This window comes from Rousettus aegyptiacus, unplaced genomic scaffold, assembly GCF_014176215.1.
Source record: "Rousettus aegyptiacus isolate mRouAeg1 unplaced genomic scaffold, mRouAeg1.p scaffold_m13_p_9, whole genome shotgun sequence".
Classification (NCBI taxonomy): Eukaryota; Metazoa; Chordata; class Mammalia; order Chiroptera; family Pteropodidae; genus Rousettus; species Rousettus aegyptiacus.
The window spans coordinates 58,076,193-58,364,550 of record NW_023416312.1 but is presented as its reverse complement, the minus strand read 5'-3'; the positions used below and the strand labels follow the sequence as shown (position 1 = coordinate 58,364,550).

The following is a 288,358-nucleotide window of genomic DNA, read 5'->3' as shown; positions in this document are numbered from 1 at the left end:
TGTCTTCTTCAATTTATTTTAATAGTGTCTTATGGATTTCACTGTATACGTACTTAACATGTTTCATTAGTTGTATTCCTAGGTATTTTATTCTTTTTTGTTGAAATTGCAAAAGGGATTATATTTTTCATTTCTTTTTCTGTAAATCCATTATTAGAGTATAGGAACACTATGGATTTTTGAACATTAATTTTATATCCTGAAATAAGTGTGTTTGTTTATTATTTCTAGTGGTGTTTTAATGGAGTCTTTAGCATTTTCTATATAGAGAATCATGTCATCTACTAATAGTGACAGTTTGCATTCTTCGTTTCCTATTTGGATGCCTTTTCTTTCTTTCTTTTCCCTGCCTGCACTCAATAGGACTTCCAATATCATATTGAATAATAGTGGTGATAGTGGACAGCCTCGTATTGTTCCTGATCATAGAGGAAAGTGTTTTCTTTTTGACCGTTAAGTATAATGTTAGCTGATGGTTTGTCGAATATGGCCTTTATTATGTTAAGGTATTTTCCTTCTATACCAATTTTGTTATGGATTTTGTTCACAAATGAATGCTATATCTTGTCAAAGGCTTTTCCTGCATCTATTGATATGATCACATGATTCTCATTTTTTAATTTGTTGATCTGGTGTATCATGAATTGATTTGCTTATGTCGAACCATCCCTGTGCCCCTGAGATGAAGGGGTATATGATCTTTTTAATATGTTGCTGTATTATGTTCTCTGGGATCTTACTTAGGATTTTTGCATCTGTGTTCATGACAGATGCTGGTCTGTAGTTTTCTTTTTCTGTGTTATTTTACTGGGTTTTGGTATTAGGGTAATAACTGGCCTTATAAAATGAGTTAAGAAGTATTGCCTCCTCTTTGATTTTTTGGAAGAGTTTAAGGAGAATAGGTATGAAATCTTTGAATGTTTGGTAGAATTCACTGGTGAAGCCATCTGGAGCTGGACTTTCACTTTTTGGTAGGTTTTTGATGATCATTTCAATTTCCATACTGCTGATCAGTCTATTTAGAGCTTCCAGTTCTTCTTGATTCAGTCTAAGAAGGTTATATTTTTCTAAGTACTGGTCCATTTCTCCTTTGGATTTCTGTGGTATTTGTTGTAATTTCTACTCTTTCATCCAATATTTTGTATATTTGTGCTCTCTCTCTCTCTCTCTCTCTCTCTCTCTCTCTCTCTCTCTCTCTTTTAGTGATTCTAGCCAGGGGTTATTCAATTTTATTAATCTTGTCAAAGAACTAGTTCTTTGCTGCATTTATTTTTATACTGTGTTTTTGTTTTCAGTTTCATTTAATTCTGCACTAATTTTGATTATTTCTTTCCCTCTGCTGATTTTAGGCTTCATTCATTCTTCCTTTTCTAATTTTTTATGATGAAGTATTAGGCTGTTCATTTGGGCTCATTCTTGTTTTAGGAGATAGGCCTGTAATGATATGAACTTTCCTCTTGTTACCTCTTTTCCGTGTCCCAAAAGTTTTGATATGTTGTACTATTATTTTCATTCATTTCTATGTATCTCTTGATCTCTCTTTTTGGTTCTTCTATGATCCATTCATTCTTCAGTAGCATGTTGTTTAATCTCCATGTATTTGCAATTCTACCTGCTTTCTTTTTTACAGTTGATCTCCAGCTTCAAAGCATTGTGATTAGAGAATATGGTTGATATGATTTCAGCCTTCTTATATTTGCTGAGGCTATCTCTGTGTCCAAGTATGTGTTCAATCTTTGAGAATGTTACATGTGCACCCAGGGAAGAATGTACAAGCAGCAGCTTTGGGTTGAAAGGCTCTGTAGATGTTAATTATGTATAGTTGATCTAATGTGTCATTTAAGGATGTTATTTCCTTATTGATTTTCTGTTTGGATGGCCTGTCCATATCCAACAGTGGGGTAATTAGGTCCCCTACTAAAATAGTGTTTTGGTCTGTTTCTCCCTTTAGTTCTGTGAGTAATTGCTTTAAATATTTCAGGGCTCCCTGATTGGGAGCATAGATATTAACAAGTGTTAGGTCTTCTTGGTGTATGATACCCTTTATCATTATGAAGTGTCCCTCAGTGTCTTTCGTTACTTCTTTTTCTTTATATCTATTTTGTCTGGTATTAGTACCATTACTCCTGCTTTTCTCTGAATGCCATTTGCTTGAAATACCGTTATCTACCCTTTCGCTTTGAGTTTATATTTGTCTTTGGAACTGAGATGTGTCTCTTCTGGAGGGAGCATATGGTTGGGTTTTGTTTTTTGACCCAATATGCAACTCTGTGTCTTTCTATTGGTGTTAGTCTATTTAAAGTTAGGGTGATTATTTTATCTTTTGTTTTCTGGTAGCTCGGTGTTTCCATTGCTTCCTTGTCCTAGTGTGTCTTTTTTATTTTTTTAAGTTTGTGTTTTGTGGGTTTTCCCTCTGGTCCTTTTGTTTTATGTTATATACCTAAGTTCTGAATTTTTGGTGTATGGTTACCATTACGACTATGTAGAGGATGTATATGTATATATGTATGCATATGTGTGTGTGTGTGTGTGTGTATATAGTATTCCATTTTCTTCTCTCTGTGCCTTATCTCCAGTCCTCTTTGTGAATTTTGATATTTGAATCCTCCCCTTTTCTTTTATTATTTTTTCAATTTATTCCTATGTATGCTGAACATTCATAACTATATTGCTATAGAAAATCTCTTCTTATTGTTTAAACTTACAATGTCCTGTTCTTAGTAAGGGTTATACGCTTCTGCTCCTATCTGTCTGCCAGTCACGTTATTCCTAATTATGTATATTTTGTCATTTTGTTTTAGGTAACCTGATCCCTTTCAGTATTTCCTGCAGTATAGGCCTTATAGTGGAGAATTCCCTCAATTTTTATATGTCTCTAAAGGTCTTTATTTCTCCTCCATATCTAAAGTAGAGCTTTATGGGATACATTAAGGGAAATTTTTGTCAACTATTTGTCTGAAAATGCTTTCTAATTCCTGCTCCTTTTCCTCTCCTTTGAGGATGCCCATTATTCTTATGTTTCCTCTCCTGATGCTATCAGCTAGTTCTTATATTTCTTTTTCAGTATTTTTCATTCTTTGGTTTCTCTCTTCTTCCTTCTGATTTATTTCTAGAGATCTCTCTTCGATATCACTAATCCTATCCTCCATCTGGTCAACTCTATTTTCCAAACTTGCTATTTCATTTTTCATCTCTTTCAGTGTGCTCTTTATCTCCAGAAGTTCTATTTGGTTCCTTGTGAGAGTTTCAATTTCCTTGCTAAAAAACTCATTCTGCTGACCTAGTTTTTTTCTAATTCCTGGAATTGTTGACATGAATTATTTTGAATCTCACTGAGTTTTTTAGAAGTACCATCTTGAATTCTCTGTCATTTAAGTCGCATATTTCTATGTCTTTAAGCTTATTTTCTCGAGATTTTTCTCTGTCTTTCTGAGATGACTTGTCACCTTGGTCGTTCATGGTGTTTAATGGACTAGTTCTCCACCTGGGCATTAATGGAAGTGTATTCTGCTTTTTTTCCAGAAAGATTTATTGAATGAATGTCTCTCTTTAGCCTGTTGCTAAGATGTCATTTTCTTTTGTTTTCCAGTAGGTGGCATATAAGGCTCTTGGATCCCTGCTTTATATAAAGTTTTAATAATGCCTTTTTTTCTTTTAATATTCAATCACGCTCGCTATCCTCAGTCTCAGTCCCTGTCGACTGACATTTTCAGTAGTGTTTTTTAATTAATTAATTAATTAATTAATTTGGTGACATTGGTTAATGAAATCCAATACTTTTCAGCTGTACACTTTAACAGTTAGGCATACATATTTTTACACTGTGTGTTCACCTCCCATAGTTAGATTTTTTTCTGTTACCATATATTTGACCCCCTTTATCCCGTCAACCTCCCCTCTTCTCCCTGTTCCCTCTCCTCTGGTGACCACTAGTTTATTGTCCATGATCATGTGCCCCTGTTTGTTTGTCCTATTCATTTTTTGCTTTTAGGTTTATGTCTCATACGTACGTGATATCATGTGGTTGTCCACTTTTTATGTCTGGCTTATTTCACTCAGCATGAATATCTCAAGGTCCATTCACATTGTTACAAATGGCAGTATTGCATCTTTTCTTATGGCTGAGTAATATTCCATTGTGTGTGTATCTATCTATCTATCTATCTATCTATCTATCTATCGATCGATAGATGTCACAGATTCCTTATTCAATCACATATCGCAGGACACTGTGGTTGCTTCCACGTCCTGGCCCTCATGAATAATTTTGCTATGAACATTGGTGTGAAAATATCTTTTTGGATATGAGTATTCAAGTCTTTGCTGTAAATACCCAGTAGAGGGATTTCTGGATCATATGGTAGATCAATGCTTAGTTTTTTGAGGAACCTCCATACTGTTTTCCATAGTGGTTGTACAAATTTACAGACCCATCAGCATTGTGTGAGTGTTCCTTTGTCTCAGTAGTGTTTTCTCAGATTTCCCTGGGGTTCCCACTTTGTTCAGTCTTGGATGTTATGAGGGGAGAGGCCCCCTGGTTTTGGGGATAGGGGCTGCTGCTTAGCCTCATATTTTGGACCTGCCACTTGTAATAATCAACTGTTGCTTCTTTTGTCCCCGCTTTTCTGCTATCTCATCTTCTCTGCTGTCTGCCCTGACCCCTGGGCACTGCCGCTGAGCAGAGCTCCCAGCTCTCCCAGGCAGGGCTATTCTGGGAACCCACCACACCTTCTCCCCTCCCCCTCCTCCTGCTGTGAGCTCTGGCTGTGAAAGGCAGCTTCTTCTTTTCCTCCAGTCTACTGCCCGACTCCTGGGATCCTAACCTGTGGTAGCTCATATGGGTAGATCTCATGCTCAGACATGCTTGTGTGCAAGTTTGGTGTTTTTGTTGAGTTTTAAATGTTCAGCTTATTGTTGTTTCAAGGGGATAGCTCTAGGAACATCTCTCACTATTTTATGTTTCTGATGTCTGCATCTATATTTAATTTTTTGAGGAACTGCTAAATTGTTTTCCACAGTAGCTGCACCATTTTACATTTCTACCAACAATGCACAAGGGTTCTAATGTCTTCACATTCCTGCCAGCATTTATTTTCTGTTTTGTTTTTTTTTTACATAATAGCCATATTAATATGTGTGATGTGGTATCTTATTGTGGTTTTGATTTGCATTTACCTAATGATTAGTGATGTCGAGTTTCTTTTCTTGTGCTTACTAGTTGTCAGTATATCTCTGGAGAAATATCTATTCAAGTCCTTTACCCACTTTTTAATTAGGTAGCCTATTTTATTATTGTTGATTTGTAGGAGATCTTTATGTATTCGGGATATAAATCCCTTATCAGATATATGCTTGGTATATATTTCCTTCCATTCTTTTTGTTACCTTTATACTCCGTTGATAGTGTCCTTCAATGCACAAATTTTTTTCTTTTGTTGCCTGTGACTGTGGTGTCATATACAGGAAATCATTGCCAAATCCAATGTCATTAATTTTTTTCCCTATTTTCTTTGAAGTCTTTTATAGTTTTAGTGCTTATATTTAGGTCTTTTATCTATTTTGAGTTAATTTTTATATATGGTGCAATTAATTCTTTGGATGTGGATATCTAGTTTTTATGTTTGTTGAAAAGACTCTTCTCTCCTCACCTTTGTTAAAAATCATTTGACCCTATATAATAGGGTTTATTTCTACTCCACTGGGTTATATGTCTGTCCTTAACAGTATCATACTGTTTTGATTGTTGTTAGGCATGTAGTAAATTTTAAAATCATGAAATGTGAGACCTCTAACTGTTCTTTTTCAGTATATACATATATGTGGCTATTTGAAGTCTCCTGAGATCTCATATAAATTTTAGGATGCATTTTTTTATTTCTGGAAAAAAAATGCCATTAAGATTTTGAGAATAGCATTGAATCTGTAGATCACTTTCAGTAGTATTAAGCATTTTAACAATATTGTCTTCTAACTCATGAACATAGATGACTTTTAATTAATTTGTATCTTCCTTAATTTCTTTCTCAACATTTTTGTAGTTTTCGGTGTACAACTCTTTCGCCTCCTTGGTTATGTTCATTCCTAAGTATTTTATTATTTTTGATGATATCGTAAATGGAATTTTTAAAATTTCATTTTTGGATCATTTATTACTAGTACACAGAAATACAAATGGTTTTTTGAATATCGATCTTGTATTCTGAAATCTTGGTGAATTCATTTATTGGTTCTTAGAGATTTCTAGCTAGGTAATTTTTAGCACATTGCTTAATCTTCTGTGCCTCAGTTTTCTCATCTGTAAAATGAGGATAATGGTATCTAATTCATGTGAGGATTATATGAGGTCATACATACAAGCACTGAAAATGGTTATCTGGCTCATAGTAGCCATTCAGTAATTGTTGGATATTATTATATATTTTAGAGTGTATGTAAAATATAATTAGGACATAACACTATAATTTTAAAAATATCATTGCTTAAGATGAAACAAAGTAAAGAAAATGAGCTTCCAAACTATATTATTAGAAGATAGTGGGATAAGACCAAGCTTTCATGTAAGAAAGGTAAAAATTGGCAGAGTAAAATGTTGGAGAGGGTAGAATGTTTAGAGAGTAGAGGAGGAAAGTGGAGAATGAAAAAAAATAAATGCCTTTAATATTTTTAACTGTTTGTTCCTGGAGAATTTTAAGTGTGTCTGAATAGTTGGGACCTGTTCCACAATTATGATGTGAAAAGACCTGTCTCATCACTAATGTGAGGCTCTGCTTGCTGTCTTGCTCAACACACCCTTGGCCACTAGAAGTTGTCTTCTTAAGGTGCCTGAATTTGTGCCTGGCACCTTTATTCTAGTGTAGTGTTACCTATACCGAAGTCATTTATGAGCCACAGTTGTAACTTTGGCCATATATGCCTACCATCTACACAAAGAGGGAGTTTTATGATAAATAGTGGAAAAATATAAGGTTTGATTGTGATTTTGTTCAAAAATGAAACAATTATGAAGGAGGTTTATTTTACATTTAACTCAATTCAGGTTTGAATTCAACTTTTTTCTAATTCTTATAACAAAAAAATTACTTTTTGGGGTGTAATTTATGACAAACTAATGTGATGATCTGATTATAATATCTTTTGCTTCACTTTTAACTTTTATTACAGGGCCATTTCAGAAAAAAAATGTTCGGAAGCTGCATCATTTTTCTGAAGGACTTTCCTAAGCTTTTATTATTAAAATAATTCTCTTTTGAAACATCAATGTTATCATTATCCTTCTCCATTTTCTCTTCTTCAATTGTTAACTGATCTAATTTTGCCAGGTCATCATTTGCCAATGACTTTGTGAGTCATTTGAACAATTTGCCAACATCTTTTATATACTTCATATTTCTAATCTGAAGTAATTTTAGCTTTCTAGTTAGGTGAATAAAATCTTAAACATGGGGAAAAAGTAAGAATAAGAAAAACAAATCACAAACAGAACAGAAATAAAATAGACATAAGACACATCTCTTTGCAGAAATACTGTCTCTGAATGAAGCATGAGAACCCAACATGATAAACCTTATCAAATTTCCATTCCTAGCTCAAATATTACCTGTTTTGAGAAGTCTTTTTTTCGAGAAGTTTTTTTTTCATTTCCTCATCTAAAATTAATCTTCTTATGTCTTTTGAATTAAAAGATTTTTTGTAGCATTTAGCAGCTATCACATTCCCTTGTACTACAATAGTTTTCTTATTTCCTCTACCAGATACAGTTTCTGCTACCAAGAAGCTTACAACCTAATTCATAAATTTTTATTTCCAATGTGGATTCTTTTCTTCATTTTTACCTTAATTTTTATTTTTTCTTTCATTTTTTTGTGTCTCTCATAGTTTTCTAAAAGAAGTAGGTGTGCAATAAATGCTAGTTGAATATAATTGGACAAAATAAATGGAAATAATAATACCTTATATATTTATAGAACTTTTAAAACTCGTTAAAGCTTTGTTGTCTCAAGGGTTTCATTGGATACTCACAGCATTCTTGTAAACAAAGAAGAGGTAGCTTTATTAACTTTCTTTGACAGATGAGAAACCTGAGGCACAGAGAATATGAGATTTGCTCTAAGTAACACCTTTTGCTAGGAATGTAAATCGATACAAATTTTATGTAAAGTAATTTTAACATAGATATTTTCTACCTTCCTCCCTTTTCTTCCTTCCTTTCTTCTTTCCTTCCTCCCTCCCTCCCTTCCTCCCTCCCTCCCTCCCTTCCTTCCTTCCTTCCTTCCTTCCTTCCTTCCTTCCTTCCTTCCTTCCTTCCTTCCTTCCTATATGTCATCTTAAACATATTCTTACTTTTGACTCAGTGAGTCCACTGATGGAAATCTAACTTAAGGAAATAATCTGAAATAGAGTAGTTTTTGTAGAGAGATGCTTATCACAATATTACTTATAATAACGAAAATGTGAAGGCAGTTTAAAATGCCCAAGAAGGAAGTAGTTAAATACATATAGTTTAGGTGTACAATATAATGTCTTATATTTAATATTTTGATGTATTTATTTTCAGATTATTTTTATTCACATGTATATATAGTTAGAATAGTAACTCAGTGTTATACTAGCATAGAATAGAGATATAGATCAATGGAATACAATTGAGATAGTAAATGTACCTTAATACTTGTGATCAATAGATTTTTGACGTGGAAGCTGTGACAATTCACTGGGCAAAGATTATTCTTTTTAACAAATAATACTAACACAATTGGATATGCACATATAAAAGAATGAACTTGGACCTCTACTTTACACCATACACAAAAATAACGCATAATGGGTCAAAGACCTAAATATAAGAGATAAAAGTATGAAACTCTTACAAAAATATGTAGGAGTAAATCTTTATGACCTTGGGATAGGCAGTATTTTCTTAGAGTTTACACCAAGATCAAAAGCCATAAAAGATAAAGACTAATCACCTACTGGAAGAAAATATTGGCAAAGTTATATATATGACAAGGAACTTGTATCTAGATATATAAAACTCTTTAAAATTCTCTTAATTTTTAAGATTTATTTATTTTAATTAGTTTCAAGTATACAGTACATCAGTTATACATCTATATAGTTCATGAAATGATCCCCCCAATTACTCTCTTCCTCTCCTGACCCTTCACCTAGCTAACATATTAATGCTAACTACATTCCCTATGTTGTGCTCCTTATCCCTGTGACCATCCATCAATGACTAATTTGTACTTATTTAACCCTTCACCCCACTCTTTCAGCTCCCCAACCCCTCCTCCTCTCTGTCACCAAATTGTTCACTATATTTGTGAGTCTGTTTTTGATTCGTTTGCTTGTTTTACTTCTTAGAGTTGCATATAAGTGAAATCATATAGTGTTTACCTTTCTCTGTCTGACTTAAATGCCTTCTAGGTCCATCAAAGCAATATCTTTTTCCATCCCCTTCTTTTAGTCTGTGTGTGTCTTTTAATATGAAGTGAGTCTTTTGTAGGTAGCATGTAGGGGTCTTATTTTCTTATCCATTCAGCCACTCTATCTTTTAGTTGGAGCACTTAATTATTTTCCATTTAAAGTACTTATTGATAGGAATGTAGTTGTTACCATTCTTTATTCCTCTTTTCGGTACATATTTTTTCCTCTTAAAGAAGTCCTTCCAATATTTCCTGTAATCTGGGAAGCTCTTTATCTGTCCTTCGACTCTAAATGATAGCTTTGCTGGATAAAGTAATCATGGTTGTAGATCCTGGGTCTTCATCATGTCGAATATTTTGTGCCAAGCCCTTCTTTCCTGCATAGTTTCTTTTGGGAAATCTGCTGCCAGTATTATGGGTGTTTCCCCATAGGTAACTATCAGCTTTTCTCTTGCTGCTTTTAAGATTCTTTCTTTGTATTTAACCTTTGGAAATTTAATTATGATGTGTCCTGGTGTGAGTCTCTTTGGATCCCTAGTTTTTGGGGTTCTCTGAGCTTCTGGGAGTTGTATGTTTATTTCTTTCACCGGGTTAGGAAAATTTTCATCACTATTTCTTCAAATAGCTCTTCAACATCTTGTCTTACTTCATGTACGCCGAAGAGATGGATATTTTGATCTTAAATAGTGTCTCCTATGCTCCTTAAATTATTTTTATAGTCTTGGCATCTTTTTTCTTGCCATTCTGATTGAGTGTCCTTGGCTTTCTCGTCCTCTAGATAGGTCATTTGATCCTCTTCTTTATTCACTTTGTTTATTCCTTTGTTTATTCCATTTAATATGCTTCTCATCTCAGGTAATGTGTTCTTCATTTCTGACTGGTTCCCTTTTATAATTTACATTTTCATTTTCGTGTTTTTTATCTCTTTGTTGAAGTTCTCACTGAATTTATCTGCACTTCCCAAAAGTTCATTGAGCATCTTTATAACCAGTGTTTTGAACTCTGCACCTGTTAGATTACGTGACTCCATTATATGTGGATCTCTGTTCTGTTCTGTCATGTGGTTTCTGCTTATTTGTCTTCCCATTTTGGCTGCCTTCCTGTGTCTGCTTCTATGTACTAAGAAAAGCTCCTAAGTCTCCCAGTCTTATTAGTGTGGATTTGTGAAGTAAGTGGCAGTGGCAAAGTCTTGAGAGGGGTTCAGCTGTAGGCCAAATTTAGCCTAAGCCTCTACCCCTCCAGGGCCACCTGTTAAGATTCAGCTTGCAATCCACAGATGCTGTGCTTACAGTTGCCTCAAAAGGCCACACCAGAAACTGAATCCAGCTGCCCCCAGTGTGAGTCTAAGTGCTGCTCAGCAAGGAGTACCTGACTCACTGAGGACACACCTGGATGCGGCTTGGGTGGGGCTGAGAGTAGGGGGTGGTGGAGTTTCAGGGAATCCTCTGGGCAGAGTGACCTCTGTTATCCAGTTTGATGACTTCTCAGCTATGGCAGAGCTGTGTCCACAGACTGGGAGGTGAGAAGGCTCAGCAAGGAACAATGGATACCGCTGGCACTTTTGTACAGAGCAAATCTCGCTAAGGCTCTCACTTCGTCATTGTTTCCCTGTAAGACCTTGGTGACCCCTGCGTGCAGCCAAATTGGTACTGGTGCTCAGAGCGAGCAGGTCCGTCGCTGTGAAAATCCGCTCATGGACTCGGCCCTTTTAAGAGTCATCTGACGTTGCCACAGCCTCTGTATCACTCAGCCGTTGATAACCGGGTAGCCTTGCGTCCTCGTCCAGTCCTACCGTCTGCTGTTGCACGGTTATTTCTCCCTAGTTGTAGGGTTTGTTAAACTAGATCCCAGGTGATTTTTCCTTGCTGTTTGCTCCTTGTTTCCATCATAGCTTTGATTTGGTCACCAGAGGGATGAACAGAACTTCTATCATCTACACCATTTCTATGAAAACTCTTAAAACCCAAAAGTTAGGTCCACACGAAATCTTGCACATGACTATTTGTAGTGACATTGTTCATAATAGCCAAGAAATGGAAAGGAGCCAAATGTTAATCAACTGATGAATGGATAAAAAAGTCTGGTATGTCCACGCAATGGAATGTTATTCAGTCATAAAAGGATGAAAATGTTCTAAAATTAGATTCTGGTGACGGTTGCACAACTGTGTAAATGTACCAAAACCATGGAATTGTACTTAAACGGGTGAATTTTTTGATATGTAATTTATATTTCATTGAAGCAGTTAAAAATAGCATCACACAATACATGTTTTCTATAAATGACTTTAATTGATTATCATTTTATTATTAACATATTCCATGCTATATTTCTACAAGTTAAAAAAAATCTTTATTCCCTACTAATTACAGAAGAAATGCATGTTTATTGGAAAAAATCTCAAAGAATATAGAAATGTCTAACATAGAATATCAAAGATTTTGTATCATCTTATTTCCTCAGAATTCTATTAATAGTTAATACAACATTATATTTAATGGCTGCTTAATATTCTGTTGTATGGTTGTACCATAATTTACTCAATTAATTCCACATTATTTTTATTTAGCAATAAATTAGAAACATTCTCTAATAAATCTCCCTGCTATGAACATCTATTTTAAAATTGATTAATTAACTTATATTTTATGATGACATTGGTTAACAAAATCCAATAAGTTTCATCCGTACACTTTAACAGTAAGGCATATATATATTTACACTGTGTGTTCACCCCTCACAGTTAGATTTATTTCTGTCATCACATATTTAATTCTCTTTACCCCGTCTACCTCCCCCTCCCTCTACCTCCTACTCTCTGGTAATCACTAGTCTATAGTCCATGTCCATGAGTTTCTGTTTGTCCTCCTGTTCATTTGTTGCTTTTAGGTTTCTATCCCACATATAAGTGATATCATGTGATTTTTCAACTTTTTCTGTCTGACTCATTTCGCTTAGAATGATTTTCTTGAGGTCTATCTATGTTGTTGCAAATGGCTGTATTTCATCTTTTTTATGGCTGAGTAATATTCCTTCGTATATATGTACCACCACTTCTTTATCCAATTATCTATCGTAGGACACTTCAGTTGCTTCCATGTCCTGGCCACTGTGAATAATGCTGCTATGAACATCGGTGTGCAAATATCTTTTTGGACATGGGTTTTCAAGTCCTTGGGGTAAATACCCAGTAGAGGGATTTCTGGATCATATGGTGGATCAAGTCTAAATTTTTTGAAGAACCTCCATAATGTTTTCCATAGTGGCTGTACCAATTTGCGGTCCCACTAGCAGTGTAAGAGATATGAACATCTTTTTATATATATTGTAGTGCAGTTGCTCAATTATTTTATTTAGATGATCTCTACAACCTTTTTGCTGGTTAAAATGTATGTATATTTTTAAGGTTTTAAAATTATATAATGCTAAATTTTATCCAAAAATTTACACTAATTTGTACTCTACTCAGCAGTATTCGTGGAGTATCTATTTTCTCATCATTTTCAAACCCTGGTTATTCTTTTTCTTAAAATAGTTTTACTAGTTTGGTAGATTATATGGTATCTTATCTTAAATTTAAAATTACTTTGATTACTAGTTATGTCGAACACTTTTTTTCATTAACTTTTAGCCATTTGTATTCCTTCATGAATTGCCTAAACTCTTCGCTCATTTTCAAAATGGAAGTGTTACCTTTTTCTTCAAGACAATATTCAATAGAATAATATGCAGCCAATACAAATGCTTTATGAAGAATTTTTGTGCTTATTTTCAATGGTAAGTGAAAAAAAAGGTAGAATATTGTATCCTACCAGCTCGATTATATAAAAGATATAATGCATTGGGTAATACTAAAAAATGTAGAGTAATCATCCCCAGATTGTAGGTTTAGATATTTTTAATTTTCCCTGTTTTCTTCAATGAGCATATATTGCTTTTTATAATAAAGCAAAGTGTTTTTTTTCAAAGCACAGAGCTAGTTTCTGGCAGAACCAAGACCAGCCTCTTCAGTGACCTCTCCTTGCCTTTTGCAGAGGTAGAGGGAAAACCAAGGGAAGGCACAGAAAACAATGGGTTTCAAGAAGAATGTTGTAGAAGAATAATCTCTTCTTAAGAGATACATGTTGAAGTATTTAGGGTTCAAGTGTAATGATATCTACAACTTAGGAGGAGTATGCTGAAGTATTTAAAGTGCCCCAATGTCTAGAGAGGTAGGTGAAAGGAGAGAGGGAGAAAAGGGAAGATAGTGAGAGGGAAGGAGGGATGATGAAGGAAGTGTGGTGAAATGTTAACTGATAAAACTAAGTGAAACGTATGCTGCTATTTGTTGTAGCATTATTTCAACTGTAATAGGTTGAAAATTTTCAAAATAAAGAAGTTGTGAAAAGTGTCCAAAAAAAAGGAAGGGGGTATTCACCTTTCAAATGTTTCAGAGAAATGAAATAGAATGAGCTCTAAGAAAAGGCATTTGGGTCTAGGGATCAGGAGACCAATAGAAATCTTAAAGAAATAATTATTTCAGAAAGGCCAGGTGAGGAAGTGGATAAAATCAGGCTGCAAAGTGTTGGCAAGTAAGTGGGAAGTGTGGCAGTTGAATCAATGGTGTAGACTGCAATTCTGAGAAATGGGGAAAACAGAGATGGAGAACTGGCTTGAGAAGCAATAACATTTTGGAAAATTTATATTTTTATTAATTTTCATGTCATTATATATTCCTATTAATGTAAAATTAATATTTGACTTTCTCTCTCCCCTCTACACTTATGCCTTTGCTGATATATAAAATGATGAATTAGGAAACCAATGACAAGTAAAAGAAATAATATGCACAATGCTACCATCTAGAGCATCCACTGAAAATTACACCTAGTGTTTACTGTCAATTCAGGTGACTTGCTCAATGACTAGTTTAGGGCCTCTGGGTTTATGCGTGTGTGTGTTTGTTGTGTTTATGGCTTTGTGTAAGCCATGTGAGAGGATGAGTGATATTCTTGGTGCAGCCCAGTGCTTCGGAATTGAAACTTTGATTCCCGAGTGAAATTTTTAAAATTTCCATTGAAGTCCCAAAACTTGATTTTTAAACTAGGAAAGATATTTTGGCAATGCCTTACCTCAATACTGCTTTGGAAATAAAATGAAAACATTTGGAAGGAGAAGAGGTCAAAGACAGCACTAAATACAAGAATTTAAGGAGTTATTTTGTTTATCTGGGGAAAAGGTGAAATTATGCTTGAAGGTTTTTTTTTTTTTTGCTTTAGAAAACGTCATTGATCTTTGTAGTTAATCTGAAGCCAAGTGTTACTAGATAAGGTGAAGGTGCACATATGGGAATGCACTCTCGAGCAATGGTAGACAGAGTAATTTAAGGTAGGCAAGAGCTGGCTCTTGATGGTAGTGTAGGATTTCAACAGTCGAAGATGGGGGCGGACAGGAAAAGTTCTAGGCAGAGGGAACATTGAGAACAAAGGCAGAAAAGCACAGGACACATTTGAAGAAACTAGATCAGTCCCCTTATAGCTAGAGTATGAAATGCATTAGGATAATGAGTGGGGGAGAAAAAGGGAAAGATGAATTGACACCTATATGCCTCTCTTCTCCAAATCAGAGGATTCACTCTTGAGAATAGGGAGGTTTGTCTTTTTTCTCTAAGGGCCTAATACTTAGCTGGGTGCACAGTAGGAGCTTAATAAAATTTGGTCAGTTAAATCTTTAACTAATACAATTGTGCACTGTATCTTCTAAGAGTTTGGGTATCAGAACTGGAATGAAGGTGGATGCTGGGACTTAGCTACTAGAGGTTTGATTCTGGTGCTTGAAATCAGGCAAATCTACCTTCCAGATAACATCTAGAGTAGTGCCTCTCAGGCTTTAATACAAATCACCTGGGGACCTTGTTAACATGCAGATTCTGAACCCATGGGCTGGCTGAGGCAGTGTTTCTGAGTATGCACTTCCAATAACCTTCCAAGTAATGCGTATGTTGCTAGTCTGGGACCAAACATTGAGTAATAAGGATTTAAAGGCCCCCTACCTCCCTCTCCTTGACATTTGCAGACTCTAGATTCCTAAATGATTGTACACGACTAAGTGTTCTTCGCTTAGTAGAGATGATGAAAAGCTCAAATTTAAAGTATCTTATGAATATTTTATGCCACTAGAACTGTTGAGATACATTTAGACTGATGGCATCCAATGCATACCATCTTTCTTTATTTTTCTTAATTGAGTGTGGTTCTACCTGGTTGGACTCAGAGTGTAATCTAGTCTATTTTAAAATAGGATAAGCCTTTACTCTTTAAATATAGACTCACCTATTGACTGAACAACCCTTCTATCTAAATTCCATGTCTGTTTCCTCCTTAGTAATTATAAACCTGTATTTCTCAGGCTAATAGCTCATACAAGGAGCAGTCAAATTCTAGTCACTGATATTCTGAAAATGATTATTGTTATATGAAGAAATATAGCTGTGCAGGTCAGGATTGGTAGAAATGGTCTTCATAATGAAAATGTAAGTGACAGAAAATTGTTGCATTAATATATTAGCTCGCTTCTGATTAATTATACAATACCACCTGGCTACATTTCAGCTCTACTATAGGGAGAAAAGCTAGGGTGCTGACTGAATACATGATAATAGTCTTATTAAGAAATGCTAGTCTTAGGTTAAGATCAGAGTTTCCCCCCCCCCCATGGGAAACATAGGCCAAACAATGAGATATTCACACAGCCTGGAGTCTGGAGGGAAAGAGGGGCTGCCTACTTGAAACTCTACCTGAAACTTGGCCTTTTCTCATCTCTCAGTGTTTGGGGCATCAATCTACTCAGATTCTCAGTATGGCTTTGTAAGGCCCCTCATCTTCCTAACTTCAGCCTCTGGTAATAGCAAGATCTGTTCAGCAAACTCTGACCACTGGGAGTCCACTTTAATGTGTAGCTGAGGGAAGATGTTTTCTGCAGAAATACATATACGTAATCACTAGCACAGCAATCTAAAGACACACCAGTTTTCTGTGAAGAAGGACTAGGCTCTTGACAAGAAGCTTCCTGCCCAATGTCCTAGAGTGCTTTCCCTATAAGTTCAAGTCTAGAGGTCTATTTTTAAATGCAATTCTAGTAGATTGGATTGAGGATTCCAAGTGAATGTTAACCTTCCCAGTACCTCTCTTCCTTCCTTTTTTCTTTCTTTCTTTGCTTCCAGGCATACATGTTTAAAAATTATGAAAGAGCTATTATGTTGAAAAAAATTTAAATATTATAGTAGTTTCACCATCCACCTTTTCTTTTGATTACCACAATAAGGTTACCTTAAATAATTACATTTTTCTCTTGTGTCAAGAACTTTTAAGATCTACTCTATTAGCAACTTGTTAGTATACAATACAGTATTTTTTTTAAATTTTTTAATTTTTAAAATTTTAATTAGTTTCAAGTATACCGTACATTGGTTAGACATCTATATAGTTAGTAAAATGATCCCCCCAGTTCCTCCTTCCCTTACCTGACCCTCCACCTAGGTAATGTATTAAAGCTAATTGTATTCTTTATGCCATGCTCGCCATCCCTGTGACCATCCATCAGCTACTAATTTGTATTTCTTTAACCCTTCACTCCATTTTCTCAGCCCCTTAAACCCCCTTCCTTCTGTCTGTCACCAAATTGTCCACTATATTTGTGAGTCTGTTTTAGATTGGTTTGTTCTCTTTATTCCTTAAATTCCACATATAAGTGAAATCATATAGTGTTTATCTTTCTCTGTCTGACTTAAATACTTACTAGGTTCATTAAAGCAATATCTTTTTTCATTCCTTTCCTTTTTATATGAGGGGTCTTGTTTTCTTATCCTTTTAGCCACTCTATCTTTTGATTGGAGGACTTAATTCTTTTCCATTTAAGGTACTTATTGATAGGAATGTAATTGTTACCATTCTTTATTCCTGTTTTTGATACATGCTTTTTCTTCTTAAAGAAGTCCCTCCAACATTTCCTAAAATTCTGGCTCGGTGGCAGTAAATTCCTTTAGCTTATTTTTGTCTGGGAAGCTCTTGATTTGTCCATCAACTCTAAATGATAGCTTTGCTGGATAAATTATCCTTGGATGTATATCCTGGGTCTTCATCCTTTCAAATATTCTTTGCCAAGTCCCTCTGTCCTGAGTAGTTTCTTTTGAGAAATCAGGTGCCAGTCTTATGGGTGTTCCCTTAGATGTAATTTTTTTTCTCTTGCTGCTTTTAATATTTTTTCTTTGTATTTAACCTTTGGCATTTTAATTATGATGTGTCTTGGTGTGGGTCTCTTTGGATCCCTGATTTTTGGAATTCTCTGAGTTTCCTGTAGTTTTATGTCCATTTCCTTCACCAGGTTAGGAAAATTTTCCATTGTTATTTCTTCAAACAGCTGTTCAACATCTTGATTTTCTTCTGTTACACCAATTAGATGAATATTTGGAGCCTTAGTAGTGTCCCATATCTTTCTTATTTTTATAGTCTCGGTATCTTTTTTCTTTTTTTCTTTTTTCTTTTTTTTTGCCATTCCAATTGAGTGTCCTGATCGGCTGTCTTGTCCTCTATCTAGATAGGGCATGTGATCCTCTTCTTTATTCACTTTGTTTATTCCTTTGTTTACTCCATTTAATATACTTCTCATCTCAGATAATGTGTTCATTTCAAACTGGTTCCATTTTATAATTTCTACTTCCATTTATGTTTTTTATCTCTTTGTTGAAGTTCTCACTGAATTTATCTACACTTCCCAAAAGTTCATTGAGCATCTTTATAACCAGTGTTTTGAACTCTGCACCTGCTAGATTACTTGATTCCATTATATCAGGATCTTTGTTCTGTTCTGTCATATGGTTTATGCTTCTTTGTCTTCCCATTTTGGCTACCTTTCCATGTCTATTTCTATGTACTAAGCAAAACTCCTAAGTTTCCCAGTCTTATTAGTGTGAATTTGTTTAGTAGGTGGCAGTGGATGAGCATAGGAATAGACTAGGCAATTGCCCTCTAGCCTTCATTCATCTCTTCCCTTCCAAACTCTTTGATCTGGTGGATTACAACTCAAGGTGACTGACTGGAGGATTTGTGTCATGAAGTGCCAGAATAAAAGAGTAATACTAGTTCTGTGGTTTCTAGGGTTCTTCACTTGGACTAGACTAGGACCTGGTCTTTGGCCCTTCCTTGATAGGCATTTATTAAATGCTGTAGCTGATATACTCAGGAAACTTGAATTAGCATACCTAGATATCTCAGAAGGATGGATGACTGCTAAAGAAAAAGATAACAAATAACATCCAATGCAGAATTACTAGAACAGATGAACTAATAATTTAAAATATGCAAGGTAAATATATTTAAGGAGTTAAGACAATAAATTAGTAGCATGAAATAAAATAAGATAATTTAAAGAGGATCAAATGGAAAATATTAGCCATGAAATATATATTTATTTACCTACACATTTACCATTTCTGAAACCCTTCATTCCTTTGTCTAGACCTCAGTTTCCATATGTTGGTAATCATGGTAATAAAATTAATAGCACCTAACATTGATGAGACACCTGCTAAATGGAGAGAGATCTCATATCATTTTACTTCGTCCTGAAAAAAATTCCTTTGTCATTTTTAAATGCATTTTTACTTTAGATTAGATTTAGATTTACAAAAAACATTGTAAAAATAGTGCAGAGAGTTTTCATTTACTCTGCACTCTGTTTCCCCTATTGTTAACATCTTACATTAATATGGTATATCTGTTGTGTCTAATGAACCAATATTGCTATATTATTGTTAACTAAAGTTCATACTTTGCTTTTTTCATAGTCTTTACCTAGTGTCTTATTTTATTCTCAGAAACCCATTCAAGATACCACATTACACCTAGTTATCATGCCTTCTTAGGTTCTTCTTGACTGTGGTAGGTTCTTAGACTTTCTTTGTTTTTGATGACCTTGACAGTTTTGAGGAGTACTGGTCAGGTATTTTGTACATCGTCCCCACTTGGGTTTGTATAATGATTTTTTCTCATGATCAGACTGGATTATGTGTTCTTGGGAGGAAGACCATAGAGGTAAAGTACCCTTTTTGTCATGTCATATCATGGCTACATGCTATGATGATGTTGACTTTGATCATCTGGCTGAGGTAGAGTTTTTCAGGTTTCTCCACTATAAAGCTACTCCCCTTTTTCCATACTGTCCTTTATGGAAGAAAGTTATTATGTGAAGACTGCATTTGAGGAGTGGGGAGTTATACTTCACATCCTTGAGGGGAGACTATCTACATAAATTATTTGGAATTCTTTTATATTATCTTACATTTATTTGCTTATTGAATAACATTTCTACCACTATGGATTTTTGGATATTTATTTTAAACATTGGATTGTAATCCAATACTACTTTATTTTATTTTTCAAATTGTTCCAACTTTGGATATTGGGAGTTCTTTCAGTTGATTGCCATGTTCCTGTGACATGGCCCCATCATTTCTTTTGACTCTTTCTTGCTTTTTGATACTATAACATGCTCCAGGCTCATCTCGCATATTTCCAGCCATTTCTTCAAGGAACTCTGGCTCCTTTTATTGAACAATTATATTAGAAATCAGGATCTAGGCAGGTTTCTTTTTATGCTAGTTTGCTGGTGACAAATTCTTTCAGCTTTGGGTTGTATGACAAAGTATTTAGCCTTTATTTTCAAAGTTTTCTTCCCCTTGGATATAGAATTCTTTGTAGCTTACATTACTTCTAACAAGAAGTCAGTATTCTTCTTTCTTCATTCCCTTATATGTAAGATGTTTTTTTTCTTCCTCTGGCTGCATTTAGAATTTTTTTCTCTATTACTAGTTTCCAGCACCTTGATTATAATGTGCCTAATGTGGTTTTCTTTGTGTTTGTACTGCTTGGGTTTTGTGGAGTTTTTTGGATTTGTGAATTCATGTTATCATCAAATCGAAAAAAAACTTTCAGTCATTATTTCTTCCAATATTTTCTCTGAATCACCATTCTGGGACTCCAATTACATATATGTTAGACCACTTGATATTTACCCACGTCGCTGAGGCTCTGGTCATCTTTACCACTTCTTTCCATCCTTTTTGTGCTTTGATTTGGATAGTTTCCTTTGCTATGTCTTCAAATTTACTCATTTTCTTCAGTGTCGAATCTGCTGTCGATCCCATCCAATGAAATTTCAATTTCAAATATTATATTTTCAGCTCTAGTAGTTTCATTTGGTTCTCCTTTATAGTTTCCTTATCATGTCAACTTTTTCCTTTAAGCCCTTGAGCATATTTTAATAGCTATTCTAAAATTTTATCTGCTAATTCTATTTTTTCTGTTATTTCAGTGTCTTTTTCTGTTGTCTGATATTTCTCCTCGTTATCAGTCATATTTCCATGCTTCTTCACTTGTCCAGTAGTTTTTTATTGGATGCTGGATATTATGAATATTTTGTTGCTGAGTACATGGATTCTGCTCTCTCATTTTAAAGAATGTTGAATTTTGTTGTGGCAGGCAGTTAAGTCACTTACAGATCAGCTTTCGACTCTCAAGACTTGTTCATAAGCATTTTTATGGTAGGTCTAGGATAGACTTTACTGCAGGATTAGGTTAGCACTACTACTAAAGCATGACCGACCATTCTGTGGTCTATACTTAAATTCATGATTACTAAATGACATTTCTCTACTCTGGATGGTTGGAACTCAAATATTTACTAGTCTTGGATGAGCTCTGGAAATTGTTCAGCTTATAGCTCCACAGCAGCTTTTCTTTGCCCATCCTCACTGGGGTTTCACTCTATGTATGCACAGTTCAGTATGTAACAAAGACTTAAGGAATCTCTTATGCTGAATTTCTAGTGTCCTTTCTTTGCATAGCTCCCTCCTCTCCAGTAGTCTGCTCCACTAATTATAGCTGCCTCAGCCTCCCTGAATGCTTATCTCATATCAGCAAGATCACTGTGCTCTGCTTGGGCTTTCCATTCCATTTTGTGGTCCAGAAATTTCTTCTAAGCAGCAAGCTGGGACAATCACAGAGATAACTTCATTTGTTTCCCTTCTTTCAAGATCACAGTACTGAACTGCCTGTTGTCTACTACCTGAAAACAATTTAGTTATTTATGGGAGAAGTGCAAGTACAACATCAGCTACTGTGTCATAGATGGAAGTGAAAATTCTACTCATAAAAATAGTTGAAATAAAATACATATATATGACGACTGGTGGAATCAACAACAGTTATTAATGCAGCTAAAGAACAAATTAGTGAGTTAAAGATAAAATCAAGGAACTTTCCCGGAAGATAGTAAGGAAGGGTAAGGAAATAGAAAATGTAAAAGAAAAACAGATACATAGAAGATGGAAATAAAATTTCCAACATCAAATAAAAGAGTCCAAGTAGAGAAAATGGTGAGAAGTAACTGCTTTAAGAAAAAATGAAGATAATTTTTTGGAATTAAGATATAATGAAAGACTTCATGTTGAAGGGTAATAGAATACCAAACAGGATAGAGAAGGAAAAACTATATTAGATACTCTATAGTGAACATTAAGAGCACCAGAGAAAAAAATTCTAAAAGAACAAACAGTATACCTGCGAAAAAACAAGAATCAGGTTTATCTCTGACTTCTTAGTAGCCAGCATTAGATGTAAGAAGAAAACAGGATATCCTTGGGGAGATAAATAGGAGATTTTCACTGAGAAAAAGCCTGGGAGGGAAGGAAAACCAGTGGAAAAACTCAACTGGTAACTGATCAAAAGCCTCCACAGCCATAGTTTAATGGTACAAAAAGTCTTGTGCATATCTTCCAAGACAGAAAATTAGGAATTATTTTTCCCCACTAGATTATCTTTCTACTCCAGAGTTAGAATAATTTCATCTTTCATTTGTATTATATTTTATACATTTCAAGTTGCTTTAATATTCATTACCGTATTTAAACTTTTGTGGAACAGAAAACTCAAGTTACTGTGTTCAAGTGGTGGTGTTTGCCCCTTCGTATGGACAAGAAAGCTGACCCATTAAGGTCATGCCGTTGATTGGTAACAGAGCCAGACCTAGACCCTTAAGTCTCTAATTCCCACATTTACACTGTTTCTTCAGCATAGTAAAGGACCATGAAAGCTCATGCAAGCTGGATAGATTGTGAACTGACTTACCAAGTGAATTTTGCTTGGAAAGCCTTTTGGCTAGGAGAGAACATTCTCAAGTGAAGAGGTAACTGTGTCACCCATGAGAAGGCTGTGTTCTGCTGTACTTGGCTACTATACCATGATTGTTCTCGGCTCTGAGATATGATCCAATAATGAAAAAAAAATTTCTTTCACACTTGGAGTTCTTGTTAGTCATTTATATGGATAAGGTTTTATTGGGATAATTATCGTAAATGTGGCACACATGAAGAGTGGCTCCAATTGTATTTTTAGAGCATAAATGTATGATAATGAATTTTTTTAGAGCATAAATGTATGATAATGATTTTTTTTAGAGAATAAATGTATGATAATGAATTTCATGGCAACTCACACAAATTTCCTTGCCCTGAAAGCTACCAGCAGGAGAGACATTACTGTCTGTCAGAGAAATGACAGAGAGGAAGAAACCTTTCCTTTAATTTTTCCTTTTCTAAACATGAAATGTTTCTTTCCCATAGAGCTCATAAAGAACTTTCATGTTGTCAGTTATACACAAGCACTCTTTTTACCAAGTACCCTAAAGTTCTAAAAGTCTCAGTGAAGAAACAAAAAGAACATAATAATTTTAAGAAACTGGCTGAATGCTACAGTCCCAACACTGCCTAATTAGAGGAGGATGGAATCATGAACGCAGCAGCCACCACCGCCACCCTATGGCTAGTCTCCTCTTTGGCAGGGTGATGAGCTTCAGAGAATCTGCTCTGTCAATGTAGGATCTAGTCTCCTGCTTCATGACTGTGCCTTCATTTGTGTCTCCATTTGAAAGATGTACTCTTTAAGAATTTGGCAACTCGTCTTCACTACACACACACACCCTCTCTCTTTAGCAGAACCTTCATGCTATGAGAGCACAAGCCCTTGCATAGTCCACTGAAAATTAAAATAGAAATAAGGAGGGATGGAGCCTGAGCTATATGCTAGAAAATTTTAGAGCCCCACACAATAAAATTTTAAACAAAACAAATACAAAACCTGATCTGATAGTGAAGTATAAAATGGAATTCCAAATGTAAAGGTAATTCAAGTGGGCCAGGGAAAGTGAATCATACGTATAGGTGAGTCTAAAAATATTTTAGGAATAGATAATTTATATCTTAATACCCTTTGCCATTTTAAGATTTGAATTTTAGTATGCTTTAACACTTCAAGCAGGGTTTTTTTTTAAATTTCAGTCAGGACCCTTTAGACATATAATTTATTACTGGTACCAGCTGTATTTGGCATCTTTCTTTTTAGACCCCGTAGTTGTTTACTTGACTTGCAGGCTAGATTGCCTTTGGTAAGATGATATAGTTGGCAAGGTTGACTTTTGGAGCCTCTGGTAGTCTGACTATCCAATTTTCACTTTGGGTTATGTTCTCTCCCCTGACACCTTACTCCCATCCTCCATCCCCCATCCCATTTTTCTCCCTTCCAGCTTCCAGCAGTGCTTATTCCCTTTCTTCTTTCCTATTAAAATCTGTTCTGAGGATTCCCCCTAATATCAGCTGTTTATGAATCAGTATGATTTATTTTATTTATTTATTAGGCAAGGCAACCCTTGGTTGACCTCACAGATTGCAAGGACCTTATCAATTTACAATCCCTTATTTTTTATTTTATTTATTTTTTATGCCTATGGCACCTGGTCTTCCTAGGCGGTCTCCCATCCAGGTACGAACCAGGCCTGACCCTGCTTAGTTTCTGAGATCAGACAGGATCAGGCTTGTTCAGGTTGGTGTGGCCATAGACGGAATCAGTATGACTTAAATCAACTTCCTTCCCTCTCACAGAGAGCCTCTCTCTAAGCTTTATCTCCAATTATGGAATTAAAGAATTAATTTTTTATTAAAGGGATTTCAGGCATCAGTGAACTTGTGGGGAAGGTAGATTCTTGGCCAAGCAGACTTTAGGCATCTCAGACCTTGATCCATGGTTATACCACTCACAATACTTAACATAGTGGCCAGCACACCTCATAGCAGTTCAGTGGGGATTTGCTGATTGGATAAATGGTTACCTACTCCTCCTACCAAAGCCTTTGACTGCTAGGCCTTTTCTTTGACTTTTCAGTGTCTCCTAGACTTGGGGCTCGGGCACATGGTGGATCCTGATATTTCAATGGAGTTTGATAATGAAAAAGGTAGCAATATTTGAGAAGACTGAATTTTGAAGGATAATTTAATGAGCAGTCACAGGACATAAAGAGAAAGTTTAACAGACATATATGAATCTTCCAGAATTGAAGACTGTAGAAATTGCTGGAAGATTAGATTAGATTAGTAATTTGCTGTAAACTTGCTCTGGCTGTACTTTCAAAGAAGAGTTTATTTCCTGACTGTTAGCTGATTAGAGAGAGCAGGATCTAAGGAGGTCAGAGGCTGGGCTCTGTAGTCATTTCTGGTGAGATTTTTCTTTTGCCTAAAGCAAAGCAGAAAAAGTGAGTGGAAGGTAGAGAAGAGATTTATGTATATTTTTATTCTTGCTCATATAAAGCTTATATTTCCATTTAAAATCTTTTCATGAAAAAAACTTGGAGAAATTGACTCCTTACACAAGCATTATTTTGAGAGTTTGGGGTGTGGCTTTCCGGCAAGGTGTAGGTTTGAATGTGATTAGTGGACAAACCATGTGCTGAGGCTCTTGGCTTCTGCTGACTGACGCTCATCCATACACAACCAGGCCTTTACTGCTGCTGCCACTGCTAGAAATGTCTCTGATACTGTTCTGACTTTCTTGAACCCTCCTTCATTGTCATCTTGGAATGGCTCACCCTCCATGCACATAAATCAATCATTGCAATTTTCCCCAAGCAATCCTAGGAGGAGAGAAAGGTAGTTAAGTGCAGATGAAAATAGTTCTGCTCTAAGCTCCAAGCCTCTTTTATTAATGAAAGGTCTTCTCCCAGCTTTGGAATAGGAAATGGGAAGAAAATAGGGTACTTTGCTTTCCCCTTAACAAATGTAATTGTCTTAACCAGTAGAGGACTTTTCATCCCTCATCTCACACTCCTATTCCTAAAGAAAACCACAGGGTTGCTTTCTTTTGGGGCCTCATATTTTTTTCAATAGATTAAGGCTACAACTGTTAATAAGCAACGGGTTTTGCTCCAAGGCTGTCAAGGCCTTTTTCAAGTCTGCCAACTTTGTTTAGCAATTAAAATAAAAGAGATATGAAATCTCATGTATTCATGTAAATGGCTCTTCCTTTCATGTTTTTACCTGGCTATAACTTGAGATGCTTTTTAGCCACATGATTTTCATTAAGTAGAAAACGTAATTATTTTCTTAGAGCAAAACACTCTCAGTGACCTGTCTAAAGAATACTTTTAACTAATCACTGATCATCTCAAATTAGAGCAAGAATTATACTGATTCTGAACAATATGGGGGCAGGGCAATAAAATCAGGCATAATCAGGAGGATCACTTTATAAATTATATAATCTCTAATGATTGTACTATATACTTGAAACGAATATAAAATAAAATTAAAAAAAAAGAATAACATCACTGACCTAATAACTGGTTTTCTACCGTGTAAAGCTTGTAAGCACTTTATTAAAGACATGTTTGAAAATATAAAATCCATTGCATTCTAGGCTCAATAAAGCAAAATGACAATAGTGAGCAATAGTTTTTATAATATTTTTTTATTTTTAAATTATAGTTGGCATACCATATTAAATTAGTGTCAGGCATACAACATAGTGATTAAATATCTATATAACTCACAGAGTGATCACACGAATACACCCCAGTACCCATCTAACCCTGTACACATTTATTACAATATTATTAATTATATTCCTTATGCTATACTTTGTATCTTCACGACTATTCTGTACTTCTTAATCCCTTCCCCCTTTCTTACCTACCCCTCAAACCCCTTCCATCTGGTAGTTCTCAAAATGTTCTCTGTTTCTATGAGTTTCTGGGTTTTGTTTGTTCGTTTGTTTACTTTGTTCTTTAGATTCCACATGTATGTGAAATCATATGACATTTGTCTTTCTCTATATTACTCCCCTCAGTACAATACCTTCTAAATCCATTGTGTAATATTTTTGCCCATCCTATTACTTTTTGCCTGTGTCTTTTAATCTGAAGTGAGTTTCTTGTAGGGAGCATATGTAAAGGTCTTATTTTCTTTTCCATTCAGCACCCTATCTTTTGATTGGAGCTTTAATTATTTTTTCATTTGAAGTGGTTGTTGATAGATAAGTAGTTATTGCCATTGTTTATTCATATTTTTGATACATATTTTTTCTTCTTCTTAAAGAATTCCCTCCAACATTTCCTGTAATACTGGCTTGGCGATGGTGATCTCCTTTAGCTTTTTCTTGTCTAGGAAGCTCTTTACACGTCCTTCAATTTTAAATGATAGCTTTGCTCAGTAGAGTAATCTTGGTTGTAGGTCCTGAGTTTTCATCACTTTGAATATTTTGTTCCAAGCTCTTCCGGCCTGCAAAGTTTCTGTTGAGAAATCAGCTGACACTTTTATGAGAGCTCCTTTGTAAGTAATTATTTTTCTCTTGATGCTTTTAAGATTCTCTCTTTGTCTTTAACCTTTGGCACTTTAATTATGATGTGTCTTGGTGTGAGCCTCTTTTGGTTCATCTTGTTTGGGACTTTCTGAGCTTCCTGGACTTGTGTGTCTATTTCCTTAAAGAGATTAATGCAGTTTTCTGTCATTATTCTTCAAACAGATTTTCAATGTCTTGCTCTCTCTCTTCTCCTTCTGGTACAACCTTGATGCAAATGTTGTTTTGCTTGATGTTGTCCCAGAGGCCCATTACATTGTCTTCATTATTTTGTATTCTTTTTTTCTTTTTGCTGTTCTGATTGGATGTCCTCCACTATCTCATCCTCTAAATTGCTGATTTGATCCTCCATTCACCTAATCTGTTGATTCCCTCTAATGTACTCTTCACCTCAGATATTGTATTCTTAATTTTTGACTGGTTTCCTTTTATATTTTTCATCTCCATTTTTATGTTTTCTATCTCTTTGTTAAAATTCTCACTGAGTTAATCTACTCTTCTCCTAAGTTCACTGAGCATTCTTATAACCAGTGTTTTGAACTCTGCATCTGATAGATTGTCTCCATTTTGTTGTTGTTGTTGTTGTTGTTGTTGTTGTTTTTCTGGAGCTTTGTTCTGTTTTTTTTTTTTCAATTGGGATGTGTTTCTTTGTCTCCCCATTTTGGCTGCCTCTCTGTTTGTTTCCATATATTCGGTGCGGCTCCAAAGTTTTCCAGTTTTAGTAGATTGGTTTTATGTAGTAGGTATCATGTGGGGCCCTGTGGCACGGTCTTCCATGGTTGCCTGGGTTGGGTGCTCAAGGGTGTCCCTTATGTGGGTTGTGTGTGCCTTCTTGTTGTAGTTGAGCCTTGGTTGTTGTTTGTATGATAATTGGTGGGATTAACATTTTAGCTGATTGGTTGTGAAGATTGGCCTGTGAGGGGCCGACCCTGTGGAGCATGATTCACTCTAGCAGGGTTCTGGTTCTTGCCCAGTCTGCCCTTTGGGTGTGTCCTCTTCTGATGCTGTCCTGGGTGGTGCTTCATCTCTGTTGCTGGTCAAAGCAGGCCACTGGGTGTGCTGCCTAATTGGTGAACAATCTTAAAGATCTTTCAATAAAAAGAAGGCTTACTGAAATGTTTAAAAAGTTTGCAGCAGCATTTGAAATAAAATTTTATTTAATGTAGTTCAAAATCTCACTCTAGTAAGCTTCAAATAAGTATCCAAGTGATTAATACAACTTTCTTTAACTAAAACCTTTAATTAAACAAACCTTTTCCTGAATTTAATTTTGCAAAAAGAAATATATCAAAAGATAACCATGTTCTAGTTTTTTTTTTTCCTACAGCATTTATAGTGCATTGTGGGTTTGCTGTGGGTTAAATACCATCTCTTAAGCCCTTAATAACTACATCACTAGTCTGGGCTGATGCCATTGATGGTTGGAAAGATGTCTCCAAGACCCAACAATATCTTCAATCTTCAAATATTAAATTTTGTTCACTAATGTAACTTTCTATACTGTACTCACTAAGGCAGGAAATTGAACTCATAGGATTTCCAGCAATCAATGTTGAAAAATAATAGGGTTTCAGGTTAACCCCAGTTACCCAGACAAAAAAAACAATTAACCACAATATTCTACTCACAAACCCAACAAAGAAAGGATTGGCCATGCTGATGTGTCATTGTATCGAAAGTAGACAAAAATGATTGCCCACAGTTTGGAAATAGTTTTATTTTATAGTAAGTTTGCAATGTTAGAAATTTGTCTAGGGCATTTTCTGTTATTCCCTATGTAGAGTCACCTAGAATAGTAGGTGACTTTAATATGGCAGATGTTTTTAATTTTTTTTGGTCTAAATTGAATGTTGAACTCTATATATTTTTAAGATATTAGACTAAATTTTGTTGCCAATTGCTCCTGATAATCTGTTTTCTTCTTGTTTTGTACTCTTACTACTCATAGAATCGATTCAACTTATTGCTACAGGGAAAGATAGGTATGACCTGGAATAGATGTGTCATTTGAGTGTACTGTGAGATAACGGCTTCAAAAATCAGGCTTTGATGAAGGTAAAGATTTCTTTTACGTACCAAGTGTAAAGCGTGGTGGTCTAAAAACAGTACTGTACCATCACCCATTGTGCAGAAAGGATGGGGGATACTAACATAAGGAAAGTTTCTGCCACTCAGGAAACTGAAAACTGTTTTGGTGCTCTGAGGAGCTTGGAGATATTAGGGAAGGAATGTGCTTGGGCTTAAGATGCTGACCCCACACACTGGGCCACAAAAGAGGTTGATATCATCTTTCCTGTTTATAACTCTTGGAAGGGACCACATGATACCACATATCAACACAGAGTAGCCACAGTTGAGTAGAAATGGTACCATAGCATGACAAAGCAAAGAGAGGACTGGGATAGTATACCTGGTTCTGGAGGGCTGTAAAGGAAATCCTCAGTTCTCACATGTCCTAGTGGGGAATGCAAGAGTGAAGAAAGGCTAGGAGGATAAGATAGGTGGATAAGAAGAGGGATCAGGAAAAGGAGGGAGCTGAGTGTGGCAACCTTACCATTAGAATAATGGCAGTGGTTGTGATCATTAGCAGTGGTTCCCAGCATGATTCTCCAAAGGCCAGTGGCTCCAAGACACTGTCTAGTGGACACCTATTCATGACTCATGATCATCAAACATGGTTAGAGACATCTCAGCAGAATTGAAAAAAAAGGAACCAGAGACTACTGTGTAGCACAGAGGTTCCTTATCCAATGCAGTGAGGCTATATAAACTTTCTTCTGCACCCTTATGTCATCTTGGGGGAGTAGAAGAGAAGATATTTTGAGAAGATAGAGGCTACCCTAATAGGAAGTTTAAACTTCGAATTGACAGAATATTAATCTGAAAGATACCGGGGAAATTGGGGATTCAGCTGAAATGAAGTCAGATATATAAAATTAAGTTGCTTTTCTCTGAGTCAGAGTTTGTAAATTTTACTTCCTCTAATAAATACATTTTCCAATAATTTATAGACTAGGGCAAAGCTCGTCTGCCTTTCTAACTCAGTTCCAATTCTACCTTTTTTATTAATTTTTTCATATTATTTTTTATTTTATTTATTTTCCTAGCTTTATTGAGGTATAATTGACAAATCAAATTATATATATTTAAGGTGTACAATCTGATGATTTGATATATGTATACATTGTGAAGTAATTACCACAATCAAGCTAATTAACACACCTATCACCTCACATAGTTACCTTTTACATTTTTGCTGAGAACACTTAAGATCTACTCTCTTAGCAAATTTAAAGTGTACAATATAATATTATTAATCATACTGCATACATACATATGTTTGTGTATGTGTGTGTGTGCGTGTGTGCGTGTGTGTGTGTGTGTGTGTAGTCCCCATACTGTGTATTTGATCTTCAGAATTTACTTATAACAAATTTTGTACCCTTTTCCTAAGCTCTCTCCACTTACTTCCCATACCCCCCGGCCTGGCAACTTCCCTACTGTTTGCTCCTGTGAGTTCAAAAGTCTTCCTTTTTATATATTTATCTTGGTAAATGTATGAAAGTGAATGAGATGACAAGAAAGAAGTTCTTTATTAAAATGCAGATTCCTCTGGAAGTAGTTGCACCTTAAAATTGTGTCAGTTAATACTAAATTATAACGAAATAGTTGTCCATTAACAGCAGCATCTTAATAGGGGTTTATAGGAATGTTCGGGCAGATAAAGACTAGGCACTTGGGAGAAGGTGGCTGAGGAGGAATTAAGTAGGTTTAGCTTTCTTAACATATCTGAGGTCTATTGTATAGTATTTATCCCATGGTTCTTTCCTCTTTTCTTAACCTGCTTGTACAGGAGAGGACTTTTGGATATTTCTTACTGTTATCAAGGCGATACTGTGAGGTAATTAAGAGCATGAACTTTGGAGTCAGAGAAACCTGTGTTCAAATACTAGCTACATCACCTTGAACAAGAGATGTAACACATTTTAGTTTCAATTTTGTCATCTGTAAAATGGAGAAAATAATATGTATAGCAAAGATTTGTTGTGAGGAATAAATACAATATGAAAACTTCTAAGAATAATATCTAAAATGCAATAGGTGCTCCATAAGTGCATTTTTTTGTTTTTGTTTTTGTTTTTTGTTTTTTGTTTTTGTTTGTTTTTTTTTTTTTTTGGGGTCGACTGTGCTGGACATCTTCCCTTTGTCTCTCCAAATCTTTCCTTACCTTTTTCTATCCTAATGTATTCTTGAAGAGAGACATGTCTTAGACTTATTCACTGGACTTCCTTGTCCTCTGGCTTTCCTGTGGATTAGACCAATGGAGAACATTAGTGGGCAATCAGAGAGAGGAAAATAAAGTTGGGATATTTATTGCTCCAGTTTCCTCCCTGATTAGGTCCCTCAAATAAAGGTCTTCGCTTCCATCAGGAAACCCTCTTCACGGAGTCTTATCTCTCTCCTCCTGAGAGCAACTCCCTTCTATTGCACTTTTAGGGCCAAAGTGATAACCCTTGTCTCATCCCTCCCAGTACCTCATTATCTCTTGTGGTTTATCACACCTTTTCAAATAGTCCCTTTATTGAACTCTTCTCAAATTACTCAATTGAATGTGTGCCTGTTTCTTGTTGGGACCCTGATAGGTACATTTTCTTACCATTTTTAAGGATCTGTGACAAATAGAAGGAAGACAAATGTACTCGGTCTCCCTTTAAAGGACTCAACGAGCTGCCCCAACCCTTTTTTTGAGATGTTGAGTTCTGACAAGGAGACAATTTGGTCTAATGAAAAGAACTCAAAACTAAAAGTCAGAAGACTTGAGGTTTTTCTCTGGTTCTGCTGTTAACTTTCTGTGAGCTTGGGCAAGTGACACACAGCTCCTCTGTGGGTCTCAATTATCTTCTGTCAAATGAAGAGATTGAATTAGATGGCTTCCACAGTACCTTCTAGAGCTTAATCCATAATGACTAAAATTTTCCCTAGCAGAGTTGTAGCAGACATTTCTTTGATATTATTAACCTGCTTAACTTTCCATGCAGGAGAATAGACACGTCTCCCAATCTTTCTTGAGAAACAAAATAAGCAAAAAAGAAGAAAGAACAAACTCTTAAAATGGTAAGTGAAGATTTTAAGCCTTCTAATCAATCTCTCTGCCCTCAGATTGGCAGATTAGGACTCTTGATATTTGAATGATTTATTATGACTTAAATTTCATACTTATAGATAGCACTTCAGCTTGATTTCTTCGCAACAGTAGGAGGCAGTGGAAGGAGACTTATGATAGGCAGGAGACAACAAACTAGTCACTGAAGAAATGGGAACTTAAATGGTAATTATTCCATGTGGCCTGGGCGGGACTCAGAATTTTGTGTTGTTGCTATAAATTTTTGGACAGTTCGTGGGAGTAGGGAAAGTAGAGTGCAAAGGGGATGTTTACACACATCTGGACAAATAGAACAATGAAGTCATATGGACAAGAAAATAATAGCAAGAAGTAGAAGGAGTGAGGCTGTACATTGAACTCTATCATGTTCTAGCCCACTATGTTGTGGGCTTTATATAGAGTATAGCATTTAATCATCACAACAAATATGTGAGGTAGAGATTATTACAATTTGAAAGAAGAGGAAATGGGTTCAGAGAGGCTGAGAAACTTGCCCAAGGTCACCCAGCTTTATTAGTAAGGAGAAAAAGCAGCCTTTGAACCTAGATTTAGCTCATTTCAAACTCCATACTTTCCAGAGACTCCTAAGAGTGATGCAATGAATTACATCTGGTTACTTCAGGGCATACTGATAGTTTAAACAATTCATTCATGCACTCTGTCAACAAATATTTATTGTGTATCTATTATGTGTCAAGCAATGCTATATATACTGGGACAGAGAGGTGAACAAGCCAGTCGAAATCCCCACTCTTACCTCCTAGTGAGGGCAACAAGACAAGCAATCAGGTATGAGTAATACAAAATGTAATTTTCTGGCATTCACAAGTATTTTGAAGGAAATAAAATAGGGATAAATTGATTGGGAGGTGATCACAGGTGGTTTCTCTGAGAAAGCGACACTGAAGCTGAGTGGAGAATGACTGAAAAGCTGGCTTGCAAAGATTAAAAAAAAACCCAAACATCAGACAAATGTACGACAAGGAATAGGAGGGAAGCCAATGTAACTGGTAACTGGTGAGGGAAGGCAAGAGGGAAGGAGGAGGGGCAAGCAGGAGGAAGGGAGAGAAGGGGGGGGAGAGAGAAAGAAAATCATGTAGATAGATCCCTGTAGGTCATAATGAGAGATCTAGCTATTATTCTAAGGATGATGGTGAATCAGTAGTGCCCTCAACTAACTTCTCTATCGAAGTCTTAATGGAAAGATTTTCTGAGAATAAAACTGATGACTTAGGATCCCCAAATGTAAATCTTAACTATATCTGAGGTAGATGGAGTTTAAATAATAAATATCTTTTATGACAAAAGCACATGGCACAAAGTTTCAGTTCAGCAGTCTTCACTCCATTTAGGTATGTTTGTGTGTATAAGTGTGTAGAGTGTGGAGATAGGAGTAGTATGCATGATTGCAAGTTGTGGAAGGTCAAGGAGGTCGGTGGAATGACCCACAAACCTCAGCATTCTTCAGCCCAGCTCATCACTAGCCTAAGGAACCTTAAGTATTTTTCCTTGGTGCTTGAGGTTATTTCCTAGTCTATCTGCTGGAGTTGCTACTGAATGAACTGTAACTTCCAATGAAAATAAAGGGAAGATGTTTGCATGGCTTTGAATCTTGCATTGACAATTCCAGCGAATTGCACAGGCTATATTTACACGATGCTGGAAGCATTTACATGAGCCTGAATTGCATAGCCTGTGGAGAGGAGATTGTTTATTTAAGTGATGATCGAGAGGGCTGATTCAATTTCCTAATTCAACATGAGATTATGCTATAGTTGGACATGTAAACAATTTGCTTGCTGATGAATGATTTTATTTTTCTATCAAAAGTAGAAGGGAATAAGAAAGGTGGTGGCTGGAGGGACACAAAAAGCTTCTGATATGGTGGTTATTGATCTGAGTGCTGGTTACGTGGATGTGTTCAGTTTGTGAAATTTCAATGAGCTACATATACTTATGGTTTATGCACTTTTACATATGTGATATACCTCAATAAAATTCTATAATATGAAGTAAATGAAATGTAGCCATGAAAACATTTTCTATATAATGAAGCCAGGTTAGTTAATTGGCACTGGAGTAGGAGTTTGGAGACTTAGATTCGATATAGGGTTTTCCACTAATTCACATAAATGAGCAATAACAATGCAGAGGTTTGAAGTGCCCAATAAATGACATCCTTCCTTTTCTTCCTCCCGTTCTGAACTGATTGAGAGAGACAGAGAAGTAAAGCAAATTAGATCAAAAGAGCTTTATTTCTGATGAAAGTGTTAGAGAAAATGGCTTAGATGTGTTTGCCAAGTGGGCTTATTAATTCTGAACTTAAGAATTAGGCAGAGATACCCATCTAAACCCAAGAAAAGTAAGAAAACTATATGCCCTTAGGAGGCAACCACACTATTTTAGTGTCTTGGGAAGGCCTGGAAGATGGATTTTAGTTATGTCTATCTCCCATGCCCACATTGTGCTAATGACAGGTGAGGGGATAGAGAATAAAGCCCAGCCTCTTAGCCTGATGTTGGAGTTGGTATGGGCTGGAGCAGCTGTCAATAGTGGTTGGGCTAGAGGTGTGGTCTGAGGTTCAGATCCCCACAGGATTAGACTGTGGGACATAGTTAGGAGACCATATTTTTGGTACTTCTCTTGACTTACCTGGTTTTATTCTTACTGCTTCTGCTCTCCCTCCCACCCCCCGTCAAATAGATGACTTGGGCATTCTGACTTCCTATGTCAGGAAGACAGAGTTTGTCAGAGCAAGATCAGGACCATAGAAGAAACAGCAGGTTAAGACTGCGATTTAGAGCAGTTAATGAGCCCCTTAAAACATGCTTTTGTGGATAAAGTCCTCATTAGCACCTCAGTACAGCTTAGGGATAATATTTGGTAATTGCATGAAAGGACTTTAAAAAGCCATGGGTATTATTACTGTGAAGAGTACTGAATTAGACCCTTGGCAAACCATAGGTTTCCAATAAGGCCAATAAATGGATTTACAGATGCCTACATAGGGTGCTTTGAGGGGTGCCATTTAACATCTTAACACAGATTAAGTTATCAGATAACTAGCTGTTACCTTGTCAATTCAAGCAAGGCCCTACCAGCATGGGACATGGGATAGGAAAATTTTGTCTGGATGCTGATAGTGAGAGCAGGAGTCCTAGATGGAATTTGGAGACTAAGTTACATACCATATGCAAATTACCTAACATACTACCTGGCATGGAGAAAGTGCTTAATAAGAAAATTAAGGTATGAATATTTGGAAAAAATGGTAGCATGGGGTACTGATTAGGGAGAGTGTTTGGAGGAAGGTGGAGGCACTGGGTGAGAGGTGGCCTGGGGAGCATTGAAAAAAAGGTGGAAAAACAAACTAGTGCAAAATGGTGGGGAAACAAATCAGTTTGGCCAATTTGCTCTTCAGGAGTGTAAGTGCTCTTCAATGGCCCTGGTGTCATCATGCTGAAAGGCTTAGGAAGATGATGAAAAAAAGTATTCATTTGTTTTGCAGTTAAGGAGGTTATTTTAAATTTTTTGAATTTTACTCTAAGCAGCCTTCAAAATGTCTATGCCACAGAGAAATCACATAGGTCAGTAAACTTTTGGCATGAAAAGTTACATTCTTTTCTCTGTACCCTCTCCACAGAGTAATAATATGTTGCAGCAAAATCAGGAGAATTAACACGAATCATGTATCCTCTTTTTAAAAAAATTGTGCTTAGCTGTATTAAAGAAACAACATTTAGGCTTCCCTTAAGTTGAATAAAAAAAAACACTGATTGAAACTGAATCAGGGCTCTGTCACTAACTGTGTGACTTTTGGAACTCACATACCCTTTCCAGGTATACTTTTATTCCCCAGAGAGCAGACGGATTTTTTTAGGATACTATTTTGGATTTCCAAGTCTTTGGTACTCAGTAAGTTTGCATACTTCTTTCTTCCTCTCCACCATGGCTCATAGGTCCTCTGGCTACGTTCAGAAGGTGAGGGAATGCTATAAAGTTTGCATACAGACTGTATTCATGAATGCATAAAAAGCAAGGTGGGCCCCAAACACCAGTTATCATCATCATCAAACATTGCCACATCCCAGAGACAGAGAACAAGGACTCCAGGAAGGAATTATGTCCTGATTCTAGATACCAAATGTCACATTGTGTTGGCCCATTCCTGCAGATGTTGTCAAGCAAGAGGCAACATGAGACATTAAAAATTCTCTTTGTGAGTTTACAGTGCCAAACATCAAGCTTGCCTTGCTTCAGAGTTATAAACTGGGCCGCAGGCTGGTTTTCCCCTTCAACTCTCTGATGTGTTCTAACGCCAAGAGCAGGGACCCTTGGCCCACTAGCAGTCTTTTATCTGGCCCATTCACAAGGCCCTTCCAGAAATGTTTCTATAAAACTTACAACCACAATGCAGCAGCAGCTTGTTCTCAGTCGGCTGACTGAATGACAAATGTGATTTAAAGGAACTCTTTAAATGGATGGTCTGGGAAACTGCATAAAGCTGGTTTAATTGGGAGTGCTTACATATTTTGTGGAGTTTTTAAAATAATTTTATAGTTGTTCTGCTTCTACCTCTCTTCATCTTTACTTGCATCAACTGTTTTAAATCAGCAGCAATTTCCTTCCCTTGCGATCCTGGTTTTCTCTGGCTCTCTCCCTTTTCTTCTAAGCCACCTTTCCAGTCGCCAAGCACTTGGAAAGGGACCAGTGTATATGGGATATGTTCCTTCATGTAGTGCCTTTCCTCCATGTCTACCATCCTATCTGGAGCTTTTACTGTTTCTGTCTCCTTCTTCAGCTTCATTTTATATACTTTCTGGATTCTCGGAGCATCACTAGAACCATATGATATATGTGAAAACCATTTTAGCTTAAAGAAAAAACAGGGTCCACAGTGTCAGGTTTCTGAATAAATTGTGATTGGGCTGATGAGCCTGAAATGAACTTGAAAATAAAAGGCCTTTGCATATGTTTTCCTTTCCCTGGAATGCCATTCCCTGCCTTCTAAACCTAGCTGGGCAATATATCCACTATTTCTGCAAAGCTCAGCTTAGATATCTTTACCTCTCTGAGAAGCTTTCAATGACAACTTAACTGGTATTGTACGCACACACACATACACACACACACCACTTATGAACCTCCAGCAACAACTAACATTTATTAAGTACTTCTTATGTGCCAGACACTTCACATGTATTAATTCATTACTCATCACAATCATTCAGTAGGATAAGTACTCTATTATAACTTTTATTTTATAGATAAAGAAACTGAAGCATTGGTTAAGGCATAGGTTAAGCAACTTGTCAAAAGTAACAAAGCTAGGAAGTGGCAGAACTGAAATTAAAACTGAAACATTGATTCTCCGAAGCCTACACCCTGTTGCCTCTCCTTTCCCTCTTATAGCTAATGTAGCATTTATTATCACCAGTGTAACTACTCAGTTACTTACCTGTATCTACAATTAGACTGAAAACTCTGTGCAGGGCAGGGTAGTGTTTTATTCATTTCTATAATCCCCAGGACCTGGCATAGTGTTTGGTGTAAAATAGATGTTAAATATTGTTGAATGAATAAATAAATAAATTTTCCTGAAGTAGAAAGTATAAGGCTTTTGGGATCAGAAGACATGGATTTGTATCCTGTCACTACATAGCTGCTTGATCCTGGCAAAGTTGTATAAATTTTTTGAGCCCAAGTTTCTACTTTTATGCAGTGAGTGTAAAAGAGATTTTAAAGTCATATCCTGAGGATTAAATAAAATGATGTTTTTTAAAGCATCCAGAAGGAGTGATTTCAGAAAAATGGTGGAGTGAGAGACATCCCCAGATCTCTGCCCTGGAAACAACAAGGTGAACATCTAAAACTTAACAAAAACACCCAAACTGCACACAAACATGTCTGAGCATAAGATTTGGGCATAAGAGCTACCACAGGTCAGAAACCCTGGAGTTGAGTGGTAGACTGGGAGAAAAAAGAAGATGTCTCTTACAGCTGGAGCTCCCTGCAGGATGGGGGAGGGGGGAGAAGGTACAGTAAGTTCTGTGAACAGCCCTGCCTGGGAGAGCTGTGAGCTCCATGTGGCCAGTGACAATGCCCAGACAACAGGGCAGAATGCAGAGAAGTGAGGATGGCAGAGAAACAAAAGTTAATTATTACCAGCCATGGCTGCAAAATGCAAGGCTAAGCCATACCCCTATATGCCAACCTAGAGGGCCCCTCCCCTCATATCCTCTAAGACTAAACACCATGAAGCCCCAGGGGAATTTGAGGAAATGCTACCAAAATGGTCACTAACACTGACAGGGACAGAGATTGAAGGTAGTGAGTATGATTAAACATCTATTTTAAAAAAGACATTGTTAAGGCTTTATATAAAGCAGAGATCCAAGAGACTTAGACGCCACCTACTGAAAAGCAAAAGAAAAACACCTTCTTTAAAACAGGCTAAAGAGATACCTTTATATAATAAATCTTCTTTTTGGAAAAAAAAAAAAAAGCAGAATACACTTCCATTAATGGCCAGGAGGAGAAGTAGTCCGTTAAACACCATGAACAACCAAGGTGACAAGGCAGCTCAGAGAGAAAGAGAAAAATCTCTAGAAAATAAGCTTACAGATGTAGAAATATGAGACTAAATGACAGAAAATTCATGATAGTATTTCTGAAAAAACTCAATGAGATCCAAAATAATTCATATCAACAATTTCAGGAATTGGAAAAACAACTAGATGAGCAGAATGAGTTCTTTAGCAAGGAGATAGAAACCCTCAAAAAGAACCAAATAGAACTTCTGGGGATAAAGAACACACTGCAGGAGTTGAAAATGAACTAGCAAGTATGGGAAATAGAGTCAACCAAATGGAGGATAGGATCAGTAATATCAAAGATAGAAATCTAGAAATAAATCAGAAGGAAGAAGAGAGATACCAAAGAATGAAAAATAATGAAAGAGAAATACAAAAACACTGCCAGAAATAATAAGCAAATGCAATAAAGTTTCTGGATACAAAATCAGTGTTCAAAAATCCTTAGCGTTCCTATACTCTAATAATGAAGCATCAGAAAAAGAAGTGGAAAAAATAATTCCTTTTGTAATTGCAACAAAAAGAATAAAATACCTAGGAATAAATTTAATGAAACAAGTGAAGGACCTATATAATGAAAACTGTAAGACCCTATTAAAAGAAATAGAAGAAGATACAAAGAAATGGAAAGATATTCCATTTTCTTGGATTGGAAGAACCAATATAGTTAAAAAGACCTTATTACCTAAAGCATTATACAAATTTAATGCCATCCCCATCAAAATCCTATCAACATTTTTAAGAGAAATATAACAACAACAACAACAAAACCCCATCAGATTTGTATGGAAGCACAAAAGACCCTGAATTGCCAAAGCCATATTGAAAAAAAGAACACAGCTCGAGGCATCACTCTGCCCACCTTCAAACTGTACTACAAAGTGACAATAATCAAAATGGCATGGTATTAAAAGAAAAAGTCACACAGACCAGTGGAACAGAATTGAGAGTCCAGAAGTAATTCCCCATATTTATATGGGCAAATAATTTTCGACAAAGAAGCCAAAAACACAGTGGAGAAAAGAAAGCCTCTTTAATAAATTGTTTTTGGAAAATTGGAAAACCACCTGCAAGAAATGAAACTAGACTGTTGTCTATCACCACACACCAAAATTAACACAAAATGGATTAAGAACTTGAATATAAGACCTGAAACAATAAAATGGATGGATGAAAATATAGGAACTAAAGTCAAGGACCTTGGACTTAAAGAGGATTTTATGAATTAGACCTCAAAGGCGAGGGAAATAAAAGCTAAAATAAATGAATGGGACTATGTCAAAATACAAAAGCTTCTGCATAGCAAAAGAAACCATCAACAAGGTAAAGAGACAACCATCTGAATGGGAACATATTTTTGCAAACAATGCCGCCGATAAGGGCCTAATAGCCAAACATGCAAAAAAACTCATACAACGCAATAACAAAAAGAAAATGATCCAATCAAAACATGGGAAGAGGACCCAAGTAGACACTTCATCCTAGAGAACATACAAATGGCCAACAAATGTATGAAAAGATGTTCAACATTGCTAGCTATTAGGGAAATGCAAATCAAAAGCGCAATGATTATACCTGTTAGAATAGCTATAATCAACAGGACAGGTAATACAAATGTTGGAGAGGATAAAGGGAAAAGGGAGCCCTCATACAATGCTGGTGGGACTGCAAATTGGTACAGCCACTGTGGCAAACAATACAGAGGTTCCTCAAAAAGCTAAGAATGGTTCTACCATATGATCCAGCAATTCCTCTACTGGGTATTTATCCCAAAGACTTAAAAACCGATTTCCAAAAAGATATTTGCATACCTATGTTCATAGCAGCAATGTTCACGGTGACCAGGACATGGAAGCAACTGAAGTGTCCTAGGATAGATGATTGGCTAAAGAAGCTGTGGTATATATATACAATGGAATATTTCTCAGTCATGAGAAGAGATGAAATGCTGCCATTTGGGACAACATGGGTGCACCTCGACATACTCATGCTAAGTGAAATAATCCAGATATAAATGTTGAAAATCACATGATATCACTTATATGTGAAATATATAAAGCAACAAACGAACAGGACAAACAAATAGAGATTCTTGGACATGGACAATAGACTAGTTGTTACCAGAAGATAGGGTATGGTGTGGAGTAGGGAAGTAAATGGGGTAAAATGGGTCAAATATGTGGTGACAGAAAGAAATCTAACGATGAGAAGTGAACACAATGTAAATCTATATGAATCTTACTGTTAAAATGTACATCTGAAACTTATCAGATTTCGTTAACCGATGTCACCATAAAAATAAATTAATTAATAAAAATAAATAAAGCATAAAGAACAATAAAGGTGCTCAGCACCTGGTTTCATTCATTCATTAATTCATTCATTTAACAAATAATTATTGAGTACCTGATATGTGCCAGGCACTATTTTTGTTGAATAAAATTGAATTCCCAACTTGTGCAGTTACAATCTAGTAGGGAAGGGGAACAAAATAAAGAAGAAATAAGTTTAAAATAAATATGTTATTTACAAAGTAAATAAATTGAGAGTAACAAGAGGGCTGGTTTATTTAGACAGAATTGTCAAGAAAAGCCCCTGAAGTGTGCTGCTGACATTGAGTCTTGAAGGATGAGGAGGAGTGAGGCCCATGCAGAACCAGAGGATGAACATTTCAGGAAGAAGAAATAGTCAATGTAAGGGCTTTGAATTTAGAAAGAGATAAAATTGTTCAAAGAGGATATAGGAGTTGGCCAAGATGGCTGGCGCCTAGTGAGTGAGGAGCAGAGAGATAGGAAATGAGGTTGGAGAGAGAGGTAGAGACCAGATCATTAAGGGTCTTTCAGTTCCTGTTAAGGATTTTAGATTAATCTAAATGCAATAGGAGGCAATAACTAGGTTGTAAGTGAAAGAGTGGCACAGAATGACTTATATTTTTAACAGCCCACTTTGGCTATTGTGTGGTGTGTGGATTTTAGAGGAGGCAAGAGTAGAAGAAAGGAAGATAGTTAGCAGCCTATTGAAGTAATCTAAGTGAGAAGTTCCAGTAGCTGGGACTAGAGTGGTAACAGTAGAAATGGAAAGAAATCATCATATTTGAGATATCTTTTAGAGGCAGGCCCATCATAACTAGCTAATGGATTAGATATTGTGGATGATGAAAGTGGAAGGACCAAGGATGATTCTCAGCTTTGGATTTGAACGACTGTGTGGATGGTGGTTTGTTTATTGAAATAAGGATGTCTAGGTAAGGAGCAGACTTAGGAGGAAAAGCAGAGTTATATTTAAAATATGTTATGGACTGAATGTTTGCACCCCACTCAAATTCATGTGTTGAAACTCTAAAACCCAATATGGTCATATTTGGAAGTGGGGCCTTTGGGAAGTGATTACATTTAGCTGAGTGCACGAGAGTGTGGTCTAAGCAGTGGAAAAGTGATCAGAGCTCTCTTTCTTTGTCTGAGAAGGCAGCCATCTGCAAGCTAAGAAAACGACCCTTGCCAAGAACTAAATCTGCTGGCTCCTTAATCTTGGACTTCACAGCCTGTGGATTTCTACAGAACTGTGAGAAAGAAACGTCCATTGTATTAACTACTCAGTCTATTATATTTTGTTATAACAGCCTTAGCCGACTAAGGCACATATTAAATTTGAAATGCTTATTAGATAGCAGAGATGTCAAACAGATAGATTTATGAGTTTGGATGTCATGAGAGGTCAGTGTTGAGGGACAGTAATTTAGGAGTCATTTGCCTATAGATGGTATTTAAGATTATGGGAATGGACAAGGTTATCAAAGGAAGAGTATAGAGAAGAGAAGAGTAATAATAATGATAATAGTAATGGTGATAATGGTAATAGTAATTACAAACATGTATATATATATAGTATTTATTATATACTAAGAATTCTTCTAAGTGCTATATATATTTACTCCTTTAATATTTACAACAACATCATAAGTGTGATTATTATCTTTCCTTTACAGATGAAGAATCTTAGGCACTGGTAGATTAGGCAAATTGCCCAATTTCATACTAAGTAGAAGATAAGATTCACAACAAGAAAGTTTGGCTTCCAAGTCCATTTTTAAACTACTATACTATTGTTGCCTCTCAAGAAAAGAGAACCAGAATTGAGCCCTTGAGCTCTATCACATGTAGAAAGTAGGAAGAGGACCTACAAAATGAGGCTGATAAGGAGTAACTAGGGGAGTATGGTGTCATGGAAGCCAAAAGAGTAAAGGTTACTGATAAGGAGAGAGTATTTAATCATGTTGAATATTTCTGAGCATTTAAGTAAGAAGAGGATAGAGAGGTTTCCATTGGATTCATCAACATGGAGGTCACTGGTGTCTTGACAAGAGCATTTCTTTCCTTATTAGTATTTACCATTTTCTGAACAATTCTTTTCTTAAGTCATATATTCTTTTGTCAACCTTGATGATGTCCTTTAGTACTGTAATTGACCTCTTTGGCCATGAATTTTATCTTCCATTTGTTATGTGCAAGGATCACTTCATTTCCTAGGAGATATATTCTGAGTAGCATTTTATATTTTGGACTTTTCTCCACTGTCTTATTTCATGGTGCCAAGATCTATTTGCCTTGATTTTTTACTTTATTTCTTCTGGAAATATTTTCCTATGTCATCAGAGGAATTACATAACAGCTTTTCTCAGTCCCACTGCTTCCACTTGCTCAGCTGGTTCATTCAGAGTGAAAAAAAAGGATAAGATTCCTGGCTGCTTCTGAATGAAAAACTGAAGAGCTATATCACTAGGTAATTGTGATATACAGCACTCTGTTCCTACTGTTTCTACACTTGAGCAATGGAGGGACAGCATCTGAAGGCAAATCTCCCTTCAGCAAGGATAATGGTTCTTGCTAGGCAGTTTAAAGACAGGTCACATTACTGGTGCCTCTAATCAGTCCTTCAGCAAACTCTAGTCTAGATTCCTTATTTAGGGCACAGTGTCAGATAGGGTTTGATTCCTTTCCACTAGTGTATCTGAACACATCCAAAATACATCAAAAGGAAACTCACTTACAGTTGGAGTCTCCTTGAACAGTACTCCCTGGGGAGGGTGAGCAACAGCACACCTCAGCCTCAATAGGACAAAACACTTGGAGCTTCCCCTTTGCTCTCTGATGAGGAAAAGAAGTTCCCTGGATTGGATGTCATAAACCCATGATTTCTCCCTCAAGCTCAGAAGAGCAGATGGCAGGAGCACAATAGAGAATTGACAACTGTTTATCACTACTTCGTATTAACTTTCTCAAAACATATCAACATTGGTCTTCCCTGGAGACCTCAGTTAAGGCATTGTTTGAAAGGAGAGCATTCAGAGAGCTGAGTTCTTCAGTGAATCAAGTTCCTTACTTTATTTGCCATTCCAAATAATGGTTTAGAGCTCTTACGGGTCAAGAAGTCAAGACCCTTGGCTTCTCACAGTGTCCTCTTCTAGTAGCAGTGGTTCAGGATAAATAGCTACCCCAAAGCATATTCTTTGTATTTTGACTATTTAATTTTCTTTGTGCTTCTTTAATTCTTCAAGATCATGGGCACTCCATAGCATAGATAGAATAAAAGTCATCACTGGTGTTAAAGACACCAATGAAAAGAAATGAGGAGATCCTGTAATCCTTGAATAAGAGCATTGATCTGCAAACTGGTAGAAGGGTAAAGAGGCTGGGGAGGGAAAGATCTTGAAGGCAAGTAGAGCAGGAATTGCAATGATACGGGGAGTTGTGGGACAAAATTACCTTCTTGGAACAGAGATGGGGCAAAGGGATGATGTGAGATGATGAAGGCCCACATAAGTAAGGACACTACCATTGTTCTTCCTATGGATCTAGAGATAAGCAAGGAGAGATCCGCGCTTTTATTATACCCAGAACTAAAAGTAGAGGGGGTGAATAAAGGGAATAAAAAACAGGATGGAGGGGTTTTGTCATTAGATCAGAAATAGAAACATCTGAAACTTGCACTGGAAAAACTTGGCAGGATCAGACCCTCATGGGACCTTAAAAGAATCTCAGTTTAACTCTTATTGGCTTGCATGGTGCAAGGGTGTGTTGTTTTGGAAGAGATTGAAGTTCCCAGAGAGAAAGGTGACCATGAAAAGTTTTATCTTATGTGATTGTTGAGGATGGAATTTTTTTTCTGTAAACTACTTCAGAAACCTGTCTTGAGGTCTGCTCTTCACTTCTACCAAGTCCCACCCTGTCGATGATGACTTTACCTTCTTTTGAATTTCCAGGGAGAATATCTTTTATTGCCAAGCAATCAATTTTTATGGGTCTCCTCCTGGAATTTAAGTTTAGAGATAGATTCTTTACCATAAGAACAGTTTATTGGCCAAAGTTAGACCTAACTCATAACCAATTGATTAGCCAATGTAACATTTCAAGACTGGTGAACACAAGGAGTAATTGACCATGATTTTCCAGCAGTCATAGGTGGACCTGAGCTTCATCCAAAAGGAAATGGGAGTTGAAATACTGCTATAGCAATTTATCTGGGCCTTGGGGGCTTTGGGCCTGCAAAATTAGCTTAAAGCTCAAAACTTACTCTAGACAGAAAAGTAGAAGCCCAAGAAATAGGATTTCAGGGGTCACATTCCTAAAAATATATCACTTCTACCATTTACTGTATGATGACTAAAATTAATTTAGAAGGTGACAGAATATTTATTCCATGATCCTTTGACTCTCCCAATCTTCCTAATAGCGGCCATGACCATCATTACATAGAAATGTTAGGTCCTTTTTAAGAGCAGATTTCCTTAGCAGAAAGAAAGGATAGAGCACAAGAGTATTACCTATTTGAAAGTGAGAGCAATGGGCCCTGGGAGGGTGAAAAAGGAAAGACTGCAAATGTGAAAGTCAAATTACTGACTTTACAGTTTTGTTAAGGATGGCTTGGCCTTTTCAAGTAGGAAGTTTTAGAAAAATTCCTCCCAAGGCAATGATAAGATTCTTCTTCAAGCAGCAAATGCCCTCAGATATTTGACATGTCAGCACTGTGTCTTCAAGAAGTACTAGAAGGGTTGCAGATATTTTGCATGCAAGTTACAGCATTCTGACTTAGTGGTTCTTTTTACATTCCCTGAAAACTTGATGTACATTAGAATATTTTTCTTCTTTTAAAAATTTCTGATCAGTCTGCTTTGATCAGGTGTTCCTTTTTCTAAATTATTTGATTACTTCAAATAGCCCATAGATTATTCGAAGAAAAAAATCCATTTGGAGCAAGTTCTCTTGAGCACAGTGGAGAGATTGCTAGGGCTGTATATAAAATACTTTCTGGTTAGAGAGACACCTTTGCCTTTCCTTTGAAGGAAAAAGGGATTACAGTAAAGGGAAATGGATCTCCATCTCCTGAGTCTGCTGCTCCATCTGGGCAAGTGGTCTTGCTCTGCACCAAAACAGCAGTCACACAATGAAATGTAAGCAAGAGAGATGTTTGAAGTTTCTCCTTGTTTAAGTAGACACCACAGCCACTTCCATTATTACCTTTCCACCTTGTTTCACATAAAGAAATTTTGTCTATTTTCATTTCAGCTGATTTGAGATGGATCAATAATCAGAGGTATAAGAGTAGCATATGGCTGGTTAGAGTTCAAATAGGTACAGGAAAAATTGGGGTATGTTTGAAGCATTATTACACTGTGTGGAATACTTGCATGGAGGAACATAAGCTGAAAGGAGTCTATGGAACTTTAAGCATCCTGCATTGCAAGAAGCTATTTCAAAGCCAAAAACCCATCATCAGCTTCCAGAGGACATCTGAAAATTCTGAATCATGTTTTTTATTAAGTTGTAAATAGCCCAGAACTGTTAGCTAAACTGTATTAGCAACAAGAAAAAGAGATAGAGGCAAATAGCAAGGATTATGTTAGGATAAATACACGCTCATCACCAGGAATGCTTTTTCCTGACCTTTGAGTAACCTTTTCTTTAATCTGGTGGAATGATTAGTTCAACAGTAAAATGAGTTGAGGATTAAACTCAAAACATATCATTTTATTTATTCTTTAAAATTTTTAATTAAGTTTATTGGGGTAACATTGACTAATACAGTTATATAATTTTCAAATGTGCATTATCTTTTGATATCTGCATATTCTATCGTGTTTTTACCACCCAAAGTCCAGTTTACTTCTGCTACCATATATTTGATCCCCTTTATCCACTTCACCCTTCCCCTAAACCCTATATTTTATCCCCTTTACCCCTATCGATCTACCCCTTTCTCCCCACCCCACTAGTAACCACTAGTCTATAGTCTTGTGCTAATCACTAGTCCATTGTCCATATCCATGCGTCTCTGTTTGCTTCTCCTGTTCATTCATTGTTTTTAGTTTTATATCCCACATATAAATGATATCATGTGACTTTCAACTTTTTCCATCTGGCTTCTTTCACTTAGCATGATTATCTTGAGGTCCATCCATATTGTCACAAATGGTAGTATTTCATCTCTCCTTATGACTGAGTAGTAATATTCTATTGTATATATGTACCACAGCTTCTTTAGCCAATCATCTATCGTAGGGCACTTTAGATGCTTCCATGTCCTGGCCACTGTGAATAATGCTGCTATGAACATTGGTGTGCAAATATCTTTCTGGAAATGGGTTTTCAAGTCTTTGGGGTAAATATCCAGTACAGAGATTGCTGGATCATATGGTAGATCAATTCTTAGTTTTTTGAGGAAACTCCATACTGTTTTCCATAGTGGCTATACCAATTTGTAGTCCCACCAGCACTGTATGAGGGTTACCTTTTCTCTGCATCCTTTCCAACATGTGTTATTACTTGTCCTGTTGATTATAGCTATTCTAACAGGTGTGAGATGGTATCTCATTGTGGTTTTGATTTGAATTTACCTAATAGCTAGCGATGTTAAGCATCTTTTCATACATTTGTTGGCCATTTATATGTCCTCTAGGGAGAAGCGTCTGTTCAGGTCCTCTGCCCATGTTTTGATTGGGTCATTTGTTTTTTTGTTGTTGTTATTGAGTTGTATGAGTTCTTTGTATATTTTGGATATTAGGCCCTTATCTGAGGTGTTGCCTGTAAATATATTTTCCCATTTGGATGGTTGTCTGTTTACCTTGTTGACGGTTTCTTCAGCTGAGCAGAAGCTTTTTAGTTTGATGTAGTCCCATTCATTTACTTTAGTTTTTACTTTCCTTGCTTTTGAGGTCTAATTCATAAAATCCTCTTTAAGTCAAAGGTCCTTGAGTTTAGTTCCTACGTTTTCTTCTATGCATTTTATTGTTTCAGGTCTTATATTAAGGTACTTGATCCATTTTGAGTTAATTGTGGTGTGTGGTAATAGACAATAGTCTCACTCATTTGCAGGTGGTTTTCTAGTTTCCCAGCACCATTTATTGAAGAAGCTTTCCTTTCTCCACTGTTTGTTTTTGGCTTCTTTGTCAAAAATTATTTGCCCATATAAATATTGGTTTACTTCTGTTCTCTCAATTCTGTTCCACTGGTCCGTTTGTTTGTTTTGCTGCCAATACCATGTTTTGATTATTGTCACTTTCTAGTATAATTAGAAGTCAGGAAGAGTGATGCCTCCAGCCTCATTCTTTTTTCTCAGGATGGCTTTGGTAATTTGGGGTCTTTTGTGCTTCCATTCAAATCTTATGATTTTTTTTTGTTCTATTTCTTTAAAAAATGCTGATGAGATTTTGATGGGGGATTGCATTAAATTTGTATAATGCTTTAGGTAATATAATCATTTTAACTATGTTGATCCTTCCAATATAAGAACACAGAATATCTTTCCATTTCTTTGTATATTCTTTGGTTTCTTTTAATAGGGTTTTAGAGTTTTCATTATATAGGTCCTTCACTTGTTTCATTAAATTTATTCCCAGGTATTTTATTCTTTTTGTTGCAATTACAAAAGGAATTATTTTTTCCATTTCTTTTTCTGATGCTTCATTTTAAAGTATAGAAACACTAAGGATTTTTGACCATTGATTTTGTATCCAGAAACTTTACTGTATTTGCTTATTGTTTCTAGTATTGTTCTTGTGGAGTATTTAGGGTTTTCTATATAGAGAATCATGTCATCTGAAAATAGTGACAGCTCGACTTCTTCGTTTCCTATGTGGATGCCTTTTAAATCTTTCTCTTGTCTGAGTGCCCTCACTAGGACCTTCAATGTTATAGTGAATAACAGTGGCAATAGTGGATGACCTTGCCTTGTTCCTGATCTTAGAGGGAAGGTTTTTAGTTTTTCACCATTAAGTATAATGTTGGCTGAGGGTTTGTCATATATGGCCTTTATTATATTAAGGTACTTTCCTTCTATTCCAATTTTGTTAAGTGTTTTGATTATAAATGGATGCTGTATCTTGTTGAAGGCTTTGTCTGCATCTATTGATATGATCATATGATTCTCATTTTTAATTTGTTTATGTGATGTATCACATTGATTGGTTTGCGTATGTTAAACCATCCCTGTGCCTCTGGGATGAAGCCTACTTGATCATGGTGTATAATCTTTTTAATATGTTGCTGTATTTGGTTTGCTAGTATCTTATTTAGGATTTTTGCATCTGTGTTCATGACAGATGTTGATCTGTAGTTTTCTTTTTTTATGTTATCTTTACCAGGTTTGGGTATTGGGATAATATTAGCCTCATAAAATGAGTTGGGAAGTATTGCCTCCTCTTTGATCTTTTGGAAGAGTTTGAGGAGAAGAGGTATTAAATCTTCTTTGAATGGTAGAATTCACTGGTGAAGCCATCTGGTCCTGGATTTGACTTTTTGGCAGGTTTTTGATGATTATTTCCATTTCCATAGTGCTGATCAATCTTTTTAAGGTTTTCCAGTTCTTATTGATTCAGTATAGGAAGGTTGTATCTTTCTAAATACCTGTCCATGTCTTCTAGGTTATTAAATTTGATGTTATGTATTTTAAAAAAAATTCTTGCATGATCCTTTGTATTTATGAGGTGTCTGTCGTAATTCCCACTCTTTCATGCCTGATTTTGTTTATTTGTGTCCTTTCTCTTTTTTCTTTAGTGAGTCTAGCCAGGGGTTCATCAACTTTATTAATCATGTCAAAGAACCAGTTCTTCTTTGCATTTATTTTTTCCATTGTTTTTGTTTTGTTTTGTTTTGTTTTCAATTTCATTTAATTCTGCTCTAATTTTGATTATTCTTTGTTCTGCTGACTTTAGGATTCATTTATTCTTCCTTTTCATGCCTTTTAAAGATCAAGCATTAGGTCATTTATTTGGGCTCATTCTTCTTTTTGGACATACACCTGTAATGATATGGACTTTCCTCTTATTACCTCTTTAGCTGTGCCCCAAAAGTTTTGATATGTTGTACTATTATTATCATTCCTTTCTATATATCTCTTGATCTCTTTTTGTTTTCTGACTCAGTTATTATTCAGTAGCATGTTGTTTAATCTCCATGTATTTGTGGTTCTTCCAGCTTTCTTTTTTAAAACTGATCTCTAGTTTCAAAGCATTATGATCACGGAATATTGTTGGTATGATTTCAACCCTTTTGTAATTTTTGAGGCTATCTCTGTGTCCCAGTATGTTGTCAAAACTTTAGAATGTTCCACGTACACTAGAGGAGAATGTTTAAGCAGCTGTTTGGGGTAAAAGGCTCTGTAAAAGTCAATTATGTCCAGTTGGTCTAATTTGTCATTTAAGGATGTTATTTCCTTATTGATTTTGTTTGGAAGATCTATCCATATCCAACAGTGGGGTATATAGGTCTCCCGTTAGTCCTGTTAGTAATCGTTTTCCATATTTCAGGGCTTCCTGATTGGGAACATAGTTATTAAAAAGTGTTATGTCTTCCTGGTACATGATTTCCTTTATCATTATGAAGTGTCTCAGTATCTTTCTTATTTTGAAGTCTATTTTGTCTGATATTAGTACTGCTACTCCCACTTTTCTCTGAATGCCATTTGCTTAAAGTATCATTTTCCATCCTTTCACTTTTAGTCTATATTTTTCTTTGGAACGGAGATGTGTCTCCTGGAGGCAGCATATGGTTAGCTTTGATCCAATTTGCAAATCTGTGCCTTTTTATTGGTGACTTTAGTCCATTTACATTTAGGGTAATTATTGAAATATGAGATCTTCTTATAGTCATTTTATGTTTTGCTTTCTGGTAGCTTGGTGTTTCCATTGCTTCCTTGTCCTTGTGTTTCTGTTTTCTTCATTTTGGTTGGCTTATGTGGGTTTTTTCCTTCTGGTCCTTCTTGTTTTATGTTATATACTTCAGTTCTGAAGCTTTGGCATGTGGTTAGCATTACAAATATGTAAAGGATTTTTATATGTATACAGATATACATTTTCTTCTGAGTGTGCCTATCTCTATGCCCCTCGTGAATTTGAATCTTTAAATCCTCTCTTTCTCAGTCTTTGTTATCTTGATTTGTCCCTATGTGTGCTGAATGTTCATTACTATCCTCCTATATCAATTCTCTTCTTATTGTATAAGATTATAATGCCCTGTTTTTAGAAAAGGTTGCACTCCTCTGCTTCTATTTGCTTGCTTGTCACCTTACTCCTAATCATGTTTCTTTTTTTCGTCATTTCGTTTTAGGTGAGCTGACTCCTTTCAATATTTCTAGTATTGCAGGCCTTGTAGCAGGTAATTCCCTAAATTTTTGTATGTCTAGAAAAGTCTTTATTTCTCCTTCATATCTAAAGGAGAGCTTCATAGGATACATTATTCTTGGCTGGTAGATCCTTTCATTTAATAGATTGAATATTTGATTCCACTCCTTTCTGGCTTATAAGGTTTCTGCTGAGAAGTCTGATGATAATCTAGTGGCTTTTCCTTTATAGGTTACCATCTTCTTTTTCCTGTCTACCCTGAAAATTCTCTTTGTTGTTGATTTTTAACAATTTTAAAATAATGTGTCTTGGTGAAGGCCTTCCTGCGTTGAGATAATTGGATGCTCTGTTGACTTCTTGAATTCCAAGCTCCAGCTCATTCCTTAGATTTGGGAAATTCTTGTCAACTATTTGTCTGAAAATGCTTTCTAATCCCTGCTCCTTTTGAGAATGCCCATTATTCTTTTCTTTCCTCTCCTGATGGTATCAGCTAGTTCTTGTATTTATCTTTCATTATATTTCATTCTTCAGTTTCTCTCTTCCTTCTGATTTATTTCTAGATTTCTGTCTTTGATATCACTGATCCTTTCCTCCATTTGGTCAACTCTATTTCCCAAGCTTACTATTTCATTTGTTCAACTCTTGCAATGTGTTCTTCATCTCTAGAAGTCCTATTTTGTTCTTTTTGAGAGTTTCAATCTCCTTGCTCTGTTCATCTAGTTGTTTTTTTCAATTCCTGACATTGTTGATTTGAGTTGTTTTGGATCTTATTGAGTTTTTTCAGAAGTGCCGTCCTGAATTCTCTGTCATTTAAGTCACATATTTCTATGTCTATAAAATTATTTTCTGGAGATTTTTCTCTTTCCTTCTGAGATGGCTTGTCACCTTCATTGTTCATGGTGTTTAATGGACTCTTCCTCTGTCTTGGCATTCATGGAAGTGTATTCTGCTGGGTTTTTTCTTTCCAGAAAGAAGATTTATTATATAAAGGTCTTTCTTTAGTCTGTTGCATAGAAGGCACTTTTCTTTTGTTTTCCAGTAGATGATGTCTAAGCCTCTTTAATCTCTGCTTTATATAAAGTCTTAATAATGCTTTTTAATTTTCTTGTAGATATTTAATCATGCATGTCACCCTCGGTTTTTGTCTCTGTCAGTGTCAGTTACTGTCTCAGCAGCATTTGCTCAAAAATCCGCTGGGGCTCCATGGTGATCAGTCTTGGAGGGTATGGGGGGAGGGGCCCTCTAGGTTGGGGGTTGGGGGCTGCAACTCAGCCTCAGTTTTGCATCTGCAGCCAGAAAAAAAAATCAGCTGTTCCTCTGTGGTCCCATCCCATTTCTCTGCTTTCTGCCCGGATGACTGGGTCCTGCAGCCAACGGGCCACAGGGAGCTCACAGGTATCCCAGGCAGGAATGTTCAGGGAACTCACAGCTTGAACTCACTCCTCTTTCTCCCCTCCCCCTCCTCCTACAAGTATCTTCAGTGGCTGTAAGAGACAGCTTATTTATTACTCCCAGTCCACTGCCCAATGCCCAGGTTTCTGACCTGTGGTAGCTCTTATGCACAGATCCCATGCTCAGACATACTGGTGTGCAGTTTGGGTGTTTTTTGTTGAGTTTAGATGTTCAGCTTATTGTTGTTTCAAGGTGAAAGACCTAGGGGCACCTCTCACTCCATCATGTTTCCAAAGATTAGCCAAAACATTTTAGATTGTAACCAATGAGGTAGCTGATCCAGAAAAATCGCACACAGCTGAAGCTCAAATCTTAGTAATTAGTTTAATAAAAATAGGAAGTATATATATATTAGGGGATAAGAAACTAGGTTAAAATTGTGTTATGTTTTTATTGGAATAAAATGGTATGATTACATTGAAGGAAAAGTTTTAAAACAAATAAATAATCTGTAAACCAACAAAGCAGCTACTTTTCACTTTTGCATTTCCCTTTGTAGTCTGTATCCAAATGTACACACATTTTAAATTATTTATTTAATATTTTCATTTTTAATAAAGATTATATATATTTAAGATGTATGATATGATTATTTGATATACATGGTGAAATGATTGATACAGTCCAACTTATTAATACATTATCTCAAATAGTTATTATTTTTTTGTAGTACAAGCACTCGAAATTTACCCTCTTAGCAAATTTCCAGTATTCAATATGTTGTTAACTATAGTCATCATGGAGTACATTAGACCTCTAGACTTATCATCCTATGGAAGTTCACTGTGCATGCATATTTATTTTTACATAATTACAACCCAAATGAACATATATTTTATATTCTGGTCTTTCCTCACAGCATTGTATTCTAAACATTTTCAATGTTTCTGTCTATCAGTTTTTTCAAGTTTTCATTTGAGCTTTTTTGATTATAAGAGTAATTCATGGAGAGAGAGGGAGAAAAAAATGGCATAGATAATAGAACCTCTGTTCATCCCTCTTGCAACCAAATCAAAGTTGAGACAGAAAGACAGAGCAAACAGCAAAGAAAATCAGCTGGGATCTAGATGACAAGCCCTACAACTAGGGAGAGAAATAAGAAATCACCCTGTAACAAGAGGAGGTAGAATGGGGCAAGGATGCGAGCTACCTGGTCCTGAGTGGCTGAGTGGGACAGAGGCTGTATGAGCAGCAGCTGGCAGCTGCAGAAGCCTCTTAAAAGAGTTGTGTCTGGGAGCGAAATTTCGCGGTGACTGACATGATGGCTCTGAGCACCAGTGCCAGGGTTGGCTGTGCAGGGGTCACCAGAGACTAACAGGGGGACACTGAGTTATCAAAGTGAGGGCCAGAGGTGAGACTCACCCCATACAGAAGTGCCAGTGGTATCCATTGTTCCTCCGTTGAGCCGTCCCCACTCCCAGTGTGTGGACTCGGTGATGCTATAGCTGAGATTTCATAAAACTGGAAAACAGAGGTCGTTCTTCCCAGAGGATTCCCTGAAACTCCACCTCCTACAACTCTTGGGTCCACCCAAGTCACATCCAGGTATGTCCTTGGTGAGTCAGATGCTCCTTGCTGAGCAACACCTACACTCACACTGGTGGCAGCTGACCATGTTTTCTGGCATAGTTTCTTGAGGCAACTATAAGCACAACATCTGTGAATTGCTTGCTGAATCTTAACAGGTGGCTCCAGAGGGGCATAGGCTGGGGCTAAACTTGGCCTGCAGCTGAACCCCTCTTAGAACTGTGCCACTGGATACCTACTTCACAAAGCTGTGCTAATAAGACTGGGAACCTTAAGAGCTTTGCTTAGTCCATAGAAACAGACACAGAAAGGTAGCCAAAATGGGAAGACAAAAATGTAGAAAGCATATGAGAGGACATAACAGAAATTCAGAAATAATGGAACAATCTAACAATCTAACAGATGCAGAGTTCAAAACACTGGTTATAAAGATGCTCAATGAACTTAGGGGAAGTGCAGATGAATTTAGTGAGAACTTTAACAAAAAGATAAAAACATAAAAATGGAAATGGAAATTATAAAATGGACCCAGTCACAAATGAGGAACACATTATCTGAGATGAAAAGTATGGTAACTGTAATAAACAGAGTGAATAAGGAAGAGGATCGAATGCCCTATATAGAGGATGGAAAAACCAAGGACACTCAATCCAAATGGCAAGAAAAAAGAAGCCAAGACCATAATAATTATTTAAGGAGCCTATGGGATACTATTAAAGGAAAAAATATCCATGTCTTAGGGATACCGGAAGGAAAACAATATGTTGAAGAGCTAATTGAAGAAATAATGATGAAAAACTTCCCCAACCTTGTGAAGGAAATAGACATACAACACCAGGAAGCTCAGAGAGTCCCAAAGGCCAGGAACCCAAAGAAGCCCAGATCAAGACACATCATAATTAAAATGTCAAAGGTTAAATACAAAGAGAGAATCTTAAAAGTAGCAAGAGAAAAGCAGTTAGTTACTTATGAAGGAGCTCTGATAAAACTTGATGTGATTTCTCAAAAGAAACTATGCAGGACAGAAGGGTTTGGAACAAAATATTCAACACGATGGAAACCTAGGATATACAAACAAAAATTCTTTATTCAGCAAAGCTATCATTTAAAGTTGATGAACAGATAAAGAGCTTCCCAGACAAAAAGAAGCCAAAGGAATCTATCACCACCAAGCCAGTATTACAGGAATGTTAGAGGGACTTCTTTAAGAAGAAAAAACAGGAATAAAGAATGGTTATAACTACATTCCTATCAACAAGTACATCAAATGGAAAAGAATTAAGTGCTCCAACTAAAAGACAGAGTGGCTTAATGGATAAGAAAACAAGACCACTACATATGCTGCCTACAAGAGACTCACTTCAGATTAAAATACACACACAGACTAAAAGGAAGAGGATGGAAAAAGATATTGTCTTGATGGACCTAGAGGGTATTATGCTGAATGAAATGAATCAGATAGAGGAAGACAAATATTGCATGATATCATGTACATGTGTAATCTAAAGAACAAAATAAACAACAACAAAAAGAACAGAAATAAACTCATAGATATAGAGAATATTTTGAGGGCTACTGGATGGGAGGGGAGTTATGGGGAATGGCAAATAAGGGCAAAGGGATTAAGACGTACAAATGGATAATTATAAAATAAACATGAAGATATAAAGTGTAGCATAAGGAAATTAGTTAATGTTGTAATACATATGTAAGCTGAAAAGGAGTACTAGATTTAGTGGGTGATCACTTTATGAGTTATATAGATCTCTAATCACTATGCTCTAAAACTGAAACTAATATATTATTGTATAACTGTAATTGAAAAAAAAACTTATTGAATGGTACAATGTAAATACGAGCAACTAATTGCCTATTATATTTCAATAAAGCCAAAAAAAAGAAAAAAAAAAGAAAAAACATGTAATGAAATGATGTCATTTGAGGACCTGCTGTATTATTAAAATTAATTTCATTTGTTTCTTTTTGTTTTATTAATGTGGTTACTAAAATATTATGATTACATATGTGGCTTGCACGTGTAGCTTACATTATATTTCTATTGGGCAGCAATGATTTAGACAATAAACAATACAATATGCATCAAAAAAAGGAATTCATGATCATTGTAGAAAATTTCGAAAGTACAACAAAGCATAAATCAGAAAAAGAGCACGTACAATCTCACTAGCAAAAGGCAACTACAAAACACACATTTGCTTATTTCTTTCTAGTTTCTTTTTTATAATCAATGTATTTTTATTTACATAATGAGATTATACTGTATACATATGTTTGGGTCCCAGTCCTGGTTTGTTCCAGGTCTGGCTGTGATCCGAGCTCATGGATAGGAATAGGACCCTGGATTTAGAATGTTAACGTTAGTGTAGTAGGGCGCCTGCACCTAAAATATGTAAACATAATTCAGCTTGTTGTATCACACATGTATGACTGAATGCTACTGTTGTACTCTGATATGTGTGGAGCCCATGTGGTTCTCTGGGGAGCAGAAAAGGAGCAGAATTGGAGTAGAAGAGGAGCAGGAGCAGAAGTGTGTTTCCTGCAATAGAACTGCACTCCCCACAATAAAGTTGGTGCCTGCCATTTCATTCTCATGTCAGCCTCTCATACATTCTTCCAACTGGGCATCTCACCTCTGAAACCTTCCCTTCTCTATCAGCTTGGCACTGACAATATGTGTCCTGCTTTGTTTTATTAACATTATGTAAAAAGCATTTTCTTATACCCTTATGAGTTATGAGAAACATACTTTATGACACTGTATCATTTTTCATTGTTTGGAAGTTCCCTAATATTAGATTGTTTTGATAATTCCTTAATATCAATGATGCTGCAATAAGCATTGTATTAAGATATGCCAACTGCCATAGAAAATAGAATGCCTAACATGTAATGGCTCAAAATCAGAGAGAAATTTGTTTGAGATAATGGAATGAATTCCAAATCAAGTCATAGTTCTACTTAATGCAGTGGTTCAGGAATGCAGACTTCTGTCCTTTTCATCTACCAGCCCTGCTGAAAACTGTCATTTGAATATCCATGCTCAGACTCATAGGAAAAGGAAATAGTGCAGGGCAGAGGTATGCTTACTTCTTAAGAGCTCTGACCAGAAGTAGCATACACTTTTGCTAGTGTTTCTTAGTCATACAGTCACACACAAGCAAGTGAAGCTTGAAAATGTACTATAGCTGGGCAATCAATCATAAGCCTGGCACATCTATCACTATGGAAGAAAGAGAAAAGAACTTTGGGGAGAGAGTGGTGTCAGCACAAATGTATTTGTGCACAAGTATTTATTTGCATTTCAGTATTTTTTCTCAGGATATAATTTTAGAAATAGAGACTAAATATTATTCCTTGTAAACAACTACTTAAGTCTTGCTTTCTTATTTTTAATTCATCTTTTGGCCAACTGAAATGTCCTAGTTTCTTTCATGAAGGATCCATAAATGATGTATTCCCTGAGCCCCTGAGAACTTTTTTATACTTTCACATATGAAAGCCAACTTCATTCAGTAAAGAATTCTTGGGTTACAAACTCTACTCCTTAATACTTCTTAGTTATGGCTCCATTGTCTTTCAGCATTGATTATTTAAAATATTTAAAAATTTTGTACAGTTTTACTGAGATATAATTGACCTACAACATTGTATAAGTGTAAGATGTATAACATAATGATTCAATATATGTATATATTGTGAAATGATTACCACAAGTTTAGTTATATCCATCACCTCACATTGTTACAAAGATTTTTTTCATGCAATGAGAACTTTTAAGATCTACTCTCTAAACAACTTTCAAATATACAATACTGTACAGTAGTCCCCCTTCTCCACAGGGAATATGTTCCAAGATCCCCAGTGGGTGCCTGAAACTGCAGATAGTACCAAACCCTACATACACTATGTTTTTTCCTAAACATACATACCTATGATAAAGTTTAATTTATATATTAGGCACAGTGAGAGATGAACCAAAATAGATAATGATAAAATAGAACAATTATAACAATACTGTAATAAAAGTTATGTGAATGTGGTCTCTCTAAAAGTATCTTATTATGTTGTGCTTATCCTTCTTGTAATGATGTGAGATGATAAAATGTCTACATGAAATGCAGGGAGGTGAATGATGTAGGCATTGTGCTATAGCATTAGGCTACTGACCTCTTAAGAGGATGATCTGCTTTGGGTGATCCTACATCACTGAACCATGACGATGTCAATGGTTGGATGTCAGGAGCAGAAGATGTTGATAATTGAGGAAATTTAATATTTTTAGACTTCAGTTGACTGCTGGTAACTGAAACTATGGAATTTCTTTTTTCTTGAAATTAAAAACTTTGCCGAGGCTTTGCTAAATTTTAAAATGAGGGTCTTTCAAGTACAGAAAACTCTTTTTTTAATATTTGACTTGATTTTTTTATTGTTTTTAAGTTCAGCCTGGTGGGAAGTTAGATAGGCATAACCGTATATGGAAAGTTTTAAATTTTTTATAGTTAGAGCATAAACTGGAGGCTGTGGCCAGAGATCAGAAAGCTGGTTATTCTGTGGTAGTAAAATATCTCTCTATTGTCTGCTATAATGATAACAATTTTAACATTTTTTCACACTTAAAGCTAAGGAATTTGGTAATGGATTTATATGTATCAGCTTATTTAATGCTCACAAAACCCTCATGAACTAGGCATCATTATTTTTCTCATTTCACAGATTGAAAAACTGATTTTCAGGAAATTTAAGTAATTTACTCAATATTCCACAGCTGGTGAGTAATCATTAGGTTGCTGATCTTCTCAAAGTAGTATTTCTGCTGCTCAAAGTTGGCATCAATATATAGCAGTTCCCATTCTCAAGCAAAATAGTTGAATTTGGCTGGATCCAGCTAAGCTGCTGCAAGGGTGGAAGTAAACGATTGTGGATCTTTCTTGGTCAGGATGGTCTTCACTATGTTGTTGGAAAGTAGTACAATGGTTAATAGCACAGACTTTTTAATCAGATTGGTCTGAATTAGCAGTCTGGCCTTGTTACCTACTGTTCTGTAATTTTGAGAAAGTTACTTAATCACTTTGTCTCTAAACCTTTTTATTAAATAATTTTTAAAAATTATAGTTGTCATAAGATATTATATTAGTTTCAGGTGTACAACATAGTGAGTATACATTTATATAACTTATTTACTCAATATTCCACAGCTGGTGAGTAATCATTAGGTTGCTGATCTTCTCAAAGTAGTATTTCTGCTGCTCAAAGTTGGCATCAATATATAGCAGTTCCCATTCTCAAGCAAAATAGTTGAATTTGACTCTGTATCTATGAGTTTATTTCTGTTTTGTTTCTTTATTTTGTTCTTTAGATTACACATGTAAGATCATATGGAATTTGTCTTTCTCTTTCTGACTTACTCTGCTCAGCACAATACCCTTAGGTTCATCTATGTTATTGCATATGGCAAGATTTTATTCTATTTTATGGCTGAGTAATATTCTGTTGTATATATGTACCATGTTGTCTTTATCCATTCATTCACTGGTGGACACCCAGGTTGCCTCCATATCTTAACTATTGGAAATACTGCTGCAATGAACATATGGATTCACATGTCCCTTTGAAGCAGTGTTTTGATTTCTTCAGATAAATATCCAGAAGTAGGATTACTGGGTCCTTCTTTGTCTTTTGTTATATTCTTTGCTTTAAAGTCCATTTTGTCTAATATGAATATTGCTACCTTTTTTTAAATTTCCATTTTCACGAAATATCTTTTTCTATCCCTTTATTTTCAGTCTCTGTATGTCTTTAAATCTGAAGTGAATCTTGTGTAGGCAGCATAAATAAAAGTTTTCTTATCCATTCAGTCATCCTATGTCTTTTCATTTGAGCACTTAATCCATTTACATTTAAAGTAATTGTTGAAAGATATGTAGTTATTGCCATTTTATTATTCATATTTTTTATCTTATTTTTTTTCTTCTTCTTAAAGAAGTCTCTTCAACATTTCCTATAATACTGGCTTGGTGGTGGTGAACTCCTTTAGCTTTTTATTGTCTGTGAAGCTATTTATCTCTTCTTCAATTCTAAATGATAGCTTTGCTGGGTAGAGTAATCTTGGTTGTAAGTCCTGAGTTTTCATCACTTTGAATATATTGTGCTAAAACCTTCTGGCCTGCAAAGTTTCTGTTGAGAAATCAGCTGACGGTTTTATGGGAACTCCCTTATAGATAACTAACTGCTTTTCTCCTGCTGCTTTTAAGATTATCTCTTTGTCTTTAGCTTTTGGCATTTTAATTATGATGTGTCTTGGTGTGGGCCTCTTTGGGTTCATTTTGTTTGGGACTCTCTGCACTTGCTGGGCTTGTATGTCTATTTCCTTTACCAGATTAGGGAAGTTTTCCAACATTATTTCTTCAAATTGGTTTTCAATTTCTTGCTCTCTCTCTTCTTCTGGTACCCCTATAATGTGAATGTTGATGTGCTATATGTTGTCCCAGAGGCCCCTTAAACTATCCTCAATTTTTTGGATTTTTTTTCCTTTTTATTTTTACTATTCTGATTAGGTGTTTTCTGTTACCTTATCTTCTAAATTGCTGGTTTGATCCTCTACTTAATCTAATCTACTATTGATTTCCTCTAATGTAGTCTTTATTTCAGTTATCATATTCTTCATTTCTAACTGGTTCTTTTTAATGTTTTCTATCTCCTTTTTTTACATTTTCCATCTCTTTGTTAAAGTTCTCCCTGAGTTCATCTTCTCTTCCCCTAAGTCCATTAAGCATCCTTTTAACCATTGTTTTGAACTCTGCATCTGGTAGGTTGCTTGTCTCCATTGTGTTTAATACTTCTTCTGGAAGTGTTCTGTTCTTTTATTTGTGTTATGTTTGCTTGTCTCCTCATTTTGGCTGCCTCCTTGTGTTTGTTTCTGTGTATTAGGTAGGGCTGCTCTGTCTTGCAGTCTTAGTCGAGTGGCCTTATGTAGTAGGTACCCTGCCTGTGGGGCCCAGTGATGTAGCCTCCCAGGTCACCTGAGCTAGGTGTTCCAGGTATCTCCCTTGAATGGGCCGTGTGTTCCCTCCTGTTGTAATTGCACTTGGGTTGCTGTTTGCTCCTCAGTGGGAGGGGTTGACCCTTTGATTCGTTGTTTGTGAGGACTGGCTGTAACTACAGTGGAGGAGCTGTTTGTTGTTCAGGGGCTGACCCCACAGAGCAGAATTTACTTTAGCAGGGCTTTGGTGCCTGCTCAGTCTGTCCTTTGGTTGCGCCTTCCTTGGATGTGACCCCGGGTAGTGCTCCAGCAATCCAGTTACCAGGTGTTCGGGCCTCATTTCCTTCTGGAAGGGGCCCCACCACAAGCCAAGTTCAGCCCTAGATAGTGCCTGACCTGGTACTACCTGGCATGAGCCACCAAACAATCCGAGGATGGCCACCAACCATGCTGGCCTTAGAGGTACCTCAAGAGGCCAAGCCATGAACCAAGGCCAGTTTCCACTAGTACTGGGCATAGAGGTGCTCAGCAAGAGGTACAGGGCATGCTGAAGCTAGATGCTGCTAGTTTGGGGCTTGTGAACAGTTGAGTGATTTTAGGAGAGTTTGCAGCATGAGCCGTGACAGGTCATTAGTTTGGAAAAGCCACTGGAATTGGTTGGGTGGGCATGAAATTTGAGTGAGGCAGGGTCTCAGGGAATCACCAGTGCAGAGTGACCAGTGTTAGCCAGATTTATGGAGACTCAGATTTGGTGCCGGCCTGTGTCTGCACACCGAGTGGGGAGAGCTCAACAAAAGAACGATGGCTTCTGCCAGTACTTCTGTCTGGGAGAAAGCCACTCCTCCAGCCCTTACCCTGAAGCCAGACAATTTGGTTCCTCCGTGTTTGTACCTGACACCTTCCCAACTGCTGTCTCAGTACTGGAGCTCAGAATGAATGAGTTCATCAACGAGTAAGTCCATGGGTGGGCCCTTCAAGATGGATGCCTGCAACTCCTGCAGCCCTTTGTCTCACCCAGCTACTGGTTTTCACACCCAGAAGTTGTAATGACTTCTCTTCCTGGCATTGGAACCCTGGGTTGGGGAGTCTGATGTGGTTTTCACACCCAGAAGTTGTAATGACTTCTCTTCCTGGCATTGGAACCTCTGCTGGTTTTCACACCCAGAAGTTGTAATGACTTCTCTTCCTGGCATTGGAACCCTGGGTTGGGGAGTCTGATGTGGGGCTGGGATTCCTTGCTCCTTCAGAGGAACCTCTGCAACTGAGATATCCCACCTGATTTTTTAATCTCCCTATGTGGGCATGGTCACCAGCCCATTCTGCATCTACGTCTCCCCCCACCAGTCTCAAAGTGGCTTCTTCTATATGTCCTTAGTTGTAGGACTTTTGTTCAGTAAGACTTCAGGCATTTCTCAAAGATGAATCTGTCTCCTAAGTTTTCTAATCTGTAAAACTAGGGTTTTATATAGGGTTCTTTTGAAGATTGAAAGGAGTACACGATATGTAGTAAACATTCAAAATTATTGTTATTAATGGCTGGAATGGGTTAAGCCACTGTGGAAGTGGAATCGAAGTCTTCAACCTTTGGAATATTGCTATAATATCAGGCAACCAGATACACCCTTTTTCCCCCCCTCTAAGGAAGTTGACTATTAGAATAAACTGGAAGAAAAAACTGGATATAATTCATTGCGATCATTTTAGTTTAGAATACCTGTTACCTTATCTGATGTCATATGTATCCCTTGGATAGACAAAATATGACTCAGGCATTACACCTTTAGATTCAAAAAACACATTTCTCAAGGCTGACCCAAAGAATTATTTTGGCCAGGGACTTATTTAAAGAAAGAAGTTGATAAGAAGAAGTTATTTAAGTAAAAAGTGATGGTATAGAGGTTAATCTTACTTATGAACAGGGATAAAAATCAAAATGAAATATAAACAAATTAAATACAGTAGTGTATTAAAATTTAAAAAAAGCATCATCTAAAATCTACTAAGTAGATTATACTCTGGGAAGGCAAGAATAGTTCAACATTGCAATCTCTATAAATGTAGCTCATATTAACACATGAAAGTAGAAAATACATGATAGTTGCAATAGATGCTAAAAAACATTAGATAAAATTCAATGTTCATTCTAGATTTTAAAAAGGAAAGAAACCCTTAGACTAAGGAGAGAAGGAAATTAATTTTGTTAAAGTGTTTCTACTGAATATATAGCACACGTGATACTTAATGATGAAATATTAGATACATTCTCCTTAAAGTCAGGAAGAAGCCAGAGATGTTTGCTTTCACCTCTACTATTCAACATTATTCTGGAAGACCTAGCTAGTATGATTTGAAAAAGGAGGAGTAGCAGAAGAGAAAAGAAATAAAAATAATTAGGAACTACTAATATTAGAAAGAATGAGGCCCTGCCAGGCCTCTGGGGCCTGGGAGCAGCTGCTACTCCAGGCCACGCTGTGTGGGGCTGAGTGCCTGAGCCAGTGCGTGGTGCAGAGGCTGGGCCACAGCGGCTCCATGAGGCTCCGCATGGGATTACTTTGGGACACTTTCCGCTGCCGCCAGGAGTCGTACAACTACCTGCAGAGGGCCTACTACCAACTGAAGAAGTTGGACCTGGCAGCAGCCATAGCTCACACCTTCTTTGTAGCAAACCCCACACAATTTCGGATGCAGAAGGACATGCTTAAGTACAGATATATGCCCAGAGTTCAGCCGTGGAGCTTTCAGGACCTGGAGAAGTCCCCATACTGGGCAGCCTATGACTCTGGCTTAGAGCTACTAGAGCACCAGGAGGCAGGACTAGCACTTCCCAGGCTCGAGAAAGCCCTGCAGGAGAGCCTGTCCCAGATGGAGAGTTGCTGGGCTGACTGTGAGGGTCTGAGGAGCAGCAAAGGGAGGAAGAAGAGGAGGAAGGAACAGCTCCTTGGGGATGTGGCCACTGACTTGTGAAGGGCTATCTTGGTGCCAGGACCCACAAGAAGCCCTCATGTGACAGAAGCAGAACAGTGAGCTCTCTGTCCCTGTACCCCCACCATCTTGAGGATCACAAGAGATGCACAGCACTGGACTCAGAGGACACTGTGTAAACAAGCCTAGAGCTCACCAGGTCTGGAGAGCCAGGCCTGGTCCCAGTTGATGGACTTCCTGCCCTAGGACAGACAGAAGACACGATGTCTCCCTGGAAAGAAATGGCCGGGGCTGGGGCTGACTGTTTCAAATGAGGAGGATGAGAGGGGAGAATAACCCTACTGCCCCCTCCCAGCCTGTCAATAAAGAACATGAAGTCCCTCAAAAAAAAAAGAATGAAACAAACTGTCATTAATTGCTGAAGATCATATATCTAGAAAATACATGAGAATCAACTGGCAAACTAGAACAATTAATATGAGAGTTTAGCACAGCGATTAGGTATAATACCAATATATAAACATCAATATAATTTTACTTGGCAATGTCTATTAAAGGTTAATGAATAATATAATAGTATATAAATAAGTGGCAGAGAATGCCATTGGATTGGAGAGCTCAAAAGTTTAAAGATGTAAATACCTTCAAATTAGTATTTAAACTTAATGCAATTCAAACAAAATTCCAAAAGGATACTAGAAGAAACTTGACTAAAATTCATTTGTAAAAGTAAATGGGCAGAAATTGACAAGGACATTTTGAAAAATAATATGACTGATGACTACCATACTCAATATCAAAATATTGTATAAATATATAATAAAACAGTGTGAATATAATTTAGGAATATAATAACAGGTTAATAGAATAGAATTCCAAAATAGACCATTTTAAAAAATTGGAATTTAGCATGTGATAAATGCGACATTTAAAATCAGTGGAACATGATGGACTCTTCAATAAAAGATTTTTGGGGGCAAAAATAGTAATTTAATACAGTTAGTTCTCTACCATAATCTATATTCCATAAAAATTGAAGAAATAAACATAAAAATATCTACAAAAGTCTCAGACTAAAATATAAGAGAGTAAGGCCTTCATAAGTAATGAAAGTAAACCTAGAAGCCACAGTGAAAAACACTGACATTCAACAACATAAAATAAAAGGTAAAACAAACAAACAAAAACCTTGGAACATCTCAAGACAACAATAAACAACTCACTTAAAGCTAAGTCTCAAACTGGTGGCCCATACATGCAAGATACTTTGTCATGCACAGAGTTTTGATATTTTTTTTTAGAATGTTAATACCCTTAGTGGGCATTTTTGCATTAATTTCTTAGTGTCTTCCACCTGGTAACCATCATACAATTACATTACTTTCTTGGCCCTTGTAATTGTTCAAGTTTGTGACCTCTGAAACAAAAAAGAAAAGACAAAAATAGACTGGAAAATTATTTACAACATATGTAAAGGACAAATGGTTAACATCCATAGTATACCAACTGCTCTACAAGTCATTAAGAATGTGACGAACAACTTAGAAAAGTGAGCAAAGCTAAGAATAAGCAAATCATTGAAGAAATACTAATGGCCAATAAGCATATGAAAAGATGCTCTTTCTGACTAGCAGTCAAAAAAATTAAAAATGAAACAAAAATCAGAGTTTATTTTGCCCATAATGTTGGCAAAAATTTAAAAATGATTGGTAATATTTCTTATATTGATTGCATCTGAGATTGATATTGATATGTAGTGGTGATTAGGGTACAGGAAACTGCTACATTCACATGCTGGTGGTAAGAATGTAGATCCATACTGGCCATTCTGTTGGGTAATTTGGCACTATTATATAAAATGCAAATATACTTTGATGCAGCAAATTTCACTTATAAAAATGCTTGCACATTTGCACAAGGAGACTTAGACAAAGATGTTCATAGTTTTAAAAGATTGTAAATAATCTAACAGTCCATCTGTAGTAGAAAGACTAAGTAAATTATTATACCTCCTTCCTATGAAATATTATCCTGCAGCTGTAAACAAAATGAGATAGACCTATCTGTATTGACATAGAAAGGGCACCAAGGCATATTTTTAGATAAAAAGAAAACGTAGTATAAGAATGTAGAGTAAAATCCAATTTTTGTAAAAACGCCAAAACATAAAAACAAATTCTATGAATGCGTTTACACATGCATAGAAAAAAATTCTGGTGGAATATACACAAAACAGTTCAAAACCATTAGCATTGGGGTTATCTCTAGGGAGAATGGAGAGTGATGGTGAAGAAAGACTTTCATTTTTACTTTGTATACTTTTTTATGTATGGTTGACATTTTGAGTTTATTTATTTTTTATTTCTAAATTAAATTTATTGCAGTAACATTGGTTAATACAACCATATAATTTTCAGGTGTACATTATCATTTGACATCTGTATATTCTCTTGTGTGTTCACCACCCAAAGTCCAGTTTCCTTCAGACACCATATATTTGATCCCCTTTACCCAATTCGCCCTACCCCTACCCCCTATATTTGACCCCCTTTACCCTGTCTACCTTCCCCCTCCTCTGATAAAGCCCTAATATCTCAAATATACAAAGAACTGAGATGACTCAATAACAACTAAAAAAACAAATGATCCAATCAAAAAATGGGCAGAGGATCCAAGCAGACACTTCTCCCCAGAGGACATACAAATGGCCAACAAATATATGAAAAGATGCTCACATCACTAGGTATTAGGGAAATGCAAATCAAAACCACAGTGAGATGATACCACCTCACACTTGTTAGAATGGCTATGATCAACAGGACAAGCAATAACAAATGTTGGAGAAGATGCGAAGAAAAAGGAACCTTCGTACACTGCTGGTGGAACTGCAAATTGGTACAGCTACTATAGAAAACAGTATGGAGGTTCCTGAAAAAAACTAAGAATTGATCTACCACATGATCCAGCAATCCCTCTAGTGAGTATTTACCCCAAAGACTTGAAAACTCATATCCATAAAGATATTTGTACACCAGTGTTCATAGCAGCAGCATTTACAGTGGCCAGAACATGGAAGCAAACAAAGTACCCTATGATAGATAATTGGCTAAAGAAGCTGTGGTACATATATACAATGGAATATTACTCAGCCATAAGAAGAGGTAAAATAATGTCATTTGCAACAACATAGATGGCACTCGAAGTAATCATGCTAAGTGAAATTAGCCAGATAGAAAAAGTTGAAAATCATATGACATTACTCATATGTGGGATATAAACCTAAAAGCAACAAATGAGCAGGACAAACAAACAGAAACTCATGAACATGGACTATAGAGTAGTGGTTACCAGAGGACTATAGAGTAGTGAATTCTTTTATTGACACATAATTGGTTGATATTTTATGATCATATTATCATTTTATGAACATATTCATGTATTACTTGAGTTATCAAAAAAATATAAAAGAATAAAGCTAAGGGAATGGATTTGAAAGTTTTTTTTATATTCCTTCTTATTGGGAGATGAGAGAGTGCAGATGGGAGAGATAGGAGGTGTAGGAAGTGAGAGCAAAGAAAGGTGAGAAAATTTTAAGTATGCTAGTATCACATATACATGGTTTTAAAGCCACTCTTACCTCAATTCAGAAGTTTGTTTACTATCTTGGATCAGTTAAAATTCAATCAGGAGGGCAGTTTATGGTATCAGAAATCTATGATAAGAATTAGGCCTCTTACAATTGTAGGAGGAACATATTGCAGGAGAGAAATAAAGGTCTGAAAAGAAGAGTTCGAAGATCACCAGAAAGTTTACTAATCTGCTCTGAAGCAGATGCAAGAGTTGGAACTTGCAAGGAAATCTGAAAGCTAGGCATGTCAGGCTGTAAGAGCTGGACTGTGAGGATGCAGTGAAGCATCTGGTGGTGAGCCTGGGGTAGGGAAGAAAAGCTGGAGATCAAACGGGAAAACATGAGGACAAACTGGAACCTACCCACACCTCTGTGTCTGTCTCTCAGTGCTTCTAAAACAAAAATGACGTTGTAAGGTAAATGCGTGACACACCGAGAGAAGTTTTAAAAGCAAGCCTTTATTGGGAGAGTGCTCCCAGGCGAGGTTCACTGGTCCCCAGGATTGGGGCTGGAGAAGTCACACCCTGGGAGGAGAGGGCAAGAGGGCGTAGTTTTTATAGGGTTATGTGAGGGTAGTGTATAGAATGGGGAATGTCAGTTGAACATCCGGATTAGGGTGGTGGTGGATTAGGGCAGTGGCCTAGGGTTTTAGGGTGGACCCTTGTCTGGATTCCAATGTCAAGCTGGGAAGCCTCCAGGCAGGCCCCCGCTGAGCTAACAGACATTTTTAGTGTAATGTCTCCTGCTTTACTTTTGCATCGGAAATCTTGCACAAAATCACTTTTGGCCAACTCTGAGGAAATACCACACAGAGAAGAGTGTTCTGGAAAATGTAGCTCCAAGTGTATTGAAGTCGACAAGGGAATGAACTAGCACAAATCCTAGTCAATAATCACTAAAGGATAATAGGGACATTACATAAGCTGAAAAATATGACGATGCAGCCCTCTTTGAATTGGGCCAGATTGTTAATTTCTGGGCTGCAGAGCTGTTTCCAGAGGTCAAAGATTAGCAGAAAATGATCCATACTGGTAATTCATTCAGTCAGTCAGTGAATATTTATTAGAATCCCTACCACATGATTGGTGCTGTGCTGGTGCTGGGGATATAGAGTATACAAAACTAGACATGGTCTCTGCCCTTGTATAATTCCCATGTGTGTGGTCGAATCACAAACATGTGAGTGCACAATTGTAAGCAAATGTAAAAATTGTAAATTTGACTATGAATAAATATGTTATAAGGAGGTATGGGGACAATTTGAACAGCCAAGGAAGATTTGAGCTATGATTGAAGGACAATACTCATGGTCAGAGTAAGAAATAAAGCAAAAAATTTTCAATGGAAGAGTGAAGGCATGGATCTTCACTGAATAGAGGCTAAAAATGAGGAGAAACTTGGTGTTTGTAATAGCTGGTAACTAAAATTCAATGGGAGTTTGTATTCAATGAGTCTCTTGGCTGCCCATTAACTTAGCAGCTAGTTTTGGTTGGGTTGGTGATTGTGCCTTTTGGACCAGGAAAAAAAAAGCTGGGGGTGGGAGCTTCCTACCTATAGTTTCATAGGAACTCAGAATGTCTCCCTCTCCTGTGATTGAGGATGAGATGGAGGTCAAAGGGCAATGATTTCTGTATCAAGCAGACCAAGTTACTTTGGTGGATGTGGCATGTAGCTTTCCCTTTGGTGGAGCAGCTAAAAGTGTAAGCTAGCAAAGCTCCTCTTTCATTATTAACTTGAGATGTTCTTAGGGAGCAGGTAGAAGATCCCCAGCTCCATTAGTAACTTCATGCATAAGTCTGCAGGTTCTTGAGTCTGGGTGGGTGACAGAAGTCATAGAAACTGTGAGTTCTAGGTAAGATGCTATCAGTCTCTGATAGGGAATCTGGATGAAGTACAGATTGGGATCCATGGCGGCAGGGCAAGGGTGGAGTCACCAAAACCAAAAATGTGAGCACAGTTTAAAACTATGCAGGAAAGCCAAGTTTCCAAAGCTAGCAGTGGAGTAGTCAGGAAGGTCACCAAATGTTCAGAGTCAGGTATAGAGATCTGTGCACAGATACAGGAGACTAGGACTTATACAATAGTAGTAAGTATCAGGAATAGTGACTAAGAATAGTAGCAATGATTGTGGTGAGCATGTCTATGACACCTGTATAGAAAGCAGAGGCTGTCTGCTAGCTGGTCTTTCTTAATTGGTGGGGAGGTCAGGTGTTTATGGAACATTCAGTTAGAAATGTCTTTGCTACTCTATGTGTGTCTGAAAACTCTTGTTTGCTGGTGTGTGACAAGATAAGAACCTTGAGCTAGACTGTAAATCAACTATTTCACTGTGCATATCATTTAGTTCAGCTGATTTTTTTTGACAGAAAGACCTTCTCAAGGAAGAAAGTGGTGTGTTGATATGCATCACTCTGGCCAAGTTCCTTATCTCATAGCTGACCAGCACTTTGACTAGCTCTAGAGATAGTTCTGGAGTAGAGTGAAATCTCAGAGTCATCAACATATTTGCAATGTTTGAAACTGTGGAGTACATAAGATCGCCCACTCTGACCAATCAGGACAGTGCCTTTTGGACCAATTAAACTGTGGGAATTTGGAGTCTTCATTGTCATGAAAATGGACCAATCAGAAACCAGGGTCCTCTTTTGCATGAGGAAAGACCAAACAAGGACTTCTGTCTATATAAGTCAGCTCCCCTCCGTCTCAAAGAGTACACTTCCCCTTTCCACTGAAGACTGCATTTCCCTGGAGGGAGCTGAAACACCTAAGACTTCTTGCCAGACCAGAGCAGAAAAGAGCAGGTGAAGCAGTACAGAGCAGAGTGAAGCAAGACTGGAGTGGAGCAGAACAGGCAGAGCAGAGCAGAGGTGTTTAGCCAGAGAGGGGCCTCACCCTAGGGCCGCCTCGCCCCAGGGCCACTTCACCCCAGGGTTGTCTCACAGCTGTGCTGTTCCACAGCCATGTTGTCTCTTAATTGAGCTGTAACACTATTGAGCTATTCTCACAGCCATGACTTTCTCACAGCTAAGCTGTATGAAAATAGAACTGTTTACAACCAAAGAAATTTTCTTCTTCACCACAGCCCAAATTGGGGATTACTTTTGGCATTGAATTGGTGCTAATGACTATAGACCCTATCCCATTGCACCAGTTTCCCAGTACCCCCACATGTTTACCACCTTGATAGTTCTCCTAATTCTATCTTTATGAGGTTTTTATAGAGGCTTCATTGCACGGGTAGGTTGATCAAATCACTGGCCATGAAGGATCGATTCACTTTCAGTGCCACCCCTCCTTTGAGTTCATGGAAGTGGAACTGAAAGTTCCAACCCTCTAATTACATGGTTGGTTTTCCTGCCAACCAGTCCCCATCCTTAGCTGGGAGTCCAAAAGTCATCTCATTAACATAACATGAGCTACCTTTGTCACTCTTATCAGTTAGAAAATTTCAAGGATTTTAGGAGCTCTGTGTTAGAAATGGGACAAACAGTAAATCTACATTTCTCATTTTAAATCACAATATCACAGTCACAAAGACAGTTAAGTGGCAGAGCTAGGAATCTACCCCAAGCTCTCTGACTCCAGAACCTAGGCTCTTAGTTGCTAAGATCTATCGAGGAGCTGGCTGGAAGGCTGGACCTGTTTTTTTAAAAAAAAGACAAAAATGGAGTTACCTTTGCTAGGCCATGTCACAAAACCAAAACTTAATAACTAACCTAATTGCAAGTTTAGCTTCTCCAAGGAGTGGAATTTTAATACAATCAGTCTGAAACTTTCTGATCAATACTAGTGAGACATCTGCATGATAAAGACCCTGTCATCCTCTCCAGCTTTCACCCAAAGAAAGTTGACCTGGCCTAAAAAGACTCCTTTCTTTTCTTTTGTGAATAACTCCCCCACCACACCCTTCTGCATATAAAAACCTTCCATTTTGTACAACCTAGTCTGAGCATCCTTCTAGTTGTTAGGTGGGATGCTTTCCCATTCATGCATTGCTTAATAAAGCCAATTGGATCTTCAAATTTACTCAGTTGATTTTGTTCTTTAACAGACTGCAGGCCTCTTATCAGCAGCTCCTTCTGAGAAAGAGAGTGCTTAAGGGCAGAATCAGATGGGGGTCCAAAATGGCTCACTGGATCAAGGAGGTCTGAAAACAAAGAAAAAGGAGTTGAAATGGGCTCATGGAAGGCAATGTCTAGCATACACCAGAGATAGTTGCTAATATACAAAATAAACTTTTTTGTTTGTTTGTTTTATGGAGTGGATTTGTTGCACAAATTCTCTTGATTTGCTTTTATGAATATGGTGCATGGTACATACCTTGGCTTAAAGGGCCAGATGTGGAACCAAAGGTTCCTGGATGTTTGACATTTTTTGATCATGTCAAACTGGCTTGGTTAAAATGTTGTGAGATCATCCACTGCAACAGGGGCCTCAGAAAAGAGCTTCTTGGCTGTGGAAATTGCTGAGGACCCAAGCTGGGAGAGACCTGAGAATTCTCCACTCTCATGGTACATTGTCATATTTATTCTGTAAATGGACTGAGGAGGATTTGACTCCTATGAAACAGGATCTTAGTGGGAAGACCCCCTCAGGAGCTTGGGCTTCTGCAAGAGCACACTGCAGCTTTTTGCTATCTCAGCTAGCAAGAGGGCATGAGATGAGGAAGAAGCTGTCGCAGAAACCAGGTGCCCTCCTATGAGCCCAAAACAACAGGCAGCACACCTGACTTTCTCCAAAGAGGAGAAACTGCCTTATTTCACAGCTAATAATTTTGGTTCAGAGAAAGTGAATAAGAGTCATTTCTGTTTTTCTTAAACATCTGTAGCTACATGATAATATATCATAGATTAATTCATTGTCTCTCAGTCCCCCTCGCCTGCTAGACCCCACTAAACTTTTCATGGGAACGGAGACTTGATCTTGTTTGTTGCTATAGTACTATGCCTAGAACAGTGCCTGGTATATTGTAGGTCTTCAGTAAATATATGTTGAATGAATGAAGAAAAAAAGAAATGGGTCTTGGAGAAAGGGGGACAGGGGCCCATAGCCAGATACTTATGAGAAACGGAAGAGAATTGTTAAGACACAAACTCTGGCGCTAGACTGCCTGGCTTCAAATCCCATCTCTGCCACTTATTAACTGTGAGGAGACCTTGGGCAAATTGTTTAATTTGTGCTTCAATTTTCTTATCTGGAAATGGGAGTAATAATATCTGGTGCACAGAGTTGTTGATAGAATTGAATGAGCTAACAGGTATAGAGCGCTTAGAATAGTAACTGTCACTTAGTAAAAGCAATACAAATGTTTGCTGTGATAATAACTGTTATTATTTTGGAAAGGTTAGTGCCGGGAAATCCAAAGTAAAGAGACAGGTTAACATTCTCCAAGCAGTTGTTATATTCCAGGTGCTCTGCTCATGAGTTCCTTACACTACTTCATTGAATCCTCACAAAGACTTTATGAGGTAGGTGGCATTATTATCCCATGTTACAGATGAGGATGCTGCATTTCAAGCTGTGCAGTGTTGAAACTGAAACCCTGTACTGCATCCAAGCTCTTTCCACTCTAGAGTTTAGGCTCAGATCATAAGGAAGGGCTGTAGCTCTTTTCACTTAAAATTTTATTCTTAGCCCTGAACGAATAGTGGGCACTCAAAAATAGTAGAAGGATTTGAATGAATGATTAATAAATAAATGCTTTGAAGAGCAACATAAAAGGAAATTCAAACTAAAGACTAGGAAAGAAACTAGGAAGTTTATGGAGGCTGCCAGTCTGAAGCAGGACTAGAGTGGTCCTGAGTGGGCAATCTGAGCCTATCTGCACTGGAACGAGGATGGTTCTGCTGTTATAGTGCCCATAAGAAACCACTTTGTGTTCCTGGTGTATGACTGGATGTTACAATTATGTTTTTAAGTCAAAAAGAAAAATATATGAAATATATTCTCATTTAAAAATGCACATGATAAAGACAAAGCAAAAATTCTCTTTGATCTACCTTTGACCATCAGTTTGATACATCCTTTCAGAAATTTTTCTGTGAATTTGACTATATATATGTATATATATATGTATATACATATATATATACACACACATATATATGTGTGTGTATATATATATATGAATATATTGTTACAGCTTATTTTTTACTCAACAATATGTGTTACAATTCTTTTCTTGTGTTAGTATAGACTATTATATTGTTTGGATAAACCATAGTTGTTATAAAAGCTCTCTTTTTCTTCCTCTCTTCCTCCTTCCCTTTTTCTGTCTTTTGCCCTCTGCCCTTTCTTTCTTTCTTTTCAAAGAGTAAAGCATCCTCACCAATGCCTGTTTCTGTTCATGTGCAAAAATTTCTCTGGATATAGACTCGTTAAGTGGAATTGTTTAGCTGAAGAATATGTTCCTTTAAAATTTAGTGGATAATGGCCAAATTATGTAATTAGAGTTTATAAAAGTAGAAACAAGAAATTACTACTTGCTGAACTCATTGGTCTCTGCTGTTGATTTTTTTTTTTTTGCCTATTTCTGTATTGTTCTTCCTTAGCTTCTCTGGAAAGTCACTCTTCGAAAATTTTACCCTATCTCAGCAAAACTAGGAAGAAAAATTGCTGTTTATATTAATCTCGAGGAAATTAGGGACACAGAGAGTGCCCCTAGTGGGCACATGGCAGCAGAGCAGTCCTGACTGCCTGGGCTGACCAGGGAGAGGGATTCAGAAAAGTAGAATGGGATTTGTTTGGGGAGAGTCAGGATGGCTGCAATATTTTCATCGTTTCCAGCTTAGAATGTACCTATATATACTTTTCCTTGAGGTCTTGGAAGTTCCTTCACCATGGGTAATCCTTTATCCTTCCCCAACCCCAAATCAAGAAAAACGGAAGCCAAACGTTTTACAGAGAAATGAAACATCCTGAAGAGCTAGTGCCATCTACAGTCCTAAAAGAAGCCCACGAGTTTTCTTCAGAATTCTTCCAGTTTTCTATTTACTCCTTCTTCTGCTTCAAATACCTATGTTTCCTAAAACTTTAGCAGTTAAAATAACAACAATAATAAATGAGTAATACAATGGTGGCGTTTTCTTGTTAGAGTTTTTAACCAGTCTTGTAGCAACTTTGATTTTTAGCATTTTTCTTTGGATATGTTTGATTATATTAGCATGCCCATCATTTGTATATCCCTTAGTGTTTGCAAAGCATGTTCACATCCAATATTTTATTTCCTATTTGCAATAATCACTACTGTCACTGATTTTGAAAATGACGCTCAGGGAAGGTAAGTCACTTATCTAAGCTTGCACAGCCTGTAAGTGACAAAACCATGCTTAAGGTCAGATCTAGTTAGATCTATTTTCTTTGGCCATTGTATTGCAATATACGGTCCTCTGGTTTATGAGTTAATTAAATTATTTTGGCCTAGGGATATAACATGATTTTGGTTATCTCCTTTTGATTCTTTGAAGATGAAGAAACTAAGGCTTGCGTCTTGAGTTTCTCAGACTAGATAAACAAACTTGTGGTGAATAAGAGAAAGAAACTAAAGATGAAGAGTGTCTGATAGCTTTATACCTGGATTTTGAAGGGAAGATTCCTCAGGTGTGACTAAGAAGACGGAGTTACTTGTCCAGCAATACATTCTGCACCCCCTACGCCTCTACCACCACCACTGCTATCAGCATATAAACTGTGCGGTTGGGCAATGATCGCATCTGTCATTTGTTGAGGCTGGCTCTGTAAGTGACAGATGCCCTCTTCAATGGTGGTATACTTGACAGGGCTAGAGCTTATATATTATTCTCGATACTCAGAATAATGTCAAATTGAGGCTAAACTTTAGAGTGCCCCTAAAGTCTTCTTCTTCAGCTCTATAATATGTATAAGTAATATTTACTGAGTGTTTGCTAAGTTCTAGGTCCTATCATAAGCTTTTAACATATATTAACTCATGTAATTTTCACGACGGCTCTATGAAGTAAGGATTATCAAATCTATTTTATAGATGAATAAACTGATGCTCAGAGATGTTAAGTAACTTACTGAAATTCACAGAGCTGGTGTGAGACAGCTTTAGAACATGATTCCAAGTCTGTCTGATTTTAAATCTTGTGTTCTTAACCATTATAAACTTCTCAAAAAAGCTTCCCCCATTAAAATAACTCCTAAAAGACCACCTAAAATATAACACAAAAGATGGAATGGAATAGTAATGACTTTTTGGCAATGGACAAATGACTTCCAAGCATGGATTGGAATATGAACTTTGAAATCTCCCAAATTTAGGTCAAAATCTCAGTTTTGCCTCTTCTCTGTCCCTCGATTTCCTCATTATGAAATGAAGATAATAATAGTAGCTACCTTGATAGAGTTATTGTGAAATATAAATGAGTTAACACATGTAAAGCATTTGGAACTGTCCCTGGACCATAGATAGGCCTATGTGGCAAAGCTCTGTTATGAGGAAATAAGCAAAATCTAGATACTTTGTCATTTTCATAGGTGAAGACAAGTCTCATCTAGATCAAAGGGAGCACTAGAAATTGCAAAATTGTTGTCAACTAGAAATAAAAGCACATTCATTTGCACCTGTTGAAGCAACATGGGGTGCATTTGCAGCTATCCTTTTGTCAGTTATCCCTTGGGCAGACTTATGGACCCATCATGTTTGCCTCCTCAGGCGCTCTGTACAGCATACTTTCTTCTTCCTCCCATGCCTCATCCACACCTGTGCCTGTGGAAGGAGCCAAATACCCTCACTGTCACTTAGGTGTCTCTGACTAAGAAAACCTTTCTCTGTACATTTGCTTGCATTTGTTCTGAGCACTAGATGTTTAATCTAAAGTCATGGTGATATTTCAGGCACTAATCTGTGGGCAGAAAAGGAATATTTGAACCTCAGGGCCTTCAGGTGCCCTTAAATTATAGCAAATTTTCAGTAAGTCAATTCCTTCTCTATCTCAGGCCTGTATATGATTCAGAGTGGGCACATTCTATGAGACTCCAAGGGCCCTTCCTTCTTGTATAGTAAAAGGGAGAGATTGTGGTATATGTGGTTCAGGAGTCAGGTTTTAGAAATAGCCTAATCCATATTATCAGACTGTTAAGAGAATAGGACCTCATTTGGTTTAGTAATTGTTTACTTTCGTTAACTTTTTAGTGAAAATTTCCCTTTCATTGTAATTAGATCTAGTGATTAGAATCTCTACAGTTTGCTCTTTAAGTATCAGCAAGTGTTAAAGTGTCACAGACTGTGAAGAGAGCTGCAGTTTGAGTTGTTTTGTTGGTAAAAAATGGAACTTGGGGAAGGCCCTCAGCCTCTAAGGATATTGATTTAGAACAAGCATTGGAACCCAGAGAGACTTGGGAGAAAAGGTGTTTATAGTGGTCAATAATTAATCCACAGAGGAGACTGAATTATTTCTCTAATAACATGGTCCATTTATTTTTAAGATCATTTGTGGATTCTTTATATCTTCTAGATTGTGGTGTAAAGAAAGGAAAAGGAATATTTCTGTTCTTCTTCCTCTTTGGATTTTGGAAAACTTTGCCCTGATGGAGATATAATGACTCCAGAGAAATACAATAGTGCTGTAGGTATAAAAATGCCTTTTAATAGGTAAGTATATATGACAGATAAATATTTGATATTATAATATGTAAAGAGCTCTTGCAGATTCATAAAAAAATTTGAACATAGCAACAGAGAAATAAACAATGGAGATGAACAGACATTGTACACACACATCCACACAAAGACAGAAAACAAAGACATAAGTATGTCCAATGTACATAATTTAAAGAACAATGAACTTTCACGCTCCATTAATACCTAACACATTGACAAAAAGTAAAAAGTTGAAACCAAATTGTCATAGTGTTGGACAGGTTAAGAGAGACAGTTCTAGTGGAATCATAAATTTGTCTGACCTTTCTGAAGGGCAGTTTGAGAATACATACCAAAAGCTTTAATGGGTGCATATCTTTTGATCCAACATTTCACTGTTAGATATTTATCATAAAGAGATGATTAAGAATGTGCAAAAAGAATTAGCTACAAAAACAATTGTAGTAGCAAAAATTGGAAGCCACTAAATATCTAAAAATTGGAAGCTAGTTAAACAAATATTGTATAGGCATAAAACAGAAAATTATGCAACCATTAAAATCATGTTTTCGAAATGAGAAAATGCTTATGATATCATAATGTTAAAATAATAGAGTGAGATATGAAGCTATGTGTGCAGAATATAATCCCGATATCATAAACAAAGGTATATTAAAAGACTAGAAGAAAACACACTTCAATGTTAACAATGATTATCTCTGAGTGGTAGCATGAGAGATAATCTTTATTTTCTTTGTTTTAGGCTTTATGTCTGTTTCAAATCCTGTACAGTGCATATGTGCTACTCTTATAATTAGAAAAAAACAACAGCAGCACAGAAACTATATTTTTAAAAAAAAACATATTTCAGCTTGTCTCTGAAAGTTAATTTTTGATTTAATTTTTTTCTCTTCAAATTTAAGCATAGTCATTTCCTATAGGAAATGAGGAAAAACATTTTAACTGTCTGGTAGGAGAAATTATACAAAAGCAATTTTTTTCCTGTGGTTTGTGGGGAATATCCCAAGATAAAAGTTTTCCAGTAGAATGTATATATTCCAGACTGCCCCTTCTTTGAAAGACTTAATGCTACTTTTTAAAACCGCTTTATTGAGATAAAATTCACATACCATAAAATTTATTTAAAGTGTACAACTCATTTTTTTAGTACATTGCAGGATCTTATAGCCATCACCATCTAATTCCAAAACATTTTTATCACCCTAAAAATAAAATGCATGCCTATTAGCAGTTACTCACCATTCCCCCCCTCTCCACACCAACTGGCAATGACTATTCTGTCTTTATGAATTTACCTATTGTGGATATTTTGTGTAAATGGAATGACACAATATGTGAGTTTTGTGCGTGCTCACTCAGTATAATGTTTTCAAGGTCCATCCATGTTTTAGCATGAATCAATACTTCATTCCTTTATGGTATTTAATTTCATGGATATACACATTTTGTTTATTCAATCCATTCATCAGTTGATGGATATTTGAGTTGTTTCCAGTTTTTGTCTATTATGAATAATGCTCATGAATATTTGTGTACAAGATTTTGCATAAAATTGTTTTCACTTTTCTTGGGTATACAACTAGGAATGGAATTGCTAAGTTATATGGTAACTCTATGATTAACTTTTTGAGAAACTACCAAATTATTTTCCAAAGCAGCTGCACCATTTAATATTTTCATGTGTTACCTTCATTTAATAATTCTTACATGTGCCCTAAGAAATATGTGCAAAGATAATCATATGTAATAGCAAAAAGTGGACACAACTAAATATCCATAAATAGGAGACCAGCTAAATCAATTATGATACATTTAGATTATGGAATACGATGCACGTGCTGAAAACAATGAAGTACCATGTATTTTATTTTGAGGAAAGATGTTCAGGGTATATTAAGTTGAAAAAGAAAGTTGTAAATCAATATGTATGATATTGTGTAAAATGCAATTACACATATCCTAATATATACATAGAAAATCTCTAGAAGTAGACCTAGGAAATTGTTAACAGTGGTTACTTCTGGAGAGTGGGACTGGGTTATACTAATGGTGATCTGAAGTATGGTATGGGGAGAGAAGTTACTTTTTAATTTATGGCCTCTGTACATTAAATTTTTAAGTAATGTGCATTATTTTACAATAATAAAAACCTTTAAGAAACCCTGCAGTAGTAGAACTTGGCTTTTCCATTGATGTGGACAGTTTGATTTTCATTATTTGAAGGAGCCATTTATTTATTTATTTATTTATTTATTTATTTATTTATTTATTGTTTCATAAGTTTTTTATTTTTAATTTTTTTAAAAATAAATTCATTGGGATAACATTAGTTCATAAAATTATATGTTTCAAGTGTACAATTTTATGATGCATCCTGTATAATGCACTGTGTGTGTGTTCACCACCCAAAGTTGTCTCCTCTGTCATCATATATTTGACTCCCTTTACCCTCTTCTACGTCCCCTCTTCTCCCCTTTACCTCTGGTAACCACCATACTATTGTCTGCATCTGTGAATTTTGTTTGCCTTGTTTGTTCATATGTCGCTTTCAATTGTATGTCCCACAGATGAATGAAATCATATGGCTCTTGACTTTTTCCGACTGATGCATTTCACTTAGCATGAAATTCTCAAGATCCATCCATGTTGCCACAAATGACAGTATTTCATTTTTTATGGCTAAGTAATATTCCACAGTATATATGTACCACATCTTCTTTATCCAATTATCTATCAAAGGACGCTTTGGTTGTTTTCGTATGTTGGCCACAGTGAATAATGCTGCAATGATCATAGGAGTACATATATTTTTAAGAATAAATGTTTTTAATTTTTTTGGGTTGCTACCCAGAAGAGAGATTGCTGGGTCATATGGTAACTCCATTCCTCATTCTTTGAGGAATCTCCATACTGTTTCCATAGTGACTGTGCCAACTTATATTCTTATCAGCAGTGTATGAGGATTTCTTTTTCTGAAGGAGACACATATTTAATGGTCTCAATAGAACCCAATTAAGTACAGAACCTACTCTACATCAGTAGCCCATTCTTTAATCTCTCAAAAGATACTGGACCAAATTTTGGTAACTCGCTCCTTTGTTTTTCTATTGCATCCAAGTGGTAAATTTATGTTATCATAAAACATGTTTCCAGGAAAAATTTGTGGCTTGTAAATTTCAGTAAAAGATTAAAGTAAGAACAATGGAGAGACACAATTGAGATATATTTGTTGGTAATCAATTTTTGATAAATTGCATTTTCTGAAATAAAGAGTTCAGTGGAACAGTTTATTGTGTGACAAAATTTCTAAAGTCATATCTGGGTTATAAACAAATTACTTGAACAATGTTAGACCATGATACTACACGCAGAGTTTGATCATTTAAAATTAGTTGTTGATAGAAACTACAAATTTCTGCTCTCTAAAAGATTTTGCATTAAAAACCCTTTGATATGAATCCCTGTGCTTGGGAGAGGGTAGGCAATAGAGTTTGGAGTAGTTGCCCTTTCTATTAATGGGAAAAAGTGGGTGGCCTTAGTTTTCAAATTAAGAAAGGTACATGAGGTAAAGGGCTTGGTGTCCTAGGTAGAGTTAGGATGTAACTTACTTGGTTAAATAACTTTACAATGGATTGACTTTATTAAATTCTTTCAGCTTGGTTTACACACCCCTTTCAATTCAATTATAAGGAACTCAATCAAGTACCTGCTGTGTTCCAGGCATATGTTAATCTCTGTGATGGATACAATTATGAATGAGACTAGGTTCCCATCCTAAAGGAACTTATTTCGGGGCTATTTATAGCTAATTTATTAAAGTGTTCCTTTTTTATTTTAATGTGTATCTTTTTTATGGTTAAGATTTTTTTTAGTTTTTATTTTACCATTAGAGTTGACATTCAATATTATTTTATATTAGTTTCAGGTATATAGCATAGTGGTTAGACATTTATATAATTTAAAAATGATCCACTTGATTAGTCTAGTACCCACCTGGCATTATACATCTATACATTGTTATTACAACATTATTGACTATATTTCCTATGCTGTACTTTACATTCCTGGGACTATTTTATAGCTACCAATTTGTACATCTTAATACCTTCCTCTTTTTCACCCAGCTCCCCAACCCCTGTCCCATCTGGCAATCACCAGGTTGTTCTCTATATCTATGAGTCTGTTTCTGTTTAGTTTATTCCTTTATTTTATTCTTTAGATTCTACATATAAGCCAAAACATATAATATTTGTTTTTCTCTCTCTGATTCATTTCACTTAGCATAATACCTTCCAGATCCATCTATGTTGTTGCAAAAGGTAGAATTTTATTGTTTGATTTTTTTTATGGCCAAGAAATATTCTATTGTATATATGTGCCACCTGTTCATTATCTAATCCTCTATTAATAGGCACATAGATTGCTTCCATATCTCGGCTATTATAAATAGTGCTGCAGTGAACATAAGGCTGCATACATCTTTTTGAATTAGTGTTTTGGTTTTCTTTAGATAAATACTAAAAAGTGTAATTGCAGAGTCATAACGTAGTTCCATTTTTAATTTTTTAAGGAATGTCTAAACTTTTTCCATAGTGGCTGCACCAATTTGCAATCCTACCAACAATGCATGAGGAGGGTTCCCTTTTCTCCACATCCTCGTCAACACTTGCTGTTTGTTGATTTATTGATGATAACCATTCTGACAGGTGTGAGGTAATTCATCATTGTGGTTTTAATTTACATTTTTTCTGATGCTTAGTGATATTGAGCATCTTTTCATATGTCTATTGGCTATCTGTATGTCCTCTTTGGAGAAATGCCTATTTAGGTCCTTTACTCATTTTTTTTAATTGTATTGTTTGTTGTTGTTGTTGTTGTTGTTGTTGTTGCATTTTTTTTGGTATTGAGCTTTATGAGTTCTTTATAAATTTTGGATATTAACCCCTTGTTAGAGGTATCATTAGCAAATATATTCTCCTATTTAGTAGATTGTCTTTTCGTTTTGTTGGTGGTTTTCTTTGTTATGCAAAAACTTTTTAGTTTGATGTAGTCCCATTTACTTATTTATCTTTGTTTCCTTTGCCAAAGAAGATATAGCAGAAAAGAAAATATTACTATTAACAATATCAGAAAGTTTACTGTCTATGTTTTCTTCTAGGAGTTTCATGGTTCTGGATCTTACATTTAAGTCTTTAATCCATCCTGAGTTTATTCTTCTATATGGTATAAGACGGTTATCTAGTTTCACTTTGTACATGTATCTGTCCAGTTTTAAAGCATATCTTATATGGAGAATACTGGTTATATTTTTGTTGCACTTTTAAGGGTTAATATGCAACTGAAACACTAAGTGGCTTAATTCACTTCAGGGAAGCTGTTAGAGTCACCTGGGGATGGTCCAATGTGGAGCTGAATCATGTTCTGTTATGCTGTAAGCAAGAGAATTCAGGCTGTGTTCCTCTGCTTCTGTCATTCCTTTCAGAAGAACTGGAATCTCCACACCTTCGCAGAGCTGTGGTTCGGTAGTTTTCTAAAAATAAAGTTTTATGAAAGAAACCCTATACTCTTAAAAAAGATACATGCATTCTGACCAAAAAAGAAAATTAACTCTCATCTCTACTATAATTAAAAATGAAGTAAACTATGCCAAGAATTACTTTTTCAGACCATGTTAACTCTTCTACTAGCTGTACATAAAATCAATTTTATGTCATAAAGAACCACGACAAACCCACTGAAAGAAGTAATTCATAACCAAGAAAGACTTTAGTAGTGTCCCTCTACCCTCCACTCATACACTGTTCCTAATGTAGGAGTATCAGTTCCTGAAATTTTAACACATATACTATTTTCCACCAGCCTTGAATATCCTTAACATTTTCAAATTATATACAAGATGATTCTATTATTATTTCAGGCACCTCTGATGGCACCTGAATTTATAGGTCTCTCTTCAGACATTTTCTGATAATATCAGTACAATTACAGTACTCTTGGATGAGAGAAACTAATAACATCCACAGGGAGAGACTGCAGTGTCCCTTCATTATTTGCCTCAGTTGCTGTTTCTGCTGGGAGAGGATTCCATGTCCTTCAGTTAGTAATGTTACCCAGGTGCAAATGCAGCACCTCCAGATCATGGTTTGTTAAACAGCATTGTTTAAGATTCTTAAAGATGGATTTAGGCATCCATCTTTAGGAACTTGGTTTGCTGGGTGACGTAGCCAACCTAAAACAAAATGGAAGATTTACTCCAGGTGAGCACATTTGACTTGTAACTGAGAAAATAACAGTGGCAACAACTCTCTGGATCTTGTGTATCTTACAGAGGTAAATTTAGGTTAGAAGTTTTGGCCAATGTCAATATAATTTTTGGTAATCAAATCTGCTTGAAGGTAGGTTGATGAAGGAAATGGTGAATGGGGGAACGATTTTCCTGCCAAGAATTGTTTTCTCTAGGCATGGTCCTTCCTAGCCGTGTAAATGTGGATAAGTTACTTATCATCTCTAAGCCTCAGTTTCCTCTTTGTGCAGCGAAAATAATAAAACGTATCTTTAAGCTTGTTTTGAAGACATTATGCAAAATAATCTGTTATATAGCAAAGCAGTTGGAGACAGAGTTTGGGATGCAAGATGTGTATTAGGGATCAATACCTGTGAAAGGGAAGAGAGGGAGCAGAATTAGGTAGGGGAAGAAGTTGAATTACAAATGCAGTTCAGACAAAGCTTCAGTTAACTCTGCAGGGAAATAAGGAAAGAGCATTGCCTATTTGAGGGCTCCCGTGTACTCCTTTAATCAAAAATGGTTAGGCCTTTATAGTCCTGCCTTGCTCCGTCACTAGATACAGGCTTCCCCAGGAAGTAGGTGATAGCAGGCTAGATATCTCTTTGTAGCTTCAGTAGACCCTGAGGAAGCTGACGGCTAGAGACTATGTGCTGAGCACAGCCCCTGTAACTGGTTGGCAAGCCCTTCTCTGGAGGGGGATTTGATGGGTACATCTCTATGTCTACCACAAAAAAGTAGCAGTCATTATAAACTCTCATCTGTATAAGTATTATAATTTACAGTACCTTTTTCTTTGATACCCAGCCAGCCTTTTCTGTGCATTTTTCCTCATAAACAGTTTGTAGTAAGATATTGTATTCTAATCAAGAAAAGCTTTGGGGCCTTAAATTTTGCAGTTCCTTTTGCCAGAAATGTTCTTCCTTAGAGCCTCTCATGTCTGTAACAACAACCATGAAGAAAATGAACTGTAGTGTGTTTCCCTTCTAACCCCCATTTCACTTTCTTTTCTATTATTTTCATTGATTTTCCTAGGAAAAGTCTCCTTAAATGCCAAACTTCTTAACCTGCCCCTCAAGGGTATCAATGATATGCCCACAACTTACCTTTGTACATTTCTAACTTCTATACTCAACCAACCTTGGGCAGACTGAGCTTGCCTCTGTTCCTGGGACAAAGCGTAGTCCCTCCTACATTTACCCTTTCCTGATGCCATCCCTCCCGACCTTCTGGCGGACCTGAGCTCATTCAAATAGTCTCCATTCTTCAAGGAGGAATCCAAGTGCATGCCCATTTGATGTTTTACTGGTCTATCTTAGCTCAGAGTAATTGTTCCCTCTTCTGAATTTCTAGTTCTTACATACAAATCTACCCATTGTATAAAGCCTTGCAATGCCTCTTGTTTCATTAACCAGGTATTGTTATTTATTTATTTATTTATTTATTTATTTATTTATTTATTTATTATGCAGACATTTATTGAGCATTTTTTTTAATGTTCGTGGCCCTATTCAAAGGAACTGAGGATACAGGAATGAACAAAGAAAAGCAAGTTGCTACTCTCAAGAGGAATTTATTCCAGTGGATGGAGATCAACAAATAATAAAGAAAGGAATAAGTGAGATAATTTCAGGTAGTGATATGTACTGTGAAGAAATAAAACAGTAAAATAAGGAATCTCCATGGTTATTGTTGCAAGCATGGAAGGCTCTAAGGAAGAACACTTTATGAAGAGGGAACAGCAAATGTTAAGACCCCAAGCCTCCTATTTTTGGTTAGAGTATGAAGTCTTACTACTGAAGGGTTTATAAAGAAAAATAAATAGAGAAGGCCACCTAGTCATCTGACCATTGGAATAGCTAAAACTTACAGTGATTACTGCATATGTTCCTTATTTTGTTTGCTTCCTGAATTGCAAAATGCTATACAAACAGGTTTCCAAAATACTTCACTTGATTATCGCAATCACCCTTCAAGTTTTGTAAATTATGTTATCATTATCTCCATTTTTTTTAATGAGGAAACTGAGTGCTTAAATGCCTTGCTCACAATCATATATTTAACATTCTTGTTAGGTGTGTACCTGTCCTCCCCATCACCCCCTCAGCACACACAATGGAAATACAAGTCAGGAACCTTAAAATGAGGGTAATAGAAAATGTCTCTTACCTGGAAGCAGCCAGATGAGTGTTCTAGTCCCGACTCTGCCTCTTATTCACTGTGGAGTCTTCAGTAAGTTATTCTACCCCAAGTACCCGTTTCCTTATTTGTAAAATAGGGATAATAATACCTCATAGGGTTGTTTTATGGAATGAATAAGATAATGTATGGAAAACCTCTGGTATAGCATTTGGTATAACATTAAATGGTCCTACATATTATTATCATTATGATAGCTATAATAAAACAATTATCGAAAAGCAATAGCAAAATGATGTTTCCTAAGATCATACTTCTGTTATGTAGTTAGTCAGGCATGAGTGACAGGAATGAAGGCCCAACTCTGTAACCATAAAACTTTCCTTGAAGACCTTCCTTAAGGACTTCCCAGAAATACCTCCCTTTTAGGGTTATAAGTTACCCCAAATCCTAGAGCACATAGGCCTTAAAAGCTGCTGGCTAAACCAGACACAAATACATACTCAGAAAGTACTGTCCCTAACCTCAGCCCCATTATACCATCATTATAATATCATGACTATGCCTGGAAGTTCATGAATCTAATTGTACAAGACTGAATTCTGGGTAAGCACATGCACACTGGGCAAAGTATTATATAGCAGCCAAATGTCAGTCAAGGTAACTTCACATATGGATCATCTAAGCCCTCCTATCATGACTCAAATATAAACAGATCTTCCCATTTCTGCTTCATTACAGTATTCCTGGCTGGAAATCCATCCCTCTCTTTGGGGTGTACTATCTTATCTTTTCACCTCCTAAATTCCGTGGGACTGCAGCCTTCCCTAGCGCTGCCCATCTCCTTCTAAAATGTACTTTAAAAATAATCTTAATTTTTCTCCATCTCACTGACCTGTAGTTCCTTACTGCGCCAGCAGGGAAAAATGGAGGAACGACACACAAAGCTACCATCCACAATGCTCCACTATCTACCTCCTCCTCCCCTACGTCTCTGGGGAGATGCTGGATTTCACCTCACACACCAGCAGTGACACTTCTAAGAGCTGTTTCCTTTACTTACATTACATTAACTATTAGATGGTATTCTTCCCTGTACCTAAAACAACTGCCATACATTATTACAAACCAGATCATTTGAGTTGCAGTGATTTTGTGAGAGTGACAAAAAAAAGCCTGTAAAAGCATTTATCACAGAGTGTGATATATAGTAGATCTTTCATTAGCAGTTGTTGTTACTAAGTAAGATAGCATTTCTATATTCCTAGATTGCCTAGCATTGTGCTGAATACACAAACGTTCAAATAATATCAAGTAAGAAGTGAATGAATAAATAAATGTAAAACAGATAATGGCCTTGTTCAGTTGCAGCTAAAATAGAGACAAATGAATCGATACTGGACTTCATCTATTTCCTTGTATCCCCACTGCTATTTTAACCACCCCTAGATGAGAAAACACACATTCCCTTTCCTTTGTGTCCCGCCCCATCCTCATTCCCAGTGCTCGCTGTGCTGAGTTCAATTCTTTGTACAAAATGAGCCATCGATATATATATATATATATATATATATATATATATATATATATATATATATGTGTGTGTGTGTGTGTGTGTGTGTATGTATGTATATATATGTATATATATGTGTATATATGTATATATATGTGTATATACATATACACACACACACATAGAATGAATTACCAGTTCACATTATCTATAGGTTCATTTCTAATAGATCAAATTCATGATATCCCAATGACTCACACATGCATTGCTGTCATTGTTCAAAAGAGAAACTGAGTCTAAGAGCTCTGGGTATTTGACAGTCAAACTTCATGATTCTGGTTTAAATTCAATACCTGACAGATATCAGGCACTCAATACAGAGCTGTTAGAAAAAAAATGAATAAATATTGAATTAATGCATCCTTCACTCTTGCCACTAATGCTTTTCCTTGTTACCGTATGTTATAGAAAGAAAATCCACAAATTTTATTTTGTTTTTCAAGTGCTTAGAGCCAAAGGCATTGCTTAGAGGCATCCTTGGGCAATGACATCCTAGTTGAATGCCATTAGGCAAGTCTCTCAACAGAAGCAATTTGGCTTTTGGGTCATCTGATGCTTAATTTTTTGATGACTACTCTGCCAAGGCAGCAAGAAACAGAATCTGCTAAGCCTCAGCTTAGTGGGCATTTGTGCTTGTGGATGCAGCCTACTCAAGATCCATCATGGTGGGGCCTTACTTCCACCTTTAGAGACAGTAGGCTGTGAAAGTATGCTGTGCTTAAAATTGGGGTTTTTCTTGAACAGTGGAACCTGGTCAACTCTATTAAGTCTGCAGCTTGAGAGCTATAAATAGAATTTGTGTCCCTCCATCTGAAAAAAGAAAAAAACATTTGTTCTCAAGATAATTATGTATTAGTGGCCTGGGTGAGGAAGAGGCAATTCTGTTTAAGGATGTTAGGCATAATTTAAAGGGTTTTCTATTGCTCATAATGTTTCCATTTTTTTTTGCTGATTGAAATTATTTACTTCTGTGGCTAGTGTGCAAGCTCTTGGTTGAGAGGGAGGTGTGTGACCTTTTTAACTTTGTAGCACATTAATGCAAACAAAATTTGAGGGGTGAGGAAGCGAGAAAAACTAACATAATGACAATGAAATTATTTTCAAAATATGTTTACAAGTAAAATCCCTCTCAATAATTTGATTTTTAGGAAATGGCAGGGTGTAGAATTTACATAGAAGCTTTTCAATAATTCATACTCATGTCATTGCTGTGAAAGCCTTTGGCTAGGTTGGTGAGTGCAATAGGTGCTCTGGCATAAGGGAGAAATTCATTTGAGCCCTGAAATTTATGTACCCCCTATCTGAGCCACTTATCTAATGCTGCTCTGTCCCTGTGACTAGAGGGTGTTCAATGATACTAGGGTCCTATAGTTCCCCTTTTCAGAAATCTAGGGGCATTTGAAAACTGTTCTTTTTTCTCATTTAATTTTTTTGGGGGATTTATATTTAAATTAAGTTGTCTAAATAGTTAAACTCCTCTGTAGAGAATTCTGGAAGATGAACACTCTCAAGTGTTGGCTTTTGGGGACATGGAAAAGAGCAGAAAAGAGTGGGAAATGGCAATTCAGGGAGGGTCTTCTACTAGTTGAAAAGATAAGTCTCTCACAGGGTAACAAAGTCAAGTGAACTTGAACACACAAGGAATAAAGAGATCAAGTGGCTTTTGAAAATCTCCAAGCTTGAGCTAACTTTGAAAATATTTGCTCTGGGAACTTATACTCTCATGGTGGCTCCTCACAGCATCTATAAGATGACCTCTCTCTGTATTTTGTGTGGGTTGGGGGAAATCCTTATCAAACTTGTTCCTGTTTTTGTTTTGTTTTGTTTTTCATGGGGAATACAGCAGGAGGATGCAGGATAGAGAGAGAAGGTGGGTGAGGAGAAAATGCTATGGCATACTCAGTCATCTCAATTAGAGTCTCAGAGTCTTCAGGCAGTAGGATGCTGAGGTTTTGGCACTGAGAGAGACCAGACAGTGATTACCTCTTTTGTAATAATAGACAAGAGATGCAAAGTTTGCTATTGTGCTGCTGCTGCTGCTCTGTAACTTTGTGGAGTCATTGATCTGACTTCAATGAACCATAATACCATTGATTTGGTGTCAGATCACTGGTAGGCACTTGAGTGACAGCCTGAGTGCATGTGATGTTACATTTAAATTATCCCTTTGTTCACTTTCTAATTGTCAAAACCCCTCGATAGAACATGTGCATATGCTGCATCATTAAACAAAATGAGTGGCTCTTAGCCAAATTCTATTGGTCAAAACTGTACAACATTTGGTTAGCCTCATTTTCTCTTACTAGCTCAGAAGGGCCCTCTTAAACTGGTGAGGGAAGAAGATAATCGTCCTTCACTTCCCTTCTCTTCCACACCTAAATCTTATTGGTTGCTGGGATTCACATTCCTGGCTGTTCTGGAACTAAGAAAAGGTTTTACTAGGCATGAAAACCCAGCAGGCTGAAATGTATCTTGGGCCATCACAAAAGAAATGGGGAAAGAATCAGCAGAATTAGTCTGATACATTCTTTCCAAGTTATATTTCCAAACTTTTACGTATACAATATGTGAATTAGTGTCCTAGTGAGAATGGGATGGAGGAAAAGTTGAGATGTGTGATCTTGTGGAAACCATTTCCTGGTGAGTTTCAGTCAGTCATTATTTTTATTCAGTGATTACATTATGAGAAGCTGCTAGACACTGGCCATGGCACTTAGTCCTAGGGATACGTTAATGAACCAGAATAACATAGAGTTTATCCTCAAAACACAGTTTAGGAGGGAGAGAAGAACCAAGTAAATCTAACAAAGAATCCTACATGTAATGATAGAAAAAGAGAGACAGTGTAATGTGGTGGAAAATATATGGGCTTTGGAGTTGGGTAGATCAGCAATTGAATTTAAATGAGCTGTTTGTTCTTAAACAAATTATTTTATTTGGGCCTTAGTTTCCTCCTCTGTAACATGGTGATAATAATAGTGCATACCTCAAAAGGTTATTGTCAGAATTAAATAGGAATATGCATATAGAGGTCTGGCCCATGGCCTGACACTAGTAGGTACTCAATTGCAAAAGAAAGGAGTGGAATAATTGTGGTCAAGGAAAGCACAGTGACAAGTATATGGAGGATCATGAATGAATGTGAGGGTCCAATGCCAGTTTGGAGACTGTTGCAGTAATGAAACTGAGAAATTATGATGTCCAAGACTAGAGTGGTGGCAATGGAGAGGGTGAGGAAAAGACAGATGCTTATGTTACAGCAGTAGAATGGACAGAGATGGGAGTGAGGGATACTCTAACCTTCATGTTTCTGACTATGACAATTGGAAGGAAAATGGTTCTCTTTATGGACTAGGGAATAAGAGAAGACAGGGTTGAGGGTAAAATAAATGTGAAATGACTGTGAGACATCCCAGTGCATATGAGATGACCAGTAAGTATTCAATTGGATACATAAGTGTAGAGCTCAGTGGAGAGTTCAGGCCCAGAGATCCAGATTTGGAAATTGTCTGCACATAGATTAAAATTTTAGTTCTGAGATATTTCATGAATAGAAAATGGAGTGAGAAAGAAAGAGAGTCAAGGACAGATTCAGGGAGCACAATTTGGCAGCCTCCTCCTTCTATGTTTAATACTTTTCCTACTTTTTCAGATAGGAATTTATGAGGTTTTTTATGACATTTGTAGATTTTTTCTTTTGTATAACTGACTTATGTGTCTACCATGAAATGAATATTTCAATTATGTTTGATTTTTTTTAGAAAATAGGATCATAGAAGCATAGGAAACTATCATTAAATTGTCAAGGTCATTCAGCCTGCACCAAACTCAAGACTTCTTGTCTACCTGCTCATATCAGTTCTTTCTTTACAATCTTTTTTGAAATGGATCTGTCCAGTTCTTTGAGTTTGGATATGGCATGTGAATCAGTCATGCCTTGATCTCTTTGTCTATAATGACATGAGTTGTTATTTAGGGTTGTTCATGTAGGGTAGGGAGGGGAGGGAAAAAGGTAGGAAATGGGAGAGTTCTATTTTCAAGTATGAATTGTCACTGTAGGCAGAGGAAACAGAAATAAATCTGTAGGAGATGATGACATTGTGCTGTTGAAAAGCAAAGAAAGAGGAGCTGAAGAGAGTAGAGCTAACCCAGCATGAAGTAAAAATCCCAGAAGGCAGCAGACAAAGGTGGAGTTTGTGATTACATGTGTGCATTGCAAGAGGCTTGTTTATTTCCCCTTTAGTATATTCAGAGTTTGTTAATGAAGGCCCAGGAGCAGGAGATGAGCAGTCCATTTAGGAATGACAAGGACTGCTAATCTAGGACTTACCTATGCTTGCCAGAGGTGAAAGCTCCTGCTACTGAATTATTTCAAGTGAATTCACTGGCTCAAGCAGAGATCTAGTCATCTGGCTGGGCCAAATTTTTGAGTTAATGCTTTAACCCATCATATGGAAATAAAATCTTAAACTGGATTTCCATACTTGTTTCATATGGACTCAGGCAAGAGCCAAGTGTGAACATTGAAGCCTCTGTTTAAGGAGGCACACAGATTTTCAAGGAGCTTCATTTCCATGACTGAGTGGCTGAATGAGACCCCTAATCACAAATGTGAGGTTGAGTGCACTGGCTGATTTCTGAGGGGGAACTTTAATCTCTTTGGCATTAGCCTATAGAGAACTCATGCCTTACTGCTCCAGTACTTTTTTCCATCATTGCCAGTGAATGAAGAAATCACAACTTTTAGAAACAAGAGGTTAAATACTGGTAGATGAGACTATTTGTTTGTTTGGTTTTTCTCCTAATCTCAGTGCTGAGAACAGGTGCCAGCTTGGCATCTCTGGAGCCCTGGACCATCTCAGAACAACAACTTTCATGAGTCTCTGAACCGCAGCCTCTCTACAGGGCCTTTCTGTTTGGCAGACCTGCAAGAGCCTGGTAAACAGGGCTCACCATCTAGCATCTGCTCTCTGGAAACTAGTCTGCAAGTCTACCTCTTCTCAGTCCCCTAACTAACCTGCTACAAACAGATAGGAAACTTCTTTTAGGATATATTGGCAAGGGCCTTTGTAGAAAGAATCATTTGACACTAGACCCCCAGATTCTGGAGCTCGTACCCTCTTCCTCAAGCATCCTTTAACAATGATCCTGTTGTTAACATGGTGAACAATTTCTTTGCCATGTGCTTCAGACCTAGCTGTATTAACACCTAGCGGCTCTAAGTGCTAAAAAGCTTATGATTCTTCCCAAGTGTAATTCAAAAGTGAAAATATACTGAACTGTAAAATAGTTCAAAAAATCCAAAACTCTTCTGATTTTGACATAAGGATTATCACGCTTTCTAAATAGCAAATATAATATTATTTAAAATATTTTGGCAATGGCTCCAGGCTTACCCTAATGGAATCAGGGAGAGAGGCTACTTCTGCAGAGGGACCACTTAAACTCTATATGCAGAGAATCCATATTCTACAGCTCACAACCTGCTTCCCCACTTCATTTTAGACACTGTTCCAAAAAACATCTCCTTGTTGAGTGCTCCAGACTGATGCTAGTGAACCTACGTCATCACTCAAATTGGCCATGTTTCTCTTGTGGAAAGTACCAAAGATATCCCAATTGCATAGAATGGTCTAAATTGTCTGAGCTACCTGGTTATCTCTTAATCCTTGATTAGAAACATCGATCATGTTAATAAAAACAGAAGATCATTCTGGCATCCCCCAAATCTTCAAATTCTCATCTTGCCTTGAAGTCATAGCTTGACATCCAGCTGTTGTTTCAGGAAACTTCTACCAGAAATTTACTTGGCTGCCTAGTTTTCATATGAAACAATTCTCCCTTTCCTTGAAACAATGTGATTACTGAAGTGTAGGTGGTTTGGGCTGAAAGAGAGAATGGAATTTTTTCTGTTCTGTAGTGTGACAGGCAATCCATCATTAAGCACATAGATGGCCCAAGGGAAACTACTCAAGGATTAGCTCCAATGGGTATTCTTTGATTTGTTCTCTGTCTTGCTTTTTTTCAGTTTAGTGGAGGCAAATGTAGTGTTAATAAGACGTATGCCTTTTTCCACACAAGCACAAGGAATACCAACAACCAACTTTACTGAACCAAGTAAAGAGATAGAAAAGCTTCCAGCAGAAGGAAGCTATAACCAAGAACATTCTATTTATTCAACTTGACCTTAAATTTCATTTTTGATTAGCCCTAAATAATGATAAACTTATCAGTGTACTTCCACCTATGTAGGATTTGGAAAAATGGAACAGGACTGACTGTACAGTGTATTCAGTTACTAAATGAATCTTGAATACACAGGGAACTACTTGAAGTAGCCAGAGATTGATTTCCTTACCTTGGCCTTGTGTTTTATGTCTATGCTTTGGGGACCAAGGGGGAGTGTTTGAATGAATTCTTATTCTAGAAAGACTCTTCAAAGTCTTTGTTTTACTGATTGTGCTAGTAGTGCTATTTCTATTTAAAGAACGGCACATTTCATTTTTCAAAAGTGATTACCTCTGAAACATCTATTGTTAAATAATACAATGTGTATATTAGATTGGTGTATAGAAACCCAGTATGTAATTTTATAGCATGCAATATTTTGCTTCTTTATAACTGTCCCTCCTACAACAAGCAATCAACCATAAATATTATTAATGAATTTGACTTGTATTTTGCAAGGGTGAAACAAACTACTTCTCCATCTTCTAAACTGGTTCTGAAATCACAAATGTGGATGCACAATTTCACAAGTACATATCGTTTCCCCAAAATGAATATCTTATAATTGTGTGATAGACATGGTGGGAGAAACGATCATTAATTTACTGATAAGGAAACTGAGGCATGGACAGATTAAATCACATTCTCAAGTGTAGTGGGTTGAATAATGACCCTCTCAAATTAATTTCCATGTGGTACCCCTGGCTGTGACCTTATTTGGAACTAGGGTCTTTTTTGATATAATTGAGTTAAGATGGAATCACATTTGATTAGGGCGGGCCCTACATCCAATGATTGGTGTCCTATATAAGGAGAGGAAGGTTTGGAGACAAGAGACATAGGTACCATAGAGAAGAAGACCATGTGATGGCTAAGGTGGAGATTGGAGTGATGCAGCTCTAAGTCAAAAAACTTGAAGGATTACCAGAAACCACCAGAAGATAAAAAAGAAGAATGGAACAGATTCTTCCCTAGAGCCTTCAGAAGGAGCATGGCTCTGCTAACACCTTGGATTCAGACTTATAGCCTCCTGAATTGTGAAAGAATAAATTTCTGGTATTTTAAGCCCCCAGTCTGTGGTAATTTGTCACAGCAGTTCTAGGAAACTAATACACTAGGGTTGCACACATAGTGAATAATAGGTTCGTGGATGAGGTTTGGGTTTTCTGAACTCTAGTGCAGTTTCTGTTTTTCCAAGACACCTGAATGTCTCTCTATGAGTGCCCTTTATGTACTCTGACTCCCTTCGGGAAAAATAAACTAGAGAAATCATTATCTTTGGGATTTATGGCATTTCGTATTTTAAGGTGCTGTAATTATGAAGAGGTAGGTAAAAGATTTGAATTTTAAGAGGACAGTAGTGTAAAATTCCCATAGATGCTGTCCACAGGCAAAACTTGCTATACTGGACAATTCATGTCATGTGGAGAATGTATTCTTCCTCTCTGGTTTCCCTCACTGAGACTATCTCAAAACAGTTAAAATGAGCACTGTCTATCTCTGTTGGTAACCTATAATAAAATTATGATAATGATAATGATAAACATTTATTAGGCACCCACAATGCAAGGTGTTACTTGTTCAAAATGCATAAAGGACCTGATCCTCATTGTTATAGCATTTGCCATAGTTATAGCATTGGCACAGTCAGAGTTGGTACTCTGTGGTCAGTTAATGCTCTGAACTGAACTTCTCGGACAACAGATCACAGCCCTTTACATTTCTGAATTTCTTTAGTGAGTTCTGCTATCTTAGGATTACATAAGTACACTGTGCTTGGACACCATAAAAATTATGGACTCTGGAAAATTTTGTATTGTCATAATTATCAAAATGCTTTGAGTACACTTTTCTTACCAATTTAGTGATTCCAAATTTACTTACAAGAAAACTGAGGTATGAGCAGATTAAGTGACATTCCCAGGAGTAGTGGGTCAAATAGTCCCCCTCCCTTCAAATTCATGTCTATCTGGAACTTGTGTCTGTGACCTTATTTGGAAATAGGGTCTTTGCAGATGTAATTAAGTGAAAATGTGGTCATACCAGATCAGGTATTTTGCTTTGGTAGTTGTACTGAATTATTGGAGTTTTAATAGGCTTTTCTGCTTCTAGATTTCCTTGCTATGGCTCTTTTAAGTTAACAGCCATCTTGTTATGGGGAAAAACAGATGATGGTCTCAGAACCATATATCTCAGAGTTGGAAGGGAACTCAACGTATCATGGTGAGCCGCCTGCGTTAGGGCAAATAAGTTATTGTTATTTCTATTTTACAAATAAAATAATCAAATATAACTTCAGTGACCTGATAAAGATAATGCATTTGGTTAGTAGCTGATAATATCCAACATTTTTGAGTATTTCCTATGTGTCAGGCATTGTGCCAAGTATTTTATGTGCATAATCTTATTTAATTTTCACAACAGCCTTAAGAAGTAAGTACTATTATTATCCCACTTTCAAAGACAGAAAACTTAGACAAAGAAAGATTAAGTAATTTGCCCAAGGCAGTATCTCTACTAAGTATCAGAATCAGGTACCTTCATCTACACAGTGTAGATAACATTGTGACCGCAGAAAGTCTGATTCCAGAGCCTAAATATTTAATTACCACATTATATTGTTTAATGGTCAGAGTAAGAATCAAGTTCTCTTGCCTTGGTGGTTTAATAACGTGGTTCCCAAACATTGTGAAGTGTCTATGAATCTACATATACTCCAAGCATTAGCTATAGACTAAAAAAATAATGTGATCAACTAATATTTTAAAACATATATTGTTTTTATAGATAAATCATAAATTTATTTAAAATATTAGTGAATTAAGAGTGGATTCTTGTCATGATTCATTTTATTAAATCAGTGCCTACGAAAAGAATAACCCTTTTTAGTGGGAGACTGAAAATTTTTATTTGAAATGGAATACTTATATTTATGAAGAAAATTGTGAACCACAGGTATAGCAGAAAGAAAGCTCAGTTTGGAGTCAGACAGACCTAGGTTTGAGTCTTGGCTTCTTTTCACTTCCTAGCTGAATGACCTTGGGCAAGTCCCTTAATTATCTTAGCTTTGGTTTCTTTGTCTCTAAAATAATATTCTTTACCTTATCTCACAATGTTGTTGGAAATCTCAGATACATCTGTGTATGTGAAAGTGTTTTATAAAAAGTAAAGCTCTCTAGGAATGTAAGAATATAAGATCATAGGATAAAGTATCATAGGATATTCAAGGAACAGATTTGGTCCTGAATATTGCCTTATGTCACTTATGCTTGTGGTCTTTCTATATACTTTTTTAACCTTTGCACAATTGTGATGCTAACTGGGAAACAGGTCAATTTCCAAAAAAATAGTATCTACCATCACTGGCATGAGTTTTCTCCACTTTTCTAGTCAAGCCTGACATAGTATATTCTTTGTAAGATGAGGATTTGGGGTGATAGAGAGGAAAAGAAAATGGTGTTTCAGCTGTTCTGTGGGTTTTACTTCACCCTACCACTTTGAGTAGGTCAAAGTTATTTTGAGAGATCTTACAAAATTTTTTCTAGGCTGAGAACTAGGGATAGAAGAATGGAGCCCAGTCAAAGAGAAAGGGAACTATTTCTCTCTCTCTCTCTCTCTCTCTCTCTCTCTCTCTCTCTCTCTCTCTCTCTCTCTCTCTCTCTCTTCCATGTCTCTCTTTCCCCAGCTTTCTAATTTCTTCTGGGGGCACTATTTTTTGAAGTAGGAGTTCAAAAGAAAGGCCATAAACAATCTTTTGTGTTTTCCAGTGCTGTGAAAACATTGTTGGGCCTACTTAGTATAGATACCATTGTAAAGTGGCCTGCCAAGTAATGCTTGTCAGTGAATCCAAGGGCCATGGAGCTGCTTTTGAATGGGAATAGAGACAAGCTTGAAGAAATCTCAATTACAGCCTCACATCTCTAAGTCTGGCTTGGTCACTGCTGTGACTTTCCATTTTGCCTTTGGTCCTAGTCATTTGTAACTGCTGAGATGTTCCAAAGCTTAGCATAGAAAAGTTAGCCTCAGCTTCTGGAGCTATAGCTGTGCTGCTACCACCCAGAATTGGGGGTGAGGGATTTCAGCAGAAATTATCCTCAATCCTAGCAGCCAAGCATCTACAGACAGAATGTTGAATTTACTCTCTTGTCTGAGAAAAATCCTTTTCTCTGAAAGTTTCCTGATTCTTTGGGAGGTGTTTGATTATGGAGTGAGGTTTTGTTTCTGGACTATTGAAATAAATTTATAGGGTTGACAGCAATGAATCTTTAAACAGATTTATACTATTGACTAGCTGCGCCTATCCATTATGATTAATAAAACTTGGTATTAATAACCTACTTAGGTTGTCTATGGACATGCTTCCCTGAATGAGACAGATCCATCTGATCTTGGAAGCTAAGCAGGGTCAGGCCTGGTTAGTACTTGGATGGGAGACGACCTAGGAAGACTAGGTGCTGTAGGCATAAAAAATGGAAAAAAAAATTAAAAGATTGTAAGCTGGCAAGGTCCTTGCAATCTGTGAGGTCAACCAAGGGTTGCTCCACCTAAAATATATCTATATAAAACTAATAATAATAACCTAGGTCTGACCAGTGCTGAGGCATGATTAATCCTGTGGCCCAACTATTCTCCAACTCTTTTTGTTAAACTCTTACCTGAAGACATGTAAGTATCAAGAGAGACTAAGGGCCTCCTTGTTGACTACATTAGGAACCTATAGTCAGTGCTTTATAAGACCTGGGAAGTATAGTAAAGCTGGTTGGTTGCTCTATCTTCCTATCATTAATCTATGCTGAGAGCCTTGCCACTTATTTCCTTGGTTCCATCTACACTGCTTTTTGGGTGCCACCATAATCCGTCCTCATGGGAAACTTCAGTTCTGGGTTTTGGCAGAAGATAAAGATGAAATTAAGTGCTTGGTCTATTACATTCTTTGTAGTCAAGGAGATAGTGGGGGTTACCTTTTACTTAATTTATTTATTTAATTTTAATTTTGGGGAGGTGACATTGATTAACAATCCAATAAATTTCAAGAGTACAATTCAAAAGTAAGTCATATACTTATTGCATTGCATGTTCATCACCCATAGTTAGATTTCTTTCTGTCATCACATATTTGACCCATTTTACCCCATCTACCTCTCGCTGTCCCCTTCCCTTTATACTCTAGTAACCACTAGTCTATTGTCCATGTCCATGAGTCTTTGTTTGTTTGTCTTGTTCATTTGTTGCTTTTAGGTTTATATCCCACATATAAGTGATATCATGTGGCTTTCAACTTTTTCTGTTTGGTTTATTTTGTTTAGCATGGTTATCTCGAGATCTGTCCGAATAACAGTATTTAATCTCTTCTCATAGCTGAATAATATTCCATTGTATATACATACCACATCTTTATCCAATCATCTATTGTAGGACACTTCAGTTGCTTCCATGTCCTGGCCATTGTGAGTAATGCTACTATGAACATTGGTGTGCATATATCTTTTCAGATCTATATTTTTTAAGTTTTATTTGGGGAGAGATAAATACTCAATAGAGGGATTACTGGACCAAGTCTTAGTTTTTTGAGGAAACTCCAAACTGTTTTCCACAGTGACTGTACCAATTTGCAGTCCCACTAGCAGTGTATGAGGGTTCTATTTCCTCCACATTCTTATCAATGCTTGTTACTACTTGTCTTGTTGATAATACCATTCTAACAGGTGTGAAATTATACCATTGTGGTTTGGATTTGCAATTCCCTAATAGTTAGTGAAGTTGAGCATCCTTTCATAAGTTTGTTGATCTTTTGTATGTCTTCTTGGGAGAAATGTCTGTTCAGGTCTTCTACCTATTTTTTAAATTGGATTTTGTTATTGTTGTTGTTGTTGTTGTTATTGAGTTGTATGTGTTCTTTGTATATTTGGACATTAGACCTTTATTGGAGGCATTGCTTGCAAAATTTTTTTCCATTTGTATGGTTGTCTCTTTGTTTCATTGATGGTTTCTAATGCTATGCAGAAGCTTTTTAGTTTGATATAGTCCCATTTATTTACTTTTGCTTCTGTCGCCTTTGAGCTCAAATTCATAAAATCCTCTTTAAGTCCAAGGTCCATGAATTTAGTACCTATATTTTCTTCTATGCAATTTATTGTTTCAGGTATTATATTAAAGTCCTTAATCCATTTTGAGTTAATTTTGGTGTGTGGTGATAGACAACAGTCTAGTTTTCATTCTTTGACAAGTGGCTTTCTAGTTTTCCCAGCACCATTGATTGAAGAGGTTTACTTTTCTCCATTGTATGTTACACTGCTCTGTGTATCTGTTTTTCTGCCAATACCATGCCATTTTGATTATTGTCTCCTTGCAGTATAATTTGAAGTTGGGGAGAGTGACACCTCCAGCCTTGTTATTTTTTTCTCAGAATTGCTTTGACTATTTGGGGTCCTTGGTGCTTTTATACAAATCTGATGACTTTTGTTATATTTCTTTAAAAAGTGCTGATGAGATTTTGATGGGAATTATGTTAAATCTGTATAATGCTTTAGGTAATAAGGTCATTTTAAATATGTTGATTCTTCCAATCAAACAGCATGGAATATCTTTTTAATTTTTTGCTCTTCTTCAATTTATTTTAATAAACTCTTACAGTTTTCATTGTATAACTACTTCACATTTCAATATGTTATTCCTAGATATTTTATTCTTTTTGTTGCAATTGCAAAAGAGATTAATTTTTACATTTCTTTTTCTGACAATTCATTATTAGAATATAGGAATGCTATAGATTTTCAAACATTGATTTTGCCTCCTGAAATTTTACTGTATTTATTTATTATCACTACTGTTTTAATGGAGTCTACAGGGTTTTCCATAAAAAGAATCGAGTCATCTGCAAATAGTGACAGTTTGACTTCTTTATTTCCTATTTAGATGCCTTTTATTTCTTTCTTTGGCCTTATTGCAATCACTAGGACCTCCATATTATATTTAATCATAGTGGAGATGATTGATAACCTTGCCTTTTTCCTGATCTTAGTGGGAAGGTTTTTAGTTTTTCACTGTTATGTGTAATGTTTGCTGAGGGTTTGTCATTTATGACTTTACTATGTTAAGGTACTTTCCTTCTATACCAATTTTGTTAAGTGTTTTGATCATAAATAGATGCTGTATTTTGTCAAAGGCTTTTTCTGCATCAATTGATATGATCATATGATTCTTATTTTTTAATTCGTTTATGCGGTGTATCACATTAATCGATTTGCGTATGTTGAATAATCCCTGTGCCCCTGGGATGAAGTCCACTTGATCATGATGTATAATCTTTCGAATATGTTGCTGAAGTCAGTTTGCTAGTATCTTATTTAGAATTTTTGTATCTGTGTTTATGGGAGATATTAGTCTGTAGTTTTATTTTTTTGTATTATCTTTACCAGGTTTTGGAATCAGGGTGATATTGGCCTCATAAAGTGAGTTAGGAAGTACTGCTTTCTCTTCAATGTTTTGGAAGAGTTTGAGGAGAAAAAGTATTTAATTTTCTTTGAATCTTTGGTAGAATTCACTGGTGAAGCCATCTGGTCCTGGACTTTCACTTTTTGGAACGTTTCATAGTTTAAGAAAGATGATCATATCTACAATGCAGCATTAGCATATTAAAGAACATATTGCATGGAAGTTTTTGTTTTGTTTTGTTTTTCAATGTACTGTGATTCTCCTTATTTAAGATAATTTTTTTACATTGTACAATTCAATGAGGTTTTTTTTCCATTATAGTTGGCATACAATAATATATTAGTTTCTGTTTACAATATAGTGATTAGAGATCTATATAACTCACAAAGTGATTACCCCACTAAATCAAGTACCCCTCTTCTCTCTTACATATTTTTACAACATAGTTGACTATTTTTCTTATGCTACACTTTATACCTTTATGACTATTTTGTATCTATTCAATTTTACTCTTAATCATTTTGCCCTTTTACACCATCTCCCCCCACTCCTGTCTAGTAGCCCTCAAAATATTTTCTGTATCTGAGTTAGTTTCCTTTTTGGTTGTTATTGTTTATTTTGTTCTATAGGTTCCACACGTATGTGAAATCATGTCTTATTTCTCTTTCTCTTACTGTCTTAAATCAGCCCAATACCCTCTAAGTTCATCAAGACAATATCTTTTTCCATCACCTTCCTTTTACTCTGTGTGTGTCTTTTAATCTGAAATGAGTCTCTTATAGGCAGCATATATAGGGGTCTTGTTTTCTTATTCTTTCAGCTTCCTTATCTTTTAGTTGGAATACTTAATTCTTTTTCCATTTGAGGTACTTGTTGATAAATATGTAGTTATTACCATTCTTTATTCATGTTTCAAAACATGATTTTTTTTTTCTTAAAGAAGTCCCTCCAACAATTCCTGTAATACTGGCTTGGTATTGATGAATGCTTTTAGCTTATTTTTCTCTTGGAAGCTCTTTATCTGTCCTTCAACTCTAAATGATAGCTTTTCTGGATAAAGTATTCTTGATTGTAGATACTGGGGTTTCAACACTTTGAATATTTTGTGCCAAGCCCTTCTGTCCTGCAAGTTCCTTTTGAGAAACCAGCTGCCAGTCTTATGGGTGCTCCCTTGTAGGGAACTAACTGTTTTCTCTTGCTACTTTTAAGATTCTCTTTTTGTATTTAACTTTGGCATTTTAATTACAATGTGTCTTGGTGTTAACCTTTTGGGGTTCCTGGTTTTTGGTACTCTCTGAGCTCCCTGGGGTTTTATGTCTATTTCTTTCACCATCTTAGGAAGTTTTTCATCATTATTTCTTCAAATAGCTCTTCAACATCTTGTTTTCCTTCCAGTACCCCTATAACACAGATATTTTTTACCTTTAATAGTTTCCTATAGGTTCCTTAAATTATTATTATGATCTTGGCTTCTTTTTTCTTGCCATTTGATTTTCTCGTCCTCTATGTAGGTCATTCGATCCTCTTCTTTATTCACTCTGTTTATTCCATTTAATATACTGTTCAACTCAGATAATGTATTCTTCATTTATGACTGATTCCCTTTTACAATTTTCATTTCCATTTTAATGTTTTATATCTCTTTGTGAAAGTTCTCATTGAGTTCATATACACCTTCCTTAATTTCATCAAGCATCTGTATGACCAGTGTTTTGAACTCTGCATCTCTTAGATTACTTGATTCCATTTTTCCTGGATCTCCATTCTGTTATTTCATATGGTTTCTGCTTCCTTGTCTTTCCATTTTGTCTGCTTTTCTGCATCCATTTCTATGTACTAAGAAAAGCTCCTAAGTCTCCTGGCCTTATTAGTATGGCTTTGTGTAGTAGGTGTCCAGTGTCACAGTCCTGAGAGGGGTTCATCTGCAGGCCAAGTTTATCTCCACCCTGTGCCCCTCTGGGGCCACATGTTACGATTCAGCAAGCAATCACAGATACTGTGCTTACAGGTGCTTCAAGAAACCACATCATAAACCGAGATCAGCTGCCACCAGTGTATCTTGGTGCTGCTCAGGAAGTGGCACAGGACTCATGGAGGGCACAACTGAATGTGGCATAGGTGGGGCTACGAGTTGAGGGAGATGGAGTTTCAGGGAATTCTCTGGGAAGAGTGACCTCTGTTATTCAGTTTGATTACATCTCAGTTATAATGGCTCTGTGTCCGCACTGCGAGAGAAGGAAGGCCTCAATGGAGGCCTCTGGCCCTCGCTCCTACAACTCATTGTCCCCCTAGGTCCCTGGTGACTCCCAAGCAGCTGACCAGGTGTTGGTACTGAGATTGAGCAGGTCTATCACAGTGAAAATCTGGTTGTGGATACAGCTCCTTTAAGAGGTGTCTGCACCTGCCAGTTGCCCCTGCCATAGCCTCTGTCCCCCTCAGCTGCTGGGGCTGGGCAATCTCGTGTCTTCGCCCCCTCCTACTTCCAACCATTACAGGGTGATTTCTTATGTCTTTCTAGTTGTAGGGCTTCTGTTTATCTAGACCCCAAGGAGACTGTGCTTGCTGTTTTCTCTATGTTTCCGTCTCAAATTTGATGTGGTCATAAGAGGAGAAGAGCAAAGATTCTATTATCTAAGCCATTTTGCCCAGTTCTCTTGATCTTACTTTTTATTTCTTCTATGACTCAGTCATTTTTTGGTAGCATATTATTTAATATCCATTTATTTGTGGTTCTTCCCTCTTTCTTTTTAAAGTTTATCTCTAGCTTCAAAGCATTATGATCGCAGAATATGGTTGGTATGATTTCAACCCTCTTATATTTGTTGAGGCTATCTCTGTGTCCCAGTATGTGGTCGATTCTTGAAAATGTTCCATGTGCACTAGAGAAGAATGTATAAGCAGCTGTTTGGGGATGAAAGGCTCTGTAAATGTCAATTGTGCCCACTTGGTCTAATGTGCCATTTAAGGATGTTATTTCCTTATTGATTTTATTTTTGGATGATCTGTCCATCTCTGGCAGTAGGGTATATAGATCCCCTACTATGATAGTGTTTTGGTCTGTTTCTCCCTTTAGTTCTATTAGTAATTGCTTTATATATTTTGGAGCTCCCTGATTGGGAGCATAGATAGTAATAAGTGTTATGTCTTCTTGGTGCATGATTCCTTTTATCATTATGAAGTGTCCCTCAGCATCTCTCTTTACCTTTTTTATCTTGAAGTCTATTTTGTCTGATATTAGTACTACTATTCCCACTTTTCTCTGAACGCCATTGCTTGGATTATCACTTTTTACCCTTTCACTTTGAGTCTATATTTGTCTTTGGAACTGAGATGTGTCTCCTGAAGGCAGCATATGTTTTTTTGTTTGTTTGTTTTGTTTTGTTTTGATTAAATCTGCAACTCTGCCTTTTTCTTGGGGAAGTCAATCCATTTAAATTTAGGATGAATATTGAAATATGAGGTTTTTCTATAGCCATTTTATCTTTTGTTTTCTGGTATCTTGGTGTTTTCATTGTTTCCTTGTCCTTGAATTTTAGTCCTTTTTTTTTTTTAATTTGGTGGGATTTGGTGGATCGTCCCTCTGTTTCTTCTTGTTTTATGTTATATATCTCAGTTCTGGATCTTTGGTGTGTGGTTACCATTAAGAATATGGAAAAGATAGTTGTGTATATACAATAGTCCATTTTCTTCTGCATGTGCCTTATCTCCATTCCCCATCGCTAATTTGGATCTTTGATTCCTCCCTTTTTCTATAATTGTTTTCTCAATTTGTCCCAATGTATGCTAAATGTTCATTTCTAACTTTCAATAATAATTATCTTCATGTTGTTTAAGCTTGTAATACCCTGTTCTTAATAAGGGTTGCACTATCCTGCTTCTGTCTTCCTGTTAGTCATCTTACTCATAATTATATATTTTATTGTCCTTTTGTTTCAGGTGGAATGACCCCCTTCAGTATTTCCTGTAATGCAGGCCTCATGGAGAATTCTAACTTTTATATGTCTGTAAAGGTATTTATTTCTCCTTCATATCTAAAGGAGAGCTTTGCTGGATACATTATTCTTGGTTGGTAATTCTTTCATTTAATAGTTTGAATATTTGGTGTCATAACTTTCTTGTTTGTAAGGATTGTTCTGAGAAGTCTGAAGATAGTCTAATGGGTTTTCCTTTATAGGTTACTATCTTCTCTTCCCAGGCTGCCTTGAGAATTCTTTCTTTGTCATTAATTTTTGACAATTTTAATATAATGTGTCTTGGAGGAGGCCTTTTGGGCTGAGATAATTAGTTGTTCTGTTTGTTTCTTGGATTAGAAGATCCAGCTCACTCCTCAGATTGGGAAATTCTTGTCAACTTTTTGTCTGAATGTGCTCTCTGTTCCCTTCTCCCTCTCTTCTCCTTCTGATGTACCCATTATCCTTATGCTGCATTTTCTAATGGTGTCAGCTAATTCTTGTATTTTTTTCCATTATTTTTCATTTTTGGTCTCTCTCTTCTTTCTTCTGAATTATTTCTAGATTTCTGTCTTCAAGATCACTGATTATTTATTCCATCTGGTCAGCTCTATTTCCTAAGCTTGCTGTTTCACTCTTCATCTCTTTTAGTGTGTTCTTCATATCCAGAAGTTCTATTTGGTTCTTTTTTAAGGTTTCAATCTCCTTGCTATAAAACTCATTTTGCTGGTCTATTTTTTCTAAGTTCTTGGAATTGTTGATCTGAATTATTTTACATCTGATTGAGTTGTTTTCCGAAGTGCAATCCTAAATTCTCTGTCATTTAAGTCAGATATTTTTGTGTATTTAAGCTTATTTTCTGGAGATTTTCTTCTTTCTTTCTGAGCTTCCTTGTCACCCTGGTTGTTCATGGTGTTTTATGGACTATTTCTATGCCTGGGCATTGATGGGAGTGTATTCTGCTTTTTTCTTTTTTTTTTCAGAATGATTATATAGAGGCCTCTCTTTAGATTTTTAATAAGAAGTTGTATTTCTTTTGATTTCCAGTAGGTGATGTTAAAGCCTCTTGAATCTCTGCTTTGAGGCTGATAATGCCTTTTTTTTCTCTCTGGTATATTAAATATTCAAATCATGATCGGTTACCCTCATTCAGTCCTAGCATGCCAATGGTACAACCAGTGGATTTTGTTTTGGTACCATTAGCTCAAATTCCCCTGGGGTTCTGTGGTGCTAGGTCTGGGAAGATATGGCATGTGGGGAGGGCAGGCTCTAGTTGGTGGGTGGGGTTGTTGCTAGTCTCTGTGTCTCAGCCTTGTGCTTCAAAAACATGGCTGCTAAGATCCAGCTATTGCTCCTCCACACTTAGTTCCCACTCACTTTATGTCCTGGTACTTGGGCTCCGCTGCGTGGAACTCATTGGTCCCTAAGGCAGGGCTGTTCTGTGAACCTGCTGCAAATTCACCCTTCTCTTTCCTTTTGCAGGGAGCTGTGGCTGTGTGAGGCAGCTTTTTTGTTCTTCCGACTCCTGTGGGTCTGACTGATGGAAGCTGTTATGTGCAGATTGCTCACTCAGATGTGCTTGTGTGCAAGTTGGGTGTTATTTTTGGGTTTTAGATGTTAAGTTTATTATTATTTCAAGGGGAGAGATCTGGGGACTTCCCTCACTCTGCCATGCTTCTGATGTCAGCTTCAGGTTACCTTTGTATAGGTAATTAAAACCTAGTGCAAGGTGGGCAAGTCTTACATAAATGAATGGTCCTCTGAACTTTAGTGTTGGTCCACATGTCAAGCCTAAAGTAATTATGTGGGTAGCACCAAGAATGCTATCATTTTCTGGATCCACTCTCAAAGTCAGGCTTGCTTTACATTCACATGGAAGAGACTGGTTTTTAGTGTTGGTCATCTGGCTGCTCTTAGACATATGTAATTTTCATCATGCCAAGGCAAGTCCTGAAGAGAGATGTCATAGGCCCGGAATACACCATACACTTCTGGTGCAGTCATGAGATCTGAAAGAGGTTGAAATTGTGGGAGTATACAGGAGAGTTCCACTACGTTCCATCTCCAAGAGTATACAACTATAACAATGCACATTTTTACAGGTATATTGTTAAGATTCCAATAATTAATTATTTTCATTGTCTACCACTTGGTTTTATACTAACTTCTGCTTCCTGGTCTTCTTCTTTCTTTTTTTTTATACTATGTAGCATTTGGACAAAGCTCTTACTGCTTTTACTGTATCTTTCCTGGTCTACTCACTAACAAATATCTTGAAGGAAATCAAGGTTGCTTGAAAAGTCCATTTCTTGGCATTTAGTGAATTCTTATCAATGTATACTGCTTTAGATGGTCTTTAGGACTCATATTGTTACTTTCTGAGAGAGGTCTTTCCTGACCATCTGCTCTAAGGTTGGTTTCTCCAACCTCCTCTACAACAGCCATTCCCCGGCTCTCCTCACCACTAGCAATGTTAGCCAAGGCAAATTACTTGGCTTCTCTTTACCTGTTTCTTAGTAAAATAGGCATAATAATAGTATATAATTTAGAGGATTGCTGCGAGGATTAGTTATGGTGAATAAAGCACTTAGAACAGTGCTTGGCTATCATCATCATCATCATCATCATCATCATCGTCATCATCATGATTTCAGCCCAGCTTTGTTTCTTTCATATAACTTTTTATAACTTAAAATTGTCATAGGTGTCAGTTTGTCTGTTGTTTTTTAGTCTTTCCCCACTATTCTGAAAGTTGCATGAGGACAGAAACCATGCTCTTGTTTGTCTTGTCCATTCTCCTTTCCCTAGTGCCTAGGACACAGTAGGAGCTCAATAAATCTTTGCCAAGTGAATGAATAATAATTTAAGAAAAATTTCCTAAACAACTCAAATGTTATCTCTTTTTTTCTAAACACCTATTACTATAAAATCTTTTTATTGCAAAAAGACTCCTGGATCTCAGTCATTAAGACATTTTATTTCAGGGTACGTTTATTTCAAACAAAATGTTCAGGCAACACATTCTAAACAGTCTTCCATGTCAGTCTCTCTTTTTTTAAACTGTTGCCTTTGCCTTCTCCAGCTAATCACAACTAGATCTACTAATGGGACCCACCTCTAGGTCCAGGCCCAGAGCTCCAAGTCTATCATCCAAACCATAACTAAAGCAAGGTGATTGAAGATTTAGTCTAAAGTGCAAAAAATAAAAGGTAAAAACACATTTAATGGAAAAATCAAATCAAGATTGTTATCAAGAGAAAGGGGAAGATGACAAATTAAGTAAAAGCAGGGTTTGCCTCCTCTCAGGTCCGCATTGAAATTACAACAAAATTATTGAATAATCGACATGGAGAATCACTTGAAGTCCAACTAATCATAACAAGTACATCTGATAAAATAAAGAAAGAGCCACATGGAAGCCAGTAGGAGGGGCAAAGTTATGAATCAGGCTGGACCTGCACCATGGGTGATGGAGGAATACCAGGAGGGAGAACAAGGCTGCAGAGGCTCCCTTGAAAGAGAGAGGAGTCCCGGCCTCATTTTGGGGGCTGTCCAGGCCAGGGAGAGAGTTTTCAAAAACTCTCATTGTAAAAACCAGAGAGGATTCTGTCTGTCTGGGTGAGACAGAAAGAGACTGAAATCCTAGATGCCCCTCTAAAGGACCCACACATAGGCTCTCTTGCCTGTGGACACTCACCTGGGGCACTGGTGGTGGGTCAGAGGCTCATGCAATATACTTACAGGGAAAGACTGCATTTCCTGGTGCCAGTAAAAGGGCTGGACAGGCAGCCACCATTGTGCCTTAATCAGACCCCACTCAGGGGCAGACCATGCCAGCTTACCCATGCAGATTCCTTATGCACTGCCAATATGGAAGTGCTGGCCTGAGGAAATAGGCCCATCCCACCCAACCTGCAGATCTCTCGGGACTTTTGTTGTTGGGTGACTGCCATGGCCTGTACCATTTCAGGGCCTGGCACTAGAAGCTGATAGCCAGACTGTGAACATGCATTTCAGAGATAGTTTCGGGCAGATCATTGCTGCCAACATAAACTTGGGTGGATCTCAAGGATTTGTGGGCCAATCCCAGACAGTAGCTGGTTTTGCTGTGATCTGTGACTTTTGTGGGACCACACAAATTATTACCAAAGTTGCAGCAAGACTGAGACTGTATTGATCTGATTTCTATCATCTCCCTGAGACCCCATCCTACCCTACCCACAAATTTCCCCAGGCTATACATTGACGATCAACTGCCACTGCCCTCCCAGGTGTCCCAATCCACACAAGCAACAAACTTTGGCTAGCTCAGGGTGGGTACTGAACGGAAATCAGTTGCAGGCAGACCTACCTGCAAGAGCTTCAGTATCACGTGGGAGATCTCAGGGGCCTGTGGGACCATCCCAGATGGTGGCTGTGATCTATGACTATAGCAGGAACATGCAAACATGGAAGATACAGCAAAACTGAAGCTGTATTGGCCTGATGGCCCTTTTTCCCTGAGATCCTGCTTCAGCCAAGCCACAAAATACCTGCAGCCCATTGACAGGCTGCCTCCACTGCCCAGATTTTCTCTAGCGTTGCACCTTCTGCACAGGCAACAGACCTTGGCTAGCATGGTGAACACATTTTTGGGAAAACAGTTGTGGGGAGACCACTGCTGCCTGTATGAGCTGCAATATCTCTTGGGGGGATCGCAGAGGTCTGTGAGATGGCCCCAGACAACAATTTGTCTCCCTGTGATCTATGACTACTGTGGGAACACACAGACACAGAAATTGCAGAAAACTGAGGTTATTGGCCTGATGGCCTTTGACTTCCTGATATCCTTCTCCATCCAATACACAAAGTACCCATGGCATGTTGACAGGAAGCTGCCCCTGACCTGGGGTGGTGCATTCTGTGCAGTCAACAAATCTCAGCTAGTGAAATGAGCAAAGTTCAGGGAATACAGTGACGGGAAGATCACTGCTGCCAGCATGAGATACAGTATTGCTTCGGCAGATCTCAGGGGTTTTGTGGGCCTATCACAGATGACAGTATGTTGTGCAGCAATATCTTACTTTGGTGGGTGCCTGTATTCCCAGAGCTGGAAACAAATCTGGTGCTGTGTAAGCCTGACAGCCCTGTGCCTCACTAAGATGAGACCCCACATAACCCACAAATTACCTGAGGTAAGCCTGCTCCCAGGCAACCCAGTTCCATCCTGTACTTTTCTTGGGTCAAGAATTTAATAGCAAACAACAGTACTCAGTTCATGCGGCCCATGCAGAACCTGTTCATCCAAGAGAAGCATTTGGTAAAGAGCCACAAACTCATGCCCACAAGCTTCAGTAATTCTTAAAGAGATCTTGGGTGTTTGTAGGCCCATGGTGGGCATCAGCTGACCTTGCTACACACCAAGAGGATGGCACTAGACCACAACAGAGCAACTCATGACTAGTCTCATAAGTGGTACACAAAAAGGGGGGAGGGTCTCAATAAGTACACAAGCCTGCTAGGGCAAATCCGACTCAGTGGGGTCAACCCCAACCCAGCACCTCATACCCTGTGGGTGCATATAATTCTCACAGTTAGTCAGCCTGAGTGTTAATCCCTTTCACTGATGTGCTAACACCAATAAAGGCTTAGCTACAACATAATATCAGATACAACCCACAAAAAGATCACATCCAGAGCCCCCGGCACAGGTGATCAGGGGAAGTGTGCCACTGGGCCACACAAGACACCTTTCACATGAGGCCATCTGGCCAAGGCTGAGAGATGAAACAAATATTCCTAACATAGAGAAACAAATACAGAGAGAATAATAAAATGAGAAAATAAAGAAGCATTCCACAAATGAAACAACAGAAGAAAACTCCAGAAAATATGCTAAATGAAATGGAGGCAAGCAACCTACCAGAGACAGAGTTCAAAATAATGGTTACAAGGATGTGAACTTAGAGGGAGAATGGATGAGCACAATGAGAACCTCAACAGAGAGAGAGGGAGGGAGGGAGGGAGGGAAGGGAAGAGAGAGAGAGAGAGAAAGAGAGAGAGAGAGAGAGAGAGAGAGAGAGAGAGAGAGAGAGAGAGAGAGAGAGAAAGCATAAAAATGGATATAGAAACCATAAAAAAAACAGACAGAAATGAAGACTACACTAGAGGTATTCAATAGTACGTTGGACAAAGCAGAATATTGAATCAGTGAACTGGAGGACAAAATAGCAGAATACACTCAATCAGAACAACAAAAAGAACAAAGAATTTTAAAAAATGAGGATAGTTTAAGAGACCTCTGGGACAACTTGCAGCTTAACAATATCTGTATCATAGGGGTACCCAAAGTAGAAGAGAGAGCAAGGGACTGAAAATCTATTTGAAGAAATAATGACAGAAAACTTCCCTAACCTGGCCAAGAAATTAGATGTAAAAGTTTAGGAAGCAAAGAGTCCCACATGAGAGGAATTCAAACAGACCCACACCAAGACACATCATGATTAAAATGCCAAGGTTGAAGACAGAGAGGATCTTCAAAGCAGCAAGATAAGGACAGCTAGTTACTTACAAGGGTACCCTCATAAGATTGTCTGCTGATTTTTCAATGGAAACTTTGCAGGCCAGACAGGAATGGCAATAAATATTCAAAGTTATGAAAAACAAGACTCTACAACCACAAATGCTCTACCTAGTGAGGCTTTAAATTAAAATGGAAGGTGAGATAAAGAGCTTCCAAGACAGGGAAAAGTTTAAGGAATTCATTATCAACAAGCTGGTATTAAGGGAAATGTTAAAGAAACCTCCTCTTCCTCCTCCTCCTCCTCCTTCTTCTCTTTCTTCTTCTTCTTCTTCTTCTTCTTCTTCGTCTTCGTCTTCGTCTTCGTCTTCGTCTTCGTCTTCGTCTTCGTCTTCGTCTTCGTCTTCGTCTTCATCTTCGTCTTCTTCAAAAGAGGGTGAGGGAGAGAAAAAACAAATACCAATGATAAAATAGCCATAACTATGTTCCTATCAATAATCACTTTAAATATACAGTTTTAAAATTATCCAATCAAAAGACATAGGGTAGCTGAATGAATAAGAAAATAAGACCCATGCATATGCTGTCTACAAGAGACCCACTTCAGATCAACTGACGCTCACAGACTAAAAGTAAAGGGATGGAAAAAGATATTCACACACATAAAAATGAAAAAGAGAAGCCTGGATAACAATACAGATTAGATTTAAAACAAAGACTATAATAAGAGACAGAGATAAAATGATCAATACATCAAGAGGACATAATCCTAGTAAATGTATACAAACTCCACATAGGAGCACCTACATTCATAAAGCAATTATTGGCTGACATAAAAAGAGAAATGAACAGTAATGCACTTTAACACCCTATTGACACCAATAGACAGATCATCCAAACAAAAAATGAACAAGCAGCAATGGGCCTAAAAGACACACTAGACCAAATGAATTTAACAGATATTTTCAGAACATTTTAACCAAAAACAGCAAAATATACTTCTCCTTAAGTGTACTTGGAATATTTTCCAGGATAGACTACATGTTAGGACATAAAACAAGGCTCAATAAATCTAAGAAAATTGAAATCATATCAACTGTCTTCTCTGATCACAATAGTATGAAACTAGAAATCAACTACAAGAAAAAAAACTGGAAAATACACAAACACATTGAGGCTAAATAACATGCAACTAAACAATGAATGGGTTATCAATGAGATCAAGAAAGAAATCAAAAGATATCTAGAGACAAATGAAAATGAAAACACAACCACTCAAAATCTGTGGGACACAGTGAAAGCAGTCTTAAGAGGGAAATTCACAGCAATACAGGCATACTTCAAGAAATAAGAAAAAGTTCAAAAAAAAACAAACAACCTAACCTCACACTTAAAAGAACTAGAAAAGAAAAACAAACAAAAACCAAAGTGAATAGAAGGAAGGAAATAATAAAATTCAGAGAGGAAGTAAATGAAATAGAGTCTAGTAAAACAATACAAAAGATTAATGAAACCAATATCTGGTTCTTTGAAAAGATAAACAAAATTGACAAACACTTACCCATACTCCTCAAGGAAAAATGAGAGATGACTCAAATAGATAAAATCAGAAATGAAAGAGGAGAAATAACTACAGACTCCACAGAAACACAAAGGATCATAAGAAAATACTACAAGCAATTACATGCCATCAAATTGGATAATCTGGAAGAAATGGACACATTCCCAGAAACCTACAATCTCCCAAGAGTGAGTCAAGAAGAAACAGAAATCTGAACTGACCGATTACTACCAATGAAATCAAATCAGTAATCAAAAACGTTCCAAAAAGCAAAATTCCTGGACAAAATGGCTTCATAGGTGAATTTTACCAAACATTCAAAGAATTAACATCTATTCTTCTCAAACTATTCCAAAAAAATTCGAGAAGAGGGAAGGCTCCCTAACTAATTTTCTGAGGCCACCATTACTGTGATTCCGAAACCAAAGATATTACAAAAAAAGAAAACTATAGGCTGATATTTCTTATGAACATTGATGCAAAAATTTTCAACAAAATATTAGCAAACCGAATTCATCAATACTTTAAAAATATCATACACCATGATCAAGTTGGATTTATTCCTGGAATGCTAGTTTGGTAGATGCAGAAAGTGTTCAACAAAATCCAGTATCCATTTATGATAAAAATTTCAGCAAAGTGGGAATAGAGGGAACACACCTCAACATAATAAAGGTCATGTATGACAAACCTACAGCTAACATCATACTCAATGGGAAAAGGCTAAAAGCATTTTCCTTAAGATCAGTAACAAGACAAGGATGCCAACTTTCACTGTTCCTCTTCAATATTGTATTGAAAGTCTTAGACAAAGCAATCAGACAAGAAAGAGAAATAAAAGATATCTGAATTGGAAAGGAAGAAGTAAATCTCTCGTTATTTGCTGATGACTTGATACTAGATACAGAGAACCCTAAAGATCCCACCTAAAACCTGTTAGAACTGATCAATGAATTCAGTAAAGTAGCAGGTTATGAAATAAATATTCAGAAATCAGTGGGGTTTTTATACACCAATGATGAACTTTCAGGAAGAGAAATTAAGAAAACAATCCCATTTACAAATGTATCAAATGCAATAAAATACCTGGAAATCAAATTAACCAAGGAGGTAAAAGACCCATTCTCAGAAAATTATGTCATTGGGAAAAGAAATCAAAGAAGATACAAATAAATGGAATGCTTATGGGTAGAAAGAATCAACATCATTAAAATGGCCATACTATCCAAAAACAATCTATAGATGCAATGCAATCCCTGTCAAAATTCCAATGGTATTTTTTTCAGAGAGCTAGAGCAAATAATCCTAAAATTTATATGGAACCATCAAATACCCCAAGATTCAACACTACCCAGTATAAAACTATGCTACAAGGCTACAGTAATCAAAACAGCTTGGTACTGGCATAAAAACAGATACATTGATCAATGAAACAGAATAGAGAGCCCAGAAAGAAATCCACACCTATACACTCACTTAATCTATGACAAAGTATGTAAGACTATACAGTGGGGTAAAGACAGTTTCTTCAATAAATGTTGCTGGGAAAATTGGACGCATACATGCAAAAGAAAGAAACTGGACCACCTTCTTACAAAGTATACAAGAATAGACTCAAAATGGATTAAAGGCTTAAATGTAAGACCCGTAACCATAAAACTTCTAGGAGAAAACATAGGCAGTAAACTCTCCGATATTGCTAACAGTAATTACTTTTCAGATATACCTCCTCAGGTAAGAGAAACAAAAGAAAAAAATATACAAATGGGACTACATCAAACTAAAAAGTTTTTATACAGCAAAGGAAATCATCAGCAAGACAAAAAGACAACCGACTGATTGGAAGAAAGTATTCACTTATTATACATTTGATAAGAGGTTAATATCCAAAATATATAAATAACTCACACAACACAACAACAACAACAACAACAACAACAAACAATCCAATTAAAAAATGGGCAGAAGACCTGAACAGATATTTCTCCAAAGAGGTAATACAGATCCTCAATAGATATATGAAAAGATGCCCAAGGTCACTAATCATCAGAGAAATGCAAATTAAAACCATAATGAAAGATCACCTCACACCTGCCAGAATGGCTATCATCAATAAATCAAAGAATAACGAGTTTTGGCGAGGATGTGAAGAAAAGGGAACCCTTCTGCACTGTTGGTGGAATTGCAAATTGCTACATCCTCTATGGAAAACAGCCTGGAGTTTTCTCAAAAAATTAAAAATGGATATACCCTTTGACCCAGCAATTGCACTTCTGGTTATTTCTCCAAAGAAAACTAAAACGATAATTCATAAAGATCTATGCACCCCAATATTCATGGCAAAAATTTACATAGCCAAGATATGGAAGTAACCTGAATGCCCATCAATAGATGATTAGATAAAGAAATTATTGTTTATATATACAATAGAATGTTACTCAGCCATTAAAAAAAATGAAATCCTATCATTTGCAACGACATGGATGGACCCAGAGGCTACTATGCAGAGTGAAATAAGTCAGACAGAGAAAGATAAATACCAGATGATTTCACTTATATGTGGAATATAAGGGGAAAAAAGGAATAAAGTAATCAAAAACAGACTCACAAATATAGAGGACAATCTGGTGATGGACAGAGAGAATGGGGGGCTTGGTGGCTGAGAGAATGGGGTGAAGGGTTAAAGAAGTACAAATTAATAATTGATAGATGGTCACGGGAATGGGGAGCATAGCGTAGGGAATGCAGTTAGCATTAATGTAATGGCTAGTTGGCAAGCCAAAGGAGAGAACGAGCAATTAGGGGGATCATTTTATTAACTATATAATTATCTAACCAATGCAGTGTATACTTGAAACTAATAATAAAATAATTTTTTTTAAAAAAAGATTGTTCTCCATGTTCTCATTATTTCTTCATAATTGCAGCTCACTTTCTGTTTTCTTAGCTTTGCATCTTGGCATCTATAATTTTCATTCAATTAAGTAAAATAGCATATTATTGTGGAAAAAGCACATAAAATAATTTAAATGTATTGCACAAACTATAAAGTTACTTTACCATAGCATGAAATGTGTTAGAGATGTACCCTGGGTGTCTGTGTAACCTCCAAGTCACAGATCCTACTCACTGTACCTTATGTCACTAACAGCCAGTTCTCTTTGAATCAGCACAAGACCCCATCTGTGTCTGCTACCTGGAATCTTCTGCTGTCATATTCTGTCATCTCATCCCCTGAAATTTGGAACTTTTTGAATTTCTTGGACACAATGCCTTGGACATCCAGATGTTATTGCTGATACCAGCCTCCTCTGATTTGAAATACTTCAAGTCTCAATATTGCTTCCCATTCTTAGTAGCCCTGGCTCCTGAGCTCACTCTGGTTAAACTGCTTTAATATATGCTGTACTTGAATTTGTCTTGTGTAAGAATTTGTGAATTAATCTAAAATATAGGCAAACTAGTGGAAAGTAGAGGAAACCAACCTGATTTATTATTTCTAAGTAAACCACGAATTATAAAATTGATATTTAGTTATCACCCCATTAACATACTTTTGATGGCTCTACTGGCTTCCGTTGTAAGGTTCTAATTCTTCATTCTAGCAATCCAGCTCTGAACAATAGCCTCTACCTATCTTTCCAACCTCAATTTCCATTACTACACTATGTGAGGCTATCTCTTACTTAATAGTAGCCTGGCACCTCAAATTTTATCTGTCATATTGTGGTGCTCAGTAAACATAACAGCTAAAAAGTATTGAGTTCTTTACTCTTAGCTAGGCACGTAAAATGTGAATTGCTATGCAGATATCATCTCACTTTATAGGTGTCTTCTCATGTAACCCCCAACTTTATGAAATAGATACCATATTAATGGGCCCAAGGTCACTCAACTAGGGAAATGGTGGAAACAGGACTTGAACTCAGATCTGTTTAGTCCCAGAGCTTATAACTTCACCATATCACTTCAATGGTGTTTGTAGAATACTTTAGCCAAACCGTATTCTTCATTGTTTTCCTAACGTAATAAATTTACTACAGATTATGCACCTTTACACTCTTTCCCTCACTTAAAAAACTTTTCCATGGCTTCTAGAGTCATCAGTCACTTCTTGTGACTTAAGTTATATGAATGCTGAACACTGCTCTTCTGGTGCCTGATAAATACTTCCTTGTACTTGTAATTCTTTTATGATACCCACAACTAAGTTCTAAGCCCTGAGACAGCAAGATCCACATCTCACACTGCTATGTACTCTCAGTATTAAACATCCAGTGTAGGCACTTTAATCCAGAGTAATATTTCCTAATAGTGATGGCATAAATGGGGACAAAAGATAAACTGAAGTTAGGTTCATGATTAATTACAATTGCCAAGAGACTTGTATTACATAAGGATGTGTCAAAACATGAAAGTCCTTTCATGTGCAAATATTAGTTCCTAGGATGAGAAATTGAAGGAATAGGGAAGAAATAGTCATTATCATAGCTATCATCCTTACAAGTCAATCTGCTTTAGAGCTTGAATTATCCTGTTCTGTATATCATTCATTTTAGAGTAATCTATGTGAACTTCCAGAAATCAGAAATTAGTTGCCTAGGCTGGGCGTAATTACTTTACATTTATAAAACTGCCTTGCAATAATTATAATGTTCACTGGAGATCAAACAAGACTGAAAAGGAAACCTGGAAGGGTCTTCAAAGGCTTTCTGATGACCAGGGGTTGCCTATGGTAGGAAATCTTTGGTTAAACTCCATGTAGATCTCTTCTCCTCAAAAGATGACCAGGTTTCATTGATCTCCATATTCCAAAGCTATTCATGAACCTTGCTGTTCTGGATGTGTGACAGCTATTTATTTTTCGGGGAAGAGGAAACTAAATTAAGCATCTTTATTTTATTCTCCTTGGCTAGAAAAATCTAAAACTACATTGGAACAGGTTAATCGTCTACTGAGTAATATTCAGAGTCCTAATTATAAAGGAAGGGAGGCCCATGTGTAAATCTCCTTAATGTACAAGGAAAAATGTGAAATTAAGAATTGTGAGTTCTAACTCTTGTAGGTGGTTAGCTATGCTGGAGTTTTAATCTGGTGATTTCATGGACTAAAAGATTAAGTATGGTGCTCTGTCATATGTATGTAAAACAGACCCCTCTTCCTAATGTAAAGAGACATACACATAATTTCAATTCTTTTTACATTAGGAAGAGGGGTCTGTGGAAGATGTCTTTATATATACTGACATTGAAGAAAAACTCTACCTATTTTCCCCTGATATAACCCTGGTCTTTGCATGCACTTTGACTACCTTGCTAGTGCTCACTTACATTGCATGACTAACAAAATTATTAATAGCTATAAAATTATTCAGGTCCTTAAAGATGTAGTTACTATGCTTCCCTCAATGGTCTCTCACAGCAGCAAATTCTAGGCTGATTAGAAGTTGCACTCTTATTTTAATTTTAAATATATTTTTCACTAATCTAACTAAGTTTACTGCGCTCCTGCAATGGCACCAAGAATCAGAAGGGCTTTCCTGATTCTCTCATCACATCCTCCATGGATATAAGAAATCAGACCCAGTTTTTCTCACTTTTCATCTTCCAGCTGAGTCTGTCTATTTTCACTTTATCATTTCTTTCTGAATGACCCGGCTCTAGACCTTGGGCTTGCAATCTGAGAGATAGATGGGGGTGGAGTGTGGGGAGGATGTTCTGGAGGCTCAGCAGATGGATCCCAAGAGCACAATGGCTTACCAGCCCTCCTATGATTGTTGCCAAAATGCCTTCCTGTTTTCAAAAGTGTCTCACCCCCTGGTCTTTTGTTTTGCTTTGCTAGGAGACTGTAGTTCTGATTTTGCTAGAAACTAAATCTGCTGTTTCAAGGAAATGCAGCTGCTTGCTTTGGAGGGTGGCTTGAAAGAGGGAATTTTATGCCCTCCCTCCCCAACTTCCTTCCCACCCCACCTCTATGTGAACTCCACTAGCTGGCTCATCATCTCACGAAGCATTGATTTTAGAAGCCGACTATTTGCTTTTGATTGTTTGGCTGGGGCTGCAACAAAGTCATTGATGGATCTCATTTCGAGCTATCATCCTGTCCACTCTTTTCCATCAGCCTTCCAGAACTGATTGCCTCTTCCCCCAAATGAAACTGCACAGCCAGACAGTGAGGCTTTCTCCAGTTTCTCCATTTCCCAGGGCCAAGAACATTCAAAGCTGCAAAGACCTCAAGCTGGGCCCACTCCTTTCTAAAACTGTTAGTTCTCTCATCAACCCATCATTAGGCATGAGAATTAATTTGATCACTGCTGCCTAGGCTGCTATCCCAGAGTGGATATTGCCCGGTACTGATGTTGCTGCATTTTGTGAACTTTGCTGAATGAGACCAGCCCAGCTTAGCCCAACTGGTGTCTCCTGTGATACAGGACACTCTCTTTCCTTACCCCTCCCAACTCCCAGCTTTTGGAAGAAAGGTCATTGGTTCTCTATGGACATTCTGGCCCCATATGTAGGGGACAGACACAAATTAATATGCTTCCTTTCCCTAAGTCCAGTGCACCAATATGCGATCTCTTGAACCTCTAATTGGGATGTTTTCCTAGGTGGCAAGCCATTGTTTTTCTCTGCCAATAAAATGATTTTTCTGTCACTTGTGATCTATCTGTCCCCTTTGTGGTGCTCTCTCTGCTTCCTTCTGGGATCTCCCTCTTTCAGTTTACTCTCCTCTGCCCCAGGGCTTATCAACCTGAACAGATACTGTGCATTGTCCTGTTAGTGGCTTAAATGACATGTCTTTGGTACTTACATTTGGCCCAGGTAATGTAATTGCAGCTGTCAAACTGACAATTCTTCATGTATATTAGTTTTCTTTCTTTCCTTCTTTAGTTGACATTAACCAACTAGTAAGTTTCTTGGTTTAGTGAAAAATCAGTCAGTGGAGCAGCTAGAACTCCAAGGAAGCTACAGAATGTTTCTCCTGAGTTCTGGGAGAAGTTTTGGGTGACCCAAGAGGTAACCTAAGCCTGGCCTGAGTATCAAGAACTAAAGAATATCTAACAGATCCGGTGTCCTCAACTGAGATCATCTTTTGCCCAAGATACCTAGAGAAGCCCAGGAAATTGGTTCATCAGTTTGACTTTTATGTCCTACTTCTCATCATCTCTTTGGCTATTGTGTGTTTGAACTTAATGTGAAAGGGTGCTATAAGAGTGGAGTAGTCACCCCAGTTGCATCACCATATATCTTGAAGTCTTGAAAGGTCTAGTGTGTTTTTCTAGTCCCATGGACATCTCTAAAAAGAACTCAGCCTCCTATAAGACCAGCCAACCAGATAGACGTTTGGTTTGTTTGTTTGTTTGTTTGTTTTTTAATTTGGAGAGCTGATCTTTGAGACCCATCCTGTAAGGCTGATACTTTGGTCAGGGGTCTTTTAGTATCCTCACTCATTACTTCCAGTGATACTCCTTCCTCTTTTCCTGTTCCATTTGAACCATTTCAGAAATAGCAGAAGAGATTGTGAGATAAGTCTAGGCTGAGAGTCAAAAGCCAAGCCCTTATCTAGAGCTCTAATCTGAGGAATTTACACATGGTATATGGGTCCCTAAGATCTACCTACTAGTTTGCAGCACTAGAGTTTGAGAGAAGCATTGTAAAAAAATGGTTTGGACTAAAAGAGGGCACCCTAGTCTCTACATTTTCATTTATGTCCTCTTTTTTAGCATTCATTTCGTATTTCAATTGGCTTTTGAGATCTTTTATTTGGTGTTAGTTTTTTTTTCTTCCAAGTTGTCAAGAAAGCATTTCCTCTGGGGGAAGTGGAATGTCACTCCTCCTTGGAATGAGAGAGGTCTCAGTAGGAAGGCTGGGCATGATCTGATCAGAGTGCCTTTGAAGAGAGAGCTTTCTGTTTTCTAAAGTGGTAGTGGTGGGGAACAATAACAGTTGGCATGAGTTTGCACCTAGGAAAATAGTGTTTGGGATACACTCAAAAAGAAACTCACATGAAAAAGTCGAGGTAATAATGCCATAAGCCCAAATGGTGCTGTCAAAACATCACAGGTAGTCACTGCAGGGTAGTACAGAAGCTGTTAGAGAGCAATGTCATTTATTGAAATGTATCTGCTGATTTAGCCTTTGCTAATTAAATGGTCCCCGTGGTGTATGTTTATTTAGGGACAGTTATGAGTTTTGCAGCAGCAGGGGTTTGGCCCTGTGGGAAGTGCCATTCCTAAAGGTAGGAGATAAGCCTGGAGGCGGGCTTAGGCATAATTTGTTTAGAGTTGCTGGCTTTGTCAAAATGGAAAGGCTTGGAGTGATTAATAGCTTTTTGTCACTTTTTTACCACTGTTTCCGATCTCTCGTGCATTTCTTGGAAAAGGTAGGCATCGGGGCCATGGCGAACAAGTTTAGCACTCAAGAAACACTTTCTTCTCTATTTGTTTTTCTGCTACAGCTCCCTGGCTGTCATCGTTATCCTTTGGACAGGCAGGAACAACATGATATACTTCATCCTAGTTTCTTCTCTAATAAAATCTGTAGTACATAAAATTACACACTCTGCTATTAAATTAATCAACAAAGTGATCAACTTCAAGAGGGCAAAGACTATCTTATTAAAACAAACATTCTCCATCCCTAATACAATACTGGGCACATAAAAAAAATTCTCTGTGCTTAACACAAAGTTTGGCACATAGCCAGCACTTGTTCATTTCATGAGGGAAGTGGTTAAGTTTTATGTAATGAGGTCATCTTGGAAAATCATTGAACTGCTCTGCAACTCTGCTTCCACATTTGCAAAGTCTCTTTATCTCCCAGGGATATTGTAAATATTAAATAAGATGATGACTTTAATAATGATGCTTTTCAGGTTTGTGCTGTTTCCTCCATTTTCATACTTTGATTCTCTCTACTCCAGACATTGTAATGTAAATAAGGAAATCTGTTTTGCAGGCCGGAAAAGTTTGACTTTGGTTATTTTTAAATCAAGCTTCTTTCTAAGAGAAACTTATCTGGCAATTGGTTAAATTAGTTAAGTAGAATGGAATGCCCATGAGATGCAACAAAAACCAAGCTAGAAGATAATCCATTTTTCTGTAGCAAGGATAGTGGTAAGGATTTGGAGAGAGAGAGAGAATGGAATTATTTGAAAACTAATCTCTTTGGAGCATGAAGCAAACATTTTAGAAAACACATCTCAGAAAGTTCTCTTAAACTTGTCAGTGCTCTAGTCCTCATATTCTGGTTTCTTAGTTCCAATCATCAATTTTAACCTTTTTGAACAAAACCTTTTACCCTATACTTATGCCCATTTGGTCTTCTTCCTTTGCCATTCAACATTATTTCTGTGGCATATCTGACATTTTAAAGATAAAATAATATCAATTTTGATTCTGGTTTCAGTGACCCAAATTGCTGCTTTGACCCAGAGAGCTGGCCTTGGCTGCCCGGCATTGTAGTTGGTACCCAGGGCCTAGTGTTTCTTAACAAAGATTGGATCAAAAATACTGAAGATGGTCACTAGATGTCTCTCTTGTGTCTCTAAAGAGGCTGAGGAGGCGGTTCTTTCTTCAGGATTGAAGTACAAGGAAGCTGAACGAGAACTTTCTTTTTGTTTTTATTATCCTCACGCAGAATGGTTTTATTCAGTTAACTAATAAATTCCTGATTATGAACGTGTTTTCAGCCACTCATTTACTCAATAGCATTTTTGGAGTATAATGATTAAGCGTGCCTGCTGGAAAAAGAAAAATAGGTTGAGAGCAAACAGTGTTACTATTATCTATAGAAATAGACTTGGTAGGGGGAAGGAAGAACTATTTTTTAGAAGGGAGTTGTAACTCTCACTTTGAGCTTGGGGGTAATGGGAAAGAAGAGAAGCAGAAGCACATGCCTTTGCTTCCCATAATATCTAGCTTTTGTAAAAGTGGTTTGGTATAGATGGAAGTATTTGGAGTGCTCTGCATGGAAAGGAGAAACGCCTAGAGTGTGAATAGTGAGCAGGAAGCAGGGAAACCAGTGTCATCTCTTTAGCGAAGAGTGTGTTTGTCTTTGCAAATGCTGAACATGTCTTTACAATGTGATTGCACTTACAAAGGTAATGACATTGTAAATGAATTGAATTCTCCTATTTATCTTTAAAAGGCAGCAGAATATAGACATTCTATTAGCACTCCCCAAGGTAAACGGTCCGCAGCCTTCTTATCTTGTGTGAATCTTTTCGGATGCTGCGGCAACGTTAATCATTTTACCTGAGTAATTCTTCAATTTCTCCTTACCTGGGGGATTGTTAATGGCCGAGACTACTTCTCAGACTCTTTGCTCCCGCTCAATCAAGCCGTGGAGGCGCCAGTTTACTTTTATTGATCAGCAGGTTCCTGACAGCCTTCGCCACAAGGAAGCAGCATCATCCTTTTTTAACTGAAAGGGGAACAGATCACCTTAAACTTTACAGATAAAAGCTTTTAAGCATAACATGCAAACATTTTAGCATACTGCTAATTGTTTTGTTTAATAGTCCACGCAATATTTTAGAAAGCTGTCAAATGCCGAATTCGCATCCCGTGATCAGATAGCAAACCCATTTCAAATGCCTTCTTAGGTCTTTTTAATTAGACCAAGATGCACTTCATTCCCATTCATTGACATCAAAGGTAAATAACTGATAAACCAGATGGAGCCCTTCTCTTTGCGGAACCCACGAAGTGCGCCCGCGCTGCCTGCCATATTGTCACTCTCCTCCACTACTGGCCCATTTTTCCAACAAGGTCTGCAGAAAACTGGATGGGCCAACTCTGCAGTCCATCTGCATCTCTAAATGACCAAAATTAAACGATACTCATCACAGATGCTTCGATTTGCTCCGTGATGCTGTGGGTGAATTGCATCCAAATGGGAAAGAATGAAACGATCTCCACGCAGAATACGGATCGGGCTCCCCGCGCCCTCCCCTAGGTCTCAGACGCATGTTCAGGGGATTGCAATCTCACTCCTGAAATAATTCCTTTCTGTAGGAGGAAGCTATCTTTTCCCTCCGCCCGCCAAGGTAAAAGGCTGCTAAACTAGCTCCTCTTGGACAGAGAATTTTATTTTTTTTAAGCAGCTCAGTTGCTCTCTGCAAGAAGATGGCAGTTTTGAAAAAACCTATGTGTTCAAATGCCTTTTTCCTTTTCTTGTTTAATTTTTTTAAAGGGCAAAAGTGAGTCTCATTTTAATTAAGGCTAAGGACAATGTCGCTGGGCTAATTATGAGTTTGCTCACCCAAGACTCCCAAATATACGACACGACTCACTCAGAAGGGAGGTTTACCCTTCCAAGAATTGCGAATTCAAAGGCCGGTCCCCTCCACTCCCAATCTATGATAAAAAAAAAAAAAAACTTGTTCAATGGGGTGCTTTTGATTCCTCCCGCCGGTGACCTTAATTAATAGCCTCTGTATTGGGTGGGGAGGAGTCCCTCTCGGTCTCCAGGGCGCCTTCAGTCAAGAAGGCAAGCGGAGTTTAATGTCAGACCAATCCCTCTAGCCTCCAGCTTCCCAGCACTGGAAACGCTGCTGCCACCACTATCGCCCGAGTGGAGCTGGCAGCCCCTTGCGACCGAAGCCCCGAGGGAAGGCTGGGGCGCCCCGCACACAGTGCAGACATCAGCTGCTGGCGACCTATGCGGACTGCGCGACCGCGCAGCAGCTCCCCTCCGAGCTCGCAGCACTCCTGGAGTGGCGCGGCGGCGTGCACTACATCAGCTCTTCTCAAACGTACAATTTATAGGGAGCTGAATTCTCCAACAGGGTGAGGTGAGAGGCAACGAAATGTGTCAAGCCCTCTCCGCCGCTCAGTCCCTGCTCCAGAGATCCCATCTGATTAACAAGCAACAGACAAGAGAGAACCGAACCGGGCCAGGGGCCCTACTGGGATGTGCAGGGATGGGAGAGTGCTGCATCTGCCCATAAGGAGGTATGGGGATTGATGGTCCGGGAGGGTAGCTGCTGTGGTTGTCAGCTTAAGTTAAGACTTACCCGCTAAAATCTGGATAAATAACCACCTTGAGGGCGCCTTCTCCTTCCCTTTTTTACTTTCACTACCCGGGAAGAAGAGAGGAAGACAGAAAGACAGACAAACCCAGAGTGAAGAGACAAAGGGAAAGGGAGGGAGAGGGGAGGAGAGGAGACGGGGGGTGGGGAGAGAGAGAGAGAGAGAGAGAGAGAGAGAGAGAGAGAGAGAGAGAGAGAGAGAGAATATGAACATGAATATTATAGTCAAGGTATGAAGATATGTGAGGGAGATAAACACGGCGAGAATCAATTCCTCTTCATCTTTCCTGCAATCTACAAACATGAGATGCGCACAGTTCCTAGGAAGGTTCAGGGGCAGTGCTAGCACACATCCTCCCCGCTCTACCTTGCCTTCTTGCACATGCCTGGCCTGCCAACCTAGCCTCTCCAGTCTCCTGCCTGGGCTGTGTGCACCGGGGTACCAGTTGGTCCCGCCAGTGTGTAAGTTTCTGGCTGGCCCTGCCCCACCCCGCCCCCCGCGCCTTGGCCCCGCCCCAATTCCAGGGCCCGCTGGGCGCCGCTGTGATTGGCTAGAGGCTGGCGTAGCCCATCTCAGCAGCTCCTGCTCTCTCTTTCTCTCTCCAGACTCTACCGTCAGTAGTTTGCGGCAACCGGAGGAGCAGCAGCAGCAGTAGTGGCAGCGGCGGGCGCATAGAGGAGACGGACGAATAGGCGCAGAAGGCAGCACAGCTCCCGCGCACCATGCTGGGCTTGCCCGGGGAGCACTGGCAGCCACGTCCCTAGCCCAGAGCCGGCCTTTCGTTCGTCGCTCTCCGCGGCATTCCGGCTGAGCGGATTCATTGCAGATCGGAAACCTCCCACCCCTGCTTGCTCGCACTCCACACCGCACACTCTCTCTTCCTCTCGATCACACATTCATACACCACCCGAGGCAGAAAGAGAGCGAGACAGACCTCCCGAGTGTGAGAGTGCCCGGGAAGGAGGGAGCCCAACGCAGCGCGGCCAGCGCCTCTCTGGGAAGATGGAATCAAGATGCTCCCACAAGTAAACTTTGACGTCGACATAACCGTTGATCGTGGCAGCTGATGAAGCGGTCCCCAGCAACATGCGACTGAGCTAGGAGGGCTTCCTCTCTGGCGGCGACGGCGGCATTCCTCGGAGCTACACCCCAGCCCAGACACAGGGAGGAGGAGAAGCCCCTGTACCCGCGGCGGCGGCCCAGCCTCTCCTGGCCGGTACTGTTGTCGCTTCCCCTCTCCTCCTCCCCATTCCCCACCCCCACCACTCCGGACATTGGGAAAACCGGGACTTCTATTTTCTTGGACAAATTGTCATTGCCCGGTTTTCACAAACTTGATTTGGAGGTTCGAGCTGCGTTTGGTAACTTTGAATTTTGAGACGCGAACGCCCGCAGTCCAACTGCTCTGTGGTGGGTACTAAACGCCCACCTCAGACCCTGGACAGCCGCGCCCCCCAAGCCTTCCAAAGCTAACCTTAGCACGAGGGAGTACGCTCCTGTTTCGGCTGCCTCTTTCCCCTCCCCCTTCCCCTGCCAGCCCCGAGACTGCCACCCGTCTCAGTCAGATATCCCAGAGCTTGCAGCGCTTGACAGCAACTCAAACTCCCGCCTGCGACCCTTCTTTCTTCCAAACAGGCCTCAAAAAAGGACACTGTGCCCACCCCACCCCCCAGACCCTGGAGGGCGCGTTCCAGGCGGGTCCTCTCTCTGCAGTGAGCCAGGAGCGTTGGGGGGAGGTCCTTGCGCATGCCAGGTGCACAGACAACGCGCTCGCCAGCCCCAGTGCCGGTACGCTGCGGCGAGCCCGGTAGTGACTGAGAGGCTGCGCCCCCGCGGTGCTCCTAGCCTTCGCCCCAAGTGCGGTCCGGACTCAGCTGCACGTAAAACCCGCAGCTCAGACGCCGCTGGACCCGCAGCCCTGCGGCGCTGCGGCCAGTCGCGCCCGGCTAACTTTGAAGGGGAAAATCTGAGTAGCCGGGCTGGAGGGAGGGGGCTCGGGGCCGCGCGCTGCTCCCTCGGTCCCCTGGAGCCCCCAGGTCCACTTCGAGCCCCTGCAGAGTCTGTCCCAACTTCAGCATTGGAGCCAGCGCGGGTGTCTCCCCCGCGCCTCCGGGCCGCCCTGGGTGGGACTCCTCCCGTGGCCTCCCGGGCCCCGGGGCGTGCGCAACAGGCGGCCCGAGTTAGCGGGAAGCTGGAGCGCCGGCGGCGTAGGCTTCGGAGGGGTGTGGAGAGGCGAGGCCAAGCAGAGCCCCGCGCAGCCATGGAGTCGCTCCTGCTGCCGGTGCTGCTGTTTTTGGCCGTACTGTGGACGCAGGCGGCCGCCCTCATTAACCTCAAGTACTCTGTAGAAGAGGAGCAGCGCGCCGGGACGGTGATTGCCAACGTGGCCAAGGACGCACGCGAGGCGGGCTTCGCGCTGGACCCACGGCAAGCCTCTGCCTTCCGTGTGGTGTCTAACTCGGCTCCGCACCTAGTGGACATCAACCCCAGCTCGGGCCTGCTGGTCACCAAGCAGAAGATCGATCGCGACCTGCTGTGCCGCCAGAGCCCCAAGTGCATCATATCACTCGAGGTCATGTCCAGCTCAATGGAAATCTGCGTGATTAAGGTGGAAATCAAGGACTTGAACGACAACGCGCCCAGCTTCCCAGCGGCGCAGATCGAACTGGAGATCTCGGAGGCGGCAAGCCCCGGCACACGCATTCCGCTGGACAGTGCCTACGACCCGGACTCGGGCAGCTTTGGCGTGCAGACGTACGAGCTCACACCTAATGAGCTGTTTGGCCTGGAAATTAAGACCCGCGGCGATGGGTCACGCTTTGCCGAACTAGTGGTGGAGAAGAGCCTGGACCGCGAGACGCAGTCGCACTATAGCTTTCGCATCACTGCTCTCGATGGCGGTGAACCGCCGCATCTGGGCACTGTTGGCCTCAGCATCAAGGTGACCGACTCCAATGACAACAACCCAGTGTTTGGCGAGTCCACCTATTCGGTGAGTGTGCCAGAGAACTCACCTCCAAACACGCCCGTCATCCGCCTCAACGCTAGCGACCCAGACGAGGGCACCAATGGCCAGGTGGTCTACTCCTTCTATGGCTATGTTAATGACCGCACACGTGAGCTTTTCCAAATTGACCCTCACAGTGGCCTGGTCACAGTCACCGGCGCCCTAGACTACGAAGAGGGCCACGTGTACGAACTGGACGTTCAGGCCAAAGACCTGGGGCCCAACTCCATTCCAGCACATTGCAAGGTCACTGTCAGCGTTGTGGACACCAATGACAACCCACCGGTCATCAACCTGCTGTCGGTCAACAGCGAGCTGGTGGAGGTGAGCGAGAGCGCCCCCCCGGGCTACGTGATTGCTCTGGTTCGGGTGTCTGATCGCGATTCCGGCCTCAATGGGCGCGTGCAGTGCCGTTTGCTTGGCAACGTGCCCTTTCGGCTGCAGGAATATGAGAGCTTCTCCACTATCCTGGTAGACGGGCGGCTGGACCGGGAGCAGCACGACCAGTATAACCTCACGATCCAGGCGCGCGATGGCGGCGTGCCCATGCTTCAGAGTGCCAAGTCCTTCACTGTGCGCATCACCGACGAGAACGACAACCACCCACACTTCTCCAAGCCCTACTATCAGGTCATTGTGCAGGAGAACAACACGCCCGGCGCCTATCTGCTCTCTGTGTCTGCCAGAGACCCCGACCTGGGCCTCAATGGCAGTGTCTCCTACCAGATAGTGCCGTCACAGGTGCGGGACATGCCTGTCTTCACCTATGTCTCAATCAACCCCAACTCGGGTGACATCTATGCGCTGCGATCCTTCAACCACGAGCAGACCAAGGCATTCGAATTCAAAGTGCTGGCCAAGGATGGCGGGCTGCCCTCGCTGCAGAGTAATGCTACGGTTCGGGTAATCATCCTCGACGTCAACGACAATACTCCAGTCATCACGGCCCCACCACTGATCAACGGCACCGCCGAGGTCTACATCCCCCGCAACTCCGGCATAGGGTATCTGGTGACTGTAGTCAAAGCAGACGATTACGATGAAGGAGAAAACGGCCGGGTCACTTACGACATGACCGAGGGTGATCGAGGCTTTTTTGAAATAGATCAGGTCAATGGTGAAGTCAGAACCACTCGCACTTTCGGCGAGAACTCCAAGGCTTCCTATGAACTTATTGTGGTGGCCCACGATCACGGCAAGACGTCTCTGTCGGCCTCTGCGCTCGTCTTGATCTACCTCTCCCCTGCTCTCGACGCCCAAGAGTCAATGGGCTCGGTGAACTTGTCCCTGATTTTCATTATCGCCTTGGGCTCCATTGCTGGCATCCTCTTTGTCACTATGATCTTCGTGGCAATCAAGTGCAAGCGAGACAACAAAGAGATCCGGACCTACAACTGCAGGTAGAGCCAACTTTTCTTTTTTTTCCTTCTTTGTCTTGGATGAATAAGGTGTATCTATGTCTCCGTGTGAAAATCCCAATGCGTTTTTTTTTTTTCAAATTTAAATGCATGCATGCACCTACAATGCTTCTTTTTGGAGGGAGAAGTTTATGGCAGTCTAAAAGTTGATCAATTCTTTTGATCTGACAATTTGCTGGAAGACAATCATTTACTGTTTGAATGGATTCTGTCACATAATGATGATGAGCAGAAAAGCAATTATCATTTTAAAATTTGCATAGCTGCCTGCAAGAAGTTGTGACAGAAAAAAAATGAGAGAAGGAGAGAGAGGGAGGGAGGGAAGGGGAGGGAAAAGGAGGGTCGGAGGGAGGGAGAGGGGGAGGAGAGAGAGATTGAAAGAGAGAGAGAGATTGAGAGAGAGAGAGAGAGAGAGAGAAGGACTGAGTTTAAACAGAACCACCAAGTATCACTACTTGATTTCTGGGGCGCAGTGTTTTGGGGACAGATACTGAAAGGATAGGGAGTGCCCTGTCCTATTGTAGAGATAAAGTGTGAAGAGAGCCTGCGAGTGGGAGTCTAAGGTAGGAAACAATAGTTGGAGGGAAGAGAGAGCAGGACTAGGTGGGAAAGAAAGCAGGCGATTAGTGTTTTTTTTAGTGTGTTCTTTGATGATGTTGTGTCCAGTCCCCAAATATCTGGCTATGTAAAGTAAAATTCTACCAGTCATCTGTACATTTTCAAATATCTGGTCAGTTAGTGCGGTAGAGACCAAATATCCCAAAGAGGGACAGAACTTTGCATCCAGATGTTTCAGTAAAAATAGTCATCTCCTGGAGTTGATGGTGTTTCCATCTAATGTGAGACTGCTGTGGCGTTAAGATCTGCTCCCTACCAGTGGATGTCACTATGGACTATTGTGTTACAATTTCCTTTGAAGTGTATGCAGGATATGTGTGTGTGAGCGGGAGGGGGGAGGGCAGAGAGAGAGAGAGAGAGAGAGAGAGAGAGAGAGAGAGAGAATAGAAATATGGAATCTGGAATTACACGTACTGTTTCATAACAACAACAAAAAGATTTCCTCATAAGCATATTCGAGGGTCTTGCTGAAGCCCTTCCTCACAAATGGATAGAACAAAAGTCTAAGTATTTCTAGAATCCAATTTAGGATAATACATGTAATTTTTTCCAGCAGTGTCTCATTGAAACGGTTGAAAAAAAGTTGCTTCTCTATTTCGCTGAAAATGAATGATGCTGCTGTTTCCAACCAAGGTGTGTGTGTGTGTGTGTGTGTGTGTGTGTGTGCGCGCGCGCGCGTGTGTGTGTGTTTTCAACATACCTACATGTCTAGTGTGTCTTTTGTGCCATCTGTGCTTGCATGTTAATCAAAATATGTTCCTGTAGATCCGATTTGTATTTGACATCTGAAATACACACTTCTGTGAATCAGAGTCCCCTGAATATGTAACAGCCATGCAATTATTGTTTCCCTTTTACTATTCTCTGCATTACACAAGTTAGTAGACAAATGCTAACCACACATGAATATCAATCAGGTGCCATAAAAGAGCAGCTGCAATGCCTCATAAATGCTTTAATCCTGTTACTAGTGAAATGGCCATGACTTTTCCTTCCTTCAGCTCCAAGTCATTTCAGATGAGAGAAATGGAAATTAATATTACTCTTACCTTTGAAACCTGCAACCGCCAGTGGCTATTTTTTATAAGAGAATAAGGCAGGATCTATAAAATTTTATTTATATGGAGATAATGGTAGAGAGGACTCTTTTTAAGTCATTTCCTCAGCATAAAGTAAATGCATAAGACCCTTTTCTTCATGAAGAAGAAATCAACCTGAAATAAAGAGATTGAAGCCTTTGCCACCTCTTGGTGATGTATGACTAGAAGTGAGAGATTTTTTTTCTAGAGCTTGCCAGAAAGATCATTAAACAGGGAGGAAAGAATTTAAATTGAAGAAAAAAATCTCAGTGCTCTCCAGCTTCACTTACACGTGTATTTTGTAAAGAACTCTGTTCCTCGTGGTGATTTGGGATTAACTAAGTACAGTTTAATTAAATAATTGGTCAATGCAGACAAGGCTGCACAATGAATGCCTCAGCTGAATAATTAGACAGGACATTGCCAATCTCACCCATCATGGGTAAACAAAATGATTAGGACTTCCCATTGATTCTGTAAACAGATTAGAAAAGAAAATCAACCCCTGTCTTGGGGTCTTTGGAATTTCATCTTCTCCGGTGCCTTAGCATCAGCTTGCCATCACTGCAAATCTCGGCTTGAGTACAGAGCCAAAGGGGAGGAGAATGTAATTGCTCAGTTCTTGGAAGATCCTGGGAACAGAGCAAGAATTTGCTTCTGGAGATATGCAATTTCCCAGTCTGCTCAGACTTTTGAGAAACTTAAAGTTCAAGAGCCTGTCTTTCCATGTACTAGGCAGAGGTTTCTTGTTCTCAGCCTCTGCAGAGTCTCTTCCACAAATGCACTCATTTATGAGACTTGCTAGATAATCTGCAATCGCTGCTTGAATTAGGCTCCCTTTTTGTTTCAGACAATTAGTTTTGTTGAGTGAGAATACAGGCACAGTCTTTCCCTTGTAAAGATCAACCTGTATTATTTATTAAGCCTATTGTTTTGCTGATTATTGCCCAGAAATTGAATTCCCAAACAATAGGCTGAATCATTTGTGTGCAAAATAATAAATGACTTTGAGAGTCTGGCTACATTTTAATGTATTTCTTTTGACAAGTCCCTTAATGCTTGATGTCTTTGGTGCACGTTGCTGGGTCTGTGTCAGTGTTAATTAAATTGAGCTCTTCATGTTACAGTTGCAGTACAGCTGCTTGTAGGTACACCTGAATTGGAGAAGAATGCTGAATGCACTAACCTTTAAATTCCTTTGCAGTAATTGTTTAACCATTGCTTGTCTCCTTGGCTGTTTTAAAAAAGGACAAAAGAGCAAGTGTCTGCATTACATCTCGGTTTATCCCATTAGTAATTAGCAAGACAAAAAAGCTGAGGAGAAAGTGAGCCTAAGGGGAAAGATGTAAAGAGGCATTTTCCCTCATTCACCTGGGTTTTGCTTTGAGATTTCTCTAGAAGAGGAGGGGGTGGGGTAGAGAATAGAAGGGAGGAAAACTAGGGGAGGGGGAAGGAGAGTGTGGAGGAGAGGAGGTGAGGATGTGTCAAAGGACAGGGTCTGGTCTCCTACCCCAGTCCAAAACTTATTAGGTCAATCATAGAGGAATCTGATTGAGGGTGTTTCCCACCTGGCAAATGCCTGGAGGAACTGGAAAGGGGGTTATTATTTATTTTCTTCTATCTCCTCTTCTATTTAATTAGAAATTGCTTCATCCAGGAGTTCCTTTAGGTTCCAGGGAAGCTACAGATTTGAGCATTTTCATGCTTTCTCTCTCACAGGCTCAACTTTCCCCGTCACCCCACCTTTGATAAATGGTCACTCATAATAAGAAATTCCAAATCCAATGCACATAAACTTTTTTGGAGGGGTGAGTGGGTGGTTACTATGTTTAATTTAAAATTTTATGACCCTCGGCTTCTTTTCACATGTAGAAAACACAGGGGAAAACCTGATGATGTAATGCTCCCAAATGAAAAACTGGAGTAGAGATAGAATGCAACCCTCTAGGGTGCTTAATGTTTATTAATCAATGCATGGTTTGATGGTTTGGGAGGGCGTTAGCGATACATGCTGCCTTTTCTGTCACATAGAATCGCTGAGTACTCCTATGGGCATCAAAAGAAATCCAGCAAGAAGAAAAAAATCAGTAAGAATGACATCCGCCTGGTACCTCGGGATGTGGAGGAGACAGACAAGATGAACGTTGTCAGCTGCTCCTCCCTGACCTCGTCCCTCAACTATTTCGACTACCACCAGCAGACGCTGCCCCTGGGTTGCCGCCGCTCTGAGAGCACTTTCCTGAACGTGGAGAACCAGAATACCCGCAATACAAGTGCCAACCACATCTACCATCACTCTTTCAACAGCCAAGGCCCCCAGCAGCCAGACCTGATCATCAATGGTGTGCCTCTGCCTGAGGTGAGTGCAGCTAAGTGGCTGTGTGAGGTCCTCCCAGACTTCTTTCCTATGCTACTCCCTGGACCCTATAGGTCTCTGAACTGGCACATTTCCTGGCAGGGGAGGGGAGAATTTCTCTGCCTAAGCTTATTTCAGTAATCAAGGTTTTCTACCAGTGCTTCTTGAGTCAAATTGTAATCCAACATACTGAGCCTTTGTAGGGGTGGATGTTGGAAGTGAGAGCTCAAGGGGTCTGAACCTTTGAAATCCCTGTGTGGTATTTTGGCATAATATGAATTTGCTGTACTTGCTGAAAATATGACATGCTTGCCAGCCAGTGATAGCCATATTCCAGTTAAAGTGGCAAAGAGTCAACAAGTGGTTTTAAATAGGGTAAACCCTAGAATGCTCAGGGGCCAATTTCCCAGTGTGAGAGTGATTCAGCCTCCTAAAGCCCCATTTTGCATTTTCTTTGGTCATATGTATGTTTTGCTGAGAATATGGATGTGTTGATTTAAAAAAAGACAAACAAAATTTTAAAAGCCACTTGTCATTTTTTGGAAGTTCTTATGGTGACGTTTGACAAATGAGGAACTTGAAACTATCGGTAATGATGAACATTTCAGGAATTAAGCATATATTTAAGTTAGCTCTGTTTCCCTTTACCAGGAATGAATGTTTTCGCATGGAAGCGTTTTTTTTTTTTTTTAGAAATACTCTGTAGTCTGATGTTTGCTGGCTATTGAAATATCTCAGGGTAGCTGGGTGATAATGTGGTGATGGTGGCTGGGTAGAAGGCTATACATAGCAGTTCTTAAGTTGATTTTATTTTCCATGAATTGCTTAAGTCCCTCTTTGGTTGAAAATTTGATGCTCTGGGAGGTGTATTACCTTCTTCCAAGCCACTAATAAAAAGAATACTGTATACTTGGAGAGCACTTCCACATTTTTTGAAGCACTTTCACAACTATTGTCTCTTTTGACCCTTGAAATCAGTTACTTTGATAGATTGCCCTTCAGTAGATGATGAAATGGAGGCCCAGAGATGCTAAGGGACTTGTTCAGACTCACAGAGCAGGATATTGAGAGAAAGGGTGGGGGGAGGGGGGGAGAGAGAGAGAGGACTAGCTTGCAGGGTTCTATAACTCTCTGGCAAGTGCTGTTTCAGTGACACATTCCTGACTTAGAAATAATTCGGCCTGACATACCTGGGCTATGATGCATATAAAATAGCCTCATAGTATTTGTATCAATTTCAGAGGGCAAAGGGTTTTACGACCACTTACATTGATTGCTTCTCCTAGGACTTGAAAAATAATTATCCCCAGAATTAACAGGACCAAACAGCAGTGCTTTTGATAAGAAACTGATGATATTCTGCCAGCAAGAAAAACACTAGTATTTTCAATCTATAAATCTATAAATAAGGATTTACTAAAAATCCAGAATTATTTTAGGTAGGCTCAGTTATAATCATGAATTTCAGTGACTAGACCATGGACTTATTAGAAGACTACTTGTGGACCGCCAAGAATTCAGCAATGGAGAGGGAGAGATAGTGCTATGTAGTGGAATCAGATAGACCATGGTTTTGAATCTGGGGTATACCTCTTGCTATGGAATCCCTCTAGATCTGTTTCCTCATCTACGAAGTTGGCACATCCTACCATACAAGGTTGGTCCAAGGAATAATATGACATTGAGTAATGTAAAGGGCCTGACACATAGATGCCCTGTGAATTGGACGATAATTGGAAAATCACTGTTGTAATGGCCTGTACACCTGAGTGTGACTCCCTGGGCACTTATAACTAAAGAGGAATTTAGGCCTGTTCTATATAGATAAGACCTACAAAGTAGTGTGGTTAGAGTATTCATATCGGTTATTTAAACAATGGAGGTAAAATATGCCAGCATGGCGGGTTAATGTGCTGACTGTTGTTGCTTGTGGAGATAGACAAAATGATTGAATCCTAAGGGCTTGGTGATTGTTTATGCAAGCAATTCAAGGCACTAGAGAAATGTGAACCTTGGTTCCTATGAGGTACTTGGAGAAGGCAGGAGACATATGGCTATGTCTACACAGTTTACCTAAGATCTTGGTGTTCTTTCTGAGATTCTCCTACTGGCAGAATAAAACAAAATATTGTTTCAGTTATTTAGAGAAACCATTGAAAGTCTGAATTCTGATCCTATCCCTGACTACAAAGCCAGATGCTCTCTTTATTTAACAAAATCACACAGATCTAGTGTCTAGGGCTGGTCAGGGCCAAGACAATTTGTACTAAACACAGTGAGGTTAAGTATGTATTTTTAATACACAGTCCTGGAGAGTTCAATTGACAAATCCAGTTGGAAAGGGGAGAGACCCCCTCACAGCCATACATGAATCAGGCCATTTAACTTATATATGTCGCAAAGTCCTGCATGGGAAAAATAACACTTCTCCTTTCATTCCTTTACTAGGGGCCCCTCAATGTGGATTAGGTAGGCTACTCGAGGTATAGCGAACTCTATAGAAGAGCAGAAATGATTGATTCATACATTCAACTAATATTTGTTGAGTGTCTACTCTTTGCAAGGTTCTGCTCTAGGCTCTAGTGTTAGAGAAATAAAAAAGGTGGCCACTGATCTCAAGGAATGCACATTCTAATGGAGGAAACAAGCAAACAAATAGGTGATTTGCAGTATAGAGTGATAAATGCTACTATTATTGGGTACAATGAGATATTCACCATTCCTAGGATAATAATATACTGATATATTTCCTACCTTTTCTTTATATTTTCCTCATTAATTAATTAATCCAGGAAACCAACATTTATTAAGTAATTATAGTGCGCAGTGATAAGTACTACAATGTGATTAGTATATAAGATTCTATGGAAATTTCTGTATTAAATCTTAGGGGGAGGAGGGAAAATTAAAAAAAATAAAATGTTAAAACATGTATATATAGTTTGAAAAAATAATAAATAAACTGGCATTAAAAATAAATCTTATGTTACACTTTTCTTCATATTATTTCATTAAACCATTTTTTGTTTATTAATTCAATTCAGTAGCATTTATTGCATACTTCAAATGTGCCAACACTGTACTACCTGCCGAAGATACAAAAATAAAACTTTATTCTTGACCTCAGGGAGTTTACAGGGAGACAGACAAGTAAACAGATTATTTCAACAGGTTATTTCAATTTAGCATAACACCTCTTTCCTGAATGTATGTTACATTTTATTCTCCAGATTGAGACCAAAGGTCATACTACCCATTAGGTTCTTCTACTGGGCTACCTTGTGACAAACACACTCCCTTCATTAGCTGCAGAAAATCAGTTGCGGGGCTTACTGGCAGTGGCATTAAAGAGGAGTGAAACTGCTTCCCTCACAGCACTCCATCACACTTTGAAGTTTATCACCATGGCATCAGATCAAATCAGTAGGCATTGTTTGAGTATCCACTGTGTACTCAGCTGTGTGGCAGGTACCATGGAGAGCCCAAATAAATATATGATATAGCTTCTGCCCTCAGGAGTTCACAGTTTAGTTGGAGAGCTAAGATCACCTGCAAGATTTCCCTGCAAGCAATGCAAGAGTTTCTAATCAGGTATTACTACTTTTAGGCTCCTGAGCACTCCCCTTCCCCTCCTTCCATGGCAGTGCTGCCATCATTTATGCATGGATTCACTGTTGAGCTCTCAAGTTTTGGTGCTCATTTGAGGGTAACTTTTGCATTAGTGTGCAAACCTAGCCATGTCTGAATATTGTTGGTTCTAGAAACCAAAGGGAACATGACTTTAAATGCAGTTAGGTAGCTAAGGTAAAGGGAATGGAGCATTGGTCTGGAGAATAAGAACCCAGCTTTTGGTATTACAGAGATCATCTTGCCTTGATTGTATATCATTATGTACTAGTCTTCTGATGTTGGTCAGGAAATCAGCCATGTTGAATTTTTTTTTGGTTTTGTACACAAATTTGAGGGGTAAAAGTGGAGGAGGACTTTGCTGTTTGCAAAAAAGTTTTGTAGAAGTAGTGATGTCAGGTATCTCTTAAATATTTTATATTGAAAGGTGAGATTTGCATTCTTTGGCATTGTGGTTTATTTAGTCCATAGATTTAGTGTATGTGTAAGTGAATGTGTGGGTGAGTGTGGGTGTGGGTGTGTAGGCATGGAGATTGAATAGAGGGAAAAGGAGGCTGAAAAACAAACAGAATGAAGAAGAGAGAACGTTAGTAGGTTTGTCAGTTTGCTAAGATTTTTCTAAAAATATTTCCATTTTTTTAGAGGGTCCTTAGTATGACAAATAATTTTTTTCTCTCAATCTATAGAATGAAAACATGCCTACTGGGCACCCCTGCATGCCAGAAAGTGTAACTTCTTTGTACATAAGCATTTCTTCATTACTCCCTTTTTCATCCAGGCCATGGTCCTTGCCAGAGGAAGAAATTGCCACTCATTTCTTCTACTTGTAATGGAGACTTGGGTGGGATATTTTTCTGACCAAACATATAGCCTCTTTGATGAGGCAATTTTTAAATTTTAGTTTTCTAGTGTTAAATACTCCAAAGTTGATAATTCTAAGAATCTATTAGTGGACTAGAGCCTCCAGAATTCTAATCTTAGGTACAAAAGGATTTAGATTTTTGTTTCAAATTCAATCTTGAGTTCGCTATTTTTCTACCTTTCACTAGCAAACTGTAGCTTCTTTGTCATGATACTTCCTAAGGGTGTGTGTGTGCTCTGCTATGGTCACTCACCAAGCAGTTTCATAAGTAGCAGTGTAGTAGCGGTGGGCAGGAAGAACAAGGGTGTATGTGGAAGACCAAATTGAATGCTTCCAATTATCCTACGAAAAGTCTCAATGCATATTATCTAATGCAAATAATGAAACTAAAACACCAGTTAGGCTTTGAAGAAAATAAAAAGAAATAGCTTAGCATTCTTTGGTTCCTAAAACAGAATTTTAAAGTTAGAGAATTGCAGTGATTTAAATGAAACTCCAAGCTAAGAGAAACAACCACAAACCTTACTGTCAGATTAAAAAAATTATTAAAAAATTAATAGGTATGATGAGGCTGGCTTGAATAGCAAGAAAGTGATACAAAACACTACTTCCAATTAAAGCAGGCTAACAAACCCTTCATTGAGCATTTTTTATTTTACTTTTCTTGATATGACTGGGTCTTGGAACCATATAAGTCTTATCCCTAAGGGTCAAAAGTAACTCTCAGGCTGTGGAAGGAAACAATGTTAAACAGTGTAGCCTACACCTTTTAAGCACACTTAATCCAGTTTTCTCTTAGACTTTGAGTGGTGAGCCCACAATGGAGTATACAGATGTCATATTATAAAGTTATACACCTGAAATTTATAAAATGTTATTAACCAATGTTACCACAATACGTTTAATAAAAATATCAATGGCTCCAGTTCTACTGAGACGTTCTCTGGCTACCTCGCCTACATTGTATCTTATTGGCCCATTTCACATCTAGTCCAGGTGGTGTGTTTCCCAGCGGGGATCAGCTTGCAAGATGTGTTCCATAATAAACTGTTCCTCGGTCGTCTCCATGCAACTGCAGCAGAACTGAGTTAGTTTACATTAGTATTTGCTAATTTATTATTATCATTCCTTATTGGTAATTAACTGGTTACCTTAGAGATCATCTCTCTCCCCATACACCTTTGCTGAAGTTGAGCTCAGTCAGAGTGCTTGCTAATGATCCTGAGTGTTCTCTCCCTGGGGGACTGGAGGCAGGACATTTTCTATAGAGGGCTCTGAGGGTTTGGAATTCCTCTTATCAGAGGACCACTTGTTTTTGGTCCCAGTGCCTCCACATGGTTTTTGTCAGTCAGACTTATAAGGTGAGAGGAGCTGCAGAACTCTGCCTGCCCAACCTTGCCCTAGTCTTTGCTGTGGCTCTAGTATACCATGCTCAGAGGCTGAAGGTAGGGGATTAGGGCATTGCTTGCTAAGAATTTTTAGAGGACTAAAACATGATGATGTCACCTCCTGGCAAAGCTAGAGTCTTTCAGTTGTGGCACCACAGTGGATCTGAGGTGTCTGCTTGGAGTTTCAGATATTGACCCCTCTGCATGTGTATCTCAGCTTTCAGGATTTAGGGAAGGCCAAGCTTGGCTGGATTGAGTGTCTCAGATGTGGTTAAATGAAGCCATTTGTATAAGAGCCCTGGGTGTGAGAGGCAGGAGGCTGGCCCTGGAGCGGCCATTTTCTCCACTGAGAGGTTTGATTTCTTGATGTGCGACTGGCTGGCCTTTAATGTGAGCCTCATTTACTTTGAACAATTGAGAGGCTTGAAGTGAAAATCCCAGAGGATCAGTTGTTTGTAGAGGGAAGTTGCATTTCCTCTTTGGCTGTTGTATAGTTACAAGTGGTTTTTGTGTGGGCTGCAGGGTGAGGGTCATTCTGCTTCCAGTGTGTGTACCCAGGCTGCTAATACCTCCCTGTGTCTCCCCAGGGAATAGTGAAGAAAGTATTACAGCTATATGAAGAATAGCTCTGTCAGCTCCAGGAACTTGGGCTCCCATATGGAAATCTCATTTGTTATCATCAGCATTTTACTTGAAAATATTTGTTAGGACTACACAGTTGCACAGCACTCCTAGAAGAAGTGTCAAATGGGACCAGTATTTCCACTGTATAATCATGAAAATGGAGTTACAGAATAGGCTAATGACTCACCAAGGCATGCAACATTTGGAGCAAAACTGGACTCCATTTTGCTTGACAGCAGTTCCTTTGGTGCAGCTTCAAAGTGCTTTCTGTCACATGACAGAAACTCTGGGTTCCACAGGAGGATCTGTGGATGTACCTTCGAATAGTAGTTATGTTCTTGAAAAGCTGTGCAGCAAACATGTGTTTGTGTTATAAATTAGACTCCAAGTTAACCACAGTGATGGCATTCGATATTTATAGAAACCCTGTGGTGTATTCTTTAGTAAAAGAAAGAGCCCTTGTGTAATGGGAATAATCAACTCCTAACCGATTTCCTTTGTAAATAAGTCTGAATTTTCATATATCTTGTTTGCTTAAAGTGAGATTCCTCACTTGGCAAGATTTACCAAACCTTTTGTAGATGGGCTAATTCATTATTCCCTTGAATTCTCACTGTTTAGCCTAAATACATGGAGTCCACAGAAAACAAATACAGATTTCCCAATTTTAACAAATGTTAACATTTTATATTTGCTCCAGATTTTTAAAAAGATAAATAAAAGGCCACAGCTACCCTCCTCCCATCCTATTCATCTGTCTCCACTCTTTTTATATCTGTGGCTGGAAGAATGGAGTTCCATCAAGAATGTTTTTGATGCTTTTTGTCTTAGCCTGCTGGGTTTGCACCTGACAAAGATGGCTCCCACTTAGCTGCCCAGGTTCTGAAAGCTCTCAAGTCAAAAAGAGTTTCCTGAATTGAGTAGAGCCTGGGAATTCCTTTGGAATATAAAAGAGCTCTCTTAGACTTCCCTTTAATTTCAGCCTTTGGGGAGGGAGAAAATTACTTTTTAGAAAGGAAAAAAATGTGAGAGAGAGAGTTAGACAGATTGACAAGCATACAGGTGTTAGTGGCAGCTATCTTGACTTTTGAGCAGACCTTGTGAAACTAAAGCAAGCAATAAGCTTGGTGTGAAGCCTGCATTCTCCTTGAGCTATGTTCAAGCACTAGGGTTTCTTTATGTCAGATGCTTAGGCACTGCCTTAATGTGCATAGTCTTTGGATGCTCCATTAAGTCTCTGAGTGCAGGGTGGCCAGTTTTCAGTTTCTCCCACAGGGTCCCATCTGGCTGCTGTTCTGTTGCAAGCTACTCTCGCTCACTGCCACCAGCACTGGCCTTGGCTTTCTCTGATTTCTGGATTATTTTCACTCCTAAATCTGATTTCCAGAGCATGAAGGGCACCTCTTCTCGAATTGTGTAGTTTGTTCTTCTGGACAAAGATGGAATCCCTGTATAAGCTGGCAGGAAGATAAGGTCAATCCAAAGGCCAGACTCTCTCTGTATCGGAGTGCATGTGTGTATGTGTGTGTGAGAGAGGGAGAGAGAGAGAGAGAGAGAGAGAGAGAGAGAGAGAGAGAGAAGAGAAGAGGAGAGGAGACATCATCTGCTTCTGCTTCTCTCATCCACTTATTCTGTCTCTGTGGTGATGGAGTCTTTAAGTGCTGGTCTTATGAGCTTAGGCCCTTAGAACCCCTCTTCTCACCTTTAACACTCTGCTGGTTGCTTCCTTGAGAAAAAGCTTATAAATCTAGTCACAGCAGGGCGTGATCTCCAAAAATTTAAGGCCAGAGTACCCCAATTTGATATATCCCAGGAACAGAGTTCCCAGGTACTATTTTAAATTGAGAGCTCTGAGTAGGAAGCAGCCAAATAATCATTTCAATTTTTGGAAATTATTATCTGAGACTCCGTTTCTCTTTTTGTCTCTCTTGGGTGTAATTCTGTTTCAAGCCTTCCTCTTCCTCTTTAATTCACTTCACTTGAGAAAATCTGGTTTGGGCTGTCTAAGTGAGATGTATGTGTAGGGAGGCTAAATCAGACTTCATTTAGAGGGATGGGCTTAACCTTTAAGCAACATTTTTTTTTAACTAAAGATATCTGTAATCTAGCATTCATATGGGAAACTTGACATGCTTGAGGAAGGCAGGGCTCTGAAAATGCAGGGATGAACAGAGGCATCTGGCTTTTTGGAAGACTGATTTCTTCCTCTGTACTGCCGGGCACAGAGGCCATGGTGAGCACACAAGCACACTGCACTCAGAAGACTGGCATTGATTATGATCATGCTGTACTGGTCATTTCCTTAATTAGTTCATTTCCATTTTCTCAAGTATGGACTTTCGAGTGATAGAGTATGCTAATGGTAACATTTCTTCTTAAGAATTTAGGGGAGAGAACATGATGACATTTAGTATTAAATAATGTTTTTTTTTTCATAGTGGGGTTTTGCCTGACTTTTTAATTGCAAAACAATTTATGATAGTTATGGCTCTTTAGAAACAAATCACAAATGCTACATGTAAAACACCAATCTTCTGTGTGGCTTGTGGGCTTGCTAATGGGATGTGTGTTCATACACCTCTAGGTCACTGTTTCTAATTTTGCCTTTACTGGTAATTCTTTAGAAATGAAAAAGTATGTGCTTTTTACAGTAAGAAATACAATAAGGCAATGCCTGAAATAGAAAGAAAACTAAACTACCTTTGCACAAACTATACATTATATAGTGGCCTTATAGAGCAAAACCTTATAAAACTGGTAAGCTATAAATAGCGTGGCACTGGACATCGTTCGAATGGCATCAGTCTTTGCACATCTGATCATCTGGGACTTTCAAGAAGAGATTATAATAGGTAAAGAAAAAATGGAACTGCAAAGGTTTGTGGCTGTGCTTGGTGTCATATTTGGTGGCATGGAATCAAAAAATGTGTGTGGCACTTGCAACACCTTGCTCTCCTCACTCTTTGAGCCTAGCAAACACCATCAGAGCAGTTACTCTAATGTGTGAGAGACCCTGAGTCACTGTATCCCCAAAGATAATCTAGAAATATGTAATTTTGGGATAGGGGAGGAGGGCACTAGCAAAAGAAAAAAAAGGGAAACAGAATTATAAACCTCAGAAAAGAGGAGCTTTAGTTTATTGAAATCTATTATTATTTTTAAGGAAGTCAGATTCCAAGACATTGAGAATTCTAAAAAAATCCAAACAGATGCCAGAGTGCACTAATCCTTGATTGGGTCAGGGATCTCCGAGTTCTCTTGCAACTCTGAGTGTAATTCTGTAAACTTTGCAGCATTGCTTTGTGAGGCTTCATATAGTATTAAGGTTTGACAATAGTATTAATGTAATGACAATGGCTGCTCTGTAGGTGATATTAAGGGTAAGAGACTTAGCTAAGATAGCTAACAAAATAGGCACAACCCTTTAGCCTTTAAATGAGGGCAACATATTTTGTATCTAATGTGAGTTGTGAGTGTGCACATCAAAAGTCAGTGGCCTCTCCATTCAAATAGGCCTCCATGTCCAATGTGAGTTTTGTAATAAGGACAGCAATGAGTATACTAACCTTGCTTCACTTGGTCTGTACTTGTTCTACAGATGAATAGGATATAGTCCTCTTGTCTGGCAAACTAGACCATTCAAAATAACACAAATTCACTTAAATATAAGTTATGCTGATTATCACGCTACCTAAAAATTCATAGAGCTGCAAGTCACCAAGATCTTTTTAAGTTAGGTGTTCTTGAGAACTGTTTTGTATATCATGATAAATTGTCTAACCTTTCATACAGTTGAAAGCCAACATTATGTAAATAAGCAGACTTTTATTCCATTCTAAGGTCAGTCTAACCAAATCATGCAACTTCTAATGCAATTGCTCGAAGTTTCCTCTTTGAAATTTTTATTGTTTTAATACCTTGGAATAGAGATAATATTTGAGCTACTATTTATGCTTAACAATACATTTCACTGATTGTCATTCTCTTTGTGACATTCGTTGGCATGAGAAGCACTTCAACATGGCCTTGCTCATTTTGCTGTTTGCTATAGACAATCAACAAAGAGCCAGAATTAAATAAAAACATGTATTTTCATTGTTGTTATTTTAAATCTTAAGTCATAGGAGGCTAACAGAATCAATATATATGGGATTTTGTTTGTGAGCCAAAAATGAGGTAGGTTTTCTTTTAAAGTAGATTTGATTCCAGAATTATTAAACTCACTGCATGTTGGAGGCTGGTGGATTGCATTTGGCAAGATTTGGGGCATTGTCTGTAATAAACAATCTATTATTTTAAGAGAATAACCTGCTACTTCAGGGGAAGGGGATGTCAGTTGGAGCGCCCTTGGGAAACTTAGTTTTACTTTTAAGCCCCATGAAGAGTATTTTTCAGGGGCTTCTTAAAGGCAGGGCTAATTCTATGTAATTCCTTTTTTATGATGTCTGGTGTTATGTTTTGTTACTGATGAGTTTATAAGTTTACAGTGGTTATTGTGCCCTTCTCTTAAAGGGTATTCATTTATTCTAGGTAAAGCCTAACCATCTATGATTATTACCTCTAGATTTTAGTGAATGGACTAACTGTTTAGTAGTTAGGCTCTTTTCAAAAAATATTTTGGCTTGAAAATATTACCTCATTTAACTATCCGCTAAATATTTGTAGATCATCCTTCATTGACCAACCTGTACTGAGGCCTGAGAGATATAGAGAAAGTATAAGCAGTACTTACCCTCATAGCTTATATTGTCAATGAGGAGACAAGATGAGAAGGTAAACGTATTTAGAAAAAAACAAAATCAAGAGATAAAGTAAGGATTATTCACTAAGTGATGCCATGTAATTGATTAACAATAGGAAAAAGTATGTTTTTTATTTCCCATTATATGAGAAAATAAATTCAATATGGATTAAGAGTTAAAACTTTAATATGAAAACTCAAATAATACAATTATTAGAAAAAATGTAAATATTCATCTAATCTTGAACTGAGAAAAAGCTTCAGAAACATAAAAGAAACAGAAATGAACACAAAGAAAAAGACCAGCAACTATGACTATGTAAAATTTTAAAATGTCTGTATGTCCAAAAATATCATAAGCTAAAAAACAAAACAAAACAAAACAAAACCATAAGCTGGGAAAATATTTTATATTTACATAGTGAACAAAGAACCTATATTTATTAATTCTACAAGTATTTACTGGGTACTTACTTTGTGCTAAGTATTCCACATGTTGGGGATACAAATGTGAACAAAACAAGTCCTGGTCCCCATTGAATTTATATATTTTTAAGCGCACAAACAACAAGCAAATAGATATATAATATGTTAACAAACAAATAAATATATAATAGGTTAAGTGGTGATATGGAGAAAAATAAAAAAGTGTAAAGGATACATTCTTTCAGGAATGAGGATTCCCTAGGAAGGTCAGAGAAGACATCTTGGACAAAGAGACATTTAAGCAATGCCCTTAATATATAAAGAGTTCTTACAATTCAATAAATGAGACAATTACTACAATATAAAAATATCGAAAAGGACACAAATAGGTCATTCACAAATAAGATGTACAAATGGCCAGTAGAATGAAAATATTCCAATATTAGTAACCAAATAATGGCAATGTAATGCCATTATTAACCTTTAATTAGAAATACTATATATACCTATTAAAAATTCGAGCAATACAGGAGTATATAAACTAGAAGTTAAAAGTTTACACAACTCCTTCCTCACCGATTCGTTACCTCAGGGAACTACAGACAACAATTTGATGTGCAAAATGTCATTTTTTTTTTCACTTATCAAATTAGGAAATATTTAAAAAATATACTCAACATTGGGAAGGATATGATTATCATACACTGCTATATGGAGTATAATTGATAGAATTGAAATTTGATATAATCTTTCTTGAGGGTAATTTGTCAATATACATTAAAAGCCCTAAATATCTAGCATTTCTTCCTCTGGAAGTTATCTTAAAGAAATAACCTTTGATCTGCTTAGAAATTCATGTTCGAGGGTGTTAACCATAGCATATTTTATAGAAATAAAATATTGTAAACATCCTAAATATAATTCATATGTGAATGACAAATTTATTTATGGTACATATATTGCTGAAGTACTATGAAGCCATTAAAATATTTTGAGGAATATTTAACGACACAGGAAAACACTCATGGTATAACATACATTAATTGAAAAAATCAGTAAACAAAATGGCATGTACATATTTAGTTCAATTGTTTAAAAAACATATGCATAGAAATAAAAACACTGGAAGCATTAATAGTTATTCCACGTTTCAGGAAACCAGGTGATTTTTACTTTTTAAATATATTTTTCTAATTTCCCAAATTTTCTACATTGAATATATATTATTTCTGAGATCGGAAAAGCAATTATTTAAAGAAGTTAACTACTGTCTTACACACTTCATATTAAGGGTCAAAGAGATGACATAGAAAGGATTATAAATTATTCTGAGAAGGGACAGGTAAATATGTTCTTTATTTTTATTTTTCAATCAAATCATACCTTCTAAATTTTTCTTCTTCTTTTTCCCTTTTTAATCTTGCTCAGATGATAATAGGTATGAAAGTTTACATTTAAAAATAACTTTTCTTTACAGTTTACCTTTTAAATGTAATAATGTTATGAAAAATATTTTTATTTCTTATTCTTCTTGCTCATATGTATACTCTTATAAAAGTAAATTTATCTCACCAATGTTAGACACCTGGTTCACAACTTTTATTTTTAGAATGAGAGATTTTTAAATAGTAACATTTAACTGTAATCTGTACTGATTTTTAATACTACAAAACTGATATAGGCTTTTTCTAATGGCCAATTTCACAAAATATATTTTTTCAGGACGAAATAGCCAATTTGAGGGAGGATCTTTTTAACATTCCTCAATATTTGATTTCATATTTGGACGTTTTAGCACTGAGGCATACAATATCCCTGACAATTTTGAACAACAACAACTAAAAAGAAGTTGGTGGTCAATGAGATGCTCAAAATTTCAAATTTAGCCTTGACTAAATGCACTGTGTTTTTCAACAAAATGGACTGCATTCAATCCTTATTAAGAAAGGCACATTTATTTGACTGCCTCCCCATCTTGTAGCCTAACTTTGAACAGCATAAGTAAAAAAACCAGCACCCTTTGGGACACCTCTTTAATTGATAGCTTTATAAACTTCTCACACACTAAGTACTTCATTTAAATGCAAAATATTTATTCAGTGGCTCTGTATAGATATCAGAACTATTTAGATATTGTAAAGAAAATTCTCATTAAAAAAGTAAATAATCAGATGCTTTACCCCCTACCTGATAGCTAATAGATGAGACTGTCATCTGTACAATGTCATCCTGGATGTAGATGAAGTGTTTGCCTGCTACAGAAAACATCTGCAGCCTAATTCTGTGATCAGTCCCTTGGATAAATGGAGACTATAGCCTTTAATAAGACAGTATTTCTTATGCGTGCAATCATTTAACTAGAAGAGTTTTGATTTAAGTTATGTATTTTTCATGTTATAACATGGAGTATTTGATAAAAATATATATCTATTGCTTTTTTGTTTGTGTGAGCACAAAAAGAGGGACTAAAAATCAAGGACAATCAAGGGAAACACTGCTACCTCCCTTCCAGCTCGTTTTCTCTGCCTCCATTATTTTAGTCCTCATTTAAAGGTATATTAAGAATGCATGAAACTTGATTATGAAGTAACTTAAGATTCACATTTTCCCTTTGTATAGCTTAAAGATGAGATTGTTCATATTGGAAAAGAATTTCCAGGAAATTAAAATATTTAATTGATTTTAAGCCAGGATTCGAAAGAAGGTAATGTGATAAAGCAGTGTTCTGAGAAAAATAAAATGTGATACTATGCAAATTTGTATCAACACTAAAGTGAATATAAAACTCTGGAACTTATAAGAAGATTGAAAGCAAGGAATTTTGTTTATCGAATTCTGAGTTTATTGGCGGTTACCAATCAGTGAGGGTTTAGAACTGGTTTATGGGCTCTGGATAGGCTTAAAGACCTTGAAGTTCTCCCTGTGCTCCATTCTCCTTGGCTGCTGTTGCCTAGGATCCAAGAACAGAATTGATTCGATGTTGTGGTTGAGATGTTCTTGTTTACCAGTGCCATTATGAGGGAGATTGAGCCACCTAGGGAGACAGAGATACACAAAAGCCCCCTGCAAGAAATGGTAATTTCAATAGGTTGGTAACTTTTAAGACACATTTGTGTTAATGTCCTGAGTGAATATAGTATACTATCTGACATTTACTTGACAGTTATTAAGAAACCCATTGTCTGGAGGAAACGTAGGCTGAGTCCTTTTATTATTGTCTTTTATTGGTTACTCATTATGAAAATAATTCATTTTTATTGTGAAAAAATGGAAAAGTACAAAAATATTTGAAGAAGTTGGAAAATCATCCATAATTCCACCACTCAGGGACAACTACCATTTACTTTCTGTTCAGTGCCTAGCATAAAATAAGTGCTCAATAAAGTTATTGAATTAATGAAAAGGACTTCCAGGTTTTTACTGTTTTAAAACTGGGATCATTTTAGTTGAGATCATTCTATTTCTTTTCCCATCTTTACATTATATCATAAGAGCTTTTTCTATATCGTTAGCATAAATAAGCAAGATTTTTTTTCCTATTTGAATTGCATTTTCTATAGATAGGACTGGTTTTACTCAAACTCTGATGTTGACCTTTTAAGTTATTTAAATTTTTGTCTTATTATAAATAACACTATGATGGATATTCCTGTACATAAGTCTCATTGTGATCTCTAATTGTTTCCTTAGAATAAATTTCCTAGAAGTGAAATAGTTTTATCTGAAAGTCTATATATTTTTAAGACATCTGATACATATTTCCAACAGAAAACCACCACCAATCAGTAGTCCCATCAAGAGTGTATAAAAGCTCATTTCACTGTACTCACAAAGCATTATTATAAGTGTAATATCATTATCAGTCTGGTGGAGTCACAAGGAAACAGGCAATCTCATACATTGTTGGTGAGTGTATAAATTGGCACCAGTTCCATGGAGGGCAATTTGACAATGTCTCTCAAAATTGCAAATGCATATACCTTTTGAGTCAGCAATTCTGTTTTTAGGGTATTAATCTTATAGATATGCTTGACCATGTGCAAAATGATGAAAATGCAAGGTTATTCATTGATGCATTATTTAGTATAGCAAAAAATAATAATTTCCAGCAATATACCATTTTAAAAAGTGAATGTTTCGTATATTTATATGGAAAGATCTCTAAATATATCGTTAACTAAACAAAAGGAAGATTCAGAAAAAGATGTAAACACACTATCATTTGGGTGAAAAGGGAGAGAAAAAGAATATATATTTTATTGACTTATATACACATGAAATTATGTAGAAGGATATATAAGAAATTAGTGGAAAACTGTTGAGAAAATGGCAAATGAGGGATTAGGGCACAAGGGTAGGAGGGAAATTTATTAGTTTTATAGAAGAAAATGAGTATCTAATTTTAGTTTAAATTTGTATTTCTTTGAAAAAAATATATCTCCCTTGTTCTATTTGTTGTAAAGACCTTTTTTTAGTATGTTGTATGACCCTTGATTCTGTTTATGCTTATTTTTTAATTTATAATGTCTTAGAAAAATTATTTAAAAAACTTTATCAATATTTTAGTATGTTATATTTTTTGTTGCTTTTAAGCTAGGAAGCTTTCTCCTAACCTGAGGTTATATATATAATGTTGTATGTATGTATGTATGTATGTATATATACACATATATATGTGTGTACATATATATCAATATATATCACATTTTCCAAGTATCCTTATGAATTCATTTTTTCATTACATTTTTAATTCATTAGGAATTCATTTTGGCATATAGTTGGAGGTGAAAGTGTAAAAAATATTTTCCAGATGGTTAATGGTTGATTTTATATTATTTATTGTTTATTTCTCTTCCCCACTGCTTTATGGTGCTTCTTAAAAACATCACATGTGGTTTTTATGCAGACTAATAACTTTTCTGAGCTATTTATTTTTTCCACTGATCTTGTACCAATACCACACTGATGTAATCATTGATGCTTTATAATAGATTTTAATAGATGGTAGGGTTCGTTTCTCTTTATTCTTTGTCTTTTCAAAAAAGTTTTAGTTTTTCTGTATTCTTTCAGAGAAACTGTGGATTCATGTTAAGTTGAAAACATAATTCTGTTGAGATTTTGATGGGAAATGTGTCAAACTAAAAAATAAATTTAGAAAGAATTAATAAGTATATAACATTTAGTCTTTTCATCTAGAAATATGACATCTTTCCATTTAGTTATGTTACATTCTAATTTCAGCAGTACATTTTTATAGTTCTCCTCACATTTCTTGTTAACCTTATTTCCAGATATTTTATAGTTTTGTTGTTATTTTTAGTGGGCTCTTTTTCTCTGTTATATTTTCTAAGGATATAAAGCTGTTAGAGTATGTAGGAGAGCTCTTGACATTTGCAACTATGTTTTGTATCTAGCCTTTGTTTTCTTAGACATAGTTTCACTTGAGTTGCGGGGGAAGAAAAGGCAGGACTTATACATTTGGACATTGAAAGGACAAGATAGTGATAAGAGCTTGGATTCTGGATGCAGACAATCTTTTAGAATTCTAACTGCACTAGTCTTTAGCCGAGTGGCTTTAGGGACGTTACTCTCTGTGCCGCAGCTTCCTCATTTGAAATGGGAATAATACTACTTACCTCATGGATTCTTGTGAGGATTCAATGTGAGTATTCAAGCACCTGGCACAGAGTAAGCCTTCAATAAATATTAAGTATCTATTATTATTATCATCTCTTTATGCCTAAGAAGAAATCTAATCTGTACCTCTCAATTTGGAAGGAGGCAGTCACATTCTCATTTTCCCTAGCAATATACTGTAAAGGGCAACACAGTCCAATTTTGAAATTAAAGAAAACCTCCCTTTGTCTCTATTTAATTATTACAAGTAAATTCCACCACAGCACACTTTTTTTTGTTTGTTTTTGCTTTTAACTACATGAAACCCCTTTTGCGTGACAATATTTATTCTTTTCATTAGTGGCTTCTTCAAGGTTTCCCATTGTTCTTTACTATCGTACTCATCTCTAGTTCAACTGTGAAGTTGGATGAGGTCCTACATGAATAAGAATTAGCTAGATGTGCTGGTGGGAGAGCAAAAAGCCGTTCTCTGACGTTCTTCCCTTGGATTTTCTTTCCAGAGTCAGTGGATATCAATTTAAGCTTTAATCTGGCATTTTTCAACCTTTCTCCTGCCTGACTCTGTGCTGGGCATCTCCATTAACTAGGTAGCTCTGGAGATGGCAATTTCATGGACCACTGACTTGGGGTTATGACCTGCACTTTAATAAATACTGCCCCAAACCTTTCTTCTCTGGTGACCTACTACATCCGCAGACCTGGTCTGTTTCAGGGCCACTGATTTTTCTTTTTTCTTTCGTGCAACAGACTTACAAATGAATTTTAAATAGCCAGTTCATGGTGAGGAACTTTTGAGCTCACATACCCAGGACCGTGCTCTGTCCCAGACATGCCTTCCTTCCACCCAGGAAACCAGCTCCTGATGTCTCTTATCTAAGTTTATTTTACACTATTTTCTCAGTTTTGGGATAGAATACGGTGGCCTGGGGCAGGGGCTCGAATTTCACATTGGCCACTTGAGGACCAATTTATACTTTGGGGGGTTTTAATGAAATGCCAGGAGGCCTAAATTCTCTATTGTAGTATTTAATCTGAATTAAATGTGTAAAACCTGACAAACGCAGTCTCACTGTAAGTGAATCATTGCCGCCAACAAAATAATAAGTAACTGGGTGCCACTATTTCCTAATCAGGTTGTACATAGACCTGATACACTAGTTTGCTGTTTTAAATGACTAGATATTGTTCCCCATAAAGTCAGCATTTGTGAACCAATCACTTTATGTTCATTTACATACAGGCTGATCTTTTTTTTCCCTTTCTTGTTTACAGAGTTGTAATCCATGCATGTACAATTAAAATAATATCCAAATACAGCTCAGGGTTTCCTTTGAATTTGTAGTGGCTTTTGTGCATGGGGAAGGTTGTTGCTTTACTGTAAACCACAGACCCAGAGTAAACCTCAGCTGTGCTGTAGCTAATTTGGACGACAAGTTTCTAGTTGCTTGTGTATAATTGCCCATGTTACATCATCCTAACCATTGTGAAATGTGCAAAATACAAAGCTTATCTAATGATTCATTTCAGCTGGACAATTCCTCTCAAAGTAATTTTAGAAGCGGTTCCCTGCACGAAACAGATTCTCTCCTCTGTTCTTACTTTCTTGTTCAGGTCAAAGGTAATTTAGTGATTGATAACAATGTACTAGAGAGAAGTGAATCATATGCATCGTGGCCTGTGACCTTGACTGTCTACCTCAAATGTTCCATGGGATGTAGTTTCTTTTGGTGCATGTAATGAACCAAGGGGAGTAAAATTCCCTCCATATCAAATCAAGTAAGCATTAACCCCAAATAGAATTTAATTTCCCTATCGCTAAGCAGCAGAGAAAATAAATCCATTTTCAATGACCACAAGAAACTTGGATACAAATCACTAACTGGTCTTACTGGGGTTTCATTTTGTCACATTATGCTATCTTCTGTGATGGTAGATGTCTGCCGTACAAAGACTTTAAAATGTCTCTCTGGCGCATTGCATTAACCCATCTTTAAGTCAGATATGTGAAATTCTACTAAGCTATGACCTGACATTTTCTTACCAATGTTAAACATTTGCAGCCTAGCTAATGGGTCATGTTTACTCATCTGTTAGTAGGAAAAGGAACTTACAAATAATAACATTTATCTTTGGCTGTGGACCTTCTGTCTTACACACAGAGTACAGTTTGGTAAAAGGCCTTAAAGATAATATTTCAAACTGCTGATGGTAGGGGGAGATTGCTTAGAACCAGAAAGGTCAGATATAGATCAAATAATTCTGGACCTTTTTATTGCTGAATAATGGACTTTGCAAATACCATATGTGACTATTAGATCAAATGAAAATATATAGAGTTCAATATTAATTGGTTCAGTATCAGCTGATGACCCATTTGCAGGATACAATGAAATTATGTTATCAATATAATGTTTTATTGATTTCTTGATTTGCAAAATTAAATAAACATAGCATAAGCACTTGCGGTAGTAAGTTGTAGCAAGGAATAGGGTTTTGATTTGGACTTTTAAAACAGAACTAAAGATGATTGAAGCAGAAAGACTGTGGCATAAGATTTCTGCCAGCATTTCTTGAAGTAACTAAATATATCTGAGTGTTTGGGAGGAATAAGAACCAAAGAATAAAGACTTTGCGGGGAATGGCACAACATACTTTCTCAAGGATTATGTCAATATTAGCAAGTCTTTTTGTTGAATAGCTTAGCTTGCTTTGATATGGATATACTTTTATTTCATTCTATACTTTTTTTCAGTGTCTTCTTGGTATCATTCTAGATACTGATTCAACAGTGGTGAAGAAAAGTGACATAGTCCCTGCCTTCATGAAGTGGGGAGACAAAACTCCAACATAAAACTATAATGTTATGAAAAGGAAGGTCATATTATTATGAAAGAGAAAAATGGGAGAGCCTTCCCTAGTCTAGGGGATCAGGAAAGTTATATTTGAGTTGACACTTGAAGGGTGAGCAGGAGTTAGTGATGCAAAAAGCTGTGGGGATGAGAGTAATTATTGAAAGGTGAGAAAAGGTAGCATGTGTGAAGACCCTGAAGTGGGAAAGAGCTTGGTAGAACATGAGTGAAAGTACCAATGGAATTAGAGCAGGTGGGTTAGTGGGAAAACATCACATGCTGTGGCTGGTGAGGCATGGATCTGGAACCCTTGCCCTAATCTTAGGGAGCCATTCTTTCCTCCCAGGTGATTTGAATCTGAGTGCTGAGGCTTTGAATCTCAGACACAGCCATTGGTTAAAAAAGTGGAAAGCGTCTGGAGCAGGAGGGTGGTGATGGTAATGTATAGAGTCTACTGTGAATTCTGCAGAAAGCAAATTCATTTCAGAAAAGCAGCTGTAGAAAGAAATGATTTCAAAGTAAAGAAAGAAGCAGCCTGCTTCAGATGGGTGGTTTGTGGCTCAAGTTCATTTCCTCAGTCTTTGCTCGAAGGCCTTTTGCGTTCATGCTGCACCACACACAGTAGTGGGATGGTGTTTGTGGTGCATGCAAAGCTGATCTAGTCACATTCACTATGTGGAATCAATAGTGTCAAAGCAGTATTTACAATTTTATCTTCTTTCTCGGCTGCTCCTGATAGAGAAGACAAGGAATTCCTTCTGTTGATCTTCCTTCTGAATAAATAAGCAGTAGGCCCCAAAGAAGAAAGATTATTTTCTTCTCTATTTCCTGCTTCCATTCTCCCCTTCTTTTTCCTTCTTCCCTTTCTGCTCCAACTTTGTGTGTGTGTGTGAAGTTTTACCCGATAGTCAGCAGAGGGCGCACAGACGCGCCAAAAATCCAACCTTTATTTTTCTGGCCACAGTAATTTCATTGTCTTTATCTCTTCATCTTTACATTCTTCAGAGACAGGGATGCATCTTGGCCTTTCCTCTTTGTAATAGTTCCATCAAGGGAAACCATTCCCTACCTATTTTGTAAAAGTGAGCGAAAGCTACTGTCTAGATTTTAAAAAAAATTGTGTTCCTGCAATATGGGGAAAAAGAGTGTGCATGCGTGCATTTGTGTGTGTGTGTGTGTGTGAGAGAGAGAGAGAGAGAGAGAGAGAGAGAGAGAGAGAGATCTCAAAATTGCTGTGACCCTGTGTGACTTGTTTGGGAAGGACTCATTTTGCCAGCAGCAAGGGAAACAGTCTGGGCCCCTTTTCTTCTTTGCTTACCCTAGGCTGTTGTCCTCATAGCAGCTGCTCCGTTTCCTGACATATCCTAATAATGTGGATGATGTGGCCAGGGGAGATTTATCTTCTTCCCTAATCTGACTTCTTCATTGAATTTGCTCCTTGCTGAAATACAAAGAGGATTGTCTCCTTTTAATTCTGTGCTCTCTTCACTCTGCCCAAGGTCAGATAATCCAGCTGTGGCCTGTCTTCCTCTAACATCACTGGCCACAGAGAGCGATCCACATATGTCTGTGACAGTTCTGTGCATGATGTGTGAGAGGCAGAAGAGAGCTAGTTTAAGCTCCTCCCGAAATGTCTTGGCATGCTAGTGCTGACGAAAGTGGAGACTTGTTTGTGTCAATGACATAATCATAGGAGACATCCTTGGCCCAGCTGCAGGGAATGAGGAGGTATGCAGCTTAGAAGAGTCTTCTGACAAAAGCCCACGTACTTCACATTCATCTGGCCCTAGTGCCAATCTCCTAATGTCTTAACCTCACTTTTGTTCTGCTTTGCTCAAACAATTCTGGTGCCATAAAAAAATTGCTTGGCAGGTGGTAGTTATACTGGCTAGCATGTTAATACAAAAGCAAGGTGCTTTATAACCAACTAGTTTCCTAACAGTAACTACACATGAAGAATAAACAAGGTTTAATTTTAGCATTTCTGCCTATTACAAAGCATCAGGAACAGTTATAGCTTCTCATAAATAATAGTGATGGCTCTGAAAGGCCATTTTTCATGTAAATTTCCTTATTGTTAGCAAGTTTGGAAAAGAGCTGTATTGAAGAACAGGTTATTTAAAAAGCAGAATGATTTCCCAGTACAATGCCTTTTAGCTTTTCCCTTTGGAGCTCTGGAGTGCCCTCTTGTCTTGAAGATCCACATGGACAGATTGCATGATAGTTTGCAAATCTAGTAGAAACATTCTTACTTTCCATGCCAGCAAAACACTAATACTCTAAACACAAAGGATATTTTACACAGTAACTGTTTTGGATGGAGTGAGGGACACTGCCAGCTTTTGCTTTCTTGGATGGCTTCTGTACGATGGGAGCAATATTGGGAGTCAGGCCCAGGCTACTCCTTGGTTTGCGGGGTATAAATGAGCAACTTTAAAAAAAGTGTTTGTATGGTCAGAGTCATTTCTATCCTTCCTCAATAGACTATCAATCCTGGATGACTACTTGTCCAGCTTAGTTTTGTGTCTTTGGAACAAGGGAAACTTCCAGAGGCCAGTCTGGTTAATCACCAATGCTTATTCCCTCTCCCCTATGATTCCATTTTGGGTTTTCTGCTACTCCAATACATTGGATTTCCAATCACATCAAACTTAATTAGGCTGCCTTCCATTCACAGAAGATTAGATTCCCTTACACCTCACTGCCTAGCAGGATTTTCCTCTCCACAATGTATAGAGTATTAGATTCCCTGACATGGATTGCTGCTTGTTAAGTTGTGTTCTGTGCTGTGTAGTATCAAATTCTCTTCCTCATCAGCAGTTGCTGGGTTGTTAATTACACACTTGCAGATTCACTTCTCTTGCACATTCTCTAATGCACAGCTCTCCGCCAGCTCTGACTGCACACTCCAGTACCTCAGGCAGCCATATATGCTTACAGGCTCAGTTCAATTCATCTATGTGATATCGAGCACCTGTATGTCAGAGTCTGTGCTAGGTATGGCAGGGTTTACTCAAGTGAGTGAGGAATAATCCTTGCTCTCAAGGAGCTTATAGTCTGCTGGGATAGGGACAGGACAGGGCAGGACAGTGCATAAGATACAATATTAACGTGGAGGGTAAGTGTTGGATTTATGACTTTCCTAGTAACAGTTTATTTGCCACATTTAAAACATCTTTGAAGGCAACTTGTTACTTATAGTGTCCTTATTGCTACAACTCTGTTCCATAATGAAAAATTAAACATTAAGCACAATTGTGTGAAAGGTGGACATTTTCTCAGGTTCCACAGCAGGTACTAGCAGAATTGTGATAAAATTCAGGGGTCTCTTAACATGCTCAGTTTTGTTTTTATGTGTACCTAGCATGCGATTAGAAATCATATGATTCTAAGAGATTCCCACAAGGCACGTAATAATTCAGATGTAGACTGCTGTATAAAATACCTTGATATTACATGCAGACCATGGTCTATCTCTATTTTTTTTTCTTTTGACATCAAAATATTGTGCAATTAATTCATCTCTGGAAGGGACAGAACTAAAAATAATACAAAAGGGAGTGAGTCATGGTATCATACAAGCAACAGAAAGTAGAGAGGAGGTATTATACTAATTGTGATCTTAATGCTCAAGTTTCAACTTGGTAGCAGAATCTCAATTTTGTGCCTCACATTAGGATAAACACTGCCTAATTCCTGCTTCATATGACTTCTCATTCCTCAAACACTTACCACATGCCAGGCCCTGTTCCAGGTACTTTGTTGTAGCATTATAGTATTTGCTTGCCATAAACGAACCTTCCCTGCATTTTCTGTCGATAAAAGAAATCCAAGTTTACTGGCAATAAAGGGATGTGTTTTGCATCTCTTTGTGCCAGCTCAACCAGCACACTTCGTTAATGCCAAATTTCTAATTTGGTGTGAATAGTACTTGTAGCATAGTCTGAATCTTCAAATGATGAATAGTGATCTCAAAAGAAATGTAGTTTAGAAAAAGACCCAACTAATTGAAGTAAGACTATTTGATATAGAAATTAAACAAAAACAAAACTTTGCTTTGATTATTTTCATTGACACCAAAATATTGTGCCATTGGAGAAAAAAAAAATCCCTGGAAGGGAGGAAATAAAAAGGAAGGCAAAGTGGAAAGAGGCGGCAGGACTGATGTTTTGCAATTTACTTAAATTTTTCTAACTAGTCAAATGTATACAAGGTGTCTAAAAATGAGTATATCTGTATTTCCTATTCTAATTATGTAGTATAAAGAGATTTTATTAGTATGAGAAAGTGACAACATTCATAACTCATTTTTCAAAGATGTATTACTATTTAAACATGCAGACTATAATACTTTCATTAGAATAATAAGATATTTATTTTTAAACTGAAGAGTGCTACCTACTTAATTGACCAAGGTCATCACCAGTTGTCAGGGTGCTTTTTTTTTTCTTTTCTGAGGTGTGTCCTTATTGCATAGAGTTCAAAATGTACACCTGGATGCGGACTTTATTATTCCCTAATACCATCCCCAAACTTTTACTGAGCTCCTGCTATGTGTAATGCAGCATTCTCCTACCTTCTCAAACATTCCTACCCAGGTATATACTTTTATAACCCAACTATTTCATATTTCATCCTCTCGAATCCAAGACTTGAAACCATAACTTATGGATTATGGCTTCAGAGAAACAGTCAGTCACAATGTGCCCTACTATTCCTTGAACATGCCTTTTTTCATAGCACAGTTTCCACTTTCCCCCAACGCTTATTTTTAGCTATAAAGACCATAAAGTCAGTCACTGCCTCAGATCTCACCACCTCTTTCATATTATTAATGTAATGGTGAACATTCTGTACATTGCCCATGACTCACATAATCACCATGCAAAATGCATCATTCATAAATTGTTTAGTGTGACCTTTTGCACAGTAACACTAATTATTATTATTGTAGAAGCCCAGTAAACTAGACTGGTAATTATCAGGGATTTATTTGAATGGATAGCTAAGCTATTCTTGGCAAGTTAGTCAAAGCAGTTGTCATGACAGCTGTAAAAATAATGTCTTATGAATTGGGTTGATTAGGGTAATTAATAACTGTTATTTGACCCCCTTTCCAAAGGTATTGCCTAAGCATTATCAAAAGGGGAGAAGTAAAGTTTTTTTTTTTATAAGATTTTATCCCTCTTCTAAGAAAGCTATTTTTTAAATCAGTGAAAGCTACCCAGCCTCCAAAGGCGTCTCCTCTAGAGAAACCTTTATTTTTATGAACTCTTCTCCTACTTTTGGAGGTTTCAGAGTCAGCAAGCATAAGCCACCTGAAAAAAAATGTAGTTAAAAAGAGATGCTAAATAGTTCCCTGAGGCTGCTGCTTTCCTTTTAGTCACCTTTGAGAGCTCCCAGGGGACCCTCCCTCTGGATTCCAGTTTTGGAAGAGCTCTGCTTTGTTTTTTCTCATCTAGAACTTTCTTGCCTTGCTCTCTAGCCTGTTCATTGCATCAGTTTTTTTTTCTTATTTTTCTCTCACAAGGAAGTTGTTTTTCTCATCCAGGTTTCTGTCCCTCTGTGGTTTTCTAAGTTTTAATTCTGTTGGAAGCCTTTTTTTTTAATTTAGTGCCTTAGGGACCATCCGGTATTGCCTGGTGGTAGTTTTGCCCTTTTTTCAAAGAAAGGAAAAGTGGCTAGCTCTGAGGAGCTCTCTTTTTCCTTTCTCTAAAAAAAGTAAAGAGTAAAAGTCCAAGTTTCTTCTCTGTGCATCTCAGCATATTAAGTTGTTTTCCTTATCATAGTGCAAAGAAAAGGATAGGTTAAAAATGAAACCTGTTTACTCCGATGAGGTCATTCTTTCAGAGGATACTGTTGTTCACAAAAAGAATTCAAGACTTTTCCTAGCAGTTTTAAATAGCAAATCAATTTCCCCCCTATATCTTCCATAAAACAAGGAGAAGGGATGGATGGATACAAGGAAAGAAGGTAACTAATGACATTGATTGGATACCAGATCTATGTCAGTTCCTGGGCTCAATGTTTTTCATATATTAACTAACTTAATCTTCACAACAGCACTATGAGGCTGGACACAGTATTATCATAGTTTTACAGATGAAGAAGCTAAATTATTTAAAGGTTAAGTCATTTTTATGAGGTCACAAATAATCAGGACTTGAACCCAAGACACTCTGATTCAGAGTCCTTTTTTTTCTATAGCAGCTATAGCAGTTTCTCAGAAAAGCTAGAAGCTTTTAGTACTTTATAAATTCTAGATTTCTTCTTCATACCCCAAATTCCTGCTAGTTAGAAATGCCCATACTTTCTTTCTTCTTTGCCTCTTTGGCAATGGAGACTTCTAGGTCAGGGGCCATAAAATTCAGGTTTGGGGACAATTCTAGTGTAAAGCTTTTAATAGAAGGCATTAGGCTAATACCTTAGAAATGGCTACAACACTTTCTTCCATATCACACTGGAATACCATGATCAAGAAAAGGCAGCTTGCTTTTCTATTTTATATGCAGTTGCCTAGTCCAGGAAGAAGGGCTTTGTGTTATCTGAAGTGGCTTGGTGATGACTGGAGGCTGCATAGGATATGTGGGAAATGGAGGTGGTTGGGGTCTTCCCGGCATTACTATCCTAGTAAAATAGGGCCATATTCTGACATCTAAGGATGTTGATAACTGACAAAAGGGGGGGGGGTATTCTAGGCCCATTTCTCCGGTGTGCCCTTATGAAATTTAGAATGGGTATTGTATATTTAGTATTAATTTTTTTGTATGTAGTCATTTGCTTAGACCATAAAGAGCATTTATTCATTGAACAAATAGTTATTGAATACCTACCTACTTCCTACCAAGCATTGTTTTCAGGGTTCCAATAAGAGCAGTGAACTAAACACACAAAAATTCCTAACATCATATAGTTAATATTCTAGTATGGAGAGAGAGATAATAAATAAAATAAATGAGTGAAATATATGGTATTTAGAAGATAAGTGCTATGGAGAAAAATAAGGCAGAATAGAGGAATGCGAGTATTGGAGAAATTTAAATAGGGTGGTTATGTAAGGCTTCAACAAAATATAATTTTATTTCTTATCGATTCACACACAGACTTTTCTCCAGTCAGGCTGAGAGTTCGTTCATTCATTAATGCCTATGAGGTTTGAGATATACATTTCAGAACAAAACAGGCATTGCTCCTACCCTTATGAATCCTAGAGTATAGTGCAAGAGACAGACAGTAAAAAAAAATGATTACACAAATAATGGCTTGCAATCATGATATGGGTGATGGAAAGCAGTCCAAGTATATGTGGTAACACATACCACACATGGGCGCCAGTACACAGCTACTAAATTTAATTGGCTAAAAGTCATAGACAGACCGCTGAACATTTGGTCTCACTGGGTTATATAGTACCTTGATGACGTGATGGCAAAACACCAAGTCTCATTTGGTTTAGGTTGTGCCTAAGGATCCATGAATTTGTGATTTTAAATATCTGATTGCCATAATTGCATGTAGATACCTTCAGTCTCCAACCCAGCTAATAGTATATTTAAACACATGATTTTAAACACACATGTATATGGCTATGTTTTTCTGGAACATGAATAAATGTTTGATGTGGTGAATAAGGGGCTGCTAGAAAACTGGCTTAAAAAAAAGAACACATTATTGAAGGTAATGGTTGATTTTCAGAGCAGAGTGCCTCTTTGTTTTTCCTTCTCCTTTTGTTGTGTCTCCAAAGCTTCAAACTCCACTAAAATGAAAGACTATAGGATAAAATGCATCCTTTTTATTTTTAAACTAAAAAGATAAAAGTATTTTAATGAAGAAATATATTATTTTATTCTTCTACAAACCAAGGGCTGATAGCCTGGAACTGGTACTTTGGATCCTTAAAAAGTCCAACAAGACAAGGCAATTATGGACAGACCTTAAAACATTTTTATTTTTAGTTCCTTGTAATAGCAATTCACTCTCTGTCATGGTACATTAATGAGAAACAAGTTAAAATTAGAGTTTGGCACCTTTAGAATAATTGACTATATTTACCAAATTCTTAATAGTGCAGAGAGGCTAGTAGGTGGGGGATAGAAGAACAAAAGTATGGGTAAGGGAAAGTGCATGCAGGAGAGCGTGACTTTCAAGGAAGTCATGAATTTCAAATTGACATCGGTGAAATATAGTTTAGCTAACTTCTTTCTTTGATTATTCCTTGGTTATTTATGCTGATATCTGCCTTTATGTGTGATGTGGTGTTACTCTGGTGAGCAGAAGTCATTAGATGTTTACAAATGAAGAGTGCAATTGGCGTATCTGTGATATTCTCTATACCAGCATCTCTGGCAGTCTCCAATTATCTTCTATCTGGGAGCACTGGTAACACATTAGCTGGCCTCTTCTCTTTCCTTTTCAGTAGAATTTATTTTGTTTCAGAGGTATGTTACTTTTCTTTTTTGTCTATTCTTCCTTCAGTGGCTCTGCTTGCCTATCTGGTGATTTTTTTGGAGGTTTCAATTGCAATGCCAATCTGTAGTGGAGCTGGTAATGCCAAAATGGAAAGATTCTTTGGGAAGGATAAAAATATTATGAGGGAAGCTAATTGAGGTTAAATGGACTGCTAAAATAAACATAACTCTAGATTTTATTAACAATATGTAATTCCCCTTTGAACTCTTTGCTGCTCAGATTACATCTAGAGTATTTTGTTCAATTTTGTATACCTTATTTTAAGTAGAACACTGAAAGACTGTAGTAAGCTTCAAGAAAGGTTAAGAAACTTGTAAAGGGCCTGGAGATCATGTCATGTGTGGAACAACATTCATATGGCCTAATTATGATGGAGGCCAAAAATCAGTTGCAAAAAGCTAATTATCGTTGGTCTATACTGGGCAAATGTGTTGAAATGAAAAGAATAAAACTAAAGCGTCATAAAACATAAAACACTATTATTCTTAATGGATTATGAATTTATTACTTTGAGTAAATATATATACAGTAGTCCCCCATTATCCATGGTGGGCAAGTTCCAGGACCCCCAGTGGATGCCTGAAACTGTTGATAGTACCAAATCTTTTGTATAATGTGTTTCTTCCTATACATGCATATCTATGATAAAGTTTAATTTATAAATTAGGCACAATAAGAAATTATCAATAACTAATAATAAAATAGAACAATTAGAATAATATAGTATAATAAATGTTATATGAATATGGGCTCTCTTGCTTTCTATGATAACCAATCTGATAACATAGATGACTACAAAGCAACTAATGTGTGAGGAGTGTATACAGTGTGGTTCCACTGGACAAAGGGGTAATTCATGCCCTAGAGTGATGGAGTGGGACAGCACTAGATTTAATCACACTACTCAGAATAACATGCTATTTAAAGTTATGAACTGTTAATTTTTGGATTTTCCATTTAATGTTTTCAGACTGTGAAAGCAGCTTTCACATACTCAGCATAGAAGATCAGTTCTCAGGAGTAAAACCAAAACCTGATGGGTCATTGGATGATCAGGGGGATTTTCCTTTTCCTTGTAGAGTTCTCTGTATTTAACCTTTTCATCATTAAAGAACAGATGATTACCATGGCCAGAAATAGAGTCCTAGAACTGATGAACTAATGTCTACTATGCAGTCTTCCATCTTCTTTGCAGCTTTTAGTGGGGTTAGAAAGGAGTTAATACTTTGGAAACACCTTATATGTGACTAGTTTTCCTTTTAGGAATATTGAGAAGATGAATATGTAGTGGGACATTTTGAGATTTTCCTGGTGTTTTAGGTTCTTTTTGTAAAAGGTACTTCTAGTTGTAGTAGAAGTAGTAATCAAAAATAACAGAAGAAATATTAACTTATGAAAATAAATTTTCAAATGGCAAATTTTATGAAATGATTGACTGCCATATTGGGAGAGGTCATTCATACCTTTATTTATTCATTCTCTACCTTCTCATGCCTTATTTATTTATTTATTTATTTATTTATTTATTTATTAAAGCACAAGGGAGAAAATTTCATGAGGGAAGAGATAAAAATAATCTTTGTTTGCACAGAAACACAATGTATGCATTGTTGGCTTAAGGCCTGTAGTAGACAGAAAGAGCCTGGTTTCAGAGTCATCATGCCCCATTATTTAGGAAGAGAGGGCACGACAACATCATTCTCCGAAAAGACAAGGTGTCTCTGAACAAGCCAAGATTTCCCTTGTTTCTTCTTGTGAGCTGACCTTCCTTCACTGGATGGGATCAGGCTTCCAAGAATGACACACATTGATAGAGATGGACTTGGTTCCTGGCAACAACTGTCAAGCAGGAGAGTGACCAAAGAACTTTCAGCTTCTGGAGAAAAGACAGTGTCTGGTGGTTTGGAAGAAGGGAACAAGCATAAAATCCACATCCTTAGGAGAAAGGAAATCATTTGCTCTGCTCCCTACAAGTGTGCAAGTTTTATGGTAATCCCTTTTAGTAGGTCTGAGAGCAAGTGGGTCTGACAAACTGAGGAAAGTGAAGGTCTCCACCTACAGGCTGCTGTAGGAAAGAGTTTTATCTTCCTTTCCTACCTCTGACAAGTGGACAACGGGAAGTTTTAAAAGGCTATCCAAGCTAGGGTCGACTTGTCTCAGGATTCATCTTTATGCAAGAGCTGCAAAAAGAATTTGAAAGTCATGAACATCTGACCACTGCAGAAAACCTTTACTCGTTCAAAAAAAAGTCTCTGTGGTTTAATTATCTACCCCTTCAGACATTGATTTTTCTAGCACTGTACTGAATGTAACTTGTCTTCTAAACTTTACAGAAGAGCCAACTGAAATCCGGCTGGATTTGTGGCTAGCTGTAGGGAAGCTCCTTAATTTTATTAAGCACAGCTTATGTTCTTTTTCTTCCCTGACACTCATACATAACTTGCAAAATCAAGAATTGGAGCAAGAGAGAAGCGAACTCTTCCCTTCAAACAAATGTTTTCCCTAGATCCACACACCCTTAGGTCTCATGTGTCTGAAGGCAATTCTGATGGAAAGTGTTACTACCTAGAGAGGGCCCTTCTTCTGGTTTCTCTCACTTTTGTACTTCCTATATATGCCATTGTCATAGCACAGTGACACATTACAATTGCCTCTTCACTTACCTGTCCCAAGCACTAGAAATGTGAACTACCTGAGGGCAGTAGTGGAATCTGATTCATCTCTATATCTCTAGCATCTATCATGGGGCCTGGAACATAGTCTTAATAGTATTTCTTGAATTAAACTATTTTGGCCCTGAGCTGCTATTTGTTCCTGCAATAGGCAGTCAAGGACAGCCAGGGAACATGAGGAAAATCTTTTCAGTTGTGGGGAGGGCTTAGAATGACCTCTTTTCCTTTGCCTTATTCCCCTATCATTGCTCTCATTTACCATTTTTCAGACTTGTTGCTTAAAGTTTGTGAAAGAAAGTTCTTAAACATAGGACAGTATTTTGGGTCACTTTTATGTCTTTCAACCCAGGCCTGATAGGTTTATCATTTTATTCAGCCTTTATATAGTATAGTCAAATCTTTAATTGAGACTAACTTGAGGTAAGGCCAGTCAGGATTATAGATATGAAAGAAATGCAATTTTATCACTTTCAAGTTTTTAGAGTAATAAGAAATAAACTAACAAAACCCTTGCCAGGAAGTTTTGCCAAGTAGAAGTTTTTGGATTTGTTTTAATGAATAAATAAGAATGGTGTGAAATTAACATATTTATTGTTTGTAAGTCGCTTCTGAAGTGCTAAAAACAATTTATTCTCTTAAGTAGTTTCAACACTTTCTTTGTAATATTGTTTATACCATCATTTGCCCAGCAAACCTTTTAAAAATAGATATAGCAGCTTATTTCTACCTGAATAATCACCAAATATGAATCAGTGACATCTGAACTATGAAGGCATGACTCCAACTTGTTGAAGCCAGTAAGCCTAAGAAGATGCCTTGAGAAAGTGGGCATAGCAGATTCCTCCTTTCCTATTTAGTTGTTAGTCACAGAGGCACGGGCCTAGAGTTAGTTGCTCAGTCCTATCTAGAGAAGAGAAAAACTCCCTCATCAGGAAGCAGTACTTTCTATCATTCTAGCCCCACTCAGTGTCTAATGCCAGTTTCCACTGAGGCAGTAAAAAATGAGCAAATTTACCTTTTGGATAATTTCACTATGAGCAAACAATCCCCAGTGGGCAAAACTAATAGATATTGTATTTTGATTGCAGTTTATTTCTAGCAATTATAGATGAACAATTTAAGTGGCAACAAAGCAAGTAGTTTGCCAGAATGAGGCTGGTTTTCACAGAGTTTTTATCATTTAACTTTCCCTGGATCACTCAGCTAAAGACAAAGTCCGTTTCCTTGAGTGGATCATATATTCTCTTTGTACAGTATCCCAAGGAACCATTACTTTTCTTAATGATAGGATATTGATAAGAAATGATTTAAGAACATCATTTGCGCTAAATTTCACTTTTTCCTCCCATGAGAAATTTAGTTGTGAAATTTACAGCATTCTGTTTTACTTTTCCAGGACTTTGTAGGAGAAATAATAGGAAGGAGCTGGACAAGTGGAGAAAGATGAGCCCTGACCTGGGTGTCAGAGGAATCGAATTCTAAACCTACACCTCTGTTGCTTTGGGGTAGTTGTGAAGTTCCTTAGGCCTGTTTCCTTGTCTTCAAAATGTGTGTGTATGTATGAAAGAGAGAGAGAGAGAGAGAGAGACAGAGAGAGAGAGAGAGAGAGAGAGAGAGAGAGAGAGAGAGAGAGAGAGAGAGAGAGAGAGAAGAGATTAGGTACATCTAAGGTCTTTTTTGGATTTTAATGCTCTTTAGGTACATGATTCTGAGATAGTCATGAGCCCAAAAGGAAATTTTTCAAAGCCTGCAGCGAACAGCATAGCATCATCAGATTGTAGTAATTATTTCAAGAACCTTTGCAAGTGACCACATTTGGTAGCAAAGCAACTAAAGGCTATATTATGATCTAAAAAACTAATGTTGCATAAAAAGGATTTTTTTTAATTTATGAAGAATAAACCTCAAAAAGGACTATAGATTGAAAACAAAAGCAGTAAGTCAGCCAATGGGCTTCCATTTCCTACGGTCTCTAATGTTATACTTGGTAGAAGGTACCCTGATTTTGGAAGCAGGAGTCTTAGGTTCTTACTCTGACTCTGACAATACTTGGCTATTTGGTCTTGGATTTAAAAACTCTCTGGGCCTCAGTTTTCCATCTGTTAAAAAGAGAAAATAATACCTTGGTTATGTATTTCTCAAGTATATTGTGGTTATTGGAAGAGAACATAGGTCAAGGTTCTGTGAAAAACAGTTGCCATACCAATACAAGGTGCTATTTGAGAAAATATTTTTTCTAAACTGGGCCAATAAGAGACACAGTTCTACAGGTGTTTTTCATGTTAGATTGTAAACACCATGTTTAAACATGTGGATGGTATCATGGTCAATATGTGTATTATACACTGGCATCTTAATATTAATAAACATGGGGTCCTAGTTTTTTTTAGGTTTATAAGTGATACTTTGGATGAATGAAAGACATTGGAATAGAGGAATAGGGAGACAGAATTTGTTTGTTTTTGATCTAAGCCATTCCTCCCTACAGTCTAAATTCTTGAGAAATGTTGAAACAAATGCAAGTCTAAAAAGCACAGTAGGCTTTTTAAAAAGAATTTTCTTTGCAAATCTTATATTTCTGATTCAGTATATGAAAGGCGAGCTCTTCCTATCTCATACACAGGTCTAAAATAAATTGTTATTCAATTAAAAACAGTGGATGAGCACCTGCTCTGTGCAAGGAACAGTGACACACACTGAAGATACAGACATTAAAGATTTGTTTCTTGCCCTTAAGGAGTTTCCAGCCTAGTGAGGGTGATGAATAGGCAACAATGTGTTACATGATGTGACAGAGGTAACTATACTCCTTATGTTTTCTTAGGTCACCAAGTGGGAAACATTTTACAACTAGAGACTCCTGAATCAAAGGTCAATACTTTTGCTCTAAGGAAGCACTGTCCAATAGAACTTTGTGCTGTTAAAAATGTTCTATATCTGTGCTGTCTAATATGGTAGCCATTAGCCACATTTGCCTATTGAGCACTTGAAATATGGCTACTGTGATTGAGGAACTAAATTTTTACCCTTATTTTTGATAATTTAAATTTAAATAGCTACATATGTCTATTCTTTTAGACAACACAACTCTACAGGAATGGTAGAATAGGCACAGAGTCAGGCTCCAACACAGTCCTGAGTTGAAATCTCGTATTGCTTTAGATCTTAGAAGGCGCTGGTCAAGCTTCCCTAGTCCTTTAACCCTGTTTTCTATCCACACGCTTCACTAGCCTTTGAATGGATCATTTCCAGCTGATGGCTCTGAATCGTGCATGCTAATGTGCTTTATTTAACCCTGGGATGAGGTTTTCTTTCTTCTCTCTTTCCTTTTTTTTTCTTTTTAAGAAAGATTCTGTGACAGTTCAGTCATAACAGAGGAAGGAAATGGGGCGAAGGAAAACTAGTTTATAAAGGCTTTTAAAATGTCTCAAATTTTGTCTTTCACATAATTTCTGATGGCATGAGGTCATTTTAATTCTCTTAAAGCTGAGTTCTCTCTCTCTCTCTCTCTCTCTCACACACACACACACACACACACACACAGATGGAAGAGAATGAGATAAAAAATATCCTAGTGGGAAATCTCAGAAAGAAAACTATTCATAATTTTCTGTGATAATATAGTTGGAAATAGGAATAAGTATTTAAGATAAATTAAGTTCATGACATGATAATCAGAAGACCTGTCATTTCTCTAGTAATATACAGTTTTAGAAAGCACCTGCACATATTTTAGTTGATCCTAATAACAATTCTATAAACTAGTTAGAACAGATATTATTCCTATTTTATACATTAGAAAATTTAGGGTCAGAAAGGTTCAGTGATTTCTGCAATGTCACACAGGTAGTAGGAATTTTTTCTATTTTCACTTTGAAGTCTCTGTGTTGGGAGGCTTTCTAAGACTTTAAACTTAAAATAATCACCAAGGTAACTTATAGCTCTAACCAAAGCTGTGTCTACTAGGAACAAGTATTTTTAAATATTAAGACACAAAGACACAAAAATTATGTATAAAGTGTGTATCTCTCTATGTGTGCATACACTGTGTGAATTAAAACATGACTGTCCACACATGTTTGTATTGGTTTAACCCTAAACAGAAGATTTCTTTGTTATCATGTAGACACAGTATTGAGCAGTCCAAGATGAGGAGTGAGTGTACCAGTTTCTTTTGATGAAAAGATTTGGATATATGTAAGAGTGAATGGAGAAAGAGATGTCTAAGGATATTTTAAAAACTGACTAGGAGAAAGCTAAGGAGAGAGGAAACTATGAACAGTGTGGGGAAAGGAAGGTAGAAATCAACTACACAGATTGAGGGGTACGACTGCCTGACACAGTACAGTGTTATGTTTCTAACATTAATTTCAGCATTAATTTTTTTCTGAAAGTTAAGTTTGGAAATATTCCTGGATTTTATTGCTGTGAATCTGATGGTAGCGGAAGAGCGAGATGTTTCCCCTCATTATTTCTTAATCTTCCTGCAGGAGGAAATTGTTCTAGTTGTGTTCACCATTCTTGAACCTGTCATGTTTAAGCAGGCTAGGGTATTTTTTTCTACCAAATAGTACACCCAGTCAGCCGTCCCTAATTATGTCTATTTCATTGCATTTTCCAGAACCCTGAAGAGGTGTGGCTTAGTGATGTGGCCTAGGACTCAAAGGGAAAAATCTTGAATTCTAGTTGCATATATGACAATGCTTCTCTCTAGTAGAGGCCAGGTCTCTTAACCTGTTCTGTCTTGCCATTAATAATATTTATTTAGGGCTAATAATATTTATTTAGCTCATAATGATAGCAGGATGACTAATTAGGTAATGTTGGTTAAAAGGCAAAAAAATATACTTTTTTGTGTATTGTGTTCATTTCCAAATGCTAATTCACCTTTCAGGATAATATTAATAGGAGGCACATGCCCCACTGACGTCATTAAGTACCTCGCGGAAATCTTGCTGGCTGGATAAGATGCAAAATTCTTCAGTTCTGTGCAGTGAGCTCTGGGGAACATATGGCTACCTTCGGCTCAGTTTCTAACTTGAGTATTTGTTTTCCCTTATGGTTTCTGTAAGGTTTAGTAATTTTTCTCTCACTTGAAATCTTTTTTTTTTAATTTACTGTTACCAGTGCAAAATGACTATTCTGTTTCAGTTGTGGGGGGAAGTGATACTTTTTTTATAACAGTCTGTTAAACATTCTGGCATTTTTTTGTGATAAAAGTTTTCATATAAATGCAAGGTGCTCCAGTAAGGTCATTCTGAGAAAAATAGATATAAAGCAGGCTAATCACTTTCCTGTTGTTATCATCTTGTGTTTGCTTTCCATCTCACTACTAGGTAATGCCAAGAACAGTGTTCCTGGGGATTTTTCTTGTTGTCCTTGGTTTTGTGGCATATTCTAGCTGAGTCAGTATTTAATATGGCTGCAGCACTTAACCTGTGTGTTTGTTGTCCTGGCTGTTTAAGGAGGGAATAACAGTTGGCACCTGCTTGTAAAGTACTTTGATATTTGAGGATAAAAGGCACGCCATGTCTGCAAAATAGCCTTAATGTCTTATAGTTACATATTTGGAGATGGACTGCAGGGTGTGTTTCACTGGCAAATGTGGTTAATAGCTATTTACTTCTTAGGTTGAGTTTTGTTTATATGGGTTGATATATTGTGACTCACATGATTGGATTGGTCATTTATTTACTCTTAAGCTACTTTTACCCACACGAAGGTTTTTTTTTTTTGATTTTGCATTTGTATGTAGAATAGGCATTGACTGGTTCCTGAAAGTTTTTTTATATAGAAATTTCATTTTCAATGAAATTTGGAGATGTGTGTAACACAACTACATAATATCCAAAAACACAGTAGAATGACAAGAACTTTGCAGAGTAAGCCATAACTACAAAGGGAAACAACAAAAATAAACAAACTCTGTAGTCCTTAAGATTCTTGGAAAGGCTGAAGTATTAGGTGTAAATAATAATGTGGACTGAAAATGGGAATTGGTTAAAAATCTGTTAAAGAAGAGTTAGAGCAATACTTCCCACCTCATAGTTGGATGTCGATCTTTCCCCCAACCCAAAGCAAGATGAAAGATTTATTCCTTGGTGAAATTAAACCAAAATAGATCAGACTCATCAGGCACAGAGAAAGGGAAAAGTTACAAAGTGAAAATATAACTCATATTGAATGGTGAACCCCCCATTATCTCTTCCTTTAATTAGCCCCTAGAATATCTGAAACTAGCCTTATACTATTAGGAAAGAGGATGTTGGATTTTTCTCTTGAGAAACCAGAAGACCCCAGAATTAAGACATTTAGGACAATCATCAATTAAAAAGGTTACTTAATAGCCATTTACCCTACAGCAAATCCTTTTGGTCAAAATGCCGTGCCAATGCACAGGGATCTTCATGTCCACTTTTTTATTGCTTCACAATTAAATATGAGTTGCAAGGATACAAGGACAATTCAATGGGGGAAAATAAAGGTCTTTTTAAAACAAATATTCCTATAAGAACTTAAGCTGTATATGGAATAAAAAGAAGCTCAATCCCTACTTCATTCCACTCATGCACAAAAAATGAGATGGATTATAGACTTAAATTTAAAAGAAAAACTGTGAAGTTACTATGAGAATATCTTTACTACTTGTGGGTAGTAACAGATTTCTTAAGAGTACACAAAAAATTCAATTTAAGAGCTTCTATAAAAAAATCTTTTAAAACATTTATATAAATATCTTTCTAACATACATTACAATTTCTTTTTCAAACAAAATCTAGATTATATTTTACTCTTTTCTTTTAAATTTATTTTTATTTACAGTTAACATACAATATTATATTAATTTCATGTATACGACATAGTGATTAGACATTTATATACTTTATGAAGTATATACCTAGTTATAGACTAGTTATATATATACTACAGCTACACAGTGGTCCTCAACCTTTTTGGCACCAGAGACTGGTGCTTCTATGAGAATCTAATGCCTGATGATCTGAGATGGAGCTGAGGTGGTGATGCGAGTGCTGGGGAGCTGCTGCAAATACAGATGAAGCTTTGCTGTATGGCTTGCTACTCACCTCCTGCTGTGCAGCCCAGTTCCTAATAGCCAATGGACCAGTACCAGGCCATGTCCCAGGAGTTGGGGACCTCTGATATAGTATATAGGTATACTTATATACTTAATAAGTCTAGTATCTATCTGATACTGTGTTGTAATTATAATTTTATTGATTACGTTCCCTATACGATACTTTATATCCCTATGACTGTTTTTATAACTGGCAGTTTGTGCTTCTTAATCTCTTCACCCTTTTCACCCATCCCCTTACCCCTGTCCCATCTGGAGAGCATCAATTTGTTCTTTTTATCTGTGAATTTATTTCAGTTTTGAGAGCTTTCTATAAGCAAACAATTTTAGAGCACACTATGCCCCACAAAGGACATAGAAAAGTGTCCCAGATTCTTATTCAGAAGCCTGTGCTCATCTATTTAATGGGGTGGTGCTTAACCTGGTCTTTCAGCAGGCTCTTTGTCTCTGAATTGCATGGATTCATAAAAGCTGCTAGGGTTTGTCAAGGAGGTCTTTGTAGTAACATACACAACTGGGTTGCTCTTCAAAAGGCATGACTTTGACCCAATCAAAGAAGAGAGCAGAGAAAAGCACTTTCCCTAGGCCACCTTTGTCACCTCTAGGTAGTCTGACCACATCAACGGTGTCAGTGAAATTTAAGAGTGATGATAAAAGGCTACCAAGAGGGAACTATTTAAACTTGACTTGTTAGATATTAACCCAATGGCCTGTGTTTCCCACTGATAGCCTTGTCCTGAAAGCCACTGGAATCACAGCACAGAGTTCTCTTCTACCTGTAGAAAGATAGCTGCCACACTGTCAATCTGTGACTCAGAGGCCTCCAATATGGCAAAGCCTTATCTTACAGAATTTTTATCTACTCTGGTTTGGAAACACTATCTTGTGTCACTACTGCCATTTCCAAAGATGTGCCAGAACTTATGGAATTAAGTGGGCAGAAATCACCTAACTTTATCACTTTATCCCTGGCAGTTATATCCAGACTACTGTGTATTTATAAGGTAATAATTGGGAGTGAGGACAAACAACAAATTATAACTACAGACGACAGTGTACAGAATGAATACTTTCTGAAGATACTTCCTGTATCTGCTTTATCTTTGATAAGTAGCTCATCATTAACTTCTGTCTCTTCTCTGGTCATTCGTTGACGCATTACATGAATACTTGCTAAATTTCCAGTGTTGTGGCAAGAGAGCTTCCAGTCCAGTTGGAGAATGAACTGACATACTACAAGGCAATAATTATAGAACTGAGGAAATACATAACTACATCGCACAATCTGTACACAAAGCAGAGAAAATGCTAAGCAATGTGGGATGATCAGTAATGTAGCTATTTAGAAATGAGGGCAATGAGATATGGGTAAAGTAAAAGACTTGTATTGGATAACTATTCAACTGAAGATTTAATTTAGATTTAATTCTAAATGCAACAAAGAATCATGGTAACAGTTCCTTGAACACTTAAAAAAGAAGTACTGTGGTTAAAATGATGGGTGAGGAAGATTATCCACATAGCATTTTGCAGAATGGACTAAGGCAAATTACAGATGAGGAAACAGTGGCACAAGGTGATGACGGCTGTGGGAATGGAGGTTAAGGGATATATCCATGAGCTACTTCTAAGAACTTTTAAGAATTTTATAATCCATTTGATAGGAGAGGGGCATTCTCTGTATTTATAATGTAGGTTTGTATGTGCAACAAATATAAAGGCCAAAGTCTCCTATGTGAGTCATCTACCCTCATCAAGCCATCAGGCTGCTATTTAGCTCTATAAAGTAGAAGCGTAATTCTCAAAGTTACACTTTAGTAGCCTGTATACAAGTATGTGCATGTATCTGCAGGTAAATATGGGTCAATATGTGTGTGATTCATGTTTTTCTGAATGGCTGATGTTTTAACTATCTCTGATTAAGAGGCCCATTAGTTTATAGCCTCCTTGCAGGCTTTTTTTTTATTTCTCAGTGTTCAGTGCATGTTTATTGAATGGATGAATTAATAAGAGCCAATTTGTTTTAGAATCCTAGAATTTTTGGAGCTTTAAAGGAGAATTTACATCATTTAGGTTATTATATTTATTTTATAGATGAATAAATTAAAGCCTCAAGAAGAATAAAGTAATTTATTCAAGGCTATCAATGAGTCAGTGACAAACATGAGGAGAGAATCCAGGTCACCGCACTACACTGCATTGCTCCCTGTAGTCAAACTCTGTGTGTGTGTCTGTGTGTGCGTGTGTGTATGTGAGAGTGAATCAGGGCTAGGGTGTGTGTAAGCAATGGTCGGTGTTACCGTATTTGGCTTGTTTTCCAGTTCAGGGTAAATACGAGCTTTCTAGTGATGGCAGTTCTGGGGATGGTTCCTTTTATTCCATCTTCAGTAATTCTTGCTTCAGCTGCTGCTATTTGGATGGATGAAGCTTTGAATATACATTCTAGGGAATCTTTGAATATACGTTCTCGCTGGAGGCACGTTGGCTTTATTTTTATAATAGAATTTACATTTTTATCTTTATGTGTTGGGGATAGGAAGTGAGAAAAAAGCCATTTGTCAATTTATTTCTTTAAAATGACTTTGTGAGTAGATGCCACTTGAACATCTAAAATAGCAATCACTTTTAGAAAAGGTTATGGGTATTTTCATCATTGATCAATCAGCACAATTATCATTATTAGATCTTAGTATAGTTAAATAAAGGACTGGCATTTAAAAATCACTTTGCCGTGCATCTGATTTGGGATTCCAGTTTTGTTTATATTGTTAAAATGACTAAGAATTAAAACTTAAAAAAAAATTATTAGCAGAATGCAGTTAGAATGCCTTTCAGTTTTATGAGACTTTTAATGTGTAATTTAAAATATCTGTTCATTTTCAAATGAAAACCTAAAGGTTTGAGGAACTGCTGTTTTAATCTTAGTGTCTGCAACCTTTTTCAGTTTGTGTAATGACCTGGGATTTTTCGCCACTGGGCAACGATTCTAGTACTGGGCATCTGCATTTGTTGGGCTTCTTTCTCCTTAGGGTTGAAGTCTCTCCTGGTGATAAATGTGGTGCTGAACATCACTCTTCCAAGAGACTAGGGCAAAATTCAGTGAGCTGTAAAAGTAATGCAAAATGACAATTAAAGTAGGGCATCCTGGTACCTGAGGGGTCTGACAAATGAAAGTATTTGACTTCTGATGTGTCAGACTTATTAGCGTAGAGACAGAATAACATACCACCCACCCAAATGTCTCACTAGAAACCCTGTGTGTATCCAGGAAGGAGATAGGAATAGAAAGTAGAAAGCAAAAAATACTTCTGAGCAGGAAAAAACAAACAACCAAAACCTAAGCACTACACAAAAGTGCCTATATTAAAGATTATGTAATTTCCCTCTTAGAATAGCAACATCTCAGCATTCTATCCAGAACTTAACTCTTATTTTCTAGACTAGTCTAACGAATATAATTACATAGCTTCCAAGAACACAATAGAGTAGAAGTATCAAACTCAAAATGGAAGAGGAGCTGTTTTTGATATACTAATGTCTCTGAAAAGTAACAATATTGAGCGTTTGATAGCAAGTTTATAGGGACATATGTTAGAAATTAAAGGCAGAAATTCAAAAACACAGCACTTTTGGGTCAGTGAGTGTATGGGCAAAACCTGCATGGTATATAGTGATTTATGTTCATAAAGTTACTCCTAAGTAACCAATAACTGTGTGATAGGCTTTAGACACAAGGCAGAATGGTTAGAATTTTAAATCAAAGCTTTATTCTTTACAAGGGAAAGACCTAAGTTATCTAAAACATTCGGCTATCCAGAAGTATTTATTCTTTAGGTTTTGAGAAAATCAAGATTCTATTAAATGTAAGACAAGTGAGAAGCCTGCCCTTAGTGAATTCCTAGGATAAAGACTTATCATTAGAGAAAGGATTTGTGAGTAATATATTAAATAGTAGGAATGTGATTCTTATTTACCATTGACATTGGAAATAAAAGTTTTCTCTAGGCCCATTTTTTAATATCAAAATTAGGTTTTTCAGAAACAAATGTTCTTGCCTCTTCACCTGTGTTCCTGGGTTAACTTGGCTGTCTCATTAGAGATGGGGACATTTCCTAGTGAAATTAATGTGACATTTAGAGAAAATTTTCCCTTTAAAATGTTTCATGTTATTTGCCATTTAGAATACTTAGAGAGGGGATTGGAATAATGTCAAGCAGATTTTGATTAAATAAAGCTAACCAGGAACCAATATATTCATGCAACAAAGAAAAGCTATTTTATTATTTCTTAAAAAAAGTTTATTTCTGCTCTGGTTCTGTATCCTATATTGAGATGGTCTTGGCAGATAATATAACAGCAGAGATGTCATCTTCTAAATAACTGGGCTTGCCTTAGAAAACACAGCACATTAAGTTAAAACCTGTGGTGAGTTCTTTGCTCAGGACAATTCTCTACTCTAGATGCACATTAGAATTAACTGGGAAGCTTTTCAAAAATTACCAATTCCTGGGCCCATTCTAGGCCAACTACCTCAGAATCTTTTGGAGTGGGGCAACAGTGTCTAAAAAAGAAACCAACCAACCAAACAAACAAACCCCCAAAGTTCTTGAGTTGATTCTAATGTGCAGTAGGACTGAGAACCGCTAATTTAAAGCATGTAAACTATTTATTAAGAAACGATTATTTCCTTCTTCAGGGTGGTCTGAATATAATGTTTTACTTCACATGAAGCATAAAAAATTTACTCTGTCAAGGCACAAAGGTTGGCTTTGAGTGCACGTCTTAAATCAATATGAGCAAGAACACTTGATATAAGCATACACAGACCCATAATATGCCATCTATGGCCAGTTAGCTTGGTTTTTTTGGACTGTAGTACTAATGAGGTCAGAATAGTATATTTTATACAATTAGAATAATTCTGTTGCATAGGTTATATCCATAACTCCAATCAACATGTCTCACAAGGAGACTTGAGACTGGTCATGAAGGCAAAAGACAATGGATACTTCAGCATAGGGATATTGGTTTTAAGACCCTGCCTTATGACTCGTGCTTCTAATTGCATGAGGATGAAGAATGGGGCATCTGCCCATTACGGTTTGTGCTAGTTTAGGGAATGGAATATTTACATTTGAAGGCCAGGACTCACAAAAATGGGTGGATTACTCTTTGAGTAAAAAAATAAAATAAAAAAGAAAAAAAAAAGATAGCAAGGTAATAAGCTTCAGTGACACTCTCCAACCTACAGCGGCACATCCTGCCTGGTATATCTGCTCACATTAACCAATCTGTATCCCAGAGCCAAGGAAAGAGAATTGTTAAGGTCTTCACAAGCAAGTCTTCTAGATCTTTTTCTTCTTTTAACTCAGTGCCTGCAACTGGGAATCTGCATGGTGAGATATACTACTACCTGAGGATGATAAATAGTACAATCACCAGGGATGGAATTAGTAAGATTTTTTCTTATTTGCCAAAATGTGTGGTTCTGACACCATGCCTGGAGGTCATGTCTTCACAGCACTCCATATCTGATGCATAGTGCACACAGGTTGGATGTCCTCATGTGCAAAGCTATGCAAAATATTCTACTTGAAAACTGGCTTCTTTAACATGACATTATCTTGGGATATTGCTTATGCTTTCTCTGCAAAGCCAGTATCATTTTATTTTTCTTTTTTGCATCTGTATGTCTATTAACTTTCTTGAGAAAATGATTTAGTAAGTTTGAAGGCTGAGATGAAATGTGCGTATGCTACTCTTTTGTTGCTTGAGTGAGGTCAAATTGCTGATCCTGCTTGGGATATCAGATTCTCTAGGAAGCAAACAATATCATGACTCATAATTTCCACCATAAGTCATGAAGTATGCAGTTGAAATTCCCCTTTGGATTTATGGTCCATTAGCCCTATTTTATAGAGGAGGAAAGCAAGGCACACAGAAATTAAGTAATTTGCCCAAGGTTGCACAGTGAAACTAACAATTGAATTCCTGAGTGCTTAATCAATTTCTTGTTTGTACTGTATGGAATGCTTTTGTTGGGGTGGGGGACTTCTACTTGCTAAATTATGTGTTGTACTGACTTTCATGGAAGAGTGCATTTACCCAACACCATTTTTGCCTATTATGTTGGTAGAACAAATTAATTCAAGAAATGCTTGTTGGTTGCCTGACTGATGGATAACTTCTTTTAGCAGTACTTCCTCTAGCATTGCATTCCCAATGCAGCTTCAAGTTTGCTGCCTCCTCCCATAATTGTGTTTTCAGCAATTTCAACATTCATTTTCTTATGAACAAATTAGAAACGAACGGACCTTTTTGATTTTTACTCTCCCAACCCATTCCTTCCAATAGCAAAATTACTTGTGATTTACATTAAAGGGGATTTTATCCTCTAGACAAAAGCAACGTGAGTGGCTATTACACAGCCCATGTTCATATAGGGAACAAGTGTCAGGCATGGACATGCTTGAGAAGGTATAGGACAATGGTGTGATTCAGTTTCCTTCTCAATACTCTCTCTTCCTTTCTCCAACCTAGTCACCATCCCCATCCCCATCTACTGTAGATACTTAGGGTCTTCACCCTGGCTGTTGCTTGTTTGGTGCTTATGGTGGTAGTTGAATCTGCTATCACTTGTCCTATTTTTTCTACCAGACTGTGAGCTCCTTGAAGTCAAAAGCTGCATAACAGACAACAGTTTAGTGGTTACCAGAGGGGAGGGGGAAAGTAGGTAAGGGTAAATGGGGGTCAAATATATGGTGACTGAAGGAAATTTAACTGTGGGTAATGAACACACAATGCAATATGCATATGATGTATCATTGAATTGTACACTTGAATCTTATATAATTTTATTAACAAATGTCGCCCCAATACATTTAATTTAAAAACAAGCTGTATAAAACCTAGCACAGTTAATGCCTGACAGGTGGTCTTCTTGAAGGTATCCGCTATTTTATTAGCTAGGCAACTATTGTGTTTCTTTTTCCAGGCACTTTCAGTTGAACTGATTTTAGAAGACCCTAAAAATGGTGAGAATAGTGAGGATTTCTGGTAGAATGGCAGGGAAGGGGTGGAGGAGATGTATTTGGGCATTTTTCAGTTTATACAATGGTTCGGTGAGAGTGGTACTTTACAGTTGGAGGTAAGATCCACTTAACTAGGACTTTCAGTTACATCATTGTTGATATTTCCATGTATTCCCACCTTCTAAGTTTATCCCCTTTTAATCTCTATAACATCTGGGTACTCATAAACTGTTTTCTTATCTCTTTCATCTGGAAGGTATTCTGCATTTGCTTTTGTAAAGCTGGGGCTCAGGCAGTCTACTGTAACCAGATTAGACAGTAGTGTTTTAATGATAGGAACTGAAACAGGGGTTTGTTTGCAAACTTCATGTTTCACATGAAAGGCTTTGGCACCCCCTGTGGACTGCCCTTCACCCTGTTTTAGGCATAATACTTGTTTGCCTTTCTATCTGTGATAAAATGAAGATTTTCCTGCATAATCAGAGCTGAGTTAAATATCTTAAAACAAAGGAAAGTGCAGAGTTTAAATCTACAGTGAGGGATTACCTTGTCTGTATTTCTATATCTATGGAATAAGTGTTTAACATGTTAATTATCTGCTACTAATAAAAATACCTTTGAACTTCCAGTCAATTTGATGGGCAAAGAATTGTGTCCACTGGGGAATGGGAAGCAATTAGTTTCTGTAAATATTGTGGGTTATGCTGTATCTTCCCCAAAGTAGTTGCAAGGTCAATAGCCAGCCATATTCTAGGGGATGTTTGTGTGAAGTTCATCTTGTTTTGCAAGTGAGAGCTGCCTCCACAGAACCCCGCCCCAAGGAGGTGGCAGGCATCCCTTAGGCCATCGCTTCACTGTGCCCTGGTTTCTGATTTATTCATTGCTTCTTGCCCAGTAGAAAAATTTCCCCCAAGTAGGACAGTTTAGCTCTTTTCTTGAATTATCTGTGTAATCTTTTTAATTTTTTCCCCATTGCAGACTGAAAACTATTCTTTTGACTCCAACTATGTGAACAGCCGAGCCCATTTAATCAAAAGGTATGTTGGTTTGTTTGCCTATTTTTACAACTAAACCTGGTTTAATATAAAAAGCAAAACAGGTTAAATTTTTAATGATGCCTTTTTGTGTGTGTGTTTTAAAATGAATGCCTGTCTATTTATTGTCAAGTATTTGTAAAATTCAGAAAAGCATAAAAAGCTAAATAAAAAATCACTGGTAATTCTACTACCCCAAAATAATCACTTTTGACATTTTATCATATTTCTTTACATCAAGATGTATGCATTAACAAATTAAAAAAATAAAATTGGGATCACATTAAAATAGTTTTATGTGGTGGTTTAGAAATCTAATATTAGAAAGCATACTTTCAAAATCATGTTGATATCAAAGTTCTTGTTGCTTTTCACTTTAGAGAGGCCTTAAATATCTCTCATGTGGACTTCAGTGAATTTCAAGATTTATATTATTTTGACAATTTTGAAATTATTTTAAAGATGTTTTAATGATAGATAAACTAATTATTTATGTTTTTTAAAAAAAACTTTGTTGATGAGAGAGGGAAAGAAAAGAATTTTTCCCAATTCAATACTTCTTAAAAATATTTGGAAGCGATTCAAATGAAGCATTCAAAGTTGGGATTTGTGTGATTGGTCATAACTCATTTATTTATGAAGCCAAACAACATAGGTGAATATAGAGCTGATTACTGCCAAGGAAGATTCCACCTAGTGCAGTGGGCAAGAAGGTGCCCAATGGGGACAAGACAAAGGTTTTAGGGAGCTCTCTAAGGAGTGAGAACTAAGCAAAGCAAGAACTTCTTGAATAGCTAAACCCATTATGGACCATTTAGATAATGCCTTTATTACTGATTTATGCAAATATCCTTTTGGATGGTCCAGTGATTATTCTGCAGCTAAAATTGAACTTTGAATGTGTTTGTTAAAATAATAGAAATGAAATACAGTTATAAGCAGGGTATGTTAGAACCGCAGTAGAGAAAACCTAAGAATTCTATTATTTTTTTGTTGGCTCTAATCCTGTAAATTTACATCACCAAAAGAGTAAGATTTGAGGAGCAAACTAGCTTGATGTATAAACAATATTAATTCATATCGAGTTTATTTAATGATGTTGCAGTAACCCTTGAAAACATGTTAGGTTTATCTGTATTGGTTTGGAATAATTTGTGACCGTAAGAGATAATTGTATTACAGTCTTACCATAATTTAGACATTTTTAAGGGTTTGAGAGGAATCCATTTTGAATATTTTCTTGGCACACAGAATAAAAACAAAAAATGCGGAATTCAAAATTATCTTACCAATTTGTTTTAGAGGAAAAACAACACCCTCTTTTTGTGTGCTGATTAATTTTGCCAAAGGAAATTGCTTCGTTTTCTGCTTCACAACTATTATTTCAAAGTTCCTTTTTGAAAGCTTATGTTAAGAAACAGGGACTTACTTTATCTTCACACGTTTCTTGGGCTAGCTCTGGGTACTTGGGAATTCCACATCAGGTTAAACTGATAGCATGATTTTCATAACATGTAAGAGAGCTAAGACTCCTGGGCACCCTCACCATCTCAGGGTGGCCCAGAATATCTAATATACAAGGCAGACAGATGAGATGAAAAACTTATGTTTAAACATTTTGTTTGTTGGATACGTGTATTACCGCAGCAGCTTTGGGACTCAATAAAAACCTCTAATTTTGATTAATTACTCTATATGTTTTTGTTTCCACACATGCACACAAAAGGTACAACCTGGACTTATGGGCTCTGGGTGGAAATGTCTCCTAATGTCCGAAATGAAAGATAGTATCTTTTTACTAGGTACCACTTTTATTAAGAAGAAACATCTGAAAGCTCAGGGACACATAATTTTTGTTAGGTTCTGTTTATGGAAACTTGAGGGCTTTGGAAAACCACAAAGGCCTTGGAAATTATGAGATTATTTGACTTTAGGCAAAGCATAATACCTGTAGAATCTTGTGTGCTATGCTTTTCTGGAGACTAACCATTTTTAAATGTAAAATGTTTGGAAAATGTTAAAAGAGTGGTGACTAACATCAGATGATAAAACCCTGCAAACCGTGTTCAAATAGTTCACAGTGATGTTTGAAAGTGGTTTTGCCATATGTGGTTTCTTGAGGATCCATTTACAAGCATGGAAAAAGCTGCAGGCCAGGAAATTCTGAATCTGATTATCAGTTTTAATTTTACTATCAAGTCCCTGTTTCTTTGAGTCCCAATTCAATTTTGGGCCAACTTTGAGAACTTGTCCTATCCATTTTCTCTTTTCTATTCATTTTCTACTCATCCAAGAATGCTTCTTAGACCCTTCGTTTGGCATTCCCAAGCAGTTAACTGTCTTGGCCAGACTGCTTACATGCAGACTTCTTTTTCCCTCTTATATCTACCTACCTGGGCAAACCGATGGAAAGTCATAGGTTAAGGGGGTTCTCCCAGAATGAATTAAGGTTAAGAAGTATAAAGAGTGGATCTGGAAGGGAAAAAGAAGAGATATGACACACGTCCCATAATATTATGCACTGAGGAATCTAGTGTTACAGTTTTTTAATTATTTTCCAGAACATTACCTACAACCTGCAGGCATACCCAGAGATTACATCAGAGTCCTAGATTAACGAACTGAGACAGTTTGGGATTTTTTTCTGGATTTTTTCCTGCTATGTTTGTTTCCTTGCTATCTTCTCAGAGCAAGGAGACCTAACAGTGGTACATAGTTCCTGCTGCAAAACTCTCTCTTTTTGTGCCTGGTTTATATGCTGCTGTCTGATATCTACTCCTGCAGTGCTTTTGGAGTAATATCAAGCAGGACACGAAGCTATAGTTCAAAGAAATTAAAAGAGAAAATGAACAAGATACTGAAGTAGTGTGGAAAGACAAATGAGCATTAGCTTCTAAACCATGCGCAGTGTTTTCCTTTTGCACCCAAATTGTTCTGGGGTTTTGCAGCACCTGATATGGCACCTTGTCTATAATAAGTGCTGGTACATGTTTATCGAATGAATGGATGAAAGAAATGGAAGAAAACCTCAGCATTTTTCCATTGAAAATGAGCACTAAATGTTCCTTCAACCTCGAAATTTCTGACCTTTAATGTGCATTAAAATCACATGTGAGGTTTGTTAAATGTAGAAACTCTAGCTCCATCCCTAGGGAATCTCCGGTTTTCACAGTTTCCCAAAGTTATCATGATACAGGTGGTTCAGGAGCCACTATGGGATCTTCCCAACGTTTCTTAAATATAGTAATAATGCTCTTTTGACCTTCACTCTCTTCTAGGTCTAACTCTCAGATGGCATTCCCTGGGTATGTGGTATCACCTGCTAGGAAGATATGACCTGTTTCCTTTCAGATTACTCTTTTGTAAAGACTTCTAATATTTTAAAGCATATATATGGGTCAGAATTTGAATAATATTTATTTATCAAACATTTTCTGAGTAACTATTATGTGCAGAGTTTTATTTTAGGTGTTTTAAAACAAATTCATCTTTCCGTTGGCTACCAGACTAGTAACAGAAACATATGTATTCACAATATCATTGCAAACGGGGACCACTAATTTATTGTCCCACAGAAGTTGGTTTACAAGTCTTTTGTCTCCCAAGAGGTACAAAAGTAATAAAGCAAGTGAAATCAGCATTTTTAAATGACTGGCATAAATTGCTATTTGTTTTGAGTAAGTAGCCATTTGCCAGGATAGTTTACAATTTGAAGTATCTTGCTCACTGAGTCTTAACAGCCTTATGCAAATCCATTCATTAAACCAATAATGTCCTTACAGGATCAGAATAAGTGGTATTTAGTTTGTCAGATGTGCAAACTGATCTTTAAAAGAATTAACTATTCCAATGTTTGATGGAGGAGGATTATACCCCTTGCTTTTTTCTTTCAAGAATGCTTGACTCTCATACTCACATTACTAGTCCTTTAGATGCTAGTAGCCAATCCTTCACTATTTCATTATTCTCTTCTTTATACCTAAAATCCAAATCCCTGAGGTGGTTTATAATATTCAGATGCATAAAACTAATAATCGATTAAATTAAAAAAATAGGGTAATCGAATTTTTAAAAGGTCGATCCAAAACCAATTAGGAGGAGCTACATAGAGATCCCTGGCATCCAACTCACAGCAATTAAACATTATATTTACCTTGAAGCTTTTGAGAAGTCAAGACAAAATGGTAAGTATACCAGAACATATAGCCTCATTTTAAAGTAAAGAAAGAATACTTATTTGATGGGAAATTTTGTTCTTGTTCTTGAATTTTAAGAGAAATGAACATAGTAGACTGACTATAGTGTTTGGAAGATATAGAAATTGTCTTTAAATATATATTTCCTATATTAATCCTATAAAAAGACTATGGACATAATATTTAGTTGTAACTCAATGAAAACATCATATAGGGTAATGATCAGATTAAATGATAATCATTTATTGAGCATTTATGTATATCTGGTACTTTGTGAACAGTGTCTCACTGAGACCTCAAAATGGCTTTGTGAAGGAGGTTTCAGCAAATGTATTTTACAGACAAGGAAATCAAGGCTGAAAGACTTCAGCTATCAGGATCAATGTCCCATAGATGAAATGGCAGACTATGGATTATCACTTGTTTTAATGACTCCAAGTTTAGTGCTATTTTCACGATAGTCTAGAAATCTACTATGTCATGGGAATAGAGTTTAAAGAACCTAGAGTAGTGATTCTTAACTGGGGGTCATTTGGCAATGTCTGGAGACATTTTTGGCTGCATCTTCTGGGAGGGGCATTATAGGCATCTGATGAGTAGAGGCCAGTAATACTGCTAAACATTCTGCAGTGCACAAGGTAGCCCTCCACAACAAAGAATTATGCAGCCTAAATTGTCAATAGTACCAAGGTTGAGAAACTTTGCTCTAAGAGATGGTTAATTGCATTGTTCTTAGACTATATCCCTCAGCATCATATATCTAAAGTGAGTTTTGACAACTTCTGCAATGAAGTCAATTCGGGTCGAATTCTTGGGCTTAAAGTAACAATTTTGTATTGTGGACTAAAGAAATTTTCATATGCTTCAGATACCTTTGATGCAGGTCGAAAAGTTAACATTTATTGTAAAAATGTAGAAACAAGTAATATCATTCAGGCAGGCCGTTTCCTTTTACCTAAGGTGTGGAAATCCACATGGACAGGACCAATTTTTTTCTTAAAAAACAAACTTTGAATCTGTTCAAGCTGTGAGATTAGTATTAATAAGAAACCCCAAATTCTGTGCCATAAAGCAAGAAATGGTGACCACCTTTAAAGAGTGTGTTTCCAGTTGGTCTTCTTGACCATAAAAGAGTTATAGGATGATTTGTTTTTGATTTGAACTGCATCCTGGTAGCTGCATGACATAACTTGGAGGAGCTGAACAAGTTGCCCTGTTGAGTGATATTAGTTTTGATACAGTTGATACTTAGTTATCCTTTTTAAAAATAACTAACAAACAGGTCAATGATTTACTCCTACACTTCATTTTCTTATAATTATGTCTTTCCAGTTAATGGCCCTTTAATTTTTTCTTTCATATTCAGGGAAGCAAGCATTCTACATCTAGGTTGGTCATATGTTAAAAATCTGTTGTTATTCCTTTGTAGAGAATGACAATGCATCCATTGTGTCCATAGTATAGCTCTTCATCATATGTACTGAGTGTTCGTATAATAGCCTCAGAGATCCAGGCTTGTGGATGTTCAAGGTTGAGCAGATCAAGTGAGTTTTCAGTGTTATCTCCACAGGGCTCCCTTTTCAGAGATATAGTAGGTCTGCTGGGACTTGTCCTAATTCACAAGCATGCCACTTTTCCTTGTTGAGACAACACCACATTTTCTTGAGTATGCCTTTGCTGCTTCCTCACTGACTAGGGAATGAATTCACTATTCACTAGGTGTTTCAGATGCATAATTTATGATCCATGGTGTAGCACAGCTGCAGATTCTGTCAGGATATATGAAGTATTAGAAATAACAGATGGGACCTCTATGGATATACCTTATGTATTATTATGTAGTTCTTGAGAAATGGTGTGGGGTTTTTGGATAGTACGCTTAATGCATTGTATGGTGGTCTGATTTAACAAGTGCAAGAAAAATTTACCCTCCAACTCTTGAACTGAAAGTTTCCATGTTCTTAGGATAATTATACCCATGGTTTTATTAGAGCCCACTTTTTGTTCTCCCTGTTATCTTACCTTCTGTGCACCAAGGCTCTCCCTTCTCACCTCCCACCTCTCCATTTTTTCTTTAAATCTATCCTTCTGTCTCTATCAATTAAAACTGACCTGAGTTCTCTGATCCTGATAATCCTTTTTATTTTAATTGCATTATCTCAATTACTGCCACTTTAATTTTTATAGTTGATTAGTAGGCATCTTCAGAGAGGCAGTATACATAGCCGTTAAGGGTCCGGGCTCTGGAGCTAGAGTGCCTGGGTTTGATCATGGTTCTGCTATATTTTTTCAGGCTGTGTGACATTGTGCAAGTTATTTAACCTCGATGTGCCTCTGTTTTTTTTAAATCTGTAAATGGTCATATCTACTAATACATTTTCTCTTATATATCTGTTAATATGCCTTTCTATTATAAAATTGTGATGATTAAAAAAGTTAATACATGTTAAGCACTTAGAACAGTGACTCGTGCATGGTAATATCTCAGTAAACATTAACTATTATTATTTTACTTTGATTATATAAGAGAAAAAAACCTTCTGAAATGATTATATTCTTTGCAGGTGGTTGTTTCGGATTTGTGGCTTCTTCTGCCTTGCCTGTAGTAATGCATTGAAGATAAAGTGAATGCAAGTATTAACTGCATCAGCATCCAAGAATGGAAACTTCCCTGCATGTTAAGTTCCATTATCTTTAAACAGAAATTTCTCTTCCGTCTATGCTATTGGACAATCAAGTCACGGTTGGCCTCACCACAGAGCTGACATTATCCTGGCTCTGAAAGATATTTCAAATCATTTTATCACAGTTATAAATTGTCACTCTTCTTTAATCCAGCAGCTCCACCTTCAAGGACTTAGAGGGCAACAGCCTGAAGGATAGTGGACATGAGGAGAGTGACCAGACTGACAGTGAGCATGACATCCAGCGGAGCCTCTATTGTGATACTGCTGTCAATGATGTGCTGAACACCAGTGTGACCTCTATGGGATCTCAGATGCCCGATCATGGTAAGGGCTGATTGGATGTAAGTTGCAACTATAGATTCCAAAGAAACAAGAATGTTCATAGGTACACTGTACTACTTTACTGCACTGAGTGTGTTGTCAAGATGTGCACTATGCTCATGCTTTAGCAACTTCTACAGGGTTTTGAGATCTCAAGATACCTAACCAGATTCTTTTTTACCCTTCCTGGGTGGATACCCTAAGATTGCATAACGTTCAGGCATTTTAAACCTGACTACATATATATTGCGTACATTCTCTTCAATAATAACTTCACTGAGCACACAGTAAATGAGCAGATGCCTTCTCACCAGGAATAAATGTCTCCTTTTGCTTTAGTACATGAATTCAACTGAACAATCTAGTTGCATAGAAGACAGCACTAATGAGACCAAAAGAGTGGATTTTATTTTCACATCAGGCTGGTTAACTTTACTCAGAGAGACTCTTTTCTCTGATCACAGATTGTATACTTCTTATGGAGAAGAGAAAGTACCAGACTTCCCTTTATGTTTATGGAGCTGCTATGCCAGATCTCTAATTACCACACAAATGCATGCCATTGGTCATAGGAGAGACCAGGGTGAGAAAAAATGACTGATTCAGTATATAACATTTTGTGCATACTTCAAAGTACATGTCAGGGGTAGCATCCTCATGTATGAAGAAGAGTCTATTTATTAGGAGGAACTATTTAAAACTGTGTTATGCATAAGAGGGTATAAAATAGCAGAGTTCAGCTATGGGCACAAATGCTATTTTCAGTGTTTTACTGATGCAAACATACTAAGTGAATACCCTGTCTTTTTCAGTTAAGAACTACGAATTCAGCTTAGTGTTTAGGCTCAGTGAAGCTTCAGAATGCTTGACTATATCTTGAGAGAAGTGAGGTGCAAGCTCAACTGGAAGCCCCACTGCTAAAAGACTTAAAGATGAGAAAACAAAATATGGTGATTATGTACTGGTCTTCAAGCTGTTTCATTTCACTGTCAACAGCATTAAATGTTTTGTTTCGGTCTTGCGAATGAATCCAAAAGAAAAAAATGCACAATCCACAAAACAAAATGTTTCCATGGAAAACAATTAGTTACTGTACATTTTATTAAATTGTCTGATCCACACCCTCCCCAGTAGACTGAAGTGTCAAAGTCTATAATACAGAGAGGTCACTACTGATTGTGCACTGCTGCCTTCCCTAATTGGCAAGTGGTGATATCTGCAGAGATAACATACTTTCTGGACAACCTTACTAAGACTAAGATGGAAAAAAGGACTACTTAATTATCAGAGGGTTAGCAATGTGTCACAGGACACAGGCTGATATGTATCATTTACTGGTCTTGTGTATCAAAGAAATACTATTTTATTTTTATCAGAAGGGGTTTTAGTTAGATGCTTTCTAAAATAAAATGACTTTATGAAAGGAAATAGTCATAATTGATTCTCACTTTATGCCTTGCTAAAACAGCATTTGTTTTAATTTCTTGTCACCTTTCTCTAGGAAAACAGTATCAGTGGACTGCAGCTAGTTTTTCTGAGGGAATGTTCCTTACAAGTAGGATATATTGTATATATAAATTTTATAGATTGTATAATAATGAGAGTATTCTAAAGCAACTGTGTGACGTTATTCCAAGACTCTCCTACATATAAGATGAAAATTACACACATACACAAATTTTTTTGCTGTTCCATTTGGCAGCACTTGCATATTTTTTTCAATATTCGATTTATATGTATGTATCTTTATTGTTTTCATTATTCTAGCAGTGGCTGAACCTTAAATCAACCCTTGGGTCTGTCCTTTTCAATTTTGTCGAGTTATTAATGTTCAGATACAAAGGGAATTCGGGCACTGCTTACACCTTAGACTCTTCCTTAGGATATTGTAGTACTTCTGAGATTTCCATAATGATACTTAATTATTGTATCTCAAATCAACTCTAGGCTAGCTACCCAGATTGTTTCAACAAGTCACTCAGGTTGATTTTAGCTACCTCAAACAACAGCAATAATTTCAACAATTGAAAGTTTTTCCTTTGATCCTAAGGCACAGTGGTTGAAAGGCAAGCACTGAGTTAATTTACTGTGCATGTCTGATCTTGTAACTGTTCTAACTAGAATGGTTCTAGTTAGATTTACTCTAGGGCAATATGATATTGTTGATTTTGAGGACTACCAATTTAGTAAACTAAGGAGGAAAAATGAAATCTTCTCTGGACTCAGACTGCCACTGAAAGTCTCAAAGTTTCCTAGAGGAAAAAAAAACAATTCAAGGTCTCTTCAGTTCATAGGTACTGTCATGGTCATCTCAAACCCAGTGTCCTGAAAGCCTGGAGGTTCCAGAGCTGAATTATTCTTGAGGTTTGAGTGGATGTCTCTGGAGAAGAGCAAGGGTTACAATGACCTTGTCAGAATAAATCTGATCCTGATGATATTTATTCTGATTCTGTTGGAAGCACTCCAAAGTTGGGCCAAAGATACCCAATAGAGTGTACCTTACACCTTTGCTTTGGGAAGTTCGGCTCACCTTGGATTTTATTTCTGTAGCTCTCTCTGTGATGTTTATAATTTGGATATTAGCACAGCATTTGTCTTTGCACATATGTGGACACAATTGATGTGGAGTCTTAGAGTTCTCAAAATAAAGATAATTTTATGCATTGGTTAATTTTTTTTTCTTGAGCAGAAACAGGTTGTTCAATGAGCTAATATCGTATTACCAGTGTTTGAGGGAAAGGTACAAACTATATTTGCTCTCCCTTTCTGAGGCACTTGAGGCCTATGCCAAAAATTTCTTTGGGCTTTGGTCTTACAACTTTAGCAGAATGTAACTTTACTCATCATGAATGTAAAGGATGCTTCATGATTCTCAGAGTAAAGGCTTAAATCCCTTAATTTTCAGTAACTCTTCTCTGAGAACATTTCTAGAGATGAGAACACAGAATTACTGTATTCAACCAAGTAAGGAGAATGTCTGGAAAGCATTTGTATTCCCAGGCAAAAATTATAGGTTTAGCCACTTGACTCTAGTTTGTGTTTTGATTGCATTTTATTGCCCCAACCAAACACATGTGTGAGCTGGGAGCAGGTGGAGATAGGAGGGAATGACAGGAATCTGCTTTCTGGATTATTATATATCTTGGTATTACTCTATATGCCTAAAACCAGGTCAGTAGGTTGATGAACTGGCTGAGCTAAATTTTCTGGTTGCCAGGTGACTGAATTACAAAATCATTTATCATCTGCAGTTTCCTTAAATTAATATGTCTCAGTTTGTCCCCAGTACTGTAGCTCTTGTTCCCAGAAAAAATGATAGAAAATTCCATATATATATGAGATACTGTTGGATTGTACACTTGAAACTTATTTGATTTTATTAACCAATGTCAAACTAATAATTTTGAATAAAAAAAAGAAAATTCTTTATCCTATACTTTCTATTGGCATATGACACTTTTTGGAATGCTATCTCTCTGTAGCTCTCAGAGTGCCTTGAGAACAAATACGTGTTGTCACTCAGCAGATTTTACCAGCTGGTTTGGTTTCTGAGGTGATTTGGTGCTGAGTTTGGGAGTCATACTCAAATTCTTTAGCCAATGCCTTCCTTCCCTGAATTTGAGTTATTTGGATTATTTACCACCTCTGGCAGGGACAAGAAGTTCGTCCCATGTAATTGCTGCAAATGGTCTCTAAGAAGAGAAATTGACAAGTAGGGTGGTCAGATGTGCCAGAAGTTCATGAGTTTGCTGTACAATTGAGGGTATCATGGGGCTTGAATCTCTTCCTACTAGGGTTATTTCTGGGTTGAGTAGTGGTAGGTTTAATAAGCTTCTGTCTCTTCTGTACTTTTCATGAATATTTGTGATGATGTGAATATTCCCATTACGTTTGCTCAAATATGTAGTATTGGTATGAAATTGGGGTTTAAGAGATCATGTCCTAGAACTGTACATACTAGTCCCAGGCTCAACTAATTTGTTTCAAATCACACTCAATCTCTCTTACTTTATGATTTGAATTATTGATTATAGATTCATCAGCTGAAAAGATAACTCTAATTGCTCTAATATGCACCTAAATTGGAGTTCACTGCAGCACTGAATTGGTTTTTCTTCCATGCTAATTGATATCAAATGGAAGCAACATACAGAAATTTGCAATAACACTTATCTGCCTTTCACGTCCAAATGCACCCAAATGTGATATGATTGCTTTATTTCTGGAAGTGAGGGTTCTTCTGCATTTTACTAACCTTGTTTATTTGCTTGTTTCATCACCTGAATATTACTTAACATGTTTGTTGTGTAAAACATGGATTTGAAGAACTTGATCTGTACCTAATGCAACTGCTGTTACAAAATAGACATGAAAATGTTCTGTAGGCTGCATACTATGCATATTCTAATTTCAACCACAAGTGTATTAAGATATTTACATTTTCATCACTGTACTGACAATATGTAATCTCATTTCTTCTAGCTTTTTAATGAAATTATAATTCAGTGACTGAACATCTCTCCCTTATTCTTTTACCTATCTCCCTGACTAACACCTCGTCTTACTAAATTTTCACTCATTTCAATTAGTCTCTTGGCAAAATAGGAAGTTTTCAATGGAGAAGAGTTTGTGACATTGCAAAGCAGTGTGCTGCTGGGCTCCAGAAATGGTAGCATGGACCAGATGTTTATAGAGTAATTGAAAATTCCATTTTATCAGAATAGCATTTGTTGTCAAAAAGTTTTATTTTTACTTCAACAAAGAGGTTGATTAGATCCCCCTGGACCCAAATTAGCATCTTTGAGGGTAGACATACTGTTTTGTAATTCATGTGGTTATTTCTCCCCTGGTTTTCCTGATATAGAATCTTAAAATGTCTTTAGTCTCTTGCAAATATACTAGGTGAAATGTTTAATTACTTGAACACAAGAATGTATGTGTATACAGTGTATATGTGTGTGTGTGTTTGTGTGTGTGTATATGTGTGTGTGACTTTCAGTTTTTTTTCCTCATCTTGCCTCAGATATACAATATTCCAATGCCAGGCAGGAACAATCCAAGCACAGATATATATCATTCATTTATTCAGCAATATTTTTGAGTGCCTACTATGTGTCTGGCTCTGGGAATTGAATATGTCAACTTTGCTATTATTGACTGTGATGTTATTTTTTTAGCTTTGCTTATCTGGGGTTTACAGAGGTGACTAAGGTCAGTTCATAATGAAATGAACAATTCTTTCAGATTTTAGATATTATAAGAACATAGCTCAGGACTATTAAAAACCTAATTACTATTGTTCTAATAAAGCAAGAGAAACAATAAAATTTATAATCAAGATCTTATTTTTATGAAGAGTATCATGAAAGAGCCTTCCTTGATGTTCTCATTTGAACAGTGCCACAATGATAAACATTCTCTTTTTAAATCTTTGTGCTCTGAGATTGAACTTCCTGCTCACTTTTAGTTCATGTCACCATAAGATGGTAAGTTTAATTTCTGACATGCCCAGTTACCTTGTTGGTCTAGAGTCACTTAATGGTACTCAATGCCTAGTTTCCCTTTTCCTGTGATGTCCAGGAACTCTATCCATTCTCAGTCTCAGCAAGGACTGGGCAGGTAGGAAGAGTGGTGACAGGTGGGTGCTTTTGTTTATTTTGACTGCATTGCTGAATCAGATAATTAGACTCCTTCCAAAATATTATTTGCATTTTACTGGCAAGACAGTTGCTAGAATAAAAATTCATTCTTAACTAATGGAAACCTCCATGCCATTAGTAGTTGTTTGATAGCATTATTTTGTCATGGACCCTTTGATCAGAGAAAATTTTTTAGGATAGTTCTGTTCATCTGGCTTGAAATTGGACCAATGAAAATGTTTTCCTGACCCACTTGAAATTTTTAGTTGTCTCATATTCAATATATATTTTAAAAGTTATTATTAGTAATTACCTGTGGTAAGAGATTCATTATTTGTCAGAAGAATAAATGCCAGGGGCTTTCCTGACTGGTTGACACTAAAAATTTTCTAAATTTCTAAGCATTTGGAAAGCATTGGAGGATGGAGGTGATAGAAAGAGAGCACACTGAATGATTAAGAATTTTATCCTCTAGGAGTTTATGGCCCAATAGCATAAATGGTCCAGTATGGAATACACTGCATAGGATCGGTGAAGAAATTAATTAAGATTATTTGAGCTGGAAAGCAAAATGCATTTCAAAGGGCACTTTAGTGTAATGAGATTCTTTTGGAGGAATAGTAGAAGCCAGGCTCAGATGTAGTATGCTAGATAAAATTATGCTCTATTTGGGTGATTTGCTAGGTGAATGTTTTCCAATTACTTCATGATAGAGCAAGTTCTGTAGGCCGTGATAAGCAGAGACACTGCCAGTAGGATAACTGAAGAGAAGCAAATTGAGTTGTTTTATAGTGCTAGATCACATGGGTTGTTTTGCATACTCAAAAAGTCCATGGAATTATTGAGACAATTATATTCTTTGGGTCTCTCCATCTATTTAACACAATTTCTGCCCTATCGTAAGATGGTTAAAAACCATAAATAAACTATCAGAATGGGAAAACATGAATCTAAGCTTGCCACTTAAATATTTATGAAGTGCTTTTTCCTGTTCATTCTCCCTTTAACTCCCTTATTATGAAATAAATATGGGGAATTAAGTCCAGTTATAATTTAAAAAGCAATTTCAGGAACACCAAAATCTTGTGTTGTTATTTCTTTATTTTGAGGACAAAATACTTGTGATATGGCTTTGCTCTCTTACCATAGATGCTTTTTGTTATTCAGGGTCAAGTCATTGCCTCAAGTATTTTTGGACAAGATGGCTCATTGTCTGTTCTCTTTGGGCTAAAGGAGGCTAATTTGACACATTCATTTTGGAAATACAGCTTTTTGATATGAAAGTCTCAATTTCTCTTCCTATAAGGCTTACCCCTAATAAAACTCCAGGCATGAAAAAATCACCAGGCACCAGATTGAAAAAGCTTTGAGCTGGCCTTTTTTTTTCAATTACAGTGGACATTCAATATTATTTTATATCAGTTTTAGGTGTATAGCATAGTGGTTAGACATTTATATAATTTATGAAGTGATCCCCACCCCCGATTTGTCTAATACCCATCTGGGAATATACACAGTTATTACAATATTATCGACTATATTCCCTATGCTTTACTTTACATCCCCATCACTGTTTTGTAACTACCAATTTCTACTTCTTAATCCCTTCACTTTTTTCACTCATCCTCCCAATCCCCCTCTCATCTGACAACCATCAGTTTGTTCTCTGTATCTATGAGTCTGTTTCTGTTTTGTTTGTTTGTTTATTTTGTTCTTTAGATTCCACATATAACTAAGCTAGCCTTTAAAGCCATCAGAAAGGTTGCTTTTTAGAGGCTTACACACAGCTCAAAGTGGGTAGACAAAACAGATTCTTTTACAACTGGGAAGAATGAAGCTTTATAGACCAATTAATTTGCCATGTATAGGGAATATAAAGCAGTTCCCCCATAGCATAGATTGAAAATATTATCCATGAGATACCAGTCTCTAGAGTTGTTTTGGAGCAAATGCTTAGAGGCTGGACATTTGTGTGCAGGTGACAAAGGCAGAAAGTTATTGCAAAATTTTAGGTTTAATGGTGAACACTAGACTTCACTCCAAAACATGCAGTTCGAAAGATCTACTGTGTAGTTAGAAGAATATGTGATATGGTGTGTAGCAGAGGTGATTTGAAAGGCCCTGAATCCAGAAGGCACCAGAGGAATTTATCAGAAAATGAACCCTTTGTGGCTGAATTTATTTAAAGTTTTGTCTCATTGAGGTGGCCTCATGAGAACCGGTTTGTTTTTTGAGAGTTCCTGGTAATCAGAAATAGTACTTCTACTCCATTATTCTCCACAAGAATATAGACTACAAACTTGTAAGCTTTAAATCTGAAATAATAGATGACATCGTCTTATTCTTAGCTCTTTTAACCTTAGTAATATGCACTTTAATGGCAAATAAGACACTTTAGTTACCTGTTTTAGTGTAACAGGAATATTGTCAATTTGGCGGAAGTTAGAACCTTAAAAACATGTTCATCTTCCCTTACCCCAGTTAGCTAAGCCTTAGGTTCTTTCTAATTCATGGTTTAGTACCTAGATTCAAGTCATGCAGGAGTGAAATTGTTTTAAAATAAACATAACCTAATATATTTCTTCCCTTTTAAATAGATATTTGTAAACAAACATTATTGTAATCACCTGCAGAAGCTTGATGCTCTTGGTTAATTGCAGCAAGGCAGCTTCCCAGCCATAAGTTTGCAAATCCAAATCCAGTGCCAGAAATATATTTTCCAGTTTCTGTGTGGTCATTTTCTTCACCTTTAAGCTCACATATTCTCTTCCTTCTATCCTTCCCTTGGATAAAAATAGATGTTTGACAACTTGCTTTCTTCCCTCCCTGTAATGGCATTTCGAACCTGTATGAACAATAGAATCTTTTCCTTTTAATACATGCAGAAGAGAAAAAAGAGGAACGTTATAAGTTCCAATATATTTAAACTGATCAAACTGTTCCAAGGCATCACCACCTGCTGTTTTTAATCATTAATGAGGTCGTCATTTGCTCTGATCTGGAAGGTGAACTAAAAGAATGGCTTTGATTTTCATTTAATTTAAACACCAGCTTATTGGAAAAAAAGTGCCACTAGCTTGTAAGAGTCAGTTTGTCCACTATTCATAAACCAAAGCAAGTCAGTTGCAGAAGCTGAACCATCATTCATATGCAAACAGGAACTATTTTAAACTTGGGGAACTATCGTTATTATCATCACTAGCTAGAAAATTTTATCCTTTTTATTCAAGGAACCATTTTATTCCAGAGGCATACTTCATATAAATATCTGTTCCATTTTTTTTTCTGGAAGAAAAACTCATGCACCAAGGGTTCAAAGACTATTAATGTCAGAACACAAATGACAGTAAAGTCCAGAGTGAAGCACAAAGTACAAATTCTTTTGCTTGACCTACTCACGACCCATGAAACTGTACATTTTGGAAGTTGAGTGACTATCCTTAAGTACCCTATTAAGTTTGGTTTTTCTTACACTGGATGATTTTGCTTAGTGGCAAAGTGAGAATTCAGAAATACAGTGTTTATTCACAAACTGGATTTTAAAGATCTGGAGCCAGACCTTTGTGCCAACTGTCAAATTAGAAGATTTCATTATGCCTCTTGGAGCTTCTCCAACACTTTCAGATTTATAATTGATGCCAACTGAAGTTGAAGACAAAGAAAGCCTTCTTTCTTTTATGGCAGAAAACATTACCTTACTATTAGACCCTAGTTAGCGATAGGGTAGGTGTATGGAATCATACTAGCCTGCTAACACAGCAGCTGAGCACTCCCAAATTCAGCTTCTAATCAATCTATGCAACTCAAGAGTTGCAAACAGACTGAGCTGCTGGAGCTGGCACCAGGAAACCATCATTACAAACTAACAACCTCTTATTAACCTTTTGGTGTTTCCTTTGTGATGCTAATTAGAGGCCCATAAAACTATTTGCTTTGGATCTTTAGTTTAAAATACAATTTTCAAAAGAAACACAATCCACTTTAAGATTTCCGTTAGTGTGATATTTCCCCTTATGAAGGAAAATGACTGACTTGCCATTTAAGTAAAGTTTGTGTGATTAATCTGTAATGTTCCAGTAATTAAAATGCCAGAAAAAGTTGTTTCTGCAGTTTGTATAATTTACAATGCTCTCCAGATTCTGGTGGTACTGAAGTAGGAGGCAGATGTTTCTATCAACATTACAATGTTGGTAGTCTAAAGGCGCCCATTCCTGGGCTTAAGTCCTGTCTGCCAGACTGCCTGTCTGCCTTTTGGTTTGGACTAAATTACTCTTGATTGCCTGAGGGGATTAAAGGTGTGTTTTGCTTCCTTTCTGCAAGATAATCACCCAAGGAGTGAGCATTGTACTGTTGGGAGAGGTGAAGTCTTCTATATTTGAGTTGTTTAGTTCAAAAAGGTAGGTTATCAAATGGACCCATTTAACATTCAAACAGATGGTTATGATAGAGAGCAGTATTCTTTGATGCTGTAGTTTCCCATCCCACTCTTTCTTTGATAGTTTCCACACCCAGAATTAAGTGTGAGAGCATTCCGACATAAGTGTTCAAAGCATGATAGACCCATGTCTTCATCCCGTGCTTTTATTTATCCATCTACAGCACCTCTCTCATTTGTCCTTAATAAACATTACCTAAAATAAATGACTTACATGATCCTAGAGAACAGTCTTTAGATGAGGAATTGGCTGTCGATTAAATGAGATTTGCAAAGTTAGACATTGTTTTATTTGATTTAGAAAAGTGCAACTTCTTCTAGAAGCCTAATATTAATAATTTAGGATCCTGTAGAGATTAAAATACCTAGATCAGAAAGGTAAGCACAGAACCTAATATTCTATTTGCAGCATTACTGAGAGCCCCTTTACTATCTTAAGTTTTCACTGTTGTCAGTATAGAATGTTTAAAATCCTGAAAAGTTCTCCAAATCATTGTGATAGAGAGTTCATATTATAGTATATAATTTATCCCTTGCAGCAACCCTGAGAGGGATACAAGCATAGAATTCTAACAAGGTAACAGAGGAGTGACAACCATTTAAACCAAGACTCAAAGTTAGAATCTTAGCTGATTGAGAAAGGTAGAGAAAGTTAGAATGAGGATTTAATAGATAAATGAAATAAGATATAAATATCTGTGGTTGAAACTAAGTTTGGCAGGGACATGAGGGGCATAATCCAGACTTACTTTAATATGTACTAGCTATCTAATTCTCATAGGTCAGCTTGAGAATTTTAATCATCATTAGTTTTCCAGACAGACATTGTACCATCAATTCAAGTTCCAACTAATATGAGCAAGTCCTATTGAATCAGTGCAATTACTACTACCTTACTCCATTCTCCTCAAGATTGGCATCACTAGTCAGCCTGTAGATCCAAAGGCAAGCATATAGCATCATAGTGACTAAGAGTACAGATTTTTGAATGAGACAAATTAAAATACCACACTAAACTTTACCACTTCAAGATATTGACCTTAGCAAATTCCTTATTTATTACTCAACATTATTATCTGCCAAATGGGAGTAAAAAAAGAGAAAGAAATTACTTATCAGGGTGGTTATGAGGTAATCCAGGTAGAGCACTTAGTGTACCTCCTGGCACATAGTAAGTACTCAAAAAATTGAAAGTGCAGTTATTATTACAGAGATTCAGTCAGTAAAATACTCACTTCGTACTACCCCACTATCCGAAGCCTCTCATCTGTTTGTTGCTGTCTATGATACCTTTAACAGAGGATCAGGAATTTAATTTTACAATTATGGTTCAACTTTCAAGCAGTCTTTGGGAAGAGGGAATGCATTTATTCAAATTCAAACTAACTTGTAAATAGCTGATATTAGATTATTTCTCAGTTTAGAATTTGGTGGTGGTGGTGGTGGTGGTGGTGGTGGTGGTGGTGGTGGGTATGTGTGTGAGGGGGGTGGTTTCCAGAATATAGAATACTAAAGGGAACATTGGATAGTTATTTGATTTACCCACTGTGAGATAGCTGAATGCTGAAAAGCTGCCATCAGTATCAAATCATTTTTCTGAATTAGCCCAGGCTCCGTTTTGATTAATTACAGGATATCCACTAAAGATTCCTATGAAACTTTGAATAGAGGTCCATGTAATCTACATTATAAAATGTACATATTCTTGAATACCTATGAGGAGATAAGCAAAGCTCAAGTATTTTTCTGGTGGCATCAACTCTGCATTGCATTTCTATATAAAAATGTGCATATCCCAATCCCCAGAGTCTTTATCCTTCTTCCCTATTCTCCCTTTCACTGCTCTTAAAGGGCTAATGGGTGGCAGATAATATTTTTATTCTTTTTCCCCCTACTTCATGACCAGACTTTCATTAAAAAATAAATGAGGAGATATATTTTTCATTTCTAGTTTTCTTCTAAAAAAGTCACCCTGCAAAAGATCCTCTCTATTCTTTTTTCCTGCCAATGGACTGAAAAATGCCCAGCTCCTACCTGAAAGATCATATCTCCTTGTCATATGAATAAGCTTACAGCAGGTACATAGGGACAGTGTTACCTGAGTAATGATGGGAATTTACCTGCCTTTGGATTTCTGTCTCTTTTGTACTGGAAAAAATAAATTTGTTAATGATAAAGAAAAACTCAACTGAAGCCCCTTATATGTTCCTCTCTATATAAATGCCAAGAGAAATCCACACAGATACACAGTTAAGATGTTAAATTTTTGTTTTATTCCTGTCTTGCTTAGAGCTGTTTGTCTTATATTAATGTAAGTCAGGCAGCTCATCTTCACTGGTTATAATGTGTTGAATTTAGCAGACAGACTATGATTTTGTGGTGTAAAATGCTTTGGCTTGTAACAGACCTTATGACATGTTTGTGTTTGCCAACAAATAGAGATGGAGAGAGAGAAAGAGGGGAAGCAGGAAGGGAGAGAGGGTACAAGAAGAAGAAGGAGGAGGAGGAGGAGGAGGAAGAGGAGAGGAGGGGAGGAGGAGGAGGAGGAGGAGGAGGAGGAGGAGGAGAAGACAGAAAGCTCACACCTCAATAATAAGCAGAATCCTCCTCCTCTCCCGATCCCTCCCCTCCTCCTCCTCCTCGCTAGGGTTGTCTTTCTCTCCTCGCTCTCCTCCTCTCCCTTCGCTCGGAGATGGAGAGAGAGGAGCTCTCGGGAGAACTGGGTAATTTAGGATACCCAAAAAAGAATTTCTTAGATTCTGAGGGAAAAAACTTTAATATCTTGAATATAACATTCTATGATCAATGTAACTGGAAGTGCATGAATTTTACCTTCTTAACATCCAAACTCATGTGCTATATGCAAAATAATAAAAGATAATAAAGCCCTAAAATAACTTAATTCCACATTGCCCTGGGGAAAATGCAAATTGTAGTTTTCACTCTATTATTTATTCATCATAAAGCCCTGGATAAGACAGTAACCTCTCAAAATCTCAATTTATGTCTTTATTGATGGATTGACAAGCAAAGTTGCAATAATATTCCTTGGATCAATACCAAAGTGATATTTATATGTGTATAATACCTTTTCTTAATACAATATAATTGTGAATTAGATACCTAGTTTTGATTTCTGTGTCCTTCCCCTCCCTGTTCTATTGACCTGAGAACTTTACTTTTAGCACAATCTGGTTTAACAGAGAAGGAAGTGACCTGAGAGCCAGGTACCTTTGATTCTCCTCATATTTACAAATTAATAACTGTGTGACTATGGTTGTCCTGGCCAGTCTTTAGGTTTTTCATCTGTAAAATGGAGGATACTGGTAGTACCTATTTTATAGGTTAGTTATAAGAATTAAATCAGGTAATGCATATAAAACACTTAGAAAAGTGCCTACCCTATAGTAAACACTCAAATAATAGTGGTAAGATGAAGCTGATGAAGTCATTCTCCTTGATTTACTTTCCCTCTTCTTCACTCACCGATATCCGTTTCTCACTTTAAAATCTTCAGCAAAATTTAAGTCCTATAAGAAGCCTTTCTTGACTAATAGTTTGTCTTGACCTGTCCTTTACTTGGCACCTCTTCAACACCTATACACATAGTTTATATCACATTAACTTGCTTTTGGCCTATTTTTTAATGCAATATGAGAGGATTAGTAATTGTTAAGACCCTTCAACTTCTAAACATTTTTATTCCACATTTTGTGTTCTGGACATGATCTTTTCAGATTCCTGAGCACATAGCCATTTGCTAATGGATCTGTAATGAATGCCATACTCAAGTAACAGATGGTATGGTGTGCTTGCTTTTAGGGGTAATCACTTTTTCATCTTAATTTCCTCCCTTTGGCATTCTTTTATTAGAAGTTGCTCAATGGCAATGTCATAAAACATCGAGTGAAAATCAAACTGAAGTAGCAGGTCACTCATCTATTTCAGAAGAAAAAAAATAGGGTTAGAAACTAAGGGCCAGTGAAGTTCTACCAAGGGAATACCTTTTCATCAGTATTAGGGTCCAAATAAGTCTAAGGATACAAAGGACTTAGATTGCTCATTCCTCTTAAGCAAGGTAGCTATTCCTAACTGTTAACTGTCTCCATTTTCCTTAAACAAAATTTAAGATACCCCCTCCTTGGCTAACATATCACACCTTTCACAGTCAGTCTGTTCTTAAAATCTAACACTCGAAGCCAAATCTCATGTCCTTTCTTCTATGGAGTCAGTTGTAAACTGCTAACTTTACTACAGATTTTCCCGGCCCCTTCTCCTCCCTCTCTCCCTCTTTCCACACACTTTTTCCCCTCGAAGTTTCTTATTTAGTTCTTCTTCCAGCCCTCCCACTTTTAAGCTCAGCCTTATTCTATCCTCTTGCATCATTACATTTTACAGAAAATTAAGATCTTTTCGATGGCATAAAGTAAGAATTTTTTTGGTTGTAGTGCTTCAGTGTTCCCTTATGGAAGATTTTTACGGCTTCTTTTCATTTGGTACAGTTGTCTTCTTTGCTACTTTTTCCTGCCTCCCACACAGCTCATGGCACACTACTATGAATGGACAAGACCATCAGTGAACAAATATTGGTCAGTCTATTGCTTTCAACACTGCCAAACAACAGATGTCATCCACCAATGTTTGATCACCAGGGCAGTTCTTATCCTCCCCATTTTACAGATGCTAGAGGCAAAATGATTTACTCTAAATCAGGGCAAGGATCAAAAGAGAGTTTATATTTCTTGGATTTTTTATGTGACTCCAGGGCATCGTTCTGTTTTTCCATTTGAAATCTCAAAGTCTATTAGACTGGCGGGAAGTTTTCATTCTTGTTATGAAAAGGCTACTTCCTCTAGTTTAAAAGAGATGTTGATTAGGGAAACTGCAATAGAATATAACAGTGAAGACAGAAAGATCAGGGAGTCAGACGCATTACTATGAGATGGAAGGAAATAACTGGTGTGCCTAACTAGCCCAGAGGGCATGTTTGATAGCACCCAGGTGTGCCTACAGTGTTGACAACTGTTTAGATATTGGCCTTTCACTTTGTTTCTTACATTTTACTCTCTGAGTTAGCCTGCTGTGTTATCTGTGTCACTGGCAATTCTGTTGACCACAACCTTCAATCGAATCACAGCTTGAGTCTTCTTGAAGTTTCCTTCCCTCTAATTTGCTGGTTTCTTGCTCATGTTGGGGCTTAAAACTTTTTCTTTCAAAAAAAATGCCTCATGTAATACAAGTCATTAGCTTGTGTTTCCCTCATCGTTTCCTCTGATCTGTTGTATTTTGGATTGGATGTTTTCATTAAGATAAATGTTAGAAGTTTTATCAGGTGGCTCAATTCTTTTTGACTTATTGGACTGTAATATGCTGGGGCTTAGTCAGTTTATATTGGCTTTTTCTTTGTAGTACTGTATGGGCATTCTGGTGACAGCCATTTCTAAAAGGTGATCTAAAAAATATTTTTTACATTGTTGAAACACCGTATGATCGTTCTTCACTTCCCAATAGCTATTGAAGTGTTTCCTATTTTTTTTTATTAAGGTTTTTGTTGTGCAGGGGAAAAGACCTGATTCAGGCATCTGGATTCAAGTCCTGGATCGTTACTTACACCATGTGATCTCAAGGATCTTACTTCCTCTCTGTGAGCCCTGGTTTCCTTATCTGAAAGCAAAGAGTTTGGACTGTATTGATTTATAGGAGCTCATTATTGCTGATACTTTATGACTCCTCATGTTCATTTACTATGAAAAGTTTATTGAGGAAGTGGAAGGCATTTTGTCTGGATTTTCCTCCATATTTCTAAAGACCAAGGCAGGATGGGAAATCTGATTCTTAGTCATGGGACATTGGGTTATAAATATCCTTCCATCGTAGCAAGGGAAATTAAAGTGAAACATTGGTAGAGCTAGTTTGTGTTAAACATTGAGTTTCTTCCTCCTCGTTGACTTCTGTTTGCATGTATTTAGCTTAACTCTGCTTCCAAGTGTGTGTATTTTTGAGGAAATGGTCCTTCTTTTCTTTTACGCCCCGTTTATGTTCTCATCATCTTTTTCCCTTACTGAATCATCCATTTCTGAATAGTTTGCAATTTTCAACCTAATTATGTCTTTTCTCTAAGTGAATATCACAGCTGTTCCTTCTCTGATGCTTTGACAGCTGCCTCTGCCTTTCCCAAAATGGAATATTTAGCTCTTTCCTTAGATTTCTTACCTGGCCATTAGTTCAAAACTAGTAGTCGATCTCCTGGTAAAGGAAATCTCAAACCCCATAACTAGAGTTGTTCCCATTGCCTCTGGTGACTTTCAATCTTTTGTGGACTTAATTCATATGAAATGGGGGATATAGCAATTTTTCAGAGCTCCATTTCAGCCTTTGAGAAGGTGATTAATTTATGAGGAAAACCTAGCTTGATGACCCTGATGTAGTTTTGATGGACAAATAGAGGCTTAGAAGATACTAAATGTACTTTGGCTCTGAATTAAATGGTCCTCATTTGTCCACTTCACAGATTTTCCACTTTAATTCCTAAGAAGCCCTACAGCCCATTGGTCTTTTCATTTTTCTTTTTTGTACCTATATTTCAGAAAGTGATTGTTGTTTTTCCCTAGGTGCTTTGACTTTATCTGCTACTCTGGCCCTTAACTTTATGATTACTTACTTTCATTGTGATTTGTTGGGATTTGCATGTATCATACCTTGCCTTTACAGCTAAGATATTAAGTCACCTTTCCATTTCACTCCAGCTCTTCTCTCACATTATGCTCCCTGTTAATCAACCGAAAACCTTCTGTATTATGTTTAATGCTGTCATTCCAAATGTGTGTAGTGCAGCCTGTTTTTGTTTCCCCACACCAAGTGCCTAATTCACTTTAATTTCTCATACTTAGTGTATTAGGCATCTTGTCAATATTTCCTTTCTGAGTTCTATTTAAAAAATTTGAATGCATTCTGTGTGTGTGTGTGTGTGTGTGTGTGTGTGTGTGTGTGAGTGTGTGTGTGTGTGTGATGAGATCTACAGCAGAGAGTCAGAATTATCTCTGTGCCTAGGATGAAAGAAAGCACAGAGTGAAAGAGCATTCTCAGAAGCAGTATGCAAGGGTGAGTGAGCCCTTGGCAAAATTGTGATGGCAGTGCCACTTCTATCTAGCTGCATGCACCTTCCCATCCATTTGAGGAGCACATGCATCAAATACTCTCCTTGGGTTTTCTTAGTTTCCTTCATCATTAGCCCTTCTACTCAGGGCCCTGAATTCCCAGGCTTATTTTGCCTGTTTCCTACTTCCCACATATAAACTTATCTTCTATTTCTGCAAGGTCCTAATTATCCCAAGGGATCTGTTAAAATCACTGGTCTCCCTTTCCAAAGAGCATTTGATATCTTAATGTGATGAAAATACAAAGGAATAACTAATGGTGGCACTTGGGTCACCAAGGTAGTCTGATGAGCATGATGTCTTTAACATGGGGTCTTTCCCAGGAGCTTTTCCTTCATTCTCCACCAGTAGTTGGCCACATGGTTTAAGGACAAGGCCAGCTAGAACTCCATCTATTCCAGAGAGTTAGAGCTTCCTGATGGATAACAATACCTAACATATATTGCATTCTTCCTTTGTTCCAGGCACTATTTAGCTTGCTTTATGCGTATTTCCACTTTTAATCATCCCGACAACTTAATGATGTCAGTGCTATTATTCCTATTTTATAGATAGAAAAAAAGGGCATACCAACTTTAAGTAACTTCCATAGGATAGGGCTACGAAGTGGTAGAGCTGGGACTTGAACCAGAAATTCTTACTCCAAAGGCCACAGTCCAGAGCCTCTGGGAAAGGTATGGTACCTATTTCAAACACCCACTTCAGTGAGAGGAGCTGGCTTCAGATGTTCTGCAGGGTAGTAAGCTTCTCTTTGACAAGGAACAGATTAAGTCTTGAGCTGCTCCATGAGATCTAATTTATGTAGTTTTCTGGAGAGAACTTGCCTGTTTTTGTTTCCCCATAAGCAGACATAGTGCTGCAGCAGAAAAGTTTGCCTTTGCTTTTCTGTACCCCCCAAATTAGCAATGTTAAAAATTTTCTTCATTCATCCCATGGCTTTAGGTTCTCAACAGGGGTGGTTGTCAAATGCTTAGAGCCAAACTTACACTCTATCTTTTCTGTACTTGTGGAGTTGATGGTGTAGCAGGGCTCTCCTTGGTGTGGTAAGCAGAAACGTACAAACTCAGGGCAGGGTTTCTGTGAAAGGACGTAGATTCATCCATACTCTCGAGGGCCAGAATAGCTAGAAACCCCATGTCACTGAGCTAGTGCCAGTTTCTTCACCATAACTAGCTTTTTAATGTAGTCTTATGATGAATTGTTTTCTGAGATGGATGATTGTGTTTGCTGTTATTACTGCTTTTCCTTCTGGACTGAGCTTTTATTGGCTAATGCTTAGTAGCAGACAAAAAGCTTCACACTTATGGGCTGCTGCAATCATGGTAAGAACACCCTGCTCAGAAATGGGATCTTCTCTCTCTTTCCCAGCAGCCCTTACCCCAACACAGTGAATTTAATGTATTCATTTATTCTTTAGATAAACAGGATTGAATCCAGAGTGAAGCAGGGAGCAGTCTTACCTGGCTTGTGATTTGCATGATTTTCAGAGTCTGCAGTTTCAGTTATGTAAACATGATTGAAGAACTTAGCTATTGTCTAATGAAGGAGGATTGCAATCTGGGAGAGGCCCACTCTGGCTGGGCTCGAGCCAGACATTTTCCACCCACTCCAGTCCATACCCTGTGAGGTTGGTGTACTCAGCTCCTAGAGTCAGAAGTGAAGATGGGACAACTAGTGTTAATTACAGTTCCCTGATAGTAGGGGTTGAGAACTAGGCAAGGATTAGGAAAATCTAAAAGCCATATCCTCAAAAGTGCTCCAGTTATGGTGCTAGGAAACAAGAAAATGGAAGACATTGGACAAAATAAGGAAACTACAAATATTAAATATGAAAATAAAAAATAAAATGTTTCTAAAAAAATCAAAAATAAAATAAAATATTTCTTAAAATTTTAGCTGCATTTCTATTTATTTTGAATCTTTATGTGGTCATGGAAAGCAAGGGCAGGTAACTTTTGTTTGGAAAGGACTGATTTGTTCTGATATCTGGATTCAGCTTTGTTCTCGAGATTTGTTTAGGTATTGACTAGCTTAAAAATACTAAAGACACTTAATAGATATGAGGACTATTATTGTGGAAATAAATGTGGTTTCTCTATAACAAATGTAAATATTACAGATCATCCAATTTCTACATCTTTACCTTTCACACGCAATTATATACAAAGTTGACTTTGCTCAGTTCAGTATAGCCTGGAATCTAGTAATTGTTCTGTCTCTCTAAAGAGGCACACGGGCATGCATATTCTTCAGCCCTAAGGTGTGATCTTTCTGATAAGATAGCAGGTTTCCATGTCTTGGATTCTCCAGGGTATATTTGGGGGAGCATCGCTGATAGTTAACACAAAGCCAGTTGGCTTTCCATTGGATGTGAGTGTGAGGACATGGTCCTGATCCAGGAAGAAAAAGCAGAATGCACTGGGATGCTGTTGCGTTTAGGGATAACCCAGTCAGTTATATTCAATCCTGATACAATGCGTTATTTAAAAACTATTTCCCTGAGCAGCTCACTTCAAAGCAGTGTTTCTGAGACAGAATATTCTTCTATAGGACGTAAAGCCTCTTGTTTGAGAAAGCAAACTGGAATGGTAGAGCACTGAGTTTGAATCATATGGGAAGTGTTCCAGAATACAAAGAGGAGAAAACATCATCAATAAATTACCAGTTGTTGAAATGTTGGGATGTCAGGGAAATAGAGAGATCTAGGCTATGATATATACGGATGCATTCTTTTGTTCACTAGCTGTGGGAGTCTGAAGAGGCAGAATCAGGCCCCCAGATTGGCAGCAGGGCATATGTGAACCCCTATATTTTCCATCATATTTAACTGGGGAGGAGCGCAATCTTATCAACACTCTCAGTGTGGTCCCCTTGGAACTCAAGACTGGGATGCCTGTTTGTGATACGCTGAATACTGTAATCGTAGGTGTGAAGAACATCCCATAACACTTAGTTCCTGGGTGCTCGTCTGAATCATTACGTATGAGCGTTATGGGTGCCATAATAGCAATGGAATTTCTGCAACTAAAAGGGAAACACATTTGGCTTGTACTCAATCTACAATCACTTACAGTTAAGCTATTGATAGTTGATTGGTAGCTGTAGACTGCTGGGCTTGTGCCATGGGCTTCTAAGCATATTTGATTGGGAAAACAGACAGGGAGTCTGTACATTTTGGCAAGCTATAGTTCTCATTAGTCAGGCTGACTATATCTGACACTAGAGATTCCAATTCACCAAGATGAAGCTTACTTCTCTAAGCTTGGCTGATAGCCCAATGATATTAATGTGAGTAACAGGAGAGGACCAGCGTTACATTAGACTATGAGTTTCCAATGAGTAAATAGTTGAGTAGTTTACTGAATACTCTGTCGATATTTTTATTTTTTTGGCAAACATAAAATCCATGGCACCTATTTTGGAATTTGAGGGAATTGTAAGCTTTTAAACTTTATTTTACAGTAAATGTTAACCATTTACTCTCCTATTAAGAAAATGTGGGCTCATTTGTAGGGTGTGCAGACTATGTTTGCAGTTGTACAGCTAATATTCTTTGCTTCAAGTTTTTCTTGTAATGGTGCTGGTAACACCCTGCTAAGGAAATTCCAGACACAGCTGTTTCTAATATTTGCAGGGTCCCCCACAGAACCATCAGACTTACTCTGAAGGTTTCTTGGTGGGAGGAAAGAAATATCCCAGAGAGCAGGCCTTTTCATTATTGGTGAATTTCTGTCAGAGACTTGGCCACTGCTCTTATTTCTGATTGCCTCCCTATAGCTTCCCTGGAGGTGCGAGTTTCTAGGCAGAAAGATTTGATGTGATGAGGAAAGGCTACAAAGCTAAAGGAAGAAAGATTAAGTCTGAATAGAATGGTAAAACAAGAGTATATTTTGGAGATGGCAGAGATGAGTTGAATACTATGGAATGGAGGCAGGGTGATGAGATGAGAAAAAATCAATGAGAAGTAATTCATGAGAGCACTTATTATTTATATGTGGGAATAAAAGGCCCATTGAACTCCAGGGGAACCTTCCTTTATGCAATACCTTTGAATATATTGAAATTTTGTGAAGATAATTTCCATTTTAAATGTACTGGAGGAGCTGACAAGCTGTAATTCTTGGATTATTCTCTTTAGTGCATAATCAACCTATTATTCCCCTGCCCTAGACAATCTTTGGGGTGTGGTCAGAAGAAAGGATACAGAACAAATAAAAGGTGTTCTCCTTAGAGAGTTCGAAAGCTTCCTTAAACAAAGGGCAAGGTGTGAGCATCCCGTTTTACTCTCCAAAAAACCTTTCTGTGAACTACCTTGGAAATTCTTTGGCTTCCTCACAGTTCCCAATTGATTTCTGAAACATTTGAGCACTCTAATTAGTTTTACTTTTTACAGTAAAAGTTGGTTTGTGCTAAAAAAAAATCTCATCTGGACAAGCTGTATCTAGTTGGGTGGTACGGAAGAAAGACGAGTTCTCATATCAATCTTTATTCTCTCTGTAAACACAGATGACCAGAAGGGAAGGCAGTTATTAATGGTAATGCAGACCACAAAAAGGCTATTATTTTCAGTCTGTTGAACAGTGCAAAAATGCTTCTCAAGCACTGTGTTCAGATGTTTCTTTTTATTAGCCATCATACAAGGAATTAGACTCATTTCAGTTTGTTTTTTTCTACTCTTGTCTCCGTTAAAATCATTACTCATGAGTGACTTCTTTGTTGAAATATTGCTGACCTCTAATATTGGAATGGATAAGAGTGCTAAACATATAAATTTTTCATTTTGCATAAACTCTGGAAGAAAGGGGACAAAGATTCCCCAGAAGTATAAAACCATTTGTCAATGACCTTGTTTGTTACTGTCCTATAAATATCTTATCCAGGAAGATATGTCAGTAATACAATTTTGTGAGTTTTTTGTTTGTTTTTGTGTGTGTGTGTGTGTGTGTGTGTGTGCGCGCAAGCGTTTGTGATTAATAACAGCAGAGAGCTCTTTGATTGCCATCGGGACATTTTAAAATATAATTCTTCATGTGCCCCACTCTTTTCTCTTTTCCAAACTTTTTCTGTCTCCTGCCCCAATCCAAGACCATTAAGATAGATGGAGTTGTACCATATCTTAATATATGAGCAGATGATAATCCTTAGCTCTTTAGGTAGGTGCCACTTGCATTTTGCCAAAGATGATTATTTTATCTGCAGTTTTAATAATAAGCTAGATCATTTGCTATTCACTAACCAATAGAAATAAATTAAAAAAAATTGCAAAGTGGAATTAAGGGATAAGAAAGCTCTAGGGCCAAAGAAATCTTTTTTAAATTAATAATTTCAATTTACACTTAGAATTTTTTTTTATGCTAGAATCCAGCATCGTGTATTAAACAAGTCTGAACTCTTCCTCTCTGTAACTGCCAAACTGGAATCTCAGAGAATAGAAATCATGCAAGCTTGAACAAAGCTTCAAATTTTCTACTCAGTGTTGTCCTGTTTTCTGAGTTTAGAACTCAACTCCTCAGTACTTCTCCAGACACAGCATGGCATTCCTTCATTAGCACCATGTTTAAAAGACCCAGTCATGAAAGATTGACATTTTAACTAACAAGGGTCAAATGCAATAATATTGGAGTTCAGGAGATGCAATATTTTGGAAAAATGGATTATTCCAAGGGTGTAAAGATACACGATCTGTACTAAATGGGCAGAGCATTTAAATTTACTGGCCTGCTTTTTAGTAATCTTTTGATTTCATTGATTTTTTTGGCTTTATTGAGATTTAATAGACATATTGTGCTCCATTGTTTTAATTTGTGAATGGAAATGAGTATTCAGCATGATGAAGACTGGTGGTGGTGGTGGTGGTGAGTGTATGTGTGTTTGTGTGTGCACACACATGAGCACATATGTCTGTGGCATTATTTTTCTGGCTACATTCTAGGCTTACTATGTATCCTCTTGCATAGATTTTTCTAGAGCTGTGACAGAGTGTATTAACTCAAGTCATCTCAACCAAAAATCCTTCTGCTACTCCTGTATTCAGAGTTTGAGTCAACTCGGAAAAAGCCCTTACTGCTGTGGGCCCATAGAGATTCTAAGACTTCCTTGATGCTTCAGATGGAGAAACCATCTGAAAAAAGAGTTGGACAAGCTAAGAGCTGGGGGTCATACTGGAATTGCCGTGAGCTAAAGGTGTAGGACTTTTTCTATCTAATAAGAGCAGTGGGACAAGCATAGGGTACCTTCAAATTATCAAACTCCCTCAAAGAATAAATTGGCTTCACTTCTGAATTTGTCTAATTGCTTTTGAGGCAATATTCTGAAAAGTACAGTTTGTTCTCTTCTACTAGTATGATTAAGTGGACAACTGGAAAAAAGAATAAAAAGAATAATTCTAAATAATTTTAAGGAAAAGAGTAAAAGAATAAAAATGTGCATTGTCCATGAAAGGTGTATAATGACAAGTAAATATAGAAGGTGGTGTTTGTTCCCTTCAGTTTTGTTATTCATTATTCATAGTTATTATTCATAAATTCTGGTATAAATTTTAGGCCTGCACTCCAGCGACACATTTGCATTTTATTTCAAGTTGATTTCTGTCTGGTTTTGCAAACAAGTATTTAATTAATGATTTTCGTTGTCTCTCACTTTATATATATTGCTGTAGCTTGTCTTTTTCATATACTGGCTTCTATCCCTTTTATACTCTTTAACTCTTTATCTTCATCGTCCATCTCACTCCATCCAAGATTCATATTCATTCTCTCTCTCTCTCTCTCTCTCTCTCTCTCTCTCTCTCTCTCTCTCTCTCTCAGAAAAAAAAATTCTAACATAGAAAATCGATATTTGAATAGTTTCCCTTAAAGCAATCAATTTACTTTTAGTTTGTCTGGAACTAAGCTTTTCTTTGTTGCAATGAAGAAGGTTTGAAACTGCTGTAAAATTTATTAGCTTCCAGGAAGATATTTGAAATGAATTTCTTTAAATGATTGTACTGCTTGCTATACCCAGAAGCAGTATCCTCACAATTACAATATTCCAAATGGTTACTAGAGTTACGCTGAAACATTAAGATAATGCTAGAATCTTCTATGAAGCTTTTCTTGGTAACAAATGGCCCAACCTAGGTAATTAATAGATAGTAATTCTTTCAATATTCCTATTTGACTCCGGTGACTACTTCTAGTGATCCCTACCTAGCAATAGATGGTGATTGGTTTACTGAGTACTTTATTTTTTGAATGCAGAAAGAAACAGTTGAAGAATTACTAGTGTTTTGTTGTTGTTGCTGCATTTTTTTAAACTACCCCACCCACTAACAGGAACATTTTCACAGTCAAGAATTTTTAAAGAAGTTACATTTGTAATATATTTTTTTAATTGACTCATGGAAACTTGTGCCTGTTTTACAAAACTGAATGTCCTGGGACTTGACTGAAGGAAATGTCAGTTCCTATTAAGGGGAACATCAGCTGCTGGGCACCATTTTTTCCCTTTCACCATTAAATTTTAATTAAAAAAGGGAAGATTTTTTTCTCCTGGCTAATATACCCTGTCCCTCTTGCTTTCTGTACCATCTTCACTATATATTCTGTCCAATATCCAGAAGCTCATGGCCACTATAAAAGTGGCTTTTTTCTCATGTTAATGATGTTAGCAATTCCCTTATTTTCCAGGAAAGAGTGAAACCAAGTTGGCTATAATTTTAAGTTCAGCACTACTTTTGGTACCACCTGAAGGCTCTGTCTTCCCAGTAGCATAACTACCTATAGAATGTCTGAGTCTGGCTGTTTTTAATCTACGCAAAGTCAAACAAATGGTCTGAACTCTTCACAGAAGTGACTAGGCATTGTATGTGTCAAATAGATACAGACTAAGGGACTAAACTCTGTGGACATATTACAATAAAACTTATAAAAATGGTCCCACTTTGCTCAGAGTTGTAGTATATCTGTGTTCCTCTTTTTGGGAAAAAGTTCAATTGCCTTCTGTGACACCTCATATTTTACTTGTAAAGATGCTTTTTCAAATGGTTTCTAAATACCTACATGAAGTCCAGCACTTCGTCAGATAATTTTCTCCACCACAGAAGTAAAATACAAAGATTCCAGTCTAGTCAATCTCTGCTTATCTCAGTCACTGTCAGCACCTCTTATTTCCTACTCTCAATTTTCCAGGCAGCCTTCTGCTTCATTTCCTTGCTCTCCATGCATCGACACAAATGATTTATACTTATACACATCTTGAAATATCTTCTTTATGGATTGAATTAAATCGAGCCCAAGTACAAAAATGAAAACTCCAGGAACTATTGTGATTGCCCAAATTGCAACTTTGATTGTATGACTGTACATGCCACACTATCATCTATCATAAATATTAAACTCTAAAGCACTTATACTTCAATATGTTTTAACTTTGTCTCTTTGGCTAGCTCAATACTGAAGATTCCACTGAAGACAATACAATACTTTGATTTCTGAAAGGGACATCTTTTTAATCTATTTTCATGTTGCACTGGGAGTAAGTGAATTTCAGGTGCATAGACTATGAATGGGAGGAGAGACTGATGTGCCCTTTGGCATCACAGAAGCCAAATATTGGGTGGCACTTGCTAACTGATGCTGATCTAATGGTCTAGGACAAGGTTGGGGTTCATTAGTGTTTTCAGCCATCCTCTCAAACTAAAGCTAAACCTTACATAATTCCTGCTGTTTATACCCTGAAAATGGCAAGCTATGCTTAATCAGAGCTGGCTTTTCTCTCTGCCTGTCTTCTCTCTTTTGACAACAGCTATTTTCCAGTCTCAGGAACTTTATTCCTACACTTTCCCCCTCATGCCCTTACTGAGGTATCTTAACCTCCAGACATTTCTAGCCTTTCTTATTCTATCACAAATCTCCTATCCTGGGTCCCGTTCACCCAGGGAATTTCTATATGAGCAAAGAAAATCTGACTATCTCAATTCAGTAGTGAATCCTTTTATTTTAACAGGGACCTTTAATGCCTATATCCAGATGAATGAAAAATGTAGGAATTCTCTCCATGTTTTAAGGGCTGATTTTTAGATAGCTTGTCTTTGGCATCTGTCAAATAATACCACATAGGTGTTTCAAATGCCATTCACAGTGCTGGTATCCTGCCACTTCTGCCTGTTGACTATCAGGCCATAGTGCTATAGGAAGGGCTGCTAACAAGCAAGAGCAAGGGAATAGGAGAACAAAAAGAAAGCATTAGGAAAGAAACAAAATATCATAAAATGCTGAAAGAAATAGAAAAATGGGGTGAGAAAGAGACAAGTAGCTGTTTTACTAAATTTTGTAGTGTAATTCTTTATATATTAGAGTTGTTAAAGGGTTGCTTGGTGTCATTGGTTCATGAGTCTCTAGAAATGTCTCAGACTTCACTGGACAACCTTGAATATCCTACAGATGGAGCTCCATCTTTTCTCGCCAAAACTTTGGGTCCTTAAGGAGGTGAGTATAAACTCCCAGAATTACAGCCTGGGAGGGCTCCGGGAAGTTGTCATTTTGAAAAGTTCAAAGCCTTTATCAAATTCTTGCTAGATGCTTGAATGGTATCTAAACACCTAAAGAAGCCTAGACCTTAAAATGTCAATCATATCAAGACCAAGATGGAATGTCTAACACCTAGATAGTCTTTTCTGCTTGCTTCCTTACCTCCCTCTCTCCTTCCTTCCTTGTTTCCACTGAGCCCATTGCTACTCTCTTTGCTTTGTTAAGGTACTGATATAAGATGAATGATCTCTTTTCTGACTCTCTGAAGGTCTTGAAATGCTTTTAAGAACTCTTTCCAGAAAAATTCTTTCCTTTGGTAATCCCCTGGCATATGTGACTGAAGCACTAGTTTTTCCATCTATATTTTAATTAATTTTTCCAGAAAGAGTCAGCATTGTCAGTGGGTCTAAAAGACTCACCATAGGTCTCATTTTTGGTTTATATTTTATAGGAATTAACAACAATTTTATTTGGTGCCAAGAAACAATGCTCGATATTTGAACAGCACATTCATTTAATACAATAAACACTTTTGCTTATTATGTTGTTAACTTATCACAGTATGGGCCCCATTAACTATTTTTAGAATGGAAAACTTCAAGGTACATGACAAATACATTTTCAACTGAACATAAAAACATAATAGATATTTTTAAGATCTGCATATAGTATGTGGGAAACCACTCAGAGGCTAAGATGACACTTGGCTTTAATGTTTCTTCAGTGCTACATTTACTTTATTGCTTCTCACAAAGCTACCATTTTCTTTTTAGGTTTCTACTAAATTGAATAGCTATTTCTCCTTTTAGGAGTTGTATCAAAAGCAGAGTATTTGGTGTGTTGGCCATGCTTCTTTGTTCTGTTGCTATCACTCTTTCTTGTATTTTTTCATTCAATTAAATTAAACTTATTTAGTATTTGCTCTGTGCTGGACCGTTTGCTAGGTTCTGTGGGTATGGGAGGGAAGAAAACAAATATAATCTTTGCTCAGAGTTTACAAGATAGCATTGAGTATGGATATTAAACGAGTAATTAAAAGTATTATGAGTGATATAAAAAGAGGGACCTATCTTAGTCTAAATGACTGAGGGAGGATTTCCTGAGAAAGTTAAATTTAAGTTGAGTTTTCAAGGATAATATGTCAGCTATGAATAGTGTTCGCTGCTGGTAATAGAGACTCCCCTCCCACACTAAAGAAAATAAATCAGAGGCTTAAATAAGAGGGGGGCTTATGTTTCCTCTTATATGAAAGAAATTTAGGTCTAGTGAGATAGGCCTACAGTATCTTCAAGATTCCAAAGTCCTTATATCTTTCTATTCTGCTATCCATAGGCACATGGCTTCCATAGTTTAGAGTTGCCTCGGGGTAGTAGGATAGTTGCTGTAGCTCCAGCCATTATGTCTCCCTTCCAGACAGGACAAAACAGGAACGAATAAGGACAAAAGGGTCTCCAGCTAAGTCAGCTCCCTTGTTTAAGAAGTTTTCTTGGCTTCTTGCCTCCATAACATTGGCCCAATTTAGTTACACTGCCACTCTTATCTACGAGGGAGGCTAGGAGATGTAGTTTTTTAGCTGGCACATCGCCAATTTTAACTGAAGTGGGAACTATTTCTAAATATTAAAAATAAGCGTGGATATTTGGTAGGCAGTTTGTTATGTCTGCTTCAGACGAGTAGGCGTTAGGTCAAGAGAGGGTACTTCTCAACAGTTGTTTTCTTGATTAGGCGCATGGGACCAATTTTGACAGCACTCAATCTCTTCATAATCATTGCACAATCCCTTCTATTATATCTCACAAAAATTGTCCCTGATTTGGTCATAGATTATTTTGTTCATGGAGTGATGCAGATTAAGCTAAGTGGATGTATACGAGTAGAATTCAGGAATCTTTTCTGATTCACATCACTTGCGTGTAGGTTATATAACTGCCGCTACTTAGAAATAGTTATGTGAGCTCTCGGGAACTAGAACTCACTTTATCTTTCCCTTTCTGCTTCATTGATTGCAGATCACTTTTGAGGCAGTAACACATTGCTCTTATAATTGTAACTGTGAACTAGTTTAGTGTTGGAGTTTTGTCTCTGATCATTGGGATCTTTAAGTTAATACACCAATACTCTGAGTTATAGTAAAGAACTGCCAGCATTATTAAACATATCTACTAAGGCCGGACATCTATACAAGCCCAACAGAGCCACTCAGTTGTGCTATTCTGCCAGGACTTTAAAAATTTTAGGAAAACCCGAAATGGTGTTTTCATCACTTTTTTTTTACTTTGCTTGAGACAATGGGTCAGCTCTTTCTAGTGTGGAAATACATTGTTTGCCCACATCTGAAAAGATAGCAGTTTCACGTCCTGCGGAGGGTACTAATTGCTGCAAAAAAGTTTTGCTCTTATCTGCACAAAATAACATATTATGTTCTTTTTATATTTCAATTACTTCATTATCTATCATAACTTATGCTTTGCTGCCTCTTATGCCTGCCATGGCCTCATAAGACTGAAGCTTTTACTTAAGATTTAATTTTTTTCCAGAGGTTTTGCAATTTTATCACCAAAATCCCTAATGGCAAATTGTAACCAAAAGAAAAAAAATACTTATTACGACATAGATTGAAGGTTTATTTTCCTCTGTATTTTCTAAACTTTATTTATTTTAATTAGTTTCGAGTGTGTAGTACATTGGTTAGACATTGATACAGTTCATAAAACGATTCCGCCAATTACTCCCTTCCTCTCCTGACCCTCCACCTAGCCAACATATTAATGCTAACTGCATTCCCTATCCTGTGCTCCCATTCCCGTGACCATCCATCAACTACTAATTTCTACTTCAACCCTTCACCCCATTCTTTTAGCCCTCCAAATCCCCCTCACATCTGTCCATCACCAAATTGTCCACTATATTTGAGTATGTTTTTGATTAGTTCTTTTTATTCCTTAGATTCTGCATAAAAGTGAAATAATATAATGTTTATCTTTCTCTGTCTTACTTAAGTAACTTCTAAGGACTTCAAGGCAATATCATTTTCCATCCCTTTCCTTTTAGTCTCTGTGTGTCTTTTTTTTTTAATTAAGTTTTTGGGGGTAACATTGGTTAATACAATTATATAATTTTCAGGTATACATTATAATTTGACTTCTGTGTATTCTATCGTGTGTTTGCCACCAAAAGTCCAGTTTCTTCACCTACTATATATTTGATCCCCTTTACCCACTTCACCCTCTCCCAACCCCCTATATATGACCACCTTTAACTGTATTGTGTGTGTCTTTTAATCTGAAGTGAGTCTTTTGTATTTTTTCTTAAAGAAGTTCCTCCAACATTTCCTGTAATACTGGCTTGGTGGTGATAAATTCCCTTAGCTTATTTTTTGTCTGGGAAGCTTTTTATCTGTCCTTCTACTCTAAATGATAGCTTTGCTGGATAAAGTATCTTTGGTTGTAGATCCTGGATCTTCATCCTGTTGAATATTTTTGCCAAGCACTTCTGTCCTGCATAGTTTCTTTTGAGAAATCAGCTGCCAGTTTATGGGTGTTCCCTTATAAGTAATTATCTGTTTTTTTCCTTGCTGCTTTTAATATTTTTTCTTTGTTTTTAACCTTTGTCATTTTAATTATGATGTGTCATGGTGTGGGCCTCTTTGGATCCCTGATTTTTGGAATTCTCCGAGCTTCCTGGGATTTTATGTTCATTTCCTTCACCAGGTAAGAGAAGTTTTCCATTATTATTTCTTCAAACAGCTGTTCGGCACCTTGATTTTCTTTAGTAATGCCAATCAGATGGTTATTTGGACCCTTAATAGTGTTCCATATGCTCCTTAAATTATTTTTATAGTTTTAGCATCTTATCTCTTGTCATTCTGCTTGTGTGTCCTTAGCTTTCCCATCCTCCATATAGGGCATTTGATCCTCTTATTTATTCACTTTGTTTATTCCTTTGTTTATTAAATTTAATGTACTTCTTGTCTCAGATAATGTGTTCTTCATTTCAGACTGGTTCCCTTTTATAATTTACATTTCCATTTTTATGTTTTTTTTTTATCTCTTTGTTAAGTTCTCACTGAATTTATCTCCACTTCCCAAAAGTTCATTAAGCATCTTTATAACCTGTGTTTTGGACTCTGCATCTGTTAGATTACTTGACTCCATTATATCTGGATCTCTGTTCTGTTCTCTCATATGGTTTCTGTTTCTTTGTCTTCCCATTTTGGCTGCCTTTCCATGTCTGTTTCTATGTACTAAGCAAAGCTCCTAAGTCTTCCGGTCTTATTAGTGTGGATTTGTGAAGTAGGTATTCAGTGGCACAGTCCTGAGAGGAGTTCAGCTACAGGCCAAGTTTAGCTCCAGGCCGTGCCCCTCTGGGGCCACCTGTTAAGATTCAGCAAGCAATGCACAAATGCTATGCTTATAGTTGCCTCAAAAGGGCCCACCAGAAACTGAGGCCAGCTGCTCCCAGTGTGAGTCTAGGCATTGCTCAGCAAGGAGCAGCTGACTCACTGAGGATATATCTCCATGTGTCTTGGGTGGGGCCTCTAGTTGGAGAAGGCAGGATTTCAGGGACTCCTTTGGGTGGAGCATCATCAGAGCTATGGTGGTGCTGTGTCTCTGCACTGGCAGGGGAGAGAGCTCAACAAGGAACAATGGATACCACTGGCACTTCTGTACAGAGTGAGTCTTGCTTTGGCTGTCACTTCAACAATGCCTCCCTGTAAGCCCCTGGTGCACCCTGCATGCAGCCGAATCAGCACTGGTGCTCAGAGTGAGCAGGTCCATCACAGCAAAAATCTGCTTGCAGATGTGGCCCCTTTAAGAGGAGTCTGCAGGTTTTGCTTCCACAGCCTCCATCTCACTCAACCGCTAGAGACCGGGCAACCCTGCATCCTCGGCCTGTCCTACTTTCTGTTGTTGCAGGGTGATTTATTGGATTTCTTGCTAGTTGTATGGTTTGTTCATCAAGATCCCAGGCAATTTTTCCTTGCTGCTGCTCCTTGTTTCCATCGCAATTTTGATTTGGTGGCCGGAAGGATGAACAGAGCCTCTATCATCTACACCATTTTTTTTTAGGTCTTAGAAAGTTGTTTTTTTGAGAAAAAAGACAGAAAAAAATAAAAATCCTTGTGATGATGTACTTCAACTGTTACTGTCATTTTCCTGGATTTTGTCTTGTGGTCTCACCACAAGTTCTGCAACAGATTTCCTTTTTGGCAACAGGCCCTGATGCTCCTATGAGAATCTAATGCCTGATGATCTGAGGTGGAGCTGAGGTAGTGATGCTAGGCTGCAAATGCAAATGAAGCTTTGCTCCCTTGCCAGGAGACTCACCTCCTGCTGTGTAGCCTGGTTTCTAACAGGCCACTGACTGGATATGGTCTGTGGCCCAGTGGTTGGGGACCCCTGAAGTAACCTAAAATAATCAGAACATAACCTGGAGAGGTGCAAAGACAAATCCTTTCAAAAAAATGAGAGGTCTGGGCAATGATTTCCTCTGTAAATTTTTTTAAATATTTGTTTTCAATTATAGTTGTCATACAATATTATATTAATATCAGGTGTACAATATAGTGATTATACATTTATATAACTTACAAAGTAATCACCCTGATAAATTTAGTTCCCATCTGGCACCGTACACAGTTATTATGATATTATCGACTATATTCCCTATGCTGTCTGTACTTTATATCCCTATGACTATTTTGTGACTACCAATTTGTACTTCTTAATTCGTTCCCTCTTTCACACACCCCAATGCCCTCAAAATGCTCTCCGTATCTATGCATTTGTTACTGTTTTGTTTATTTTGTTTGCTAGATTCAGCAAGTAAGTGTAATTATATGACATTTGTCTTTATCTATTTAACTTACTCCACTCAGCCCAATACCCTCTAGGTCCATCCATGTTCTTGCAGATGTAATCGTTTCATTATATGTATGTATGTATGTATGTATGTATGTATGTATGTATGTATGTATGTATTATGGTTGAATTATAGTCCATCGTATATATGTACCACCTCTTTATCTCCAACATTTGTTATTGCTTCTCCCGTTGATAACAGCTATTCTAACTGGTGTGAGAAGGTATCTCATTGTGGTTTTGATTTGAATTTCCCTAACAGCTAGTGATGTTGAGCATCTTTTATTTGTTTGTTGGCCATTTGTATATCTTTTTAGGAGAAGTATCTGTTTAGCTCCTCTGCTGATTTTTAAGTTGGATTGTTTGATTTTTTTGCTGTTATTGAGTTGTATGTGTTCTTCGTATATTTTGCATATTAGGCCCTTACCGGAGGTATTGCTTGCAAATATATTTTCCCATTCAGATGGTAGTCTCTTTCCCTTATTGGCAGTTCTTGCTTTGCAGAAGCTTTTTAGTTTGATGTAGTTCCATTCATTTATTTTATCTTTTACTTCCCTTGCATTTGAGGTCAAATTCATAAAATCCTCTTTAAGTCCAAGGTCTATGAATTTAGTTCCTATGTTTTCCCCTATGAAATTTATTGTTTCAGATCTTGTATTCAGATCTTTAATCCATTTTGAGTTAATTTTGGTGCGTGGTGGTAGACAATGGTCTAGTTTCTTTCTTTGTCAGCTAGGTGGCTTTCCAGTTTTCTCAGCACCATTGATTGAAAAGGTTTCCATTTCTCCACTGAATGTTTTTGGTTCTTTTGTTGAAAATTATTTGCCCATATAAACATGGGTTTATTTCCGGACTCTCGATTCTGTTCCACTGATCCATGTATCTGTTTTTCTGCCAATACCATGCCGTCTTAATTATTGTTGCTTTGTATAATTTGAGATTGGGCAGAGTGATGCCTCCAGCCTTGTTTTCTTTTTTGTTCTCTCAGAATGGCTTTTGTGATTCGGGGTCTTCTGTTCTTCCATACAAATCTGATGATTTTTTGTTGTATTTTTTTAAAGAATGCCTATAAGTTTTGAGGGGGATTGTATTAAATCTGTATAATGCTTTAGGTAATAAGGTTATTTTAACTATGTTGGTTCTTTCAATCCAAGAACGTGGAATATCTTTCCATTTCTTTTTATCTTCTTCAATTTCTTTTAACAGAGTCTTACAGTTTTCATTATATAGGTCTTTCACATGTTCTGTCAAATTTATTCCTAAGTATTTTATTATTTTAATTGCAATTGCAAATGTAACTATTTTTTTCCACTTATTTTTTCTGACACTTCATATTTAGAGTATGGAAAAGCTAAGGATTTTTGAACATTTATTTTGTATTTTGTGTTAAGAAACTTTACTGTATTTGCTTATTGTTCCTAGTAGTGTTCTTGTGGAGTCATCTACAAAGAGTGACAGTTTGACTTCTTCGTTTCCTATTTGAATGCCTTTTATGTTTTTCTCTTGCCTGATTGCACTCGCCAGGACTTTCAATGTTATATTGAATAACAGTTGTGATAGTGGACAACCTTGTCTTTTTCCTGATCTTAGAGGGAAGGTTTTTAGTTTTTTGCCATTGAGTATGGTGTTGGCAAGGATTGTCTTATTATTATTTTAAGGTACTTTTCTTCTATACTGATTTTATTAAGTGTTTTGAACATAAATCGTTGCTGTATCTTGTCAAAAGTGTTTTCTGTATCTATTGATATGATCATATGATTCATATTTTTAATCTGTTGATGTGGTGTATTACATTCAACAATTTGCGTACATTTAACTGTCCCTGTGCCCTTGGGATGAACCCCACTTCATCATGGTGTCAATTCTTTTTAATAGGTTGCTGTATTCGGTTCACTAGTATCTTAGGATTTTTTCATCTGTATTCATGGGAGATACTGGTCTGTAGCTTTCTTTTCTTGTGTTATCTTTACTAGGTTTTGGTATCAGGGCAATAATGGCCTCATAAAATGGATTAGGAAGTATTGACTCCTCTTCTATTTTTTGGAAGAGTTTGAGGAGAATAGGTATGAAATCTTTGAGTGTTTGGTAGAATTCACTGGTGAAGCCATCTGGTTCTGGACTTTTACTTTTTGTGAAGTTTTTGATGAGTGTTACAATTTCCATACTGCTGATTGGTCTATTAAGATTTTATTAAATTCTTCTTGATTCAGTCTAGGAAGGTTGTAACTTTCTAAGTACTTGTCCATTTCTTCTAGGTTATTAAATTTGGATATACTTTTTCATAGTATTTTTGTATGACCCTTTGTATTTCTACAGTGTCTGTTGTAATTTCATTTCTTCCATCCCTGATTTTGTTTATGTGTATCCTTTCTCTTTTTTTCTTTATCGAGCCCAGTCAGGGGTTTGTCAATTTTATTAACCTTCTCAAAAAACCAGCTCTTTGTTGCATTTATTTTTCTATTGTTTTTTTTTTCCAATTTCATTTAATTCTGCTCTAATTTTGATAGTTTCTTTCTTTCTGCTGATTTTAGGCTTCATTTCTTCTTCCTTTTCTAGTTTGTTTTTTTTAAAGATGAAATGTTAGGTTTTTTATTTGGGCTCATTCTTGTTTTTGGAGATAGGCCTGTAATGATATGAACTTTCTTTGTATGACCACTTTTGGTGTGTCCCAAAAGTTTTAATATGTTATGCTATCATTATCATTAATTTCTATGTATCTTTGGATCTCTTTTTATTTCTTCTAAGGCCCAGTCATTCTTCAGTAGCATATAGCTTAATTTCCATGTATTTGTGATTCTTCCCGCTTTCTTTTTACAGTTGATCTCTAGTTTCAAAGCATTATGATCATAGATTATGGTTGGTATGATTTTAGCCCTCTTATATTTTTTGAGGCTGTCTCTGTGTCCCAGTATGTGGTCAAACCTTGAAAATATTCCATGTGCTCTAGAGAAGAATGTATAAGCACCTGCTTTGGGATAAAAAGGCTCTGTCAATGTCAATTATGTTCGGTTGGTCTAATGTGTCATTTAAGGATGTTATTTTCTTATTGATTTTCTGTTTGGATGATCTGTCCATATCCAACAGTAGGGTATTTAGTTCTCCTACTATGATAGTGTTTTGGTCTGTTTCTCTCTTTAGCTCTATTAATAACTGCTTTATATATTCCAGTACTCTCCAACACGAAGCATAGATATTAATAAGTGTTATGTCTTCTTGGTACATGATTCCTTTTATCATGATGAAGTGTCCCTCCATATCTTTCTTTACCTTTTTTTTTAATTTTGAAGTCTATCTTCTCTGATATTAGTACTGCTAGTCTCATTTTTCTCTGAATGCCATTAGCTTGAAATATCATTTTCCACTCTTTCACTTTGAGTCTATATTTGTCTTTGGAACTGAAATGTGTCTCATGGAGGCAGCATATGGTTAGATTTTATTTTTGATCCAATCTTCAACTCTGTGCTTTGTTATTGGTAGCTTTAGTCCATTTACATTTAGGGTGATTATTGAAATATGAGGTTTTCCTATAGCCACTTTATGTTTTGCTTTTGTGCAGCTCAGTGTTTCCATTGCTTCCTTGACCTTGTGTTTCTGTTTTTTTGTTTTGTTTTGTTGTTGTCGTTGTTCATTTCTTAGTTTTTGGTTGGGTTTTGTGGATTTTCCCTCTTGTCCTTCTTGTTTTATGTTATGTACCTCAGTTCTGAATCATTGGTTACCATTTGAATATCTAGAGGATAGTTACATGCATACAGTTGTTCATTTTCTTCTCCCCGTGCCTTATCACCATTCCCCTTTGTGAATTTGGATCTTTGAATCCTCCCTTTTTCTGTCATTGTCTCAATTTGTCCCTATGTATGCTGAACTTTCATTACTATCTTGCTACAGAAAATCTCTTCTTATTGTTTAAGCTGATAATGCCCTGTTCTTAGTGTTTCACTCCTCTGCTTCTATTTGCCTGTTAAGCATCTTGTTCATAGATATGTATTTTTTTCATTGTTGTTATTTTGTTTTAGGTGAGCTGACCTCTTTCAGTATTTTCTGTAATGCAGGTCTGGTAGTGGGGAATTTCATCACCTTTTGTATGTCTGGAAAATTCTTTATTTCTCTTTCATATCTAAAGGAGAACTTTGCTGCATACATTATTCTTGGCTGGTAGTTCCTTTGATTTAAAATTTGAATATTTGAGTACACTCCTTTCTGGCTTGTAAGGTATTTGCTGAGAAGTCCAAAGCTTGTCTAATTTTTTTTATATAGGTTACTGTTTTCTTCTCCCTGGCTGCCCTGAGAATTCTTTCTTTGTCATTGATTTTTGAAATTTAATATAATGTGTCTTGAAGAAGGCTTTTTGGATTGAGACAATTGGATGTTCTGTTGACTTCTTGAATTCCAAGCTCCAGCTTATTCCTTAAATTTTGGAAACTCTCATCAACTATTTGCCAGAAAATGCTTTCTAATCCTTGCTCCCTTTTCTTTCCTCATGGTAGCAGCTAGTTCTTGTATTTCTCTTTTATTATTTTTCATTCTTTTGTTTCTGTCTTCTTCCTTCTGATACATTTTTAGATTTCTGTCTTTGATATCACTGATCCTTTCCTCAATTTGGTCAACTCCATTTCCCAAGCTTGCTATTTCATTATTTATTTCTTTTAGTCTGTTATTCATCTCCAAATTTCTATTTGATTCTTTGTAAGGGTTTTGATCTCCTTGCTAAAAAACTCATTCTGCTGATCTGGTTGTTTTTCAATTCCTGGAATTGTTAATATCAATAATTTTAGATCTCATTGAGCTTTTTCAGAAGTACTATCCTGAATTCTCTGTCATTTAAGTCACATATTTCTATGTCTTTAAGCTTATTTTCTGGAGATTTTTCTCTTACTTTCTGAGCTGCCTTGTCCTTTGGTTGTTCATGGTGATTAATGGACTATTTCTCTGCCTGGGCTTTAATGGAAGTGTATTCTGCTTTTTTTCCCCAGAAAGATTTATTATATAAGGTTTCTCTTTAACCTCTTGGTAAAAAGGCGTTTTTCTTTTGGTTTTCAATAGGTGACATCCAAGTCTCTTGGATTCCTCTTTATATAAAGTCTTAATAATGTCTTTTTTTCTTATAAATATTCAACTATGCTTGCTACACTCAGTCTCTATCCCTGTCAGTGTTAATGACAGTTTCAGTAGCATTTGCTCAGATTCCTTTGGGGCTCCGTGGTGTTTGTTCTTGAAAGATATGTGGGGAGATTTCCTCTGGGTTTGGCATTGGAAGCTGCAGCTTGGCCTGACATTTTGCAACTATGGCTGGTAATAAAACTGTTGTTTCTCTGCCATTCCCACTTCTCTGCTTTCTTTCCTGATCCCTGGGCACTAGTGCTTCCTGTAGTTCATAACTCTTTCAGGCAGGCTTGTTCAGAGAACTCACCTCGCCTTCTCCCCTCCCTTTCCTCCTGCATGGAGATTCGGCTGTGATAGGTAGCTTTTTTCTTTCCCCTAGTCAACTGCCTGACTTCCATGGTTTGGGTCTGTGGTCACTCTGATTTGCAGATCTCTTGTTCGGATGTGCTTGTGTGCAGGTTGGGAGCTTTTTATTGAGTTTTAGAAGTTCAACTTATTTTTGTTTCAAGGGTTAAGATCTGGGGACATCTCTCACTCCACCATGTTTCTGACATCACTCTGTCCTTCAATTTTAATTGATAGCTTCACTGCATAAAATAATCTTAATTGTAGATCCTGGCTTTTCATCACATTTAATATTTAATTTCAATCCCTTCTGGGCTGCAATGTTTCTGTTAAGGAATCAGCTCATAGTCCTATGGGAGCTCCCTTATAGGTAACTAACTGCTTTCATCTTGCTGCTTTTAAAATTCTCTCTTTGTCTTTAACCTTTGGCCCTTTAATAATGATGTATCTTGGTGTGGTCTTGTTTGGGTTCCTTGTTGGTGGGACTGTGGATTTCCTGGGGTTGTATGTCTATTTCCTTCACTAAGTTAGGGAAGATTTCCATAATTAATCTTTAAATAGGTTTTCAACTTTTTGTTTTCTCTTCTTCTGATACTATGATGTGAGTGTTGTTATGCTTGATGTTGTCTCAGAGCCCTCTTAAACTATTCTCATTGTTTTAGATTCTTTTTTTTTTCTTGTTGCTGTTCTCATTGGGTGTCTTCCACTACCCCATCCTCTAAATCACACATTTGATACTTCAGTCATCTAACCTGTTGATTCCCTCTAACGTACTCTTCATCTCAGATATTGTATTCTTAATTTCTGACTAGTTCGTTTTTATGTTTTCCATCTCCATTTTTATGTTTTCTCTCTCTTTGTTAAACTTCTCACTGAGTTCACCTACTCTTTCCATAAGTTCATCAAGTATCCTCATAACCAGGTTTTGAACTCCACATATGGTAAATTGCTTGTATCCATTTTGTTGAATTATTTTCACGGAGTTTTGTTCTGTTTTATTTTCATGTGGGATATGTTTTTTTTTGTCTTTCCACTCTGTGTTTGTTCCTGTGTATTATGTAGGGCCTCTATGTCTCCCGGTCTTAGCAGAGTGTCATTATTTAATAGGTGTGTTGTGGGGCTCTGTGGCGCAGTCTTCATTTATCATCTGAGTGAGGTGCTCCAGGTATGTCCCTTGTATGGGTTGTGTGTGATTTCCTGTTGTGGTTGAGCCTCGTTTTCCATTCGCATGTTGATGGGACGGATTGACCCTTGGGCTGATTGGTTGTGAGGATTGGCTTGTAGGGGCTGACCCTATGGAGCAGCATTTACATCAGCAGGGCTCTGGTGCTTGCCAGTCTCCCCTTTGGGTGTGTCCTTCTCAGATACTGCCCTGAATGGTACTCCAGCAATGTTGAAACAGACCACTGTGTGTGCTAGCCCAAGGGCCTCCTGGGAGGGGCTCAGCTATAGGCCAATTTCAGCCGTAGCCTGTGAATTTCTGGGGCCACCTGGAAAGAGTCACAAAGCAACTCGCAAATGGGTGCCACCTGTGCTGGGCTTATATGTACCTTGAGAGGCCAAGCCAGAAATTGAGGCTTTTTACCACTAGTTCCGGGTTTGGGGCTATTCAGCAAGAGGTATGGAGCATACCGAAATGAGATACTGCTTGTTTGGGGTTTGTCAACCTTCGAGAGATTTTTGGAAAGTCTGGAGCATGAGCCAAGACAGGCTGTTTGTATGGAAAATCCACTGGAAGAGGGTTGTGTGTGCTTGGTAGTTGAGAGGGGTGAGGTCTTAGGGAATCACTGGGGTGGAGCACCCTGTGTTAGCCAGGTTGATGGAGACTCAGATATGGTAGCCACCTACATCTGCATGCTGGGAGCTGGATGGGCTCAACCAAAGAACAATGGATACTACTAGCACTTCTGTCCAGGACAAAGCCACCCTTCCAGCCCTTACCCTGAACCTGACAACTCAGTTCTTACTCCTATATCCCTGGTGCTTTTTGAGCAGCTGTCCCAGCACTGGAGCCCAGAGTACGTGAGTCCGTCACTGAGTAATTCTGTGCATGACCCCTTTAAGAGAAACGTCTGCAACTCTCATAGACCTTTGTCTTATTCAGCCACAGTCACCACTGGTTTTCAAAGCCAGAGGTTGTGAGGACTTCTATCCTGGAACTGGAACTCTTGGCTGGGGAGCCCATTGTGGAGCTGGTACACCTTACTCCTCCAGGGGATGGGACTCTGTAAGATAATTCTCAAGCAAGATAATTCTGATTATTGACAGTCACACACAGGTGTTGGACCAGCCTATTTCACATCCCTCCCCTCCTACCAGTCTCAAGGTTATTTCTTATGTATGTCCTCAGTTTTAGGACTTCTGTTTAGCTGGACCTCAGGTGAATCCCAGCGATGGTTGTTCTATAGTGTCATTGTAATTTTGATGTGGTCTTGAGAGGAGGCGAGCACAGCATCTACCTTATACGCCATCTTGACTGGAATCTCTCTGTATTTTATTTATTTATTTTTTAATTAATCTGATCTGTTTCAAACTAAGGATGTGTGTCCCTATTCCAAAATTGTTCACTTATGTTATTTTATTTTGAAAATCTTGGAGAAAATTTCATCAGCAGAGAAAACCAATTCGCAAATTCGTCATTCACCCCTAATCATAGGTACTTTGAATTTATCTATACATAATAGTATGTTTGAATTTCCACAACTCTGTGTGGGATTTAGAGTTTTACATTTTGCTTTGCCTAGGCTCAGGTCAGTACTTTCATAGAAACATGTAGCAAGGTATAGAGTCACAAAAAGCTCATAAGAGCAATCTTAACAGGCAATTAGTGAATTGTTAGCCTACTTCTGTTTCAGATGGAGCCGGTATCTTGACAATTAATTTTGATTATACAAAGAGTTCCTCTCTAGTCTCATACCTTTATGCCCAGCCATGCTACTACATGATGACATGCATTATACATCATCTCTACCAGCCCTATACAATTCCAGAAGTAGTCTCTTTGCTTTTTTTTATATCTAAACTGCCTTCATTGCTCTTTTTAAGGGGTTTGGTATTGTGATGTTCTTTTAATAGACACTTAAATTCTTACTAAATCGACGTTTTGATTTTTAAAAGGTAATTCATATGCAGTACATTTATGAATGTAGGTTATCATGGGTTGGGAAGACATTTTTCTACCTATCTATATTCACCATGTTCCATTTCATATTTCATATGGCTATAAATACTTAAGCTAGGTTAGATTCTGTTTCTGTTATAGTGACACAGATGTCACAGGTGTTGTTTGATACCTAAAATGATAAGCACCAAGTCACTACTCTTGGTAAGGCTTTAACAAAATAGAGATATAAAAGTACCAGATAAGCCGTTATTAGTAAATCATCTCTTAGATTCAAGTTTTCAATTGTATAAGGTAAGAGCAATGCAAATAACAAGTTCATATAATTAATCCAAGAAAACTACATGTTATTCTAGCTTATATATGGCCAAAGTAGGCTTAATGAGATTGGTAAGTAAGCTTAGACTGATTGTATTCCTGGGGGCACTGAGTAAGTTTACTTTTTCTTCTTCCCAGAGACTGATTTATTCACTTAGGCAGTGGATAAGCTGAAAGCAAGTACCTTCTTTGCAGAGAAGAATCTGAGGACTGGGTTCCCTGCTCTGGTCTTTCTAGATTCCTAAGATCTTTGAGGTGTCTGTCACTGAGGTCTCTGCTCTCACTCTGTGCCTAGGCTCCAGGTTTCCTCTTGCTGTTCATTAGGAGCAGCCTACTATAGTGAAAAAGCACTGTACTTGGATTTGGGGTGACACATGGATGAATTTTCCTACTGAACTGTCTTAAAAAACAAAACAAAACTATGTCTCCAAATTCCAAGACAGCCACCTGATGCTAAAACCTTAAAATAAATGAGAGTTTTATGTGGAACCCATTAAAAGGAATCTATTAGGCTGTAGTTCACTACTGTTCTGCTTTAGGACTGTGAGCAAGTGACCTGTAATATCAGTGTAAAGGTCAGCTGCAATTTCCTCTTCATAGCTGGTCACATGTTCATGTTTCCAGACTCAAAGGCTAAGGGCTCTATGCCTCTGTGTCCTGATTTAGGGACAAAAAAGACAGGGATCCCAGAGCCTTCTGGATATTAGTTTTACTGACTTCTAGGAGACACTTGCTCAGATTTGTAGAAACAAGTTATTTATTGAAATGTTACTTTACTTAGAACTCCTTACTCTCTACCCTCATAGGAACACTCACACTAATTCTCTCTCTCTCTCTCTCTCTCTCTCTCTCTCTCTCTCTCTCTCTCTCTCTCCACTTTTGGTTTAGATTATCAAATTTATTTTTTAAAATATTTTTATTTTTAAATTACAGTTGATATATAATGTTATATTAGTTTCATGTATACAACATTAGATATTTATATAACTTACCAAGTGATCACCCCAATAAACCCAGTACCCATCTGACATCATACTTACAATATTACAATATTATTGACTATATTCCTTATACTACATATCAATCACCATGACTATTTCATAACTACCAGTTTGTGCTTCTTAATCCCTTTCCCTTTTCACCCATTTCCCTAACTCTCCTCCCACCTGGCAACCATCAATTTGTTCTCTGTATCTATGAGTTTGTTTTTGTTTTGTTTGTTCATTTATTTTGTTCTTTAGATTCCACATCTAAGTGAAATCATGTGGCATTTGTCTTTTTCTGCTCAACTTACTCCATTCAGCACAATGTCCTCTAGGTTCAATCGTGTTGTTGCAGGTGGCAAGATTTCATTCTTTTTTTTTATGGTTGATTAATACTTTATTGTATGTGTGTATTACCTCTTCTTTATGTAATCATCCATTAATGGACACCCAGGTTGCCTCACACTAATTCTTTGGAGCTATTACTTTGAAAGTTATGAGATGGGTCTCAGAAGATAGAGAGGAATAAAGATATTTTTGGAAAATTTTAAAGATGTGAATTCCGTTCTACTGGATAGATCCTGGGCCTCTGGGGGAAAAGCACAAGATATGGATAAAACTGATTGTTGGTGGATCAGCCACAGTCTCTTCCACTCATACCATTTAGGTCTATACTAAGTGTTTCTTAAGTATGTCCTAAGATGTTTCCCTTGCTTTCATGCTTTTTGCCTCCCAGGAACATAAGATGATAGGCTATCAGATAGATGGCAGCACTGAAGTTTGTAGGGGAGAGGCAGAGAAAGTGCTTTGAAAAACCATTCATTTTGCAGAAGAGGCCATGCACCCCTGACATGGAACTCTGTTGGAGTTTGTAGAAACATGGTCTTATTTATATGGAAGACATTTATCTGGTTGGCGATAATGCTCAGTTATTATTTGGTTCCAGACTGAAAAATTCTGAGTGTTTCATTCTCTAGCACTGAAATGGGGCTAAAATAGTCATCTCGAATATAAATCAACAAATTATATCCAGGTACATGGAAGAACTATTACCTTTGTTTGGCTTTCCAGTAGTTTAAACTAGGTCAAAGGCCATTCCCAGAATTGTGTTGAAATCTGGATTCAGCATGCATTATGCCTTGACATTTAGCTGTTACCAATGCCTTTTCTCCAAATGATAAGCATACACCCAAATCAACCATTATTTCTTGAGCATCCTTGCATGTACCCCTTTGCCAAAATGACCTTTGATGAATGAAGCAGAGCAATGACTCTTTTATATGCCTTTTATTCTTTGAAAATAATCAAGAAACAAACAAAAAGCTATAAGCATATAAGGAAGGCATGTTATATGTAGACTAATATCACACAAGACTCTGAATTGCAGACTTCTTCCCCCTGCAAAAGTACAATCATAATATATATTACAACTTTTTTTGGAGACATGTATTTTGTCTTTGTAATTCTTCCTTATCTCCTCACCTCCTCCAACCCTGTCCCAATGTAGTTTATAAATGCTAAGGTGCTCATATTTTTATATACTGAATGTGATGAAAATTTCCATTAGGTCAACCTCATGCAAGAATATAAATAAATATAAATGGATCTGGAAAACTAGGGCATAAACCAGACATTGAGATTAACAATCCTTCCTATGGACAGGCAGAAGTTAACCCTAAATTAACCTGATATGAAAAAAGAAATACATATCTCATCAATAATTATGAACTCAAATTGCTAAGATTTCCTATGATAGGGCTAAAGTAATCCATGGAAGATTATTTTATAAAATATGACCCTAATAAAACTGCAGATAAAGAAGATAAGGAGGGATGGCTAGTTGGGTATAAGTAAATGATATTCAACCTATGAGTGACGTGTGCATAGGACCAATTTAAGCTTATGGGTCAGAAGGAAGTATATTCCTTCTGATGGGAAATCAAGTTATGTAAATCACTTAGTGAAGAGACTGGCTGGTGGGACTGGTGGTCAAAAGGAATTGATGTGATATCAAAGACAACATGATACCAACCTAAAATTAAACTGTATCACTGACAGGTAGGGTGGAAATGTGGTTGGCAGTGTTGTTGCTCAAAATATGGCCAAAATTTTTCAGATATACTGACTGTTATATTTTCTGCTCTGCTTCCACTTCCTCTTCTTCTGGAACCACTTTCAAACATAGTTGATTTTTTAGGAATTGTTGATAAAAATGCTGACTTTCAGCACCTGGATACTCAGGGTGAACTTTTCTTAAATATATATTTTTCATCATAATGTGTTTCCCTTTAGGTTTTTAGTTTTGTCAGCAGTAGAAACAACAATAAAAATAATTTTTTAAAAAGGAAAAGTAGACAGGAGGAGGTCTACAGCCTTTTAAAAATCCAATTCTTCACACTTGTCCCAAAAGGCAATAAAGGACTACCAAAAGTGCCATTTTCCAGAAGCACTTGTGGGTACCTAAGAAACCAGAACATTGGGGAGTAACTATTATTCCAGGGAAATTCTGATGATGAAACTCACATTTTATTTTCTTCAAACAGATCAAAGTGAAGGATTTCACTGCAGGGAAGAATGCCGGATTCTTGGCCACTCTGACAGATGTTGGATGCCCCGGAACCCCATGCCCACACGCTCCAAGTCCCCTGAGCATGTGAGGAACATCATTGCACTGTCCATTGAAGCTACTGCTGCAGATGTTGAGGCTTATGATGACTGTGGCCCCACCAAGCGGACTTTTGCAACCTTTGGAAAAGATGTCAGTGATCACCCAGCTGAGGAGAGGCACACCCTGAAAGGCAGGAGGACTGTTGATGTGACCATCTGCAGCCCTAAGGTCAATGGCGCTATCCGGGAAGCAGGCAATGGCTGTGAAGCTATTAGTCCTGTCACCTCCCCCCTGCACCTCAAGAGCCCTCTGCCTACCAAGCCTTCTGTGTCTTACACCATTGCCCTGGCACCGCCAGCTCGCGATCTGGAGCAGTATGTCAACAATGGCCCTTCTCGTCCCTCTGAGGCTGAGCCCCGTGGAGCTGACAGTGAGAAAGTCATGCATGAGGTCAACCCCATTCTGAAGGAGGTTCATGACAAAGAGTCTCCTGGTGTGAAGCGTCTGAAGGATATAGTTCTCTAAGCCAGTCTTGGAGAAGGGAGAGAAATCATGATGGCTAGTGAAGAAGCAGGAGCTGATTGTTTTAATTGCTCACCAATAGTTGGTTCTTGAGTGGCTGTTATTTCAGAGCTTTCCATAAATCTATTGCTTACAAATGACTATCATTTTGTGACAATCCCTCTCATTTCAACAGGCAGTGGGGGTGTTCAGTGGGAGTAAATTAGCTTTGGCTTGAGTTGTTCATGGGGCCTTGATGTTGGGGAAACAGACAAATTCAGTTGTGAAAAGTATTATGTACTAAGTATTTGAATTTATATATTTTTCTATGTCTAAATTATAATATAAATTACCATTGTTTGTGGAGAATCACATTTAAAAAAACAAAAAAAACCGTTCTGGACACCTTTAATAAGCTCGCCACTGATTTGTTGTGTAGGCAAGTTAATGGTAATTTATTGTGTACTATTCATTGATTCAGTGATGTGAAAACAAGCCCTCAAAAAGGTTGTTTCTGAAGCTTGAGTACTTTCCAATGCCGCTACTTTGCTGTGGACACCCCTGCTTTAAGAATCCTTTTGCTAGCTGTGCTATTGTTGTATTTGATATTGCAAATTGCTACGTGTATGGTGATGACAAAGGCTTTTAGAGGTTGTTTTTTTTTCTTAAAAAATAAATAAAACTACAGACAAAAACAAAAGTGAAAACAATTGAGGAGGCAAGTAAATGAGCAACACCACACATAGAATGAGTACTTGGAGAGTACTCACTCTTGAAAGATACCTATGTAGTGATTGCTTACCACCTTGCAGAGTATTTTGCCTGCCTTTCAGTCTTCTGCTCAGATCTTTAATAGATCACTGCAGAAAGTTATGTTTGGATATTCTACTATCTAATTTGCAGTTGTCAGAAATAATATGCTGAAAGTTTTATGAGATCAATTTTTCTAATTTTCAGTAAAGTTGAACAAAAGTCGTTCTTGAAGTTATCAGTTTCCAGGCTTAGAAATTCCCCATCTCCAATCATCTAAAACTCAAAAAGACTGATTTTTTTTTGAGATCTAAATTAGTATATTTTTAGACACACATTTCCTGATTCAGTGTTTCCAAGTCACAATTAGAATTACACTACAAAGCATGTCATGGGCTGGAATTGAGGACTCCATGTTGCTCTGTATCATAGGATTATAACTGAGATAGAGTAAGCAGTACAGAGTATACGTTTAGGAAAAGACAGGTAACAGGTAATAACATCACTAATCCAATTACTGTGCCTTCCCTATGGAGACACTTAGACACTTGAACTCATTTTTATTATGACTAATACTTTTATAAAAATTAAAAATATGAACAGGAAACTATTAAAAATTCTTTAGATTTAGTTAACTGTTTGCTGTAGGCTAGGAATACACCTTTTTTATTAATAAGTTTGTTATGCACATTTTTTGTTTATCATTTTCCAACTCCCCCATTTATTAACCGTCTATTAATATTCAATAGCCAACATAGTATTCTTGCAGCCTAAGAGTTTGTTATTTAAAAGTAAACAAATATGTCATTTTTGCTCTGTCTTGGTTTTTAAAGAGTTGTTTCTACAGAAACAAGTTTTGCAATTCTGTTCTCATTTGTTTCATTTTTTTGAAATTCAAGAGTATCCAGAAAAAAGGCTTAGAGGTTAGAGCACTAGAATGCAGAAGACAATGTATTTTTTTTAAGTGTAGATAGGTAAGTCAGCTCTTTTAAATGTTTTAGTTATTTTTGCCTGAGTTCCTGGCTTTATACATTACTAGGAATGTTTTCTTGTACGGGGGTAGGGCTTTAAGGGAGGGGGATGGTAAGGAAGTAGAGATGGGATTAGGTAGGGGAGAATATTTCTGAAAAAGAACCTATAATGAAGCTACAAATTTATCTTTATTTCTTATTCAGTGCTGAATACTACCTCATGCAAAATATTGGTGTGGCTGCAAATTTCCCTTTGAAACTGAAACAATTAGAGATCGATGAATGTGACATCTACATTTTGGCTCATTTCACTTTTTCTCATGCACTCTTTTTTCTCCTTTTGATTCATTTTTTATTAGTAAATTTTGAATTAGGTAGGTATTTCTGTTTGCAAGTTACTGTTTGATTAACACATTAAAATCATTTTTTTTCATTTAACATTATGATGGCTGACTATAGAATTTAGATTGTTCCTTAACTTATCCATCCTGATATTATGTTGTAAACTACCACCTCAAGGTCACTTGCATGTCAAATTTGATTGTTTTTATAAGGTGTATTTCATACAATGTTTGGTGGGAATCAAGAAGTTGAAAAGATTGTGGCAAGTGGGAATATTATGTGGCTGTTGAGCCAGAGAGGCCACTGGCTTACCATACTTCTTACCAGCTAAATTTAAAATGGTTAGAGTAGCCGTGGTATTGATTTTACTTTTCTCTTGTCTTTTTTGTCTCCATTTTTTTTCAGAATTCAGTTTCCAGCTACAAACTTATCTTTTTTTTTCCTATCAAAATACTTTGTTTTTTGGTGGGCAGAGGTATTTTTGGCTTCCAGATCCTTTATTGAGCATGTTCAGAGAATTCCCCTCATTAAGCAAATATCTTTTTTTCTCTATAATTGTCTAATGTATACATTCTCCCAGAAGCACAACTGCATTCTATGAGGGTTCTGTAAGCTGGTTTTATAGATAGTCTGTGCCTGCAAATAGGAGTTGTGTGCAAGGATCCTAAATTTCCCTTTGGCTCGTATTTTTCACTCTTTCTTTTCAACACATCTGATGAAAAGTCACAAAGGCTAAAGGGCCAAATATTCTTCCTTTTCCCTCTCTAAACATGTTACTAATTTAAATATGAGGGAGCAGTTTCAGTTCCAAAATACTGGGGAGTTCTATTCCATTTATTCTGCTGTCCGTTTTGGGGAGGAGTTGATGTTGAGGTATGACTTGCTTTGCTAAGAACCACTTTGAGCACATCCCTAGGCAAGTAAACTTCTTCATGAGTTGTAAAGGGTTTAGTCTGCTTTGGTTGATTGCTTTTCCTCAAGTATGGGATGGTACTATATACAAGGAATATAGGGAGAGGGGAACCATGCTATGTGGAATCTCTTCTTTTTTTTTATACTGACTAATTTTGAAATCTGTTCAGAATGAAACTTACCATCCCTTTTATCCTCTTAGAGCCAGTAAAGTACGGCTCACCTTATTGCCCAGATAGGTATTGGGCCAAGGGATCCTATAATACCTGAAGGACACTGGTTCTCAAAGTGTAATCCCTGGAGCAGCAGCAACAGTTTCAGTTGGAAACTTGTTAGAAATGATAATTCTGTCTTCACCCAGACCAAATGAAGCAGAAACTCTGAGGGTGGGGCCTAACAATCCATATGAATCAGATGCCCACTAAAGTTGGAGGGTTTGTTAAAGCACAGTTCAGTGGCCTTACAGTTTCTGATTCAGTAGGTCTGGGGTGGGATCTGAATCTTTGCCTATTCAAAATTTCCCAGGTGATGCTAATGCAGCTTGCCAGGGACTACACTTTGAATATCTCTGCTTCAGAGTAAATTTGCCTAATAGAGCTGATTGCACTTAAGGTGCTTATTTAAACTAATTCATTGACATGATGACCTATTGATTACTAATCAAAAATGTTAAAGGGTGTACGACTTAGAACACTGAAAACTGGTACCATCCAGAATATCATCCTGGTAGTGTTACTTCAGCATATGACTGATTATATGAAGGCAAGTCAGTTGAACTTTTCATATAGCTCTATCACATCATTAATGAGTAAAACAAAAGTGGTCCACAAAGAGCAGTTTTTTGGAGAGGCAGAGGTGTAGAGAATAGCTCGACTGGGCATCCAGGGTGGGAAAATGATTATTATTGTACATAATAGAAGTTCCGACTGGAATTACAATTCCTTTATGGGGATCATTTTGATGCTGAATGTTCCCCAAAGCATCCTGACAAGTCTGGTCCACTTGGCTCTTTACCTAGGATAATAAGACCCTAAATGACTGAAAAATTGGCATAAATGAGCTTAAGAAGTCCATTGTATACAGTCCTAGTGTTTGCCTTCTTGGTAAGATTACATTTAAGGATGTCATTTCATGAGTCAAATTGTATCTGCTGACACTGAAGTGTATTGAGATGTTGTTCTTTAGTTTAAGTATGTAACAAAGTAATAATCAAAGGGGATATGTGGGGGTGGGACTGGGTGGCTTTATATTGATAATGAAATATTCCAGAGCAAAACACATTGTCCTAATGAAGTTGTTGCAGCTCTCTTTTTTGCTTGTGAGGCTGGAATTGACCTGTGGGTCACTTGTTGTGCAAAAATGAATTAATTTCAAATAGAACTCATAATGCTTTTGTAAAACAAAGAAAATCAACCACCTTGTCTGAAAGATATTTTGTGAGGCGCTCTTGGTAAAGAAAAACCCACACAAACCTGATCTTGATTGGAAAGCACTGTAGGTCATTAGGGAAAATTGATGATGCTGATTGTTGCTCCAGCCGTGTTGGCATTAAAGATGACCTTGCTACTAACTGAAAGTTGCTGTCAACCTTAGCAAACAAACCAGCTAACACCAATATAGCACTGGTTAAGTAAATTTTTACTGGCATTGGCTGGCGTTCAGTTGTGGAAGGCTAGGATACAGACTTTAATGACCAAGAGCCAGACTAGCTCAAGCTAGAAATTCAGCAACAAATACCTCTGTGTGCTATTTGAATGCTAAGGTATTAGTTGCAAAAGGCTTTTGCCTTCGCTCCTCTAGTGAGGGGAATGAGCCTGATGACACTATTACTGTTTACCTGTCAAACCAGGGTGGAAATTTAGAGGGATGCAAGTGCAGTATGTCTCATTATGCAGTCTCTGTTGCTGATATGATATGAAGATAAAATTGTTGTATATGCTGATCTGTATGTTATGTACATTTTCACAGTGATTGAAACATTGTAAAAAGAAAAAAAGATGAAAAAGAATCACCACTCTGTCTATTTTATGATGATAAAGCAGCTTTATTAAATTATTACAATTATGTTTTAAATGGTGTTATCTGCCACATTGTTTCCTTTTATCTGGTGGTTCTCTGTTTCCCCTTTAAATGTGTTTTCTCTGCTTTAAAAATTTAATGCATTTTAGTATTAAAGGCTATTATGAAAAAATTTTAAGTGTTTGACAATATGTGTCTTGGGGGGTGTTGGTCGGCTTGAGGGTGGGGGTGACTATTAGGGCTAGGAGAATATTAGGGGTCACTGATGTTCAGGTCCAAAAGTTTCCTCTTGCATTTTCCACTTCATAGAATCACCAACTCTCCAACTAAGAGAGGACTCTCCTTCAGCCAGGCTCTAGTCATTTGAGTATTTCTCCTCCTTCCCACCCCAGTTGATACCTGTGTCTGGTACTTTTTTCTGCAGATGAAGAATGACCCATTTGTATCAAGAATGATAAAGGCTTTACAGGATGGTACTTTAAACAAGAGCACTAAAACCATTCTTTAAGTAAACCATTTGGGGCCAACTTTACAGTAGTACTTTTCTGAAGAATTAATTTTTTAAAAGGTGAGAAATAGTAGAGGTTGACAATAGAGGAAAAGAGAGTTTAAATCAAAGATGACCTGGCTGCCTCTTTGATGCCTTCAGGTTTGAAAGTAAAGCAACAGGAGAGGCTCTCGCTTTGCATGTAACAAGGCTGAAGTGAAAGCCCTGACGAGCTTTCTTTATTCAGACTATTCTCTGGGACTTAGGTCTTAGACTGTAAGTATTTATTCTGGCTGCAACTAGCAGGAAAAAATCAGAGTAGCAGAAAAAAGGATTAGGGTAGAACTTTTCCAAATAGTGCCTTTAGTGGTTAAAGGCTAAATTTCTTTAGTATGACCTATTCTCTCTGGACAATTAAAAATGATCTCAAGGAAATGCACTGTTTCCTCAGACATCCATCTTCCTATTATCTCTACCCACCTGTGTTGAATGGAGATTACACTATATTCTACAGAATTAGCCCTAAAGCTACAGCAATAACCAGTTATTTAGCACTGCAGTTTAACAGGTGTTATATCAGAATGCGAACAGACATGCTGGGGCACATGAAGTTACATACACTGATGTATGCACAGATATTCACACAGAGTCACAAATGTTCATAAAGGCGTATGAGAAGGAGGCTGGCCTGTGATTGGATTGAAGGCCCTTACATCATTGGCTATTCGAAATGCTTCTGGTTAGCCTACACCAAAACGGCAAAGAAAAAATGTTTCCTTGATCCTCTTATGCCGTTGTGTGTGTGTGTGTGTGTTTGGCCCTGAAAGGGAATAACAACTGTTCCTAAATAAGATCTTTCAAAAGATGAGAAAGAGAAAGCCAACTCTTACATAATGAGAATTTACATATGCAGCATAAGTCTATCCCAAGTCATGGACAAGCACTGTAACTCTGCCTCAAGTGGGAGAGTTATTAGATTAGAGGCATAACTTCAAATCATTTCAAATTTATAAACAAAGTTTTTAAATAACTTTTAAAAAATTAATTCCAGTTGACATACAATATATTAATTTCAAATGTACAATATAAGAGGCATGCATTCACGTAACTTATGAAGTGATTGCCCTGATCAATCTAGCACCCATCTGACACCACACATAGTTATTACAATATTATTGACTATATTCCTTGTGCTATACTTTACATGCCCATGACTATTTTGTGACTACCAGTTTCTATTTCTTAACCCCTTTCCATCTGGCAATCATCAAAATGCTCTTTGTATCTATGAGTTTATTTCTGTTTTGTTTATTTTGTTCTTTAGATTACACATGTAAGTGAAATCACATGGCATTTATCTTTCTTTGTCTGACTCCACTCAGCACAATACTCTCTAGGTCCATCCAAGTTGCTACAGGTGGCAAGGTTTCATTCGTTTTTTGTGGCGAATATTCGATTGTATATAAGTAACACCTCTTCTTCATTCATCTATTGATGGACACCCAGAATGCCTTCATATCTTGACTATTGTAAATAATGCTGCAATGAACATATGCATGCCATATACTTTCAAAGTAGTATTTTGGGTTTCTTCGGATAAATACTGAGAAGTAGAATTACTTGGTCCTTCTTGTCTCTTGTTGTAACCTTTGCTTTAAAGTCTATTTTTTCTGGTATAAGTATTGCTACCCCAACTTCTTGTTTGTTTGTTTTTCCTTTCCATTTCATGAAATATCTTTTTCCATCTCTTTACTTTCAGTCTGTGTGAGTCTTTTTATCTAAAGCGAGTCTCTTGTAGGCAGCATATGTAAGGGTCTTACTTTCTTATCCATTATAGACCCTATATTCTTTTCATTGGAGCATTTAACCCATTTACATCTAAAGTAATTGTTAATAAATATGTAGTGCTGCTATTTTATTATTTATAATTTTTATCTTTTTAGTGTTTCTCATCCCCCTCCTCTTACCCCCTCCTCCTTCTCTGTTTTTATGATACTGGTTTGGTGATGATGAACTCCTTTTTCTTGTGTGGGAAACTCTTTATCTGTCCTTTGATTTTAAATGATAGCTTTGCTGGTTTGAGTAATCTTGGCTGTAGGACCTTGCTTTTCATCACTTTGAATATTTCATCTGGCCTGCAAAATCTCTACTGAGTAATCAGCTGATGGTCTTATGGCAACACCCTCGTAACTAATTGCTTTTAAGATTTTCTCCTTGTCTTTAACCTTTGGCATTTTTAATTATAATATGTCTTGGTGTGGACTTCTATGGGTTCATCTTGTTTGGGACTCTCTGCACTTCCTGGGCTTGTATGTCTATTTTTTTTTTTACCAGTTTAGGGATGTTTTCTGTCATTATTTCTTTAAATAGGTTTTCAATTTTTTGTTCTCTTCTCCTTTTGGTACCTCTGTGATGGAAATGTTGGTAAGCTTGATGTTGTCCTAGAGGCCCATTAAAATATCCTCATTTGTTCAAATTATTTTTTCTTGTTGCTCTTCTGAGTGGTATTTTCGATTACCTCATCTTCTAAGTCACTGATTCAATCCTCTCCTTCATATAACCTATTGTTTGTTCTTCCTAAGGTAGTCTTCATTTCAGTTATTGTATTATTCACTTCTGGTTGGTTCTTTTTTATGTTTTATCTCCATTTTTATGTTTTCTATGTATTTGTTAAAGTTCTTACTGAGTTTATCTACTCTTCCCCTAAGTTCATTAAGCATCCTTATAACCAGTGTTTTGAACTCTGCATCTGGCACATGGCTTGTCTCCATTTTGTTTGGTTCTTGTTCTGGAATTTTGTTCTGTTCTTTTATTTGGGACATGTTTCTTGGTCTACCCATCTTGGCTGTCTCCCTGTGTTTGTTTTTATGTATTATGTAGAGCTGCTATGTCTCCAGATCTTAGTAGAGTAGCCTTATGTAGGAGGTGTTCTGTGGGATACAGTGGCGCAGTCTTTCTAGTCACCTGAGCCAAATGCTCCAGATTTGTCCCTTGCATGACTTGTGTGTGCCCTCCTGATGTAGTTGAGCCCTGGTTGCTGTTTGCATGTCAATGGGAAGGATTGACCCTCAAGATGATTGGTTGTGAGGACTGGCTAGTGACTACAGTAGAGGAACTGTTGTGCAGGGGCTGACCCTACAGAGTAGGATTCACTTGATCAGGGTTCTGGCGCCTGCCCAGTGTGCCCTTTGGGTATGTTGTTCTTGGATGGGGGCCCAGGTAGTGCTTCACTCGAAGCCAGCCACCAGGAATGCTGGCACTAGGGCCTCCTGGAAGGGGCCCTGCCATAGGTCAAGTTCAGCTGCCATTTGTGCCCTGCCTTGGGTCACCTGGCATGAGCTACCAAGCAATCTGCAGATGCTTGCTACCCATGCTGGTCTTAGAGGTGCCTTGAGAGGCCAAGCCAAGAACTGAGGGTGGCTGCCACTAGTGCCAAGCTTGGGCTGCTCAGCAAGAGATACAAGGTACGCTGTGTCTACATGCTGCTTATTTGTGGTTTGTGAAACCTCGAGAGATTTAGGAAAGTCTGCCACATATGCCAAGTCAGGCCATTTGTATGGAAAGCCACTGGAAGTGGCTCAGGTGGGCCTGATAGTTGGGTGGAGTAGGGTCTCAGGGAATCACCAGGGGGGGACAACCAGTGTTAGTCAGGTTGATAAAAACTCAGATATGGTGGTAACTTGCATTAGTATGGTGCATGAGGGGAAGGCCCAACAACAGAACAGTGGCCTCTCTCAGAATTTCTGTCTGGGAGAAAGCTGCCCCTCCAGTCTTCACTTTGAAGCTGGGAAACTCAGTTCCTCCCCATATGTCCCTGGCAGCTTTTGAGTTGCTGACCCAGCACTGGACCTCAGAGCAGGTGAGTTTGTCAGCAGGTAAGTCTGCATAGTGGTCCTTTAAAAAGAATGCTAGGGACCCATGTTGCCCTCTGTCTCACTCAGCCACAATCTCCACTGGTTTTCACAGCCAGAAGTTATGGAGATTTCTCTTCCTAGTATTGGAACCCTGTGTAGGGGAGCCCAAATGGGACCAGGACCCCTTGTTCCTCTAGGGGGATATCTGCAGCTAAGATATCCCTCCCCATTCTCAATAGCCACATGTGGGTGTGGGACCATCCCATCCTGTATCTCCGCCCCTCCTAGCTGTTTAAATGTGGCCTCTTCTCTTTGTCCCCAGTCATAAGGCTTATGTTTAACAAGACTTCAGGTGGTTCTTAATGATGACTGTCTTGTAGTTTAGTTGTAATTTTGATGTGGTTGTGAGAGAAGGCAAACGCAGCATTTGTTTACTCCACCATGACTGGAAAGCCATAAATAAGAAAAAAAGTATTAAATAATCTATTTCCTCATTTTGGTAACGGGATGCTTGTGACTCACCTCATGTATATCACTAATTTACAATGCATGAGGTCAAGAAATATGGTGGGAATTAATGCCTAAGGGGCCAGTTTCTGATAGATGTCAGCTGCTCCAGGGACAAATAAGGTTAACCATTTTCATTATTTTGGTTTTGTAGAACATAAATGCCTTAGGAAAGCATATAAGGTAGCAACTTATAAGGAAATGTAACCATTAGTCAAACAAAATTATCTATGATGGGAGCAGAAAGGCGTTCTCTTAGAGTGTTAGGTCTTAACCTTCTTCCATATTGACAAATGGCCTACTTTCACATGTCTACTTCTTCTATCCATGTGCTGCTTTTGATGTGAAGAAGCACTACAGGTGGGAAGTAACAAAAGATTCTTTCAGTTACATGAAATTCCTGGCTCACTGGCTGTACTTCCACCCAACCATTTCGATGATCAGTGAGTGCACTACAGGGAGTCCTCAGAGCCCTGCTGGAAACCATTGTTTCTTCCAAGAGGTGAGGAGGTATATGTGCTAGTGGTCCCAACACTTCCCTACTTTCCTTCTCTTTGTGTCTCAGTGTCTTGATTTCCCCCAGGTACCCAAAGTTATAATTCCCTTAGTTTTTCAGGTTCTCTACTATGTTTCCCTCTCCCCAACCATGGTTTTCCCTTCTCTTGTGTCTTCCCTATTTCTCTTTCCACTCTAAATTATCTCTAAAATTTCACTGTATTCTATCCCTTCTAGGGTTTTTATTTACTATGTTTTAAGGGAGGCAAACTTTTCTTGAGTATTGACTATGTGCTAAACACCATGCAAACATCATCCTTTTCATTCTCACAGTAACCTTTTGGGGTAGATGATGATAGATCCATTCTATAAAAAAAATAGAGGCTTAAAGAGCATAGGTGAGTTGCCCAAGGTCACTCACCTACTAAGTAGCAGAGCTATGATTCAAAATTATGTCGTTTTACTTAGAAATTATTACTCTTTTCAGCTACTTTTAATGGATAGGTAACCAACCTGATAAGTTCTTCCTGACTAGAGTATTAAAAATGAATATTAATGTCTTATGGCATTTGTCTATCTGGAAAACGTATCAACATTTTAACTGAGATTTTTGAGAACCCAGTGTCATGGTCCAAAGAAATGATTATAGCAGTGGCATTTTCAGGCCAGGGTGTTTTTGATCAGCTTCATAGGCATCTCTCAACTCTTTATATACCCAATGCCTGCCTTTCAAGTTTCATTAGTCATGCATGACAGGTCAATGGCTCCTTTTAGAGTCTATGCACTCTAGCTAGTCAACGGCCCTTGAAATGAAGGTCTAGTGACCCTACATTCATCTGTCCCTTTGAGTTTCATGCAGTCTGTCAAAGATGTATTCATGCGTGTGACAGGTCAGCACAGCTGGAGTTAATCCCAATGTATATTCACAACAGGCCTCGGTGACTTGTTCAGATCCAGAAAGTTGGTTGAGGGTTAGGGAGTTTGAGAGCAGAAACAAGGTGGTAGTGGTAATGGGGAGGGGAAACATACTTGAAAAATAAATGGAAAGCCCAGGCTATTGTAAGAAAAAATTTCAAGATATAAAAATAATTAGTTGGGAAAAGTGAGTTGTGAGCACTTGACCACCAGAGGCTTAGGAATTGTTTGCCATGCCTGCCTCATAGTTCAGATGGAGTTGAAGAGGTGTTAATAGGTTCCCAAAGGCCCATTGACTGGTCCTTCTTAGTGGGTAAGAGTCCTGATATGGAGATAAATTTGAAAGTGATGTCAACAAAGAAAAATGGGAAGGTGAGAGAAGAATGATCTCAATTATATGGATAAAGACTTTGATAATGAATCCACCACTTTCCCCAAAGGAAGCCTTGATATAAAGAATTTAAAGATCAACCCATTTTTAAATTCCTATTGTTTAAATGTCCTTGTCCAATTTGCCTTGGTCGCCCTGCACTTTTTCAGTCTGGGATGTAGTTCTTAGGTTTTGGATGTCAGGACTGAGTAATATGCAATGCTAAGCACCAAGATACTTTGACAGTACTGTTCTAGTTTTCTTTTTTTTCCCTTTAGCAGAAAAATATGGAGTGTGAGAAACTAAGAAGTATTTCATGTCCCCAAATTAACACACAAGAGATTTTCCCCAAATAAGCCTTCATGATAAGTTTTCTTCATTCCTAGTGCCACTACTGTGGTCCTGCTCACAGCGTCCCTCATCTGGATGGCTGAACTAGTCTCCTAATTTGCCTCCTTTCATCCATTCTGCCTTTCTTTATTACACTTTCCACACTGCAGCCAAGAGGATCTTGCTAAAAATACAATACTGATTAAATTACAGCTCTGCTTAAAACTTGTCAATGGTTTCTCCTAAGTCCAAACTCTTTAACATGGACTACTGGAGTCCTTTTAAATTTTTTTTGGATTGCTCCACATAGCAAGAAATGTATTTTCCATCATGACTCAATATCCCACACACATAACTGAAACAGACATTTACAAACAGTACTTGTCCTTGTTACCCGCAATGCACTCTGAGATTTTCTATTCAACTCTATATGCCAATTGTCAGCAAACTTTTAATGTAAAGGGCTGGATGGTAAATATTTTGGGCTTCATGGGTTGTACGGTCCCTTTCGCCATTGTAGTGGTGCACACAAATACTTTTATTTACAATTCCCAAGATTTTGTGCACCCCTCAGACAAAATTTCCCAGTTTTCACATACAGAGCACCCCCCGCCCCACCCCAAGTAGTAAACACTCTCACTAGAGATATTTCAGTATCACATAATGCCTTACAGGCCCAGATCTTGAAGTTGGTTCCACACCAACTTTCTCTTTACATGTCATACCTCTTACTTTTGACATTTCTTCCCCTGGAAATACAAATGAAATATTTATCCAATCTCTATTAGCAAGAAACGAGCTGAAAAATAATTTTCAAGATCACTAAAGAGAAAAAAAAACAATGAGTCACAAAACAAGATCAATCTCTTTCTCTCTTTTTCTTTCTTGATATATATAATGTTCAGATGTATGAATGTAAATAAGTAAGTACATTAATATATATGACATGTAAAGCACAATTTAACATAAATTCAATCTCCATCCTAGCTTCACAAAATGAATATTTTCAAAGACTACAGCTCAGAGAAAAAAAGATACCCTCATTTCATAGCACATTAGCTTGAATTTTTAGATTATGTCACCTACATATCTTATAAATTTTGAGGGAAAATGCTGAAGCTGAATCTTATAGTTAGTTTTCTTTCCTGACTCTTCTCTTCTAGTATTACCATCATTTCTGAGAAATCAGGACAGCTATTGTCCTCTTCAGCCTGACTCTATCTTTCTTCTGTCTTCAAGCATTAATCCATCTCTGAACTTTGCAAATAACCAACTTGTATCCACCCTCTTTCTCCTCAGAGCCTCATGTATCATAACTACCTCTGGGCCCAAGGCATGTGGTACGAGCTTAAAGGGGCCTGGGAAAACAACACTTCTGAGTGCTTGCTGAGTACTAGACTTTTTGAAGAATGCATTGATGGTGGGTTGGACATTGGGGAAAATAAATGGAAAACTCTTGCTAAAACCTAGGCATGAGGTGTGAGGACCTTAATTAGGACAATGGCAGTCACACTAGAAAGAAACTTCATAGATTTTAAAATATGATTTGAAATGAAAGGGCTAGAATGAGAGAAAAGAGTTAGTAAATGGGAGAATATGTTGTGGTCTGATTAGAGAAAAATGATCATATAATAATATTTCTTACCCTATCCTTCAACCTTCAGTCTCACCAACACAACACACACACACACACACACACACAAACTTATTGTAGTTTCTGATTGGTTCATTCAACAAATATTAATCAAATACTTACTATATGACAGTCTGCAAGGTGCTGGGGATATAATAGTGAATGAAATAGACAATAATCTTTGCACTCATGGAGTTTACATTCTGTGGGGAAAATAGACAATACATAAGATAAATGAGTACTATATATATTATGTCAGATTGTGACAAATGCTAAGGAGAGGGAAACAGTCAGAAAGCGAAAGGAGATAGTAAATGTCTAAGGGGTTACTAAAACTTTAGTTAGGGTAACCAGGGAAGGCCTCATCGATAAGGTAATTTTTGAGAAGAACCTAAAGAAACTGAATTAGTAGCCATGTGGGTATCTGGTCCAGAAATAAGAGGCATCTGACTCTGAATTTAATAGTATCGTCCTGACTGATGGACTGCAGATGGTTAAAGGCAGAGGCGAGAAGACCAATTAGGAGGCTACTGCAATAATTCAGGTTAGACAAAATGATAACTTTAATCATGGTGATGGCCATGGAGAGGATTAAAAGTGATATAACCTGGATACATTCTTCATTGCCTCTTTGTAGCCAAAAATGGTGATAACAATATCAATAGAAAACAAAGCCTGAAGAATACCAAGAACAGTTGTAAAATGCTGGGGCTGCATGAGGAGGTCCTGGTGGGTAAGAAAGAATAGGGAGGAAAGATAATTGTGAGGAATGAAAATATTGCCACGTGGGAGAGAAAAGACGGATAATTAGAATGTGTTTGAAATCTGTTTTCAGTATCAGATGTTTCTGATTATATGGCCTGGACAATTATCATGCCTTTCACAGTGTCTTTCTCCTTATAAGGTAACATGATTTGCAGCATTTTGAAATAATGAAATTGTTCTGTTTTTATACGTATAGATTAGGAAGATACTTGTTCTTCAAGTTAAATGAGGCAAAAAGGAAATTCTAATTGGCCCCAGGGAAAAGTAATTAATGGGTCTGAACAACCACATCCATTTTTTTGAGCAGTAATCTCTACAGGAGTGGACTATAAGCAAAATCCCCACTATTTTCTGCTCTCTAGTCATCAAGTGTGTGATGCCACTAATGAAGTTCAGGACCATCTAGACAAGTTAGAATTCTTTCCTGCTCATAAAAGGCTAGCAGCAGAGTAAATAGTATATGGAAAATGTTTAGTCTTGATATTTTGAAATTTATTATGAAAAAAATTCAAACATACATAGTAGTTGAGAATAAAGTGATGAATGTGATGTCCCTATCATATGCCTTTAATAAATAACAATATGCTTAGCTTTTTGTTTCATTGAGAATAAGAGGAATGAAAACCCTGGGTTAGACTCTGTCTTTTGGAGTTCCGGCATTTCGATCTGCCTGCAATTTAAAAAAAAAAAAACTCAGAGTATAGTCTGACCCAGAAATAGGAAGCATCTCCAGGTTTCGTAGACTGAAGAATATAAGGAGACAGAGAGAGAAGAGATGATAACTTTTAAAATGGGGAAAATTTTATCAGGGGAAAGTACAAAACCCTGAGCTATTGGTGGAGTCCAGCCCTCCATTTGGCATTGGCATATTTTGGTTAATTTCTTTCTTTCTGAAGTTTTCAGCTCAGTTGATTCATTCTACTTGTGAGTTTTCTTCTTCCTTTTTGATAAAACACCAATTTACTGTTATATTTCAGTATTTAAATCCATGAGGAAAGTAATCTACTTTGCCAACAGTTGTTTTTCACTTGCCTTTTTTTTGCAATGCATTGATTTTTTAAAGTTCAAACTCTATGTTTCTTGAAAAACATAAGGTTTTTACAGTATACTGTAATCTTTCCTCACAGAATAAATGTCAAGCTTAACTCTGTGTCATCTTAACTACTCTTATCCCTGAATTTTGATTGTATTGGAGACAAAATGTTGTGTGTGTGTGTGTGTGTGTGCGTGCGCACATATGGAGAAGGGTTCTTAGGAGGTTGTGAGACAGGATAAATGAGAAGGGGGAATACTTACAAATGTTTCTACTCTTGGTGAGTAATTGTTGCCAATAAGGGATCCAACTGATAAACACTTGTATAATTTTGCTTAGAAAATAGCTAATTAGACACAACTCTCTAATGAGGTTGTATCTGGGAGGGTCATGCTCATTTGCCTTAGACTGGCCCTGGGGTTAGTGGTGTGGAGGACTGGGCTGGGCTCCAAGACCTGTACCTGGATGGAGCTTGAGCACAAGGTAACTTTTCACCTACTTGTTTTCAGATGGCAGGTCAAATATTTGGCCTGAACCAATCCCTCCTGAGGTCTACAAAGGCAGCTAAAGATATTGTAAATCCTTCCATACACTTTATCAGGGAACTGCACCTGGTTTTGATAAACCAAATAGTAATGTTATCAAAACAGCAGCCTCAGTCAGAAGACAGCATAAGAAGGCCTTCCTCCTAGGACAGCATAAGAAAGAAAATTGTATATTTGGAAACCTTGAGGAAATTAACACCCATTCCTGGGTTACCACTTAGTGGAGGTGGCACTTCTCAGTGAGTCCTTCCCTGGCTTTCCTAACTAAAGTTTTGGTAACTTCTTAGATATTTACAATCCCCTTTACATGCCTGATTGTTCTTGACTCCTTAGCATTTATCACACTCTGACACAATATAGTGATACTGCCTTTCAATGAGACACAGGTAAGAAAGTTTTTTAGGGACTGAGGGCTTTTATTTTTTCATCTGGTAACTTGGGCTAGTCAACAGGAGATGAAATTCAAAATCATTTCAGAAAAATAGGTCTGATATGCAGATAGGCCCTTTCTATAGACACAGCTAGCTTTATGGGGAACAATTTTCCACATGGGGCCTTACAGATTGCACATCAATCATAGAATGATAGCTTGAATAATATTAGCCACCATTTGTTCAGCATTTAGTATGTTCCAGACACCATCAAATTGAAATATATGTATACTCATTTAGTCCACCTAATGTGATAACATAACAGTTACTATTACCATTGTTTCCATTTTTCAGATGAGAAAACTGAGGATTGGAGAACCTTTACTTGATTCCAGTTCAAAAAGATAGCTAGTATAAGAAATGGAGTTAAAATACCAGTAGCCTCATCTGAAAACCTATGATTTTAACCAGTATGTCATATTTTATTTTTGAGTTAGAAGTTCCTTAGTGATCATTCAACTCCCTAATTTTATAGGTGAGAGAAATGAACTGCAGAGAAAGGAAATGACTAGACTGTAAGATCCATAACTCTATGGGGCAAGGATCATAACTATTTTGCTCATCACTGTCAGTCACACTATTAAAAATAGGATTGAGTTTACAATAGGTGCCCAATAAAATAATATCAAATGAATATAGAATAAATTAGCAAAATGGAAGGATTGTATTATGGATCTATGAGATTTCTTAAATGTCCAGCATTCTACTTCTATATATATATATATATATATATATATATATATATTTTTTTTTTTTTTTTTTATTTTTCACTTATAGTTGGCCTACAATATTATATTAGTTTCCGGTATACAACATAGTGATTAGACATTTATATAACTTTTGAAGTGATCACCCAGTAAATCTAGTACCCATATGACACCACACATAGTTATTACAATAATGTTGACTATGTTCCCAACACCGTACTTCACATCCCCATCACTATTTTGTAACTACCAATTTGTACTTCTTAATCCCTTCCCCTCTGACATTCTATTTTATTTGATCCTCAGAATTTTTTTTAATTACTAAAAGTATTTGCACAGTACGTATGTGGTGTAGGTGAGGGAGGCAACATGGACATGAAAGGTCAAACTTAACAACTTCACAGTTTCTCGTGAGGGAGGCTCATCCAGACTAGAGGGACAACATTCATTCATTTACTCTACAAATATTTCTTGAGAGGCTAACCTATGCTAAGCACTGTACTAGGTTCCAATAGTATAGATGTAACTAATAGCTAACCTTTATGTATCCATACAGGATCTGTTCTGAGTGCTTTATGTATAAACATTCAGTATATTTGTATTGAGCACTTATTGCATGCCAGGTATGTTCTGGACTCTGTGATTACCTAGTTAAACAAAACAGACAGAAATTTATGTCCTCATGGAACTTATACTTTCATCCTCATGACATATTTATGAGGTCGATTCTATCTTTAGGCCCATTTGTAGATGAGGAAACCAAGATACAGAGAGATAAATAACCTATTCTCACTGGCAGGAAGTGGCAGAGCCAGGCTTATGCCCAGGTAGTATGGTTCCCAAGATTGCTTTTAACTATTGCATTCAACTGCCTTTCAAAGAGGAATAAGGGCCTCATTGACTACATGGGGAGACAGGCAGGACAATTAACGACTGTAATACAACAAAAATAGCAGTAGCTGACATTTATTGAGTGCTTACTCTGTTCCAGTCTTTGTGTCAAGAGTTTGACATATTTTCTTTCATTCTGTACTCTTAAAACCCTAAAGGATAAATAACATTATGAACCCCATTTTACAAATAATGACTGTCGCGGTTCACACCCCATGTCCTTAACTACTGTAATGTAGTTCTCTCTAAATAAGTATTTAAATTACCCAAATAAAGGAACACAGGCCAACTTACAGAACAACCAAGTTGTAACCTCTCCACCCTCAGCCCTTGTTTTTACAGACTTTCAAATGACTAATAATAACTTTTTGATCTTTGGTCCAATACTATAGGAGCTATATATTTTGCTCTGACGGTCTGTGAAAGGCAACTTAAGTTAGCTGCTTGATTTCTGAGATATTGCTGGCTTGATGTCTTTAGGTCTACTAAGTTTGTCCTGGTGCTGCAGGCTGCTTTTATAACAGCATTTTACTGTAGACCATTTCAAAAATGATACTGTGTCCCTGGATGAAGAAACAGCACAGTGAAGTGGCTAAACTTGTCATCTTCAGACTCACAGCTTAAAGCTCAAATCCAGTCTTGCTTTTTTCCAGCTTGGCAAGTTATTTAACTTTTCTGTACCTTAGTTTCCTAGCACTAAAAGTAAATTCTTCTACAGAATTTAAGAAGATGGAAAAGTCTATATTGAAAATGAGTTAGGAGAACTACTTATTTTTCAGTGCTGTGTATATGTGTGTGTGCAACTGACTACAGTATAAAAAAATCCTTGGCATTCATGCAACCATTCTTTATTATTTTATCTTTAGAAAATACTATATAATAGAATCCCACATAAAACTGTATTTCCTATGTATCCTAACAATGAGTTCACTTGACCACATTTGTTAAAATGAATATCAAATTATAATTTGCCACTTATTGTCAAATGTTATCCAACTTTATATCCACCTCTGGTTATCCTGCAACAGTTGAACATTAATATTTATTGCTAGATGTTAGCAATTTTACAGAGCTTTGCATAAAATATTTGGCGCCTAACAATCTGTCAGCACCAAAAGTATAACAAAGCAAATGACAGGAGAACAGATTATAATGGAGTCTGATGGTTCATCTTTAAAAGGGAAACCTCTTTCCAGAGTGAACATCTGCTCTTAATGTGGAGTACGAGGCCATAACTGAGGCTGCTAGACTTTTAGCAGATGGAAGTGGTATGGACTGGAAATTCACAGAGCATTGGAGATTGAAGTTGTCACTTAACCAGATTGTTTCCTGGGTAGTTCCTTGTCTAGAAGCTTTGAATCTGCAAATGCCAAATGAGTACACATTGACTTCTGAGTAAAAAGAACTTTCAGTGTGTCAATTTCAACATTACTTTATTTGAAAGGTTCAGATAGTTACCTGTTTCCTTATACTGTATTAACATAAAGGTCACAGTCCATTTGTCTGTGGATACATTCATAAGAATTGAATGATAAAGTCATGGTTATCACATATAGAAAAAACCTATCAGGTCAATTAACTCACTTCTTTGTAACTGTAGCAGCATCGTTCCCTTAAAGTGAGTCTGGCCTTTGTCCAATTTTACTTTAAAGAAAAGCATTTGCAAAAATCTCTTTCATATAAGGCCATTGGCCTCCTGATTGTAATATGCTTTCTTTCTTCCCTTTCCCCACCTTTTTTTTTTTTTGGTCAATAATTCTCTTAAGATAATGAAATCCATACTGTGTTATATTGCTCAAAGATTTAAAAGTAAAACCTTATGATATGACAGGGTTGTGCTAAAAGAGTATTTCTTTTTTGCATTAGTAACTTTCTATTATGTTAACTTTTTTTTGCTTCCAGAAGTAGAAAAAGCAGAACTTTTTAACAATACTACTAGTTTCTTTAACAGCCTTAATTAAAGACAGGTAGTTGTATCCTGAGGGTTATATTTAATACAATATACTCATATTTTTACAATGACAGTCAAAATGCAATTTGGGGGCTCTTAAACTTTGTACCAAAGTGTGATTCCTATCACTAATAAGAAAGAACAATGTATTTAATATATTTGACTAAGTACCTACGGCCGATGGGCTAATGAATACTAGATATATGTAGAGAGATATATTTAGATAAGAGAGTCTAGTGATTCATGCTCACTTATCAAATGGTATTTCATTCAAAGTTATGAATAAGCTATAATAAACACAATGCTATAATTGTAGTTGAGCATCAACAAAGATGAATATGAGTGTTAAGAAAAAAAGCAATAACCAGAAGAGATCCAAAAATCATTGTAAATAGAAGACTTTTCATCACCCTCTCTTCTGTCTCTTGAAAAAAAGATGTTTAACTCTTATTTTTAAACAGTTAAAGTTAAAACAAAGGCATTGGCCATAGTACTACGCATCACACTTAAATCTGTATAAACGCTTGGATGTACAGAGCACTTTATATTATTTAATAGCCACAAAATCTTGATTTATCACCTACTCTGTGGAAAGCACTATGCTAGGTGCTATGGGAAGAACAAAAGGGTATATCATTAACTCTTTTACATGTAAAATTGCAGTGCTCAGAGCCCTGTCCAGTATGCTTTCTTCTCCATATCTCCTTTATATTTTATATTTTGATATGTAACAGTCTGAAATACCAAGGCAGACTAAAGAGACTGCTTAATAGCAATACGATTTGAATCTAGGGAGCTAAGTATTGGTGCATACATTTGTGAAGCCCAAAGGGCATGTTTCAAGGCAACAGCACTCCTGTGAATCCAATTCATCTTCTAGGGCTAAGGACTAGAAGACATCGGAAATGTAATATGTGTGAATTTATAAATCCATATTAACCAGTTATCAGATCTGGATTTGAGTATAAGAAAAAATACCACAGTATTTGCTGGATTTGTCAGGTGTCTATAGTCATATATTCTAATGCTATAATCACTTGAATGATGGACTATTTTTTACTCCCACTTGGTACACAATCTCTTAGTAATCCATAGATGGTCACAAAATATTTAGTCATGAAGTCTGGAATATCGAACCATTATGGCATTGTGAATTTGTGTACATAAAAAATGTTTTTCATTGGGAAGCATTAGGTTTCTTCAAGGGTTCTTTTCACTCATTTTTGACATTTCTGATTCTGAAATAAAGCTCCAACCTTCCTTATATAGGGCCTACTTTGAAACTGGCCCTAGGCTTTTTCTTCTTTTCCATAGAATTGTGGTGTGTGTGTGTGTGTGAGAGAGAGACAGAGAGAGACAGAGACAGACAGAGACAGAGAGACAGAGAGAGACATCTGGGAGTCAATCAACAATGACTAGGGAAGAACTCAGTGGGTAAGAGTGACATGTAGGAGAGTAAGTCCTAGCTTTCTTATCAAAAATGGTGATGCTCATCGATAAAGTTTATAGCTAGCATTAATAGGTACTTCTTGTGAGCCAGGCTTTAGTTGTTTTATATAAATTCTATCACCATAACTCTGTGATTTAGATAATATTATTACCCCTATTTTACATTTGAGGCAATGGAGACCTAGAGAGATTACAGAACTTGCCTACCAACTCACAGTCTTAAGTGACAAAACTGGTGCCATACTCTAGCAGTCTGACTTCATTCATAGTCCAAGAGAGTAACCACTTCATGAAACTCACCCTTCGGTCAGACCTGAGAGTGGTGTGGCCTGGTCATTGGTATTTAAAAAAAAAAAAAAAAAATATATATATATATATATATATATATATATATATATATATGTCCCTTGGAGATTCTTATGAACTTCTAGGATTTATAAGCCCTGTCTGAAAGCAAGGTGACCTCACTTTTTTGAAAAAGAGCCAGTTACCAGGTCTGAGGGGGAAAAGGGAGGCAGACAGTAGAGATGCTCATGAGCCATCAGATGAGAAATGCCCACCATTTGGTCAAAATGGTTTCCACTGACTCCCAGTGAGGTAAGCAGACACTTTGCATATGAAATGTACTGTTTATTTTCTTGTGCAGTGATTTAAATTCAAATTAACCATTTCACATAAGACAAGGAACTAATAACAAATGATTTCCTCCCACAATGGTGCAGTAACAAATATGTAGTAATTTGAAAGCTAGAAAGAAAATTATTACTCCCAAAGATGCAATAAATATGTGATATGATTAGAGAGTCCTTTGATGAAATGAACTCTGAAGGTGCTGCTAGCAGTACTTCTGCTTAGGAAAAAAAAAAGCATAGCTGAAGAAGAAGAAGAAGAAGAAGAAGAAGAAGAAGAAGAAGAAGAAGAAGAAGAAGAAGAAGAAGAAGAAGAGGAGGAGGAGGAGGAGGAGGAGGAGGAGGAGGAGGAGGAGGAGGAGGAGGAGGAGGAGGAGGAGGAAGCAGCAGCAGCAGCAGCAGCAGCAGCAGTAGCAGCAGCAGCAGCAGCAGCAGCATTTTAAAATGCTGTCTGATCTGTCAACATTTTGTTAACATGTAATACCTTACAGACACAACTTCGAAGTAGAATCTCCAATGAAGCAAAAACTCATTCCTTCTTCACATCACAGGAGAGGAAACTAGCAAGAACAACTAGGCATAACATTTTGCAGTTAAAAGGTAATTTAGTAAGATAGGCTGCTTCTGCCTCCTTTTTTAATTTTGATTGGTCTCTGAAAATGGCAATGGCCAAACATAATTTTCTTCAGTGAGGCACCCTAATACCTGCTCATAAAACCCATTTCCGTTCTACTCTTAGCACTCACGGTAATTCTAGGAGATCTGCTATTTCTCTTCTCTCTGCAAAACTCCCTGTTTCAAGGAATTCAAGGAAATCAGTCTCAGCCTCTATATTCAGTTGTCTCTGGCCCTGAGCTAAAGCATTAGAAAAGGCAAGAAAGAAGTTCAAGGCCAGGACAAGCAGATGCTGCTAGTGTTCAGTCTCTATGAAGAGTTCAAGATCAGTTGTCTCCAAAGGGACTTGCCTGCTAGATGGTTGCCATAGCCAGGCTTCCTCTGCCTAGAGCTTCGTAAGCAGGATAACTACAGCGAAAGGCTGTTGCAACCCATGTTGAAATGAGACCTTCACTCTATATATATGTTTTGAAATATGTATAGATACACAAGTAGTTGCCAAAAATGTACAAAGAGGTCTCCTGCCCTATTAACCCCTCCTTACCCAATATTATCATCTTGCATAACTATTATACAATAACAAAACCATGAAATTGACATTGGTACAATCCACAGAGCTTATTCCGATTTCACCAGTTATAGATACACTCCTTAGTGTGTGCTAGTCTGTGTGTGTGTGTATAATTTTATGTCATTTCATGACATCTGTAGCTGTCTTGATTGCTGCAGCTGTGTAGTAGTCCTTAATGGCAGGAACAATAATTTTTTCCTCACTTAATTTTTTTTTAAAATTTAATTTTTTATTGTTTTTTTCAATTACAGTTAACATTAGATATTATTTTACATTAGTTTCAGGTTTACACCTTTGAGGTTAGACATTTATACAAATTATGAAGTGATCCCCTTAGTTAGTCTAGCACCTACCTGGCACCATTCCTAGTTATTACCATATTATTGTCTATATTCTCTATGCTATACTTCACATAACCATGACTCTTTTTGTACTTCTTAATCCTCTCACCTTTTTCTCCAAACATCTCAATCTCCCTCCCATCTGGAAACCATCAGTTTATTCTCTGTATCTATGAGTCTATTTCTGGTTTGTTCAATTGTTTATTTTGTTCTTTAGATTCCACATATAAACAATATCATATGTTATTTGTCCTCTGTTTTACTTATTTTACTTAACAATACCTTCCAGGTCCATCCATGTTGCCACAAATGGTAAGATTTCATTTTTTATGACCAAGTAATATTCCACCATATGTACCACCTGTTCTTTATCCAATTGTCTATCGATGGACGCAGGTTGCCTTCATATCTTGGCCATTGTAAAAAAAAGGCTGCAATGAACACAGGGGTGCATACATCTTTTTGAATTAGTGTTTTGGATTTCTTAAGATAACCATCCAGAAGTATAATTGCTGAGTCATAAGGTAGTTCTATTTTTAACTTTTTGAGAAGCCTCCATATTGGTTTCCTTTGTGGCTGCACCAATTTATAATCCCACCAACAGTGCATGAGGGTTCGTTTTTCTCCACATCCTTGCCAACACTTGTTGTTTGTTGACTTATTGATGGTTGCCATTCTGACAGATGATACATCATAGTAGTTTTAATTTTCACTTATCTGATGTTTAGTGATGTTGAACATCTTTTCATATGTCTATTGGCCATCTCCATGTACTCTTTGGTGAAATGTCTGTTCAGGACCTGCACCCATTGAACTTTTTTTTTTTTTGGTATTGAGTTCTATGAGTTCTTCATACTTTTTGGATGTTAACCCCTTATCAGATGTATCATTGGTGAATATCTTCTCCCATCCAGTAGGTTGTCTTTTTGTTCGGCAATGGTATCCTTTGCTGTGTAGAAACTTTTTAGCTTGATGTAGTTCCATGTGTGTGTTTTCTTTTGTTTCCCTTTCTCAAGGAGATATATCAGAAAAAGTATTACTGAGAGCAATGTTAGAAAGTTTACTGTTTATGCTTTCTTCGAGGAGTTTTATGGTTTTGGGTCTTACTGTAGGGTTAACTCGGAAGGCTGATAGCTGCCCAGCCGGCAGCCAAGGAAGGCAGTACACAAAGAGCTTTTATCAGTGCCTACTCCTAAGGACATTTTCTGCTGCTTCCATAGATGTTATCTGCTCCTATAACCAAGCAGCACATCTTGTTCCCATTTGTCTGAAGGTGGCTGCTCCCTCAATCAGATAACCCCTCCCTTTGCTTATGGGCATAAAAAAATTCTGCTTCACTTGGTCAGCTGCAGTTTTTCTTCCTGCAGCTCTGATTGGCTACTGCTGAAGCATCCCTGCCTTGTGATGAAATGGCATTTCTCACCCCTTTGGTCCTATTGGTGATTTTTGCAGAATACCCCAACCCAGGTGCAAGTTCCAGGCCTGGTGCTCCTGTGTTACACTTACATTTAAGTCTTTAATCCATTTTGAGTTTATTTTTGTATACAATGTAAGAAGGTGGTTCAGTTTCATTTTTTTTTTGCATGTATTTGTCCAGTTTTCCCAACACCGTTTATCGAATAGACTGTTTTTACTGAATTATATATTCTCGCCTCCTTGTCATAGATTAAATGACTATATCAATAAGGGTTTATTTCTGGGCTTTCTATTTTGTTTGGTTAATCCATGTATTTGTTTTTATGTCGGTGGCATACTGTTTTGGTTACTATAGACTTGTAGTATAGTTCGATATCAGGTATCGTGAAACTGCCATCTTTGTTCTTCTTCCTCAAGATTGTTGTGGCTCTCTGGGGTCTTTTGTGGTTTCATATAAATTGTAGGAATTGTGTGTGTGTGTGTGTGTGTGTGTGTGTGTGTGTGTGAAGAACACCATTGGTATTTGCTTAGGGATTACACCGAATTTGTGGATTGTATTGGGTAATACAGTCATTTTAACGAGGTTGATTCTTCTTACTCATAACACGGTATATGCTTCCATTTATTTATATCTTCTTCAACTTCTTTCTTCAGTGACTTATAATCTTACGAGTACAGATCTTTTACCTCCTTGATTAAATTTATTCCTAGGTATTTTATTTTCTTAGATGCAATTGTAAATGAAATTGTTTTCTTAATTTCTCTTTCTGATAGTTTGTTATTGGCATATACAAATGCAACCAATTTCTGATTATTAATTTTTTACCCTGATACTTTACTAAATTTATCAGTTCTAATAAATTTTTGGTGGAATTTTTAAAGTTCTCTGTATAAAGTGCCATGTCATCTGCAAATAATTACAATGTTACTTCTTCCTTTCCAATTTGGATGCCTTTTATTTCCCTTTCTTGTCTGACTACTGTAGGTAGGACTTCCAATACCATGTTGAATAAAAGTGGTGAAAGTGTCTTTTGATTTCTTTCTTGATCTTATTTTTAACCTGTTCATTGTTTAATAATATGTTATTTAGCCTCCATGTGTTTGTGTGTTTTTCAGGTTCTTTTTTTCCCCTGTAATTGATATCTAGTTTCATACCATTGTGATTGGAGAAGATGCTTGATATGATTTTAATCTTGTGGCCTTATATGTGGTCTATCTTGGAAAATGTTCTGTGTGCAATTAAAAAGAACGTATATTCTGCTGCTTTGGGGTGAAATGCTCTAAATATATTAACTCAATCCATCTATTCTAAATTGTCATTTAAGGCCACTATTTTCTTGTTGATTTTCTGTATGCAAAATCAATCCCTTGATGTCAATGGAATGGTAAAGTCCCTTACTATGACAGTATTTCTTCAGCCTTTCCCTTTATATCAGTTAATATTTGCTCTATGTATTTAGGTGCTACTCTGTTGGCTGCGTAAATGTTTACAAAGGTTATATGCTCTTGTTGAATTGACCCCTTTATTATTATGAAATGTCCTTCTTTGTGTCTTATAGCTTTGTTTTAAAGTCTTTTTTTCAGGTATAAGTATTGCTGTCTCAACTTTTTTTTATTTTCATAAAATATATTTTTCTACCTCTTTACTTTTAGCCTGTGTGCATTAGTTGATCTGAAGTGGGTCTCTTATAGACAGCATATGTTTAAGTCTTGTTTTCTTATCTATTCAGCTACTCTATGTCTTTTGATTGGAACATTTAATTCATTTAGATTTAAAGTGATTATTGATAGGTACATAGTTATTGTCTTTTTATTATTTATCTTATGTCCCCCTGACCCTTCTTCTTCTAAGGAAGTCCCTTTAACATTTATTTTAATACTGACTTGGTGATGATACATTTCTTTAATTTTTTTTTGTCTGAGAAGTTCTTTAGCTCTCAATCTTAATTGATAACCTTGCTGGGTAGAGTAGTCTTGGTTGTAGATCCTTGCTCTCTCTCACATTGAATATTTCATGTCAATCCCTTCTGGCCTGCGAAGTTTCTGTTGAAGTTTCAGCTGACAGCTTTATGAGAGTTTCCTTGTAGGTAACTAACTGTCTTTCTCTTTCTGATTTTAAGGTTCTCTCTTTGTCTTTCACCTTTGACATTTTAATTATAATGTGTATTGGTGTATGCCCCTTTGGATTCATCTTGTTTGAGACTCTATGAGCTTCCTGGACTTCTATGTCTATTTTAATCTCCGGGTTAGGGAAGTTTTCAGTCTCTATTTCTTCAAATAAGTTCCCAATCTCTTGCTCTTTCTCTTCTCCTTTTGGTACCTCTATGAATCGAATGTTGTTATACTTGATGTTGTTCCAGAGACTCCTTAAACTATCCTCATGTTTTGTTATTCTTTTTGCTGTTGTGATTCAATTTTTTGCTTCATTTAATCTGTTGTTGATTCCTTCTTGTGTATTTTTCATTTTAGTTATTTTATTTTTCGTTTTTGCCTGGTTCTTTTTAATGTTTTCTATGTACTTTTTAGTGCTTATTATCTCTTCAAGTTCTCAATAAGTTCCTTGAGCATCTATAACTGGTATATTTCTTGCTTTTATTTTGTTTAGCTCTTTTTCTGGAGTTTTCTCCTGTTCTTTAGTTTGAGAGATGTTTCTTCTCCTCCTCATTTTGGCTGCCTCTCTGTATTTGTTTCTATGTATTAGGCAGATCTGCTATGTCTCTCAGTCTTGGCTGGATGGTTTATGTAGTAGGTGTTCTGTGAGGTCCAGAGTAACTGTCTTCCCTGGTTACCTCAGCCAAGTGCTCAAGGTGTGTCTCCTGTATGGGTTGTGTGTGCCTTCCTGTTATAGTTGAGCCTTTATTGCTGTTGGTTTGTCAGTGGGTGGAATTGACTCTCAGATTTCTTGGCTTGAAAATTGACTATGCTCACAATTAATTGCTACTGTGTCTGACCTACCCCAGGGAATGGGATTTTCCCCAGCAGGCTCTGGCACCTGCTGAGATCTTCCTTGGGTATACTGCTGGTGGGACTAATTTGGTGGTGCTCTATTGTGGTCTGAATCTAGACAACAGGTGTGTTACTTTGGGGGCCTCTTAAGCGAGGCCCATGTGCAGGCCAAGTTCAGCTATTACCAATGACCAGCATGGAGCTACCAGTTAATTGCTACAAAGTGATCTGTAGCTGGTCGCTGACTTTGCTGGACATAAACATGCATGGAAGTGTCCACGCTGCACACTGAAGCTGGCTGCCACCAGTACCAGCCCTAGGGTAGGTAGCTCAGCAAAAGTTCCTGTGCCACCCCCTGCAGGTTGCCTATTTGTCTAAGCTGCCGAAAGAGCCTCATGTGGTCTGCGAGGTGGGTGAGGCATGGTCTCAGGGAGTCACTAGGGTGGGGTGTGAGGTGTTCGCTAGGTTAGTGTAGATTCAGATTTGGCATCACTGATGAGCCTGGGGCCACTAAAAAGAGTCAGAGCACACTGAGGTCAGCTGCTTCCTGGGGACCATAGACCTACAAAAGTTGCTCAAGAAAGTCTGCAACTCTCACCAGCTCCAGCTAACTGCTTGTTGCCAACCCCCAAGTGGCCTCTGACAGGATGCAAGTTGGGTGGTGTAGGGTCACAGGGTGTTACCAGGGTAGATCCAGCATATTTCACCAGGCCAATGCAGGTTTAGATTTGGCTGTGTGTGGGGAGGGTTCAGCACAGAACAGATGGCACCTGCCCTCAGGCTACACAGGAGAAAGGCTCAACTCAGGGACACTGGTGGTGGTCCCTTTAAATCTTACCTGAGTCTACTGAACTCAATCTCTTTCTCTATATCTCTGGCACCTCCCTAGCTGTGGTTCCTCTGCTGGAGCCCAGGGTGAGTGCCTGGGAGTGAGAGAGTCTGTGCACAAGCCCTTTAAGAGGAATGCCTGGGTTTCCCACAGCCTTCCATCTCACCTGGACACACAGAGTCACCGTTGATTTTCACAAGATGTGGGAGCTCCTCTTTCGGTCCCTAGTGTTCCCTACTAGGTAGTCATGTGTGGGGCTGGGATGCCTTGCTCTTTGGGGGGTCTTCTGCAGCTGTGATAACCCTCCTGATTCCCACGTGTATGTGGAACACCAGCCTGTTTTATGTCTCCATGCCTCCTACTAGTCTCATCATGTCTTCTTTATATCATTACTTATGGGTCTTGTGTTCAGCTAGTCTACAGATAGTTGTCCAGATTGATCATTCTATAATTTAGCTATAATTTGAATGTGGCCATGGGAGGAGGCAAGCACAGCAATGACCTATTCTGTCATCTTGACCAGAACTCTGTTCTTAGTTTTTTCTTAAGGAAAACTATATTCCTTTTTTCTACCCTTTTTCTTATTGTGTTCTTATTTCAATCAAGAGTTCACTCATCAGCAATTTTGCTTATCCCCAAATTGGCTATTGCTAACGGTTCATTCTATCTAGTCTGAATGGAGCTAATGAATTCTGGGAGAGGACAGAGGAATCAATTTACTCTAAGAAATCTCCAGGTATACAGCTCAGATTTTCCTTAGGAAAGAGAATGAGGCAATTGGAGGATATATTTAGTTTGCTTTATTACTAACTATTTAGAAATGCAGCCCTGTACATCTCAGCCCAGATATATCACCAAGAAGAGTTGTCTGATTACTGCCTCTGCTTTTTTTATTTTTTATTTATTTATTTTTTGCATTATGGGAAACCAAAGACCACAAGGGTTAAACTATTGGCTTAATCAAAAAACAAAGAGAGCAAAACAAAATAAAACAACAACAACAACAACAACAACAACAACAACAAAAAAACACCTCTAATCTTCCAATAAGGTCAAGTGAAAGTTTTGAGGACAATTACTTACTGGTGATGTGGTATGATTTGGGGAGTACAACAAGGTGTCCTTGATCCCCAGTTTTTATCCTTAACTGCTGACTACTGATATACCACTTCATCCCTTTAGCATAAGCTTTTAAGTTCCTATAACATGCAGGCATCTCTGGAATGGCTGATGCTTTCACGCTTTTTGATAATTTATATCTCAGTGTGAGTCTGTGCATTTGATATTTTCTTGAGACTAGATTTTATTTTTTGTGGGAGAAAGCCTATAAAAGTACTGGGCACTGACAGCTTGAGTAGGCCAGAGTAGAGCCCAGAATATAGGGGTCGGTGGTTACAAGGACAAATGTTGTTCTGATCGTAGTGCTTTCTAAAGCCAACTTTGTCTTAGACTCTCAGCTTTCTGTGCCAACTTCCTTTTTTTAGTTATCATATAAAGAGCCCCAGCTCTATCCTTTTTCTTTTTATGCTGTGTGTCTAGTGACCATTTGCCTATTCTCAGATTGTTTGGGGAAGTTTGAAATAGGCACTAGGAAAGCTACCACATATATGTGAAAGGAAAGACCTGATTTAATACACGTAAACCAATTGAATTATATTAATTCATTTCAATTGTATGTGGTTCAGCTCAATTCAATTCAATTCAATTCAATTCAATTCAGTTCAGTTCAGTTCAGTTCAATTCAATTCAGCATTTATTATATGTTAAGTAAATGCCAGACACTGAGCTCTGGTGCTGAATGTGTGTGTTAAGTCAATAGAGAATTATTTATGTGACATGGTAGTGACACCCAAGTCAGTCACTCCATTCTCACCAGGACAGAAAGTGGTGGTTTTTCTTTTTGTTTTGTTTTAAATAAAAACAAAAGGCAGCTAGATTATCAACTAAGGGTGAAAAAGGGTTTTCTGAATGGAACTCACATCTCTTTGAGCCAAAATGCAACATGATCCCTGAAAGATGAGTCCATAATTTCCTGGCTTTACCTCCTCTGACATGTCAGCAGAGGATCAGAGGGCTGCTGAGAGAAGGAGTGGGCTGGGATGATAGTTATACCAGAGATAGTATGATAACGGTACATTCTGCCTCAGAGCAAGCATTTATTACTGGGATTTATTCCTGAAAATGGTTGTGGGTTGATGCTTCCATTATAAGCCTCACATCCTTGATTTCAGTGAGCTGCATAACAGAATGCTCATCATGTTTTAAAAGAGATGCAAGCTTGTGCTCACTTTATGTCAAGCTGGGTAAGTGCAAATGGGTTTGAATCTTAAAATACCTTCAGTGGCTCCTCCTGTCATGTTGATCTATTGCGGTGTCTAGCTAACACAAGTGTGGCTTTGCTTCGGAAAATGACACTAGCTAGTTCTCGCTTCCAATTAAAATTTAGAAGCTGAGAAAAAAAAATCCAGATCCAGAAGAAGTGAATTACCACATCATATACCAAACAGCTTTAAGTTTTTCCTCAGGCTGATTATCAGAATTCAGATATCCTCAAATGCAGAGACTTCTGAAGCAAAGTTATTGCCTTCAGGCAGGAAAGTAATGTAGCTGGACCCAGATGGATAGTTGCTGTGAAAATACTGGCTAGTAATGTACAAAACTTCTTAGGTAACTGCAAGTTAGAACTGGTATAGGAGGTGTCTAGGTCCTTTTTCGGGCTCTTGAAGCATAAGCAGTCACCTGAGAGAAGCATTCATGGAGAAGTTGCAAGTCTTTCCTACTTCACAAACTATGTTGACATAGTCAGTGAGGTCACCTAAATCACACTTCAAGGTATACCACTGACAACTGTGTGGGTGTGAGGGAGGTGAGGTGAGAGGCAGGTGTGAGAAATATGTCAGATCTTGAACCTCAAAGACAGCATGTCCTGCACTCCTTGTAAACTGAGAGGCCTCTTCGTGGTAAGGATAGTTAAAAGGAGGCATGATGAATGATTTAACTGCCTATTAAGCAAGACCCTCTATGTTGAGGTCCCCAAAGCAAGAACTTCGGGCTTATTCAATAACAAGCTACTTGCAAGTTATGTTTATGAAACTCAGAGGGATTTGGATAGTACTTCACTTCTTGCGCACCTCAGAGGTAGCTCAGTTGGTAACTAGAATGTTTCTGGGGGACAGACCTGGAGGCAGGAAACACTGTGGGAAGAACATTCAGGCAACTATTTGTACAAGCAAATCAAATTACTTAGATGCTATCTTGGGCTTTTGAGGCTTTTCCAGGTCATTGCTTATGCCTCCTCCTCTCTTCTGGGGAATGTTTCCAAGGTAGGAGTAAGGAAAGTGGGAATCATTAAGATCTGTAACATGTCAGCATCGTTGATCAAAAAGTTCAGCGAGAACATATGGAAAAAAATGTTTAGCTTCATTGATAATCAAAGAAATGCAAATTAGAACATTAAGATCCCCCCTCCCCATCAAAATAGTAAAGGAGAGAACATGAAAATACTAGAGCTGAAGAAGGTATGATAAAATAGGCACACACAAATGATGATAGTGGGAGTAGAAATTGGTACAACCCTTTGGAAAATAAATTGACAGTTTACACTTTTAATGCAAAGATTTAACTTCTGGGAATCTATATATTTTAAGTGAGTAATAATAAGTAAGTGAAGTTTTAAGCACAGATATTCTTATTGCCACTGATTAATTTTAGCTAAATACAGTACAAAACCATAATGTATGAGAGTGTGGGAATATGTTTAAGTACGGCTTGTCTACACAATGCACTATTAGCAGTCATTAAAAAATGTGCTTACAAGAAGCTTTTAATAACATGACATAATATTTATGATGTAATATTAACTAGAGAAAAAAGAACATAAGTCTTTATAAATAAAGTAAACACAACCATATTAAAAATATGTATATAAATGGACAGTAACAAGGATGGAAGGAACTTCAATTGAATGGTCACAATGATGACGTTTGTGTGGTGGCACTGTGATTGATTTTTTCCCTGATTTTGTTTTGATTTTTTGCATTTTTTTTCAAAATTTTTACAGTGAATATGTACAATTGTTATAATTGGGACAATGTTTTATTCAAAATTATTCACTTGGGATTGAGGTGGGAATAGAAAATATTAACAAAAGTGAATCTCTTTAGGAGATTATCCAGGGTTTCTATCTATCTATCTATCTATCTATCTATCTATCTATCTATCTAATAATATTTTTAATTTTTCAATAACAATTGGCATAAAATATTATTAGTTTCAAGTGTACAACATGGTGATTAGACATTTATATAATTTACAAAATGATCACCTCAGTACCTATCTGACATCATACATAACTATTACAACATTATTGATTATATTCATATGTTATATTTACATCCCCATGACTATTTCATGACTTCTAATTTTTACCTCTTAATGTCTTCCCCTTTTTCACCTATCTCACTAACACCCTTTCTGTCTGGCAACCATCAAAATGTTCTCTGTATCTATGAGTTTGTTTCTATTTTGTTTGTTTGTTTGTTTTGTTCTTTAGATTTCACATGTAAGTGAAATCACATGGCATTTGTCTTTCTCTGTCTGACTTACCCCACTCAGCACAGTACCTCATAGCTTCATCCACGTTATTTTAGATGGCAAGATTTCATTCTTTTTATATAGCTGAGTAATATTCTATTGTATGTATGTACCACCTTTTATTATTTTTTAAAATTTCATTTTATTATTAGTTTCAAGTATACAGTATATTGGCTAGATGTTTATATAGTTTATAAAATGATCCCCCTGATTGCTCTTTATCTCCTCTGGCTCTACACTTAGCCATTACATTAGTGCTAACTGCATTTCCTATGCCACGCTCCCCATCTCCATGATCATCTATCAACTACTAAATTGTGCTTCTTTAACCCTTCACCCCTTTCTTCCAGTCCCCTAATCCCCCTTCCCTCTGGCCATCACCAGATTGTCCTCTATATTTGTGAGCCTGTTTTTGATTAATTTGTTCTTATTGTTCCTTAAATTCTTCATATAAGTGAAATCATATGGTGTTTACCTTTCTCTGACTTATCTCAGTCAGCATAATAACCTCTTGGTCCATCTATGTTGTTGCAAATAGTAGGATTGCATTTTTTTAATGGCCGAGTAATATTACATTGTATATTGAATATTCCATTAAACCATAAATTCTTTATCCAATTATCTGTTGATAGGCATTTAGGTTGCTTCCTTACTTTGGCTATTGTAAATTTCACTGTCATGAACATAGAGGTGCATAAATCTTTATGAATTATTGTTTTGGTTTTCTTTGGATAAATACCCAGAAGTGCAATTGCCAGGTCAAAAGGTATATTCATTTTAAATTTTTTGAGGAACTTCCAGACTGTTTTCCATAAAGGCTGTACCAATTTGCAATCCCACTAACGGTGTATGAGGGTACTTTTTCTCCACATCCTCACCAACACTTGTTTTTTGATTTATTGATGATAGCCATTTTGACAGGTGTGAGGTGATATCTCATTGTGGTTTTAATTTGCATTTCTCTGATGATTAGTGACCTTGAGCATCTTTTCAATTGTCTATCAGCCATCTATATTTCCTCTTTGGAGAAATCTATTCACATCTTTTGCCCATTTTTAATTGAATTGTTTGTGGTTTCTTTTGCTGTTGTTGAGTTGTATGAGTTCTTTATACATTTTGCATATTAATCTCATATCAAATGTGTCATAAGCGAATATCTTCTTCCATTCAATAGGCTGTCTTTTTGTTTTGCTGATGGTCTCCTTTGCTGGCAAAAACTTTTTAATTTGATGTAGTCCCGTTTGTTTATTGTTTTTTCTTCCCTTACCTGAGAAGATATATCAGGAAAGCAATTACTAGTAGCAATATTGGAGAGATTACTGCCTATGTCTTCTTCTAGAAGTTTTATGGTTTCAGGTCTTAAATTTAAGTATTTAATACATTTTGAGTCTATTGCATATGGTATAAGAAGGTGGTCCAGTTTCTTTCTGTCTTTCTTTCTTTTTTACATGTATCTGTTACATTTTCTCAGCAGAATTTATTGAAGAGACTGTCTTTACCCCATTGTATATTCTTGCTTCCTTTGTCATAGATTGAGTGTATAGGTTTAGATTTATTTCCGGGCTCTCTATTCTGTTCCATTGATCAATGTATCTGTTTTTATGCCAATACCATGCTGTTTTGATCACTATAGCTTTGTAGTAGAGTTTGATATCAGGTATTGTGATACCTCCAACTTTGTTCTTCTTTTTCAAGATTTCTTTGTTCTTCAGGTATTGTGATACCTCCAACTTTGTTCTTCTTTTTCAAGATTTCTGTGACTATTCGGGGTCTTTTATGGCTCCATATAAATTATAGGATTATTTGTTCTAACTCTCTGAAAAATGCCATTGGTATTTTGATAAGGATTGCATTGAATCTATAGATTGCTTTGAATAGTATGGCCATTTTAATGATGTCGATTCTTCCTATCCACGAGCATGGTATATGCTTCCATTTATTTATATCTTCTTCAACTTCTTTTTTCAATGATTTAAATTTTCTGAGAACAGGTCTTTTACCTCCCTGGTTAATTTGATTCCCAGGCATTTTATTGTGTTTGATGTAATTGTAAATGGGATTGTTTCTTAATTTCCCTTTCCAAAAGTTCATCATTGGTGTATAAAAATGGCACTGACTTCTGAATATTATTTTTGTATCTTGCTACTTTACTGAATTTGTTAATCAGTTCTAACAGGTTTTTGGTGGAATCTTTAGGGTTCTCTATATCTACTATCAAGTCAGTGGCAAATAATGAGAGTTTTACTTCTTTCTTTCCAATTCAGATAACTTTTATTTCTCTTTCTTGTCTTATTTCTGTGGCTAAGACTTCCAATACAATGTTGAAGATAAGTGGTGGAAGTGGACATTCTTGTCTTTTTTCTGATCTTAAGGAAAATGTTTTTAGCTTTTCCAGTCGAGTATGATGTTAGCTGTAGGTTTGTCATATATGGCTTTTATCATGTTGAAGTATGTTCCCTATATTATCATTTACTGAGAGTGTTTTTTCGTATCATAAATGGACGCTGGATTTTGTTGAATGCTTTTTCTGCATCGCTTGATATGGTTTTTATCTTTCGATTTGTTTATGTGGGGTATCACATTAATTAATTTGAAGATATTGTATCAACCTTGCATCCCAGGAATAAATCCAATTTGACCATGGTGTATGACATTTTCAATGTATTGCTGAATTTGGTTTGCTAATATTTTGTTAAGGATTTTTGCACCAATATTCATAAGAGATATTGGCCTATATTTTCCTTTTTTGGTAATGTCTTCGTCTGGTTTTGGAATCAAGGTAATGGTGGCCTCATAAAAGAAGTAATGGAGGTTTCCCACTTTTTGCATTTTTTGGAATAGTTTGAGGAACATACATGTTAATTCTTTGAATGTTTGGTAAAATTCGCTTATGAAGCTATCTGGTCTAGGACTTTTGCTTTTTGGGAGCTTTTTGATTACTGATTCCTTTTTTTCTAGACTCAGTCTTGGGAGATTGTAATTGTCTAGTAATGTATTTATATCTTCCAGATTGTCGAATTTGTTGGCATAAAGTTGCTCATACTATTTTTTTATGAACCTTTGTATTTCTGTGGAGTCCACAGTTATTTCTCTTCTTTCATTTCTGATTTTATTTATTAGAGTCTGCTAACTTTTTTCTTTTGTGAGTTTGGTTAAGATTTTATCAATTTTCTTTATCCTTTCAAAGAAACAGCTCTTGGTTTCATTAATCTGTTGTCTTGTTTTCCTAGACTCTGTTTTGTTTATTTCTGCTCTGATCTTTATTATTTCCTTTCTTTTACTCTCTTTGGACTTTGTTTGCTGTTCTTTTCTAGTTCTTTTTAGTGTAAGGTTAGATCGTTTATTTGAACTTTTTCTTGTTTCTTGAAGTATGCCTATATTTCTATGAATTTCCCTCTTAGGACTGTTTCCAATGTGTCCAATAGATTTTGAGTCACATTTTGATTTTCATTTGTCTTTAAGTAACTTTTGATTTCTCCCTTGATCTCATTGATAATCCATTCATTCTTTAGTAGCATGTTATTTAGCCTCTTTGTGTTTGTATATTTTCCTTTTTTTCTTGTTGATTTCTAGTTTCATACCATTGTGATCAGAGAAAATAGTTGATGTGATTTAAATCTTCTTAAATTTATTGAAAGTTGTTTTGTGTCCTAACATGTGGTCATCTTGGAAAATGTTCCAAGTGCATTTGAGAATTACGTATACTTTGCTGCTTTGGGGTGAAATGCTCTGAAAATATCTGTTAAATCCATCTGATCTAGTGTGTTTTTTAGGTCCAATGTTTCCTTGTTGATTTTTTGTCCGGATGATCTGTCCACTGGTGTCAATGGGGTGTTTAAGTCTCCTAATATTAGTGTATTACTGTTGATTATCGCTTTATGTATGTAGGTGCTCCTATGTTGGGTGTGTATATGTTTGGTAGGGTTATATGACCTCTTGATTTATTGAGCCACTTAATATTTATTGTCCTTTTTCTCTTATTATAGCCTTTGTTTTAAAGTCTATTTTGTCTAAGTATTGCTATCCTGGCTTTTTTTTTTTAACTTCCATTTGCGTGAAATATCATTTTTCATCCCTTTACTTTTGGTCCGTGAGTGTCAGATGATCTAAAGTGGGTCTCTTGTAGACAGCATAAGCATCAGTCTTGTTTTCTTATCCATTGGGCTACCCTATGTCTTTTGATTGGAGCATTTAATCCATTTACATTTAAAGCGATTCCTGATAGGTACATAGTTACTGCCCTTTTATTATTCATATTTCTTTTTTTCTTTTTTAACCCCTCTTCTTCTTCTTCTTCTTCTTCTTCTTCTTCTTCTTCTTCTTCTTCTTCTTCTTCTTCTTCTTCTTCTTCTTCTTCTTCTTCTTCTTTTTTTTTTTTACAAAATTGCCTTTAACATTTCTTGTAATACTGGCTTGTTGTTGATGAATTCCTTAAGCTTTTCCCTGTCTAGGAAGCTCTTTATCTCATCTTCCATTTTAATTTAAAGCTTTGCTGGGTAGAGCATTTGTGGTTGTAGATTCTTGTTTTTCACAGCTTTGAATATTTATTGTCAGTCCCTCTGGCCTTCAAAGTTTCCATTGAAAAGCAGCAGACATTCTTATGGGGATACCCTTGTAAGTAACTACCTTACTTTCTCTTGCTTCTTTTAAGATCCTCTTTTTGTTTTTGACTTTTGGCATTTTAATTATGATGTGTCTTGGTGTGAGTCCATTTGAATTCCTCTTGTTTGAGACTCTTTGTGCTTCCTGAAATTGTATGTCTAATTCCTTTGGCAGCTTAGGGAAGTTTTCTGTCATTATTTCTTCAAATAGATTATCAATCCCTTGCCCTCTTCTCCTTCAAGTATTTCTATGATGTAGATAGTGTTATGCTTCATGTTGTCCTAGAGGACTCTTTCACTATCCTCATTTTTTAAAATTCTTTTTTTTTATTTTTGTTGTTCTGATTGGTTGTATTCTGCTACCTTGTCTTCCAATTCACTGATTTGATCTTCTGCTTCATTCAATTTACTGTTAAATGCTTCTAGTGTATTCTTCATTTCAATTATTGTATTCTTCAATTCTGTCTGGTTCTTTTTGATGGTTTTTATGTCCTTTTCTATGCTTACTGTCTCTCTGCTGAGTTTCTCATTATGCTCATCCATTCTCCTCCTAGTTCATTGAGCATCCTTGTAACTATTATTTTGAAATTTGTCTCAGGTAGGTTGCTTGCCTCCATTTCATTTTGCTTATTTTCTGGAGTTCTCTCCTGTTGTTTCATTTGTAGCATATTTTTTGTTTTCTCATTCTATTAGCTGCTCTGCGTTCATTTCTATGGTTAAGAAAATTTGTTTTGTCTCTCAGCCTTGGCCAGATGGCTTTATGTGGAAGGTGTTCTGTGTAGCTCAGTGACACACTCTCTCTGTTCCCCTGTGCTGGGCATTCTGGATGTGGTATTTGTGTGGGTTGTGTGTGATCTGTTGTAGCTAAGCTTTTATTGGTGTTAGTACATCAGTGGATAGGATTAACACACAGGCTGAATAATTGTGGGAATTGTCTGCACCCACAGGGTATGAGTTGCTGGGTGGGGGTTGACCCACAGAGTGGGATCTGCCCTAGCAGGCTTGTGTACTTGTTGAGAACACCCTTTGTGTGTACCACTTATGAGACTAGTTATGAGCTATTCTGTTGTAGTCTAGTGCCAGCCTCTGGGTGCATTGGTTTTGTGGCCTTTTTGGAAAAGCTGCCCAGTAGGCCAAGGTTGACCACTGTCTTTGATTGCTCTGAGCTAACTGGTGGGAACAACAAAGTGATCCATAGATGGTTTTTGCCTATGTTAGATCTATAGATAAGTGTAAGAGGCAACATTGCAGGCTGTGATCTGGTTATCCTCCATACCTGGCCTAGGGCCAGTACTTATCAATGCCTGACAATGCCTGTGAGTTGTCAGTAAGCCTCTAGAACTGGAATAGCCTTCGGGTGATGTGTGTGTTGGGTGGTGCAGGGAACCTAAGGGTCTTCTGGATCTATCAAGCAAATATTCCTCTGCCACTGCTGTGTTAGTTTACAAGCCAGTGCTATGTCTGTGGCTCTCTGCACAAGTTTTTATGTATGTATGTATGTATGTATGTATGTATGTATGTATGTATGTATATATGTATTTAAATTACTTTCAAGTACACAGTACATTGGTTAGATATCTATATAGTTCATAAAATGATCCCCCCAATTGCTCCATCCCTCCCCTGACCCTCCACCTATCGAACATATTAATGCTAACTGCATTCCCTATACCATGCTCCCCATGCCCGTGATCATCCTTCACAATATTCGTGAGTCTGTTTTTGATTAGCTTGTTCTTTTTATTCCTTATATTCTGCATATAAGTGAAATCATACAGTGTCTATCTTTCCCTGTCTGACATAAATACCTTATAGGTCCATCAAAGCAATATCTTTTTCTATTCCCTTCCTTTTAGTCTGTGTGTGTCTTTTAATCTGAAGTGAGTCTCTTATTGGCAACATTTAGGGGGTCTTCCTTTCATTCATCCACTCTATCTTTTAGTTGGAGCACTTAATTAGTGTCCATTTGAGGTACTTATTGACAGGAATGTAGTTGTAACCATTCTTTAATCCTGTTTTTGATACATAATTCTTCTTCTTAAAGAAGTCCCTCCAACATTTCCTTTAATACTGGCTTGGTGGTGAAAAACCCCTTTAGTTTATTTTTGTCTGGGAAGCTCTTTATCTGTCCTTCAACTCTAAATGATAGCTTTGCTGGATAAAGTAATCTTGGTTGTAGATCCTGGGTCTTCATCACGTTGACTATTTTGTGCCAAGCCCTTCTGTACTGCCTAGTTTCTTTTGAGAAATCAGCTGCCAGTCTAATGGGTATTCCCTTATAGGTAACTATCTGCTTTTCTCTTGCTGCTTTTACTATTCTTTCTTTGTATTTAACCTTTGGAATTTTAATTATTACGTGTCTTGGTGTGGGCCTCTTTGGATCTCTGTTTGGATTCTCTGAGCTTCCTGGGGTTTTATGTCCATTTCCTCCACCAAGTGAGGGAAGTTTTCCATCATTATTTCTTCAAACAGCTGTTCAACATCTTGTATTCCTTCAGGTACACCAATCGGGCAGATATTTGGACCCTTAATAATGTCCCATATCCTCCTTACATTATTTTCATAGACTTGGCATCTTATCTCTTGCCATTCTGCTTGCATGTCCTTGGCTTTCCCATCCTCTAGATAGGGCATTTGATCCTTTTCTTTATTCACCTTTTTTATTCCTTTGTTTATTCAATTTAATATATTTCTTGTCTCAGATAATGTATTCTCCATTTCACACTGGTTCCCTTTTATAATTTCTATTTCCATTTTTATGTTTTTTTTATCTCTTTGTTGTAGTTCTCACTGACTTTATCTACACTTCCCAAAAGTTCATTGAGCATCTTTATAACCAGTGTTTTGAACTCTACATCTGTTAGATTAATTGAATGCATTATATCTGGATCTCTGTTCTGTTCTCTCATATGCTTCTTTGTCTTTCTATTTTGACTGCCTTTCCATGTCTGTTTCTATGTACTAAGCAAAGCTCCTAAGTCTTCCGGTCTTATTAATGTGGATTTGTGAAGTAGGTGTCTAGTAGCACAGTCCTGAGAGGGGTTCAGCTGCAGGCCAAGTTTAGCCCCAGGCCGTGCCCCTCTGGGGCCACCTGTTAAGATTCAGCAAGCAATGCACAGATGCTATGCTTATAGTTGCCTCAAAAGGGCCCACCAGAAACTGAGGCCAGCTGCTCCCAGTGTGAGTCTAGGCATTGCTCAGCAAGGAGCAGCTGACTCACTGAGGATATACCTGGATGTGTCTTGGGTGGGGCCATGAGTTGGGGAAGGCAGGGTTTTAGGGAATCCTCTGGGTGGAGCAAACTCTGTTATCCAGTTTGAAGATGTCATAGCTATGGCGGTACTGTGTCCTTGTACTGAGAGGGGGTAGTGCTCAGCAGGGAACAATGGATACTGCTGGCACTTCTGTACAGAGTAAGTCTCACTTCGACTCTCACTCTGACGATATCTTCCTGTAAGTTCCTGGTGCCCCCTACATGCAGCCAAATCAGCTCTGGTTCTCAGAATGAGCAGGTCCATCTCTGTGAAAATCTGCTTGTGGATGTGGCCCCTTTAAGAGGCTCTGCTGCTGCCACTATCATAGCCTCTGTCTCACTCACCTGCTAGAGACTCGGCAGCCCCATGTCCTCACCCCGTCCTTGTTGTATGACTTGTTTATCAAGATCCCAGGTGATTTTTTCTTGTTGCCTGCTCCTTGTTTCTGTCACAACTTTGATTTGGTTGCCAGAGGGAGGAACAGAGCCTCTATTACCTATGCCATTTTTTTCTGCCTCCCTGTACAAATTTTTAATCATAGCAATGCCAACTGCTTTCCACCTTGGGTCTGAAAACACCTGCACTTTTTTAGAATTACTGAAGCTTGTGGGTGGGAGTTTGTGGCCCATTACTGAAATCTTCTCCCAGATGAATTGATTTTGCGGTGGCTGCATGAACTGAGTGCTGTTGTTTGCTGTTGATTCCATGATTCAAAGAAAGCACAGGATGGGACTGATTAGCCTAGGAAGAGGCTTGCCACAGGTGATTTGTTGGTTAGTTGGGGCATCATCTCAGTGAGGCATGGCACCATCAGGCCTCTATGAGGCCAGATTTGCTGTCAGATCTAGGACATTGGGCTCCCACCAAAGTCACATATCAGTGCATGACCTAGTACCATCTGTGATGGGCCCACAAACCCTGATATCTACTCGAGTCATATTGTATCACATGCTAGTAGCAGTGATCTTCCCATCACTATATTCCCTGAACTTTGCTCACTTCGCTGACTGAGATCTGTCAACTGCACAGAATGTGCCACCCAGAGGGGCAGGGCAGGGACAGCTGCCTGTCAACGTGACATGGGCACTTTGTGGATTGGATGGGCAATATCTCAGGGAGTGAAGAGCCGTCTGGCCAATACAGCCTTAGTTTTTTGCAACTTCTATATCTGCATTCCCTCAGCTGTCACAGGTCATAGGGAGACCACCTGCTCTCTGGGGTGGTCCCACAGACCCTTGGGATCCCACCATGTCATATTTCAGCTTGTACAGGCTACTGTGGTCTGCCAACAACTTTTTTTCTCCAAAATGTACTTACTACGCTAGCCAAGGTCTGTTTCCTGTGCAGAATGCACAACCCCAGAGAAGAGCAGGATGGGGGAGGCTGCCCGTCAAAGGGCTGCAGACACTTTATGGCTTGGGCAAAACAGGATCTCAGGGAGATAAGGGCGATCAGGCCAATACGGCCTCGGTTTTGCTGCAACATCTGTGCCTGCATGTTCCTGCTGTAGTCATAGATCACAGTGAGACCAGCTGCTGTCTGGGGGCAGTACCACAGACCCCTTTGATCCTTGGCACGATATTGTAGCTCTTGCAGGCAGGAGAAGTCTGCCTGTAGCTGATTTCCTAACAATTCTTGCACTGTTCTTGCTAAAATCTGTTGTCTGTGTGGAAGGCAAGACCCAGAGGAGGGGCAGGGTCAATGGGCCCCTGGAGCAATTTGTGAGTTGGGTGGGGTGGGGTCTCAGGGAGACAATAGCCTTCAGGTCAATACAACCTGTCTTGCTGCAAATTCGGTAACTATTGCTAGTTCCCACAAAAGGTACAGATCTCAGTAAGACCAGCTGCTGTCTGGGACTGGCCAACAGATCACCAAGATCTGCCCAAGTTCATGTTAGCAGCAGTGATCTGCCTGGAACTATCTCCAAACTGTGTGTTCAAATCACTGGTTGCCTGATGTGAATGTCTGGCCCTGAAATGGTGCAGGGTGTGGCAGCCACCCAGCAACAAAAGCTCTGGGAAATCTTCAGATTGTGTGGGTTGGGCTGATCTCCTTAGGCCAGCACTTTCTGAATTGGTTATGTGGTAAGGATCTGCACAAGCAAGCTGGGTGGTCTGTAGATTGCCCTGTAGCTGCACTACCCAACCCCCACCCCACTAAGGCACGATGGTGGCTGCCTGTCCGGCCCTCATTCTGGTGCCAGGTAATACAGTCTTTCACCATATGAATTTTATGTGACTCTCTGACCCACCACCATGCCCTGAGTGAGTGTCTGCAGGTGAGAGAGGCTGTGCATGGGCCCTTTAAAAGGGAGTCCAGTGTTTCAGTCTCCTTTTGTCTCCCCCAGACAGCTAGAAGCCCCTCTGGTTTTTACAGTCAGAGTTTGGAAACTCCTCTTCCCGGGGTTGGGACCCTGGCCTGAGGAGCCCTCAAATGAGGCTGGGACCCCTCTCTATTTCAGTGCAGCCTCTGTAGCCTCACTCGCCCTCCCAGTATTCCTCCATCACCTGATGGTGAGGGTCCAACCCAATTAGCAACTTTGCCCCTCTTACTGACTTTGATGTGGCTCCTTGTTTATATTATTGGATGTATGTGTTGGGATCACCTTGTCTTCAGGTGATTCTGCACGTTGATTCTTTTATAATTTGGTTGTAATTTCAATGCAGAATTGAGAGGAGGCGAATCCTGCTTTTTCCTAGTCTGCCATTTCCTTCCTCCTTGCCCCTGTATTACATCTTCTTTATCCATTCATCCATTGATGGATACTTAGGTTTCCTCCATATCTTGGTTATTGTAAATAATGCTGCCATAAACATATGGATACACATGTCCCTTCAAAGTAGTATTTAGGTTTTTTTCTAATAAATATTGAGAAATGAGATTACTGAATCCTTCTTTGTCTCTTGTTCCAGTGTTTGTTTTAAAGTTTATTTTGTCTGGTATAAGTATTGCTACCACAGATTTATTTATTTATTTTTGTTTTCATTTGCATGAAATATCGTTTTCTATCCCTTTACTTTCAGTTTGTGTGTGTCTTTCAATTGAAATTGTGTAACTAGTAGGCAGCATATGTCAGGGTATTGTTTTCTTATCCTTTCAGCCTCCCTATCTGTTGATTGGAGAACTTAATCCATTTACATCTAAAGTAATTGTTGCTAGATATGTAGATATTGCCATTTTACTATTCTTATTTTAATCTTTTTTCTTTTTTTCCCCTCCTTCTGAAAGTAGTCCTTCTAACGTTTTTCGTAATATTGGTATGGTATTGATGAACTCATTTAGCTTTCTCTTATTTGGGAAGCACTTCCTCTGTCTTTCGGTTCTAAATGATAGCTTTGCTGAGTAGAATAATCTTGGTTGTAAGTCCTTACTTTTCATCACCTTAAATATTTCATGCCAATCCTTCTGGCCTGCAAGGTTTTTTTTTGAGAAATTGGCTCACAGTTTTATGGGACCTCCCTTGAAGGTAACTAAGTGCTTTGCTCTTGCAGCTTTTAAGATTCTTTGTTTTTAAGCTTTGGCATTTTAATTATGATGTGTCTTGATGTGGACCTCTTTGGGTTAATCCTGTTTGAGACAATATGAGCTTCTTGGGCTTGTATATCTATTTCTTTCACCTGGTTAGGGAAGTTTTTCATCATTATTTCTTTAAATATGTTTTCAATTCCTTACATTCTCTTTTCTCCTTCTGGTACCTCTTGATGCAAATGTTGTTATACTTGACATTGTCCTAGATGTCCCTTAAAATATCCTCATTTTTCGGATTTTTTTTTGTTGTTTTTGGAAATGGTGTTTTCTGCTACCTTATCTTCTAAATTGCTGATTTGATCCTCTGCTTCTTCTAATTTGTTGATTCTCTCTAATGCATTCTTCATTCAGTAATTGTATTCTTTGTTAAAGTCTCTTTGTTAAAGTTATCACTGAGTTCATCTACTCTTCCTCTAAGTTCACTGAGCATCTTTATCACCTGTATTCTGAATGCTGCATTTGGTAGATTCCTTAACTCCATTTTGTTGATTTCTTTTTCTGGAGCTTTGTTCTGTTCTTTCATGTGGGAAATGTTTGTCTGTCTTCCCATTTTGGCTCCCTCACTGTGTTTATTTTAATGTATTAGGTAGAGATCCTAAGTCTCCTGGTCTTAGTAAAGTGACTTTAAGTAGTAGGTGTCTTGTGGGACCCAGTGGCATCTTCTTCCCTGGTCACCTGAGTCGACAGCTCCCTGTGTGTCTCTTGTGTTAGTTTTGTGTGCTTTTCTGTTGTAGTTGAGCCTCAGTTACTATTTGCACTTCAGTGTGTTGGATTGACCCTTGGATTGATTGGTTGTGAGGAGTGTCCAGTGAGGTGTTTATCCTGTGGAATAGGATTGGTCTCAGCAGAGAGTTATTGTCTGCACTATCTTCCCTTTTGGTCTGTCATCCTTTGATATAGTCCTGAGTGCTGCTCTGGCTCTGTAAGAAGTCTGCTATCAAATGTGCTGGTTCTGGGGCCTCCTGGGAGAGCTCCACTGCAGGTTAAATTCATCTGCAGACTTTGCCCTTCCTGAGACCACCTGGAAAGAGTCACAGAACAATCTACAGATGGCTGTTACACACACTGGGTTTGAAAGAGCCTCAAGAGGCCAAGCCACAATCCGAAGCAGGCTGTTCAGCAAGCACTACAGGATACTCTGTAGCCAGATGCTGCTTGTTTGGGTTTTGTGAACTTTCATAGATTTTAGGAAAGTTTGAAGCATGAACCAAGACAGGCTGTTCGTATGGTAAAATCACAAGACGAGGCTTGGATAGGCCTGCAAGTTGGGTGAGGTGGGGTCTCAGGGAATCACCAGGGTGGAGCAACCAGTGTTAGCCAGGTTGATGGATACTCAGATATTGTGGCCTCTTGTGCCTATAAGACAGAACAGGGGAGGGCTCAACAAAGGAACAATGCATTCTGCCAGCACTTTTGTCTCGGTGAAAGCTGTCCCTCTAGCCCTTATCCTGAAGCCTGAAAACTTAATTCCTCTTTATATGTACATGGTGCCTTTCAATCTGCTTCCCCAGCCCTGGAGCTCAGTGTGAATTAGTCCATCAACTAGTAAGTCTGAATGACCCTTAAAAGGATTGTCTGTGAATCCAGCTATGCTTTGTCTCATTCAGCCACAATTTACACTGGTTTTCACAGCCAGAATTTTTGGGGACTTCTCTTCCCAGCACTGGAACCCTGTATTGGGGAGCCTATTGCCTCTGAAGGGACATCTATAGCTGAGATAGCTCACCCTCTTCTCAATAGCCACACATGGGTTTATGACCACCCTGTTATGTTTTCTGTCCCACCTATCAATCTCAAGGTGGCCTCTTCTGTTTCCCCCTGGTTATAGGGCTTATGTTTATATTAGCAAGACTTCAGGCAGTTCTTCATGATGGCTGTCTTATAGTTTAGTTGTAATTTTGATGTGGTTTGAAAGGACACAAGCCCAGTGTTAACTACTCAGCCATCTTTACTGGAAGCTTCCAGGAATTCTATTTAGCTATGTTCTTTGAGAAGTAGTTATATTTAAGTCTCAGGCTATGTGACCCTGCACAGCTCATTTTACACATTTTTCCTCCTCTGTAAATCATTTTGTCCTGGGCCCTATATAAGAGAAATGATAAATACTAATAGCTATCCCTTACTGAGTGTTTACTATATGTTGGACATTATGCGAAGTTATGGACACTTATTTTTTCATTTAATCCTTACAAAAAAAACTATTTGAATTAAGTTATGTTATTATTATACCCATTTGATGGACATGATATCTAAGGCTTAGAGAGGTTAGGTAACAGTCTAAAACATACAGCTAGTCAGCAGTAGACTGAGAATTCAAATCTATGTCTGTCTTAATTTTTGTACTTGACACATACCTTGCTTTTAGTGAGTTGGTGAGTAATAAGAACTATGAAAAATGTTTCAAATTGGAGACTTTTGCCTGAAGGTACCAGAAAACTAACAATGGTTTAAACCATAAGGCTACTATATTGTTGCTTACTGTCAAGCCTGGAGGCATGTGATTTCAGGGGTGTTTCAGTAGCTCTGTGATTCCTGGGCACTGGGTAGCCATCCTTGGAATTCTTTTGGTCTCTCCTCAGAATTTCAAGATGGCTATAGAACTACTAAGCATCGTGTCCTCACATGTAAGTTTTCTAGGCAATGAGAAATAGAAGGAGCTCTTTTTTTTGAAGGCTTTCCTTTTTTATTATAGAGAAAAACTTTCACAAAAGCCTCTATGCCAAATTTCTATTTATGTCTCTCTAGGGAGACAATTCTCCAATGGTCGCTTGCATTTCAGCATGTCTTGTGACCAGAGGTAATGACTGCTTTTGTTCTGGACTATTTTTTTCAAGAATGTTCGTGTAGTAAATAGCCTTGGATGATAGAGATAATGGCTGCTCCAGTGCAAAACGTAAGCTTGCTTACTGTCCATTATAAAAGATTCATGTTTCCTAAGCTCAGGGTTCCTCTCCTGTAACCTAAGCAACTGAGTCTGCCATTGTCACATGGCTCTCTGTATCATCCTGCGGGAATTGGAATCAGCGAACAGGTTCAAAAGGATGCTGATTCTCTGATCACTAATGCTGCTGCGAGTGATAAATTCCTTTGTCTCTGGCTCAGGAGTCATGCCTCTTTTGCCACCATTCATAAGACTGTGGCAGATTAACTTGTTAGCTTGAAGGTAGGGTAAAATCTCAACCCTTCACAGTTCTTGACAGTCTCATTTGCCGAGATTTTTTCCATATGGCCAAATCTAGCTGTGGGGAAAGCAAATATAGAGAATGTGTGGCAAAAGAAAATGGGATACTCATATTTGACTTAGATACATTAGAATTCATTCCCTGGTGCTGGGAACATTGTTCTTCCAATCAAGGTTTCTTTCGTCAAAATGTAGGGGAAATGGTTGTTGAGTAGGCAACCAATTGTGTTTGCCCTAAAAAAAAAAAAGACCATCATAAAGGGAGAATATGACATGTACTTCAGAGCAGTATAAACTGAGGACTCTAGCTTCAAAAAAATAAAAGTTTTATTTGAGAGCTGGACATTTAAAAAGGCTTCATAAAAAAGGGTAATACTGTATATGTGCCATGAAAGATAGTCGGAATTTTGATAGACTATGATGAGGACATCTAGGCTGGTAAAATATTCCAGACAAAGGAATGGCATGACTTAAGGAATAATATGAAGAAAACACATGACATATTCAGGAAACAATAGAGATGAGTTAATTCTTACCCTAAGGTCTAATATAAGTATCCCACAGAGTGAAGATAGAATACTAGGATTTATAATGAGCTGTGTGAATTTGGAAAAGTCAATTAGTCATCATCCTTCACTGACACACATGCAAGATGAGACTGGGTATTTAATTTGCAGAGTCATGGCAAATAATATTAATAGTTACATGGAGGTAAAATTGTCAGAAAGATATCATTTCTATAGTTTATGCAATTAAAAAGACAAATCAGTTAAGAACTGTTATTAAATAGCCTATCCTCTGGAAGTTTCCATCTTATAGAGAGCAGAGAGATACACACTAGGTATCAGAGGCCTAAGTTTGAGACCTAATTTACTCCCTCTCTTGATTCATTGTCTTCATCTATAGAATAAGGGTTTCGAATTAGGGTTTTTTCATGACTGATATTTTATATCTTTGTAGATCAGGATAATTACCACTAATCTTATACAAAAAGTCTACTCTTGATCATTCCCACTTCTACTTAGTACACATACATATCATATGCTGGCAATATGACACATAAACATGATAAGACATGAAATTTGATTCCAGTAAATATTTTCATTTCAAACTCATATTAAAACTTTACTTCCCTTGTGGAGTTTATTTTTAATTGACTCCTTCTATATGACAAATCATTCTATAGTGTGTAAAGCCAAATGGGACTAGAAACTGAAAGACCCTTAGTTTTAGAACTGGCATTTCAGTTAATATCTGCTGGATTGTTTCTTATTCTATGAATTCCATTACAGTGTAAGCTTATTTCTAGAATTTTTCCCATCTCTATTTTAAATGCCCTATCAAATAGTGTGACCTGTGATGACTCCATAACTCAGCTCACAGAGGAATTAGAGTGAGACCAACCTCATAGAGAGAAATTTCCAAGTCATCAGTTTTCATTTTGGGGCTTCTTTTTGTCCCTTCCTTCAAAAACCTTTTACTGTGAAGTCTCCCTTCAGTGCAAAAGGGTGGGAAGAAGTTAAGTAAGGAATCATCATTCTTTATGCACTTCTTTGTGACAGATAGAAAAAGGTAAGGAGTCTTGTTCTCAGAGCACAGGACAGAAGGGCAGTGAGAAATGCATCCAGTGCAGAAGTCAGAACTGCAGCAGGAATTCTTACATCTTGGTGGTTACTACACCCTGGTTATTGTGGAAGATTGACAACCTCAGCAATTACCAATACCAGACATAGCACCGTCTAAGTTCCCATTGTATGCACACCACTCTTTTAGGTATAGCTGATGGGGAAGGATAGAACACATAATTACAAGGAGCTTGACGTCTAGCTGGAAAAAATATTTTCTTTGGAGTAGAAAATGACTTATAGTAACATTTGCAAAACAGCATAAAATAAGTGCAAATTAATATGATGCAACTAGAATAGGATAGGACTGTGACAGTCCAGATTGAAGGGCTGATCACAGTGAAAGAGGGTTAAGAAAAGGCTTCCATGAGGAGAATTTTAAACTGAGTTTTGAATGAAAGAAGCCCATAACACATACACACAGTGCTCCTGGAACTGTTCCTTTATGCAGTATGCATTTATTTTGCATTCGTTATAGCATGGCACTATGCATGGCGCTTTGGGGGATACACAGAGATACAAAGTTCTAGCACTTCCTTCTCTGAAGAGCTTCAATCTGTTAAAGAGTTTCACTTCTTCCTCATTCCTGATATTTCCTTCCATATGGAGTGACATTGCATTAACATAACATTCTGGCCTCTCTCTATCCCCTCATCCCCACCTCTCCCTGGGAGGTGTGTCTTTTCTGATTAATGAGTTTGAGAGAAGGTGTCAAGCAGGTGTCACTTAGCCATGCCTTTCTGCTTTGTTTGAGAGTCTTATAACTTGTGTCTTTGTTCAAGACACATTCTGGCTGCTCCTGCCTGTCTTAAGTCATATAGGTGCAGGTCCCTACATGAGGAGGCCTGGTAACTTCCATTGCCACTTTTGACAGAGGGTCAAGCCTATCCAGTTATGGGGTTCAATATTGAGAAACCTACCTAAATTACGTGTTTGACACTCATCTTTAGCAGTCAATAAGGTGATGTTTTGATTTTGATCAGTCCGAACTCTTTATCTAGCAGGCAATTGAGTCAAATTTCGAAGGAGTGTTATTTATTTGGCTTTCTCAACCCACCCCAACTGAAGTCTAATAGAAGGTATAAGTCAATATATAATTACAAGAAAAGGTGAATGTGATAAGTACAATAAATGTGGTTTGAATCCTTTAAGATTCTTCTTTTGACCCTGCAAAGCCAGCCACCAAGATAAAGAATGAGTACTTTGTGAGACTCTCAACATTTATGGAATTGGTTGCAGGCTGACTACTTTTCACTTGCTATCAAATATTTCTTGACTTCCTACTTATTGACTTTCATCTCTTCTTCTTACTTCTAGTCCTGGCCTCTCTTCTGATTCCCTGACTTGTATATTTAGTTGCCTACTTGACATCTTCACTTGGATATTGCTTAGGTTATTTCAACTTTAAGTGACCAAAAATGACCTCTTGAGTTCCCAGCACTGCCTCCCAATATGTACCACTCCCAGTTTTACTCATCTCAATAAATGGCACCACAATCCATCTGGTTGCTCAAGCAATACATCTTTGTGTGATCTATATCTGTGTGGTGGTATTTTGATCAATGTCTTACTCTCTTGGGGACTATCTCACTTTTTTCTGTACTGTAACTACTGTGCCTCTCAGGGTGTCAAGCACATAGTGGGTACTCAATAGATATTTGTTGAATAAGTATATTTTATCAGTTAACCCCAATTCTAGCCTTTTCAATTTGCTGAAGCAGTTTGTTTGGCTTTACTTTTTTTTTTTTTGTCTTTTTCTTTCCTCTTGAATTCCAGAATCATCTTGCCCCTCTGCCACCAAGACTAAAATGTGTTTTGGTCCTAGGTCAGTACAGGTAGATTACTTTGGGAATTTAAAGATAGGGACTATGATAAGAGAATTAGGGAAGGTTCATAGAGAAAGAATAATTTGAGCTGGACCTTGAAAAAAGCAGAATTTTTGTATGTGGAATTATGGGGGCAAGGGTGTGAGACATTTCTGGCAGAGGAAGTATCTATGGAAAAGTTGTAGACAGAGAAACACTGAGCATTTTGGGAGCATGAACAATAGACTGATATGTGAAGGAGTAGAATATAAGTTACAATTGGAAAGGTAGGCTACAGCCAGTTTGTAGAGAGAAAGAATACCTGAAATTCATCTAGGAAACATGAATCTACTTGGTAAAAGTGTGCAATATAAACTCATCACTAAAACTGTTATACTATAATGAAAACTGCATAGAGAGAGTATGAAATTAAAATCTGTTCCATTAGGTTATGACCAATTTCCTTGTGAGACGAGTATGGCCAAATTTTAGAAAATTTCGCAGAAATATGCTACTTTTGCCAATGTTAATATTTTTTTTTGTAAAATTATTCACATACTCAATATTCTCTCAGATTTGCTGTGAAATTCTGTAAGTATAACTATTCCCCTTGTCATCTCATGAAAACACATGTTTCAGGCTCATTCATTTGGCGAACGCTCCTATTCTCCCCTAGATTCCAAGGACAAATAATCTCTGGCATATAACAGTGGAAAAGAGGTGGTATGAGGGAGGGTTTTATTCTTTATTTACAAATTTCAGTTAAGGAGTCTCCATTGGTCTCAGCATCAGGAAATAGTATATGTAATGTAGGACCATGTAATTGTTCAATTTCAGTTAAGATGACTGTTGAAGAGAAAATGAATGCATTTCCCCAGTTCTACACTTGAACACATTTGTGCTATCTGCTTGCTTTTGTGAATTGGAGGCCACCAGTAAGTTGCTGTTTTTAGCAGTGATTAATTAACTAGATTCATTTACATCTCCTTTTCGTTTTTACAGAAATGCTTTCTACTTTGGGTGGACTGCACTGGACTGGGGATATTCCTGAGGCTATTAGGCTTGGCCATGTTACATATGAATACAAGGAAGGAGTGTCTTCCACACTTCAGTCTGACTTAGGAGGACTGAAGAGCTACCTTATAAAATGTGAAGAGCTGTCATGTGGGAAAGTGAGTAGAAATTATTTGAGGCTCCAGAAGTCAAATTTAGGACTAATAGGTAGAAGTTATGAAGAAGACTTTGGTTTAGCATAGGAGCTTTGTCACAGTCAGACCTGCTCAAAAAGGATGGGCTGCCTAGTTAGGAAATGACCCTTGTGTTCCTGAAAGTATTGAAATCTAAGTCAGATAGCAAACTGTTAGGGATGTGATAGAATTCTTGCAATGGTTTATGGGAGGTTGGATAACTTCAAAAATTCCTTCTCATGCTTTGTTAATCTGTGAATTCTATTGCTTATATATCAAATTCCACCCATGTTTTAAGACAAAGTCTGATTCTCATTTTTTTCACACGGACTTCTATTGCACTTGTCTATTTTCTACATTTGACACCAATTATTCATGGCCTTATGTTGTCAGTCCAAGGTGTCAAAACAACTGTCTTTAGGTATATGGAACACACACAAACCTACTTCTTACAGATGATATATACAGCAGTCTTCTCTGACTTTTAGCCCATTCCTGAACTTTACACTACCCTTACTTCCTGGACTCATTTGTTTGGCAATCCAGGATGGGATACGATTCAGAGAAGGGATAAGAATACATATATTTCACACATTATTTATCTTGTATTTACCTTGTTAAAGACCCTGTCCTAAGCATCAGTAGAAAAAAAAACACATCAGTGAAGAAAAAAGAAAAATATTCCAGCCCTTGTGGAGCTTACATGCATGTAAAGTATCAAGCACATAGGGGACATTCAATATACATTAACTTAATTTTTTCCAAATCGCCTCAGCTAATTACTTAAAGAAGTAACATTTATTGAACACCTATTATGTGCTGTGTGCTTGCCCATGTGATCTTATTGAAACTACACCAAGAAGTAAATCTCATCTATACTGTTATATCAGGAAAATTGAAGGCCACAAGTTTAAGTATTTTATCCAAGACCAAACAATAAGTAGAGTAAGTATAATTTGGACATAGGTCTGTCTAATTTCAGACTCATGCTTCCAAAAAACAGTTTCTCAGTTATTCTATGGCAGGTAATTTTCTACATAGCTTAAGATTATCTTTTCTAAAATAAAATTATGGTCTCTAATGGCATGATCCTCATACTTTAAGCTGCATAAGAATCACATAGGAAGCTTGATAAAAATGAAGAGATCACAATTCAGACGAGTCCAAGAATCTGTGTTTGAATAAATACTACTTACAAGTAATTTTGATGTCCACAGGCCATAGGCCATACTTTGAAGAACCTAAAGTCCTTTATGGCTCTAACACTTTGCGCTTCTATGAGATTTTGACTCCTCCCAATTTATATGTATATATATATATTGACAATGAGAACTTCTGGTATTCATGAGCAATGTAGTCATTATCATCAAATCTACTGCCATCTCCAGCACTATCAGATGTGCTTGTCACTTGTCATTGCAAGTCACTTGATTGATGTATTGTTCTTTCTGGGGAATACTTGTGGAAGGGGTGACCTTTTCTCCTTTGCTGCTACTTCCTGGCTGGCTGGCTACCTACCCCATATAAAATCAACAAAATCGAATAGTTCTAGAGTGGGCTTCTTAATGCCTTTAAGGTAAAATTAGTGACTGGTTTTCAGATCATATCCATGTTAGACATTTGGACAATTTTTTCCCCATCGAAGGGCTGTTTTTTTCCCCACCTAATTTACTTGTCTTTCCGTAATCATGGTTCTACCTCCCAGCACTTTATGAAAATGTTGCCTTAGTGGACCCACAATGGACAAGAGAAGCTTTGTGCTTTGGGGCTTAACTACTGAACCTTTAGTTTTGAGAGTAAGGCTGATTGGATAGTGGCAAAAGACAACATAGAGTTTCAAACTGCATCTTGGAATTTACATGCTCTTCCACTCAAAAACATTATAAGAGGTTAGAATAGTCCCCACATCGTCTTAGCATGGTTCTGGGCCCTCAATATATACTTTATTGACTACTCACAATAGTAATAGATAACATTTATGAATGAGTTACCATGTGCCAACCACTACACTAACTGTTTTACATGCTAATCACCTGTCCTAAAAACCCATGTCTGTACTTTTATGATCATTTTACTAATGAAGAAACTGGCTGAAATTCTTAGAGCTTAAGCAACTTACTTAAGTGCACACAACTAGGAAGTGGTAGAGCCAGGATTTGGACCAAGTTTAATGACAGTTTTCCCCTCTGTTCACAACCAGTGTGCTATACGCTTTATGGAAATGAAAGGACAGTGTTTTAGGGTAGCTTGAACATTTGGATCTGAGATTAAGGGTTTACAGGTTAAGCTGGAAGAGAAAGGGATTCAATCATGTTTGAGTATATCAAAATATAACTCTAATATATGCATTTTTATTTATTTTTTTCTATTAATACATCTTTTTCCTTTTTAAAAAATTATTTATTTTTATCATGCTGACATTGATTAATGAAATCTATATGTCTGTGCACATGGTAAATAGATAAAGATAATGACTGCCACCTGTATTCCTCAAAAAAGGATTGAAAGTTAGAATGTAATTACAATTAATGTGCACAAAAATGAAAATTGTTAAATTGACACAGAGTATTACAGTGTTGAATGTAGTGTGGCAACACTTTTAGCATGGAAATAAGCATGGACTTATTAGACATCACTGTTCATCATTGGCAAGCCCTCAGCCTCACAGCCACTTTGTCTCTCATCTCTACATGAGTAGTATCTCTAGAAGAAGCCAGAAAAAACTGTAGCACAGCGCTTGCTCAGATCAAACTTACCTCTCCCTTTCCTCTTTGCTTCCCTGTACTTATTCCTTTTGG

The 288,358-nt window shown here is 37.4% G+C and overlaps 1 protein-coding gene and 1 pseudogene across 2 annotated transcripts; one reads left to right on the top strand and one right to left on the bottom strand.

Moving 5' to 3' along the window:
* Nucleotides 1-24,236: 24,236 nt before the first annotated feature.
* Nucleotides 24,237-24,355, bottom strand: LOC118608281 (annotated as a pseudogene).
* A 101,651-nt stretch (nt 24,356-126,006) lies between these two features.
* On the top strand, nt 126,007-238,227 carry PCDH19 (protocadherin 19). 2 transcript variants are annotated; one of them, XM_016131514.2, is made up of 5 exons: nt 126,007-129,774; nt 133,521-133,848; nt 180,246-180,304; nt 187,336-187,508; nt 232,517-238,227. In XM_016131514.2, exons 1-5 carry the CDS (start codon nt 127,628-127,630, stop codon nt 233,104-233,106), a joined length of 3,297 nt encoding a protein of 1,098 aa, XP_015987000.2. In that variant the 5' UTR covers nt 126,007-127,627; the 3' UTR covers nt 233,107-238,227. The 2 variants fall into 2 exon arrangements, with proteins under 2 accessions (XP_015987000.2, XP_015986999.2); XM_016131513.2 differs by having other exon boundaries at nt 126,753-129,774; nt 187,339-187,508.
* Nucleotides 238,228-288,358: the final 50,131 nt, after the last annotated feature.

Excerpts from the sequence above, each read along its gene's own strand:
- PCDH19 (XM_016131514.2), top strand. The coding sequence starts at position 127,628 with ATGGAGTCGCTCCTGCTGCCGGTGCTGCTGTTTTTGGCCGTACTGTGG. Across the intron at positions 133,849-180,245 it reads ATGGTGTGCCTCTGCCTGAG|ACTGAAAACTATTCTTTTGA; the intron begins GTGAGTGCAGCT and ends TCCCCATTGCAG. Across the intron at positions 187,509-232,516 it reads ATCTCAGATGCCCGATCATG|ATCAAAGTGAAGGATTTCAC; the intron begins GTAAGGGCTGAT and ends TTCTTCAAACAG.